Source organism: Pinus tabuliformis, chromosome 9 (genome assembly GCF_031772625.1).
Source record: "Pinus tabuliformis cultivar Carrire ecotype Pingquan chromosome 9, CPIR1, whole genome shotgun sequence".
Classification (NCBI taxonomy): Eukaryota; Viridiplantae; Streptophyta; class Pinopsida; order Pinales; family Pinaceae; genus Pinus; species Pinus tabuliformis.
The window spans coordinates 1,760,465,618-1,760,746,289 of NC_142307.1; the positions used below are offsets into that span (position 1 = coordinate 1,760,465,618).

The window sequence follows — 280,672 nt, forward strand, 5'->3', positions numbered from 1 at the left end:
TGGTCTCATTTTCACCTTTCATAACTCTCTTCAGATTGCCCTCATTCTCCACCTTCAGCTTTTACCTCCCTCATTAACCTGTTGATGAGTCTGTCGATCCTAAATTCATCGTTACCTTGTAAATCAAACAAACTTTCTTTTTTTGTTAAGTAAGAGACGAACCTTCTATTGATCTGAATAAATTACATAATTTACATAGAGCCCCAGACAGCAGGGGCGACACAGCCAACAAAAACGGCTAACAGTTGCTAGACAAGTCAAGACGATAAATTGAACCTCCTACAACAAAAGTAGATCCTAAACAAAATGGGGACAAAGCCCTTAGATAACCGACAAAAATATCATAGCGTCGATTAGTACAAGCCCTGACCTATTCGCTAATAAGCAATAACACCGATCAATCCGAGCCGTTGAAATCATAGCCCCGATCCAACGACCATCCTGGATATCGCGTGGACAAGAAGCAAGGCAGTTAACCACACGATGAGAACATTTTCCCCCACCTCTCCATGCGACGTGTTGCCTTTTGTATGGAATCGCATGTAGTTGCTCCAAAACCTGATACCGCCCATGTCCCGCGTGATAAACCACTTGTGGTTTTTGGGTTTTGTGGAACCCACCTTAGTGCCGCTCAGAAACCCATTAGGCATATACGATCTGTGAACATGTTCTTGAGGGGTGTCGGGCCCCCAGATGGTCCCACCAAGGGCCATGTGGCTCCTAGTGGACCTGCCCAATATCTTATAAAGATGGGGTCCACCTGAATAAGTCGGGTCCTGAACCTTTAATTGAATAGCACGATTGATCTCAACCGTTGAAAGAAACGCCCCTATCCAATGCCCCAAAGAGATATTGCGTGGCCGAGATGCACGGAGGTTAACCCTGCGATAAGAGTGGTTTTCTCTCTTATCTCTATGCCACACGTCATCTCTTGAATGAAAACGCGTAGTTCTTCCACTAAGCCGGAGATTAGCTAAAGCCCGCACGATATACCACTTGTGGTATTGCATCCATGGTATCACTGGGTGGAGACCATCCATCCAAGCAAGCCCTCGGGAGTTTCCAACAAAAACCCGTTGAGCGAAGAGAGTCTCAGCCATCCAATCAGTGTTATCGCTCACCTTGAAACCTTCCTCTGTCATTCTAATGCCCAGGGAAACTATCCTGCCCATCTCTGTTTCCAGTGTCAGCACTGCTCAACCATGAATCCTGTTAGTGCCTAAATCTAACTCAAGCTAAAGGAAGGCAAGTCTAGGGTAACATCAAACCACGCTTAGCCTGGTAGCTAGCCCTACTAGGTCAGGAGAGGGCTCTCTCCATGTCAATCTCAACAAGAATATGGCAACTAAGGCTTGCGATGACTGAAAGTAAATGTTGATTTTAGGCTAGATATATTTGCTCAGAGGATTTTGATTGATTTTAATGATTGATTGTTGGATCAGATGAGGAAGGCAGCTTTGGGTCCGGGAAATCAACTCAGATTTGCAGAGGTTTCTGTGGGGCGAGGTAGGCAATTGTTTTAGCAATTTGAAATAAAGGTGATGGTGAGTCTAAATACTGGTGAGGAGTTGGAGAGGGCATGCATGGCTCATGAGTCCTCTTCAAACAGTGGAAAACATTAAAAACTAAATGTATCCTTTAGGCAAAGCATTGAATATCAATGGATTCTACCTAATTCTCTTGATTCATTTATTTATGAAGAAAGAAATAGATGTTGGAACACATACACATAGGAGAAACTAAATTACAAAATAGAAAACAATGCCAAGACACATTACCACAAGAATCCCACAAAATGGTGCAAAACCCTGGTTCATTTCCTTACCAAACTGTACAAGTGAATTACAATAGTGCTCAATGCATCCACAAGAGTCCAACCTTGACAAATGACTAAGAAAGTACAAGATATAGGCATCAAACCACCTATGCTAGCCATCAAGGGTCAAATCCATGAGTCAATGAGCTGTTTCACAACATCTAAACTAGGAACTACAAAATAGGCAGTGGAACAGTTTGCCTCTAAACTTATGGAAATTGATTCATTCATCCTCCATCCAATTCTAATTGATGTATCTACACCCTCAAGTCATATTTCATCATATTTACATCATAGTACATCATATCACATCATATTACATCATTAATTTACCAAAGAGAAAACAAAAAGTCAACTGACAGCTAAACTGGGCGAAATTCTGAACAAACTGGCAAAACTGGCAAAATTTCTCCTATGCGCAGTGCCATTGATCCTATGCATAGTGCTTTTTTCCAGGCCACTTTTAGAAGGCTTCCCGAATTCAAAATCAGGTGAAAGATAGCCCGTTGGAAAGCTTGGTGAGTCTACTTTTTGGAACAGCTTGAATTTTTGGATTTGGAGTTCATTTACACCTCCAAAAATGGAATCTCCCAAGACTGCTTCCTGTGTGGCAAAAAAGTGGCAGAGAGGGCATTTTTTGAGTAAATTTCCCTTTCGGAGACCCACAACTTGTCCAAAAATCTCAGCCATTCCTGAGCATGCATATTTTTTTCATGATGGCAAAATGCAAACCTTTTTGCAAATGGATGCCCCCAAAAAAAGCATAGCGTCGATGGCGCTACGCACCTGCTAAGAAAACCTGTTTTTTGCATTAAAAATTTCAAAAATGTCAAAAATTTATCCAAATTTATTGAAATTTGGCATGAGTGATCCTTGTTAGGTGCTTTGTTGAGCCAATGATGCTTCAGCCAAGTTTGAGTTTATCTTGCTCTTTCTTTTCTCCTTAACGCCTTCCATGGAACTGTCACTAAGGGTTTCTTCCTCCATTTCATACTCACTGTCCATCTCCATTGTTTTCCCTTGGTTTTGAAAAATGTGGTTGTATATGGATGTTTTATGGATAATAGTGTGGAAATAAGGTGAAGGAATGAAATGGGCAGAGTGTGTGTGAAAATGTATGCTGAACAGAGTTTAGGGATGAGTAGGGTTTTAGGGAGAGTGGGTAGAGTTTGATGATGTGAGTAGGGCTTGTAGGGTTTGGGAAGTAGTGTAGGGTTTGGGAGAGTGGGTAGGGTTTTAGTGATGTGAATAGGGTTTGTAATGAAGTGGGGGTAGTGAAAATGTAGAATGTGGGAATTAGGGTTTGGGAATAGGGTATGTTGTCTAGGGAATTATGGATAGGAGGATAGGATTTAGGGAAACAATAAAACTGATATGGGACAGTAGCAATGAGTGTATTTTTACAATATATGAGATGCTTTAGTGACACTTAGGGTTTGATGTTTTGAGAGACAACACAACCCAAAAACTTATGCAACAATTCTTGTCTGCAAGAAAAGTGATGTTATTTACTTGCAATGGAGAAATTTGGGAGTTTTGAGGCGATTTGATGAAATTTGCAACAATTTGTAGCCCAACTGCCAGGTACGTAGCGCACTCACCTAGGTGTGTAGCAACGGTTTGGTGTGTAGCGCCCGTTCATTTTTACACTGCAGAAATTACCCAGGTGCGTAGCACCAATTCTATGTGTAGCGCCAGCTGGCAGGTGTGTAGTGATTTTTACAAGGCACTTTTGGAGACTTTCCCAGTGTCCAAATCGGGTGTGTAATAGGTCCTTTGAAATATTATTGAGTCTACTTTCCAAAACATTTTGAATTTTTCAATTTGGAATTCATTTGCCCTGTCAAAAGTCAAATCTCCTAAGATTGGTCAAAATGTGCAAAATGAAGCTGCCTAAATGCAGAGTGATGTTACAGTCAACTTTGGAAGGTCTTCCTCAACTCCAAATTGAGCTCATGATAGTTCATTGGAAATATATTTGTGTCTAGTTATCATTTCACTCATCCAGAATTTCCTTTGGCCAACCAAGCTAGGAGAAATCTTGATTTTCCCAAGGCCACTCCAGAGGTGCAGCAATCTTCTTGAGGCCAATGATGTTTTCAACATTTCTCCCAAACCATGAAAGCTGTATAAAAACTGAAAGAGGCTTTTCTTCTTGGGCCACTAAGGGACAAAAACCTCTCTCACTTTTTCTAATTTCATCTTTTATTTCTCAGAAACACAGTTTGAGTAAAACATGTCCCGATGTGTGGAACAGACGATTTGTCGAAATGAAGTGAAATAAAGGGGATAAGGGGTTTCTAAATTCTTGAGAAAATTTTGAGAAGTAGGAGGGATGTTAGGAAGCAGGGGAAAGTGCAATTTCAAAGATTGAGTGAGGGGGAGGGGTCAAAAAGGGAAAAACACAGGCTTAGCCTAGAAAATTGTCAAATTGTAGCAAGAAACTAGGGTTTGTGGGAAAATGAGGAATTTGAGGGATATCAGTTATGAGAAGTGTTTAATAAGGTATATTAAGGATAGGGGAAGGTGTATGAGCATCAAGATGCAATCTTTGTTGATGATTTGACCATCTAAGAGAAATTACCTTCAAAACCCTAGAAGAGGGAAATGAACCTTACCTAGGCACAACTGAAACACGAACAAGGTGTAAAATGACCCATTGGAACCTGAAATGACGATGAAAACTCTCTGAATGATGATACAATCATCTGAATGGTGACATGAACCGACATTTTGACAACTTTGAAAGGAGTGAAAACAAACCCTAGACCTAATACCTAGAGACCAAATTTTACTTGAAGACTCACTGAAATGACAAAATTTGACTTTGACACCCTAAGACCACTTTGTAAGAGCATATTTGATCATTGGTGGAAGGCTTCAAATACTGACACTAAAAAATCCCAGTCTACATTTGCTAGAGTGGAATATTCCTCCCGTAGCTACCCAGCAGGAAGAAACTCCCAAGAATGCCGAGAATCCCTGTCCTTGTTGACCACCCCTTCATTGGCCAGCCTGTCTGCAAGCATGTTTTCCTTTCTTCTAACGTGCACAAATCTTAATGTTTTAAGGATTTGTAAGTGTGATTGGATACGGTGGAACACCTATAGCAGCCTCCAGTGCTATGACACTTTGTCTGGTGAGGTCCCATTTTGAATCTTCTTGGCAGCTTTGACGACCAATTCCGAGTCAACTTCGATTATGACATTCTGTAAATTTGCCTCTACTAGTATCTCCATACATTGATCTAATGCCAGAAGTTCCGCCATGTTGTTGGTGCCCTTTTCCAGGTGTCCATGGAAGATGTATTTTATATGTCCCTCAAGATCCCTAATGGCTCCACCAAAGCCAGCTTCCCCGGGATTGCCCTTGGAGGCTCCATCAATATTGACTTTGAAAAATCCCTGAGGAGGGGGCTGCCAACCCCTCTCCCCTGTGTTTAAGGTTCTCAGATCCTTCTTTACACCCTAAGGGTTGATGGCTTGAAGATCCAGATTAATAAGAATTTGTATCTCCTGAGGCAGAGGAGGATTCGTTGGTTTCATTCTCAGAATGCTTCTGACTATTTCCTTGAGTTGTTTCAAAATCTAATTGATGATAAGCTGGGTTCTCTAGCTTTGTTTTTGAAAATTCTCTTGTTTCTTTCTTTCCAAATATTCCAGATGAAAAAGCCTGGAATTAGCATCCAGGCTTTGTTGATGATTTCATTTTCTGAGAAGTTTTCCTCCATTTTGATAATGTCTTGGATATGCTAAACCTGTCCCTGTCGGTCTGTCTGAAGCTTGAGTCCACCCAATCCAAAATTTTGGAAGAAAAGGAGCACAGATTAAGCAAGTGTTCAATCGTTTCCTTCTGCAAGCCGCAAAGCTGACATTTAGAGGGGCAAATGAAACCTTTCTTCATAAGGTTTTCCCAGGTTATGATTTTCTTTTGATGAAAAAGCCAGATAAATAATTTTATTTTCATCCATTGAGAGGTCTACCATAGCTGCTGCCAGACTTTCTCAACTTTTACCAAGTTAAATCCAGTGATTGCCTGTTTAGCCTCTTTGAGATTGTAGTTACCTTCATTTTTTTGTCCCTGCTTTTACCAAGTTAAATCCAGTGATTTCCTGTTTAGCCTCTTTGAGATTGTAGTCACCTTCATTTTTTTTGTCCCATCGTAATTGGTCAGGAGTAGAGGAGACAAGAATCCTTCTTTGCTCTATGTCCTTAGCAAGAGCCTCTAACATTCCCTTCAAAGGGCTTTCTTCGTTGTAACTTAGATTCTTCCATTTCCTCCATTTATCCTTGTTCCTCCCTTGATCCCAGAAGTCTTTTACTAATAAGAGACCTTTGATGTATGTGTCCCTTTTTAGGTCTACCAGTTCATTCCTGTTCAGTATGGGTTCCTATTGCCAACTGTCCTCCCAGAAGCGAGCCCGGTACCCAGCTCTAATTTCCCAAAAACAATGCTTCTGGACAATGCGTTTGTTCTCCCATGCAAGGTTCTAGATGTATGAGCCCCTGATTTGTCCTGTCATTCTAATGTGATCTTGTTCCTGCCAGTGCTTGGCATAATTTTGAGTCTAAATCTTGGCCCATGGTGCTCTCGACTCCTTGATCCATCGCCACCACAGCTTGGCTCCCGAAGCCTGACTAAGAGTCTCCGGATCTTCCAAACCCAAACCACCATAGCTTTTGGGTTTGAAGAGCTTGTCCCAAGCAACTAAAGCCCATTTATTTTTCTTTTCCCCTCTGCCCCATAGAAAATTCCTTTGAAAGTTTCTTATTTGTTTCTTTATACCCTGAGGAGCTAGTATAGTTACAAACATGAGAATGGGGATGGCCTGCAAAACCGCCTTGGTGAGCACCAGACGCCCTGCAAAGTTTAAAACTTTGTATGTCCAATTGCTGATTTGGTCCTGAATCTTGTTTAAAATTGGTTCCCATATATGCTTACACAGGGTTTGTCAGTAAGAGGAATGCCTAGATATTTGGAAGATAACTGATCCCTTTGAAAACCCAGAATCCTAGTGATATTTCTCTGTATTGCAATATTAGTGTTAAAGAAAAAAATCTTGGACTTGATTTCGCTTACCTTTGTGCCTGCTGCCATAGTAAATTCGTTTAAAATATCTTTGATTGCTTTTGCCTCCCTAACTGTGGGTACACCCTGCAGCATCGTGTCATCCACAAATTGTTGATGACTGTTGGCCTCTCCATCTGGGGTGAGCTTGATTCCCTGAATTCTACCTTCAGCATTTGCCATTTTGATTGCTCTACCAAGCCCTTCCATCATGAGTACAAAGAGGAAGGGAGAGAGTGGATCACCTTGTCTGAGTCCCCTGGAGGGTGTAAAAGTATTGGAGGCAGCTCCATTAAGCAGAATGGAGAAATTGGTCGAGGTAACTAAAGTCATGACCCATCTTATCCAGTCTTGGTTAAAGCCATAGGCTTTAAGAATGGCTCTGATGTAAGACCAGTTGAGTTTTTCATAGGCCTTCGCAAGGTCTAATTGGATGATCATACCTACATGCTTGCTGTGTTTGAGAGAGTGTACCACCTCATGGGCTTGGATAATGTTTTTAAGGATCTGCCTTCCCTCCACATAGCATGTTTGCTCCTCAGATATGAGCAAAGGTAGCAGTGGCTTGAGTCTGTTGTCTATCACTTTGGAGATGATTTTGTAAACAACATTACATAAGGCTATGGGTCTAAACCCATCCAGTGTGACAGTGTTTTCCTTTTTGGGGAATAGAGTTATAAAGGTTGTGTTTAGTGCTTTTAAAACCTTTTGGTGTTGCCTTGAGTCTTCAACTACCTCGAGTATGTCCTGTTTGACTGTCTCCCAGTAGGATTTGAAGAAATCGACATTGAAGCCATATGGTCCGGGTGATTTTCCATTTTGCATTTCCTTGATCACCTCACTATCCTCTTCTTCCGAGACTGGCCTGTTGAGATTGTGGTTGCCCTCATTGGTGACCAACCTAGGAATGTATTGAATGATCTTCGCAATGAACCTGGATCTGTCTTCCATTGGCTCCTTTGCAATGTCCGAGAAGTGTTGTACTAGGGTCAACTCCATGTCCTTGTGAGTTACAAGTTCAGAACCTTGAGAGTCCTTTAGCTTGTTGATTCTGTTATGTGCCCTGTGAGCCATAGTAGATTTGTGAAAGAACTTAGTGTTCCTTTCTCCCTCTTTGATCCATTGGATCCGGGATTTCTGTCTCCAAAAAGTTTCCTCTTGTAGACAGCATTTCTCCCATTCTTCCTGCAGAGAATCAGTCAGTTTCTGTCTTTCCTCATTGAAGCCCTTTGTGATATTGATCATATTGACCTCCTTGAGTTTCTGTTCAGTACTCATTCTGGTCTTGATGATATCACCAAATTATTTTTTGTTCCAATCCTTGAGTTTGGATTTAATGTATTTTAGTCTCTGTTGGAGCATGTACATCTTAGTACCCTGGATGCTCAAATCCTCCTTCCACCATTTGGCAATGTTTTTGGTGAATTTGGGGTTAGAGAGCCAAGCATTTTCGAATCTAAAAGGCTTGTTCCTCAGTGTGCCCATAAAGGAAGCTTCTAGCTGTACAGGCCAATGATCTGAGCCACCAAAGGGCAGAATGGACATTGATATGGCAATTCCTTTGAGGATGAGATCCTCAAAGAAAGTAAACCTATCCAATTTTGACGCCACTTGGGAAACTTTCCCTCTTTTTTTATTCCATGTGAATGTCCCATTTGTAATTTCGGTGTCCACTAGTCCCATGTTCATAAGGAAATATTGGAAGGCTTCAGAGTCTCTGCGCAGCTGTCTAGTGCCTCCTTTTTTTCCGAGAGATATCTTATCATGTTGAAATCCCCTGCTAGTATCCGGGGTATGTTGGGATGACGTTCTCTTAGACCTTCCAAGGAGTTAAGAAGTTTAAGTTTCTCTGCATGTTGTTGAGGGCCATACACATTAGTTATCATGTAGGTCTCCTTGTCCCCTATAGGCTGGCACACCAGAGAAAGATAGTTCCTGGACGCTTCAGCATCCAACGTTCCCAGCTTCCGTGGATCCCATAGCGTGAGAATCCCTCCTACAGAGTTAATGGCTTTCACCTCTTAATAATCATACTTAATTAACCATTTATTATGGATTTCTCTTATTTTTTCCATTAAGCATTTTCTTTCTTGAATAAAGACCATGTCTGGTTTTTCCTCTTTTAATCTATTGCTGAGATTTCTCTGTTTTCTTCGACTCCCTAACCCTCTAATATTCTAGGTTGTGAGCTTCATTAAGAATGGTTAGTAAAAGAGTAGCTGGTAAGATCTTTCATCTTACCGAGTTAATCATCAATTTCCCACATTCTATTAGTAGCTCATTCTGTCTTTTCCTTCCTAAGTCTTTTGTAGATGATGTCTGCGGGTTCTCCATCACTTTGACCCCACTCTGTTCTTGGCTTTCGTGGTTTCTTTTGACTCCAGTTCCCTTAGATTGTGCCCTCCATAGATAGAGTTGTTGGACTCGATCATAATCTTCTTTAGGCAGTGAGTCCACACCTTTATTCTTCCCTTGTTCCAGAAATTGCTCTAGATCTAGATTTTCTATGTCTAGTATCTCCTATAGTTCATGATTCTCTGTACCTACCTCACTTGGGGTCATTTCATGGTCCTTATTGATCTCCATGCAGCTTTGTAGTTCCTTTATTTTCCGATCGTTTATTGGGATATCCTCCATTTCAACTTCCATATCCTGCTCCTTAGGGATGTTATCCTTGACTGGGTTTGTTTCCACGTTCTTCTCCACTTCCTCGAGGATTTTGAAGCTGTTGTGTCTTGTCTGTTTGTCTTCGCTTGTCTTCTTATGTGATCTTTTTCCCCCTTTCCCTTTGCCTCCAACCTTGGTGAAACCCATCTTGTCCATAGGGGTCTTTCCACTATTTTCCATATAGTTTGTAGGGAAATCTCTGAATAGATAGCCATGTTCATGACATTTCCAACATCTGAAAGGTATGTGCTCATAGTCTACCATTTGCATCCATTCCTCATCATATACCTCTAAGATTATTGCATCCGGGAGGGCTCCAGATAGATCCATTTCCACACATCTTCTAGCGAAGGAGGTATATTTACCTTTGAGAGTTGATTCTGATATTTTTACAAAATGCCCCAGCTTGTTGCCTATGGTTTTCAGTGACTCTAGTTGCCAATAGTTCAAAGGTAGTGAGTACAGTCTGATCCAAACTAGTACAGATGTGAATGTTTCTCGTTCCGGGACAAAGTTCATCGTCCATGGCCGCATGTAAAGTCCTGTTGCCGCATAGAAGTATGGTCCCCCTTCAAACACTCTATCCTTGTCCTCTAGGCTCGCAAACACTATCGTGAAGAAGCCCTTTGAACCCAGACACACATGTATCTCTCCTTTGGGCTTCTAGTGGCTCCTGATCCAGATGTGTAAGGCTCTCTCTATTGGCCATATTCCCATAAACTTGCAGATGATCGCATGTTCTCTCATATGGTCCTTATGTGATTGAATCACTGGATCACTTAATATGACCGTGGGGATGATGCTCGATTTGGGCTTTCATGCTCCCGTATTTTTCATTTGAGGCCTTTTCTTGCTACTGTTTCCTTGCTCCCTTTCTAGACTTAAGTCTTGTTGCTCTTCTTCCTACGTCGGGATCTCATTGCGTCCCTCTGTTTCCTTTCCTCTTGTTTCTGTAGTCTTTCCCATCGGTATTTTGAACTGTTTCCCTCTTACCTCCCTACCTCCCTCCATGACGGCTTGACTGTAGGAGGGAGTAGCGCTCCCTCCTGTGCGACCCGCCATGAAACCCTAAAATCAAAACTGACGCCAACTTCAAGTTTTTCTCAAGTTGCAGAGCCTCCTCCGATTCACCTCCCCAGTTTTTCTGAGAATCGTAAATCAAACAAACTTTAAATAAGCCTATGAGAACTAAAAAACAGTGGTGGAATTTAAATCGAAGCCACTCATTAGCATCTGTTGGGAACTAGGAAGGATTTGTTGATAACTTGGATACCTGGAGCATGTAGGGGCATCTTTATAAAACGAAAAAATGTGTAACCACTGGCATGGCGGAACGCTGCATTTTTAAAATCCCACTCAAACCTAGCCTATACTTGCCTGTAAGGTTTGGAGATATTCTCCATTGGTCTCATCCACCACACTAAGTTTTCCAATACCTGTCATATACAATTAAACCTCCTTTCATGGGCTAAGCTCACTGTCAGATATCCTATGGCGAATCTAATCGTGCTCAAGTCCTTGTGCCTGAAACTGGAATGACTTCTTTAAAAGAAAATGAAATGTTGAGTCCTTGTGCTAATATGGAAGGACATGTTGTTTGGGAAGCCGGTTAGAGTAGGGATTGTTGTTAAGCTCAGAGTACCGGTTGACACAGAAAACCCAACCTTGCTCAAGCGGTTTAAAAATATGGCATGATCCATGACTGCACCCCATTCAATCACACGAAATTATAGCACTAAAATTCTTACATAAAGTGCAAATAAATATATCTACATCAAGATTGATGAGCAATAAAGAGCTGAGGTACACACCTAAACAGGTATTGGCAGACCGGTGATGGCCCCGAAAGGATTTTTGAAAGTAGAAAACAGGTAAAGGAAGGTCAATAAATCCCATAATACTACCATTGGAGAATGCCTGTCAAAACCCTATCAGTAAGTTGAAGCTATTTGTCTTTATCCCACCTGAAGCAATTAATGTTGAAGTGGAACACATGCCTGTCCATCTACACAGTTTGCATTTCAAGTTTATCTTAACACCCCGATGTTCTATTGATCCAAGGTTTATTTGGAAACAGAGATAACTGGTTCGCCCAGTGGTTCGCCATTTGTTGTGGCCACAACCACCACCCTATTAAAACCTACTCTGGCAGCAAATTTGAATGGGTCCCCTAGAAGTTTGCTCTTTCATTTCCCTGAATGATTACTCTCTGAATGATCTGTTTCTATCCCAAGGGTTTCAACTCCGTGTCGAGTCAAATCTTCAATTCTTAATGGTTAAGGCCCCCTAATAAATATTTGTCGCGTGATTCATCTATAACTCTTTCTAGCCCTTCATTCATATCATTCATTGGGACTTTTCAACCTTCAAATCCTCCCATCGCATCCTTATTTCTATATCAATGCCTTGATAATAGAAATACTATACAACATGCACGTAAATCTTACCTTTTCCACCTTGCCTCGGTCTTCACACGTTTTGCATGCTTTTATCACTTATCGCAAATCGCAATCGCACCTTGCCAAGACCCAAAGCCCAAGCTTCAACGTTCCGCGAATGGTGGACCCGCTGGCATTATTAACCATAACACATATTTATTTCAGGTCCGGATCCCATCGCATATCGCAATCGGCGGAGTCCAAGGTTTGTATATAAAGCACACCACGATCTACCGGACCCACCGGGATCATTAACCACAACATATATATTTTTCGATTCTACTCCCCAATCGCAAATCGCAATCGGCAGAACCCAAGGCCCATACACAAGGTGTTCCCTGATATGGCAGACCCGCCAATATTATCAAGCACAGCATATACATTTCCAAGTCCGGAGCCCATCACAAGTCACAATCGGTGGAGCTAGGGCTTGTATATAAAACACGATGTGATATGGCGGACCCGTCGGCATTATTAACCATGGCACATATATATTTTGGGTCCGGCCTATCGCAAAGCGCAATCGGCAGAGCCCAAGGCTTAAACACAAGGCGCGATGCGATTAGTGGACCTGATGATGATTATAGATCCGGGGGTATATTATTTGAAGTCCAGCCTTATGGTTCGGCCGCGGGTTTTCCCATGTTTTCCCATGTATTTCGATAAAATGGTGTGGTCCAGGTTTTCAAAGGAAAATCCCGTGGAGTGAATGGTCTGCTTGTGAAGCATTGTCAAAGCAATCCTTGAGTAAAAATGCATATTGTGGGCAACGAGAATACATGTCACAACAGGTTCGGTGGTCTGATAATTATAGTTTCTCTGCGTTGCAAGATTAAATAGAAACTGTGGTTGAATGCAAGGTTTGTTTGTGAGCATGTTTGTCATAGTTCACATAATTATATCTAATATGAATTATTTCTACAGGTGAGTTCGAGTGGACCCGGTAGCGGATAAAGGCGATTTATATCAAGATGACACCTCTGCACCACCAGTGTCAAGATTGCAAAGACATATTCTACAGAAAAGGATATGAACCACCATAGTGCATAATGGAGGCACGCGCCATGTCAAGAGGAGGCACAACGCTGATACATCAAGATGTTATTACCTCCAAACACACCTTCAATCATGCCATATGCGGGATGATGAGCGCAGTGTCTTCAGTTTCCTTCAGGAAATGATAGGGAGTAACGTCTGCTCAATACAGGTGCGAAGGGTGACACACAGTCATCCTCTGTTAATCAATGTCTATTTGTTTCCACAGGGAATGAAGCGCTCCAGCAGATATGCCCTCTACATGTCAGCGATTACACTGACTGTTCTACGATTGTATATTCTGATTTGTATATTGAAAAGAGAAGGGAGGTGAAAGGTTAAGGGAAGATGGAGCGTCAGTTCCTTCGGCATAGGTATTACCTCCGGAGATGAAGGGAGGGCTTGTTTTTTGGGGCAGAACAGCTTTTGATTTATTGTGAATAAAGAAGATTGTTTGGTTGAGAAAGAGATTTTTTTTTAAGATTCATTTGCCTCTCCTTTCATGTGTTTAGAATCAGGACGTTGTTTCTAGCATAAATATAAATGTGATTTGTTTTGTGCATATTGATAACAGACAATTCGTGACTAGTCTTGGTTATTCAAATATGATTTGTTACCATGGTTAACTCATGAGCGATTACTGATTCGAGACCTTGTTAAACATCAGTTGCAAGTTTTATTTGTATGGAAAGGAATGTGTATTCTTGTATAAGTAATTAGATTGCAATTGAGATTTAATACAACCTTGTTCGTTTATGAACCAGTAATTGATTCATTAGGACTTGGAATCTATATATGATATTTAACCTCCTTTTGTTATGCTCTTGTAGGATAGATTAGAATAGTTAGGACTAGCATAAGTAGTTAGAATTAGTGTAGATAGGATTTGATACATATAAGTTAGTTGTTTCGTTTGTTGATTTAATTGAAGTCTTCCTCCAAGAAGCAATCTTTCAACACATATAACAGTTTACGAGATCCTTTAAAACCTGTCGGAACTAGCCACTCTAAACGAAAGCAGATATAATTGGGGTCTGTAATCGAGTTAGTTCCCCTTATTGGCATAGTGAAAATTCGCAGCGTCAACAGATGGGTAAGCTTTCCTTTCTTTTCTCCAGCTTCAAAGTCAAAGGAAGATAACAAATCAAAGTGAATAAGTAGGCATCATCAATAAGAATGGTAAGATATGAGAGGCCCTTGATAAGGAGTTTGATGCAATCATAGGCATCAATTTGAAAGGAAAAACCAATGTACTTCACCATTTTTACCTCATGTGATAAGAAAGAAAAGGAGGATACTTGTGAATATGTCATCAGGAAGGGATCATTCTGCTGCTAGAGAGGTTTCACCTTATTGTGCATCCAAATGGGAAATTGATGGTTTAACAAAGTCAGTGGCTAAAAAAGTACCACAAGGAATGATTATTGTTACATTGAGTCCAAGAGAGATTAACATTGACTTACTTCCATCATGTTTTAGTGCATTTATTGTTTTGTATCAAGCGCCTGAAACTTGGGCTCCTCACGCTACCACAATGATTCTTGGTCTGACAACAACAGATAATGGTGTTTCATCGAATGTTTGACTATGATATGCTTGAATTGGTTGTACTAGTCCTCGATTAGATATCATGTTAATGGAATGTGGTGTTCAAAGAAATTGACACCAGTGTAAGAAATTATCAACTATGAAGACTTTAAGCATAATGTAAACAAAGTGGCAATGAGAGACGTTGATGATGATATCACCATGGTAGTTATGCTCTTAGATCCAAAGGGTCTAACTCCTCATAGATAAAATCTTTAAGAAAAAGAAGAACAACAACAGCCCTTCTGAGGTAGAAATCACATAGGTTTTTGGTGTGGACATATAAAATTTAAAGTGTCATGACTTTTCTTCGTAGGTTTAATGGCTATGAAGATGAAAAAAAAAATTCCTAAGCATGTTTCATCTTCCAAACTCTATATTGTGCGTAGAGAAAAAGTCTAAGTAACAATCACAAAATATTCAAAAAAAAAATTCACTTCCAAAATATTAAAGTTTCAATTTTTCATATTATAATAATAGAAGATAATGAGATTTACATAATAAGAAAAATGGATAAATCCATGTCCAGTAATTAGAAAATATATTTAAATTAAATAAATATGTATTTTATTCTGCAATAAGCACATGCAAATGTAAAAGTGAAAAATTAAAATGTGTGAAAGGCTCATTGTATTTACTTGATATAGTTACCAAGGCGATCAACTGGTGCAACCGACCAAGGTTAATCAAATTTTATAACTATGTAACATTTTTTATATGGTCTTCTTGCTCCTTGTTGATTAATTTAAACTTGATTATGTATCACGTACGGAGATGCACTGATATGTTGAAAAGATTAACAAAAGAATTCCCTTATTGGTTATACCCCACCTCAATCCTTTCCATCCTTTTTCAGGGTTTTGGTTTATCTTTTTAAAAAATAATATTTGAATTTCACTTTATATTTTTGTATAAATGTATTACCTTGTACAGCCTCATGTTTTTACATTTATATTGGTTTAAGCTCTAGTGTAAAATAAATTTTACTTTATTAAACAAAATTTACTTTGTTTTATTTTTTTTACGCTAACACTTGTTCTTGTAAATAAGTTGTATAATTGTTACTATTAACTTTTTGCACTTTGAATATGTTTTCTTTTATTTAATTTGTTAATTTTATTTTAGGTTTAGTATTCTATGGCTATTTTAGATTTCAACATAATATCATTGTCATTGTCATATGATGAGGTTACCTTTTAATATTTATCGTTTTTGAAAATTTGATGTGCATTGCATAATTTTAATTGTCAAATGATGAATTTATTAATTTAATTTAGATGTACCTTACATCATGCCAAATGATGATTCGTGAATTTAGATGGAACATTGCATAATGCCAAATATGAATCCAGTCATTTAATTTAATTTTATATTTTTGTATATAATTTGTTTATATGTTATTTCTTGAATTTTTCATATTACACTGTTTTTTAATGCTTAGTTGTTGTTTTAATGAATTTTATTCAATGCATACTTAACTATATATTTCATGTAATTGATTAAAATTTTAATTTCACAAACATAAATACATAAAGTAACAATTAAACTATATAAGAAATAATTAATATGTAAAGGATGCTTTCACCTATCTCATCAATCAATTCAAGTGCCTAGAATATTTCACTTTTTAATAGGAAGGGGTACAATTTATTTATTTTTTCTTGCACATGACACATTGGCAATTTATTTCTTTTAATTTGTAAGTTTAACGTAGTTTAGACTCTACGGTGTTCTAAGGCCAAAAAACCTTAGAACATTGATTAATTTGATGCTTTGTATATTTGGGTTTCAATTTATGTCTATTGATTTTAATGAACACATTTACATTTCAAAATTCTTATAAAATTTCTAGGCATTTTTCTTTGTATATATAAATTTTGTTTTTTTCTTTTCTTGTAAATAATATTGTGTTTAGGGTTAGGGTAGTTAGTTGTTTTACTTTTCTCCCTTTCGTTAGGGTCACAAGCTACAGGATTGTTCCTAGCCAACTATGACTCCTTTGACAAGTGAGAGGGTTGAGTTGCACTAGTCTTGGCATAGTTTCAACCCCTACTCGTATGGCTACAAACCCTAGCATAGCATTCCCATTACTTCTCGATAGCCACCGAGAAGTTCGAGATGTTGATGCAATGTCGGAGCGACACTTTAATTTCGAAAACCATCAACAAAAGGGAGTCATTTTGGTGGATGTTTGGTAGGTATAATTTTACTACCATTCAGTTAAATGTAACCATTGGAACCACTTATTCTTCTTATCTATCATGAAACAATGGAGGTAAGTTTCCAATCATTTATTTACAGTTTATGTTTGGCCATTTGTTTTTGGATGCTAAGTTGAACTTATATTAAGTGATATTCTAGATGACTTTCGAAATTCTCTCCAAAATTTCCCTTTATATTTTGGATCCATATCAATGACAATGACCTTCAAGAAACCATGTAATTTATAGACATTCTTACAAAAGACATTAGCAATTTTTTTTGTTGAAGTTGTCTTTTTTACTACCATAAAGTGTGTATTAGTTAATCGGTCAACCAAACAAAAAAAATCTTATCTTTTCCCTCAGATATGGGTAATCCTTTGATGAAATCCATTGATATTTCTTCCCATTTTTGGTGCGGAATGTGTAAGGGATAAATTAGCCTCGGTGTCATAATATTTTCATTTTTATTTCTTTGACATCTGTCACATTGGCAACGACAAACTTTTGAATATCATTACTCATTCCCTTCCAATAAAATGCATTATGGTAAGTTTTAAAAAATCCAATGTGTCTAGTTATTGAGGAACTTTGTGAGTCTTTTAAGATTGTCCTTTTAAACTTTGAAGATGGAATTAGGTATATTTTGTGGTTTTGTTATTCTTGTTGTTGCAACAAGTAATACCTTGGGCATGGTTCCTTGACTTCTTTATTCGGAATATTGTCTTCTTCCTTACATTCTTCTTTTGAGTCACTGCTAGATTAATAACGTTCCATCTCAGTGTCATATGTATATATATTCTTTATTATTACATTTGTGCTTGGGTGTCCATTTTTCTCCATAATATCTACATTTTTTTAGCAATTTCTTGGCTAGACCTTGGTGTTGATTCTCTTCTTATCTTAGGGGGGAGGTATATATTTGTCATATTTGTCTATGGAATATTTTGTTGACCTTTCGTTTGAGTATCTACTTGATTTTTCTGGACTGAAGAAAGATGGCTTGTTAAATTTGGGTTTTTGTTTAATTCATTCTTTTACATGCCTAACATCCTCAATTATTTTAGGGTTCCATAGCTTTATTTCACTATGGATATAATCCTTCAACCCACAAATGTACTTTTTAAAAATTATTCATCTGTGAATCTATTTTGTTTAGTTGTCAAAACTTCCCATTTGTGTGTATAATCATTTATGTTTCCTCTCTATTTAAAATGTACAATTTTTTTGTAAAAGTCATCATTTTCTTCATCATGAAACCTCTTTAATAAGGAAATTGTGAAGCTTTCCAATGAAAAGAATGAACATCACATTTTTTTGTCCACCATAGGAACCAATCATAAGCTTCTTCTTCTAAATTGTTGGAACTTATCATTATTTTTTCTCTTTCACCTAAGGGGGAGGGGGGGGGGGGGGGATCTAATCCAAAAATCCCTTCCATTTTGTTGACCATTACCACTTCTCCTCTATGGTCTCTTCTATCATACTTTGGTAATTTCTTCTTAATGTGTTGATGATTTCTATCTATAATTCTTATGTGACACTACTTGAAAAAATTACTTCTGCTGCTTCTTAATGGTCATGTTTGCTTCTATGTTATGATTGTGGATTTAGTTTCGACCTTCGATAGATTAAGGGTTATACCACTAATGCATCTACCTTCTAATTTACTTGATCAATTCCATGGTATTTAAGTATCCCACTAGTTTCATCCTTGTCACCATTTCTTATTCTTAATGTAGCTCGCCATCGATCTTCAGATTATCAATTATACCTCTATTTTCTATTAACTTATTCATTTTCTTTGTTATGACCTTTTGTCCTTCCCTCGACTCCATCTATGTTTCTTCCACGTTGTCAAGATGATACCTTACGCTATTGACCATGTCCTTATATCAACTGATATTGGCTTGTAACCCGTTGTTGCTAACCATCTTAGGGTTGACTTTTTTCCTCGTTGACCCCACTCATAGATATATATATATATATATATATATATATATATATATATATATATATATATATATATATATATATATACATACATAAAAGTTAATAAGGAATTTTTTTATTTAATGAAGTATTATTATTATTAAGTAATTAAAAAAATATTAAGTCTACTTGTGTATGGTCACATCTGTAGGAAATTTTTTTGTGGGCTCGTTTAATGTCCCAAATGACAAGGTGGAAATGGCCAACAAGTTTGATGGCTAGGAGCAGTGATAAGACAAAAAACATTGCAACTATGGAAATGACAGCAAGGGGTAAACAAATATATACAACTAACACTCATGGTAGGAGAGACATGGAGGGATAGGGTTCATGAAGCATATAGAAAATGGACAACTGATAGTCCGATCTTCTATTAACAGTGACAAGGATGTAACGACAATGTGGTAGGGAAAATGATAGCAGGGGCGTGGACGATGTCAAGCATATGGAATCTCCACAATGATGATCACGATACAGACCTATATGGTTGGTAGAATGGACTATGTATAGCAGATGTGGAGTTGTCACTTAAACACAACTTTGATACCAATGTTATAATGACATTATATATATATGAAGTAATAATTATTATAATTAAATAAGTGTGAATGAATGTGGTTATAATCTCACTCGGATGATGTGTTATATAGTGTTAACTAGTCATGAGTGAAAGTGTGTGATATGCACTCTTTCATAACTAATTATTTAATATTTATTATTTTATTTGTAACATATGTATTAAATAATTTTTATTTTTATTTTTACATACAAAGATAGTTTTTACAAGTGTGATGATTGAGATATGAAAATGATTTGTTAGTTTACCTTGTTTAGATGAGTTTCTTCAGTAGAGGATCAAGATGCTCTTGAAGAGGGAAAGGATGGAGGCCAAATGTAATATGTCAATAAGAAACAAAATAAGAAACAAAAAGAAATTTTTTACAATGCACTTCAATGCAAACTCAAATAAATTCAACCACTTAACCCAAACTTGTAACCTTTTCTTGGGTGGGCAACTAGCATTTCCTTGAATTATTGAGCCTGCGAATGTTATTGTGAAACCCCATCCAAGTATAATGGATATTTCATAGCCTTTTCCCGAACCAATTAATGATGGGTGGAAACAAAACCAATCCCAAGTCACTCCTAAAGTTGCAAAGTGGCCTAGCAACCATAAAAAAGTAAAACATGTTTGTTGTTTCTTCACATTCTTATGCACAAAAGCAGTCAATAGTAAACCAATCTATGATTAAAGATCAAATCATCTACTCTCAGGTAATCGTTTGATGCATTGAAAAGAAAATTAATTATTGGCATGTTACCTAGTTCAAAATCCTCTCGATCAGCATCATGAAGTCTAAAGAAATTGATCCAAAAATTGAAGAAGCTAAGAGAAAAGGTTCCATATTGGCATGTTTCTTGAAATCTCGTCGTATTAGTATTTATTTTATTATGTTTAAAGAGACATATTTACTAATAAATCAATTTTTGGTTATGGTAATGAGTATGCCCTTTCTATACAATAGCTTCTAGCATTCCAAGTAGAGTACTAGTATATCATATTCAATTATTATGAATACCATACCTTTAACATTGGTTAAAGAAGGTTCTCCTCAAAGAGCTAAATAAGAGAAGGTCTTGGCCCTTGCCTAATGCGGACAAACGACTTCATTCGGGGATTGGAATGGGTGGATAAATAGTAATTTTTATGTTCTCAATGACTAGAATTTTCTTGTGATCTATGCTACTTTCAACGAGAAACTAAACATTGATCTATGACATTGTACATTTTTGAAAGATTATTGGTTCTATCGTGTTTATTATGTAGAGAAACAAGGAGTTCCGTTGATATTTTTTAAAACTATCTCTTTTGTGTATGTTTATGGCTTCATTATATTGGATTTTGATGATTCATTATTATAATTCGTACTTACAAGATAAACTCATTTCTTATTTAGAGTTATAACTAAAATTTGTTGTTAAACTAGTGGGACCCATGCTTATTTTAATTAAAGATATTATTACCTCTTATTTATATAAAACAACTCTAATGATTTTGTTCCTTCTACCTATTTCATGTGCCCACCAAGTTGTTGAACAATAATAATTGCTAAAAACTAAAGGAGAGTAGTATAAAAGGGAAGAAAGAATCATTGAGAAGAGAAAAACGTTTACTCATAAAATAATTTGAAGCTTTGGGTGTTGTTATAATTGATTTCTTATTCATACTTAACATTTTTGTGAGCTAATAACTTCATTGACATTAGAGTATTCTCTATAGAATGACACTAAAAGAAAAAGGACAAGTTTTTTTGTTCTTTTCTCACGGTGTTAATTAATCTTCATCTTTGTTTGCACTTATTAGAAGCTCTGAGTGTGTTAAGTAATAATATGTATAGCTTTTGCTTAAAAAACAGTTGTGAATTGTATTATTATTAAGGTGATCCATGTAGACTTTAAAATATATATATATATATATATATATATATATATATATATTCGATAACTTTTATATGGATCTTTGACATATAGATTGTTTGAGAACTCCTTGACACAAGTTCTCACATAGATTTGTAAAGGTTATTAGATCAAGTTTTATGATTACTTCTCAAAAAAAATCATGTTTCATTCTCATTGTTGATTTTATTTCTTGCTTGAATAATTTTATGTTTTGCATGCATATACTAAATATTTACATAATATAAAATTTACTTCCCAGTTGATACTGTTTAATTTCTTATATAAATATGCATTTAATGTTTATATTTTGAATTTTTATTTAGTTTTATTTGTATAAATTGTAAAATAAACTAATAAATAAAGTTTCCCTTCAATCGTCATTTCTCATGAGATCTCACTTTATTTGAAATTAAAGATTAAAATCTAGGGTGATAATCATGTTTGCAATATTTAGACTTAAGAGGTTCGAGATGTTTTGCCTAAACACTCTATTTTGTACATCAACATAAGATTGAGATTTGGTGTAAATCAATATATTGCTCCATCTAAAACATCCAAATTATACAATCTTATCCATCAAACTTTCTCATATCAATTTTTGGAAAGTAGTTTTTGGTGCCAAGAGAAACCTTTGACACTACAAATCTTGAAGTGGTGAAAGATCATGATTTTGTGATTCAATATTTGTGCTCTTTAATTGTAATAAAATATTCACCATATGTGATTCAATCCCAACGCAATTGTTCTCCTTATTTTCATGATTTTCTTGGATCTCCACATCCCTTTTAGGAAGCCTCTCTACAAGAAAAGTTTGTATGTCTTCCATTTTTTTTATCCATTATTTTCTATTTCATCCATCTTAATTTCCATGTAATCATTATTTTCATTCATTCTGTTTTCCATTCCCTTTTTATGGACTTATTGAGAAATTGATAAATCCACTTGTTTCAACACACTATGAGTCATTCATCAACTTGAATTTTTTAGTTAGGAAAACTTGCATTATGAGTCTTCACTTACTTCAAATATTAGGTCTGAGTTTTTATTAGTATATCTTGTAAAACCCTTTTCCATATGAAACATTAATAATAGTACTCTTTATCACAATTTTCAATAACCCAAAATTGTATTTTCCAATAAACAATTATCTTAATTACAAGTTATGTATCTTTAACACCCTAATTTAGGGACTATCTGAATGGTTAACCTTTGATATGTCATACCTTGATATGATCTCTTAAACTTTTGAAATTTTGACAATCTAAAACTTCACTAAATAAATGTTATAGTGAAAATTTAAAAATGATTTGTTTTAAAAGACTAATTTCAAAATTAGTGAAAATCTCTAACTTCCACATGTTATAACTTATAAAATATAAAGAGTCAAAATCTTTTAAAAAGTTCACATGTAATTTTCTTTGTCTTCTCAGTATTCTAAAAATTTCAACATCTGAAAATTCACTGTTAAATTTTATAGTGAGATTTCAATATTAGTCACAAATATTATCTTACATAGACTATATCTCTAAAATTAAAATGAAAAAGATCTGAAATTTTGACCACATGACTATGATATTTTTCTATAGTCTCCAAAAACAAATGCTTTATGAACCTTTCTAGAAACCAAAAAAAAAATTATAATGAAAATAGAAATATGACTCAATTAAGGCTGATTTCAAGATTAGTCATGAATCCCAACTTCCAAATGTTATATATCCAACAGTATAACGAACTAGAATTTGAATTTTTGACCATGTGCACTTCATTATCTCTTCATTTTCTTTAAAAGTTCATTGTCTGAAGATTGTGTGTGTGTGTGTGTGTGTGTACATATACATATACATATACATATACAAACACACACACACACACCCACATATATATACATATAGGAAATGTCATCATGTATGGATTAAATCATAAGCTCTAATACCAAATGTAATGATCCAAATGTCTTAAAATGATCATAAAACAAAACAAAAAATGGAATACAATGGCCTTCGAAGGGAAAAATTCCTTTTACAATGAATCCAATTTAAAAGACAAGATGAAATTATCCTAAGACATAGTGTACTTTATATATATATAGATATATATATATATATATATATATATAGATATATATAATAGACAAAAGGTACAATTCTAATGAAAGGGTGCAATGAAAAGTTTTCATTGGCCTACTAATGTGACAACTCAATATCTAAGTATTAAGAAGGCGTTTTATGTGCTTAACAATAATCATCTTTACAAGGTGTTAAGAATCGCTCAAGATGTAGCATCTAAATATTTTAGCCCATGATGTTGATACAAAGGATGATGGAGTTTGGTAAGTTGATGATGGTCCATGATTATGTTCTCCGAAATTCACTGGTGGTTAGTGTTCTCTAGATGTTTGAGATGTGATAGTACCTTGTTTTGTTGGACAAGATGAGACCTTCAAAACACAAGTTTTACATCCCAACATTGTAAAAAACTATAGTGAGTCGGGATGTGAAATTTGACAAGGATGTGTGGTCCTCTAAACAATAGAGATCTCCTTTGATGATTAAAGAGTGTGAGTAGGTTGTTGTTCCAAAGATTGATTTAGAGGGTAGATTTGAACCTAATCCAAGTGTGAACATGGTGAGATTGGAGATGGATCTGCCCTTACCCTTTACTCTAGCATGCAAGAATCTAAAATGGTTTACTTGAAAATTACAATATGCACAAGGGTAGGAGTGCCTAGACCTTCAATTAGCATGAGTATACCTACTAGGAGATGCACTAACCATATTGCATTAGCTTCTTCCATTTGTGAACCTTCTAGTTATTTTGAGGTGAGTTGTGATGCCTTGATGGAGGATGATATCTGCATTGATTATGAGACTACCGCACACCAAAATTTCCAGATGGCATATTTGGTTGAATTGCAAAAGGAACAAGCTATTGTGGGTGAAAGCAATTTTCTCATAGAGAGGGAGTGTTCATTTGAGGTTACCCTAAAAGTGTTTACACAATGTTTGGGGTTGCTTCATGTGAGGTGGGGGTATCATTTGTTGATTACCCTTGGTTGCACTAAGATGGACCTACACATTGAGATCACTCACTCATGCACTAGTACACCTTTGACTTTATGCTTATGTGGCACATTCTCTTTGGAGCATAAGAGACCTGTTGTGATGCCTTCATGGAGGATGATATTTTCACTGATTATGAGACTACCATACGCTGAAATTTGCAAATGGCATATTTGGTTAAACTGCAAAAGGAACAAGCTATTGTGGGTGAAAACACTTTTCTCATAAAGAGTCCATTCATTTGAGAATACCCTGTAAGTGTTTACACAATGTTTGGGGTTGCTTCATGTGAGGTGGGGGTATCGTGTGTTAATTACCCTTGGTTGTACTAAGATGGACCTCCACATTGAGATCACTCACTCATGCACTATTACACCTTTGACTTGATGATTATGTGGCACATTCTCTTTGGAGCATTAGAGACATGTTGTGATGCCATCATGGAGGATGATATTTGCAATGATTATGAGACTACCACACATTGAAATTTGCAAATGGCATATTTGGTTGAACTGCAAAAGGAACAAGCTATTGTGGGTGAAAACACTATTCTCATAAATAGGGAGTGTTCATTTGGGGTCACCTTGAAATTGTTTACACAATGCTTTGGGTTACTTCATGTGAGGTAGGGGCATGATGTGTTATTACCCTTGGTTGTACTAAGATGGACCTACACATTGATATCAATTACTCATGCACTATTACACCTTTGAATTGATGCTTATGTGGCACATTTTCTTTGGAGTGTTAGAGACTTCTTGTGATGCCTTGATGGAGGATGATATTTGCACTGATTATGAGACTACCAAATGCCAAAATTTATAGGTGTCATATTTGGTTGAATTTCAAAAAGAACAAGATATTGTGGGCGAAAACACTTGTCTCATAAAGAGAGTGCTTATTTGAGGTTACCCTGAAAGTGTTTACACAATGCTTGGGGTTGCTTCATGTGAGGTGGGGGCATGGTGTGTTGATTACCCTTGGTTGTACTAAGATGGACCTACTCATTGAGATCACTTACTCATGCACTATTACACCTTTGACTTGATTCTTATGTGTCACATTTTCTTTGGAGCATTAGAGACATGTTGTGATGCCTTGATGGAGGATGATATCCACACTGATTATGAGACTACCACATGTCGAAATTCACAGATGGCATATTTGGTTGAATTTCCAAAGGAATAAGCTATTATGGGTGAAACACTTTTCTTATAAATAGGGAGTGTTAATTTGAGGTTACCCTGAAAGTGTTTACACAATGCTTGGGGTTGCTTCCTGTGAGGTGGGGGCATGGTGTGTTGAATACCCTTGGTTGTACTAATATGGACCTACACATTGAGATCACTTACTAATGCACTATTACACCTTTGACTTGATGCTTATGTGGCACATTTTCTGTGGAGTGTGTTGTGGCCACAACCACCACCCTATTAAAACCTGCTCTAGTGGCAAAATTGAATGGGTACCCTGGAAGTTTGATCTTTTATGTCTCCGAATGATCTATTTTTATCCCAGGTTTTTTAACTCTCTGTCAAGTCAAATCTTCTACTCTTAATGTTTAATACCCCCCCTTGAATAAATATTTGCGGCATGATTCATTTATAACCCAATCTAGCCCTTCATTTGTATCTTTCATTAGGATTTTTCAATCCTCATAAACCTTCATGGTGCTCTATGCCCACACATATAACCAACCCTCACTCTTTACTATGGTCGTATGTGGACTCAACCCACAAAGCCTTCTATTGCATATCGCAATCGGCAAGACCAGGGGTGATGTTGCATGTGACTGCCTGCTGCGATGTGCAATTGCGACTTGATCGCATCGCAACCTTGGTTGAACCAGGGGACACTCCCTCCCTGGCTTGCACAGGATGTCATAGTGGTACTTGGGCAATAACATGTCTTACCCAAGAAAGCAGAAAGAGTATTGCCTAAATTCGACCCTGAGCGGGGAGACACTGCTGATAACCATATTCACTCTTTCTTCCTAGCCATGCGCATGTTGGGGGTAGCCGATGAAGATGTAGTATGTCGCTTATTCACTTTTACTCTGATTGGTGCGGCCTCTGCATGGTACTTTAGCTTGAGAATAGGATCGATCACCTCATAGGGTGCCTTTTAGCAGGCCTTCTTAGACAATTTTAGCGATGATAAGACGCATGCGGCCTTAGTTTTATAACTATCCCGTTTAAAAATGCAAGCCAAAGAAACGGCTAATGCTAGACCTACTAATGAGGTGCTCATGGAATTCTACATCACTACTCTCCTTGTCCCTACTGTGATGTGGGTCAAGAGTAACGCACAAACCTTACAAGGTGCTATCGATGAAGCAGTAAAAGCCGAGAATGAAATGATTAGTCTCACAGCATGTCATCATACAACTGAAGAAAAGAAAGCCTCTCAGTCATCCATGAAGAATAATGGGAGTGATAACAAAGTGGTTGAGATCAAAGAAAAGGATACCACAGATGTGGAAGGTTTGCATCAGATCATTAAGAAATTGATGAACATAGTCATCGATATGAAAAGGAATTCTGGAGAGAGTACAAATGGGAATGGAGGAGATCATAACAACAGAAAATCCTTCAAACCTTTCTATCGTAAGAAGATAGAAGGTGGTCATGGCCAACTTGCGCTGCCTACTCCACCCAACGAAGGGAATTTAAATATGGAAGAGTTGGCTCTTATCGGATCACTCCTTACCAAAGAAGAACCTATAGTAGAGCTGGAGCCAGAACAAGAAAATGAGGAAGAATACCAAGTAGAAGAGCCCTTGGACGAGGAATCTCAAATCAATGTACTGTGGGATTTCTATACAAATGAGAATGATGATGACGAAGGAGATAGTACGGCAGAAATCCACACTAATGAAATCCACACACGAAGTAAAGGGCCACTTGCGGGCGTGATGAAGCCTGTAGACCAGGCAAAGAAAGATGTTTGCCCTTTGAAGGCATCTGCTCCCAAAGTTCCTGTTGAGAAGGGTAGACCTAGTGGTGATTCCAAGAGTACTCCAGTTGTGAACTATCCACAGAAAGATAATACATCTCCAAATGCAACGAAGGCGACTCAAAATGGTAAACTCCCACCTAAGAATGGCAAAACATGTATGTTTACTCTACCCTACCCTGTTTATAACATTGATTACAACATTGTGGATGATCTTAAGAAATCTCGAGCTAATATCACATACTTCGATTTGTTAAAGTTAACGCAGCAAAGAGATCTACTTTTGAAAGCTATGAATGAACGGAATTGCAAATCTCCCACCAATCCGAGTAGCCAAACCAAGAAGTCAGCATCCAGACCTGTTAGTACCCCTAGTACAACCCAAACGCCATCAGCCATGGAAGCCACTCTATCAAAAATGAATCGAACACCTCAAGATGTCAGTGCAGCCATGATAGGAAGGAAATCAAAATCCATGACTCCACCTTTCCTTATCACATTTGAAATCTTCAATATGAATGTATACAATTGCCGGGAAGATTTTGATGCCTCGTCCACTTTTATGCCTTACATTGTTGCTAAAATACTTCATGCAATGCCCAAGAAAACTGGAACTCGAATTATGCAACTGGATAGAATGAATGTGAAAGTAATTGGAGAATTGAAGGATGTGTTGATTTGGATGGCTGCCAAACCACAGTACACAAGTCATTGACATAGTGGTAGTCGATATACCCGAGGCATATGGAATGCTGCTTAGTAGGGACTGGTCAGCAAATCTGAATGGGTATTTCTCAACTGATTGGTCCCATCTCCTATTGCCTCAAAAGGGAAAAGGTGATATGTTGAAATTTAATCGAGAAAGATACATGAAGTATGTAGTGACAAAACTAAACAACCCCAATGAACATGTAATGTTTACCAACTCTATCCTTGGGAATTATAGTTTCGATGTTTGTGCCACGGAAACTTGTTTTGGAGAATTCCATGCAGAGACAATTGAAGAAACCGTAATAAACACACAGTTGGAAGCTCTCCCCCGTAGTCCGACTGATGAGCTACCCTATAATATGGTAGATGATAGGGCTAATTTCGTAGAAGGCAGTTCATTTGATATAACATCAGATTCTATGTTTTGGACACTCTACTTTGATGGCTCTAATTGCCTTGAAGGTGCAAGTGTTGGGAGCATTCTCATTGACCCGCAAGGGAACCGACATTTGATGGCTAGCCGGTTGGAGTTTGCGTGCACCAACAACGCGGCAGAATATGAAGGACTGAAAAAAACCATTGATATGAAGGTAAAAAATCTTAAATTTTTTGGTGACTCACAGATAATTGTGGACCAAGTAAGGAAAAGGATACTTTTCAATTCGCCACACCTAGTAAGATACCAACATGAGGTATGGAGCTTAATTGACAGTTTTGATTCTTTCAATATCACATACATACCTCGAGGGTAAAATCGAGACGTCGATCGGATGGCTGGTATGGCTGCAAAACTTTTTCCTGATCTTATATTAAACAAGAATAAATATTATGTTGAATTGATTTTCAGACTATTCGTGCCTGATAACATCTTGAATTGGCAGGTGTTCGAAGGTGATCAGCAAATCCTTAAGTTCCTGCATTGTGAAAAAACATTCAAAAATGTAGTCATTGACGAAAAAGAGCATGACAGACTTATGAACGGGAGTGAAGATGAGGAAAATGACAGGGTCACCCCAAAAGTAGAGTTAGGAAACTCCCCATACTTCCTCGTCTATGGACAGGAAGCCATCTCGCCTCCCAACGTTACCCTTCCCTCGTTACAACTCTCCCAAGCCTCGAGAGGGACCCCTTCAGCCTTACTTCAAAGAAGGATCAACCAACTGGTGAGGTTGGAGGAATTGAGAGATAATGCCAAAAACAAGTTCAGAAATCACCAAATGATCGTCAAGAGATGGGTTGATCGCCATCTGGCAGGAGATAAAGATTACCAAGTTGGAGAACTTGTCCTAAAATGGGACAAGTTGATTGAGCCAAAAGGTAAGCACACGAAATTCCAACACTTATCGTTGGGCCCGTTCCAAATTGAGGAAAAAATTGGTCAGGTGACCTACAGATTGAAAACTTTACAGGGAGAAACCGAAAATCTCCCTGTTAATGGCCAACATCTTAAGAGGTACTTCCAGTAGCCACCACATGGTGGTTACCTCCTGAGTAGGTTAGGATTCATTTTATTTTTGTTGTTAGCTTAGTTATATTTTCATCATGTCTGTTCTTGTTTTACACAAAGTTTATCTTCCTACTGTTTTGAATTTCAGTCCTTTTCAGTCAATTGATTTTGGTCTTTTAGTCTCGTTTTCACCTTTTATAACCCCCTTCTGATTGCCCTCATTCACTACCTTCAGCTTTTTGCTTCCCTCATTAACCTGATGATGAGTCTACAGATCCTAAATTCATTATTACCTTGCAAATCAAGCGAGCCTTCGATGAGCCTATGAGAACTTGCAAAATCAGCAGTGAAATTCAAGTCAAAGCCACTCATTGGCACATGTTGGGAACTAGGAAGGCTTTGTTGATAACCTGGATACCAGAAGCATGTAGGGACATCTTTATAAAATGAAAAATAAGTAACTATGGATTGGATTGGCATGGAGGAACACTACATTTTCAAAATCCCACCTAGACCTAGCCTATACTTGCCTATGAGGTTTGCAGTTATTCTCCATTGGTTCCATCCACCACACTAAAATTTCCAATATCTGTCATCTACAAGCCAACCTCCTTTCATGGGCTAAGCTCACTGTCATTTATCCTATGGCAAATCCAATTGTGCTCTAGTCCTTGTGCCTAAAACTGGAAGGACTTATTTAAAAGAAAATGAAATGTCGAGTCCTTGTGCCAATCTGGAAGGACAAGTTGTTTGGGAAGCCGGTTGGAGTAGGGACTATTGTTGGGCTTAGAGTATCGGTTGACACAGCAAGCCCAACCTTGCTTAAGCGGTTTAAAAATATGGCATGATCCATGACTGCACCCCATTCGATCATACGAAAGTATAGCACTAAAATTTCTTACATAAAGTGCAGATAAGCATATCTACATATATTCATCAAGCTTGATGCGCGATAAAGAGCTGAGGTACACGCCTAAATAGGTATTGACAAACCAGTGATGGCCCCGAAAGGATTTTGAAAGTAGAAAACAGGTAAAGGAGGGTCAATAAATTCCATAATACAACCATTGGAGAATGCTTGTCAAAACCCTATCAGTAAGTAGAAGCTATTTGTCTTTATCCTGCCCAAAGAAATTAATGTTGAAGTGGAACCCATGCTTGTCCATCTATACAGTTTACATTTCAAGTTTATCTTAACACCCTGATGTTCTACGGATCAAAGTTTATTTGGTAACAGAGATAATTGGTTCGCCCAGCGGTTCGCCATTTGTTGTGGCCACAACCACCACCCTATTAAAACCTGCTTTAGTGGAAAATTTGAATGGGTCCCCTAGAAGTTTGATCTTTCATGTCTCTGAATGATAACTCTCTGAATGATCTATTTTTATCATAGGGATTTTAACTCTCTGTCGAGTCAAATATTCAACTCTTAATGTTTGAGACCCCAACTTGAATAAATCTCTATGGCATGATTCATTTATAACCTAGTCTAGCCCTTCATTCATATCTTTCATCGGGACTTTTTCAATCCTCATAAACCTTCATGGTGCTCTATGCCCACACATATAACCAACCCCCACTATTTACTATGGTCATATGTAGACTCAACCCACAAAACCTTCTATCGCGCCTTTATTTCTATTATAACACTTTTATAATAGAAATACTTTGCAAGCGTATTTAACTTACCTTTTTCGTGCTTTTTCGATCTTTATACATTTCTCGATGCCTACCTTCATCGCTATCGCAATCTCTCAATTTTCGCGATTACACTGTGCATTCCTCTTTTGCATCCGATAAGAGAGGACCTTTCGACTTCAAATGCAATTAACCACGTCCATATCCTTTCGGGTCCGTTGTTACATCGCTTATCGCAATCGCTTGTCCACTCCATCGCAAATCGCAATCAGCGGAACCCAAGGCCCATACATAAGGCATTCCACAATATGGTGGACCTGTCGGGATTATTAAGCGCATCACATATGATTCTGGGTCTGAAGCCCATCGCAAATCGCAATCAGTGGAATTCAAAGCTTATACATAAGGTGTGATGGGATACAACGGACCCGACGGGAATATTAAGCATAACAGATATGATTTCGGGTCCGCTCCCCAATTGCAAATTGCAATCAACATTTATACAAAAGCACAATGTGATATGGCAGACCCACCGAGATTATTAAACACAACACATATATTTTCGGGTCCGTCCAATTGCAAATCGCAATCGACGGGACCAGGGGTGATGTTGCATGTGACTTCTTGCTGCGATATGCGATTGTGACTTGATCGCATCGCAACCTTGGCTGAACCAGGGGCCGATTCTTTCACACTTGTTCCTTTTGATTTTATAAAAGTTTTATTGAGGGCAAGATTTGTGTTTTTAGGCATTTCTATCATATTTTCATAAGCATAGTTGATGTTGATTATTTTTGTAGGCAAGGACCAAGAGAAGGCAAGCAAGGTCGAAGAGCAGACGCGTAAGCATAAAGAATGGCTACGGGTAAAAGATGCATGAGCGGATCCAAAGAATACATATATGCAGGTGTACTCTATTTAAGATCTGGCCTTAGGCGTTCACGGTCGGGTTTCCATGCGTTACTTGTGTATTCCGAAAGTGATGTTGTCCTGGGTTTCATCATGAGGAGATGACACGCAGTCATTCTCCTTTCCATCGGCATCCATTCATTCCCCCAGGAAATAGAATGCTCCAGCAAATGTGACCTCGATGTGTCAGCGGTTTCACCAACCATTCTACATTTGTATATTTTGATTTGTATATTGAAAAGGGGAGGAAGGTGGAAAGTCGAGGGGAAGACGGAGGGTCAGTCTTGTTTTGCATAAATATTACCTCCAGAGATGGGAGGAGGACTTTTTTTGGGCAGAACAGCTTTTGGATTTATTGTGCTAATAAACAAGACTGTTTGGGTCAAGAAGGAGCCTTTTTCCGATTTATCGTCCTTTTCTTTCATGTGTTTAGAATCAGGGTGTTGTTGCTGGCATAAATATAAATATGTTTTGTTTTTGTGTATATTGATAACAAACAGTTCGTGACTAGTCTTGGTTATTCAAATATAATTTGTTACCATGGTTAATTCATGAGCGGTTGCTGATTCGAAACCTTGTTAAACATCAGTTGCAAGTTTTATTTGTATGGAAAGGAATGTGTATTCATGTATGAGTAATCAGATTGCAATTAAGATTTAATACAGCCTTGTTCATCTGTGAACCAGTAATTGATTCATTTGGACTTGGAATCTATATATGATGTTTAATCTCTTTTTGTTATGCTCCTACAGGATAGATTAGAATAGTTAGGACTAGCATAAGTAGTTAGAATCAGTATAGATAGGATCTGATACATATAGGTTAGCTGTTTCTTTTGTTGATTTAATGGAAGTCTTCCTCCAGGGAGAAATCTTTCAACACCTATAACAGTTTACGGGGTCCTTTAAAAACCGTCGAAACTAGCCATTCCAAACGAAAGCTAATCTAATCGGGGTCTGCGATCGGGTTGGTTCCCTTTGTGGGCATAGCGAAATTTCACCGTGTCAACAGAGTGTTAGAGACCAGTTGTGATGCCTTCATGGAGAATGATATATGCATTGATTATGAGACTACCACATGTTGGAATTTGCAGATGGCATATTTGGTTGAATTGAAAAGGAACAAGCTATTGTGGGTGAAACCACTTTTCTCATAAAGAGGGAGTCTTCATTTGAGGTTACCCTAAAAGTGTTTACACAATGCTTGTGGTTGCTTCATGTGAGGTGGGGGCTTGGTGTGTTGATTACCCTTGGTTGTACTAAGATGGACCTACACATTGAGATCACTTACTCATGCAGTGTTACACCTTTGACTTGATGCTTATGTGGCACATTTTCTTTAGAGCATTAGAGACCTGTTATTATGCCTTGATGGAGGATGATATATGCACTAATTATGAGACTACCACTTGTTTCATGTAAGGTGGGGGCATGATGTGATGATTACCCTTAGTTGTACTAAGATAGACCTACACATTAATATCACTTACCCATGCACTATTACACCTTTGACTTGTTGCTTATGTGTCACATGTTCTTTGGAGCATTAGAGACCTATGTGCCACATTTCCTTCAAGAATTGGAGACTTGTGTGGTTTACTAACTTTCTTCATGTTTTGAACACCTAAGAGGTTTGTTCCTTTCATGGGAGGACAACATACTATGGAGAATCATTGGACTACCACTTGTTTCATTTGAGGTGGGGGCATGGTGTGTTGATTACCCTTAGTTGTACTAAGATGGACCTACACATTAAGATCACTTACTCATGCATTATTACACCTTTGACTTGATGCTTGTGTCACATTTTCTTTGGAGTGTTAGAGACCTATGTGCCACATTTCCTTCAAGAATTGGAGACTTGTGTGGTTTACTAACTTTCTTCATGCTTTGAACATCTAAAGAGGTTTGTTCCTTGCTTGGGAGGACAACGTACCATGGAGAATAATTAGGCATCTTGGAAGAAGGTGTTCATCCCTTGATGGCATAGGGACTTTGGATGGAGAATTGGACATGACTTGAAGGCACATAGGGGGAGTGATCATGTAGGTGTGGTGGACCAAGAGATAAACATGACTTAGGACATAGAGTTTAAGCATTGAAGGCATTTAAAGGAGCACTAGACCTTTCATGAGAAGCATTCAACCTTGGAACCTTGCATATTGGATGTACATACCTTGCAGCTTGACATATGTCACCTCAAGTTGGAGCACTACACATGTTAAGCCTATCTTGTGTATGGTTAGGTCGCTTATGGTGGACTAGGTCCACTTGACATTGTTGCCCTTCCTCATGTATCACATAATTGAAAGGAGAGCATCCTTTCAACATGTCCATCCTTGTCCACTCATGCAATCACATACTTTTGTTAGATATGTGAGAGCAAGAGAAAACTAAACTTTGTGTACTCTTATTCATTTATATTTACCATGTCTTGAGCACTAGGGTTCTTGTAGGAATTTCAAAAGAAAACTAGGGTTAACATTTTTTCTATGGAGAGAGAATACTAGTCTTTGCAATATATTATAGAGGAGTAAAGGAAGCATTGATCTTATAGCTCTTGTGAGAGAAGAAAACTTGAGTTTTGTGGCATTTGGAACTTATCATGATATTTGGTGTACTTGTGGAAAAGATAAAGGTAGACTATTGCGTACACCTATGAGATGAAAGTGTAGATGTCGAGGACTTACTAGTGTGTGTGTGTGTGTGTGTGTGTTTGTGTGTGTCTGTGAATTGAAGGAAACTCCTAGTTTAACCATGTCTCAATTCTTGAAATGCCTAGAAATGCTTAAAATGGCTATGAAATGCCTTCGAAATATTGTTGATTGTACCATATGACATTTCCAAATTTTGATTTCTTACATGGCATAATCGATAACATTTCCCACGTATTTCAGTGATTTGTGGTGACATTTCACACACTTTTTTGGAAGTTTTGGAACCCACTTAAGTACCTGTTGTCACATAGAATGTTTAAGCACCGCGACAACGGCTCAGATCGGGGGCTGCCACCCTAATCTCCAATCTCTCTATTTGAGTTGTCTCCCTACAACAGGCTAAGGGGGGTAGACCCTACAAAAATGGAATGAAAGAGAACTAGTTGGAAACCAACCAGTTTCGGGACACACTATAAAGCGACCAAGTACTTGATTTAGATTTAGCAAGATTTATAGGATTTGATTAGATTTTAAGCAATCGATGCCAATGCCTTATGGAGTCAACTATCTTGCTAGGAAATTTAGGACCAAGTAATTGATTTGCAACTGCTGCTTGGATGAATGACTATCTTATATGAAGCGCAGATCCTAAAGCTAATATGAGATGCAAGAATCTTGGTTAATTTTAGTTAAATGTCTATCTAAGTTTTAACCCTTCGATCATTTCTATATTGAGCCTAATTTCGTAATAATTGGCAGAAAGAAGATAAGGTGAACCACACTAAGGTGTGATTAACGATACCTCTCCTGAAAATCTAACATACCTGGTGCCTCCGGCACTGTAGAGAGTTGTGGCTCTAACAACTGCAAGATCACCATTTTAAGTAATATTAAAAGTAGGTTTCTCAAGCAAAGATGGATAGATAACTATCTCTCTATTGACCAAGCCTATGCTTGGAAGTAAATTTTATTTATGCAAAACTAACTTATATGCAAATGCACCAGATAATGAGAAAAAGTTAGACCCGAGGATTATAAACATTTATGTTTCAAAATCCCTTAATCACCAAAATAAAATGTTCGCTTTATTGGATGAAGACTTAAAAATAAACCCCTGAAAATATTACAATTAAACCGCAAGCTTATTTCAAATCTTTTTGGATACAATTATAGCTCAAAGAGAACAAAAATTTCTTTGCAATCAATGTCAACAGATGCTCAAAAAATACTCAGTTTATGAAACAAAAAATATGCATTTTATCACAATTCTATGACAGGGTACTTAATTTTCAGGAATTAGTTTTTAGGACGGTAGTAAGAAAAACTTTATGATAGCAGTAATATGACAATAAAAATAGTAAACTATCAATGATATATTTATGCCAAAAAAATTCGAAAAAGTTTCCAAACTTGCCCACATGAATTATCAAAATATTTTAGCCTGTTATGATGTGATTTCCAAAATTATATCAGATCTGATATACTTATTACAGTTAGCAATTAAAACATGAAATAAGCTTAATGATGAATGTCCAATTCAATAAATCAATTCTTTAATGTACTAAATAACTTATGAACTAATTTTAGATTAACCCACATGAAATTTTGCCACTGTTATATTTCAGACTTCAAAAACAGAATTATTTAGAGATAACAATCACCCAAAATGTAGATCTAGGCCAAATTCTTGATACACATCAAACATAAATGACTTATTAATGTATGTAAGAATTTTTTTAGTTAATTTCAAGCCACTTAGATATGTTTTTCACCATTATTAGAAAGGTATATGAAAATTGTAGCAAACAGTGAGGACAAAGATGGTTTAGAGATCAAACTCTTAGGCCCTATGCCTTGAAGATCACTTGCCTAAGTTGCCAAAAAAAATTCAATACCTGAAACACAAATTTTTACCAAATTTTTTGCAAAAACCCACCAATGATTAGCTTCAAAAAATCAAATATTCAAATAAAAAATGGAGCAAGGGGAATCTAGGGCCAATGAGAGCTAGCACTAGACCCAATAGAATTAGCGTTGGGCTAAGAGAAGTCAGATCTAGGCTAAGGAGTCCCAAAACTTGAAACCCTTGTTCTGAAAAAATTATTTTGCTTCGGCTCTTTAGATTTATTGCAAAATATTTAATGGCTAGCCCTGCAAACAAATTTCTGAGTCCAGATTTTGCCCTCCAGGGTCTAGATCTGGCCCAGATCTAAAGATCTCATTACATAAAATTTCAGATCTATGTCTGCAAACAATCTTTGAGCCCAGATCTTGTCCTCCAAGGTCTAGATCTAGCTCAGATTTGAAGATTTTTTTAGCTGATTTCTCAGATCTATTCCTACAAACAATCCTTGAGCCCAGATCTTGCCCTCCAGGGTGTAGATCTAGCTCAGATCTGAAGATTTTCTTGGCTGATTTCTCAGACATATTCCTGCAAAAATGAAAAGAGAAAAACCCAATACCCAATATGTACCAAAAAAAGAGAAAATCCCAAAAACCCAAGTGTTAAAATTCAAAATTATGTTACAAAATTTCATATATACACAAGTAAATAACATATATATACAAACAAATTACGTATCTATACACATAATTTACAGATCTGAAGAGTATGAGTTCAACTCCGCTCCCAGATCTGATAATCTAAGGATCTTAATAGCTAGATCTATCAAAATTTCCACAAAATATTTAAAAGATTTTGAAATTTTAGAGAGGTACTAGCCCAAAAACACCCTGCAGAAAAAAGATTATCGTTAGATATATATTTAGGCTTATATGAAGAAGGTTCTTCAGAAAATGTGTTGAGAGTTGGTTGGTCCAACCGAACATTATCCCCAACTGCTCAATGAGAACCTAAGAGATCTTCTGCAAACACTAGATCAACCATCAAATCAAGTAGAGAAATAGAACAATAATAAAATTCTGAAGAAATAGAAATACCTACTATTTCAATCAAAATTAAAAGTGTTACCCTAGATCCAACAAATTGAATAAGATACATGTATTCAGATTATTCTAAGAGAACTATTAATTGATAGTTTTCACATAATATTAAGCAGAAACTAAAACAATGTTACCATAAATTCATGAAGAGGAACACTACAGCATGTTGAAACCCCAAAGATTTTTGCATTAATTCAAAAAAGTATACAAGAGAGCTTGAGAGCTTAGTACACAATCAAGAGATCGGATTAATTGACTGAAAAATGACCTCATATTTAAGGATAAATCCTCGAACAACTAGTTCAAGTGATCCTCGTCAAAGCAATATCGACCATTGATGAAGATCAAAATTTCTTTTAATCTTATCCATCGAAATTTTAAATTCTCAAGGAAATTCAAATTTTTCAATTAATTTCATTTTAATTAATTCAAAAATTAAATTTTTGAATTAATTTCCTCAAAATTTTGACTTTGTCTTAACCCCAAGGACCAAAGGCTTAAAATTTAGCAAAATAATTAATTTACCTTAGTCCCTAGGGCCCCTTAAAATTTATTTTTTAAGGATCGACGAATTTTGCCTTCGGAGAATTTAAATTTAACTAGGACCTAAAATTAATTAAATTTTCGGCTTAGGATTTTAATTAATTTTTTGGCCAGAAAATTTAATTAATTAACTTATGAGGGGATAAATTATTTTTCAAACCCTCAAGACACTTTACATCATGATTTTCACATTTTTTACACCTCAAGGGGGAAAACCCATTTGCAAAAGACCCTCACAGACTACCCAATTCTGCGACACAAATATAATCCAGCAGACCAAGCAATTTGTAATAAAATAACCTAGCCAAATAGTTAGGATTATTCCCAAATCACTTTTACATAAACTCGATCTAGAACACTAGGACTCTCTTAAGATGTCAGTAACAAAATCCATTCCGACTTTGGGTAAGTCTGAAAGAAAACTCTGCCGACCATCCGAGAATGGATCAGTGAGACAAAAAACCTCCCGGAATGTAGATCGTTACCAGAAAAATAGGTTTACCTAGGTAATTATATACACGACACGGATCTAGTAAGATTATTTACATTATACACATGCAGAATGGGTTTACATTATAAGATGATGATCAAGTTGATGATGATAGTTGGATGGCATGAACACATCGATCAGGCACTATCCATTTTGTGAAAAAAGGGGGTGTACTGCTATGGGTCTTTGACACGTAGTAGTCAGCATCTGGCTCTACTTGGGGACATGTTGTTGCACTGGAGGAGTGTGAGAATCCAAAATTTGCATACATGCAACACAAAATATAACATAAGTAGCGTCCATCCAAAAAATCATCATATAAGGTTAAGCACAAGAAAGATATAAACTCTTAATTTATTAACTATCCTAATAACATGGAAAACATAAATCTAACTACAAAACGAAATACTGAAATAACAGGGCATAATGTTAGAAATACAATACAAAGATGTTGCATGGCATCATATGTGTTCAATATAGTGCATACTGAGCATTTGCATGTTTTCGGGCAAATCTGTCGGTTGTTTCTCATATGTGGCATGTCCAATCCTGCACCCAGTAGGACTTTTTCCTATCTGATAATCAAGCTACTCGTGATTATCTGATGCATCAAATCACTTTCTCATTCTCTTTCTCTTGCGTCTTTTCTTTGTGGCAGGGTGTATCACTGATGATGTGGAACATTCTACTTGAAAACTCTCAGATGAAGTACGTAAGATATGCGTGACATGTAATTCTTCATTCTACATCTTCTCTGCCAAGAATGATGGATCAGTCTCACAGGTGTCATGAGTTATAACTTGATCTTTTATGACTGGTGGATTAACCATGTTGCAGCAGATAGAGAGGCTTATGATCTATTGATGTTTCCTTGTTTTTTAATCCTCTAATTGATGTTGAAGTTTCTGTATCTATATTGTTATGGGATCCATCTGGGTGGAGTGTTCAACCTTCATAACACTCACTTCCTTGGCATGGTTTTCCTCCATGGTCAATAACTTATTTTGAAGACCAGCTTCCATATTTTTTATTACTTTGTCATTATCTACTTTTATGGTCATCAAGCGATGTTGCATAGAATTCATCTCTTTCTCATGATTTGCTTGTATGATAGCTAACTTATTATTATAATCAAATCTCATGATGGTCATTCCTTCATCCAAAGTTGACAATTTGTTCTGAATCAAACTTATTTCTTCTTGATAACTTGTTTCCATGGCAGTGACGTGATTTGAATGATTAAATTCCATGATCGTCATATTTTCCTCTAGGGCTAATAACTTGCTTTGCATAGAATTAATTTCTCTATCATGATTGGCTTTCATGGTTTCCATTTCCTTAGCATGTTGACTCTGCATGTCGGTCCTCATATCCTCCATATTCTGAGCACACTTTTCTACTACGGTGGCTACGTGATCGGAGTGTTTAATTTTCATGATTTCCATCTCCTCATCACGTTTTTCCAGTTGAGTGTACAAAGTTCTCATATCCTTGATGTAATCAGTTATAATTTTTTCTTGATTAAGCTCCATATTTTTTACCAGCTATGTTTGACTGAACTGCATGTCTTTAACCAACTTCTTTAGTTCTTCTATAAGATGCTTATCATTCTCCCTTTCACTGTCAACACTGATTTGATAACTTGAACCTACTTTTGCACTATCACGGATTCGCTCTACAATGGTACAAGTAGATGGCACATTCTGATATGGAAAATTGTCTTGAAATCTTTCATTGACAGTTGGATCCTTTACAAGATCACTCTCATTTTGTTGCATAGTATTAGGGGCACAAGGCAAGCCACCTTGATCACCATATCTATCTGTAAAAGCATTGATGATGTCTTGTAAAGAAGCGAAAGAATCTTCAGGACAATTATGAAACCAATTCAAAGCATCACCCTCTAAAGAAAAAAAATAGAAACATTTTGACATATTCATGTTTATATTGGGGAAAACTACAATATTTGATTATTGTATGAGTAAACATGCATAGATGCTTTCTAACAGGGACTGAATCACCACCCGAGAACAAAGGCAGTTTATGAATGGCCTCTTCCGGTATATCATGGAGAAAATCAGCAAAATGACATGGGGTAAACGAATCATCCATGATGACTTGCCTGAAGGGATAAGGAGGGACCAAATGGATGCTAGAGAGAGACCCCTGCTCAAGAAAATCAAGAGATCCACAAGAAGCGAGCTTCTAGTAGAAATTCTTGTAAGAAATGAAAGAGGTGGATTCGCCAATTGAAAATGAATCTAGCTCTAAGATCCAAAAGGAAAACAACTGGATATAAGGGAGGGTTTCTTTTCTGAGAAATAATCGAGGAATAAGTGGAGTCGACACCCAAACAAAAAACGAATCAAAATGTTCAAGTGATAAAAGTGCAGATGAAATGATTAATGAGATGACGAAAGATAAGGCGATGAAAAGACCAAATGACACCAAGAAATGATGTGTCGTTTGACGGGCTAATGAATGGAGGAAAAGATGAGATGATTAAAACGATGTCGAAAAAACCAAGGACAGAAAAACTCTATCCCCAAAAACGGAACCAAAAAATGTTGTCATTGCTAGCTCGAATGATAAATATGAGATGAGGAGAATGAAGATAAAATGTCGTTGAAGTGCCAAGAATAAAATATCCCCGGCAACGACACTAAAAAATGTTGGCGTTGCCGGCTAAAATGAATGATATAAAGATGAAAGATGAATGTCGTAGAGCCAAGGCCCAATAAATCGGTCCCCGACAACTGCGCCAAAAAATGTTGTCGCATAGAGTGTCTAGACATTGTGACAACGGCTCAGATCGTGGGTTGTCACCTTGATCCCCAATCTTTCCGTTTAAGTTGTCTCCCTACAACAGGGTATGAGAGGTAGACTCTACGAAAATGAAATGAAGGAGAACTAGTTGGAAACTAGCCAATTCGGAAGACACAGTGAAGCGACCAAGTACTTGATTTAGATTTAGCAAGATTTATAGGATTTGATTAGATTTTAAGCAATCGATGACAGTGCCTTATGGAGTCAACTATCTTGCTAGGAAATTTAGGACCAAGTAATTGATTTGCAACTGCTGCTTGGATGAGTGACTATCTTATATGAAGTGCAGGTCCTAAAGCTAATATGAGATGCAAGAATCTTGGTTAATTTTAGTTAAATTCCTATCTAAGTTTTAACCCTTCGATCATTTCTATATTGAGCCTGATTTCCTATTAATTGGAAAAAAGAAGATAAGGTGAAGCACATTAAAGTGTGACTAACGATACCTCTCCTGAAAATCTAACATACCCGGTGCCTCCGGCGCTGCAGAGAGTTGTGGCTCTTACGACTGCAAGGTCACTGTTTTAAGTACTATTAAAAACAGGTTTCTCAAACAAAGATGGATCGATACATATCTCTCTATCGACCAAGCTTATGCTTGGAAGTAAATTTTATTTATGCAAAACTAACTTATATGCAAATGCACCAGATGATGAGAAAAAATTAGACCTGGGGATTAGAAACACTTGTGTTGCAAAAGTCCTTAATTACCAAAATAAAATGTTCGTTTTATTGGATGAAGACTTAAAAATAAACTCCTGAAAATACTACAATTAAACCACAAGCTTATTTCAAATCTTTTTTAATATAATTATAGCTCAAAGAAAACAAAAACTTCTTTGCAATAAACGTCAATAGATGCTCAAAAAACACTCAGTTTATAAAACAAAATATATGCATTTTATCACAATTTCATGATAGAGTACTTAATTTTTAGGAATTAGTTTTTAGAACAGTAGTATGAAAAACTTTATGACATCAGCAATATGACAATGAAAACAGTGAGTTATCAATGATATCTTTATGCCAAAAAATTCCTAAAAGTTTCCAAACTTGCCCACATGAATTATAAAAAAAATCAGCTTGTTATGATGTGATTTCCATAATTATATCAAATCTGATATACTTATTACAGTGAGCAATTAAAACATGAAATAAATCTACTGATAAATGCCCAACTCAAGAAATTAATTCCTTAATGTATTAGACAACCTATGAACTAATTTTAGGCTAACCCACATGAAATTTTGTCACTATTATATTTCAAACTTCAAAAACAGAATTATTCAGAGATAACAATCACCCAAAATGTAGATCTAGACTAAATTTTTGATACACATCAAACATAAATAACTTATTAATATATTTAACAATTTTTTTAATTAATTTCAAACCACTTAGATGAGTTTTTCACCACTATTAGAAAGGTATATGACTGTTGTAGCAACAGTGATGAAAAAAATGGTTTAGAGATCAAACCCTTAGGTTTTAGTTCTTGAAAATCACTTGCCCAAGTTGCCAAAAAAAATTCAATACCTGAAACACAAATTTTTACCAAATTTTTTGCAAAAACTCACCAATGATTAACTTCAGAAAAATCAAATATTCAAATAAGAAATGGAGCAAGGAGAATCTAGGGTGAATGAGTCCAAATCTTGCCCTCCAGGGTCTAGATCTGGCCCAAATCTGAAGATCTCTTTGGATAAAATTTTAGATCTATGCCTGCAAACAATCTTTGAGCCCAGATCTTGCCCTCCAAGGTCTAGATCTAGCTCAGATCTGAAGATTTTCTTGGCTGATTTCTCAGATCTATTCCTGCAAACAATCTTTGAGCCCAGATCTTGCCCTCCAGGGTCTAGATCTAGCTCAGATCTGAAGATTTTCTTGGCTGATTTCTCAGATCTATTCTTGCACAAGTGAAAAGAAAAAAACTCAATACCCAATATGTACAAAAATAGAGAAAATCTCAAAATTCAAATGTTAAAATTCAAAATTATGTTACAAAATTTTAGATCTACATAAATAAATAACATATCTATACAAATAATTTACAGATCTATCAGATCTGAGGAGTATGAGTCCAACTCCGCTCCTAGATCTGATAATCTAAGGCTCTTAATAGCTAGATCTATCAAAATTTCTACAAAATATTTAAAAGATTTTGAAATTTTAGAGAGGTACTAGCCCAAAAACACCCTGCATAAAAAAATATTATCGTTAGATAAATCCTAAGGCTTATATGAAATAGGCTCTTCAGAAAATATGTGTTTAGAGTTGGCTGGTCCAATCGAAGACTATCCCCAACCGCTCAATGAGAACCTGAGAAATCTTTTGCAAACACTAGATCAACCATCAAATCAAGTAGAAAAATAGAACAACAATAAAATTCTGAAGAAATAGAGATACCTGCTACTTCAATCAAAATTAAAAGTGTTACCATAGATCCAACAAATTGAATAAGATACCTGTATTCAAATTATTCTGAGTTATTGATTGATAGTTTTCACAGAATATTAAGTAAAAATTAAAACAATGTTACCATAAATTCATGAAGAGAAACATTACAGCACGTTGAAACCCCAAAGACTTCTGCATTAATTCAAAAAAGCATACAAGAGAGCTTCTGAGCTTAGTACACGATCTGGAGATCGGATTAATTGACTGACAAATGACCCCGTATTTAAAGATAAATCCTCCAACGGTTGGTTCGAGTGATCCTCGTCAAAACAATCTCGACCGTTGATGATAATCAAAATTTCTTTTAATCTCATCCATCGAAATTTTAATTTCTTGAATAAATTCAAAATTTTCAATTAAATGCATTATAATTTTTGAATTAATTTCCTCAAAATTTTGACTTTTACTTAACTCCAGAGACCAAAGGAATAAAATTTAACAAAATAGTTAATTACCTTAGTCCCTGGACCTCGTAAAATTTAATTTTTAATGACCGACAAATTTTGCCTTCAGAGAATTTAAATTTACCTAAGACCTAGAATTAATTAAATTTTTTGTTTAAGTTTTTAATTAATTTTTTTGACGAGAAAATTTAATTAATAATTAATTAACCTATGAGGGAATAAATTATTTTTCTAACTTTCAAGACACTTTACATCATGATTTTCACATTTTTCACATCTTAAGGGGGAAAACCCATTTGCAAAAGACCCTCACATACTACGCAATTCTGCGACACAAATATAATTCAGCAAACCAAGCAATTTGTAATAAAATAACCTAACCAAATACTTAGGATTATTCCCAAATCGCTTTTTCATAGACTTGATTTAGAACACTAAGACTCTCCTAAGATCCCAGTGACAAAATCCATTCCAGCTTTAGGGTAAGGCTGAAAGAAAACACTATCGACCATCTGAGAATGTATCGGTGAGACAAAATACCTCACAAAATATAAATCGTCACCAGAAAAGTAGGTTTATCTAAGTAATTATATACACGACACAGATCTGTTGAGATTATTTACATTATATACATGCATAATGGATTTACATTATAAAATTATAATAGCTTAACGGCACAAACACATCGATCAAGCACTATCTCTTTTGCGAAAAAAGGGTGCACTGTTATGTGTCGTTGACACAATGGTCAACAGTACCCAAGAGGAGACATTGGACCCACAAGAAAATATCAACCTTGCCATGTCAATAACCCTTCAAAACAAAACAAAGATACATAATTGAGATTTGAGAACTGTCACCTTGTTAATGAATAGTAATATTAAATTCTTCAAGGTTGGAGAATGTCTCTCCAACTTTTACTAATTCTTTTAACATTACCATTGATTGTTTCAATATGTTTGAGTGGTTCCAACCTATTAGAATTCAGATGGAGAAAGTATAATTTTCATATCAAATGTAAAATTCAACAAAACATAGCTTTCAAGGTTGGTTGGATTATAATGCTTTCACTAAATCCTATCATGTATGAGGGCATGTGATTTTTATGAGTTAGGACCACCAAGCTACGGGATTTTGCATCATGTAACCATCGTGAAACGAAATATAAACACGGGTCTCCTAAAACAGTATTTATGTGATCATTCTTATTTTATCAAAAGATAGTGTTAATTATTAATTAGAAAAAAAATATATATATATATATCATGTCCTATTTTCCTTGCATACCCATTTTGGAGGGGTTCACATTTCCAACCATTCCCATTTTGGAAACTTGTACGTGTTTCCATATTTCATGCAACTTGTGTGTGTGTGTGTGCGCGTTCTCAATGAATTACAATGTTGTTTATCTTCATGAGTAGATTTCACTGATTTTATACAAGTAAATTTGAGATAACTTTCAACTAAATCGATTAGGTATAGAAGATAAAGGGGACGATTTACCATTGAAGTAACCAGCCATAATAAGTATTTTCAAATCTAACATATACTTGAAAAATGTGTTCTAGGTATTAAAAGTGAGTGGTATTGAATTAAACTTAATTGCTATTATGTTTTTAAAATGCCCTGAGAAATGAGAAGAATAGGGTTAGTTGTATTGAAAATTAATATTTCACATTCAAATCACCCAAAAAAAAAAAAAAAAAAAAATCCTCAAAACCTCAAAGTCAAGATGAAATTTCAAAATTTGCGTTAAAAAGCCTTTTTTCAAAATTTTCACAGCGTCCAACTTTATTATGAAATGTTTCCAAAACTGAACCTTACATCTTCATCTCTTTACATCTTCATCTCTCCCTGCATTATGATAATTTGTAAGTTTTAAATGGCATATGAAAAATATATAAACAATAAATAAATAGTTTACCTTTCATTGACATGAGTTCATTTAACAAAGTTAATCACAACTTTACCATGCCAATCAATAACTTACTGGGCTGACCCAAGATTAACCCTTCAAACGATGTGTAAACCAAAATTTCACTAGGTTGACAAGTAACCAACTTAGATCCATCTTAACTCTAGGTCTACCAAGCGTCGAAAAGAATCAAATCTCTTTTCACTCTAAAAAAGGTTTGCACCTCAAGAGATTTGATCCCTCTCAACACTTGGTAGATATAAAATTAAGATAGATCTGGGTTTTCATTTATTTTATTTTATTGTAAGGAATCAAATCTCTTTTCACTCTAAAAGAGATTTGCACTTCAAGAGATTTGATCCCTCTTGACGCTTGGTAGATCTGAAATTGAAATAGATATGGGTTTTCATTTAATTTATTTTATTGTAACCTAATCAAAATGTTTTAATTAATAATTATAATTTTTTTTTAAATATTTTTTTGATTGTTATTATGTAGTTTGATCAAGTTAAAATGTTGTCATAACATAATATGACCTAACCTAATATGACTAACCTAACCTTGTAACATCTATTTCACACGGAACAAGAGCGCGCCTCAACACAATCACAATTTCCCACCTATATCACATTATGCAACCAACATTAATATGGATAGAACTTTCAATATGATTTCCTATTTCCCTTTTCCTTATTTACGCTCTTAGGGGTTAAAGCTTTTGAAAATTATTAGTCTCTATCATTTTCCCCACGAGACATGGATATAAAATCATAAAATCGTGCATATCCAAGATTGATCTTTCTATATCATTTTAATCCAAGATCTTCCTTTTTATATTACTTTAAAGGTCTTTCTATATCATTTTAATCCAAGATCTTCCTTTTTATATTACTTTAAAGATAATATAAAGGTGACGTGTAGAGCATTCCTTTCAAATGAATGCTTTCGCTTTGGATGAATACTTCTGCAATTTCCGCGGTGTTTGTCAATCAATTTTAAGATGCAAACTACACCTGCAAGCATCAAATGACCATCTTTGGAATATACAAATACAAAACACTTTGTACAACATTTTTGTGGGATTTATCTCATTGAACAGTGTATGATCTGGAAAGGAGAAACATATTTTTCATGGCAGGTTTTGAAGCCGTATGGTATATGCAATGTAATTTTGTATAAATTACATAAATTCCTCTTCAACGAGCCGTATGGTATATGCTATGTAATTTTCTATAAATTACATAAATTCCTCTTCAACGACTTTCTTGAGAAACTCCATTCTTTGAATGACCATCGGATTCATCAATTGTTGGGCTTCTTTGATAAGAGTTCCTTCCTTGTTCATATAATAAGCATCCAGTACTACAGTAATCCATTTGTGTAGTTCTCCAGGTGTCCTGAATATAGAATGAAGAATCCCAATGTTAGCCATATGAAATAAGTCTGAACATCTTGTCTAAACAAGAAAGCAAATTCATAACAATAAAAAAATCCAGATTGCCAGTACTGTAAGCCCAAATTTCAATTCTCATCTAACAAAATATACCAGGACTATTCTTATGAACTGTGGTACAAACAAGAAGTATGGATGACGCCTAAGATTGGAGACATCTACACATTTTATTATTATAATATTTAGCTATGTAATCAAAAGAAAGGATTATGTTAACCACCAGTATAACGGAGATTACTATGATGTTTTTAGTTTGCAACATCCAATAATTTTAGAAGAGAGAGTGATCTGAATTGGATCCTTTCCAACCTGTTGTAAAATTGTAAAAAGCATGTAATTGTTTTTACTTTTAGTTGAGACAATGTCCTTCGAAGTTGGAACAAACCATTGTGATAGTTAGCCTTCCAAAGGTAGCCTATTAAAAATGAAGACTATAGTGAAAAAGGATATCATCAACGAGAGATAAAGAGAGAGAACTTGGGAAGCTTTAAGGGCAGAATAACGAGAACTCAAAGAGTGTAACTTGCCTGAATATCAAAGGGAAAAGTAGTCAAGAAGCCTGTTCATGAAGAGTAAAGGTGTCTCCAAGCCATGGGCATCTGCAATTGTTTTGCTAGTGAATAACAATGCATAAGATTTCTGAGCATGCATAGCTCACCCATTGCAATGAATTTCCAAAGCACAATAAATCTCCACTGGATCTGTTGATCCTGGTACATTTAATTACTGCTATATAGTGTGTTTAATTGCTCGAATATTTCGCTCTGGTAATCAGTGTCGCGAACATCTCGATAACATCCTGATATTATCTCGAAATCACAACTTTTTGGCCTCGCAGATGTTTGCCGATTTTTAAAGATATTTTTATGGTATCTTAATTTTGTCGATGTTTGCTGATTTTTTACCAATATTTTCCCAATTTTCCCGGTTTTTTGGTTTTTCGGACCCTTGCCGATTTTATCCCGATGCCAATGCTCGCAACATCGCTGGTAATAGACAATTCCCATCTATTCACCGCAGCATCAGAATCCTTTAATCAGTGCCATTGCTATTTGTGGCCACTACCAAAAAATAAAAATCCACTACAAAATTAAACTCTTCAAGAAAGCTTAAGCAACTTGGACTGGATTAGAATTAGTGATTTAGTTGTCCTTTTGTTCTGTGTAAGTCGGCTGGCCATTGTCTACATCCACAGGACATGTACACAATAGAGGTCATTGGACTTGGGCTCTTCCTATAGATAGGACAATGAATGATCCTTCTAGCTGTGTAATGTCCTAGCCTCTAGGGTAAATTTTTTTGTCGTAGGGTTTCTTATTTAGACGAAAGTTTCCAATAGAAGTACAACAGAAATTATTCCTTTATACTTAGCAGATATTTCTTCATATAAATCAACCACGTTATATATGCACCATTAATATAACAATCAACAGTAGGAGCTTCCTCAAATCCACAATAGTTGGACTGACTGTCCAATAACCAAATTATCCACAGACCAATGATACTATTGCCCAAACAAACAGATCCAACTATAAAATCAAATTGAGCTAAGTCCTGTAGCAGCTAATTTACTCTATTTGTCTAAACAGAACCTGGACTACTACTTAAGCTCACTGGTCTAAGAGTCTAATCACAGCAGACTCAGTTGCTTTCCTGGGGTACCGCAGTTTGGTCCTACAACAGTTTGGACCTGCAGCCTGGGGCCTGCAGCTTCAGACCTGTGCCTCAGAAAAAACCACGAGTTTTCACCTCAGACAAGCCACGAGTTTTTCCACAGGGATGCCACAAATTTCTGTCCTAGAAGTACCACGAATTCTTGCTGCTTTCTCAGGTCGGTGAATCCCACAATTTCCAGACCAGAATAGAAAGAAGGTAAAGAGAATTTTACTAACTAGGGAGGAATCTTTCACCACCAAAATTAGTAGAAGAAAGGGGTCTTAAAACCCTCAGAGCCTCAGCTCAAGAAAACACATATAATTGATCCAAATCCATGATGAAAATGTGATTCCAACTCTTCTTTATTTATAGATTACCTCATGGGGGTTTCTTAAAAGTGGGGAGTTGCAAGCGCAATCCCCAGTTTGGGAATTTTGCTGCAGCCAACCCAAAATTTACCCAATGTTGCCCTAAACAATGGATAATTGGGTTTCCCCCCTTTATCAAGACTATAGCCTATGGAGTTGGATGGGCTACTTCATCCTCCTGTAGGAAATTAATCCATAAGGGACATTACGGCCCCCCCTTCCCGACATTGCTTGTCCTCAAGCAATGGCAACTCTGGGTGCTGTGAAATCTACCATCCTATCCTCCAGAAGGAGGGCCTTTCTTTGATGGACATCCGTGTCTTGTGTGTTGTCTGGAGAAAGTATGGCCGGATGGTAGAAGCAATCCACCATCCTTTTCTGTCATTATATCAGCAGATTCCTTGACCAGGAAAAATCCCAAGAATTTGCAATTCCACTCTTCTTTCTCCTTGCTAATATCTTCCCCCTCTCAGATCCCGCCGCCCTTCATCCTTATCTGCTTTCTCCCAATGTCTGTGAATGCATTCATTTGGATAGAGAAAATCAAGTTCAACAACCTGATCTGAGAATCCTGCATTCCAAGACATGACCACACCCCATGGACTAGCAGTTGTCATCTATGTGACATAAAATCCCTCCTCCCACTTTTTACTGATCCATTTAAAATGAAAAGAATTGTTGACTTTATAAGACTGCTGAGTATAAGGTGTTCCCTTGAACATTACAACCACAGGACTGCCATTCGTAGCACCAGCAATGGCACTGATATAATAATTCTTCTCCCACTGTTTCATAATCCAATCCTTCTGCAGGAAAACAGCAGAAAGATCATATACTTGAGAAGTGAACCCTGCACCTGATACATCTACCATATAATCTGACTGATGAAATTTTTTACTTACAGAAGAGCTGGGCTTGCGATCATCAGTAGTTATTTTGTACCTTGGAAATTTGTTAACTGGAGTGGAAATCATCTCTAGTTCATTAACTGAAACAGAATCAGTTGGGCTAGAGAGTAAGGGAGGCTTGAAAGCTCCCACACACAAAGGACAAGGTGGATCATGCTTCTGAGACTTCGGAGTAATCTGTTCCACGCATTCTGTGTGGTAAACATGGCTAGAAGACAATGCCCCTGCAACAGGCATATTGCCAGTCCTTACCATCCTCTGAGAACTGCATGGTGATTTACTTTCACATAATGCACATTTAAGATCTTCATGTAAAGAGCTCGACAGTTTTGGATTCTTCATATCAGTTCTTCTAGCTTGATTAAGGCTTTCATGGTCCCATCCAAAGTCAACACTGCTCCCACTGCTCCACCTATATTGCAGTCTTTGAGAGAATTTGGCATGCTCTGCAAAACTCTGCATTGAGCTAATTTCAGAAACACTGCCAAAGGTTTTTAACTCGGAATGATGAATGTTGCTATCAGACCATCCAGCTGAAGTCCTTCCCTCTGATAATATTAGCCTGCGGCTTCCATACTTGACATTTGCATGGACTTTACCATCTAAGGCCTGTCCTCCAAATGTTATTGGATAAACAGGTTTTGACATTAAAGAATAGTGATCAGAAAAGTTGCGATATGAAGGTATGTGTATTATGCAACCATGTTCAGAATCTCCAGCATCTGAATGAGATGAACTAGGCTCTACATTGTGAGGAATTTTAGATGTTCCTTCCAGTCCCTCCTTGGATAATGGAAGTGGCAGACATCCCAATCTTGGTTCTGGACATAAGCAACACAATATTTTGGGAAAAGTCGCCATCTTCTTTTTACAAACAAGGAAGCCCATGTTGTCACCCTGGTAACCTTGCCAAGGCAGCCTGACCCTAAGAAGGAATATTAATGTGTATGCTAAAGACTCTAGAAAATCTTGTTTACTTCCTGTTTTCGCCAAATGTCCATGTACACTGGCATACCTAACAGTACCTCTGAAGACATCAGGCTGTTGAATATAGTCAACATGATGACCTGGTGATGAATCCTTCCACATTGAGGCCAAACCAAGATCTACCAGAAAGAGTTTTTTCTCATCAGAAGTCCAAGGCTGGCCTTCACGTCTCCATGAACAAGTCCTTTTAAATTCAGTTTCTCAAGTATTGGCATTGCCTCCACAGCAATGCATGTAACCATCTCTGTAGACATTGCTTGGCCAGAGGAATTCCATACATCCCAAAGGCTAGGTCCCAACATATCCATAACCAGAATATAGAAATCTCCCTGATGCCTACTGTCTCTCTCATTACTGTGTCTACTGTTCCACAAACACTCCTGATAGAGATAAGGCTCCTCCTCAGACTGGGGCTTGTTTCCCTCCTTTCTAAGTAACAACAAAATCTTATATGTGCTATTTGATTTCTCCAAGTCACAGGGAAGTTTTCTTTGCAAAATGCTATCTAGAAGTGACACATACTCAGTATTCTTAGGTGTAGAAAACGTTTTGGGTGTTCCAGTCAAATCCCTCTCAACTGTTGAATCTGTGCTTTGATAAGTAATAGTGTAAACTTCATCCCAAAATCTCCGACTGTCATACCCAGGAAAATCTGAACCAGCATACCTTTATTCATATGCATCTAGTACTGTATGATGCATCATTGCCTGGTATAATGTAGATGACCTGTCAAGCTGCTTCCCACCAATGAAGAAGTTCAATCAAGGACAGACATTTGCATTAGGAACAGTCTGGTGGTCTCTACTTCTGATAGCTCCTTTGGAACTGATAGATACATGGTCATTCATAGCAGCAGTTGTTGCAGTTGTTGAAGCAAATGCACTGGAATATGATGGATACCCCAACTCTGCCTCATGCACTCTTTCTGCCAAGTAAATTTCATCCTCGTCATCATCTTCTTCTCCATTCTCTTTGGAAGAGTAATATTCTTTCATAGGTATAGCCTCTCCAATCTCAACAGGAGTGAGATCATGATCCTCATCCTGTTTAACTATTTCACTGGTAGGAGAATCCAATTTTCTCAGTGAGGCATTCATGGAATGAACAATGGGACCAGTATACTTGCCATTTGCAGCTCCAATTTCAGTTTCCGTTGGAACATCATTCTTTACATTAGCAGCCAAGCTTTCATCTTCATCACTGCTATTTTCCCCTTTGTCTACCTTTACCTTAGTGCCCTGTTTTTTGCCTTTGATTAAGCATCCATACTATAAGGTCTGTCTTTCCTGCAGCTAGCCCAAAAAAACCATTCCAGTTCCTCATGACTGTTTTCCGCTGTGTGCCTTCATCCTCCAATTCAGGTGCTTGTTCAATCTTAGGCATCATGAGTGTGGTAGCCATTATATTCTGCTGAGTGGTAGCCCAAACGTGCCCTGCCCAAAAACTGGAATTGATATTGCCATTATATTCTGCTGAGTGGTTGCCCAAAGGTGCCCTGCCCAAAAACTGGAATTGATATGCCATCAAAACAACCAGAAGGGGCACTAGAGCCCTATAATGATGATCTAATAGAGGTTACATTACTAGTGCCAAAAGCTGAGGGGTAATTATGATGTCTTCTCTAATCATTTGTTTGAGCTGCAATGGAAGGTGCTGATCTGAAATCACCAGCAGCAAGACCAGTAAGGCCCTTATTATCAGCACTAAAGTTGATGTATGGTGATCATGACCAATAATCCCACACTTGTTTTGAACCTCATCGATATTGCAAGGTGAAGATTTTGAGTTTCCGATTCCACCATGTTCAAAAGATTGATGTCCACTATTCTTTGCCTCTTCAAGTCGCATTCCTTCCAAACCAATTTGGAGCTCCTTAATTCCCCGCATTAGATTCTCCTTATAAGGGATTTCAAGAGCTCTAACCCTTAAAACTTCATTCAGAGAACATGCAACAGCAAGTCTTACCTTTCCATCTTTATGCCTCAACAGCTTGTATTCACCCAAGTTAGTCACAGTTAGAACAATAGCTCTGCTAGAGTCAACAGAGAAGGTGGTTGTCCCACCATTTGTACTTGCCTTGTCACCTCTTCCAACAAACAAAGGACATCTTTAAACGGAGATGAGAGTTGATCTCCTGCTCTAAAAAGCTCTTCCATAACTTTTCCCATCATATTGTTGTTCTGATTGTAATAGTGTTGGTCCCTCACCCAAATGTCCTAGGGTAATTTTTGTGTCCTAGAGTTTCTGATTTAGACTAGAGTTTCCAATAGAAGTACATCAGAAATTAATCCTTTACACAGCAGATATTTCTTCATATTTCTCCTAACTGATTAGCAGTTTATTTGTTTACGGCAAATATCAAATAACTCACTGATGCATTCTTCACAAATAAAATGCATTGCGGAAGTAAAATAAGGAACTGAGAAATAGATGCACACATAATAAAAATGACACCAATATTTTTGGACTAACATCCCCGGGTCAAGTCCCACTAGCACAACCGGTTGAGGATGGGCCTCACTAGCAAGGCAATCCAAGATCAAACCTCACGGGGGTGGTTGTTCTTGTGCTAGGGGGAGGAGACATGCTAAAAAGTCTAGTCAGCTTAGGGCTGGTGTGGCCCAGGCCAAGTTCAATCCCTGGGTGACTTTGACAGATTAAATGCCCCTGGGTCACAGTTTCTCAAGCCACAGGTCAAGCCTGGAGGATCACAGACAACTTGACAAACAAACAAAAAAATGTCCCCGGAAAAACCCCGGCAAATATACTAGCCAAAATTATCTAGAGACCCCAGATCTCCTTTGCTAAACAACTCGGCCTCTTGTGGCTTGCTGAAGCGAACAAAGTTCCTTCTTAAGATTAATTACCCCAAAAGACTTGGAATATCAAATTATCCATTAAGTATATAAATATTATATTAAATATGTGAATAAGAATAAGAATGATGATGATAATGATTTACAATGAGAACAAGAGGCTTGCTTATATACCAAGCAAGTGTCTCTTCATGAAGAGTCATGTCTCATTTAGACATGCCTCTTCAACCTAATTACTACTTAACTAATTATTATCATTTACATTATATTTATATTATTTATATATTTTATTCGTTACATAGCCTCCTTCCTCAAAAAGCTTTGTCCTCAAAGCTTGTCGATGAAAAAAAGCTTGATCTCTTTTTCGGCTTTGAACATCTTTCTCTCTTGGAATAGTCATCCTCGTTGATACAAGTTGATATGATCTTCTTAGCAACAAACAAAATTGTCGCACTGAGAAGGGATCAGACCATCCCAAATTAATCTTCTGTATAGTATTCTGGTCATTGGAATCTTGTGACAACTTGTTAGCATAAGACTGGATTGAGATTACATCACTATTATCCGGAACATCAGTTTGTTGTTTCGGTTCTGACTTGTTCAAATATGTAGCATGGTTGATTCGTCTGTTCTCATGATTCGGATGCCGATATGGAACCTTTTTTGTTTGATTTTTCCTTACTGGGCATGCGACAATTTTTATATTTTCTTCTGGCGAAGATGTTGAGTTTGTTATGAAACATTCACTGGGGATGTTCATCGTTTGAATTGCAACATCCACGCAGTCTTTTCTTCAACTTGCTTGTCTTCTTCCTGAGTTGTGACATTCACTGAATCGGTATGTGTTGTTTTGTCATCAACTTGAATTCCTACATTTGATGCTTTCTTCTTGATAAGTTGTTGTACCTGGTTTTCTAATGACTTCTTATCCTTCTTTAGTATCTTAATTTGCGTCAGCAATTTTTCACTATGGTTTTTAAGTCTAGAAACTTCTTCATTTTTGTCAATAGTGATTTTGTCAATTTCATTTTGCATATTTTGTAATACTTTTTTACCTTCTTGAGAAATTACTTTTGAAATATCCGATATATCTTCTGGCGTTACTGAATTAGGTTTCAGTGTAACATCTTGGAGCGTTATTTTCTTCTTCTTGTAAGAAAATGTTAAAAACTTTTTCTTAGTATTTAGAATAAAGGAACCTAGAGTTTTCATCCATGGTGATCCCAAAACAATGTCACTATCGTTAAAAGATAGGGTTTGCACGGTGAATTGTGAGGTAAAAGTATAATCTCCAATATTTAGGTGTAAATTGCTTATATTGTATTGTTTGCCAAAAAATTTTGTTTCAACTATATTTGATTCAGGAATCACCAATTGATTGGCACATTTAGGACTAACATAATTACTTCTTTCAGTAAGACTGATAGAGATTATGATGTCTCTTCCTGCGAGTGATCCTTTGATGTTAAATAGTGTGCGAACACATGTACTACGGGTTTCAAGAAACCTTTCATTACTAGTCTCCATTTTTTTCCTTGATGTTTTTACGTAAACAATAAGTCAATTGGAGCTATTTTTATTATAAAATATCACTTATTTCTCCTCTATATATTTTTCAAATATACTCCTCTTCTTCTTCTTTTTTTGGTTCCCTCTTTTAATAAAAAATTTATATAATAATAATTTATATATATTATAAAATTATAATTATATAAAATTTATATATACTTTATAATTATATAAAATTTATATATACTTTTTTGAGACCCACTTTTCCTTTTATATGGCAGTGGTCTATAATGCGACTTTTTGAAAGCTTTTCTGGCGGGTTTTTCCGGTCGAAATCCGGCAGGAATTTATTGGAATCGCAAGTTTATAGCTAGTTTCTGCACAATGAAAGCGTCCCAGGGGTTTTCCAGGGTGCTGAGTCCAAATATGCAGTTAAAAAACCATTTTAACTGCAACAAATCAAGATTTAGCCTCAATTTCTTCCGCCGGATTCCGTCACCGGAATCTCCAAAAAGTCGCATTATAGACAACTCCTTTTATATGTAACTATATAAGGCTTATATAGTATCCTTTTTTATAATTATAATAATATTTTTTTCTCGGAAAATCTTGGCCACAATCTTTAGATTTGAACAATTAAAGTTATTTAGATCACACTTTTTTTCTCCAATGTTATCAAAATATCTTTTACTTTTAAAATACCATAGGCTATTACCATGGGTTGTTTTTAATATTTACCTTTCACGTAAGAGCTTTTGTATTCTTGTTCCTTTAACTTTTAAAATACCATGGGCTATTACCATGGGTTGTTTTTAAAACCTCCGTTAAAATGTTCTCCACTTAAAAAGTAAAACTTATTCCTTTTGTTTTTTGTTTTTCTTTTTTTTCCTTTAACTTTTTAAAATACCATGGGTTGTTTTTAAAACCACCACTTCTCCACGTAAAAAGCTTTAAATATACTTGGTATGAGAATTTGTATCCGTTTTGTTTTTTGTTTTTTTACTTTTTATTTTCTTCTTTTTTTAATTTATTTACTTGTATTTTTTTTGGTTAATTTTTTTTTAATGACCAAAGGCCTAAAAAATGAAGAATCTCCCAACAATGTTCAACTAGAGAAAACCCTTCTGGTTGTGCTTTGAGGATAAAGCATCTCTAAAGGGGGTGTCAATGTTATGAATAAAAATACTCATAAACATCAATTAAATAATAAATATTAAAATAACAAATATTAATAATAATAATTTAATTAAATTAGTTAATGTCCCATTAATTGTGAAGAGACATGGGTGAAAAGTTGTGACCTCATATCTTTGTGGCCAGTCAAAGGCTGCTACGAAGAATTGTAAGTATCATTCATATTTTTATAAATAATACAACTACTACTTACTACAATACAAGTCTATACATACGAATTCATGCTTGCATACAGGTTAATTGCTCCACCCTCGCATTGTTTGGGATCTATATTGACAAGTCAAAGTCCTTCTTGCATTAGGACATCCAAGATAGAGATGGGTTTTCTCTCCACTAAGTCTCGATTTCTATCCTATTGTTCGCGGACGATGTGATCCTTCTAGCCTCATCCCTCCAAGGCTTGCAGAGATAATTGGATGCCCTAGCCCTCTTTTGTGACCTTCACCATCTAACAATCTACCAAGTAAAACCAAGGTATGATCTTCAATAGGTCGAAGAAGATACTCTTTTGTTAAAATCTTAAAGTTCTATGCAAAAACTTAAATATTCTTTGCAGAAACTTGAAATTTCTATGCATAAAATATAATGTATTTTGTAGAAAGTTGAATGTACTTCGCAAAAAACTGAATGTACGTCGCAAAAAACTAAATGTTCTATGTTGGGACTTGAAAGTACTTTGCAAAAAATTAAATGTTGTATGTTGTTACAATTACTTGGAATGCAGATTTCTTCTTCAAAAAATTTCAAATCAGTAATTGTAAATAGAACATAAACTTAAGGATCATATGAAGATAGCCAAGCACAAATATAAAACACTGAGATTTAGATCCAATGACTAGAGCAAAACCCCTCAAGGGGGGAAACCCAAATGATTCTTCTTCTATTAGATTTCTTCAATAGTTTAACATAGTACAGAGAGAGAGAGAGAGAATGAAAATGAATAAAATCATCAATGTCTGATCAAACTTGCAGTTGAAGTGCTCTTGCTCTTTGCTTGAAGATCTTCTCCTTCTCTTGATCAGATTTTGTCCTTCACACTTGCTCTAGCTCTTCCCTTGTTCTTGCTCTTTACTTTCTCTCACACTTCTCTTGCACACACTCAACACTTGCTCTCCTTCTTCATAATGAACATGCTACACTCAACTCTCACTTGCTTTTGCTTAAATAGATGAGAAAGGAGAGGAGTTACAAAATGAATTCATGCCTTGAGCGAACAATAGGAGAATCGAATTCCATGAGGGAGGAATTACTTGAGGAGAAATGTAATTCATGCCTAGAATAGAGAGAGAGGTACACTTGTCTTGAGGAATTACAATTTAAATTGGAGAGAGAGAGAGTTACACTTAGACATGAGAGAATACTTAGTGAGAGTTACAAATCGAATTGAGTGAGGGAGTTACAAGAGCATTTAATGAGGAGTTACACTTTTGCCATACATCGAATTAGTGAAGGAGAGTTATATTCTCTTAAATATGGAGTTGCTATTTTATTCCAAGAGAGAGGTTCAATTTTCCAAGTAAGAGATTCTCAATTTAATTGACTTATTCTATGAGACTATTGAGAATTCATTTTCATTAATCCATTAAAGGTTAATGACTTTAGACTATTTTATAAATAATAGTATCAAAATAATAATAATACTAGTAAAGATAAAATATTAATTCTTGACTTGTATAATCATGATTGATTTGATTTTAAAGTGGATTCCATATGTCGAGATCATCCTGGATCATTTAGACATGACTTTCTACTTTTGGAAAGTCACTTCCAAATTGAGATGCGACTTACTATTTTTTGAAAGTCATTTTAGAGTCGTCAAAAATGAAATTTTATTATAGGTGGTTCAAACAGAACTGAAAGACACGATTTCTTCTGGGATAAATTCATCCCTGAGCTTCCAAATTTTAACATCTTTGATCACCATTTATTTTTCAAAGAAGAGGAGCTTGAGATCACCATCACGTATACTTATCTAGCAGTGTTGTTCACATGACCTCACTTTAATTTGCAACATGCACTTCAGCCTCAAGTCAGTGAAAGTTATGGATCCTTGACCCTTCTTAGTAAGCAATGTTGCTAGAAGAATTTTCAAGACATTTGCCCAATATGTCTGTCACTCATGGACACTCTTGACCAACCCACATTTCTATAAAGTTCTAAGGTTTGGGGACCAGGTTTACTAGAGTTTGATTGGACTTCAACCAATAGAGTACAAATAGTCCTCCATTGCATCATCAGATACAAAAAAACAATCTCTCACACGTCATCGTCGCAAAGTTCAATGTTTTCCACTTCCAATTTGAGATGATGATTGATCTCATCTCACTCCTACACTACCCTCAAAGCTTCATTGACACATTGACGAGACAGGACCAATATCCATACTCGGCCAAATACTCATCAAAGTCCATTGCATCAGCATGTTCTTCAGTTCCGTCTAAGTGTTGATATTGTTAATGTTTGTAGCTTGAGCAAGTACTTATTCACAGGCAAGTGTCTAGGCATGTGGACGTCACCTAATACATGTTTAACCTTACCAATTGCTTTAGTGATTAAACTAATTTCTTTTTATAAGATAAAGTGAGTTAATCAAATGAAATGTAAAGGTTATTTGCATTAGTGAATTAGATTAATGTTAACCCTCGAGCTCAAGTGATATTAATATCTAATCTCAATTGTCAATCACTTTGGAGATAAGGGTTCTAGATTTGATCAACAACTCAAAGCTTATAAAAAAAAGCTCGGCCAAGGGAGAAGACATATCTAGTGAGCACAAGAGATAGAGAGAAGAACATCATAGTGATTGGGTTGAGGAATTCCATTCAAGTGTGTCAGGTTTTAGGAAGGTGCAAGAGGCAACAAGGGAGATCTAGATCAGCCAAGTAGATCGAAGGACAGGTCTAAGGTTAGATCATCTAGATCAAATCTAGGTTCTTGTTGCATGTATCTTCCTCACTAGGCTATTATCCCAAGAAGGGGGGCCTTGTAAGTTATGAAGTAATTTTAATGAAGAAATGATGTGAAGGGTAGAAATTTAGTGTGCATGTGATTGTTAGATTGGTATTGAATTTACTACTACTAATTATAAATGTTAAAATTCTAGCCATGTTTTCTATTATGCAAATTTGATTTGTTAGGAAGCAATTAACCAAGTGGTAGGGTTAGGAAATTAACATGGTATCAAAGCCCAAAATCTAAAAATTGATCTCCAAAGTATTGCACACGAGCTAGTCTCGTATAGGCATCGCAAGGGCCAAGTTCGACCAACGACCGCACAAGGCAACAAGATAAACTTTGGTCATACACATCCATACGATTTGTTGTATAGGTGATGTGGGGGAGGCCCAGACAAATGGCTACAAAAAATTTCAATCATATAGAATGAACTGGGATTTAGGCAGCAAAGACAAAAAACAAGGGGTGACGGCACCACAAGTCGGCAAGACTGAGTCACATAAGCAAAAAAAGGGATGCGATTGAAGATAATTAAATAAATAAAAAATATAAAGGTGTTCGGCAGCCACCAAACCAATCGATAGTCACCACAAGAAAAAAGTAGCAAGAGTCAGGGGGAAGCCATCGACATAAAAATTTAAAAGGAGCCACAAAAAACCATGTACAGCTACCAACAGAGGTTAAGTTGTCAAACAAGCTAACAATCAGGGGACAAAACCAGTAGATCGACAACAGGGCTTGAGCACAGGCAGCATACAAATGAGTTGTGGGGTCGAGGAGAGGGGGTCATGCTGCCACTAGCTAGGAGATAGCTACGCACAAAGTTTGTAGACCAACCGCAGCCACTAGCCACACGAACTATAAAATTTCCAACTTCCAAGCAGGAGATGGGTCAAGTCGCTCATTTCCAAAGTAGCCAAGTCATTGCGTAAGTGTGCCTGCATGGGGGACATGGTATGCACAACAGTGGCGTAAGAGTAACCTAGAAGCAACAAATGCAACCATTTTTTGCAATGTCATGGATTTGACAACAAGATTGGCAAAGGACAGCCTTCCGAGGAACACAGAGGGAGATCATACCAATTAAGGGTCTAGCAGTAGATGTTTCAATGGACCAAGATATAGATCCAGAGGAGATCCTAGCAAATCTATAAACCAACAACAATTTATTATTCTTGTGGGTGCTAGAAGGACTTAGCACAAGGATAATTATTAAATCAAAGATATGGCAGCAAATAGTTTGATATTCGAGGACCAATTGGATGGAGAATCCAACTTCTTGCCCTAGAAGGCAACGGTTACCTTGTATCTGAAGGAGAATGTCCTTTGGGGTATTGTGGATAAGAAGATCTAATTGCCAATAGATCCATCACAATTTGCAACCCACGAAAAGGACATTAGAGTTCAACATGTCATCATTGATGATGTGAAGGATCACTTGATTCATCACTTAGTAGAAAAGAAGACAACCAAGGAGATGTTCAAGACTCTAATGGACCTATTCCAAAGTGACAACATGAACAAGAATATGATCTTGAGAAACAAGCTCAGATCCATTCAAATGTCAAAGTCTGATAATGTCACCAGTTACTTCATGATGATCGCTCAAACGTGGGATCGGCTTGTAGCCATCGGGAAGAAAGTGGAGGATGTAGAGCTCATAAAGGGACCACTTGTCAAATGAATCTATGCCCAGGAGAAATTTCCAATCAATAGAGACTTTGGGATGACTACATCCTGTTGCACTCAAATTGTCAAAGTTTCGGGGAAGCGGAAGTACCAACGTTTTCAACAAGGATCAGATCACATATCAGCAGTCCATGAGTCATGATCATCCCATTCTACAAGTTATATATTTTAAATGATCTTAGTAAAAACTTGAGTCTATGTAACAACCTAGGTAAGCTTATAATTTAAAGACGAATTCCATCCTAGGAGGTTCTTTAACCTCACTGATTACTTGTGTTTTTCGACACGACTAATCAGAAGAGTTTTTTTCCCTCCAGCTTAAACCCCCAAAGCTAAGGTGGAATTTATTGTCAGATTATTATGTGAGTCCTGGTGTTTTATTCGAGCCTAATGTAAACGTGGTTTGGGAATAATTTTAGTTAATTGGATAAATTATTTTATTACAAATCACTTGATTTACTAGATCATATTGAGTCGCAGATGGGTTATGTGTCTTGAGGGTTTAAGACGAATGTGTATTCCCTCTTTGAGTCTTGTAAATGACAAAAACATATGTATTAAAGCATTGGAAAAATAATTAATCCCCTCATGTGTAAATTAATTAATTTTTCTAGCAAAATAAAATTAAATCCTAAGCTAGAAAATTAATTAATTAGAGTCAAAATTAAATTGTCTAGGAAAATAAATTCTCCAAATGGAAAAATTCTTGGGTTTTGAAAGAATCAATTTTTAAAGGTCCACCACCCAAGGGAATATTGTATTTATCAAGAAAATTTGGACCCTTAGACCTTGGTGGTTAAGTCAAAATAAAGTTTTTGAAAAAATTAGCTCTAAATAATTAATTTTGAGCTAATTAAAATGGAATTAAATGATAAATTCGAAAATTTCTCAAAAATAAGAAATCAAGGGCCAAGATTAAAAGATCGTTAAGTAATTATCAACAGCCAAGACTATTTTGACAAGGATCAAAGAACCTAGCCGTTATTTTTCCATTTGGAGGATTTATCTATAAATTAAAGAGTCGTTTGAGTCTCTAGTCATCTTGATCTCTTGCTAGAATTGTTGCTAAAGCATTTTGTAAACTATTGTCCCGCTGGAAACTATTTTTTTACTATAATAAAAGACTTTGGGGTGCAACTCGAAGTGTTATTGTCGCTGATATGTGGTATGTATTGACTACAAGCTTTCTATGTGGTGCTTTATATTGTTATTTTGAGATAATACATAGTGTGTGCAGGTACTCTATTGTTGGTCTCCAAGTTCACAAACTGTGGGCAAGGGTTACTTTGCTTGGATCTCTAGTTTTTATATGGTGGATGGAATCTTCGCTTGGGCTATAGTGAGCATTAAATTTTTCTGAAGCATTTTAGCCATTCTTTCAAGGAAAAAAATATAGCAAAAATTATTTTCTCAAAATCTATTTTAAAAACCCATGTATATTTTGTAAATTATTTTTCTAACTTGGGTTGGGGTTTTTAGATTCATTTTGTATATATTTGGGGTTTGGGTGTTGTAAATTTTATTTTTGAAGGTTAAATCAAGGAGTCAAGTGGAAGAAGAGCTAGATCGAGGCCCTTGAAGGTAAGATTTAGTCTCTTGGAATTTTTTGCAAGGTTTCCACGGAAGAATTTTCAGAAAATCGAAGAGCTGAAGCGTAAAAAAATTTGCAGCAAAGCTTTTTAGGGCGTCTAGCCCTAGTTTTGTCTTCCTAGGCCTCAGTGTTAGCCTTTCTGCCCTCTACATCTTAGGGTTACGACTTCCCTTCCTTGCCTTAGTCGCAGGCTTAAAAGGACTTGCAGCCTCCTCTTTGGCCCTCCTAGCCCTGTCGCGCGCCTTCCCTTCCTCCTCTCTCCTTTGGCCTCCCTCCTCGGCTCTCTGTTGAAAAATCAAAGATATTATATTAGGGTTTGATTCTCCTTTCTTGATAATCACTTGTGAGAGTGTTGGCTTCTTTTACTTCCTTATTATCTTAGCTTTCATCAAGCAATTACCATATTATGTGTGTATGAAGATCACAAAACAAGAGACACAAGTTATAGGCATATGCCAGGGGAAAACCCAGTTAAGATAATTCTTCCTTTCAATAGTATTCTTTAAGACTCTTTACCATAGACCAAGACCAGACTTTCCCTCCACACCATGTCAGCCTCCCAGATCTTTGACCCCTTCCAGCAACTTCGACTAGGCAGCAGCTTCCGACAACAGCGAAATCTTAGGAGACTTCGATCTCCCAACCCAGACCACGAAACAGAGAGAGAGAGGCACCAAAATCTCGATTTTCTTCCTCTCTATAGACTTCCCAAACTCGCACTCCTTTCGACCTCCCGGCAACAGACTTTGTACTTCTCCAACTCTTCTTGAGATATCAAACTTGCTTGAGAGTGAATGCTTCAAACGACTTCGACCTCCTTGTATATATAGGCTTTTTGTGGGTCGAATGAGGGTCCTTAGGCCGACTTGATCTCTCTTAGGCCGACATGATGTGGAGGGTACATAATTCATATTTGACTTGATACAAAACCTTTTTACATGATTCAAAAGCCTAAGAAGGGTCTCTTTGAATGTACAATGACTCTATAAACTCAATATTAATCCTAGGAGTCCACAATGGGGACTTTGACTAATATAATGATGACCCAAGCATGAAACCCATGCTTTAATAAGTCATTCTTACAATAATAAAAATTATTTTCTTTATTCTTTTGACAAGTACATTACATAATGACTCAAGTAAATTATTGAAGACTGAACATAGTTACAATTTCTAACACCCTCCTTCCTCTCTTTCCCTAAGCCACGGCCCTCTAAGGGCTTGCGGCCTCTCCTTTGTGGCCTTTAAGCCCTAGGCCATACGCCTTAAGCCTTGCCATTAGCCCCACAACCCTCTCTTTCCCAAACGTTAGCCTCATTAGGCCCAACTTTGGCCATATTCTTCGTCCTTGTGCCCTGATCTATCGTCCTAGCCCATTTATCCCCACAAACTTGTTTCCCCTAGCCTTGTTCTCCAATCCTTGGCCTCTTTTGCCCCAAAATTGACCTAAAACCCTAAATTGAAATTTTATAGCTAAATACATTGCGGTTTTGCAAAATAAAGGTCTCAAAATTCTTATTTTTCAAGCGACAAAGTGATCCCAAAGTTTCATCGATTTTCAACGGGGGGATCTTCAAGGCCTTGGGCTAGGGTTTGACCTCTAAACCCTTGTTTTCTATAGTTTTATTTCAAAAAGCAAATTACTTCTAATTAAGCCCTAGAATCACAAACCAAATGGTCAAAGTCATTTAATATTACAAAATCTTCATTTTCAAAAAATTTGGCCCCTTGGGTGTTTGAGTTTTGGCTTAGATCTAACATTTAAGATTGTTGAATATTTCTGCATAATCATATTGTCAAAGACATGCAGTCTAGTCAAGAAAAAATAATGGCAGATCATGCCAAAGAAATGACTTCCATAGGAAACAGGTTACAGGCAATGGAAGTTGCTCAATATAATCAAAGGATCAACTTTTAGAACATGGTTGATACCATAGAAGAGGAACATACTGAGGAGCTGAAAATCATGGAAACTAATCATTCTAATCAGATGGCCACCAAGTCAGACCATTCGATCACCATGGAGGAAAATCATGCCAAGGAAATTAGTGTTATTAAGGATAAGCATTCCAATCAAATGAAAGCCATTGAGGATAGGCTACAGAGCATGATTAAGACCATGGAGGCTAATCGCATACAACAAATGAAAATTATGGAATCGGTACATGCTGACGAAATAAATGCCATAAGAATTGAACAGGTCACTCTTCAAAGTAAGCTACAAATGTTGGAAAAATCACAACTCCAGCCAAGACCGAAGGATCCAGTACATGAACCTCCCATCCCGCCCAAACAGCCTTCATCTTATTATGAAGAAGTCATTGATTCCATTGAGAAATGGTTAAACGAGGATGATCCAAGCAGGAAGGAAACTGAAGGAAATCATATCGATGATTGCAACACCGATCCAACGGCTTTGACAGAACAGGGTCACGAAAATAAGGAAGAGCAGGTCATAAAAATCAATGGCATTCCAAATTTTCTAGATGAACATTATCCAAATTAGATAGAAAGTTGCATGTTGATTGCGTCAACATCAACATCACATCCTACCGAGAGAAAGCGTAAAAGGCGAAAGAGAAAAAGAAGAAGTATGATGCATTTGATGCTCGGGCGCAGCTCGATATTCAAATAAGACAGAGTCCTAGCATTGTCAGAATTCAGCGTGGCAATCCGAGATTTGCCAAAAGGTCGGCAGATGCTCAGTATGCACTATGTTGAGGGCATCTAATGCCATGGGAATCCTTTTGTATAGTATCTCTAACCCTTTTCCCTTTTACTTCATGTCATTAGATATTTTATTTCACGCATTTATATTATGTCTTTTATATTTCAGTGTATTTAAATAGATATTTTGTTAATTTTAGGTATGTTATATGCTATAGAAATTTATTTCAATTTTCATAGTTAGCTCAAATATATTTTCCAGATTAGCAATCACATTAGCATTAAAGTAAACTGCAGATAGAACATAAACATAAATCGCAGAAGACAAGCCAAGACAAGAGGACACAAGATGTGGCGCTAGCCAAGGACAAACCCCAATGTGGGGAAACCCTTGATTAATTCTTCTTATATGTTCTTCAATAGTTCAGCAGAGAGAGAGAGAGAGAGTACATTTACAACGGAAGTCAACACTTTGACTTATCTAGATAAGAGCATAGATCATCTCTAAGAAGATGATACATGAGATCAGTTGAAGATATGTTGCTTCAACTGATTCTCCAAGGTGACTCCTTCACCTATCGTTGTGTTGCATTTCGTCATCATGCTACACCTCACTACGTTGCACCATGTTGCACCCATCATCACTATGTTGTATCTCATCATGCTTCATTAATCACGACTGTACCCATCACTGTACTACATTATGTGCCATTGCTGCACCATGTTGCCATACTGACCTATGTGTTAGCCGCACCTTGCTTACTTGTTGTCCCTTGCTTGCTTGTTGTCCCTAGCATGCTTGTTGTCCTTAGCATGCTTGTTGTTGCATGCTAGCTGTCCCTTGCATGCTAGCTGTAACATTGCATGCTTGGTGTATTTGCTGCAAAGTACCATTCAACTGTCCCAATGTTAGTTAGTTGTCCCTTGCATGCTGCTCTCCTTTGGAGACAGATGCTCTAGTTGTTCCAACAGTTCGCGGCAGTTTTGGCTGTTCCCGACAGTTCCGACAGTTTCGGTTGTTCCCGGTAGTTCCGCCAGTTCCGGTTGTTCCCGGAAGTTCCGACTTCTGCCCTCTGTGTCAGCTTTCCCAGCAATTCCTGGCAGTTCGGGCTTTTGCCCTCTGCATCAGTGTTCCCAGTTGTTCCGGTTTTTGCCCTCTGTGTCAGCGTTCCCAGCAGTTCTGGCTTCTGCTCTCTGCGTCAGCTTTCTCGGATGTTCCGGCAGTTCCAGCGTCTGCCCTCTAGATTAGGGCAGCGTTATCCCTTAGGATCTCTCCTCCTACTAAAACCCAAAGACAAGTAGAGAGGAAGAGATACCAAGTGTGTTGAAATGACTTGAAGGCCACCTCTATTTATACTAAAACGTTGAGCACCAGTGGGGTTTATTTGGTTGTTGGCCGACCTTGACGAATTGTCCCATAACATAAATAAAGTCATATCTCCATGAATACTTATCAGAACCAGATGATCTTTAGATCAATCCTACACCTCTCGATGAAAGGGATCCAAGAAAAATATCAGCCTCCATTAATAAGGTGACCCACATGGAGTTTGGCGCTAGTTGCCAATTTTAACATATTTCCTACTCCAGCAATATTTTCTATATATGCATGATGATTTCGATGTTGAATGGATATCTATTTGATGGATTTTTGTTTTCTTTGATGCAGGATTCTAGGGTTCTCACGTTACTTCATGGAAGCAACGTGTCCCCATATGGAGTCAGATGTTGCACTCAAATTGTCAAAAGTTTCAACAAAGAGGAAGTACCAACTTTTCCAACAAGGATCAGATCACATATCAGCAATCCATGTGTCATGGTCATCCCATTATGCAAGTTACATATTGTAAATGATCTTAGTAAAACCTTGAACTATGTAACAACCTAGGTAAGTCTATAATTTGATGACGAATTCCATCCAAGAAGGTTTTGTAACCTCACTGATTACCTGTATTTTTTGACACAGCTAATCAGAAGAAGTTTTACCCTCCAGCTTAAACCCCAAAAGATAGGGTGGAATTTATTGTCAGATTATTAGATGAGTCTTAGTGTTTTAGTAAAGTCTGATGTAAAAGTGGTTTGGGAATAATTTAAGCTCATTGGCTAAATTATTTTATTACAAATCATTTTGTTTGCTAGATCATATTGATTCGCAGATAGGTTATGTATCTTGAGGCTCTAAGACAAATGTGTATTCCCTCTATGAGTTTTGTAAATGAAAAATCATATGTATTAGAGAGTTGGAAAAATAATTAATCACCTCATGTGTAAAATAATTAAATTTTCTGGCAAAATAAAAATAAATCCTAAGCTAGAAAATTAATTAATTAGAGTCGAAATTAAATTGTCTAGGAAAATAAATTCTCCAAATGGAAATTTCGTGGGTCTTGAAAGAATCGATTTTTAAATGTCCTCCAACAAGAGAATATTGAATTTTTCAAGAAGATTTAGACCCTTGGACCTTGGTGGTTAAGCCGAAGTCAAATTTTTTAGGAAATTAGTTCTAAATACCTAATTAAAATGGAATTAAATGATAAATTCAAAAATTCCTCAAAAATAAGAAATCAAGGGCCAAAATTAAAAGATCTTGAAGTATTTATCAACGGTCAAGATTATTTTGACAAGGATCAAAGAAACTAACCGTTATTTTTCCATTTGGAGGATTTATCTATAAATTAGAGAGTCATTTGAGTCTCCAGTCATCTTGATCTCTGGCTAGAATTGCTGCTGAAGTATTTTGCAAACTATTGTCCTACTGGGAACTATTTTTTCTACTATAATAAAAGACTTTGGGGTGCAACTCAAGGTGTTCTTGTCGTTGATCTGTGGTATGTATTGAATGCGGGCTTCCTATGTGGTGTTTTATATTGTTATTTTGAGATATTACATAGTGTGTACAGGTACTCAATCCTTCATCTCCAAGTTCACAAACAATGGGCAAGGGTTACTTTGCTTGGATCTCTAGCTTTTATATGGTGGATTGAATCTTCGCTTGCGCTATAGTGAGCATTAAATTTTTGAGCAGCGTTTTAGCCATTCTTTCAAAGAAAAAAATATCATAAAAATTATTTTCTCAAAATTTATTTTTAAAACCCATGTATATTTTTAAAATTAAATTGTAAATTATTTTTCTAACTTGGGTTGAGATTGATTCATTTTGTATATATTTGGGGTTTGGGCATTGTAAATTTTATTTTTGCAAGTTAGATCAAGTAGTCAAGTGGAAGAAGAGATAGATCTAGGCCCTTGAAGGTAAGATTTAGTCTCTTGGAATTTTTTGCAGGATTTTCACGAAAGGATTTTTAGAAAATCAAAGCGCTGAAGCATAAAAAAAGGGTTTCAAGTTTTTTAGGGCTTCTAGCCCTAGTTTTGCCTTCTTAGGCCTCGGTGTTAACGTTTTTGCCTTATGCGTCTTAGTTTTTAGCCTTCCTAGGGCTAGCCTCGAACCATTAGGGTTGCGTCTTCCCTTCCTTGCCTTAGCCGTAGGCCTAAAAGGCCTTGTGGCCTCCCCTTTGGCCCTCCTAGGCCTGTGGCATGCCTTCCCTGGACACTGCTCACAACCAGATCGCAAATCAATACACCAGTATTTTTGACGTGGTTAAAACCCTCAAAGAGATAAACAGTCCACGGCCTGAGCCAACGCGGCCACTTCAGGCAATTTATTAATAAAAGAATGAAAATTTACATATGCTTCTCTCATGCACGGATTACCCTACAAATGACCCTCCATGCGCTTTAAATAGAAATCATGGACCAATCGGGTGTCAAGCCACGGATCAAGTGTTGGTAATACCGAGGAGAGAATGAACCGTCGGATCACTACATATCGTGACCGTCGAATTGTAAGTTAAAAAATGTACAACGGTAAAGAAACACACTTTACCTAACTCTATACTAGACCAAGTTGTACTTAACTATTTCCTATGTGTCGGAATATCCTAACATCCCCCCTTAAGAACAACTTGGGATAGGATTGAAGGATTTACAAATATGACACAATAGGAGAAGGAAGGAGGCACTAGAGCCTATCCCCCCTTAGTGACAACTTCCTGAACTCCAACCATAAATCGAAGTTTAGTGAACTTCGCCTCTGTGGGAGCCTTTGTAAAGATGTCTGCAACTTGATCATCTTGTAGCTTCATGACCCGGATTATCCACAGTTTCTTGTTCATTCTGCCAACGTTTCAAACCCCAAAGGGGGTCCATCATCAGGACAAAACCGAAAGAATATGAATGAGAAATTATTTGAGAGAAGAGAGCAAGCGACCAGGATATAAATAAACTAAGAACCCTAATTTTATATAATGGCCGACACATGATATAATTTTATTTTAATTTGTATAAATCTTAATTGATTAATTCCTTATTATTTAATTAAATTAGTTTATTTATTAATTTTATTATTATTTTATTAATAAATAAGACTTTATTAAATTTTTATTAAAAATTTAATTACTTTTTAAAAAATTTTAAATTTTTAAATTGATTTAAAATTTTTCATACCAATTGAATTTTTATTTTTATTTTTATTATTATTATTTTTATTTGAAAAATTATTTAAAATTGAATTTTTTATTTGATAAAAATTTTTATTATTTCATTTAAAATTTTATTAAATCTATATTTAATTTTTTTTTTAATTTCATTAAAATTCTTTAAAGTTTTTCAAAGATTAAATCAAATTGAATTAATTTATAAATTCTTTTGATGGAATATAATTAAAATTATTATACATAATTAAAATTATTATACATAACATTGACTTCAAATTCATTTCTTTTTTATTTAAGAATAAATCATTAATTTAATCAATTTAATTAATATAATTAATTAGATTAAATTAAATTAAATAAATTAATATAATTAATTAATTAATAAATTAATATAATTAATTAATTATGTTAAATTAATTAAATTAAATTAAATTAATTAGATTAATTAGTTAAACCATTAATTAAATTAATTTAATTAATGTAATTAAATTAATATAATTAAATTAAATTAATTAGATTAATTCAATTTAATTAATTAAACCAATAATCTAATTAATATAAATAAACCATTAATTTAATTAATTTAATTTAATCAGATTAAATTAAATTAAATTAAATTAGATTAGATTAATTTAATTTAATTAATTAAACCATTAATTTAATTTAATTAATTAAATTAAATTAAATTAAATTAATTAAATTAAATTAATTAGATTAATTTTATATAATTGTTTAAATTAATTAATTAAACTTACTGAAAGAAAGGCCCCTTAATTTGATCTTATGCTTCCAAGGGTCCAGGAGGGTTTATTTGCTTGATCAGAGGAAGCCAATTTCCACTGATTTCACTCCCATTGTCCCTGTTGAGGTTCTGAGGAAACTTCATAATATTGCACTTCAAGAACATGGTCATGAATGAGCTTTCTGATGAAGTGCATGTGCAGTTCAATGTGTTTGCTGCGCTGATGTTGGACTAGATCTTTGCATAGCTGAATGGCACTTTGATTATCACACCAAAGTGTAGTCGGATGTTGTTGCTGAAATCCAAACTCTGACAGGATCTGACGAAGCCACAAGGCTTCCTTACTAGCTTCTATGGGCACCACGATACTCTGCTTCTGCTGATGAAAGAGAAATGGCAGCTTGTTTCTTACAAGCCCATGTAATAGGTCCTGAACCAAGAGTGAACACATAACCGATAGTAGACTTCTGATCATCAGGGTCACCAACCCAATCTGAATAAGTGAAACCAACCAATAGAGGAGCTGCTTCGGCACTGTAATGAATCCCAAACTGAACTGTACCTCGAACATAACAAAGTATTCTTTTAGCTGCTTTCCAATGACTTTCACGTGGGTTTTGCATAAACCGAGCAACAAGGCCAACAGCAAAGGAAAGGTCAGGACGAGTATGGAATAGATACAAAAGTTTTCCTACAAGTTGACGGTATAAGGTAGCATCAACTTCAGGAGAGGTACAAGTGATTGAAAGTTTGACTCCAGACTGAAAGGGAGAAGGGGTTGGCCTACAGTCTTCCATGTGAAAGTGGCGTAGAATATCACAGGCATACTTGGACTAAGAAAGGGAGATACCTTCCTTGGATTGCAAGACTTGAAGACCGAGAAAATAATGTAAGTGTCCTAAGTCTGTCATTTCAAACTTCCTTTTAAGGCTAGACTTCACATGGTTTATAAGGTTAGGATCACTACCGGTAAGGATAAGATCATCAACATAAAGAACAAGAATGATAAGAGACTTGCCCACTTGCTTGGTGTAGACAGTATTGTCAGAATGACACCTAGAAAAGCCAGATTCTAAAAGAAAGCTATCCATTTTGGCATACCAAGCTCGAGGAGCTTGCTTGAGACCATAAAGGGATTTCTTAAGCCGACATACAAGGCTGGAGTCTGTTTTTATGAAGCCAATGGGTTGTTCCATGTAGATTTCTTCATGCAAGAAGGCAGATTTAACATCCATCTGATGGACTTCCCATTTGAACGAGGCAGCAAGGGAAAGAACAAGGCGGATAGAGTTCATTTTGGCAACAGGGGAGAAGGTTTCAGTGTAGTCAATGCCTTCAACCTGTGAAAAACCTTTAGCAACAAGACGAGCTTTATGTTTATCAACTTTCCCATCTGGTCCATACTTGGTTTTGTAAACCCATTTGCATCTAACAAGTTTTCATCCCTTTGGTAGAGGAACAAGATCCCATGTATCATTTGCCAATAATGAATGATATTCTTCATTCATAGCTGCTTCCCAATCTGGATGGCTTGATGCTTTTGCAAAGGTGTCAGGATCATAATTTACTGGAGCTTGAGCCAGTAAAGAAGAGGCTCTGTCAAACTGAGAACGTGTGCGTCGCTAATCTGTAGGATCACCGGCAAGATCACCTGCTGCATCTCGAGTAGCACGAACCCATTTTGGAAGCTGAGGAGCTGAAGCAGGATCCTGAGATGGTGGGGGAGGATTGTCATCCTCACTTTCATCATCTGAAGAAGAAATGTTTTCAAAAGTAGAAGAGATAGGGAGAGGTGGCACATCCGCTGGACTAGGCTCGCAGGCCGATATATTTTCATCAAATTTTACATCTCTTCTAATGATAACATTTTTGGACTTAAATGGAATAAGCCTATAGCCTTTGACATCTTCAGAATATCCAACGAAAGTACATTTTTCACTCTTAGGTTCTAAAGCTTTATGCTTCTCATCTGGAATATGGGCCCATGCTTCACTTCCAAAAACACGAAAGTGACTTACATCCGGTTTGATTGAGCTCCATGCTTCTTCTGGAGTGATATTCTTTAAAGCCTTAGTAGGAGTGCGATTTATTATGTAATTTGCACAGTTAATTGCTTCTGCCCAAAAACTAAGACCAAGTCCTTTAGATTGTAGCATACAATTAGCCATTTCCTTTAAGGTGCGATTCTTCCTTTCAGCTACACCATTTTGTTGTGGAGTATATGGAACAGTATGTTGCATTTGAATTCCATTCTCAGTGCAAAAGTTGATGAATGTGTTTTTAACCTATTCTCCGCCATTATCAGATCTTAGCTTAAGAATTTCATGTCCAGATTGTTTTTCAACAAAGGCCTTGAAGGCCAAAAATGTGTTAAATACTTCACTCTTGAGTTTTAAGAAGTATACCCAAGTGCGTCTGGAGAACTCATCAATGAAAGTTAAGAAATACCTGCAGCCAGAGAATGACACCACTGGAAGTGGACCACATAAATCACTATGCACAAGCTGTAGAGGGGCTGAGGCATGCCAAGAGGCACGTTTTTAAAAATTGTCCTGATGATGTTTTCCGAGTACACATCCGGAACAAACACCATCTCTGCAAGATACCATAGGAAGACCTGTCACCATATTTTCTTTACATAGGTGCTGAAGGGAGCGATAGTTTAAGTGACCAAATCGCTCATGCCAAAGTTTGTTCACTTCATCGTTATGAGCAACAAATACTGAGGGAAGATTTGATGACCCAAAGTTGTGAAACTTATACAACCTTGTAGAATCATCAGCAATGCCAGTAGCTAAAATCTTTTTAGGATCTCTTAGGTCCTTGATTACAACATCATGAGGTGAAAATTCAACGATTTTACCTTCACCTGAATGAGTTATCTGATATACAGATAGAAGGTTGCAGGATAAGGTTGGAACACATAATACATCATTAAATTGACCATTGTCTAGATGAACAATTCCAGTTCCTACAACACTAAGAGATCTATCATCACCAACATATATATTTTTGGTGTTACAATCATTTAAAGAAGAAAACATGGCTTTGTTTTTGGCCATGTGATAAGAAGCTCCAGAATCAATGAGCCACTCATGAGAATGAGAAGAAGAAGATACATTTAATGCATAACCAGACCGAGATGATTGACAACCACATGCAGAAAGTGCCATTCCTGAAGATGAAGTTGAAGTTGAGGAATGCTCCACATGGATGTTATGTTTCTTCATCACTGCTTCCAAGGCTTCCATCTTCTTAAAGCATTTGGATTCTAAGTGGCCATCTCGATTACAAAAGTTGCAATGTCTATCAGTCTTCTTCCATTTGTTTTTATTTGTCTTATCATTTTGTTGAAATGATTTTTCATTTTGAGGCTGAGATTGCTTAGGACCCTTGTTTGGTTTAGGACCATTCTTTTTAGGATATGACTTCTTAGGATTCTTTGAATTTGGTTGCTGCTGGGTGGCTAACGCTTTCTTGGAAGAGTTTCCAAGATTAAGAAGACCAAGGTGTAAGAGTTTTCCGTCTTCTCTTATTAAAGAATCACAAAAAGGGTCAAAGGAAGGGGACTTGTAGTCTGTTCCTTGAGAAATGAAGGCTTCTCTTGTAGAATGGAAGGTGGAAACAAACACAGAGTAGGCTGGTCCCAACTTAGTAAGAATGGAATAGATAAGGTTACTATCTTCTTTCTTAACTTTAACACCTTCCAAGAGATATCTAAGAGCCTTGAACTTGGACAAGAAATCTTCAATGCAAGAAAAACTATTAGGGTCCAATGTAAGCAACTCATTTTCAAGTTGATGGGCTCTAAGTTCATTTTTAATCCCAAAAACTTTATTGATTTGTTTCATTGCTTCATCAGGAGTCTCAAGTTCTGCAATATGGAATCTAACATCTGGAGAAATAGACATCCCTATCAATCCACGTGCTTGATCTTGCCTATTTTCCCATTTAGCAGCCTTATCTTCATCCTTCGGTTTCTTTTTACTTCTAAATAAATCCTCAATGTAGGACAACCATTGGAAGTAGTTGGTGCTGTCAAGGGTAACTTAGTATTGATTTTCCATTACAACGGAAACTGAACCTAAAGATGTTGAAACTAAGTGTTCCAATGGATAGATCTCGAAAAATTAGGCTAGTTTAAAAAAAACAGCGCTGAAAACGGCTTCCGAATGAAGAAGTTATGGCTTTTTGAAAAAAAGTTGATGAAGTTGCTGACGAAGTGCGGGAATGAAAAAGTCCGCCCCACAAAATGGAGACTTGAACCCAAGACCTCTACTCTCTTAAAATAGTTTTGAACCAATTGAGCTATACAAAAAACTTGAGAGAGAGAGAGAGGGGGCGGGGGGGGGGTGCTTTGGGTTGCGTGCTTGCTTTGAGAAAGCGCTTTTTCCCTACAAAACAAAAAACACAAAACCCAACACGGACATGCAAAGAAAACGAACCTTACGGCTCGAAGTTAGCTTTAGCCGAAAAACTAAATATTTTTCAAAAAATGAACCTTGCGGCTCAAAGTTAGCTTTAGCCGGAAACTAAATATTTTCCTCAATGTTCCTGATTTTCCGAGATCACCCTAAGGCGAAGGGAAAAGAGCATACGCATGAGAAAAATCCTTCCTTTCTGTTTCTGATTTGCCCAGATCGCACAGAGTCGCAGGGCAAAGAGCATACGCAGAAATGAAAGGTATAGATCCGGTAAAAAAAGGCTAAATAAACCAAAACCGAAATAAACAGAGAGAAAATAACTGTAAACTGCAAATAAACACTGTATACCTCCAGATCTTAAAAATGACGCAACTAGGGCTACCGGAAACCTTTTCGCGTGAAACGAAAGGGGTTCCTCACTGGAACAGATGCTCCCAACACAACAGAGCAGTCCTCTCGGCCCGAAAGCAGTCAGAAACAGTAGATCTAGGAAACAGAAGTCGGATGCAATTCTACCGGCTTCAGATTTGGATCACCAACGGACGCAGCCCTCAAATAGCTCTGATACCATGTAGGAATTTACAGGGTAAGTTCCTCAGACAAAACACCAAAGGACACTGCTCACAACCAGATCGCAGATCAATACACCAGTATTTTTGACGTGGTTAAAACCCTCAAAGAGGGAAACAGTCCACGGCCTGAGCCAACGCGGCCACTTCAAGCAATTTATTAATAAAACAATGAAAATTTACATATGCTTCTCTCATGCACGGATTACTCTACAAATGACCCTCCATGCGCTTTAAATAGAAATCATGGACCAATCGGGTGTCAAGCCACGGATCAAGTGTCGGTAATACCGAGGAGAGAATGAACCGTCGGATCACTACATATCGTGACCGTCGGATTGTAAGTTACAAAATGTACAACGGTAAAGAAACACACTTTACCTAACTCTATACTAGACCAAGTTGTACTTAACTATTTCCTATGTGTCGGAATATCCTAACACCTCTTGTCTCCCTCAGCCTCCCTCCTCAGCCCTCCTTCCTTTCTTTCCCTAAGCAGTAGCCCTCTAAGGGCTTGCGGCCTCTCCTTTGTGGCCTTTAGGCCATTGACCTTAGGCCTTGCCATTAGCACCTCAACCCTCTCTTTCCCAAACGTTGGCCTCATTAGGCCCAACTTTGGCCCTTTGAGGCCACATTCTTCATCCTTGTGCCCCAATCTATTGTCCTAGCCCATTTATCCCTGCAAACTTGTTTCCCTTAACCTTGTTCTCCAATCCTTGACCTCTTTTGCCATGAAATTGACCAAAAACACTAAACTGGAATTTTAAAGCCAAATACTTGGCGCTTTTGCAGGATTAAAGTCTCAAAATTCTTATTTTTCAAGCGGAAAAATGATCCCAAAGTTTCATCGATTTTCAATGGTGGGACCTTCAAGGCCTTGGGCCTACGGTTTGACCTCTAAACCCTTGTTTTCTGCAATTTTATTTCAGCAAAGCAAATTACTTCTAATTAGGCCCTATAACCACAAACTAAATGGTCAAAGTCATTTAAAATTGCAAAATCTTCATTTTCAAAAATTTTGGCCTATTGGATGTTTGAGTTTTGGCCTAGATCTAACATTTAAGTTTGCTGGATTTTTCTACATAATTGAAATTTTCTGTAGTTCTGTAATTTCTAAATCAAATGCTTAATAAGGGCTAAAAACTGAAATTTTCAATTTATGGAAAAAAATTCTATTTTTAGCTTGATTAGTTTGTTGATCTATGTTTAACTCACTGTTGTAATAAACATATCAGTTATGAAAATTGTTGAGTCAAACTCTCTAAAAGCCCTAAAATTGAAATTTTCAAGTTCTAGTGCATTTTTCTAATTTTGGAAATATTGGGCATCTATTTTTCGCAGTTTTATCATGCTGATGTGTCTTTATTTACTACTACAAATCAAGAAATCAGATCTGAAATTTTACTGAATACATCATCTTAAAGTGATCTAAACAAGTTGAATTACATTTGTTGATCATCAGAATTTCAGTGATTTATGTTTTGGGCAAGTTTCATCATTTGAAGTGGTTTATGCACTGCTGTTACAACATTGATAAGATCTTATTTTTCTGAAGAAATATTGTTGTTATAAACTGTCATAAATTTGTGATTAGCATCTTGACCAACTATTTTTAGCATTTGGCATCTTGGGTTACTTGGTATCTTGTAGAATATTGTTGAAATTTTACACTTGTATCTCTAGAGTCTAAACATTTTATCGTGTCTAAGATTGCAATTCATTATTGTTAAGTACTTTTAAAAAAAAATTAATTAATTACTTAAACAACTCAAGAAAATCTTAACTAAAGATAAATCTCACTCATAATCTCTTGCATAAGCATACGAGATCTAGATTTGAATTAATAATTTACCTCCTAGTATAAGCTAGGTTGATAGGCATAGGACAATCCTTCTTATCTAGCTTGAGGAGCCTCGGCAACTCTTCAGTGGATAACACGATGACCTTGCAATCGTCACAGCCAGAGTCTCTGCAGTGTCGGCGGCATCAGGTGATAGATGCCTAACAGATGGTATCGTTAATCAAGCCCTAGCATGCTTTTGTTAGCCTCCTTCCCACAACCTACCTTGGAGCCCAACTTCAAAATAGTTAAAGGAAGGTTACACTTAGACTAGGCATTTAACTAAAATTTACCAAGATCACTATATATCACATAGGTCCTAGGATTTGCATATCATATAGGTTACTCAATCATTCAAGCAACGAGTGTCTATCCGATCATTTGGTTTCAAGTCATAAGAAGCAAGAATTTGTGACTCCATTAAAGCACTGGTCTCATAATAGAAAATCTAATTTAATCAATAATCTTGCTTAATTTCAACCAAGTGGCTAGGCCACTCATCTGTGTCTCCCAAGTAAGTTGATTCTCAACTTGTTTTCCTTCACTTCATTCCATAGGGACTACCCCCCATAGCCTGTTGTTGGGAGACAACTAGAACGGAGTGGGTGGGGATCAAAGTGGCAGCGCCCGTCCTGAGTGTTGTTGCGAGAACTGTACTATTGTCCCTGGGAACTATTTTTTCAATCATAAGAAAGACTTTGGGGTGCAATTCAAGGTGTTCTTGTTTATTGATTTGTGGTATGTGTTGACTAAGGGCATCTCTATGTTGTGTTGAATATCGATAAACAAAAAAAAAAATCATTAGACGGAGATAGAACCATATTGTTGATAGTTTTGGGCTAATCTTAGTTGTTTGTTTCCCCATGTGATCTACCAAATTATTTCGAAATAAATTCACAGTGCTTGTAGGTACTTCAATCATTGGCCTCCAAGCTCACAAACTTGGGCAAGAACCAATGTTGTTTGGATTCCAAATATTTATATGGTGGATTAAATCTTCACTAAAGCTATAGTATACATTGGGGTTTCTAAAGTATTTTTAGTCATTCTTCAAAGAAAAAACTCATAAAAATATTTTTCTCAAAATTTTAAAATTTTTTAAAACCCTTGTATATTTTTGTAGATCTTGCGAATAATTTTGTAGATCTAACTTGTAAATTATTTTTTCTAACTTGGGTTTTGGGGATTTTTAGTATTTTTTGTATATATTTGGGGTTTTGGGGTTTTGAAACTTTGTACAATATTTGGGGTTTCTATTCTAAATTTGTTTAAGGATTGAAGAAGAAATTGACATTGGAGACCTCAGAAACCCTAGACATCTAGGGTTTTCAAACTATTTTTGCAGGTTGTTTATTTTCAAATTAGGGAAAAACCTCATTTTCTGAAGGCCCTAGCAACTTACCCAACTTAAAAGACTAGTGTTTGGGATCTATTTTGCAAGCATTAAGAAGGTCATAAGCCCTACAAGGGCTAGATCTCATTGTAAACAAAGGTTTGTTCAAAGGATTGGCATTTTATCTCTAACAATTTGTTTTGCAACAATTTTGGCTCAAATCTTGTGTTTTCAGGTGCCAAGCACATTAGAGAAATTTGGCAAATTTGGGCAAGTAATTGATTTGATAATCACCCTATGAGTGACATCAGTTAAAGATTTAATGAACAAAGGTTTACAAACTCATGTGCTAGTGTGTGTCTATGTTATTTAAGCAACGGATCGATCAGATTGCCAATACACAGACATTTGAAATGGAAAGACAGCAGAGAAATACAATAAGCAAATACAAGAACACAAGAAATTAATAAGGAGTTCACCCTATTCTCCAGGGCTACATCTCCGGTCCAGCTTTCAGTGGTGGCCTTATTTTATTGTGTCTTAAGCAGAGAATTACAATGCAGGAGCTCAATATGAGTCACCTAAAGCAGATTTGCTTGGCAGGGTGGTTCTTGGATTCCCCAAGCCACTAAAGTGCACAGACTCTGTTTACCTACCAGCTTTGTGACCTCTCTGGTATACAATGGAGAGAGCCCAATGTGGTGCTCAGTCTGGACAAATCCTCTCTGGGATGGCTTGAATCTCTCAAGCTCTCTGGTGCTCGATGCTGCCTTTGGTCAGCTCGACCCTCTGTCTTCTTCTGCTTTTGCTTTACTGTCTTCTTCTCTATGTTTCGTCCTCCTCTCGGGATTCTGGTCTCTCTATCTCTCGTCCTCCTCTCGGGATTCTCTCTTTGTGTCTTTTGTCTCTGTTCATGGCTTTAGAGCCATTTGTTCCCATGTCTGTTCAGTTCCTCTTCTGCCTCCGTCGAATCACCTTCTACAGCTGCGCTTGGAGTTCCCTATTCGGCGTCATCATCGGGCTCACAGGGAGTGGCCACATGTCCTCCTGTAACTCGCGCCAGCCTGCTTCGTCGGTTCGTTTCTTCGGTTACATCATGGAGTGAGTCTTCCTCCACCGTGGCGGTCAAACGAACCTCAAATCTTTACAAACTGCGACTTAACCCCTCGTCAATTCCGCTTCCCCCATCGAGCGCGATCTCAACCATCTGATCTGGATCCCCCAGATCCGACGCCATACACACGTTTCGCGCAGTTGACTTGCTCGATAGTTAGCGCGCGATCAACAGTGGTTTTCTCTCTCCTCCGCTTGCCACGCGTCGATCATTGAGTGGAATCGCTCCTCTTTCACCCAAAACTGCTTACCATTTGAAGGCGCCCCGATCAATACCGCCGGTTTTTCGTAGCGGGAGTCCCGCCTTGTCCTCTAGCACTTTTTTCGCTTTTCGCCCTATGGTTCTCCGGCTCTCCACACGATAGAGTGCTCGAGGCTTCCCCATTTCAGCCCTTTTCGCCCAGCAATGAGCGCTAATCGCGCATCAAAATCCACCTCTGTTTCCCGATCCAAGGCCCTCAGGGGCTAATTCAGCCTCCCGCACAGTCTCCATGGGCCTCGGTCAGCGCGCTTTGACCGAGGTCCTCGTCGTTCCACGCTGGCTGCCATTGCCACTGGTTTAGGGTGTTTTTGATCATTGTTTTGGAATTCTTTGATGTTTGTCCCGACCTAATATAGTCATGGTTCTTTGACAGTTCTTTATGGATCCAATTCGGATCACGGCCTTCCCACTGAAAAAAACTTTTGGACCACCAAAAGTTGGTTTTCAAGCATCAACTAAGTGAGGGTATTGTTTTCTCACTTGTCCAATCTCAATCCACTTTGCACTGCTCGGCTTTGAACCTCTGAGCCCAATCCTGAGGTACTCCATATCTTCCCTGCGAGTTGTCCTCACCTTCCTGTCCAGCACTGTGTCTTCCTGCAATTCATTGAGATATTCAGGTAGCAGGTCATCAATAGAAGGCAATTGACTCTATTCTTCAGGGTCCTCGATCATTGAAGATTCAAAAAATCTCCAACAATCTGCATTTACGACTGAGTAGATGTGCATGTAAGCTGGTAAATCAAGGCGAAACGCATTTTCACCAATCTTCTCAAGTATCCTAAAGGGTCCATACCTGATAGGCTTTAGCTTTTTACCTTCACCTTGCATCTTGTCCTTGCTGACATACAGCCAGACCTGGTCTCCAACTTGAAAACTATGCTCCATCCGATGCTTGTCATGCCTGGCCTTGTACTTGGCTTGGCTCTTTTCCAGTGGTTTCTGTACTGCCTGGTGGATCTCCTGGATCTGTTCAATGAACCTAGTTGCCCTATCCACATCACTGTGTCCATCAACCATGGTATCTTTACCAAAGACAAAATCCAAAGGAGACCTTGGAGTGAAACCAAAACAGGTCTCAAAAAGAGATCTATGTGTAGAAGAGTATTTTGCTCTGTTGTAAGCATGTTGCACATAACACAAATGTTCATCCCAAAGTTTAGGATGTTTGCTGCAATATCTTCTCAGTAACTGGAGCATTGTCCTGTTAACTACTTTTGTCTGGCCATCTATTAGTGGATGAAAAGTTGTGCTTTTCTTTAGCTTGGTGTCCATCAGTTCCCACAAACTCGACCAAAACTTCCCCACAAATCGGGTGTTTCAATCAAATACAATGGAAGTGGGTAATCCAAAATGAACCCATACATGTTCAAAGAACAATTTTGCAATCCAAAACACACATTTTGCTAAACCTATCCACAACAACATATAAATAATCATGACCTTTCCTAGATTTAGGCAATCCTCCAACAAAATCCATCGAAACACTTTCCCAAGGGTGAGAAGGAACTAGCAATGGAGTGTACAAGCCTAGTTTTCTGTTGTTGGGCTTGTTTTTAGCACACATAGCACACCCTCTTACATATCTAGAAACTGTCTCATTCATTTTCGGCCAATAACAAAATCTTTGTAGCTGTGCAACTGTTTTACTTACCCCAAAGTGACCTGATATCAGAGAAGTGTGTGCTTCCCTAATTATCTTTATCCTCTCAGTTTGTGGAATACAGAGTTTCCCACAATGGTATAAGAGTCGGTCATTCATATGATAGTCCAATTCTTCTACTCTTTTGCCTTGACTCAAAGTTGCATATACATCCTTAAGATCCACATCCTGAGCATATTGTTCAATGTAACTTTCATGTAGTATAGAATTATGCTTAAGTATGGTAGATGCATTTATAATGGGTCTAGATAACATGTCTGCAACCTTGTTATGTATGCCCTTTCTATATCTGATGACTAAATGAAACTGTTGTAGAAAACCCATCCATCTATAATGTCTTGATTGTTGCAACTTAGTTTGGCAGTGTAGATATTGAAGTGGTTGATGATCAGTATGTATTACTGTCTCTTTGCCCATTAAGTAATGTTTCCACTTTTTCACACTCTGAACTAATGCATACAATTCTTTATCATATGTAGGATAGTTAACTACTGCAGGATTAATAGTCTCAGAATGATAACATATGGGTTTACCGTGTTTTGTCAACACTGCTCCCATGGCATAGTCACTAGCATCAGTTTGGATCTCAAATGGTCTTTGCAGATCTAGCAGTGCTAGTATAGGTGTTGTACTAATATTTTCTTTCTAAGTGTCGAAGGCTTTCTGATGTTTGCCTCCCCACTGAAACACCTTATTCAATATTGTTAAAGCATGTAAGGGAGCTGCAATTGAGGAAAAGTTAGAAATGAACTTCCTCCAATATTGTGCTGCTCCTAAGAAGCTTCTCACTTCTTTAGCAGACCTGAGGTTAGGGCAGTTCACAATGACTGCCACTTTAGAGGGATTTATTTTCAATTCACCTCCCCTTACTATATGACCCAAGTAGTTTAGAGATGTTTTGCCAAATTCACATTTTGAGAGTTTAACATAAAGTTTTTCTCTTTTCAAAACATCTAATGTCTGCTTAATATGCTTTAAATGTTCTTCCCACGTTTTACTAAAAATCAGAATGTCATCCAGGTACACAATAACAAAATCATCAAGAAAAGGTCTAAGTACATCATTCATTAATCTCATGAAAGTAGCAGGAGCATTGGTCAAGCCAAAAGGCATAACCAGCCATTCATACAATCCCTGCTTTGTTTTGAAATCAGTCTTCCATGCATCTTGCTCTACAACCCTGACCTGATGGTATCCACTGTGCAAATCCAGCTTGGTGAAATAAACAGCTTCCTAAAACAATTCCACATATATCCAAAGGAATTATGTCTAACTCAACCTCATCTACAAATGTTGACCCAAAAAAAAACTTGAGTTTGCACTGTCTAGTCACTTGTAGTTGTGCTTTATCATTCAACCATCCTAATGGGTATGGTTTCTTATGAGGTGTAGTTGTTAATCCCAATTTATTTACAATTGCTTCAAAAATTATTTACTTGTGAGCCACTATCAAACAAAGTATCAATCTTTTGATTTTTGGAAATAACTCGAATATGAAAAGCTCATGTCTTTTTCTCTCATTTTCTTCATCAATAACAGATTGAGCAGAATTACTAGTAGATGCTTCAAAATTCTTACCTTTTATAGCTATGGCTGCAATAGTTGTTTCATCTCTTGAGTCTGACCCCAAATCTTTTTGAATAGCTGCAGCAATCTTCTTCTTCTTGCCCTCGAACTTCTTAGGTCTCAGTTGTGGATGCAGAATCCAACAATGCTCATCATCATGCCCATCCTTTTTACAGTGAGTGCATGAAACTTTGCTTTTCTGTGCAGTATTAGCCTTCCTTGCTTTCCACTTCTGCTTTCTTTTCTCCTTGCTCTTGCTTCCAGTGGGTTGGGACGGTCCCCCAACTTCTGCATTTCCATTCTTTTCTCTAGCTTCTAAATGAGTAGCTTGTACAAATACCTCATCTATACTAGTGGGATTAAACATGAGGATGGTATGCCTCATGTAGCTGTGTAAACCGCCAGTGTACTTCAAAAGAGTCTCTGGTGAGTCTAATGAGATACCCAACATCAATGCTCTCTTTCTAAATTCTTGAGTGTACCCTTGCACACTTTGCCCTTTCAACTGCCAAAGAGTTTGCCAACTCATCATGGCTTGTTGCATGTAGACCAATGGATAGAACTGCTTCTTGATTGCAGAAACAAATTCACTCCAGACAGAGATAGTCTTACCATGTCTTTTTTATATCAGCTTGGGTTCTACCTTCCCACCAAACCAAGGCAGTGCCTCCTAGGTGTAGGCTTGCCAGCTGAATTTTACTCTTGTCTGAGTCTATGTTCTATACCCTGCAATACACATCAATTTGTCTAATCCAATTGTCCAACTTTTCAGCATTTAGCTCTCCATCATATATAGGCAAATCAAACTTAACATCTAGCTTAATCAAAGATGCTTTCTTATTATGCACAGGGCTATTAGGAGGTGTGAGAAAGCTTTCCTCTTTCCCTTTTCCTTTGGAGTGGTCATGGAAGTGAGACTCATCTTCTTCTTTATCTTGTTTAGAACCTGAGGAGTCTTCAACCTTATGCTTTCTAAAGTCCCTATACATTTCTTCTACCATAGACTTTATAGCTAGGAAACTTTCTATGAATTGAGGGTCTGGCCCCACAGAACCTTCCTCTGACATTGTCTTCTGAGGATAGACTCTCCCAATTTCAGGATTAGTTTCCACCAACTCTCCTTCTCCTAATTTGAGCTTTGATCTAGTGAGCATTCAACAGCTAAACCAACACAAGCTTGTCTAACCTTACAGCCTAGAGCTCTGATACCACTTGATCTGATAATCACCCTATGAGTGACATCAGTTAAAGATTTAATGAACAAAGGTATTACAAACTCATGTGCTGGTGTGTGTCTATGTTATTTAAGCAACGGATCGATCAGATTGCCAATACACAGACATTTGAAATGGAAAGACAGCAGAGAAATACAATAAGCAAATACAAGAACATAAGAAATTAATAAGGAGTTCACCCTATTCTCCAGGGCTACATCTCCGGTCCAGCTTTCAGTGGTGGCCTTATTTTATTGTGTCTTAAGCAGAGAATTACAATGCAGGAGCTCAATATGAGTCACATGAAGCAGATTTGCTTGGCAGGGTGGTTCTTGGATTCCCCAAGCCACTGGAGTACACAGACTATGTTTACCTACCAACTTTTTGACCTCTCTAGTCTACAATGGAGAGAGCCCAATGTGGTGCTCAGTCCAGACAGATCCTCTCTGGGATGGCTTGAATCTCTCAAGCTCTCTGGTGCTCGATGCTGCCTTTGGTCAGCTCGGCCCTCTGTCTTCTTCTGCTTTTGCTTTACTGTCTTCTTCTCTGTGTTCCGTCCTCCTCTCAGGATTTTGGTCTCTCTGTCTCTCGTCCTGCTCTCGGGATTCTCTCTCTGTGTCTTCTGTATCTGTTCATGGCTTTAGAGCCATTCGTTCCCATGTTTGTTTGGTTCCCATTCCGCCTCCGTCGAATCACATTCTGCAGCTGCGCTTGGAGTTCCCTGTTCAGCGTCATCATCGGACTCACAGGGAGTGGCCACATGTCCTATAACTCGCGCTAGCCTGCTTCGTCGGTTCGTTTCTTCGGTTACGTCATGGAGTGATTCTTCCTCCACTGTGGCGGTCAAACGGACCTCAAATCTTTACAAACTACGGCTTAATCCCTCGTCGATTCCGCTTCCCCCATCGGGCGCGCTCTCAGCCATCCGATCTAGATCCCCCAGATCCAACGCCATACGCACGTTTTGCGCGGTTGACTTGCTCGACCGTTAGTGCACGATCAACAGCGGTTTTCTCTCTCCTCCGCTTGCCACGCGTCGATCGTTGAGTGGGATCCCTCCTCTTTCACCCAAAACTGTTTACTGTTTGAGGGCGCCCTGATCAATACTGTCAGTTTTTCGGAGCGTCGGTCCCACCTTGTCCTTTAGCGCTTTTTCGCTTTTCTCCCTACGTTTCTCCGACTCTCCACACGACCGAGTGCTCGGGGCTTCCCTATTTCAGCCCTTTTCGCCCAGCCACCTCTATTTCCCGATCCAGGGCTCCCAGGGGCTAATTCGACCTCCCGTGCAGTCTCCATGGGCCTCGGTCAGCACGCTTTGACCGAAGTCCTTGTCGTTCCACACTAGCTGCCATTGCCACTGGTTTAGGGTGTTTTTGATCGCTGTTTTGGAATTCTTTGATGTTTGTCCCGACCTGATACAGTCATGGTTCTTTGACAGTGCTTTATGTATCCAATTCGGATCAGTAATCATCAAGGCCTTGGGCCCAGGGTTTGACCTCTAAACCCTATTTTTATCTCTGATTTATTACATCAATCAAATCAATAACAATTAAGCCATAAAATCACATGCTACATAGTCAAAATTGTTAAAAATTGTAAAATCTTCATTTTCATAAATTTTGGCCACTTGGGCATCCCAAGTCTACCCTAGATCTAACTTTTATGCTCACTGCAATTTACTGCATAACTGATGTTTTTTATATCTGAAATTCCTGAAGCATATACATAATAACTTAATAAGGGTATATAACTTGAAATTTTCAGTGTCTTGTAATTTTTTCTATTTCTAAGCAATTTTGGCAATTGATTGTAACTGCATTAGCTTGTTGATCTTTTAATTATTCATTGTTATAGTAAATAGATCAGATCTGAAATTTTCCAAATCACACTCTCTAAAAAACCTAAAAATTGATTTTTTTCAAGCTGGCTGAATTTTTCTATTTTTTGGTATATTGGACATTGTCTTTGACATCTCTAGCTTGCCGATCTGAGGGTCAATTTACTGCTGTAATAACTTATTACAGGTCTGAAATATTACTGAATACCTAAGTCACCGGATTCGTCCTAAACCCCCTACGAATCCCGAATCCAGCGAATCCGACACGATTCGGTTCGGATTCGTGTCCAAATCATATGACACGTCGTGTCCATTTCCGACACGTCGTGTCACGATTTTCAAAAGCGTGTCACGATTTTGGGACACGTGTCCTGTTTCCAGGACTCGCTAAGCTCAGTGCAGGAAAGAAAAGGGCGTGTTTGATCATTAATATTTTCATTTGGCAAGTGATTTGCGCTGTTGCAGCAAGGAGTAGAGCATTTTGGCAGCTTCATGATCAAGTCTAGGCCCTAGTATTGATATGCTATTCATGGTAATGTTAAATTCTTAAAGTAAAAGTGACATTCTCCTTAATCTTCATTTTCATCGTTTTACTTAAATTTTTAACATTACCATGAAATGACTCAGGATGTTTGAGAGTGGTTTCGGCCGCATTGGATTTCATATGGAGAAAGTAGAATTTTAGATTTCATTCAAAATCCAGCAGACTTATCAGTTTTTCAGGATTTTAGGATTGGGGGATTGCAATGTTTCCATTGAATTTTGTCATGTATTAGGGTATGGAACTCGTATTTAATCAAGAGCACCAAACCAAGAGCTTATGAATATGTCGCTCCCGCTCCCAAGTAACACTGTTCCTGATGATATGGGTCTGGACACCACTGTTGAGTTGGCATTGGCCAACATGGATCTCAATGATCCAGTGCTAGAGCCTGTTAGATTTGATGACTTAGGGGGGGTCAACCTCCATACCAGTAGATGCAGAGGCGACTATGGATACAGGGGAGGAGGAGGATGCAGAGGAGAGCAGTGGGGACCATGATGATGGGGACAGTGATGCTGATTCAGATGCTGATTGATGCCTTGAGGCTTGTATACCTGTAGTTGTTTTATATTTTCTATTTCTATTTGCCATTGGCATTGCACCAACACTACCTATGTAACACATTTTGATTTGATGACTTAATGAGAAAACTACAATTGTCAGTGTGTTTATCTTACTATCTTGTAGTTGTAAGTTGTCTTTCAGCTATGAATTATGAATCATGATTTAAATTTTTAATAGATTTATCATTTATGTGACCAGTACCACTGACATTTATTTGAATTTTGTATGCACTATGCATGCTAATAGCTATAGATGAAGATCTATGTTTGAAATCAATAAATTTGTATCATTAATTAAAATTTGTGTAAAAAATATGATAATATCTAATTATATATATATATATATATATATATATATATATATATATATATTAATAAAATAATATATAACGTGTCCTGTTCCGGGGGGTCACGTGTCCGAATCCGACACCACGAATCTCGAATCCTACGTGTCCCGAATCCCCGTGTCAGGTGACTTAGCTGAATACATATTCATAAAGTAAGTTAGACAGATAAATTTACTTTTGTTGGTCATTGAAAAGTTTTGTACTTCATATGTTGGGCAAATTTTATAATTTAGAGTGATTTTTCTACTGCTGTCATAACATTAATAAGCGCTGAAATTTTCTGAAGTACTACTGCTGATTTAACTATTGAGATCTAACACTTGTGTGGTTTACTCTAAGTTTGTAAAATTTCTGGAATTTGACACCTAAAGCATTCCTACATTTAAGCTCTAAATCTAATCTTGTGATAATTGGAATCTAATTGACATTTTTGTCTTTGGTAATCACTATAAATCTTGGCATCTAAGTTTTCATTTGGCTATCTTGAATGGTGATTAGTTTATATTAAAGTGGTATTGAACATTGTTGAAAATTTGGCATTTTACATCTTGTGAGAATTTGTTGAAGTTTTGCACTGGTGTCTCTAAAGCAATTTATCTTGTTCAAGATTGTCATCTCATCATTGTTAAGTACTCTCGCTATAAGCTAATTCACACTAAGTACTTAAGTAACATAAACAATCTTAATTCAAGATAATCTCACTCATAATCTCTTACATAAGCATCCTAGATCTAGCTTGCATTAAAACTTACCTCCTAGCATAAGCTAGGTTGATAGAAATCTAGGGCAACCCTTCTCACCTAGCTTGAGGGGCTTGGCAACTCTTCGATGGTTAACACAGTGACCTTGCAGTCGTCAGAGCCACAGTCTCTGCAGCGCCGGAGGCATCGGGTGATAGGAGCACAACAGAAGGTATCGTTAATCAGGCCCTAGCCTGCTTCTTGTTGGCCTCCTTCCCACAACCTACCTTGGAACTGTTGATTTTTGTAGTGTGAGAGGTACTCCAAGCCTTGAGGATCGAGGGTTTGGAGGAAGGAGCTCCATAAATGGCCTTGTGGGCTTGAAACCCAAGCTTGGGGTTTTGCACCCATCGATGTTGGGGACAAAACTATGGAGAGATTTCGACATGTGATGGATGAAGATGATAGTACTCGTCAAGACAAATCTGACGCATTGAAAATCATCCAATTCTGAGTTGTGGTTGAAGAGAAATGAATTTTTGAAATTAAGATGGGTAAATTTGTCTAGTTGGGCAAGTCGACTTGGGGTTAAAGTAGTGCCCAAAGACAAATTCGTTGGAGCCACTTGATGCCTATAAATATAGGTCAAGTGTGAGGCATTTAGACACATCCAAGAAGCATCTTTCATAGTCTACACATCAAGAAAGGCAGCGCAAGTGTAGGAATGCAAGCACAGGAACACGCGAGTGCAGGAACACCAGTGCAGGCAACACGAGTGAGGGTTGAGCATGTAATAGACTGCACCAAGGTGACGTAGAAGTTGAGCAAGGCTAGGTATGTATTGTATTGATGTGTTAAGGTTGAATTGATGCTAGTGGATGGTGTCCTAGGAGAGGACAGTTTGGAAGTTTGTTAGCAGCCAAGACGAAGGGTTTCCTAGGTGGTTGGATGCCCTAACCAAGAGCAAATGCTATAGCAAGAGCTGGCCACTCAAGGTCTGTTGGAGAGCAGCGTGAGAGTGGACCAAGTGTAGACAGTGGATTCGGCATTTATGGTTTGTTGGAGGACAGCATGATAGTTGCTAGAGTGGTAGTCGTTGAGTTCCAGGGTCTAACCATCCAAGAGCACTTTTGAGTAGCCCTAGACTTGTGTGTGGATAAGGACATCTATAGCAGAAGATTGGAAATCCTCCTAGCCCGTGTTCATTGTGGAAGATAGACATCTTGCAGTGATAGGTGGCAGCCCTTCATACACTATTTTAGTCTTCATTGGAGCAGCAAAGGAAGATTATAGTGGGTTGAAGTCCCTAAGTAGCTAAGAAGCAACAATGGGCAGTTGAGAGTTGTGAACAACTCAACAGGAGTCTCGATGTGTTGTGCCCTTGATGGACTAAGGTACAACTAGTGAGTAGATTGGATAGCCAAGGTTCAGTGGTCAGATGGACTTGGATCGTTGATAGAGGCAGTCTGCAAATTGGGAGACGAAGGACCGAGCAGGTACAAGGTACAACCGAGAGGAGCTGAGAGAGTCGACTACATCAACCAGATTGTCAAAGTATCTTGTTGAGGGAAGTTGGTTGTCGATGGACTAACACCAAGCCTCAGTTTTGTATTTTGTACTAGTGGATGTATGAGAGCCATTATCCCTGGTACGGGAGCCCTAGACTGTTGTATTATATGATGATTAATATAACGAAGTTGAGTTGAAAATTGTAAAATGTTGTCTGTATTTTGTGCACTAGTAGATTTACTGTAGTTTGTATTCGTTGTGCAAAGTAGTATCGTTGTGATTCTTGGTTTGGTAGCGTACGAGATTCTAAGATTCTATCCTAGACCCAAGATCATGGAAAAACAACAGGAGCCTAGCTTCAATTTAGTTAAGGGGAGGCCATACTTAGATTAGGCATATAATTAAAATAAACCAAGATCACTACATCTCACATAGATCCTAGGACTTGCACATCATATAGGATAGTTAATCATTCAAGCAGCAGGTGTCCATCCAGTCACTTGGTTTCAAATTACCATAAGCAAGAATTGTGACTCCATTAAGGCACTGGTCTCATACATAAAATCTAATCTAATCATTAATCTTGCTAAATTTAACCAAGTAACCAGGCCACTCATCTGTGTCTCCCAAACAAGTTGGTTTCCAACTTGTTTTCCTTCACCTCATTCCATCGGGACTACCCCCCATAGCCTGTTGTTGGGAGATAGCTAGAATGGAGTGGGCGAGGATCAGAATGACACCCCCCGCCCAATGTGGCTGTCACAATGCCTGTACAATCTGAGGAAGAACTAGATCTAAGCCCTTGAGGGTAAGATTTAGTCTCTTGGAATTTTTTGCAAGGTTTCCACAGAAGAATTTTCAGAAAATCAAAGAGTTAAAGCATAAAAAAAATTGGAGCAAGGGTTTCAAGATTTTCTAGGCTTCTAGCCCTGGTTTTGTCATCCTAAGCCTCAGCATCAGCCTTTCTTCCCTCTGCGTCTTAGATTTAACCTTCCTAGGGCTAGTCGTGACCCCTTAGGGTTGCGGCTTCCCTTCCTTGCCTTAGCCGCAGGCCTAAAAGGCCTTGCGGCCTCCTCTTTGGCCCTCCTAGGCCTGCCGCAGGCCTTCCCTTTCTCCTCCTCTCTCTCTCGGCCCTCCTTCCTCTCTTTCCCTAAGCCACAAGCCTCTAAGGGCTTACATCCTCTGCTTTGTGGCCTTTAGGCCATAGGCCTTAGGCCTTCCCATTAGCCCCTCAACCCTCTCTTTCCCAAACGTTGGCCTCATTAGGCCCAACTTTGGCCCTTTGAGGGCATATTCTTCATCCTTGTGCCTCGATCTATCGTCCTAGCCCATTTATCCCTACAAACTTGCTTCCCTTAGCCTTGTTCTCAAATCCTTGGCCTCTTTTGCCCCGAGATTGACTTAAAACCCTAAACTGAAATTTTAAAGCTAAATGCTTGGCAGTTTTGAAAGATTAAGGTCTCAAAATACTTGTTTTTCAAGCGGCAAAATGATCCCAAAGTTTTATCGATTTTCAATGGTGGGGTCTTCAAGGCCTTGGGTCTAGTGTTTGACCTCTAAACCCTTGTTTTTTGCAGTTTTATTTCAGTAAGCAAATTACTTCTAATTAGGCCCTAAAATCACAAACTAAATGGTCAAAGTCATTTAAAATTGCAAAATCTTCATTTTCAAAAATTTTGGCCTCTTGGGTGTTTGAGTTTTGGCCTAGAGCTAGCATTTAAGCTTGCTGGATTTTTGCATAGCTGAAATTTTCTGTAGTTCTTAAATTTCTAAATCGAATACTTAATAAGGGCTAAAAACTGAAAAATTTCAATTTCCAGTCAAAAAAAAAAAAAAAAACTATTTTTGGAAATATTGGGTATTTGTTTTTAACTTGATTAGTTTGTTGATATGTGTTTAATTCACTGTTGTAATAAACATATCAGCGCTGAAAATTGTTGATTCAAACTCTAAAAAGCCCTAAAATTGAAATTTTCAAGTTCTAATACATTTTCTATATTTGGAAATATTGAGCATCTATTTTAAGCAATTTTATCTTGCTGATCTGTCTATATTTACTGCTACAAATCAAGAAATCAAACCTGAAATTTTATTGAATACATCATCTTACAGCGATATAAACAAGTTGAATTACATTTGTTGGTCATTAGAGTTTCAGTGTTTTGTGTTGGAAAAGTTTCATCATTTGAAGTGGTTTATGCACTGCTGTTACAACATTGATAAGATCTGATTTTTCTGAAGTAGTATTGCTGGTATAAACTATCATAAATTTGTGATCAACATCTTGATTGACTATTTTTAGCATTTGGCATCTTGGGTTACTTGGTATCTTGTGGAATATTGTTGAAATTTACACTTGTATCTCTAAACATTTTATCTTGTCTAAGATTGCAATTCATTATTGTTAAGTACTCTTAAAAATATTCTAATTAAGTACTTAAACAACTTAAGAAAATCTTAACTCAAGATAAATCTCACTCATAATCTCTTGCATAAGCATACTAGATCTAGATTTGCATTAATAATTTACCTCCTAGCATAACCTAGGTTGATAAAGACATAGGACAAAGGACCTCGACAACTCTTTGGTGGTTAACACGGTGACCTTGCAGTGATCAGAGCCACAGTTTTTGTAGTCACTGAGGCATCGGGTGATAGAAGCTTAATAGAAGGTATCGTTAAGCAAGCCCTAGTCTCCTTCCTATTAGCCTCCTTCCCACAACCTACCTTGGAGCCCAGCTTCAAAATAGTTAAAGGAAGGTTACACTTAGACTAGGCATTTAAGTAAAATTTACCAAGATCACCGCATATCACATAGGTCCTAGGATTTGTATATCATATAGGTTACTCAATCATTCAAGTACCAGGTGTCCATTTGGTCATTTGGTTCCAATTCATAAGAAGCAAGAATTTGTGACTCCATTAAAGCACTGGTCTCAAAATAAAAAAAATAATTTAATCAATAATCTTGCTTAATTTCAACCAAGTGGCTAGCCCACTCACCCATGTCTCCCAAGTAAGTTGATTCTCAACTTGCTTTCCTTCACTTCATTCCATAGGGACTACCACCATAGCCTGTTGTTGGGAGACAACTACAACGGAGTGGGCAGGGATCAGAGTGACAGCCCCCGTCCTGAGCATTGTCACTGTGCCTGTATAATCCAGGTAACAACACATCCAAGAAGAGACTCTCGATGAATCTAAAGCCAGGAACAAGGGAGATGGAGAGGAGAACCTAGCCCTGGTTAGTGTGGCCAAGGAGGTCAAAGGAAAGGGTTCCAAACGTAACAGTGGGAGGCCAATACCTCAGCCAAGGAAGAAGAAGGACTTGAGTAAGCTCAAGTGCTTCTTTTGACACAAGGGTGGGCATTATGCATCACAGTGTTCGAAGAAGTAGGAGAAGGGGAAGTCGCAGCAAATAGCAACATCAACAAAGGTTCAGCTTGATTAGTTTGCAACGAAGTTTGAGGAGGACTTCTCATTTGCCTCTTTGTCTATCTACTAACATCATGACAAGGAGTTCTTGGTACTTGGATAGTTGTGCATCATGTCATATGAAAGAGGCACAAGAATTATTTAGTAGTTTGACGAAGAGTGATTTAGATTTATCTGTGGAGCTTAGAAATGACGTCATCTATGCAATTAAGGGGGTTGGAACCATTAAGTTCCAACTAGAGTCAGGAAGGACATTGGAAGCCAAGGATGTGCTATTTGGACTAGGGCTAAAGAAGAACTTGCTCTCAATTTGAATGATCGAGGATAGAAGATATGAGGTTATGTTCAAGGATGGGCAAGTGCTCATTCATCCAGAGGATTCTAACCCAAACACACTAGTGGCCATTGTGGTTAGAGAGAAAAACTTATATGGGTTGACAGAAAAACATGTTCTAGCCTTAGTACGTAACAATGACATCTTATGTGAGCTAGGGCACATGAGGTTGGGACACCTACACTACAGGGCCTTCCTGATTCTGAGGGAGATTGTCACTAGTCTCCCAGAGTTCGGCATTGAACAACAAGGCATATGCAAAGGGTGTGCACTTGGAAAAAATGACAAAGACTACCTTTCTGAGCAACAAGAATAGGTGATCTTGGAACTCGTTTATTCAAATGTATGTGAGACAATGCCAATGACATGAGTATAGGGCACAGTACCATGTCATATTCATTGATGATTATTCTAGGAAAACCCAGATCTTCTTCATGAAGACCAAGGAAGAGGTCTTCAGTCAATTCTGGGAGTTCAAGACTGAGGTGGAGAACCAGACATGCAAGAAGATCCAAGTCTTGAGGTCAAATAATGGGGGAGAGTACACTTACAACGACTTCAAGGATTTATTTAAGTAGGTAGGCATCAAGAGGGAGATGACAGTCCCATACAACCCTCAACAAAATGGGGTCACTGAGAAAAAGAATCAGCCCATCATCAATCATGACAAGGCTATGCTACATGAACGGGAGTTGCTTATGTTTCTTTGGGATGAGGCATGTAACACTACAATTTATGTGTAGAAAAGGAGTCCTTAGAGGTTATAGGGGGACAAGGCACTTGAGGATGCATTCACAGGGTTGAAGCTAGAGATAAGGCACCTACACATCTTTGGTTGTTCAATTTACATCCATGTTCCTACAAAGAAGATTACAAAGTCGGAGACCTCAGGACAAAAGGGGATATTTGCTATGAACAACAAGACCTCAAAGCCTTACAAGACCTTCACACCAAGACAGAGGAAGACAATTGTGAGCAAGGATATTAGGTTCAAGGAGAATTTGGCATACAAGAAGTCTCATGATTTTCCACCAATAGTGACAGAGGACAAGGGGCAAGAGACTCCAAAAGTAAAGCAGCATGCAAAGGCATCCAATTTAGGAGTTAACGTTCAGGTGGGGAGAAGTCAATAGCACCTTCCCGTTCTATCAAGAGACCCGAGTGGTTTGAGCATACATTGAGCAATGAGGAATTCTCAAGAACGTGTGGAGGCTCCTAGGAGCACATTAAGGGAGAACAGGGCCTCAAAGAAGTTTTTGAACCACATGGCGCCAACAAGCAGAGTCCTTGAAGAGGCAATAGATCACAAGGCTTGGAGGAAAGCCATGATGAAGGATGATGTGTGGGACATTGTGCCAAGACTAGAGGGACAAGCAATTCTAGGTGACTCTTCAAAAAGTACCTCTCTCACTAAGAGGGAGTGTTGATGTTTGTAGCTCAGGCAAGTGCTTCCGCACAAGCCTAAGTGTCTAGGCATGCAGAAGAAGTTGCCTAATACATCCTTGACCTTAGCAATTGCATTAGTGATCAAAGTAATTTCCTTTTATAAGATAAAGGTAGTTCATCTATTGAAATGCAAAGGTTATTTGCATTAGTGAATTAGATGAATATCAACATTGTTCTCAAGTGATGCTAAGATCTAATCTCAATTGTTAATCACTTTGGAGATTAGGGTGTGGATTTAGTCAACTCAAGCTTATAAAAGAAAGGCCATGTTGTAAGGGAGAAGACACATCTAGTGAGCAAAAGACATTGACAAAAGGATATCTCAATGATTGAGTGGAGAAAGACTTCCATTCAAGTGTGAGAGATCTAGATCAGCCAAGCAGATCGAAGGACAAATCTAGGGTTTGATCAGCTAGATCAAACCCACGTTCTTATTATATGTATTTTCCTTGATGGGCCATTATTCTAGGAAAGGAGCCCTTGTAAGTTATGAAGTTATTTGAATGAAGAATTGATTTGAAGGGAAAAAAATTGTACAATTGAATGTGAGATTGGTATTTAATTTGCTTCCACTGATTATAATTGTTAAAATTCTAGCCATGTTTTTTATTCAATATATCTTATCTACTGGAAAGTAATTAACCAATTGCTCGGGTTAGGAAATTAATACGTACATAGGGGTCTTCGCTCTCATAGCATCATGGTATTATGATGGACAGACTCCCCCCATTCAAATACTCCCCAAGTGCATTCGACCATCTCTTACCAACAATATGAGATAAACATTATCATCCATGAGAATATCTATAAGCAATTTGCACGGGTCACCTAGATAAACCCTCGAGGTGGGTTATGTTTGAAGTTGGCCTTCTATGCTAAGCATTTCATGGTCATCATCAATGGACTCATTCTTTGATCCCATTACACACTTCACCATTGGATGCACGCTCATTAAATCCCATAAGGCTAGTTCATAGTTGGCCCTCATAGATTTCCAATTGTGCCATATCTTAGAGATTAAGACTAAGAAGCATTTAATCTTCTATTTCCCAATTTACTACAAAATCTAAGGATGGTTCAACTACCTTTTCAAAGATCTACAGATGCTTAGCAGTTTCTATAGGTGCCCCAAGTTCCAACTAGAGGTGTTCGGCTTTATACATGCAAGAGGCCCTCCATCTCTAAACTTCTATCCTCCAGCCACATTTACATCCTAGACCAACTCCCACTCAACAAATCACTTCTTTTTTATGGCGCTTCTGACTAGGGGTAGCAAGCAGCAAATGGATAGAGTTGATACCAAATCAATGAGGAGATGGGGCACTATTTCTACCCGCTTGAGACTTAGCAGGACCGCCAAACCAAACAGCATATTAATAGACAAACTAGTTGCTAAATAGGATCTTCAGAGCACAAAACACGATCCTCCTTCCAAACAATGACACGACACTCACTACAGCTCCTCTTCCAACCCTTCTTCCAAACAGATATCCATTTTGAGTTTTCTTTATTCAGCCTCAAATGCTAGGAGAAATAGTTTTAATGGACCAAAGTAGTCTCATACCATTGAAGCCATATATTTGAGACACACTTACTTTGTACATCTCTCTCCTAGACCACCTCTGCATTTTTGGAGTTCACTCAAAACGTTTTAGATTTGGGATTTTACTTCTGACCTCTTGCTTTTTCATAGGAGCCACTTTAACACCCTTGCTTTTCATGGACATCGTTGTACCTAATAGTCCCATTGACCAACTTCTGTGGTCATTTGTTGAACATTAATACATTTATCTTATCTTATCTAATCCTAAGTATTTGCCCAAAAAAGGGGTATTTGCCCAAAAAAGGGGGCCTTGACCATTTACTGTTCAGAAATTCAATTTAAATAAAATCAACCTGCTGCAAAATTCAAAAGGAACACTGGAAATCAAGGGTGAAAAAAGTCACAAGGCAACGACAACTCGAAAGAGAGCCACCAATGGTTATTTAACTATTGAATTGAAGTGCAATTATCTGCTTCCATTTTCATGATGTCGACTCAAAGCTCATAACACATTTCAGTCAAAAATCATAACACATTATCGAGGAAGAACAATTTCAAAAACCCTAATCATTGCGCAATACGCCATCCTTGTTGTAAGTCTTTCCCATTAAAACAAATCATGACTACTAGAAAAATATGCGGCATATTAAAGAAAGATTAAGTCAACCAATTGAGGACATTAATAAGTCATCAAACTAAGCCATTAGGATATGATATCAAGGTTGAGAGACAAAACAGTAAACACTCATTATAGACCCTGTCACGAGAACAAGGAACATCAGGTGCATTTTCAATGGTTATAGGTTCCTGCACCTTGAATTTATAGACAATGTTGCAAACATCGGCATTGAGATCAAATTGGCAAGGGTCCAAAAAACCAAAATATCGTAGAATATCAGCAAAATATCAATAAAAATCAGCAAACATCAGCAAAATTAAGATGCCACCAAAACAGTAATCACTCATTATAGACCTATCACAAGAACAAGGAACATCAGGTGCATTTTCAATGGTTATAGCTTCCTGCACCTTGAATTTATAGACAATGTTGCAAACATCGGCATTGGGATAAAATTGGCAAGGGTCCAAAAAACCAAAATATCGTCAAAAAATGAAAAAATATCAATGAAAATCGGCAAACATCGGCAAAATTAAGATGCCACCAAAATATCGGAAAACATCGGCTAGACCAAAAAATCGTGATTTTGGGATTTTATCGTGATAAAATTGATGTTTGCAATACTGATAGTCATTATGCCACATAGGTTGTGTTGTGGTTAAAGTCAGATAATAGTTGTAAATGGTGTTGTGACAAAATTCATACAACCAATCAGGAATACAAGCCATAATTTTGCAACAACTAGCCACAATTAAATATCTACTCCTTGTCATTACCATCATCATAAGCATCTAGGATGCATGGGAGTTGACCTCTTTATTAATCAAAACCTATAGTCAAAGTTTTCGATCCAAGTATTAAAACAAAACGATAAATTAAAAGGGGCTAAGAAAAATATAATATAAAATCAAGGTGTTATTTAATTCACGAGAAGAAAAAGGGATTAATTAATTATAGTATTTTTGCAAAAAATTGACCCAAGGTTAATGCAATAAGGATAACAGCATTAAAATATTGCGTTCCAAGTTCATATTGATTATAAATGTAACCCCCTTTATATATTAAGCTTAATATCATTAAGCCTAGAAACAAGGAAATTAAATAAATAAACGCATATAACAAAAAAATATTTGTACATTTCAAACGAAGTGTCGAGTCTTAAGTGTTTAGGCATATCAAGAAAGTCATTAAAGTGCGTCAGTTTCATGGACTCTTAATTTTGTGTACCCACTAATTATCAAAGAAGTGAGCAGCAAACAATGAATTCCATAAATAAGTGAGAATTGGGATTACATGTCCTAGCAAAATGGGGTTGGAGTATACGAAGTTTTTAAAAAAAATGTGATCATTTTTGTCCAATGTGTGGTATATCATTTATATGAAAGAGTATCAAGGTAATCCACAAAAACAAATAAAAACCTTAGAGGATGGATTAGCAAAACATCAACAAAAAATAAAATATTAGAGGACAAACTAGTTAAACAAGGAGAAAAATATAACGATCTCGAAAATATAATTGGAGATGAATTATTAGAAAAAGATGAAAAATTTTCTCACCTAAAAGATAAGTCAAAAAATATTTGGACAAATCAACAGTGTTGTTAAAATCGCGATAAAATCGCGATTTTATCACTATCCCGCTTAAATCGCGATTTTTATCCCAAAAAATCGCGGGCTTTTTTTTATAACAATTTTTTCGAAAAAATCGCGATTTTTATTGAAAAAAGCGCCGAGGCGCGGGGCAGCGGGATTTAAGTTATGAAAATCGATTTTTTATTAGTCATTTCTGACTTTCGCCGCGCGGAGGAGGAGGAGACGCCTTGTGGAGGAGAGCTGAAGGGTTTGGGAGCGAATCCAAGTGGTTTTAGGAGAAATCCAAGACAAGATCACCAATTTGTCCATAAAAACGGTATGTAGATTAATTTTTTTTTGTTTTCCTTGTTATAAACTTTGTTTTTCATTGTTTTTGGTTGAGAAATTTCATATGGGCACCATTTGTTTTCAATGTTCATTGTTTTTAAAGATTTTTTTGTAATTTTTCATTGATTTGGGATGGGTAACTTGGTATGACTATGGGAACCAATTTTTTTTTTTTTTTTTCATTTTTTTTAAACATTGTTTATGTTTTTTTATTTTCATTGTTTTTTGGCATTTGCCATTTGGTTGGGTAACTTGGGATTTTGTAAATTTGTAACTTGTAATTTTGTAAATGCTAAATTGTAATTTGTAATCCTAAATTCCTATTTCCTAATCCTTATTTTTCCATAGGTTTGCAAATTCAAAATTCAAAAACAAACATGCCAAGGAAATTGGATCCTTTCTGGGAATATGATGAACCTAAAGCTCCGAATGATAGACAAAACTTGAATTGCAAGTTGTGTGGAAAGGAGATATTCGGGGGGGTGTACAGGTTGAAGTTCCACCTTGCACAAATCCCTGGACGTGATGTGGGGCCCTGTATAAATACAAATCCTGAAATTATCCAAAGAGCCATGAGAGCATTGGGAGAATTAGAGCACACTAGAGAGGCCAAAGAAGAACTCAAAAGGCAACTAAAAAGGTCAGCTGAAGGAAGTGGGCCAAGTGGCACTGGTTCTACTGCAGCGTCAGTCAATCCGGTAGCTGCATCATCATTTTTTGTTCCTCGAACCACACCTGGTTCACAACCAACTATCGGTTCAATGCTAAAAAGAACTGAAAAAGAACAAGCTGATAGGTTGATGGCAAAATTTCTCCTCTGGAGTGATATTCCTTTCAGCATTGTAAGGAATAATCCATTTTTCCAACCTGCTGTTGATGCTATTGCCAGTGTTGGCCCAGGGTACAAAATCCCTTCTCTTCATGATTTCAGAGGCCGGATTCTTCAAGAGGAAAAGCGTGACTACACCCAAAGATTGGAGGATTTTAGGGCATCATGGGCACAAACAGGATGCACTGTTATGTCAGATGGTTGGACTGACCAAAAGGGGAGAACCCTTATAAACTTCTTGGTTAGTTGTCCCAAGGGGACTATGTTTATCAAATCTATTGATGCAACTCATCAAATCAAAGATGCAAGAACTTTATGTGATTTGCTGGATGTGTTTATTTTGGAGGTGGGTGCAGAAAATGTTGTCCAAGTCATAACGGACAATGCTGCAAATTATGTTGCTGCTGGTAGAATGCTTATGGACAGACATCCTACTTTATTTTGGACACCTTGTGCTAGCCATTATATTGATTTGATGTTAGAGGACATAGGGAAAATTCCCTTTGTCAAAGAGATTGTTGACTCATCAAAAAGCATCACAAAATTTATTTACAATCACACATCTGTGCTTAGCTTGATGAGAAAATGCACCAACAACAAAGAGTTGGTGCGCCCCGCCATTACACGATTTGCGACGAGTTTCATATCTCTTCAATCCCTCTTGAATTCTATGTGGGATTTGAAGAGAATGTTTCTTTCAGAGGAGTGGCGTGCTTCGTCAATGAGCCGCAAACCAGAAGGAGAGGCCGTGTGCAGACTAGTTTCATACCAGGAAGACTTCTGGGCGGGAGTGCAGGAGGTGTGCGCTGTTACTGAACCTTTGGTAAAGGTTCTTCGATTGGTTGATGGTGAGAAGCCCGCAATGGGCTATTTGTATGAAGCCATGGACAGGGCCAAAGAAGCCATTCGGTCCTACTATGATGATAAGGGAGATGATGGGTTTCAGAGACAACTCCTTCTATGGGAAGTCATTGATGAGCGATGGAACAACACACTCCATCGTCCCATTCATGCTGCTGGGCTTTTCCTGAACCCTGCATTTTCTTATGCATGTGGGTTTGATTTTGATGCTGAGGTCGTGGAAGGATTATTAACCTGTGTCCAGAAGATGGTGAGATCTCCAGAACAACGTATAGAGATCTCTAGACAAATTGAGACATATAAGATGTCAGGTGGCACATTTGGCTTTGAGATGGCTGTCACTGATAGGACGATTAAAATGCCAGCTATTTTTTAGTTTGTACTTTGTAACTTTGTTTCAAATTTCATTGTCTCTTCAAATTCCATTTTTTTCTGATGTTTATTTAAAATTTTATTTGTAATTTTGTTGTAGACGCATGGTGGAAGATGTATGGTGGCAGAGTACCCCTTTTGCAAAAGCTTGCCGTACGCATCCTCAGCCAAACATGCAGCTCCTCGGGATGTGAGCGCAATTGGAGTGTATTTGAAAAAATACACAACAAGAAGCGCAATAGGTTAACACTTAAACATTTAAAATATTGCAAATTTCCAAATAAATTTTTGAATTCATTAAAGTTTTAAACAATATTTTTTTTATAATATTAATTATTAATTATTATTTCATGAACTTTGTACAGGTTGGAGTCCCATAGACTTAATGACATGGTCTATGTCTACTACAATCTTCGATTGTGGGTGAGACAACTAGAGAGGACACCTGATACGGAAGCCATCTCATTGGATGGGGTTGACACCACTGCTGAATGGAGGGTTGAGACCGAGAGGCCTCTCATGGATCCCACTGATGATTGGTTAGTGCAGGATGAGGGGGAGGAGGAGGAGCAGGAGGAGCAGGAGCAGGAGCAGGAGGAGGAGCAGGTGGAGGAGGAGGAGCAGGAGGAGGAGGTGACACCGCCTACCCGGGCTACCACTACCACCAGTAGAGGACGTGGTCTCCGTCTACCTCAGCCTCCTGTAGCTGCTACTACTAGTTCTTCAGCTTCTAGAGCACGTCAGACTCCACTGCCATTTCCACCAGCACAGGCACCAGCTTCTACATCTAGAGGGAAAGAGAAAGTTGTGCCATTTTCTCGCAAGAGGGGCAGAGGAAATCATTAGGATTAGACTTTCATTTTATTGTATATGACATTATGACATGATGAGATACATTATCATATTTTTTGTTGATATTTTGAGGCTGAGTTGGGACTCAGGACTTACTATTCAGGACATGATTCAATGTTATGTGTGATTTTAGCGCTAGAAATGATATTAAACATCTTATATATTAGTTTTTTTATCATATTTATGTGTCAATGTATTTATTTTATGTTGTAGATGGTTTAGATATTAAAAAAATTGAAAACAAAAATGAAAAAAAATGAATATTTTTGTGCCAAACGCTTTTTTCCCGCTTTTTTCCGCTTTTTTCCCGCTTTTGCCGATTTTTTCGGCTTTATTCCCGGCACCGTTTTAATCCCGATCGCGCTTTTAACAACATTGCAAATCAAGAACTCAAAGAATATGAAGCAATGCAATCAAAAATTAGAACAACAGAATCAAGATCTCGAGATGAAATTATCACAAAAAGATGAAGAAAGTTTTCGCACAAGGAATCTCAATCAAAGGTTGCTTGAACAAATTAAAGGGTTCAAAAAGATAAGCCAATGAAAAATGAAGAATTTGTATGCTTAAGGATTAGGATCAAATCTTACACAAATTAAAAAACTAAAGAATGATAAGAAACTGGTACATAACAAGTTAGAACAACTTACCAAGAAAAAAGTATTGATTAACAAAGAAACACTATCCGAACCTATGTAACTAGAGAAGTCTTTGGGTGTAAAATTTCAAATTGTGGAGAAGGGAACCAATACAAATCCAATCAACTTCACAGCTCAAGAAGATGCAAACCCAGTTGAAGTAAGGATATGAAAATCAATTGATTGCTGATCACTAGATAGATCTTTATGATACAGATCATAATTATAAAATAGGTTATGAGATCTTTTATATTACAACAATATAGGGTGGATCTATTGTATTACAACAATACAGGATAGGGATTGCTTTTAATTGTTTTTTAAAAGAAAAAAAAGTAGTACAGAGGAAAAGAATATCTAACCTTTTCTTTTGTACTACTTCTTTTACACCCATATATGGATAATATATCTTAATGGTACTTATCCATATATGGTAAATGTAGGATGAAGGACCTCGTATTTAGATGTTGAAGTACAAACAATGGTTACTAATAGAAATTTAGTGATCAAAAAAGGACTCGGGTATATGAAGAAGACACAATACCAAAAGTTAATCAAAAAAACACTACAAGTGTTAGAAGAAAAGATCAAGTTACAAAGCAACCTAATCAACATCTTAATCACAAAAGTCAATACCTTAACCAATCAATGTATCAACGTCACTCTAATAAAAAAGAATTGGCCTATATTCCAAAGAATACTGATGTATGTACAGTTGAATCTCATAATAAAAGTTCATCTCGGGAATCCTATAACCACAATGTTCCACAAAAAAACAAATTAGGGCAGTAAGACCACCTTACAATTCGATAATTCTGCTCAATTCTTAGAAGATCATTTCGTCTCATATCCTCAACCATCACCAACTCAAGAATGAAGAACCATGGGCTAGCAGTTCTAGTCAAAAGAAAGGCATAACTTTCTTATGCTTTCATCATAAAGCATTTCTAAAAGGGAAGGAATTGTAATAAACACAAATAAATAACAACAAGAAGAACAATAATAATAAACAAGTAAATGAAGTTATACATCCCAAAGTTACTTGGGAGCGGGAGCAAAAGCGAGGAGCGGAAGCGGGAGCAACATTTTCAAAAACTCCCAGTTCAGAAGCGAATCGGGAGCGAATTTTTATACAATATATATTTTGATGCATATATGTCAACAAAAGCATGTAGAATGATTAATAAGATATAAAAAGCATAAAAACATATATTGAACCATATAACATCAATCATCTAGAAATTATAATCTTCATCAACCATGTCCACAAGTTAGTGACATACAACATATCGAGTCTCATGATTCATCAATCTTAAAGTTTAAAGCTTTCAAAATTCAATACATAACATTTATCATCATTGATCACCGAAATTATATAAAAATTCTAACATGAAATGCAATGTTATAAAATGAAATGAAATGAAACAACTTTCAACTTTCACGAAGCATCATATTCATAATTCATTACCAATGAGTTATAATTGCCAAATTCAAACTTCAAACTTAAATTGCCATATATTGTTTACAAAAAATATCATAATAAATATGAAAGAGTCAACCGTTATATAAACTACTAGAAACTAGAAAAGACAAGTAAATCTATTATCTATTGCTAATTCTTGCGCCTCTTGCTGCCACGAAAAATGTCTAATTTCTGAGTCTTGTTGGAAAATAAGGATCTTTGTCATTAATGTCAACCCTCTAAGTATTAATATCCGGAGGTATCTTTGTCATTACCTCTGGATCTGTATAGGGATCTTTGTCATTAATATCACCGTCTAAGCATTAACATAAGATTAAAAAACATAGCATGTCAAGTCAAGATTTTGTTTGAGTGGTGGGTACATTTTTAGTGGGGTCATGATAGAGGAGTTCAACAGCCAATGTCACTAACATCAAGGTACATAGAGGGATTGATGCTCTTGATTAAATACGAGTTTCATATCCTAGTACGTGACAAAATCCAATGGAAATATTGCAACCCCCCCAATCTTGAAAAACTAATAACTCTGTTGGATTTTGAATGAGATCAAAAAATCTACTTTCTCCATATGAAATTGAATGAGGTCGGAACCACTCTCAAACATCCCAAGTCATTTCATGGTAATGTTGAAAATTTAAGTAAAAGTGTCTCATCCTTTTACTTTAAGAATTTAACATTACCATGAATCGCATATCAATTTTAGGGCCATAGGCTTGATCATTAGGCTGCCCCACTCAAAAATTATTGTTTCTTTGAAAAAAAATTGTGTTTGGAATGTTTTTGCAACAACAACAAAAAAAAATTAGCGAGCTCGCTCCTGAAATTCGCTCCCTGCAGAAACACACTCCGGGAGCGGATTCAAGGGGGGGAGCATGTCCCCCGCAACCCTGATACATCCTAACTAAGAACATTACCTAATAAAAAGACATCACCTATGAACCTCGGAATCCATCAATATGGATATATATTGTCACATAGGACATTGTATATCATATCAATAATTCATATCTTACTCTCTATTTTACATATATTTGTCCTTTTATGGATTTCTATCTATTGTCGTCATGTTGGACTTTTCTTCAATAAATGAACTTTGTCCATTACAAGTAACATTCTTCGTTACCCAAAAACCCACAAATACTGCAGAGGACATAAAAGGCCAAATTATCATGTCAATTGCTATACATATTAGACACTAATGTGTGTGTATGTAGACACATATGCATGTATCATGATCAGCAAATAAGTTTAAACAAATACAAAAATGATGCAGTTTTTCCCTAACAAGTGCAGATATAAGAGTAGAATTTCCGGAACATTGGGTAAAAGACAAATGTTCCAAACTTCCAATTAGCTTGGGAACAACCCAAGACGAAAAAACTAGAAACAAAACCCTCTCGGCTTTGTACCTTTTAACCAAGCTAAAGGTGATACTTATTTAATATTGATTCTAGTGTTGTCTTAACATTGAAAAATACAGAGAGGACAAGGGGAGAAGCCAGCAACAGAATTAAAATACATATGCTATATACATGTATTTCTCACTTCTATCAAGGTAGATTAGTTCAAGCAGCAAGAAAGCATATCTTACGTGTATAACATATCCACATGCTTCCCTTGGGTTTCAGGTCCAGGAGAAAAAGCAGCTGCCAATGCTGCAGAGCGCTCTTGTGGATCTTCCAGTGATAGAAGATGTTTGATTATTCGGACTTCTTTTGGGACAAGTCGCTGAAGATTCTCTCTTGCAACCATATATAAGTGGTACATGATATCTTTTGCCTGCAAAAGCAAGATTATGAAACAGAAAATTTTAAACTGTCACATTTGATTGAAGCTCTTAGCAGTAAGTAATCTATTACAAGCTTCAAATTTTCAATGCATACAAAATGATCGCCCACTAGTTGATTGAATTTGATAAACACATCATAGAAAGGAAGAATATTAACATCCAAAAGTGACAAAGGTAATCACTAGGAATGAAAAGCAGTTGAAACTTGAAAGCTTGACATGTAATAAGTGTTTTGATTCAAAAGAAGCACCAATCCTCCATATACCTAAATAATAATTAGTTCCTGGAACTTAAGATGCTAATAAATGGAGCCAATGGAAAAACAAACCTAATCAAAGAAAACAAGATTGTTAAGGAAATTAGAGGCAGTGTCCAGAGCAAATGCAATCGTTCAAAATAATAATAATCCAGACAAGAGTTGATCAGTTGCCTTTAATATATTGTTTAAGAAGAGTTTCAAATGGCCTAGGAAAAAGCACTCATAAACACTAATACGCCTCTAAGTTGGTTGAAGGTAACTGAAAACAAGCAACACTCCCTCACTCACTTGTAAACTCTGTTTGATCAATGGCAATGTATTTCCATAAGTTTGGACAAATTTCTATCTATTGACACAGCAAATTTTATGTAATTTAATAATGACTAGAGCAATGATCCATGAAATTCAAACAAGCTGAGACTTACATGTCAAACAAATATCTATATGATTGCAAACCTATTATATGCAATGGTTATATAGCACAAACAAGTTACTACTATGATTTTGTTGTCATTATTTTTTGGTATAGTGGAGTTTATTTAATAAGTGACTCGTATGCCCAAAGAAACTACACCAAAAACATGCAACAGCAAAGGTGGAGCCTCCAGCTTCAAAAACAGGGTCCAAGATTTATAGTTAACTTCAGAGAGTTCGAAAGAGCACTTGCCCAAAAGACAAAATTATAATGCAAAAATAGATCAAATCATCACCTTTGTGAAACCAAGAAAGGAAACTTGCAGAATAACAGAAAGAAACCACATGCCATAATGTCGTGTGGAAAGAAGAAAGAGAGTTAAGTTAATAGAAAGATGTTCTCATATGGCTATAAACAATATACACACATATCACAACTTCAACAAGATAGTAAAGGAAAAGCTCAGACACAGAAAAAAACACATCCGCGTGCTCCAAAATGTCCAAAGGCCCAGACATATTAATGATTGGTCAGATATAATATGTCAATACACGAAGACGGGTCTGTAATCATCAAAAGTAAATTTAGAATGCAACGAAATGGAGATGACCTTTAAGGCTATATTGTATGATTGCAGCTACAATCTTCATTATCTTCAACTCTGGAAGCTAAAACACAAGACACTAATTCACTTGGTGGAGGTAGAGTCCGGAAGAAAATGGTGAGGTTGAAAAAAAGAATTCATGAACAGGACAGACTTACAACATATCAGAACAGCACCACAATAATCACGTAACACTAATGCAAAGAGAATATGATGTAGTGAACCAACAGTAAAAATGGCAAAAAAGTTACTGCTTCTGAGGATAGAACCCTCAAACTGGAACCCTTTCTTCATTGATTGCAACTATATGTATAATTTTTTTAATGATGGGCAGTTGCAAATTGTTGTTGACAATTTTAGAATCGCTTAAACTGCTCCAATCTTTGACAGGCAAATGCATGTCAACACTGGATGTTGTAGACACCCACCTACTGGCTACAGTAGTTTTGTCATTGAGATTCCAGGTAAAACTAATGTCGCTCTCAGATGGACCACGCTCCAGTGTATAGGTCACATACAATTTCCCAAGAAATCACAAACTGAAAATATTTTATAGAAATCCCAGCAGCAGCACAAGACTCGAGCTTTGGAAAGATTTATCTTTAAAAAAGTTTCATCTGATGTTAGGTCTCATAAATTCAAAATCCGAGGCAGTCAGAGTTTATTTCTAAAGATAACTCTATAAAATACGGTTGAAACCTGAACCAGAGGCTCCTACAACATTCTGTTTTATTTAAATTTGCAACACTTGTAAACCGAATCTGATACAACATTGTTGGTGGGAGATCCAAGATACAACATTGTTGGTGGGATATGGTGCAGGTAACGTTGGTGTGGAAGGTGGAATCCACAGTGGAGATAGTCGAGATAAAAGTGAGTGCATTGGAAAAATAATGGAATAGGAAGAGGTTATGAACTGCAGCGGGCATGTAGGAGAAGCGATGGGGGCTGATCAAATGGTCCACAATGCAGAGGGAAAAGAGAGCATGTCACAGTTATGATAATCGTCATGTTAATGATAAGCCTCACTGATTTGAGCACAAATGCAAGAGTTACCAGAAGTCTTCATATGTCAACATGTCAATGTTGAAATGTCTCTCAAATTCCCAAAACAAGATGATGTCACATGAGGAGGTACCCATCAAACTAGCAATGACATCCCACAATTCTAATAAGGTTTAGGTGATCCATGTGTATGGTGTAGCACGGCACAAAGACCAGCTAACTATAGGTGGGTTCCACCAAGCTCTAGTACCTCTAAGTCGTCCACAATAACGAGCATATTCCAAAAATTCCTGTAGCAAAAAAATCAGTGACCAAAATGTTACAACAAGCAAATGCTACCTGTTACCCACCCAAGTGTGTAACACCTAGGAGAAAATACCCCCCCACCAATTGTTTCAGCTAGTGAGTAGCCCTATGATGATTCACAGATAGCTAGCCACAAATGCCTCCCATCCATACTCCGATCAGTGCTTTATTCCATCTAGCCTACTTATCCAATGAAGACGGATTAACCATATTTATAATCAAGTGCTTTCGTTTAATGTTTAAGGTCATTCTAGTATGGATGGATCACAGGTTGAATTGCATGATTGATGCTTTTGGTTGTATCCTTGATCCCATGCTTCACCTTGGTAATTATCACTTTCCTCTAGTGCAATGTGACCCCCCTTGAAGCTTTTCTTTCCTCTCTAGGAGGGGAACAAATAGGAGGCTCTGATTGATGTTGTGTTTCCATGATAACCCATGCTTAACATTTTCCATTTCTCCCTTATCCTGTCTTCAGGTTGATTGTTATTTGTCACCAGTGTTGGTTCCATGCTTTCCTCGTTCTTGAGTAAGGGCCTGAAAATTTTGTTGGATGAAAGTTGTCATTGATGTCAAAGGGTGAATGGGTCATTGTTGAGTAACGTTGTCATTGATGTTAAAGTCCTAATCTTAGGGATGATGCCCTTGAATTGGGATGTACAAAGCATGTGATAATAATTCAAGAAGCCCAAAAAAGCAAAAGGGTTTAAGCCCTCAAATGCAAAACTGACAGTCAAAAGAAAATGAAGGAAAAAGTGGTTAAAGCCAAAGCAAATTCAAAGAAGAACTATATCATCACGTAGCTGTTAGTTTTTGTAGCATCGAATGTGTTCTAGCTACAAAATTTGGTGGAGGCTAGAATACATGAGATCTCCAAAACCCAAAAATCGTTTCTGGAAATTCCGCCTAGAAATGACTTAATTAGATTATTAGCTAGTTTTTAATTAAGTCAAGGCATGAATCATCTATAAACTCACACGAATCGATCCAGAGATGATCCTAGCCATTGATTATGTTTTAATCTTTGTCGTTGATGCTACAACAAAGGATTATAAGAGGAGGTCGACATGGTGATTGAGAAGACATTTGAGCTGTTCAATTTCATGAGCAAATAGATTTCCTGATTAGTAGCCGTCAGTTGTCACAGAGAGAGCTAGTGAGATCAAAGCAGTGAGAGAGGGGTAGAGACAGTGAAGCCGGAGGAAGGCTTTCAGATTCGGTGAGTGCATTTGCAGAGAGGCAAGAGGGCCACAGAGAGACTGACGTTGGGGCAGCGCAGTAGCCTCTAGAGGCAAAGTTGATTTGCTAAGAGATTGACGTTTTCAGTTCCAAAGGCCGGGAAGGAGTCCTAGAGTGCCGGAGAAGTGTCTTTCTGATCAGCAGAATACAGAACAACTTCGTCAGAGTCCAGTTCGAGGCTAGACGTCCAACTAGCTACACAAAGCAGCGTAGAGGCTCAAAGGGCTGAAATTTTGAAGACAAGTTCTGTCAGGGGCCTGTGGGGTGAGGAAAACTCCTCTTTAGATTTTTGCCAATATTTCTCTGTAGGATTGCCAGTTTCGGCATCCAATTGTACTCTGATTATTTTACTGCTCCATAATAATAAAACCCTCAGTTGTTGCACCAATTTTCCCAAGTTGGGTTTTTTCGGGTACATTTGTCCAAAAATAATTGTGTTATTTTTGTGTGTGCTAGCATTTCTTCCAGTGTTTATTCTTCTACGGTTTTATTTGTGTAGGTTGCAGTGTGATTTATTCAATATTTGCCATAGCAAACAGCAAATAAATTGTTAAATTAGATTAACAATTAGAAGAATAATTTCCAGTTGTTGCAATAGGATTCCACTTTTAGGAATTTTCACATGGTATCAGAGTGCAGTTGACCAGTCGGAGAGATCAGAGGCGAAGAGAGAAGGAATTTTGATGTTCAGTGTGAGCAACAGATCAAAATTCCCAGGGGCAATGTGGTCACTTTGCCAAGAGGCCAAGTTACTTGAGGAGATACAATTTTTTTGAGTGAGGAACAGAAAAATTCGATCTCTCCAGACCAAGTGATTCTAGAGGCAGAGGAAGCAACTCAGTATTTTCATGGAGCAGATCTCTAGTTGGACGCAATGGTTTTTGTAACAATTTACTAGAGCAAAGCCAGCGTCGGGTGGAAGGAAGAATAGCACACGCAGAGGGAAGATTTTCCTCAAGGAACTTCTAGTCTCAAGAAATTTGATTTTTCCTTGCAGATCAGTAGTCATTGTGAGCAGATCTTCTCACTCTAGAAAGGAATGCGAATAGCAGAGGAGCAACTAAGCAGAAGAAAAGAGGAGGTTTTCGACATTTGTTGAGAAGGCCACTACTGGGCTTTGTGATCAAGACAGGTTGGATAGGGCTTCCAACTATGTAATCTGGAAGGCAAGGATGTCCTTCCTTCTAGATGAATATGGCCCCAAGACCTATACTGATGCAATGCTAGCAATTCCCGTGGATGCAGCTCAACTTAAAGAGTACAGAAAGGAAATGGCACAGATGAAGAGGTTGATCCAAGACAGAGTCAGGGATCATATTGTTTCACATATAGCGGGCAAAGGAACAACCAAAGAGATGTGGGAGACCCTCTCTACGCTATATCAAGGTACTTCGGAGCAGCGGAAGATGTACTTAAAGGAGAAGTTGAGATGCATTAGGATGTAGAAGGGGGAAGGCATAGACCCCTTCCTCACCAAGATTCAGGAGGTCCAGGACCAGTTGTCAACTATTGGGGCAGCGACTCAACCCATGGAGCTAGTGCGATTGGCACTCAACAGTGTCTCAGAGGAGTGGCAGGTATTCATCAAAAGTATCTTGGGCAGAGACACCTTGCCAAGGTGGGACAGGATGTGGGCCGATTTGCAGCAGGAGGAGTTGAGACAAGCTCTATTAAAGAGTTTTATCAGTGGCAGCAACAGCATATCGAAGCAGGTGAAGGAGGAAGAGAATGTGGCCCTCCCACCTAAGGGTCCTAATCTGATAATTACCCTATGAGTGATCTCAGTTAAGATTTATTAAATGAAGGTATTAAAGACATGTGCTGGTGTGTGTCTATGTTATTTAGGCAACAAATCGATAAGATTGCAAATACACGGACACTTGAAATGGAAAGCAACAGCAAAATACAATAAGCAAATATAAGAACACAACAATTTAATAAGGAGTTCACCCTATCCTCCACAGCTACGTCTCCGGTCCAGCTCTCAATGGTGGCCTTCTTTTATTGTGTCTTAAAGCAGAGAATTACAATGAAGGAGCTCAATGTGAGTCTCCTGAACAGAATTTGCTTGGCAGGGTGGTTCTTGGATTCCCCAAGCCACTGGAGTGCACAGACTCTTTTCCTCACCAGCTCTTTGACCTCACTGGTCTTTGATGGAAAGAGCCCAGTGCGGTGCTCAGTCCTGACAGTTCCTCTCAGGGATGGCTTGAATCTCTCAAGCTCGCGGGTGCTCGACGCTGCCTTTGGTCAGCTCGACCCTCTGTCTTCTTTCTTCTGCTTTTGCTTCACTGTCTTCCTTCGCTTTCTCTGTCTTCTGTCTTCTTTCTTCGGTGTTTCATCCTCTCTTTTTTTTTGCTTTGCCTGTGCATGGCTTTAAGGCCATTCGAGCTCATGGTTGTTCACTTCCCCTTCCACTTCCGTCGGTTCGCCTGCTACAGCTTCGCTTGGAGTTCCCTGTTCCGGCGTCATCATCAGACTCACAGGGAGTGGCCACATGTCCTCCTGCAGCTGCGCCAACTCGCTTCGTCAGTTCGGTTTTTCCGTTACGTCGTGGAATGAGTCTTCTGCCACCTTGGCAGTCAAATCAGACGTCAAATTCTTATAAATCGCGGCTTAATCCCCTGTCGATTCCGCTTTTCCCATCGGGCGCGATCTTAGCCGTTAGATCTGGGGCCTCCAGATCCGATGCCATTCGCACGTTTCGCGCGGTTGACTTGCTCAACCGTTAGCGCGCAATCAGCGGCAGTTTTCTCTCTCCTCCGCTTGCCACGCGTCGGGCGCTGAGTGGAATCGCTCTGTTTTTGCCAATTCCGCTTACCGCTTGAGGGTGCCCCTGATCAATACTGCCAGTTTTCAGAGCGCAGGTCCCACCTTAACCTTTAGCCTTTTCCCCACGATTTTCCCGACTCTCCATGCGAACGAGTGCTCGAGGCCTCTCCTTCTCGAGGGGTTCTGCCCAGCTAATCACGCATCAAAATCTGCCTCTGTTTCCCAATCTAGGCTTCCCAGGGGCTAGTTTCGCCTCCTGCGCAATCTCCATGGGCCTCAGTCAGCACGCTTTGACCGAGGTCCTCGTCGCTCCACGCTGGCTGCTAACTACCACTGTTCAAAGGTGTTTTTGATCGTTGTTTCTTAATTCTTTGATGTTTGTCCCGACCTGATACAGTCATGGTCCTTCTGACAATTCTTCATGGATCCAATTCGGATCAGGTCCCAGTCAGGGACAGGGGGAGCAGAGGAAGAAGACGAAGGAGGACATGTCGAAGGTCAAGTGCTTCAGATGTGGTAAGCTTGGTCACTACAGTACCCAGTGTCCTCTCAGGAAGAAGGACAAGGAGGAGAAACAGGACTAGCAGGCAGATTTAGCAAAGATCGATAGGCTTTCCTCCAGGTTGGAGGAAGACTTCGCCATATTTGTTGGCATACCTCCAAGAGCGAGTTGGGGTGACTTGGTGTTGTAGCCCCAGAGCGCTACAGATGGACAGGATCCTTGAGGAGTCCACCTCATGATCAATACCTTGTTGATTTGGGGTAGTATCGAATGTGCTCTAGCCTTGAAAATTGGTGGAGAGGCTAAAGCACATGAGATCTCCAAGACCCAGAATGGTTTGGGCAGAATTTAAACAGTTTGGGAGATATTAAAATAATTAATATTTTTAATGGAGTCCCTAAGTCTAAACTTAGGGAAAATGATTTATTAATGTGAATTAATATAAAACTGAGTTAGAATAGTTCAAAAGTCATGGATCAAGCTCGATCTAATCTTAGCCATTGATTAGGGACTTAATCTCGATCGTTGAATTGTCAACGAGAAAAGTATAAGAGGAGGCTTGAGGGTCACTTGGAGAATACATTGAGTTGATCAAGAATTCGATTTTCTGGGGCAGGGCTTGCTGAGGAAATCAAAGGAGTGATTAAAGTTTCAACTGAGGGGCAGTGAATACAGTAGCAGGGAGGCAGAGATAGTACCGGGAGCATCAGCGCAGAAGCCGGAAGAGGGTTGACGCAGAGCCACCTAGAGGCCACGTAGAGGCAGCTAGAGGCCACGCAGAGGCAGCCAGGCACTGCGCAAAGTTTGAGGAGGACCAACATGTGAGACACAAAGGCTCCAAAGGTTGACGCAGAGCCCCGAGAGGCTGACGCTGGGCCAAATAGGCTGACATTGGACCAAATAGGTTGACGCTGGGCCAGAGAGGCTGACACAAACACTAGAGGCTAATGCTAGTAGATTTCGTGGGGCAGATTGGCGTTGATATCTATCTCCGACTAAAAGGTACTACTGCCGAGGGCATTCTCTGTTGGGTGAGCCATTTCTGGCACCCAGATTGTATTCTGAAACTGCTTAATAATAAAACCCTCTGATAGTTGCACCATTTTTGCTGCATTGGGTTTTTCCGGGGACATTAGTCCAAAAATAACTATCACTTGTGTTCTTGCTTCTTTCAGTTGATGATCTATATGTTTTGATATTGTACTTGTATTTATTTTCAATATTTACATGGTAAATAACTTGTTAAGTAAATGAACAAGTAGGCAGAAATAAATCAGATAGTATAGGAAAAATTTATGACAGGTTAAACTTAGAAATTCCAACATGGTATCAATGCATGGTTGCAGATCACACGATAACTGAGGGCATCAGCGGAGCAGAACAAGCAGCAACAGAAACAGTTGTCCCCGGGTGACAGATGATGTTCCTAGCGGAAAATAGCAAGAAAGTGGTGACGCAGTGCCTGCGTCATCAGTTCGAGCCAAGAGGAGGATCAGCACAGTGGCAGAAAGGAGTAGACCTGACCTACGCAGTGCCCGGTCATCTTTCTCAGTCAGGAGGGATTGACGCCCATGGCCAGGAGGTGCGGATTTTACTGGTGTCGATATTGTGTAGAGCTTAGAGGCTCTAACCTTTAGTTTGTTGGGGCATAGGAGGTTGTGGGTAAGTTGCGGAGTGAAGCTGGTGGGGTACTGTGGTCAGAACAATACCTAACAGGGCAAGACCAAGGAGGAGGGAGTTGCTGCCGAGGATTTCTAGCCAAGAAATCTAGATAAGTGGTGCAGCTACACTAACGATTGAATGGGGGCATCTCAACATTGGCAGAGGGGTTTCCAAGGAGGAAATCAAGGCTCAGAGGGAGTCACACCGAGAACTTCTAGGAGGGAAGTAGAGAGACTCGGAAGAGTCGAAAGAGGAGCAGCGAAATGGCAGTGAATGGGGTAAGAGATCAGGACGGACTAGACGGAGCCTCAAACTTCGTAGTCTGGAAAGCCAGGATCTTGTTCGTTCTAGACATAAATCGTCTCAAGAACTTCACCTTGAAAACGATAATGATCCCAGTTGACCCAGTTGAGAACGAAAAGTACGAGGAGGCAATGGCGAGGGCCAAGAGCATCATCCTTGACGGGGTCAAGGACCATGTAGTACCACATATTGCCGAAAAGGACATTGCAAATGCGATGTGGGAGGCCCAAATGGAATTGTATTAGCATACTTTTCTGCAGAGGAATATGCTACTAGAAATTCAGTTGTGGCCATACCAGATGCAGAAGGGAGAACAGATAGACACCTTCCTCGGTCGATTGAAGGAGATCTGGGATCAGCTGACTTCCATAGGGGCCACGCAGAATGAGGAAATGTTGGTGAGGACTGCATTGAACGCAGTCTCAAAGGATTGAGAGGTATTTGTCCAGAGCATACTGGGTAGGTCGACCCTTCCAAATTGGGAGGAACTGTGGATGGCTCTTCGTCAAAAAGAGATCAGAAGGCTAACCAAGGCGGGAAGCAGCGGCAAAGGGGTCAGAATCAAGGAGGAGGAAGAGGAGCATGCTTCCCTAGCATCTGAGGGAAAGTAGGAGAAACGGAAGAAGAAGGACCTCTCCAAGGTCAAATGCTTCCACTGTGGGGAACTATGTCACTATGCGAGCAAGTGTCCGAGGAAGAAGAGCAAGGGAAAGGCTTTTGAGAACAAGGTTGCACCAGCAAGGGCGGAGAAAGAAATGGAGACAAATGATGATTGTACCACGAGTGCTCATGCGCCACTTGAGAGGAAGTGGGGTGACATCAAGCTGTAGTCAAACGGACTACAAGTGATGCAGGGGTAGGATCCTCGAGGTACCCAACCTCTTGGATTATACCTTGCTACGGGAGCCCCGAAGAGGAGTAGTAGGACTGGCAGATGTCAGTAGAGATGGATGCGGATGGAGCGGCAGAGGGAGCTACAGTGCAGGAGTCACAGGACAGCGTGAGGCAGCAATGCGAGATGCACAGAGTTGTTGTTGCAGCAGCGCAAAGGTCAGAGAGGGAGCACTTGTCAATGACAGAGGGAGCTTCAGCATCGGGAGTGTTTCTAGCCTAACAAAGATATCAAAGTTGGGAGATCATTTAGTTACTTCTCAGTAACTGAGTTGCAGTGCAGCAGTTAGTAGTGGCAGTGCTATGAGCAGCACGATGCAGCATGATGAGAGGGGATGCAGTGCAGATGTAGCAGTGGCAGTGGCAGGGCCATGAGCAGCAGCACGGATGCAAGAGCTGTCGTACGAATGCAGCAATGGCAGGGCCATGGCTAGCAAGCATGATGCAACAGTGCAGAGGATGTTGGGTAACAGGCCTAGCATCAGCACAAGGACTAATGCCAGATGATCAGGGTGATACTCAGTGAGGAGTATTACTAGAGCACAGTCCTCGCTAAGAGGGAGTGTTGATTTGGGGTAGCATCGGATGTGCTCTAGCCTTGAAAATTGGTGGAGAGGCTAAAGCACATGAGATCTCCAAGACCCAAAAATGGTTTGGGCAAAATCTAACCAATTTGGGAGATATTAAAATAATTAATATTTTTAATGGAGTCCCTAAGTCTAAACTTAGGGAAAATAAAATATTAATGTGAATTAATATAAAACTGAGTTAGAATGGTCCAAAAGTCATGGATCAAGCCAGATCTAATTTTAGCCATTGATTAGGGACTTAATCTCGACCATTGAATTGTCAACGAGAAAAGTATAAGAGGAGGCTTGAGGGTCACTTGGAGAATACATTGAGTTGATCAAGAATTCAATTTTCTGGGGCAGGGCTTGCTGAGGAAATCGAAGGAGTGATCAAAGTTGCAGCTGAGGGGCAGTGAATACAGTAGCAGAGAGGCAGAGATAGTACTGGGAGCATCAGCACAGAAGTCGAGAGAGGGTTGACACAGAGCCAGCTAGAGGCCACGCAAAGGCAGCCAGGAGCTGCACGGAGCCTGAGAGGGCCAGCGTGGCTAACGCTGGGCCAGAGAGGCTGACGCAGACCCTAGAGGCTGACGCTGGGAGATTTCGTTGGGCAGATTGGGGCTAATATCTGTCTCTGACTAAGAGGTACTACTGCCAAGGGCATTCTCTGTTGGGTGAGCCATTTCTGGCACCCAGATTGTATTCTAAAACTACTTAATAATAAAACCCTCTGATAGTTGCACCGGTTTTCCCGCATTGAGTTTTTCCAAGGACATTAGTCCAAAAATAACTGTCATTTGTGTTCTTGCTTCTTTCAGTTGATGATCTGTATGTGTTGATACTGTGCTTGTATTTAATTTTTGTATTTACATGGTAAATAACTTGTTAAGTAAATGAACAAGTAGGTAGAAATAAATTAGATAGTACAGGAAGAATTTCTGACGAGTTAAACATAGAAATTCCAACATACCTCACTACGGCGGCCCACAGTTTTCAGTAGTAGGATGCATCAGTGACAAGTTATGCAGTCAGTATCAGAGTAACAGTTGCAAACTAGTAGCAGTCAGATGCTGAGGAGCGTAGTGCATAGTGGCACAGTGCAGAGTCAGCAGCAGCGCAGATTCTTCAGTGACAATGCAAAGGCTACGAGTCAGAGACTCGGGAGACAGATGCATCATACTGATCACAGTTGATTCAGTATTTTGGATGCTTTTCAGTTGCAGATGTTGCAGTTGCAACAGCAACAGATGAGAGGGAGTTGCAGTGCAGATGCAGTGTTGGCAACAGTTCAACAGGGTCAGCAGCAGCACAAATGCAACGTATATCAGAGTTGCGCAGTGGTTGGTGGGTAGTATGGCCAGACATCAACAGCGTGACAAGAGATGATGCAAAGACAGGGTGTTGCTATAGGGTGTGCAGTAGCACTAGAACACATTCCTCGCTAAGAGGGAGTGTTAGTTTTTGTAGCATCAGATGTGTTCTAGCCACGAAATTTGGTGGAGAGGCTAGAATACATGAGATCTCCAAAACACAGAAATCGTTTCTGCAAATTCTGCCTATAAATCACTTAGTAAGATTATTAGCCAGTTTTTAAATATTTCCTAAGTCTAAACTTAGGGAATATGGTTATTTAATCAAAATTAATTAAGTCAAGGGGTGAATCACCTAAAAACTCACATGGATCGATCCAGAGATGAACCAAACCATTGATTATGTTTTAATCTTGGTCGTTGATGCTACAACAAAGGATTACAAGAGGAGGTCGATGTGGTGATGAAGAAGACACTTGAGCAGTTCAATTTCATGAGCAGATCGATTTCCTGAGTAGCAGCATTTAGTTGCCGGAGAGAGAGCTAATGAAATCGAAGCAGTAAGAGAGGGGCAGATACAGTGAAGTTGGAGGAAAGTTTCCAGATCCGGTGAGTGCATTTGCAGAGAGGCAAGAGAGCCACAGAGAGGTTGACGCTAGGGAAGCAGAGTAGCCTCTAGAGGCAAAGTCAATTTGTTGGGAGAGATTGACATTTTCAGTTCCAAAGGCCGAGAAGGAGTCCCAGAGCGTCGGAGAAGCGTCTTTCTGGTCAGCAAAAGGCAGAACGGCTTCATCAAAGTCCAGTTCGATGGTAGACATCCAGCCATCTACGCAAAGCAGCGCAAAGGCTAACGCAGAGGCTCAAAGGGCCGAAATTCCGAAGGCGAGTTGTGCCAGGAGATTGTCTGTGGGGTGAGGAAAATTCGTCTCCAGATTTTTGCCAGTGTTTCTCTGTAGGATTTCCAGTTTCGGCATCCAGTTGTACTCTGATTATTTCACTACTGCATAATAATAAAGCCCTCAGTTGTTGCACCGGTTTTCCCAAGTTGGGTTTTTCTAGGGACATTTGTCCAGAAATAATTGACTTATTTTTAAGTGTGTGCACTAGCATTTGTTCTTCCGCAGTTTTATTTGTGTAGGTTGCAGTGTGATTTATTCAATATTTGTCGTAGCAAACAGTAAATAAATTGTTAAATTAAATTAACAATTAGGAGAATAATTTCCAGTTGCTGGAATAGGATTCCAGTTTTGGGAATTTTCACAGTAGCCCTCATCAAGACCTTTCCAATGGTATATGGCACTCCCTCTAACTCCTCGCGATTGAAGAGAAATGATTTTTATTTTTTTATGCTCCATTTGGATACCCTATCTTTGAATGCATTTTTACTCCATTTACCTAGCTCAAATGGAAGTATAACATACATGGTTCGAAAGCTTATTTCAAGACCTTTCCAATGGCATATGGAACTCCCTCTAACTCCTCACAGTTGAAGAGAAATTATTTTTTGAATATTCACTATACATTCTACCAGTTGCACAAGCCAATCCAGCCAGTGGACAAGTCGGCCAAGTCTCAAACCCAAATGCACTATACATAGGCATGAGAAGGAGGCCTTTTAGCAATTCGCTCAAGGAAAATTCAGATATGTTGAACAAGCAAAGAAAATAAGTGTTATGGGGTTCATATCTCATACACTGGAACTAAGGAGAGACCTGATTAGGGAGGCCATGTATGAAAGAACTTTTGGAACAATTTTTTAAGATCTTTTTGGCATCAATCTTGTAGAAGTTTGGAGCATATCTTGAAGTTATTCTTCTAGAATGTTGCAGTAGATCTTGAAGTTATTCTTGTATAAGTTTAGAGCAGATCTTGAAGTCATTCTTGTAGAGTTTGTACTCTAGAGCAGACCTTGATGTCATCCTTGTAGAAGTCTTGAACCAGATATGAGTTACCTTTTGAGGTAGATCAACAGCCTTTTCTGAAGCATAGTTTCTAAGGGAGATCTGAGCTACTAAAAGCATAATCCGAGATTTATTCTAAGGCATATATAAAGCAGTTGACTGAGGGCATGAATTAGAATATATTTTGTTGCATTGGAGGTCAGAGTTACAGTGACATACTTATTGAAGCGGATCTAAAGTTGAATATGTTTAGGCAGAGATAGCAGTAATTGTATATTACTGTATTTGGGTCACTATCCCTAGTATGGGAGCCCAAGATTTTTTTCTTTTATTGTTGAGGGTGGCAAGGTGGTGTTAGGGAAGGAAGTTGTACGTTCCTTGAGGAGGTCCTTGCCTCCTAGTGGAAGCTAGTAAGTATGGGGTTGTATCCCTTCCAATCGTAGGTGGTAAACCTAAAGATGTAGCTTCCCTCAAATAAAAATAAATTGTTTATAATACAGATATTGTGTTCCTTTGATATGATGTTATTGGTTAATTTTCTTGATACTATATTGTAAGAAAAAGTGAAATATTGATTCACACCCCAACCCTCTCAGTGTTTCCAACAAAATTTACCCTAAGAGATTGATGCAATAGAAAGAAAAGAAATGCATGTGTCGTAAGTGTTAAAATGTAAACAATTGACAAGGATAAATGAAAAGTGTATGGACAAAAGTATACCCTCAACTTTACCCCCCTCATTAGCCGTCACCTAGTTCCTACTTAATACGTGAGCTATCTTAATAAAATAAACTTTGATTATCCCAAACCTAATGAACAATGAAACGTTTCATCTTTAAGAAGTCAATGATGAATCAAATAAAAGCTTGTAATCCACGTTAAAGATGCAAAAGAAAATGAAAATCAATAAAAAAATAGGGCAGAAGAGGGGTAGTAAAAATAGTCATGTCCCATGATTGCTCCCTATTCACATCATAATGCACAAGGATGATGGAATTTCATAATTGGTACAAATACTATGGCATCCTCCATGAAGTGAGCCCCTACCATGTCATTGACCAGTTGCACCTACTAATTGATGGGTCAGTTTAGGAATTTTTCATCCCTCTAGTGTTGGAAGCACCTAATAGGGCTTTGTGATAACCCTGCCATATCTAATCACGGCAAAAAGTTTACAAATCATAAGCTAGAAATACATTTGGAGATAATGCTTGTGTGAAGTATTTTGATGTCTTTCACATTAAATATAGTCCACTTTAATACCTTTATGATTGTTACACCAATGATATTGGTCTCACTTGATTCCACGAGTATGTTTTAAATGCCTACTCCTAGGTACACTCGCCACCCCTTGAGGGTCTACATGATGCTTCTCCAACACTTCAGAGAGGACGTCCAACTCCATTTGATCACTGATCTAACCACCAAAGCCAGGACATTGACCACTTTTTAAAGAGCGTTAACTTTGGTATGCATCCTACACAGTTAAATACACTCTTCTCTTCCTATGGGACATGAAACATTGTTCATCTGAGATAGGGCATTGCATAGAAAGTTGATGTACCCCAAAGACGACAGGACCCCCCCAAGCTAGCATTGCACCTTCTTGATGGACATTTCCCTATTCTTGGGATGTTTTGATGATGATGATGATGAGGACTTGAGACCCCCTAGAGAAGATGATGTCTTGCCCTAGCTTCACGACGTCCACTTCATGTCGCTTGGATTAATGGTGTGGTCTTTGTTTGATGATGACATCTTGTTGAGAAGACGTTTGCTTGATGATGGGTCACCTTCGATGAAGAGATGTGGCTTTTGAGTGCGGAGAACTTTATTGAGTCATCCATGGTATATTTTGATGAGAGATGCATATTTTGGAGGACGACGACACTTTTGTAGGAATTTTTGCTCACATGTGTGGGTTAAAAGAGGCTAGGTTTATGTTTCATCATTGAGATAGTTATCTTTGAGGTCGATTTGTGACCTACTTAACTTATAATCACATATTTTATTATTTTTAGGGTTTTTAGTCACTTTTAAGGCTAAATCGACTTAAGTTTCCCACATATAAGTAGAAGGCACCAATCTATCCTTCCATGATTGTCACACACACTCATGAGAGTATGTGCTAGCTGTCTATTTTCTCTTGGTTGCTATGGAGTATTCAAAGAGCAAATTGTCTTGGGGAGGTGTAGTAGCGGCTACAACCACCCTCTTTTGGCCTGCACCTAATTTCGGAGCCTCCCTTGGGAATTTCACTTGATGACTGTGCACCCTCAGATTCACTCTGCGAGCCCATGGGAGTCTTTGCATCTGCCTTGCTTGTTCATTCCACCCAATTTTCTGCATGTTGATGTCTAAGTCATGCTTGTGACCATGTTCTGGTTATGCTCAAGGTCTTCGCTTCGTGTGTACTTGTTGTGTTCACTATGAAAGCCTCTGTTGCACTCATACACGGAGTCACATTCACTACCGCACAAGCGTCGTCACGGTTGATCAACGATCAATCACAAGTGTCGCGCTTGCCGCTTGCACCGTTGGTCAGTCATGTTGAAGATGTGTCTGGATGTTTTGAGTCGTTTCGTCGTCGAGTCATGTGAGTGTGTATTTGCATGATCACCTATGCATCTTTCGATCATTCACACACTTGGACATTTTGTTGAAGTTCTGACTACCGACTCCCCTCTGACAGCCGGACCATCACCCCGACATCGACACGATCGACTGTCACCAGAACAGCGCAGAAGCAAGTCTTTCCAAGTTGCAATGATTGCAAGCAATCCAATTCGTTTTCATGCTGACCGCCCGGACAGTCGAACCCAGCAGCCACCACGGGATTGACTCCCCTCAAAAATTGCGCAAAGGCTACTAACCTTGGCCGCTCTCCTGACTGAGGAAATTGCGCAAACAGGTCGGACAAACACCAAGTGCCCGTCCCTGTCTCTCTCGGAAAATTGCGCAGTTTTCCCAGTCAGTCCTCCAGACAGTGAACCGGTTGCAAGAAATTGCGCAGTTTTCATGAGCAAACTTTCTGCTGGACAATAGTCCGCTCAACTCAGAAACTACGTAGAGATGATCAGCAAGCTAGCCTGTCAACCTCAGTGCAGTTTTCCTCACCAGAAACTCCTAGCAGCAGATTGCTAGTTCCCTCCAAGAATTGTGCAGTTTCTGTTGCTAAGCTCCCGACGGCTGATTGCCTGTTCCCCTTGGGAATTGCACAGTTTCTGCTGCCAGTGACCCAGCAGCTAACTGCCAGGCTCCCGACCACTTCCTCCCAAAAACTGCGCAATTCCTACCTGCTAATCCTCCTTGCAGCCTGGCCTGTTCCTCAGGAAAATTGCGCAAATTTTCCCTTCCAACCCCTGTTGCCCGCTCGTTCGGGAAACTGCACAGATGCAGCCCGGATTATCCCTCCCAAAATTTGTGCAATTTTGCCTTCTAGAGGAGCCGAACCTCGTGGACAGTCACTATCGACTTGGATTGCCCATCTTCATCACTCAGTGACTCTTGCGCAGTTTTCATCAGCAGTGCTCGGAGCCATCATCCCGCTTCGCAACCTTGTTGCCTCTCCCGGTCACCTGCATCTAAAACGATCATGTGTCATGGTAGACTAGGAGACTTTTGGATTTGTCGTCGATTCATCATGAGTGACTGCAGGCCCAGGTACAATAACAAACATGGCGCAACAATGAAGGGGATGAACGAAGGGAGAACATGCAGAAGGACAAGTTCACCAACGGACGAACAAACGATGCATGCGAAGAGATGTGCTCGCGAACGAATAATCATGCAAAGATGTGTTCGCGGACGGACAGACGAGCAAACATGCGAGATGTGTTCACAGACGGACGAACGGACGAACATGCACCTTTCGCCAATAGAGGACCCTGTCAAGCCTTCCAGCATGCAAGCAAAAAACAACATGCCAAAGCATCATCGAGCGAACCAATAACCATCGAAGACTCCGCTCACTTTGCCATGCAGAGGTGAAGTTGTGCTACACCATGAAGACATCCATCACCTAGCAGCACTGTAGCTCGACATGCACTCCAGCAGTAGCACGAATGTACCAGCACTGTCATGTCGAGTCATGTCATGAGTCATGTCGCCCACATCTCTACTATGGGCTATGTTGTCAATCAATGTAATGTAACGTGGAAGTCCAAGAGACCCACTTGTTGTACAAAGATTCATGCAAAGTTGAAAATTCATGGAAGTCAAATAGTCATGAGGGTAGTCGAACAGCCACAAGGGTCAGTTTCACCCTTGGCTATAAATTCGCCCCCTCATTTGTACATGAGAGAACTTTTCACCTTAGCTCCTCCCACATAGCCAAGAGAGTTTGTAATCTTTTCTTTGAGGAGTAAGTAGTGGCTCCAACGCCCCGCTCACGAGGTTAGTGATGTATGGTGTAACGATGTGTCTTGGAACTTTCGCTTAATTCAGAAGCCTGCTAACAAGCCAGCACGTTTTCACACATGTATTGTAACTGTTGTAAGACTAATCTTGAACACTTGTAATGCATGTTGCTTTAACCTGTGTTGAACACTTGAACTATTTCACTTGTTGTAATACATAATCTGTTAATGGAAATGTGTTGTATATGTTGTTAACGTTGTCTCGCCTGTGGTGGCTATCTCCCCGAACATCAGACAAACCTTTCACATAAAGCTTGTTGTAACAACCGTTGCACTCATTCAGACTCATTCGTTGAGTGTTGTACGTGTTATCTTACCTTGTGTGTTGTGACTGTCGCATCCGTGTGGACTGCTCCTCTGGACGCTATGCACGCCCTGTTGTGTTGTGTGTTCTTAGCCGAGTTGGAATGAGTTATCTTACCTTGTGTGTTGTGACTGTCGCATCTGTGTGGACTGCTCCTCCGGAAGCTATGCACATCCTATTGTGTTGTGTGTTCCTAGCCGAGTTGGGACTTCATCCCAACCAACTTGGGACTCACTCTCACCCTCTCCCCTTACAGTGAAAGAACAGTTGACACAAGTACACTAGCATTCACCAGGCACGCGAACCTCACTTCTCGAAAGCAAAGTAAACCACTCTCTTGTGCTGACAAGCAAGAGTTGAGGCAAATCCTTAAGACAATGGCAACCGGGCCATCATATCGGATGGGACTCCCACACCAAACAGTGTGAGGTATAGTTGAGACTTCATACCAGGGTGATCCCCTGAATGTTGGCAAGTCTAGCACCGTAAACATTTCTGGCGCTAAAAGGAGGGCAACTTGTTGTATATGGCTAAACATCCCTTCACACTCATTCATCAACCATCTGGTCAAGGTAGTAACTCGCACTCCCTCTCACCTACATGGGACTCTGCAGTTGGTTACTCCTCACCTCCTAGGATTGACCACAAGATTTTGGATCATCAACTTCGCTCTGTCCGTCCCATCACTCGCGAGTTCGCAAAAGCAGTCGAACTAATCCCAAGCATATATTATCTTCCATACGCATCAAGGAAGCCAAAAGCCACTCCCACAGGAGTTGTTGTATCATCGGTGGAAGAAGCAGTCCTTGCCACACTTGAAGGTCTGGCAGAAGCTATTGAAGACAGAGAGGAGCCTTCGGTCTTCCGGCAAGGCGAACAAGACACTCTTGTGATCTTGGGATCGAACTCTGGTATAGGAGGCAGAGGGGAAGGCAACAGAGGAGGCGGAGGCGGAGGCGGAGACGAACCAACAGACTCAGAGCCGGAACCATTAGACTCTGAAAGAGAGGAAGAGGACGAAGAAGAAGAAGAGATGGCTGACCCAAATCTTGAATGGATGACTCAGGGACCATTGGCTCTCCCGGTTGTTCTGCACAAGATGCCGAAGCGAGCGAAGAGAATGAACATCAAGTTCAACCCTGACAATACGGTGAAGGTGGAAGACCACCTAGACAACTTCTACCTATAGCTGCAGACCCTTGAGGTACGGTTTGACGATGTAGCATGTAGATTGTTCCCATGTACCTTGGATGGTCGCGCAGCTGCATGGTATCACAGCCTTCCACCGAACTCTATACAAAACTGGGGTGCATTCAAATGCATGTTCCTTGAGAAGTTTGTTGACGACAAAACCCCAGCCATGCTACTCAAAGTTGGGAAGCCTCAAGATGGAGGGAAAAGAAAAAGACTTCAATCAGAGGTTTACACGTATTTTGAACAAGTTTACAGCGGACACTAAACCTCATGACTCCATCATTGTTGATTACTACACGTCCACACTGCCAACCAGCATTGCGCAGTTCGTCAAGCAAGCTGCAAAACCAACACTCTTGGAAAGTTGCGAAGAGGCTATTGTTGTTGAGAAAGACCTGCACGCGATCGGAGTCATCAAGGATGACGAATCAACAAAGGACTCCAAGGATGCGAGCAGGAAGCCCCAAGCAATGGTGAGCAAGGGCAGAGACAAGGAAGCAACCGATATTGAGACCCTCACTCGCCTTGTCAAGAACTTGACCACGGAAGTGTCCGAGCTCAAGCAACAGAAAACGGACACATTTGCAAGTAGCCATCCGCCCAGACAGAGACAGGCAAATAGCTCATCGAGCGGCTCATCAAGCAGCAACTGGTTCGCTTCAAAAAATGCGCAGAAGCCTGTGTTCCAACTTGAACAGTGTGCAGATCCTAAGTTTTGTTCCTTAGCAAAATAAATGAGCTAACAAATCAATTGGAGATAAGTAGAATTCTAGAGAGGCATTTGAAGAAAGAGAACAAAACGTACAAGAAAAATAATGCAAAATTTGTCAAGGAAAATGAAAAGCTAAATGAGGAAGTTGGAAAACTAAAAACAAAGAATGATCTTCTTTGCAGGCAAGCTTTCAGGTGGCTCAAAGACAAAAACTTATGGAAGAACAAGTATGAAAAACAAAAGGTCAAGGCTACAATCTACAAGGAAGAGCAGTACAAGGGAATTGATTGTCTACTACAAGCAGCACAGCAGGAAGCATCTGGATTAGGTACAAGGTTTACATCAGAGCTCAGAAGGTCCAAGAGAAGGAAGCAAGCATGAAGACATGCTTGTACATTAGCAAGGGGAAATTTTGGCCCTCATTTTTAATCTAATTTTGCTTAATTAAATACACTTAATTTCCATGTTATCCATCAATTTACCATCATATACACCCCATTTTGACCAATTTATGCATATTCAAATAAACAAATTAAATTTTGCAATGTTTAAATGTTTTTATAAAAATTGGATTTTAAGTGCATTTTTGGATAGGATCAGAAATTTTCGTAATGGCTTCATTGATGTCATACTTGCAGAACACATGGACATGAGCTGAGCACATTTCTAGAAAGCTTGGGAACTAAGATTGAATGAATTCCTATTGGTTCGGTCAAACCGAGTTTAAACAGGCCCGTCAAAGCTGGTCAAACAGGACTAGTTATTCAGGAAATCCCTAATAAATAGGTAAATTTTAGGATTTCATGGGATTTTCCAGATTTTGAGTGATTGGATGGATGAAATTGACTTGAATAGATAGGATACGGATAGACATAGTTGTTAGAGACATTTTAGATCAGCTTGTTTCATATTTCTCTATTTAAGCTAAAATATTGAAGGCTTGTGTATGTAGAAATTGTATAATTTCATATTGAGACTTCTTAATATTTTGAGTTAATTTGAGGAACCTGTTCCGTCTTCTTTTTGTTGTTCAATGTTGTAGATGATTTACTGAGTTTGCAGTAGCTGATAATCTCTTCAAGTGTGCAAAGCAAGGGTGGAGGGCCCCACACCAAGCTAAGTACACTTCATGGTTAATTTAGCTTAATTTTCATAAACTAGTTTTGCTTCAGATTTGTTTATTCAATTAGATGTATGCTTAGTCACCAGGTTCGAGTTCGAGTTCGAGTTCGAGGACCATGAAATTCGAATAAAGTTCGGCAACTCAAATTTTGTCGATAAAATTCGACATAAAATTCGACATACAGAAATTCGAAAAAAAAGAATGTATATTAAAGATAGATATATCATATGCATATGAGAAATGGTATGGAGTGAATTTTATCATGATTATCCTTATAATTAGACTATTAAATGCTTAATATCAAATTTTATATCAGAATAGATCAATTTTTTATCATATGCATATGAGAAAGGGTATGGAGTGAATTTTATCATGATTATCCTTATAATCAGACTATTAAATGCTTAATATCAAATTTTATATCAGAATAGATCAATTTTTCAATAGCTGCACTCACCAATTGTTAGCTCAAAACCAAATATCAAACCTTTATGACTGCTGCAACCACAGTTTGTTAGCCCACATACACATGCCAATAACAGATCAGCCTTATAGAGAAATAACTAGCAGAGCTAGGGAATGAAAATTTGGAGATTTGACCACAAAAAAGTGATGTTTAATGCTTGATACTTGGTGACCAACCCTTGCAAGGTCTGCAAAAACGCCGAATTTCCCTTGAAAAACGCCGAATATGTTCGTTTTCCCTTGAAAAAACGCCGAATTTCGAATTTAATGCTTCAAATTCGGCGTATCTGGTGACTATGGATGTATGATGATTTATTATGTTTGTTGATGAATCTTAGTTTACTTCTAATGTGTATATGAAGGAACAAACCAATGTTTAAGTTAAACTCTCCTTCTATCTGATCAATGAATAAAAAATAAAATTCGTCTTTCTTTCTTTCAAATGATTTTCTGAATTTCCAATTTTCTAACAACATTAATGATGAATGAATTTGTAATGAAGAACAGCAAGGGCCTCCTTAGTTAGGAGCCTCTTCAATTATTCTTTTATGCATTTTAAGCTATTGTTCATTAGTGGTTTTTTATTTCTATTCGTAAAGTAGTATTGTAGAAAAAGGTAAATCTGGTTCTCCTAAATTAGGAGCCACTTCCCCTACTTATTACATATTGAATTAGAAATTACTTAGTTGAATTTTATATTTGTAATATGCACTTTTAATTAGTTTATAATTGCATTTGCTTCAGTTTCCAAAACTTATTTTCTAAAGCTGATTATAGTTGATATCCATATATTTTGGACATGCTTCTAAGTTCTACAAACCTGGATTGATATTTAAAATACTTGTGTTAATTTACTCAATAAATTGACCCAACAGTGAGCCCATCTATTGTTGGAGTTCTCATAAACTTCTTGTTTAGCCTATGGATCATGCGTTGCACGGTGAACTCATGTCCTAGTTAGAGCTAGATGTTACCCACTAGAATGGGTAACCCTATAGGAGAAAATTTTCTCCCATTCATCTACTTCTAGTCGGCTAGCCAGCAGCCTTGAAAGCCACTACTAGTTTATGACACGTCATTTTATATCTCTGCCACCTAAATCAGCAATATGACTTCTCACCCATTTCTCATGAGCACATGGATGAAGGTAGGCCTCCAATCAAAAGGTATTTTATTCATTTTACAATCGGGTGCTTATGCTTGTTTGTACTTTGGCATTTGACATGGAATATGGGGTAACGTGGAAGAAGGAAGAGTTTTGATCGTCATTTTCTTCCCTCACCTCAAATGAGGGTTAATCTTCGACCCTAGTCCAGTGGGAACTCCCCTAATGACCCAATGGGTATAGGAGCGGCACTACTGAGGAAGCCCTGATTGAGATAGTGTAGTTCCATCTATCCCTATTCCATACTTACCACTTTCCATCATACATTAAAATCCCTATTTCCATCTCCAATCCTCGGGTTCAATTGACCATTGGTTCTCTGGGATCTAGCACACCCCCTTCCACATCCACATACCTGAGTAGGGCCCGGAAATTTGTCGTGGGAAGTTGTGCAAATAAAAGTAAAAAAAAAAAAAGAGCATAAGATGGCTTCAAAAGAAAAACAAAGAAAAGAATATTAAAATGAAAAAAAATGGTCGAGACATACAAATTAGCACGTGAGCAAAAGCCTAGTATGAGCTCTACCTCATATGGCCATCCCCTGGTTCATGGGCACATGTTTGCCCTGTCCCATTAAAGAAAAGGAATCCTTGCATGTCCCAACCATGATGGGCAATGAACTACCCCATCATTAAGGAGTAAATCAACTACTATATATCATTCAAAGCAAGCTCTAACCCTTTGAGCTAAGAGCAGTAATATAAAGGAAAATCAAACAAAAGTAAAAGGTGCACAAGAAGGATGGAAAAAAAATCGTCGATTTTGTAACTCATGCATCCATAATTGCTCCCTCCTCACATCTATACACTCGGGATGTGGAATTCCCCATTATTGTTGGTCCCTTTAACCATGGCACTTAGCCATGAAGTTTTCTCCCATATGTCTCATTATTATCTTTCACTAACACCTATCAATTGAAGGGTGGATTGAGGAACTATTACTTTCCCTTAAGGGTTGAAAGCACCTGATAAGGTTGTCTATTAGCCACTCCTACCTAGGGAGGAAACACTATGGCGAATTCAATACCCCAAATTTGGAAGGGAGAACTTATTTGAAATTTTAAAATTTCATTACTTTCAAGCTTGTTTCACTTAGATGCAAAAATGATTATTGCGCCTCATGATTTGTTGCTTTCACTAGACTCTATGATGTGATGGTTAGGTGGTTCCCCTCTATGACCTAGGAAACTTAACTTGGACCCATAGGTGAGGCGTTGAGAGCCATGGGACTCCAAGCGGCAACAAAGCAGCACATACACCATCGGGCACCTCCAACACCCAAGATATCCTGCCACTTTTCCCAAAATTTGATAACTTTTGGGATGATGCCCCTAGACTGAGCATGCCTCCAAGCTAGCCTTAGCACTTCGAGAGGGATTGTAGTTGATCTAGGGCCCAGATAAGGATTGTCTCACCCCTTGAGACATGAGAGGTCTAGCAAGCCCTTGGAATCCCTCAATGTTGGAGCAGAGACAGACATTTGGCCATTTGGAGACCCATGATACCACCTCTTGAGACCCAATTTGGATTTCGGGGTCCCTAAGTGGTTAGTGACAGAGACTTAAGGGCCAACCCTTAGGAGGCTTCTACATTGAGTTTGGCACCCAAGAGCCTCAACGCATGCCCTAGGGAGCTCCACGCATGGATGACATCAGCAAAAGGTGCCCTATGATTCACACGTGTAGGCAGTTTTTTATGTTTTGCTTGAGCTACTAGGTCATCTTGTGACCTAACTTGTCATTGTAGCATTATTTTGTTGTTTTAGGGGCTATTAGGCTAGAAATAACATTTGTACTCCTCATATAGATAGAGGAGATGACAATTGTATTTCTCGCCATCACTTGGGCTAGTTAACTCGACCTTCTTAGAATTGCAACCTTTTCCTATTGCGGAGGAAATCGAATCTATGAATGCATTTTGATATATGGAGCCAATTGTTGGTATTTGAAGCTATTGTTTTGGATGAATGGATGGAATTGCTGGAAATTCTGAGAGGGGGGTGAATCAGTATTTCACTTCAATTAGTCAATTTTTAGTCTTTAGATCATAAAATAACATAAGCATCATATCAAACTATAAATCAACAACACCATTCAACAATGCACAATATCAAAAGCAGTAAACATGAGATTTTTAGGTGGAAACCCTTCCAAGGGAAAAACCACCGAACGCTTCTTAATATAGGTCTTTAAAGATTTACATTAATAGGAAGCTCCAACTTCTAAGATTCTCCAACTACAACTGGAAGGAGGCTCAAACCCCCTGATTTATCAGCTCCAGCAAAAAAGATGCTTCAAAGCCCTAGTTTACCAACTCCAACTGGAAGGATGCTCCAATGCCCAGGTTTACCAACTCCAACTGGAAGGACACTACAATGCCCTGCATAGACTCCACCCTGCCATAGCACCACCCTGTTGCCTTCAAGTGTTCTCAGACTCCAACCTAAAGGAGAGTCCAATCTCCACCTTGCACCACCCTGCCACCCTACTCAGCAAGCTGCCACTTGCCCTGAAGGCTCCAACTTTCAATTCACCACAACGGATCACGTTTCACAATTTTTAGACTGGATCCACGTGTCTCTTCTTTGCTCAATCATAACAACATCAAAATACCTCTTTACATATCAATAGCATCAGACCAAATATAAGATTTTGCTCAACAAATCAAACCCTAGCTTTACCCAACACATCCATTGTCAAACACTGGATTCGCTTTGTCTCTCTGCTTACAAACAAAACAATAATTTCATTGCAACATAATCCTCTTATGTCAGTCCTCTAGCAGCATCAGCAACTATATTTCTTTAGTAGTAATCACTATATCAACACAATCCTATAAGACAACCAAACTCATTCAATCATGGCAGCAGGCCCTGATCTCCAGTTGCAAAGCAACCATACCTCAGTAATTTGTAGTATTGTGTTGTCATAAACAACTTATACTATCACTGCTGCCAAAATACTATTGCACTACCGTTGCCTCTGCTCCTGTCAGTCAATAACTGATCTGATCCAAGTTGTCACAGCCACAAGTCCCAATACTGAATTCAATAAACAACACGGTACAAATCCTCTCTGCAACATGCACCTCTTTCTGTTGATGTAAGCTTCATACTGTTGATATATACCTTGGATGTACAATCCCTGCTCAACAACAGAACTGCCCCTTGTGTACTGAGGATGATGAGTATATGCCTGAAGATGTATGCCACTAATTTGACTTTTAACATCCCACACAAGCTCAAACATTTCTAACAAACTCTAGCATCAGTAGCATAATTGTTAAAATTGGCAACTAGGGCCAAACTCCATGTGGGTCATCTTATTTATGACAGCTGATATTTTTCTTGGATTCCTCTCGTCAAGAGGTGTAGGATTGATCTAACAATCATCCGATTCCAACATGTATTCATGGAGATATGACCTTATTTGTATTTCTTGACAATTTGTCAAGGTCAGCCGGCAAGATAAAGTGTGTGGCACACCCCCAGCTAAACCTCAACGTTGCATATAAAGGAAAGAGACATTGTGCCTCATTTGACCATCACTCATCTCTTCATCTTCTCTCTCCTAATCTGATTGGGCAAGCGTAGGAGCAGCTGATCTCACACGTGCTAGGAGGACGGATTTATGTTTTTACGGCTACGTTGACTGAGGTGCAGGGCTGCTGACCGTTGACTGAGCTGCTAAGTAGTGCGGTGACCCTCAGTTGACCAGATCTGAACTGCGCATTTCTGTTTTGGGTGGTACATTGACCAGTGTTGACTGGTTAGGGCAGACCGCAGGCTGTGCTGATCATTGACTGCTGTTTGACTATTGACCGAGGGCTATTTTGAGCTGCCTATCCTTGTTGTTGAAGACCGAGTTCTTCAAGGTTGACTAGAGGTCAAATTGGAGCTGTTTGACCAGCTTTGACTTTGCTGGTTGGGGTTGTATTGCTGCTGATATAAAATCATAGATTTGTGATATTGTACTATCTCTCTCTCTGTGCTGAATTATTGAAGAATATAGAAGAATTGATCAAAGGGTTTCCCTGCATTGGGGTTTGTCCCTGGCTAGCCACTACATCTTGTGTCTCTTGTCTTGGCTTGTCTTATGTCGATTTTACTTATGTTCTATCAGCAGTTTAGTTATATGTTAATGTGATTGCTATACTGAGAATTGACATTGGGCCAATAAGAAGAAATTGAAGTAAATTGCTCTAAGCATAGAACATACCATAATTTAACAATAATATTGTACTAGCAACCTAGACACATTCCTCTACTTGCTTTGCATCAGATCCTAAAGATGCCTCAAGGTCTACTGTCCAAATCTCGTCTCACTGGAAAGTGACTAAGCCTAAAAGTAACGTGCGGTTGCCCGAGGGTCGATATGGAGTCTGGCGTTTGGACAAAGCACGCGCTAGCTTGGAGTCTAGGGTCTGGACAGAGGCTCACGCTGGCAGCTGCAAGATATGGAGTCGACTATGTAATGAACAATCGGTTGTGTAATGAACAATCGACTGTGTAATGAACAACTGGTTGCACGATATGTATTATGGAATCGATTGTGTAATGAACAACCGACTGTGTAATGGACAGAGGCTCATGCAGGCAGCTGCACGATATGGTATCGACATATTTGTTGTGGGCCTGAAGTTCGAAACATTTGAAATGAAAAATGGGTGTTTAAAAACCTAAACCCATGAAACCCGTGCTTGCCGAGTCAATCAAACCAATCTGGAAAAATCGCAGGAATTGGCAATTCGCAAGTCAGACTCACGTTGACCACGAGTCAAACTCAGTAAACGTGAGTTTGACTCACAGAGTCTTGACTCAGATCATTTGGCAGGCGAGCAGAGTGCGACTCGCAATTACTTGCGGTTGATAGGCGAGTCTTTTTTCACTGGTAATGACCATGCTTTCGACAAATGAAGCACTTGATTTTACTCAAGTCCTTCTTCCTTGACTATGAAGTTGATTCCTCACTCTTTCCCTTACCCTTGCTGATTTCTTTAACTCTACTCTTATTTGACCAAACAAATACAGCTATGTTCTCATCACTATCCTCCTTGTCAATCTTCGACTCCATTTGAGTCTCCTCCTGGAAACAATCATCCCAAAGCCTCTCAAAGTCAATCATGTTTTCCTTAGAGAAAATACTTTTGAAAATTTGGTTCCCATGAAGTTGGAAGACCATTCATTGCCATGCTCCCTAGCTCTACATCTTCAACCTTTGCAAGCTAATCATGAATTTGTGTGATCTACTTAAGGTAACCGGTGACTATGTCTAATATGGTCATCTCTATGAATCTAAGATTGTTCCATGATATCATCTTCCTGTTTATGCTCCAACTCTGGAAAATACTAACTAGAGCATCAAACATCTCCTTCTCTGTAGTCTCCTCAGATACATGTGAGATCAGATGGTAATTTATGGCATCCAAGATCGTCTGTTTGGCCCTTATTTCGTCTTGTTATGAGCTACCAACTGTTGTGGATCTGTAGGTGAAGTCAAATCTTTGACAATATCTCAATGATAATCCACATAGGATCTCAATCAGAGTTCAAGCTCTGATACAATGTTAGAATTTCAAGTCCTAGGTAACTAATGTCCTTATGATCTCAATCAAAAAAGTAGATCATTCAATTTAATTAATGCTGAAATTAAATTTCAGACCATAATATCAATCACACATAGCTAGAAATTAAACAATGGAAGCATAAAAACTAATTTCTCACACACAGAAAAACACTACTTCAAATCCGCTTTCATTCCTTCGAAAAAAACTTACAACAAAACCTCTACACACTACCCCAAAAAACAGTGTATGGATACCAAAAATGCCCTGCACTTAGCTTGTACAGCCTACTTAAAATTCCATAAACAACAGAAAACTATTGTATGACCTGCATGGCAACCTGTATGGTCTATCTGTACATGTACAGACTCAAACGAACAGCCGTCTCATTATCATACTATGTGCTGCCTGAGTATGTCTCTTCTCTGGCTGTCTGCTGTCTCTCTCATGCTCAACTGCTCAAATGTGTGTGTAAAATCCTCTACTGCGCCCTGTATTTATAGTTCTAGCAGAGAATATATTTTTAAGATTACCCATAGTCTAGGTATAATTTTAGACTCAACTACTAAAAAGGATACTCACTTTTTTACTAAAGTGAATTACAAAGTAAAATTATCTTTCTCAAAAATAAAATTCCTTTTCAAAAATATCTTGAAGTACTTCTCGCATATTAATGTCTTTGAGATGTCATTGGAATTTATATATAAGCTAACGGATAATTTTAAAACAAATTACTTTTTTGCACGTCATTTTAACCAAATTTTCAGTGTTTCCATCTGAAAGCCTCTTTCATTACACACACCTTCCTTCAATATGTGAACACACTTCCTTCTTTTATTGAAACTAGACAAGTTCCTTAGAACCAATTTTAACTTGAAAGTAATGAAACACAATACCTGCATAAACTTCTAATAAACTAACTATTAGCTCTCTATTTGACATCATAGCATTTATAGTTTCATAAAGGACAACTTAAGTTCATCCCATGCAAACAAGTACAAGCTGGGACTCCATGAAGGGAAGAGAGTGGCAGTACATAAAAAATCTGCTTGATGTTTTCAAAAACCCAACAAATCTAAGGGCAGTTTTTATTTCCCTGTGCATTCATCCAAGTAATTGTTTTTAGTTATAACTTGAGTAAATAAGTGAATTTTTGTTAGCTAGGCATATCTATAAGATAAGAATGAGAAAGCAAGAAAGAAACTTAAGATCAGAATGAGAAGGAAAGAAACTGTGTTCATGTCAACAAGTGACCAAATTTAGAACTTAGGTCATGGGACTTAAACATGCATCCAGTCTTAATAGCCAAACAGTCTGTGCTTAAGGATATCCACTCTAGGGAATGAGCAAAAATTGCAGGAATGTATGTAAAAGCAAGGATGAACCCTCAATCCCCCCACAACATGTGTCTAGATCCAACATCTGTCAGAAGGCGATCACGGCTGAGCAAATTTAACAGCCACTTGGCTAGCATTCTTAACTCATTAATTCCATGGCACGCCTGGTATAGTTGTGATATGATACTCACATTAATCCAATCTTGGGCATTGTACAACAGATCTAGCTCGACCTGTGGGAAAATTATGACGATAAATGATGATGTACAATAGTTCCTTCCTGAGCCAGACGAGGGCGGTTTCATTGCAAGCAAGCGTCCTCTCTGCCACATTTTTATTTTTCAGGTCCTGTCCTACTCATTGTTCATTACTGAAAAAGATGATATCGGCTCTGTCATCAAAGAGTAACCATGCCTATCGTGTTTATTCTCTCCTCACATTCTCTAATTGGTCCACTCATGAGCATTTAAGGCTCTCCCGGCGCTAGACTGTATGCCTTACTCTTGGATTTGCCTTCGGCCACCCTCAGACTCCTCTGCTTGCAAGATGGATAGGGACTCTCAATTGGCCACTCAGCTTCACCGTCATGGTGCGGCCCTCTCAGAGTATCATCTGCTTCATCACCATTCGCAGGCACCAATAATGCAGAGTTAGGGCGCCTCCAGGACTTGCCATCTCTGGCTAGGTGGTCTCTTCTTTTTGTTGCACTCGGTTCTGGAAGTTGGTATAAGCATGCAAGTTGTGACCCTCCTCAACCATCAGAGCAATTCTCACGTGCAGCATCAGGAGGGTGGGCTCAGAATTCAGATTCCTCGTGTATGCAACCTCAGGTCTTTGGCCTGCTCCAGCCTATGCTTTGTCATTTGCAGCTCAGGAATACAACAATCAGCTTCTCCATGGCAAATAGCAGGTGGCTTCACAGGACTCTGTGGGAGGTGTGGTTGGGAATGGATGACTTCGCTTCTGGAAAAATTCATGACTCGGAACTAGTGGCTAACAAGCAGGACTGTCAAGCGTATTGCCCCACGGGTTTTTCTTTCGCGTCTGGAGGTTCAGGGCCCCGGCTCTAGGTGGCTTCACAAACTGTAGTTTGTGGCTCAAATCAGGTCTACCACCCGTGGTTCATCGAAAATTCATGGTTCATGCTTCCCTGGTTGGTGGAGTGCAACGCCTTGTAGGATAAAGGCTCATGATTCATGGCTAAAGGATGGCTCAAGGTTCCTTGTTTGTGGCTCCTTGCGGAACAGCAGCTCTGTACCCTCCGGATGGTACCAGGTTATACTACGCCTTTTAATCCTGTTCTAGTCGGGAATGAATAGTGCCTTGCAATTTTGGCATTGTATAGGTGGCTCTGTAGAATAGAGCCAGATCTTTTGTATCTCGTGACATAGTAATAGGCATCTTAGCCACTCTTTCATTTTGTCTGAAAAACTCATCAGAGAGAACACTTGTAATCTGAAGAAACTCAATCTGTGGTATTGGGTCAGTTTCCCTTCAGGGCTGCCAATAACACACAGTCATATTTAATGTAATGTTCCCAAACAATAATACAAAGTCGAGCTTTAAACAAAAAAAGGATGAACCCTCAATCAGAGAGTAAAGAAAGCACCTACAAAGGAAGTGTAAAGTTTTGTAGATGTTCTATGCTAAGAGCAATTTCACTTTTCTCACAGCAATCATACAAGTAGATAAGCAAAATGCAGATAGAACATATAAGCAGATCTTACAGAAGACAAATCAGAAACAAGAAAAATGTATGTGTTTGTTTCGGCGGTCAACAGGATGCTTCAACCGGCAAAGTCTCCTTTGGTCAGCCAGCCCAGCATGTGTCACAACAACCCTCCAACCAGTAGATGAGTCAACCCAAGTCAGTTCTACAAAAGTCAACGCTGTCCTGAAAAGTCAACGCAGGGGCAGCAAGCTAAAAGTCAACGCAGCAGCAAAACGGTCAACCCTTTGACCTCGATTTTTGTGCCAGGTAGTATGGCCTTCAAAAATCGAACCTCCCACAAGTTTTCAGCTTGTTTGGACCAAGCGTTGACCAAAGTCAACGCTGCTCAAACTTCTGCGAAACCCTAGCAGCAGAAAAATCCTCTTCGTCCTTCCCACGTGTGGCTGAAATTCGTCCTCCAGGTAGCTCGTACTTTTTAGGATGAGAGAGGAAGATGTGAGTTGTGTTGTGATCAAATTCTCTCCAACTTTTCCTGTATATATATATCCATCAATGAGGGTGTGTGACACATCTGTTGGGCATGTGAGCCTACATTACAAAACTGGCTGACCTTTGCACATATAATTTATTAAGAATAATAAATTCAAAATATAAGTTCTACTCATCGGATTAAGACTATTTTTATATGGATTTTACACCTCTCAGAAAGAGGAATCCAACAAAAATATTAGCCTCTTAATCTGAGCATCAGAACATGGAGTTTGGACCTAGTTGTCCAAATTTAACACTCCCTCTCAACTAGGGAGAACTCCATCTATTAGTGCAATTAACACCGTGAGTCATCCCGCCGAAACTTGCTCTGCTGGCTTCTTTATTTCAGAACAGAAGTGGGTCAGTCACAAAGACATCATTCCCCGACTGACATAATCAGTCCAGAGGTCCCAGACCTCACAAATCTTGATCCCAGATCAAGTGGTTGGACCATGCCATCCTAGATAGAGAGTACGGCAATCTCTGATGCGTCCATCAGTCTTTGCTAATAGTCTCTAGCTTTTCCACACCTCATTGGCCAAATGAGAGGTACTTCCCATGAGCCCTGAACTCAATGGGTAGGATGCATACGGGGCACAGATTAAATGAGTGGCGAACCAACTCAATAATCACAAGGGTGGGGCAGAAGCATTATGAGTGCTTATAGCTCCGAGAAGCTATCCCCAAAGCCCCCCAGAGCTCCCAGAGCTCATCGTCCAACAGGACCCACATCATAGGGTCTTTCCACGACACCAAGACTCTCACGGAAGGTTAGGAACTTGACCTTCCCCAGGGGCTTAGTGAGAATATCCGCGACCTGCTCATCAGTTCCTATATGATCGAGCCTTACGGCGCCTCGCTGTACCATATCCCGGATAAAGTGGTACCTGATATCAATATGCTTGGATCGGTCGTGGAACACAGGATTCTCAGTCATACGAATCCCACTCTGATTATCACAAAGTATTACAGTGGTATCTAGCACATGTTGGAACAACTCACTAAAGAGCTTCCTCAACCAAACTGCTTCACAACAGGCCATACTAGCAGCAATGTATTCGGCCTCCGCGGTGCTCAAAGCCACCGACTTCTGCTTCCTGCTCATCCATGAGATCGAAGCAGAACCAAGATTGAAACAGCATCCAGATGTGCTCTTACGATCCACCACACTGCCAGCCCAATCGGCATCAGTATATCCCCGGAGTATCACTGTTATGAAACCAGCTCACAAAAAGATAGAAAAGAGAGATCCACGACTTAGAATTCAGCCTCTTCGAGGGGGCAACCTCCTTTACATTACATAAATGAACAATTCTTGGATGATACAAATGAAAATACCTCCTTTCTATATATAGGAGTCTAAGTGGTCCCAATACAATCAAAGCCTACATAAAAATAATATTGTAGGCACAAAAATAACAATAGAGGGATTCTATGGGGCACAATAGTAACAATATGGGCACTACATGGGTACAACAATATAAATAAGGGGTATAACTACAATAGTAATGGGGTAATCACTAGTATTATAGGGACCCAACATGCCCCTCTCCTTCAAAAAAGTGTTGTCCTCAACGCTTGAGTAGTTCTGGATACTTCTGCATAAAATTCTCATCCTCCCATGTGGAATCTTCAGCGGATAAGTTCTTCCACTTGATAAGATACTCTGAAATTGATCGATTTCGTAGCTGTCGAGTTCTTGTTTCTGTGACTGCTTCCGGTTCCAATATAATTTTTCCTTCCTCGTCAAGTTCTGGCAATATTGTTTGAACTGGGAGCTTGTCGCCTATAACCTTCTTTAAACATGAAACATGGAAAACTGGGTGCAATCGAGAAGCTGCAGGAAGCTCCAATTTGTATGCCATAGTACCAATCTTTTGCAACACCTTGTACGGACCATAATACTTTGGTGATAATTTATTATCCTTCTTAGCTTGCTTGAGGGACATTTGCTTATATGGTTGTAGCCGTAGGAATACCCAATCACCTACATCAAAACTTCTTTCACTGCGATGTTGATCTGCCTGTTGTTTCATTCTATTCTGTGCCAACACGAGGTTATCCTTTAAGAGTTGGAGGACTTGTTGTTGATGTTCGATGTGATGTTCCACTGCCTGAACCTTAGAATTTTCTCTTAAATATGATGTGATGGATGGTGGTTGATACCCATAAAGTGCCATAAATGGGGTCATTTTTGTTGCTGTATGGAAGGAAGTGTTATACCACCATTCAGCCAGAGGCAACCATTTGACCCATTGTGTCTGTTTATCAGATACAAAGCAACGAAGATATCCTTCCAAACATTTGTTTACTATCTCAGTTTGCCCATCAGATTGAGGATGATAAGATGAGCTATGAGCTAACTGAGTACCAAGACAAGAAAATAATTCTGTCCAAAAATTTCCAGTGAAAATGGGATCTCTGTCACTTACAATAATCTTTGGGTTTCCATGTAGCTTTTGAATTGTTTCCATAAATGCAGTAGAAACTGTACTGGCTTTAAATGGATGTGATAATGCACAAAAGTGTGCATACTTGGTAAGTCTGTCAACTACCACCATGATGACACTCTTTCCCTCAGACTTGGGTAAACCTGTGATAAAATCCATTGAAACCTCCTCCCAACGTTGGCTTGGAATGGATAAAGGTTGTAATAGACCCGGTGTCTTAATTGTTTCAACTTTATTTTGCTGGCAAACCAAACATTCTGCCACAAACTTTTGAATATCTGATTTAAGGCCATCCCAAAAAAATTCCTTCTTAACCCTGTGGTAAGTTTTTAAAAATCCTGAGTGCCCTCCTAAGGGAGAAGTGTGCAATTCCATAAGAATCTTTTGTTTTAGCTGGGAATTCTTACAGAGGTATAAGCGATCTTTGTACCATAACGAATCATTTTTCCAACTAAATGTATCAGACGTACTGGAATCTTGTTGTAGCTTTCGAATAAGTGCTCACTTCCATTCCTCCCTTGCTTCGTTTATCCAATCTGGTTGGATAATAGAAATGGCGCACAACAATGCTTCCACATCCTCATCCTTTCTTGAGAGTGCATCTGCCACCACATTTTGCTTCCCTTTTTTGTAGATGATTTCAAAGTCATAACCCAACATCTTTGTGACCCACTTTTGTTGCTCTTCAGAGGATAATCTTTGTTCTAAAAAGTATTTAAGGCTATCATGATCCGTTTTTACCTTGAAGTGTCTTCCCATTAGGTAGGGTCGCCATTTCTTAAGTGCATGGAGTATTGCCAACATTTCCTTCTCATAAATAGCTTTGCTTAAAAACTTTCCCTTGATTGGACGACTTTCAAAAGCAATGGGTCTTTCATCTTGCATTAGAACAGCACCAATTCCATTTCCTGAAGCATCACATTCCACAATAAAGGTTTTTGTGAAGTCCGGTGTAGCTAAGACCGGTGCTTGGCACATTGCCTCTTTAAGATGTTCAAAGGCCTTTGTTGCTTCCGGAGTCCATGAAAATGCATCTTTCTTCAATAATGTTGTTAGAGGTGCTGCTATTCTCCCATAATTCTTAACAAACTTGCGATAATACCCTGTCAACCCAAGAAATCCTCGCAGATGCTTTATGGATGTGGGGATTTTCCATTCCTTAATGGCTTTAATTTTGCTAGGGTCTACCTTAACTCCTTCATGAGATACAATATGACCCAAATATTCCACCTCCTGGACTCCAAAGAAACATTTGGATCTTTTTGCATATAATTGTTTCTCCTCCAATAGTTGTAGCACCCTGTCAACATGTTCAACATGATCCTTCCAAGACTTGCTGTAGATTAGTATATCATCAAAAAATACTAACACAAATTTTCTAAGGAATGGTTTGAAAATTGAATTCATCAAACCTTGAAATGTTGAAGGTGCATTGGTAAGGCCAAAAGGCATGACCAAAAATTCATAATGACCCTCATGAGTTCTAAATGCCGTTTTCGGAATGTCTTCAATCTTCATTCTGATTTGATGATATCCTGAACGAAGATCCAACTTGGTGAAGTAAATTGATCCATGCAATTCATCCAGTAATTCATCAATGACAGGAATGGGGAACTTATCTTTAATAGTGAGCTTGTTGAGCTCCCTATAATCTGGACACATGCGCCATGATCCATCCTTCTTGTGCACCAATACTACTGGAGCAGAGAAAGAACTTTGACTCGGTTGAATTATACCAGCCTCTAGCATTTCTGCAACCATACGTTCAATTTCACTTTTTTGGACATAGGGATATCTGTACGGCCTGATGTTTGGAGGAACACTTCCTGGAATCAGATGAATAGCATGATCATGATCACGCATAGGTGGGAGACCTTTGGGAGTCTCAAATACCTTGGAATGATTGTCCAGGACTTTTTGGAGATCTGGAGAAATAGATGATTCCAATGTGGAAACATCTAGCGAACATAATTGTGCAATTACACCTCTTTGCTCCTTTTTTAGAAGCTTTGTCATACCATTAGAGCTGATTATCTTTCCTGGTTTCCCTGCAATACCCCTTAATTCAACTTCCTTTCCTTCCACAGAAAATTTCATGAAAAGTTCTTGAAAATTAAAAGCTATTGTACCCAAGGATTGTAGCCATTGGACTCCTAGTACAACATCAGCACCTCCCATTGGAATGGAAAGCATTGGGCTAGTCAATACATATTCTCCCATGGATAGCTTGATATTATGGCACTTTCCAGAGCAATTTATTGTTCCTCCATTTGCAATCATCACTTGACACTCTGGTGCTGGATATAGGAAGCAATTCAATTCTTTTGCTACCCTACAATGAATAAAATTGTGGGTGCTTCCTGAATCAATCAACACTATTACCTTTTTCTTCTTGATTTGTCCTTCTATCTTGATGGTTTGAGGAGTGGTAATTCCCGCCAATGCATTACAAGATATGGTCGGATTTATTTGTTCTTCATCTAGGCTTTGTTCCTGGAATATATCCTCTTCTTTTGACCTTTCTTGCTCCTTTTCTTCTTCCTCTTCACAATCTATGTAGAATAATTTCTTCTCAGCACACTTATGACCTTTTGTGTATTTGCTATCACAATTGTAACAAAGCCCTTTTGCTCTTTTTTCTTCCAATTGTTGTGGTGTCAACCTTGTAGGTTGTGGAAGACTATGGGCAACAACACTTCCGTCTTTATAGTTGTGAATGGTATGCTTCCTAGTTGCCATAATTTTGCTTTCCATTTTTCTTGCTAACCTGAATGCCTTCTCTAATGAATCAGGTTCCCAAAGGCGAACATCATGTTGGATATTATCCTTTAAAGACCCTATGAACACATCAATCCTATGCTCCTCTGGAATATCTTTTACCCTTATGTTCAATTTTTGGAACTCCTCAATGTGCTCCATTATTGAACCCTTTTGTTTGAGACTTATCAATTGGCTAAAAAAAGTGTTGCTTTTTGTATCCTCATAATGTGCTATCAATTCTTCCGTAAAAATTGCCCAAGTGATAAATTGTTTACGAGAACAAAGCCATTGATACCATACAAACTGATTTGGTTCCAAATATAAAGTTGCCATACGTACCTTTTGTGTGTTTTGCACATTATTGAGATCGAAGAATTGCTCCATCTGTAATATCCATGTGGCGGGATCCTTGCCATCAAACTTCCTCATATCGATTTTTGGAACATGGTGAGTCTTCGATCCAGCATTAGAGTCTATGGAATCATGATTAACATTTCTTTTGTTCTCATCATGAGTTTCCTTTACTACCTTTTCACCATTAGTGACCCTTTCTTGTAGCAACTTCTTCAATTCATCCATCTTATCATCCATGCCATCAATTTTAGCGTCCATGCCATTCACCTTAGCTTCCATGCCATCCATCTTAGCTTCCATGCCGTCCATCTTAGCTTCCATGCCCTTTATCTTAGATTCCACGCCATTTATCTTAGATTCCACGCCACTTATCTTAGCTTCTGTTAGCTTTTGTGAGCGTGACATTTGTTGCACTTGTTCTTGTAATTTTGATATATCATGTAGCATTTCTTCCTCTTCTTCATGAGTCATGCTAGAGCTTTCAGGTTCCTTACTAGGTGTTTGCATTTTCTTTCCTCGGGGCATCAGTTACCGATAATAATGCTTTACTATGCCCTTTGAATTCTGTTAAACCAAGCTTACACAAAAATTTAAAAAAAAACTACACACCTTTTTTCACTTTATAGAAGCCTGATATTGAATCTGATGTATCTCTGTAATTTCGGATCATCCAGTTCTGAAATTGCTACCTGTAGTAGCCTTCTGTGTCCTCTTTCCAATGCCACAAGTCTGAGCCAAATTGGATTCTCCAAGGAAGAGTTATGTGAAATCTCCCACAGTGACTTGCTTTTAGACTGGTTCAGTAGAGCGAACTTGTACGACGTGCCACGAGTCACTGTTTCAACCTTTGAATCTGAAACTCACCCACAAGAAACTACAGTCCGTCCTCTTTCTGTACCTTTTTACGAAATTTCAATCCGATCCTCAGAGAGAGAGTTATGACGATTTTCCCCAGGTCACCTGTTTTGAATGTAATTCAGGAGTCTGCAAAAAGACCAACTTCCTCAGATCATATCTCCGAAAATATCGCGCGAAAAGCTCTGAAATTCGGACCCAAGGTTCAGCGCCAATTCTTCTCAAATGGGTTTTTTTTGCGACTTCTGAAACGTCACAGAAAAAAAGTTATAGCGAAAATGCCACGATGACCTGTTTGGAGCAGCGAAACCCTAGAATCCAAAGCTCTGATACCAAATGTTATGAAACCAGCTCACAAAAAGATAGAAAAGAGAGATCCACGCCTTAGAATTCAGCCTCTTCGAGGGGGCAACCTCCTTTACATTACATAAATGAACAATTCTTGGATGATACAAATGAAAAACCTCCTTTCTATATATAGGAGTCTAAGGGTCCCAATATAATCCAGCCTACATAAAATAATATTATAAAGCCACAAAAATAACAATAGTGGGATTCTATGGGGCACAATAATAACAATATGGGCACTACATGGGCACAACAATATAAATAAGGGGTATAACTACAATAGTAATGGGGTAATCACTAGTATTATAGGGACCCAACAATCACACTCCCGACAGTGTATCTCAGCCCATGGTTTATCGTGCCCCGAAGATATCTCAAAAGATTCTTGGCACCAACCCAGTGAAAATGATGAGGCTCAACCATCTGTTGACTCAAAGTATTCACTGCAAAACATATGTCCGGACGGGTGTTCACTAAGAACATCAACGCTCCTATGAGTTGACGATACTCAGTAGGATTGGCCAAGATAGGCCCTGCAGCGCTGCCACTCAACTTCTTAAAGTTAAGTTCCATTGGTGTCGACACGGACTTACAGTTCACCATCCCAAATCTTTCCAGAAGCTTCACAATATACTTTCCTTGAGAAAGGAAAATCTCTCCAGGTCTCTGCCAGACCTCCAGGCCTAGGAAATAGTGCATCAGTCCTAGGTCTTTCATCTCGAACTCAGCAGCAAGCTCCCTCTTACATTGATGAATGAGAGGGTCATCACCTGTCAGAAAGAGGTCGTCCACATACAGCACTAGAATGAGAGGCTTTCCTTCCTCAACCTTAAAGTAAAGGTTTGGATCAGCATTGCTTCGAGTGAAGCCCAGCTTCATCAAGTAACTATCCATCCTCTCATACCAAGCTCTGGGTGCTTGCTTTAACCCATAGAGGGCTTTCTTCAACCTGCAGACATAAGTGTCTCGATCTTGAACTTCAAATCCCAGAGGTTGTTCTACATACACCTCTTCCTTTATTGCACCATGCAGAAAAGCGGTCTTGACACCCATCTGATGAAGACTCCATCCTTGCGTAGCAGCAAGGGCTATGATGGATCGGATGGTGGTATATCGAGCCACAGGTGCAAATATATCGTCATAATCAATTCCTTCCTTTTGAGAGAAGCCACGGGCAACAAATCTTGCCTTAAACTTTTCAGCACTCCCATCAGATCCATGTTTAATCTTGTAGAGCCATTTGGCGGTGACAACAGATTTGTCCTTCGGTCTCGGGACCACATCCCAGACATCATTCTTCATAATAGCCTCATATTCTTCATGCATAGCATCCTTCCAGACTTGATGCTTGATGGCTTCTTCAAAAGATCCAGGTTCAGATTGTATAATAGTACTCATGGCAGCTAGATACCCTTGGTATCTACACGGCTTCTTGCTTTCTCGGAATGTTCCCCTTGGGGCAGCATGACCCTCAGCATCTTCGAGGGTGTCCCTGAGCCATGATGGCCTCTTTCCTAGAGAAGGGGAAGGATCAATAGGGTCCATTGGCCCTTCAACATCAGGCATAGTCTCATCCTGGGGTTCTTCCAGATTTCCAGGTCTTTCTTCATGGTTTTCTTCAGATCTAGGAAGATCTACTACTTTCTTCAGGGAAGCATCTTCGTCAAAAGTGACATCATGGCTTATCTCTACTTCCCTTTGACCAGGTACATAGACTCTATATGCCTTAGAAGTCTCACTGTAGCCCACAAACATTCCTTTCTTCCCAGTAGCATCCAGCTTACTTCTCTTTTCTTTCGGCACATGAAAATAGACAGGACATCCAAAAATTCTAAAATGTGAGACATCAGGTTTCTTACCAGAGAAAACCTCTTCGGGAGTTTTGGAGTCCAAAGCGGAATGAGGGCATCGGTTTTGAATGTACACAGCAGTATTTGCAGCTTCTCCCCACAGAAACTTTGGAAGACCCTGGTCACATAGCATGGCACGGGCAGCTTCCACAATAGTCCTATTCTTGCGTTCAGCAACACCATTCTGCTCAGGAGTATATGCAGTGGTAGTCTCCCTCTTAATGCCAGCTTCTCTGCAAAAGTCTTTGAACTCATTTGACTCATATTCAGTGCCATTGTCAGTCCTCAAAATCTTGATCTTCTTTCCGGTCATATTTTCCACCAAGGCTTTGAAGGTACGGAACCACATGAAAGCCTCATCCTTCTTCTTCAAGAAGTATATCCAGGTTTTGCGAGAGAAGTCATCAGTAAATGTCATATAGTAAGAACATCCCCCCAGGGATGTTACAGGCAACATACCGGAAAGATCAGAATGGACCAGTTGCAATATCTCAGATGTCTTTGTGACACTTGAGGGGAAAGGTCCCCTTGTATGTTTTCCTTCAGCACAGCCCTTACATACACCTTTATGATTATTTCCAAAATCAGGCATCCCTGTCACCACCTTCCTTGCTTCGGGAAGAGCCTTGTAATGAAGGTGTCCAAATCTTCGGTGCCATAGTTCGGTTTGACGGATAGTATCACAAGTCATAGCTCCCAACGGACTCCCTCCAACCTGGTAGAGTGTACCAACTCTAAAACCAATTGAGATAGCTTCCTTGAAGCTCTTCTTCCACATGAGTACCTTTCCATCAGAGAAAGTTACATTGAATCCTTTGTCTTCCATGGCAGATACAGACACAAGGTTCTTCTTCAATTTGGGTACATAGAGTGCATCTTGTAGATGGAGGACTTGTCCTTGAGACAAGTGGAGGGTCACAGTCCCGGTCCCTTTCACAGGATAAGTGGCATTATCCCCAAGGATAATTTCTAGATTAGTATCCCTTTCAACCATGTCAGAAAGTGCTTCCTTGAATCCGGTGATGTGTCTTGAGGCACCACTATCGATTAGCCAGACATCCATAGTGTCGGGCGGAGATGCAGCTGAGAGAGCAGATATTAGAATATACTCATTTCTTTTATCAACAACATTAGACTCCTCATACCTGGTATTTCTGGTCCTTTTAGAAGGTGGATGGTTTCCTTCAAAGTGAGCCTTCCTCTTTCCTTTGGATTTGTCATTTCTTTGATTCCCATTCCTTCGATTGTTGTTGTTGTCGTCACTATCGGGAGAATTCTTCTGGAAGGGGCATTCTCTAGCATAGTGTCCAGTCCTATGGCAGGTGAAACATTTACCCTTCTTCTTTTGAGTCTTAGTCCTTCCTTTGTCCTTGGAACCACCAGAGTTCTTCTTTCGGGAATGAGCAACATAGGCAGCATTTCTTTCATTATCAAATTCCTTCATCCTTGTTTCTTCTTGCATACATCTAGACAGAAGCTCATCAAAGTTAGGGATGGTATTATTGTTGAGAATGGTAGTTGTGAATACTTGCCATTCATATGGAAGTCCTCCAAGTGCGGTGAGAACCATCTCACGATCAGCTATTGTCTCCCCAATAGCTAGCAGATTGTTCCTGGTTTCGGTCAACTTCATAAAGAAAGTTTGAATAGACTCGTCTCGGCCCTTCTTCATATTCTTCAACTTGTTCTTGAGGAATAGCACTTGGTTCACATTGTTTACTCGGAACATAAGTATCAGTTTGTCATACATCTCCTTGGATGTGCCTAGTTCAGATATGTAGGCAACCAGACTCTTATTTATGGATTCCCTGATCAGCAGTTTTGCTCTGATTTCTCCCTTCTTATACTTGTGTTTAACAGCAGCAGAGGCATTTGATGGAGGTTCTTGAATCTTCCCTGTCACATGATCTAGGAGATCATGATCTTCTAATTTGAGATCTAATAACATCTTCCAGGCATGGAAGTCATCACTTCCAGTCAGCTTGTCATTCTCCCTGAATTCAAGCTTAGAGGAATCCATTTCTTTCGATGATGATTGCTATAGATAGAGTTTGTCTTCACCTCAGCTCTGATACCATGTAAAGTTTTGTAGATGTTCTATGCTAAGAGCAATTTCACTTTTCTCACAGCAATCATACAAGTAGATAAGCAAAATGCAGATAGAACATATAAGCAGATCTTACAGAAGACAAATCAGAAACAAGAAAAATGTATGTGTTTGTTTCGGCGGTCAACAGGATGCTTCAACCAGCAAAGTCTCATTTGGTCAGCCAGCCCAGCATGTGTCACAACAACCCTCCAACCAGTAGATGAGTCAACCCAAGTCAGTTCTACAAAAGTCAACGCTGTCCTGAAAAGTCAACGCAGGGGCAGCAAGCTAAAAGTCAACGCATCAGCAAAACGGTCAACCCTTTGACCTCGATTTTTGTGCCAGGTAGTATGGCCTTCAAAAATCGAACCTCCCACAAGTTTTCAGCTTGTTTGGACCAAGCGTTGACCAAAGTCAACGCTGGTCAAACTTCTGCGAAACCCTAGCAGCAGAAAAATCCTCTTCGTCCTTCCCACGTGTGGCTGAAATTCGTCCTCCAGGTAGCTCGTACTTTTTAGGATGAGAGAGGAAGATGTGAGTTGTGTTGTGATCAGATTCTCTCCAACTTTTCCTGTATATATATATCCATCAATGAGGGTGTGTGACACATCTATTGGGCATGTGAGCCTACATTACAAAACTGGTTGACCTTTGCACATATAATTTATTAAGAATAATAAATTCAAAATATAAGTTCTGCTCATCGGATTAAGACTATTTTTATATGGATTTTACACCTCTCAGAAAGAGGAATCCAACAAAAATATTAGCCTCTTAATCTGAGCATCAGAACATGGAGTTTGGACCTAGTTGTCCAAATTTAACAGGAAGCCTCTTCATTACACTCATACCTACCTTCAATATGTCAACACCCTTCGTTCTTTGATTCAAACTACATAAGCTCCTTAAAATCAATTCCAATTTCCAAGTATTGAATACCTGCATAGTAGCATACACTTTTGTTGACTAACTACGAGCTCTCTATTTGGCATCATAGTGGTTATAGTTTCAAAAACGATCTCTCAAGTTCAACCCATGCAAGCAAGTAAAAGCTATGATTCCACAAAGGGCAGGGAGTGGCTGCTTGATGTTTGTAATAAATTCCAACAAATCTTATGTCATTTATTATTTCCCATGTGCATTCATCCAAGTAATTGTGTTTAGTTAAGACTTAAATAAATAAGCATATTTTACTTAGCTAGGCATATCTACAAGATGAGAATGGGAAAGATAGAAAGAAATTATATTCATGCCCACAGGTGACTAAAGTTCTGTCAATGGGACTAAGTGTTTAGTTATGATATATCCTCACTAGGGAATGACCAAACAATGCAGGATTGTATGTATATTCATGCCCACATGTGACTAAAGTTCTGTCAATGGGACTAAGTGTTTAGTTATGATATATCCTCTCTAGGGAATGACCAAACAATGCAGGATTGTATGTAAACAGTAAAAGTATGTAAAAAGAAGGATGAACCCTTAATCACACAGTAAAGAACGCCCATATAAATCAGGAAAGAGAGACATAGGCAGTTGGGCGCTCTGCAGACAAGCTTTCCAAGGTCGCCAAGCATCCAGATGGGGAGGTGGAATCAGGCAATAAGATCCCGAGAGATTGTTTCCATAAGAAACCTTTCCAGCTCGAGAATAAACCATTGTAGCTCAGTAATCGATTTATTTCAATAATGAAAGAATGTCGGTCATAGAAGTAACACAAAACCATGGCATATACAAATATCAAGTATCAATAAAATGCATGTCTAGATAACTAAAACCACAAGGTAGATCATGCAAGAAATGAGACCTTTTAGAATGACAAGTACAGAACTAATTTATAACTCAACCTTGGCCACTAACAAACTAACTATGACTTATCGCAGTAGTTAACCAGCTTGTTATATTTCCATTACAATTTAGGTGACAAATTACTATATAATCCAGGAGGGAAATAGCTCATGTTACTTAAGTATTAGTGACGAATAATTTCTTATATAAATAGAGTTTCAAGGACTACTTCAAAATGTCACCATCAAAATATTAACAAGACTTAAAAAAAAACCTTTCATACCTCATCCTTCATCATTGTTGAATCTTTTGCAGATGCCCATGCTTTAGTGATATACAACATTAATGTCGAATCAAGTTGATTTGCCTTTGCCAGGTTATCTATCTTTTTGCATGCGGCATCTAATGATGGTGAACTGAGTATATCATCAAACTTGAGCTGTGCCAAGCTCAATGCCTCACTATCTGCAGCTGCATTATCATATGCTTGCACTGCTGCCAAGCATTTAGCTGCTAACCTAGCTAGTTCTATGCAAACCAAAAACAACCAATGCTATTAGAAATTGCCAGTAGAACTACAATATTAAAATACTTCATAATTTCAATTTCTCATCACAATCCTCCTCAAAGCATAACTGTGCAGTATCAACAATGGACCTTAGTACACAATAATGCCCAAGATAGCAGTGGTGATATTATGGGAAAATATGACATCCTCATCCGGAACAGAATAAGAAGCTTATAAGACTGGTCAGAATTACAGAAAACACTCCAAACTCACTCCAGAAAGTGATGCGTACCATCCCTCGACTCCAGACTGTCATAATATGTGTTGGCAACTAATTTAAGATGTTCAAAGAAGTCCCCAGTAAAATCTTTGCGGCGCCTAGCAACAATGGCATCAACCTCCAATGGATTTTCTTGAATTTCTTTTAAAAGTTCATCATGCCTCTGCATATTCTCATCAACCTGCGATCCAAACTTTCAATTTGATGAAACTAAATAACCCTAATTTTGATTAAGAAAAACATGTCATAGGAAAATGATACAAGGGGTCACTACTGAATATTTGAGTTCGCTCATTGTCCAAACAGTCAGACTATAATTATTTATAATATGAACTTGAGTGTCTGTAACTCTTATTGTACAGACACCAAGTAAACGAGACAATAAGTGCTTGTACAAATAGTGCTATATTTCTTCCAGACAAGTACATTCTGTGTTGTTATGATACAGGCAAGCTTGTGAGTCATGACAGCGAATTGTGGAAAATAATAATATAAAGCATGTGCATACAACAAGTGTACAACCACACAAAGTTGAAATCTACAGATGGAAGTTACCTCCTTTAGTTTTCTACCAAGCTTGAGTAACTTCTGTTTCTTTTCAGGGTCAGTTTCTGCATCTGCCCGCACTTTACACCGTTTGAAAAAGTGAGGCCTGATTTTGCTCCATTCCTTACTGAATGCCAACAACTTCCTCCATTCACTTGTCTTCGGTTTCTCAATCATGAAAACCTCAATTAGTCTGTCACACACATTGATCATTTTATAGCCTTTCTCTAGCTCAAGATCTTCGTCCTCATCATTGCTTGATGCAACCCCTTGAGCATTTTCAGTGCCTGGAGTATTCCTGGGAGCAGATGTCCTATCTCCTGAGTTGGCTATTGAAGAGGATTGGTGTGCTTCTATTGAACTACATGACCAATTCCGATGCAAATCTGTTACAATTGCAATTGAAAGTAGTTTTTATTAAAATATGATTAATTTATTTTTCTCTAAATTTCATGGACTTTCACCAAATTGTTACTTCAAGTGAGACTATACTATAGTAACTAGTTCATATAGACCACCAATATCGTTTAATAATTAAGCAATGAAAATAGATCAGAAAATAAAAGAAAAGATGAGTTACACAAGCTACTAAAAGACAATAAAACGAAAAATATATTAGTAAGCATTCTAAAGAAAAAAATTAGTTCAATCATAGAGCAACCACATCACCACCCATTAGTTGAATAACTTGATTCCTTAAAATGCAAGAAATTACTTGAGAAAATGGCACCTTGAATAAGCCCACCTAGCAGAAAAGAAGATAAGCATAGACAAAGCAGTGAAAATTTCAAATTAAAGTATGCATTGGAGGATAAAAAGAACCATTAAAAATAAATGGGACAAACTCAATATATAGAGCATGGAAAAAGTGATTTCTTTGCTAGGTTGATGATAAAGAGTGACCCCCACAGCAAGCATATTCTACTCCATGTGTGAAACTGAAAAGGATGAAGCTAATATAAGCACAATAAAGGTACAGGTTATCCGAGCTAACACCAGCATATATCCTTTTTATCACAAGATCTATCAAGCACCAAGAGGGATCAAATCCCTTAAATTGTAGATTTCTTTGATCATCCAAGATGGATCTAGGTTAGTTGTAGTCTCAAGTTTCAACCAAACCCTGTAGAACTCAGAACTCATAACTTATCCATATATAAATATGTAAAAATACAATTTTGATTATTGTTAAGATATTTATATTTGCATTGTAACAATATTTCTATGTAAATATCATATTTATAGTATTTTTATTTATGTGTACATCTAGTATCTCTCTTTTTTCAATTTGTATATATATTTAATTAATATATAGTATTTTACTATTATTATTTGTTATTAGCATTATATTTTGTTTTAAGCCGACATATGATGATGTAAGCATTATCTACCTAACAACAACTCTAGCTTGTAGAAGTGACTTTGAGGGCAACAAATATTAATACATATGCAACAGCAAAAATAATAATCAACCAAATGCACAACTAAAAAAATTATTAACTTGTAATTATGACATTTGAAGGAAAAAAACAATGCACCTAAGCATGAAACACTTTACAAGGATAAGGGCAAGAATATGATACGGATTCATGTACTGAAGATAATGTACTATGTTACACTATATGGATACATGTATGGATATTGAAACAAAATCTGGTATGGATGCGTGTATCGATATGGGCACAATATCTGATATCGATATGGCAAATCTTTAGAACAGCCAGGACACAATAAATATTTGAATATTACAATTAGAATGTTTGTGTGTCCAAACAGAAACCATGAAATATAAGAAATTCGATATACCATTCATGAATTTGGAAGTAAAGCCAAAAAGGGAGTTCACAATGGAATTAGTCTTTAACACATGAGATGTAAACAATACATACAAAAAGAATGTTTTGACACTCTCCAATCTAGTGTCTACATATCAGATTCATTAGAACTTACATATCATCAAAAAAAGTGTTCATCATAGTATTGAAGCTCAACATCATTAACATCCTCTAGAGGACTACGAATGTTGTACCCAGATGCAATGATATGAAGTCCAGTTGAAGAGGCTAATCTTGATGCATTGTCATCAACCAAATTTAGGTTTACACATGTTGTTCATGACATCTCCATGTCATATACCTCTAGCTCTACATCCTATTGGAGAATGTAACTAGCGTCAGTCTTCATAATGAAAGATATTTATTAATGAATTTATTTTTATTGTTTTATCAAGCATGTTCTTCATGCTTTAGAAGTCAAACAGAGTCAAAATAATATGTATTTAAGTCATGTCATTTTACATTTTGAAAAGATAAAAGATTTTTATTTTGGTCTATCAAATCAAGAGTCAAGAGGGGTCAAATCCCTTAAGGTGCAAACCTGTCATGTTTTTGCATCATCAAAAATATTTGCACCTCAATGGATTTGATCCCACTCGACGCTTGGTAGATCCCAGGTTAAGATGAATCTACATTGATAGTAATCACAAAGAAATTAAGTACCACAAATGTTTCATGAAAGAACAAAACACATAAACATCCAACATCTTTTGTGAGAGAAAAAGTTTCTAGAAAATAAGTTGAACTTACTATTGCACTTCAGAAAGAATGGTACCAAGATATTGTTTGAAAGGCACTTGCTTGAATTAAATTTCAATGGCATAGAGATACAGTGAATTTGTGAAGCTGGTGTTCTATATATACATATTGGCTAGGTAGGACTCAGGAGTGTTAAATGGATAGCCTACATCTAGACAGGCTTCTACCTAAGAGTCCCAATTTCCATACGGTTGCCAACAAGAATAAATAGCTAGAAGTGGTAGAGAAGTTTTGTGCTCTGAACTTAAACAGGAATGCAACAAATTACATATATAACCATAATTATAGAGATGCAGCAGAAATAACACTTCATTTCATTAATATCAAATACTGAAATATGCTTACAAACAGAATGGAAATAAACTAGCTCGGGCGATGGTAGCTTACCTCTGAGAAGAGATGTGGCGGCTACAAGCCTCTGAACTGTGTTACAATGAGGCTCAAGGGCCTATTGATTATTCAACAACAAGGGAAAGCCCTAAACAACCAAAACCCTAACCCCAGGAGATGGAACCCCAAGAGTTTGCGAGCCCCATTGGGGTTTGTTAGGCAGCCAACTTCCCGAGGTCGTAACTTGGTCATATTATCTTTGTTTGGCGCGTGCAATACCTTGTTGGAAAGATCTCTTTGAGTACGACAGGATTTGCGGCACACCCTGCCTATGGCTATGGACCTGCTGCAGACCCCAAAAAACGTCGTTTGGGGGGTCAAAACTGCTCTGGAAGTTCAAGACCAGAAAAACAACTAAAAATAGTAAATGTTGCAATAAACAAGGAAACATGTGAAATTGACTGGAGGTCTAGGTGGAATAGGTCGGTGGCCACTAATATCCACCTGGATTAGTCCTCCCTTGTTAGGAAACAATGGTCCCCATTGCATGCAGAGCCTCCATGAGGTGAGGAATTTTTTGTTGAACCTGGTCCCTGGTGAACCACTTGCCTTGGGGAAGGAGTTGGCCTGCTTCGACAACTCAATATAGCTAGATCCTCTATTGGCAAGTGTTCTTGATCTGCATGTCCATGATCTGATTAGTTGTAGTCTGTTCCATGCAATCTAGGTTCAGCGATGTTGGTGCGAGTTGTTCTGCAATGTCGAACGTGTCCAGCAACGGTGGAAAGTATGGCCAAAGGCGATCTACATTGAACAATGGGTGTAGACCAAGAAATGGTGGCATGTTGAGCTCCAAGGCGTTGTCCCCTACAGCATTGGTGATGGTGTATGTCCCATATCGAAGCGGGTGAAGGTTGTGGTGGGGTCCAGCGAGGCGCTCCTACAAATGTAGCCAAACTTTGTCACCCACCTGGAACTTGTGCAGCACTCGATGTTGATCATGGCGCTGCTTGTACTTAGCATTGGCTTTGTCCAATATATCATGGATCTCTTGGCGGACGTGTTGAATGCACTCAATATTGAGTTGTTAACCCTGTCGACTTCGGACTAGATGTGAGCTGAATCTGCATGAGTGGCTGCAAATTGTATGGCCACAATGGGACATAATGGTTGATATACCATCCCTACCTGAAAAGGGTTATGGCCCATCGAGCTATGGAGAGCTCTGTTGTAGTTGTGTTGGACATAGGGGAGGCTTTCATCCCATGTGCGTGGATGCTTCGAATTGTACATGCGTAGAATGTGTACGATCATCCTATTGACGATCTCTATTTGGCCATCAGTTTGGGGGTGGAAAGTCGTGGACTTAGTAATTTTGGTATCCAACATCACCCAGAGACTTGACCAAAATGCACTTAGGAATCTACTCTCTCAATTTGAGACAATGAACTGTGGGATCCCAAAGTGTACCCACACTCGCTTAAATAAGAGCTTAACAGACGCCATAATGGCCATCTTAGAGAATTTGTCGACGACCACGAAAACATAGTCATTGTCATGCTTAGTAGAAGGAAGGCTCGACATGTAATCCATGGAGATGGATTCCCAAGGTCAACTAGGAGTAGGTAGAGGAGTATATAGGCCTTGCTTCTTGATGGTTGGTTTGGCAATGGCGCAGGCAGTGTAAGATCTAATGTACTTCCCAACATCCTGATGAAGGTTCGGCCAATAAAAATACTTCTGCAGTACTGCCACTATTTTCTCTACTTTAAAATGTCTAGCGACACGACTGTAGTGCGCCTCCCAAATCATCTTGGCACGCTCGCTTGAAGGAACACAGATGTGTCCCAGGTGGCATAACAGTGCATCATGGAGGTGAAAATTTGGAACTTGCTTACCTTCCAGGAGTGTCTGGTATGTGCTGCCGAATTTTGGATTGCTCTTGTAAAGATGCAGCCACCCCGAAGTCTCGTGCCCACAGGATTCGAGCACAGTGATCAGCGCCATGACTGGTGGTCGGTTGAGGTAGTCTGCAAAATTATTGGTGTTGCCCTTCTTGTACTTAATGTTCAAATGGAATTGTTGCGATATGTGGACCATTTCTGATGGCAATCATTCTGCAACTTCCCTTGTGTCTGTATGAACTGTAGGGGTCGATGGTCTGTGTGGATGATTGTTTCCTTCCCCATAATGTAATGCTTCCATTGACGGCAAGCCTACACAATGGAATACATTTCTTTGTCATAGGTGGGATACTTTTAGACTGTGTCTGAAAGTGTCTCACTATGGTAAGCCACTAGATGCCCCTGCTGAGTAAGAACTGCACCAATAGCATAGTCGAAGGCATCTGTCTCAATCTCAAATGGTTGTTGCAGGTCTGGTAATGTGAGCACTAGTGCAGAGTAGAGGTGATGCTTCAACTCAGCAAACGCCTTTTGTTTGGTTTCAGACCAAAAGAAGTTGGCTTTCGCTCCACCCCTAGTGACTTGACTTAAAGGCCAACTGATATGAGAGAACCCCAACACAAACCTACGGTAGAAATTGGCAAGACCCAAAAAGTTGCGAAGCTCTATTAGAGTGGTTGGGGCTGGCCAATCCCAAATGACTTGTATCTTGGCTGGGTCCACATGCACACCCTGCTCATCAATGATGTACCCCATATATTGAACCTGGGTCATGCCAAAAGTGAATTTCTCCAGATTGGCACACAGCTTGTGTTGTCGTAGGGTTTGGAGGACCTGTCGAATATGGTGGAGGTGCTCTTCCCAACTCTAGCTAAAGATCAAGATGTCATCTAAATACACCACCACGAATGCATTGGTGAAGGGTCGCAAGATGTCGTCCATCAATCTCATGAAGGTTGTGGGGGCATTTGTCAACCCGAAAGGCATGACCAACCATTCGAAAAGGCCCTCCTTAGATTTGAAGGCAATCTTCCACACATCAGAGGGTTCGATAGGCACCTGGTGATAACCAGACTTCAAGTCAATCTTGCTGAAATATTTGGCCCCCTTGAGCTGGTCCAGAAGGTCATCAATCTGTGGGATTGGGTACCTATTCCAGACAGTGATCTTGTTCAGTGCCTGATAGTCAATACAGAGTCTCCAGGTCCCGTCCTTCTTCTGTACCAATACAATCGGTCTCCCATAGGGTGATGAGCTTGGCCTGATGTGCCCTTTCTGCAACAGCTCTTGAATTTGCCTCTTGATCTCATCGTTCTCTAGAACAGAGCGTCGATAGATCGATCCATTGGGTAGTGGTGTACCCGAGGTCAAATCGATGGAGTGCTTGACCTAATAGTGCAGAAGTACCCCCACAGGTGAGGCGAAAATGTCCCTGTACTCCTCCACAACCTTGTCCATCTGTTGTTGTGCGGAGGAGCCCTGTCTGGAAGCCATGGCCACAATCTTCTTCTTGCCCTGAGGGCGAATCATAAGGAAAACAAATTTCATGGTCTGTGAAATGATCTTACTGCATTGCTTTGCAGAGATCAAAGAGATGGCGGTAGGCAAGGCTACCTCCGATATCCTGTACAACTTATTGCCCAAAGTAATAATCACAAAGCGAGGTCTAGACTCATATACAACATGTCGTTTCCACAAGTATGGTTGTCCTAATAATACATCACAAACTTCAAGAGGAGCAACATCACACAGTACCTCATCCGTGAAGGGCTTGATGTTGTAGGGAAGGTGACACTACTAGCTGATGCAGAGATCTCGTCCCTAGTGAAGCCACCCAATTGTGTACGGTTGCAGATGTGCTGTAGTCCGTAGGCCCAACCGCTTCACGACCTCTGCTGAAATGAGATTCTTTTGGCTCCCGCTATCAACAATGAACTACAGCAGAGAACCCTTCACCCACATTTATGAGTGGAAGAGGTGTTCCCCCTCCTCTAGATCTTCAGGCTCATTCTTCTGGATCTTGGTGGGGGCCACAGTGGCACTAGGCTCCCTATCAATGATCTACTTCCCTTTCTCCTTCCCCTTCTCGGGTTCTAACTCGAGTCGGAACATGCGTCTGACTCAAAAGCCTTCAGCGCGACCACCAGTGACTGCTTGACCCAAAACTCATTTGTGCTGTGAGTGGAGCTCACACCACTTTCCCATATCATTCTTTGTCTTCGTGGTGTTGTTCTTTGCTTGTGGCTTAGGCGGGTTATCCTGGGTTGCCCCACCTTGGCTTTGTCCTTTGTTCTGCAGTTTGGGGGCACCTTTCCCATTCTTCGGATTCGCAGATCCAAAGTCTCGCTTCTTCTGTTTAAACTTCTGCTTAATCTTGACAGTGTATCGATATGGCGTGCCGAGCGAGGAGATGTCCAAGAACTCCATCTCGTCCTGGATGTACCTGTGTAGACAATCGCGGTACTTGAGTACGAAATGTTGCTCAGAATCCTTGATGCCCAACTTCGTGCGAAGGTTATGAAAAACATTGGTAAACTCTGGCACGTCTTGGTCCCTTTGTTGGCGCAGCATGGTCCACTTTATGTATTTATCCTCATAGCTCCCGACAGGGTAGTACTGCTCAATGATGGTGTCCCGGAACGAATTCCAAGTGGGCGCGGTTGAAAATAGTGAGGGCGTACTTTCGTCCTCCTTCTCACAGTAGGTTTCCCACCAACCCTTGACGTGGGGGGCGGGCTTTGAGAAGTACAAAAGTAATATTTTCCCAACTGGAAAAATCATGAACAAAAAAATATCCTTCTAGCAAATTTAACCATTTATCTACGGCATCTGTATCTATCTGACCTTCAAATATGGGGATGTCAAAGTTAACTTGTACCTTAAAGGGTGTGGCACTTCCAGAGTGGCTGCTGGAAGGAGATGTGTCGCCTCTGGGTAGCCACTGAAGGATCTAGGCAAAATTGTCCATCATCGCATTCCTCTGTCGCTCAAGAGCTTCTTCGAGCAAGATTTTGAAAGAATCTACTGCCCCCTCGTCTTTCTTCTCTTTCGCCATGAAAGGCCATGGGGATTTGCGAGCCTGGTCTTGCAAAGGTTCGACCAAATTAAGACCTAACTCCTTATATCCCGACCTCGTTGGGGTCATGCAAAGAAAAACAGAGAGAACAAACCACTCTGATACCACTGATTCGAACTTAAACAAAAAGGCAAAAAATTACAAATATAACCAAAAATACAAAGATGCAGCTGAGATAACACTTCATTTCATTAATAACAAACACTGAAATATGCTTACAAACGAAATGGAAATAAACCAGCTTGGGCGATGGTAGCGACCTTCAAATATGGGGATGTCAAAGTTAACTTGTACCTTAAAGGGTGTGGCGCTTTTAGAGTGGTTGCTGGAAGGAGATGCGTCGCCTTTGGGTAGCCACTTAAGGATCTGGGCAAAGTTGTACATCATCGCGTTCCTCCATCGTTCGAGAGCTTCTTTGAGCAAGATTTTGAAAGGATCTCCTGCCCCCTCGTCTTTCTTCTCTTCCGCTATGAAAGGCTTTGGGGATTTGCGAGGTTGGTCTTGCAAAGGTTCGACCAGTTCAAGCCCTAACTCCTTCTATCCTGACCTCGTTAGGGACATGCAAAGAAAAACAGAGATAGAGCAAACCACTCTGATACCACTGATTCGAACTTAAACAAGAACGCAAGAAATTACAAATATAACCATAAATACAGAGATGCAGCTGAAATAACACTTCATTTCATTAATATCAAATAATAAAATATGCTTGCAGATGGAATAGAAATAAACTAGCTTGGGCGATGGTAGCTTGTCTTCGAGAAGAGATGTGGCGGCTACATGCCCCTAAACTGCGTTACAATGAGGCTCAAGGACATATTTATTATTCAACAACAAGGGGAAACCCTAAACAACCAAAACCCTAACCCTAGGAGATGGAACGCCAAGAGTTTGCGGACCCCGTTGGGGTTAGTTGGGCAACCAACTTCCCAAGGTCGTAACTTGGTCATATGATCTTTGTTTGGCATGTGTGATACCTTGTTGGAAAGATCTCTCCGAATACTACAAGGTTTGCAACAAGTCCCTGCCTACGACTGCGAGCTTTCTGCGGACCTCAAAAAAACGTCGTTTAGGGGATCAAAACTGCTCCTGAAGTTCAAGACCTAAAAAATTGTTAAAAATAGTAAATGTTGCAATAAACATGAAAATGGATGAAACCGACTGGAGGTCTGTGTGGAATAGGCGATGGCCACCAATATCCACCTGGATCATTTCGTGTCTATAACCTTCTATATTTACATTAAGGTTATAGCTTACTAATGAATAAAATAAGTGTATTTGACTTCTCCCTTTTCATTTGTTCTTCATTCTCTATGTTGTAAAGCTTTTAACGCTAATGAATCTCAGTAAATCATACATGGTGCAAGCAAGTGCCATGCAAGAACTTTGATCAATGAACAAATGAATTAATATGTATAAAATCCATGAAAATTTGCAACTACTCTAATGAACAATCTGAAAGCTAGTTTCTTTTCATTAGGACACAGATTTTCTCTACTTATTTTATAGCGGAATAGGAACAAAATAACACAGCCACAATTTTCCTAAGGAACCCAACTGGGAAACCCTCTGCTTGATTGAGAATTTTATTGATAGAAGAATGAGCAATAGATCTCTTACAAAAACTATCTTGTTCCAATGGAAACCAATCTGGTTTTCTCTGCTTTTACCAAGTTGAAACACCTACAAGACTTTGATCCCTGCTTCCTTATTTCCTTGCGCAAATCCCAAGGAAATTCTCCTATAAATTTGCGCACAAGCCTCTCTTGGTACGTTGATCCTATCAAAAGCTCACACACAAACACAAATTTGTGTTCTCTATTGCCTTGTCTCACCAACTCGTGCTCACAAGACAATGAATAACAATGTGCCTTCATCCTCCTTTTATTCTTTTCAAATAGGCTAAATCTGGCAAGTCTTTATTTTAGGAAATTGCACTGTTGGTTGAAGAGTTAACAAAGGCTATCAAGTTGTTGTAACTTGTCCTGCCTCAATTTAGAGAATTTATATTGATTTTGGATCTATATATATTTCACTTTCTGATATTCAAATATATATGTGTGTGTGTGTGTGTGTTAAAATCTATCTTAACGAGAGTAGAAATTTCTCAGGTGTCTGACTGACCCCACATATAAGTCAGGAAAATTACTACCCCAAACAACTATAAATTTGTTAAAGGACTACACTTGGATAATATTTGACTTACCCTTGCTAATTGGATTGCATAAGCCATCTAACACAAAAACAATTTGTATAAATTAGATAATATTTTCTTGTAAATATGTTATGTCATATATCTTCCCTAGTTTAGAATAGCCCAAATTTACTCATGCTAGAAGATGTTGGAAAATCCATAGAGATGGCAATTAAACGATTTTCCTTATTATGACATTATCTTGTGATGTTTACGTTATTAATATTAGATCTTTCAATCAAGACTAATGCCAAACAACAAATAGAAGAGGACACAAGATGTAGGCACAATGCCAGGGGAAAACCCCACTCTTTGGGGAAAAACCGGTCAAAGTTCTTCCTTCAATAGATTCAAGATGAGACAACCAAGACCCTTACAATCTAGACTTGAGACTTCCTCCATCCAACAAGTCAACCTTGTCACTCTTCAATTCAATAGCTCCTGTAGCAATCAATCTTCTTCATACTTAGAGCCTTGCAATGGCACTGAACTAGGATCACTATAATAGCACCGAAACACTTGAGAACAAAGACTTCATCACTGTGATAACATCACGACATTCACTGTAGTAGCAATATGACAGCACAGAGATACATCACTGTAATTTAGAAGCTTCGAACTGCGGTAACCCTGAACTTGATGGAGAACCGAACTATGATCCTTGTACCCTATCCGAGCCCTTGCAAATGCATAGAAACTTTTTCCTGAAATAACTTCTATGATCATCGAAAAAGATCCTCTGAAATCCGCAAGTGTCTCTGAGATTCACGAGTACCTATTTTGTGTTTTTCATTGAAGGTCACACTCCCATATATAGTTGTCCATACATCTTTAATGAGCAGACATGAAAGTATGAAGGGTTGTGTCACTAATTTTGAGCCGACATGTTGATGTATATTTTTGAGGCTGACTTGAAGAGGTTTCTTTCAGCAGGAGACATCAATGAATGGAGGAGTCTTCTCAAAATAATTTTGACAATAACCTAAAGCCTTCAATGGAGGCTTGACCTATACATTTGACTCAAGCATGAAACCAATGTTTTAACAAGTCAAATAAAATAATAATAAAATTCTTTTTGTTCTTATTTTGACCAAATATATTACATTTCACTCATGTACAATAATGAAGACCGAACCTCCAACACTCCCTCTTAACTAGGGAGGTATTCATATATTCAAAGAGGTACATGGAAGATCTCAAAACACATCATCTATGAAGAAGTTTAGGCACGCAATGCCATGGACTAGATCCCTAACCAGGGCAATCTATCTGTTGGTCTCTCAACAATTTAGGCACCATAATGCCACAGACTAGATTCCTGACCAGGGCAATCTATCCAGGTGGGACTAAGATGGACTTAAGCTTCCAGCCCCTCTAGGTACCATCAAGCTTAATTGCTAACCATCAACCCATAAATCCAGGTGCGTGTGAGAGCTCAATGACCAACGCCACCCTTCCAACTTCGATACCTAGACATCAACACAAAGAGTTGGCCACATGTCCTCCCAAGCAATGCTTCACTCACAAAGCCTCAACAATCCTTGATCCAGCAAATCAAGGACAACAAATCTCTCCTGATTAAACTGATCAGTAACCAGCATGCTATCAAAACCTTCGAGAGATTTTACCTGTACAAACACAACCCTAATCAATAATATACATTCACATGTACATAATCAAATACAAACCTCCGAGGTCTTCCAGACAACTTGATGTTGCTTCTCAACTTTCCATAGTAGGACTATCAACCAAATCTTTGACAGAAGATTCCTCAATCATACACTTTTTCTTTCCTACTTCATATGCAACAACATATTCTTCATTCTCTAATCAAAACTATGTTCTTCCTCTCAACCAGGGAGATTTCCTTTATCCAGGCTCCCTCTAATTCAAGGAGATTTCTTCTATCCACGCTTGCTCTTAACTTGGAGAGATCAGCTTCTTCTTTTCGTCATCGGAGATATTTCATGGCCTCCATCCTTCCTATTAGAGTCATTCATATATCATGCTAATCACATCAATTTTACTTACGATCATCTTCACCAATTTGAAGATGATGTATCTACACAACTTACAAACATAATCAGCAAGAGACTATACTTCAACTTCTTGCCTATGTTCAGTTATAGACCCTAAATCACATTCATAGCTCATCACAATTTCAAAGTCATTATTCTAAGGTTCTGATATGCTTTCAACGATAAGTTCCTTCATATAGCAAACCCTAGAAACAAATCAAATCAATGGATCTCTTTTAGAATTCATATGTTAGGCTCCTCACTAAGATTTCATACATGAGTTTCAACAACCAAAATCAATCATAGCTTAATAGACACCATGACAAGCATCTACTAGATTTCCATTTACAAATTCTCAAGAAGCACTATATAAATTCATAGATTCCATATTGTCATATCATGCATACCAGAGAATTTAATTACTACTAGGGCTTAGATGCAAAACCCTAGATTTACCAAACATCGTCATCTTAGAACATCAAACTTTGACTAGGGCTTGTTTCCAAACCCTAGGACTCATGACAATTAACACTTAAGTCCACACATATATCTAGGAATTCATCAGCATATCATAAGCACATCATAGGCCAAGCAATGTTAGACATATATCGACCTAGACCATGCTAAGGTTTCAACCAAATGAACACATACCTAGGGTTTCATTCCTAAGACTCTAAATACATAACAAAGGATTTCCTTATAGACCCAACCAAACCCTAAATATCTAGGGTTTCATATCAAATAAAACCCTATTATTCCAAAAATTTCAAAGGTTCATGATCTTAGACAAACATCAACCAACCCTAACAAGTTAAGATTTCATGATCATACTGAAATCCAAAACATAACATCATCAAAAACTTCAAATAGCATTTCACAATCACCCTAAGCAGGTTAGGGTTTCACACATTGTCAACATACCCTTAGGTTAGGGTTTTTCCAGAGAACCTGTCTAGGCTTCTATAAAATCAATTAAGAATATGAGGAGGGGTAGATCTATCAAGTGATGAATCACCCAGAAGAAGAATCATTATGATTCAAGGCTAGACATAACGATGTTAGTCATGTAATGCAGAATTTCAAAAATAAGATGATCATACGTTTAAGAGAATCTTGTAAGGTGTATGGTTTGAGACATACCTTGAGATGTTCCTTAGCAAACCTAGTAAGGATTCCTTGAAGTGTTAAGCCATCATCTTTTATACCTGTAGTACATACTAACAAAGCACAGCATGTGATACTAAGGACATAATTTAGTTTCTTAAGTTAGATCTTCTACATAATCATGGAGGAGGGAATCTTATGACAAGTTGTTCATTCTTTCAAACATTAGTAGGACCTTTTATTTGACATCCTAGATTACATGTAAACCCTAGAAGATAAGGATGCAAGATATCTTAGGGATTACAATCTTTATCCTAGTCTAATTATAACCAAGGATCATATGGACCATTTAAGATAATAGAAATTTAAAAGCTCATAGATATACATACCTTGTGTTTATGTACCTTGATGGAAAGTGACAATACTTACTTGATTTCTTTTTCCATAGGCTAGACTTCAAATAGTCTTCAAATAAATACTTTTGCCTTAGCAAATCCTCCTTTCTGCATTCAAATGCATGACTAGATTATTTGGTTAGGGCTTCTATAATCTTAGAGTATGTTGAGTAGGCTTCTTAGACTTCCGACTTAGTCCATTGTTTCTTCAACAAGTGGAAGAATGTACTGTTTCGACCTTGCACATATCAATGACCATAGCACTGTTTTTCTGAGCCTGAACTTTCTTTTATGACATGACTGTGATTAATACCAAACTTCATATTGAACTTGCTACACAAATTTATTACTGAGGTTGATCCGAAACAGAGATTGCATCTAGACTGTAATAGGCACCGAAATCAAGGTAGCACCGAAACTGTGATACTGAGTCACTGTAATACATAAAAGAATTGTCTCCACTGCAACTCTCCACTGTAATACATAACAGAACTGAACCCAAACTTCAACGCAACCTTCTCTGAGATCCGAGATAGTAATCTCAGTCATATCACCGAAACAGCTCTCTGAAATCCTTACCCGAATCCTTGTGATTGCATCGAGAGTATATTTTGTGGCATCCGAACTTTGATTTTGGAGATAATCTGAGCTTTTGTAATTGCACCTTGTTCCTTGTCTGAACTCCTGTAGTGACCCCAAAATACATGTCTCTTCTTTTGAACTTATATCACTGAAATTGCACCGAAATGATGTCACCGAGAATTTAACATAAAGACCTCATCGTTGTAGTTGCATTGTGACCTTCTCCCTGTGATAGCATTGAGACTTTCTCACTGTGGTGACATCGAACTGAAGTAGCACTCAGCTGTGGGAGCCTAATACCAAACTGTGGAAGCACAATAGCAAACTGTGGGAGCATGGGAGCATGACACCGAACTGTGAGAGCATTGCACCGAAATACTAATACAGTCTCTTCACGAAATGCCAAGACTGTGCCTTTACCGAAATGATAAGACTGTATTTTCACCGAAATACTTAGAACCCAATCTCTGGAAGGATCCGAACTGACTCACTGTGTAGGTACCGAAACTTCTTCTTTGAGAGAGCTTCAAAATTGTAAAACTGCCTTTGACCTTGACCATAGCTCTGATACCATGTTGGAAAATCCATAGAGATGGCAGTTAAACGATTTTCCTTATTATGACATTATCTTGTGATGTTTACGTTATTATTAATAGATCTTTCAATCAAGACTAATGCCAAACAACAAATAGAAGAGGACACAAGATGTAGGCACAATGCCAGGGCAAAACCCCAATCTTTGGGGAAAACCCGGTCAAAATTCTTCCTTCAATAGATTCAAGATGAGACAACCAAGACCCTTACAATCTAGACTCGAGACTTCCCCCATCCAAGTCAACCTTGTCATTCTTCGGTTCACTAGCTCATGTAGCAGTCAATCTTCTTCATACTTAGATCCTTGCAATGGCACTGAACTAGTATCACTGTAATAGCACCGAAACACTGGAGAACAAAGACTTCATCATTGTGATAACATCATGACATTCACTGTAGTAGCAATATGACAGCACAGAGATACATCATTGCAACGTAGAAGCTCCGAACTGTGGTAACCCTAAACTTGATGGAGCACCGAACTGTGATCCTTGTACCCTATCCGAACCCTTGCAAATGCACCGAAACATTTTCCTGAAATACCTTTTGTGATCACCAAAAAAGATCCTCTGAAATCCGCAAGTGTCTCTGAGATTCACGAGTTCTTGTTCTGTGTTTTTGAGCAAAGTTCACACTCCTATATATAGTTGTTTGTCCATCTTTAATGAGCAGACATGAAAGTATGAAGAGTTGTGTCACTGATTTTGAGGCGACATGCTGATGTATATTTTTGAGGCCGACTTGAAGAGGTTTCTTTTAGCAAGGAGACTTCGATGGATGGAGGAGTCTTCTCAAATTAACTTTGACAATAACCTAAAGCCTTCAATGGAGGCTTGACCTATACATTTGACCCAAGCATGAAACCCATCCTTTAACAAGTCAAATAAAATAATAATAAAATTATTTTTGCTTTTCTTTTGACAAAATATATTACATTTGACTCAAGTACAATAATAAAAACCGAACCGAGTTACATTTTCCAACAGAAGACAACAACTAAGCCTTCCATATCTGCAATAGTCAAATTGCTTCATGCACACATCCTAACTTTTAGGAATTTGCCCTCAATTTTAGGAACTCATCCTAATTTTTAGGAACTAACTCCTAACTTATAAGAATTGGTTCCTAACTTATAGGAACTTGGGCATGCTAAGAAAGAAATTGCTTCTAGTCTCATTGACTAAGGCACAGGGCAAAGAAGGACCTTTCTCACTGCTATTTTGAACATAACATCCTCTTACACTACTTAGCTCTAACAAACCTTCAATACATGTTAAGCAAGCTTTTGTCCAGTAATTAAAATCAAAGCATTTTCAGTGCTCAAACTCGAGTTAAAAACACCTCAAAGACACGCAATGCATTGGAACTGACAAGGCAAATGTAAGTCTTGGATGAATTTAATGGGACCCCTATTGTGGCATCTAAGTCAAAGGTAAATCCCACTTCATTAACAATAGGCCATTTTCCAACCAAGAAAAAAGAAAACGCTATCAAACCTTAATTATGTAGATTTTGTCTTCTTTATTAGTTGGTTACTATAATGTGGACATCACGTGTCAAAGCATCTTGTTGTATACTCAATGGAGTATTTTTTCAATTGCATTGGTCACCACTTTTGTGTTCTTGAATAGGTTAGTTTTGGTTGCTTCAAATTTGTTCTCCATTCTCCTTCAACTATACAAGCACTTAACACATAAGGAGCACTTAGCTTGGGGGGAAAGCACTTCATAGGAGAGAGTCTCAATGATGAGTGTTTTGTCTTGTAGCCTACCTTTTATCTATTTTGATTTTTGTAATTTGGACTCTAAGGAAACAGTGGTTGCATACAAATATGTAGTGTTGCATAAATATTAAAAATATGTGGAGTGGGTGAGTTGGCATTTATGGGTGCATAAAAATGGGTGAAGTAGGTGAATTGACACTTGTGGGCATGTACCTAGCTACTTTATAACATACAAAGTGCTCCACTTGTGGACCCATTCTCCATTTATGAAACCATTCTAGGGCTAGGGTTTTACCTAACTTGTAAGTCACTTCTCTTACTTTTTAAATGGAAGGAGAAACGTTGTTTCATTAATATTAACCAAAGATAAGAGGAGAAAGAAAAGAGAAAATGTAAGCTATTGCTGTGTGATTCTTCATCTAGGTTGATGTAGCTTTTGGAGAATGAATTGAAGCTATGGTTTGCTAGTGATTAGCATGTGGTGTCCTAGCTAGGGTTTAATTTGTTTGTGTTAAGCTTTGCTTGGAATAAAATAATTTGGAAGTTTGAATAGGGTTTCGGAGAAATTCGATTCAACTGAGGCGTAAAACATCGTTTGATGTATATCTGTGGCATTTTGTGAGGTGAAATTTTTCATTATAACTCAATTTCAACAATTTTAAAATTGGCATGGAAATTGGAACACACCAGACGGAGGCAGAAGCAATTGATTCAACACTCCCAGATGCTTGAACAATGGGCATCAATGATAGTTCCAAAAATACCATCCCCGATGAGATGAACCAGTCTGGATGTTCATTTGTTTGTCTGCTAACCATCTTTATTGCACCTTCGTGATATGTCACAATTGTAATCTTATTTTTCCATTATGATACCACCTAAGTGTCGTCATTTCAACCTTATTGCAGGTAACCCGTTCATATTTTCCCCTAGATTAAGACCAACTAGTATCCTCTCTAGTCATATTGCCATATACTGTTTAAAAGACCTCAAGACTGTTTAAGTGACCTAAATATTGACAGGCAGCGGAAAACTTGCACGCCACTTTTCGCCTGCTTTTAACATACCATTGGACAATTGTTGGAATTAAATACAAAACCAAGCATTTTCACAAACCCTGAAAGCCATGCCACCTCAATTCGAAATCCTGAAAAAATGCGTAAATGAACCTATTATAAACAGCTGAAATCATTTCAAGTTTACACGGCGGCGATTGTTTAGACGCGACGAAAGCGATAAAAAAAATTAAAATTTCATGAAGCAGAGGGATGAAAGACAGTACCATTGAAAGGCGCATGCCTCCGGGAGGTGTTTAAACCCCGGAAAGCAGTACGTGGCAGAGTTCTCAGATCAATCAGCAACAAATTTGAACATGTTGAGTCTAGGAATTTCTGTGGAGATGAAAAATTCGTGTGCGCAAAAGCGCCAAGTGTTTGAAGATTTGACGAAGCCGAAACAACTCTCGCCATAGCTGTAGCGGTGAAGTTCTTCCTAAAATCTCCTCAGTTTGATTCGATAAACCCCGAGCCACCTACCGGAGTGCATGATAAGCAAGGAGTCGCCCTCAAAAAGGAGTGGTTACAGAGTAAAGGGAAGAGATTCTCCAAACGGTCTGTGAATCTTAATTTCTAACCTTTGTAAGAGGGTAATGAGGAGAAATGCATACACCACGTGCCATTGATTCTAATTCATTCATTCTAGTGACCTAATTTTTTTTCCAATAAAACATATCTTTTGTTATTCCGTGGAATAAAAAAATACAAGCAACAGGCTGAACAAAACTCTAGAAAAATACTAGTAATTTAGTTTATGTTAAAATACTAGTAATTTAGTTTATGTTTAGATACCATGATGAAGAGGCTGACTCTAGCAAATAGAAAAAGCTTAAATAGAGAGCAATATAGAAACATAATTTCAAGTAACTTATATATTTGAAGAATAATATTTAAATTATGATATTAATTTATTAATATATTAAAAATAAATATTATTATGAAATGATGTTATCAAAGTGCATTTTATTGAAAATTGAAATATTTGTTGTGGTAAATGGAATAATGTTATCAAAGTTTATTTTATTGAAATTTGTTATGAATATGTTGGTATTATAATGTGTTAATTTATATATGCAGCATATTGTGTAAGTTTATAATCTTGAGTTGGATGTATACATTTATTTATTTTTTGCAAATTTATCTTGTAGTATGTTTTTTATATATTTTCTCATTTGGACTCGAAAGGCACATTTATTGCATACAAATATGTAGTGTTGCATAAATATTAAAAATATGTGGAGTGGGTCAGTGAGCACATATGGGTGTTTAAAATGGGTTTAGTAAATAAGTTTACACTTGTGGGCATGTACCTACCTACTTAATACATATAGAGTGCTCTACTTGTGGACCCATTTTCCATTTGTGAACCTATTCTAAGGTTAGGGTTTTACCTAACTTTTAAGTCACTCCTCTTACTCTATAAATGGAACGAGGAGGACATCACTTCATTGATATTAAGAAAAGATAGAAGAGAGAACATAGGGAGGATGTAACTTCTTGTCGTGTTATTCTTCATTTAGGTTGATGTAGCTTTTAGAGAATGAAGTGAAGTTATGATTTGTTAATGACTTGTATGTGATGTCCTAGCTAGGGTTTGATATGTTTGTGATAAGCTTTGCTTAGAATAAAACAATTTGGAAGTTTGGATAGGGTTTCTAAAGAAATCAGGTTCAGATGAGGGTTGAAACAACTTTTGATGTATATTTATGGCATTTTGTGAGGTGAAATTTTTCATTGACACTAAAAAATTCAACAATTTTGAAATTGGCATGAAGATTAGAACACACCAGATAAATGGAGAAACAATTGATTCAATGCTCTTGTATGCTTGAACAATGGGCATCAATGATAGTTCCAAAGAATACCATCCTCGATGATGAGATAACAAAAGATAGAAGAGAAAACATAGAGAGAGTGCAACCTCTTATTGTGTTATTCTTCATCTAGGTTGATGTAGCTTTTAGAGAATGAAGTGAAGCTATGATTTGTTAATGACTACCATGTGGTTCCCTAACTAGGGTTTGATATGTTTGTGAAAAGCTTTGCTTAGAATAAAATAATCTAGAAGTTTGGATAGGGTTTTCAAAGAAATCAAATTTAGCTGAGGGTTGAAACAACTTTTGATGTATATTTATGGCATTTTGTGAGGTGAAATTTTTCATTGAAACTTAAAAATTCAACAATTTTGAAATTGGCATTAAGATTGGAACACACAAAACAGAGAGAGAAGAAAATGATTCAATGCTCTTGTATGCTGAAACAATGGGCATTTATGATAGTTCCAAAGAATACCATCCCTAATGATGATAAACCATCCCAGATGTTCATTTGTTTGTCTACCATTTATCCTTATTACACCTTAGTGATATCTCAAGATTGTGATCTTATTTTTCTATTATGATACCACCTAAGTGTTGTTGTTTCGACCTTAATGTAGATAACATGTTCACATTTCCCCCTAGATTTAGACCCCTTGTTGTCCTCTATATTCATACTAACATATACTATAGAGACTATTCCAAAAGCCTGCAATGTTAAGAACTTTATCCAATAATGAAATTATTAAAGGCATAATAATTTCACTTAAAGAAGAAAGGAGCCTTCTATGGGTTAGGTGAAGGTGAGGTTAAGCCATGGATTATGTGCACGTCTAGGTCTACATTGCATTAAGACTAGATTGCATAAGCACTAGTTACAACACTTCTCAACCTTATCACCTAAATATGTCTATCTGTTGGGTTTGAGCATGAGTATCTACCAAGATAGCTCAAGATTTTCACCAAGAGATTCCAAGAGAACATTCCAAAAGCCTGTGATGTTAAATTTGAACTCCATCGATCAATGAACTATGAAAGGTAGAATAATTGCATGGAAAGAAGCGAGGAGCATTCTCTAGGTTGGGTGCGGGTGGGGGTGATCCATGGAATGTGAGTGTAGGTGTTCAGCACATTGACTCTAGACTGCACTAGTTATGACACTTCTCAACCTCATCACATAAACATGTATATCCATGGTGTTTGAACTTGAGTATCTACCTAGATAACTTAAGACTTTGCCCAAGTGACCTGATTCATATTTACATAAGTAGTGAAAACCGTGTGCACCACTTTAGGCAAATTTTAACATACTATTAGAAAATTATCACAACTAAATACAAACCTGAGCATTCTTTCACAAACCCTCGAAACTAGGCCAATTCAAATCAAAATCTTGAGAAAATAAATAATTGAACCTATTTTAAGTAGTTGAAAGTGTGCCAAGTTTAGAGGGCATTGACTATTTGAATGCCATAAAAAAAAGGAAAGTAATAAGACAATTAAAATTCCAGCTAATAGAGTGATGAAAGAGAATTCCATTAAAAGGTATAATCCTTGAGGTGAGATTTATACCTTGGGAAAGAGGTTTGTGGCCAAGTTCTCAAATCAATCAATAACAAATTTGAATGGGGTGAGTCTAAAAATTTCAGTAGAGATGAAGAATTTGTGTGTGCAAAAGCATAAAGCATTTGAAGATTTGATGAAACTGAAGCCACTCTCATCGTAGTTCTATCATTGAAGTCCTTCCTTAAATCTCATAAGAATTATTAGGTAAACCCCATAAGCTATTATTTTCATTTTCTAGATTGTTAAGGCTTTTGGCTTTTCCATTATGCACTTGAGGAATTTGTGGTGTTATAATGTGCAACATAATTTTATTTTAATAAAAAAAGCAAATAATGCAAATCTTGATTTCCCTGGATGGGTTGCTCAAATCAAGAGATGGTGGGGGGAAGGTTGTCGTCATCCCATCAGGCCACATCCTAGTGGGACATGACTCTGTGCTCCCATTATGGTTCAAGTGAAGGCATGCAAGGGGATCAAGGGAGTCATTCAAACCACCATTTTACAATCAGCACGATATATCGATTCATCCTCTAGAAATGTCATTCAGTAGATTCTCTTGTAGGGAAAATATCGCCTTCCCTAAGGATACTTTTCCACCCACTGCACCTGTCACTTAGATGTGGCTCAATAAGGATACATTCAGTGATTATAAAGTGGAGAAGGAATGTAACGACTCAGGACTCAAAATATTTAATTTGCATTATTACCTCAGTGGATCTCCACCTAAAAGCAAGCTACAACGCATTCACATGGGGACAAGGTTTCAACAACTCGCCCACGGTAGGAGCACTTTATTTATTCTTCTCATGTAGAATGTGAAAATCCCTCTTAGGCAATTTGATAGGCCTATATTATGGAATGTAGTCTTCTTTGGCACTTGCTTAAGGGGGTCACGATGGAAAATAAAGCAAATCAGCGGTGTTTCACTCTCCCCCTTGGCCACCAATCACCTCCATTGACTTCTACAGGTATTTCATGTGCCTTAGACAAGCTTGGGTAAAAAATTTATTGGTTAGACACATTCCTTACAAGATTTATGTGTGTGGTCAAGCATATGACTATAAACGGTCCTAGAAGTAAACAATTTAGGTTTGAACCCACTCTTTCAGAACAAATTTTTAAATTTCTCATAATTATAGGTTTGGTTTCAATTGTTATTAAATGTAAAGGTGAGGGAATCAGTTTCTCTTTCAAAAGAGAGTCTTTGCTCCATCACAAGGTTGTTAGATTATTATTTTAAGTGAAAATTTATTATCTTCCCTCAGTGGGAAAGGCTCTCCCTTACAACCACACTTCACAAAGGCTCATCATTTTCTCAAGGATCAACCCCAAACATGGGGGAACCCTTGTCTTCCATTGGGCTCAAATCTCATCTAGGACAGTTTGAGTTCACCACAGGGCAACATGTCATCAAGAACGATGGTGCACTCAAGCACAATTGAGAGTTAAAAGCCCTGCAACATGATTTAAAGAGATCACTCCTCGACCTTTCCAAGAGGAAATTGCTTAAGTTGAACAAGAATTGGTAAACCAAATGCGTACCCTCATGGACACTTAAGTATTAACAGAAGTAGTAGACTAGGTTCCTAATGCATAACACACTCAAGGGTGTTATAATCAATAGATTTGAACTGTGGATACATATTAGCACCTCAAGCTCCTGCTTAGCAGAGCCTTGGTGGACAAAAATGAAAGTAGGGAGGACATTCTCCTATTTTTGGATCACATTCAGTGACAAATGATAGTTTCGAATCACATGTTAGGCCATATCGAGAAACACATGGGCATCCCTCTTAAACCAAGTTGTTCCCTAGGTAGCAACAAGGAGACCATACATGTTGAAGCCACAGATTAAGATAATTTCTCTTAATTGTCTCTCAGTTTCCTATCTTTACCTTTCTATGTTTCAATTATGCAATTCTCATTTTAAAAATGGCCTAGGAGGCCCTACTTCTAGCACATGTTTTGTGGTTTTTTCAACTATGTACAAATTCTTATCTTCTACATTTTTTTAAAGGCTGAAGTTTTTTGTCTCGTTAAGCCTTCCTAGTGGTCGAAAAGGTCAAGATTTGGAGACTTATAATGTAATCCTTTGTTTTTAGCCAATGCAAATCATTTACTTCACAAAAGAAAGTGAATATGTGTGTGCGTGCACTAGTTGGTTTATGTGAGGAGAAGTTCCCGTCAGGTTTCAAGTTCCAACTTCATGAGGAGGGGTGGAAGCTAAGTGGGTATTAAAAATTGTCTCACTACTAGGTAGATCTTAGCATTAAGTCATTAAAAAAGCCCACAAGTCGCCCCTTAAGGCCAATTTGATTTTACATATGCTTTAATGTCATGCTGTTTTAAGTCTTATTTATAGCCTTATTTTATTATGAAGCTCATGAAATTTGTTTTTATTTTTGTAATTTGTTTCTTTAATCTTCTAATTTAGAGTTATTGATTTCTTTCGTATCTAATTTAATGTTCTTTATTCTCAATTTCTCTATCTCTTCAAATTTTCTTTTTAAACTTAATCGAGATGGATTTTATAATGTTGATGTTGATTATCTGCCTTTCTTTGATATTTGAAGCAGTGATGGAAAACTTCTTATTCTTTATGTTGAGTAGCTTTTGCTTGTATGTTAAGTGCATTGTATCACTAAGTATCTTTATAAGTACAATAGTAGTTACTACATATTCATAATAATCTAGTGTTGATGTAATTTGGATGATCATTCTTACAATGATACATTGAAATTGATCATGGAATTTGCTAGTGTACCGTCTCAAAAGATAAAATGCAATCTAATGTAACATTGACAACATTTACTTGTGTAATGGTATGACATTGCAATTTGAATGATATGGCGATGTTGCATTAATGATGGATGCCAGACACTAGATTTACAATTTTAATACTAAATTAGGAAATTACTTAGTTAACTTCAATAATTTTGAACACTCTTAATACCCAATCATAGAGTCAACTAAGCATATAAGCTAGCATAGAAGCTTAATTAACATAAATCTTTATATGCACAAGAGAGAACTTAAATAACAGACAATAAACAATGGCATTGTTAGATTGTGAGTGCCTAGACAAAGTTTGAGACCATATTGTTATGAGTTGTAATCCTTATTCTCACGAGGTGTAATTATGATCCACTAATGAGTTTTCAGTGAGATCTAGATCTAAAAGGTCTAGAAGGTCAAATTAATGTATTATAAATTCATATCCTGGGATCAATACAATGTAAGCAACATAATATGGATCCTCCCCATGATCTGCTTAATGAACAACCCATGTATTTACCCAAAAAGCTGATCTTGTGTCTCCTCAATGGATCTATGACTAATCTAGTGAAATTATGCTCTCAGGTGATTGACATAATATCAAGATCCTATTGGTAAACATTTCACTTTGGTTTTATGCTCCATTTTTGTTGGTCACTTATGAAAAAATAAATTTTAATTTGTTGTAAGAACTTGTTTGCTTGTTTTCGTTGTGGTGGAGCAGTTGTGCGCTGAGATTTCACTTGATATATTATGGTGGTTACAAATAGTTCCAGTTTTAACCTGCATCATATGTTTAATAATTGTGGTAGTTTGTATTTTTTTTAATGATGTGAAAACACTTGTACTTGTTGGTAATTCTCGTATAATCTTCTAATTCGTTGATGAGAGAAAGATTTGCAAGACATGAGGATAACTTCTTATGCTCACCAAGTGAAAATTGGTTGCCCCCTTAGTAGTGTTTGTAGATCTACACATGCTACTATAAGTGATGTTCCAATATTTCTCAACTGGCTCGCCCTTATATAATAGTAGGGTAATCTTCTACCCACTCATTTTGGATTTCTTACTCGTCCCATCTAAACAAGTAAACTTCCTTGTGGTCATATCCCTTGATTCTCACTCTAGTGGTCTTAATATACTCCAAGTGTGATTTATTCTAGATCAAAGATTCACCATGCAATTAATTTAGTGATGGTGTAGCAATATTGTGGGAAAGTTAAAGGTTTGATGGTGCAACCCTAAGGCTGCCACACAAATATACCTTTTGGGACTTAATTTCCCCTTAACGGCCCTTATTAAGCTTTATACCCACATATATGCATGTCGGAAGCGTTTGTACGCATTCAGCCTTAAAATCCCAAATGGATCAAAAAATGGTCCATTCAATCACCCTGCCGAACACCCCTGTTCCTTTGATAACTAGGCCTTTTCATATTGGGAATGAAAAGCCTTCGAAAAAGCTTAAAACCATGCCTTTTCCCTTTCGGGACCGAATACTCTCCAAAATGCCAAAACAAAGCTTTTTCTGCCTTTTTATACAGTTATATGTGCTTTTGCTGCAGATCGAGATCTAGCCGATTGGACGGCCTAGATTCAATTGTTATATCGGCAGTACCAATAGTTTTCAATATCGGTGCTAGCCCCCAACAGAGTTTCGATGCGATATCGCTATTAGCTATCGGCGATTACAACAGCGCTTAACAATATATAACCCCCACCTCGAAAACCTCTGATGCAATAACCTCGCGGACCCGACAAGCCATCCAATCGCCCCTATGTTGTTTCGGGTCCGGTTATGTTGCGCTATCGGGATTCGAAAATTACAAGCCAGTCCCCTTCCCTGCAGCAATGCGATTATAGTTCGGACTCGATAGGGTCCAAAAGCGCGCTTGATAATATTTCAAGTCTGCTTCTTGAATCCGCTAAGTGTTTTTGCACTATTTCTCTATGTAAATGGTTTTTTTTCGCCCGCGGCCCAAGTTACATAAAAACTCTACCTAAATAATCTCCACCGTCGATCTTTCAGATCCAACGGTCCTTGAGTCTCACTTCTTCAACCTTGTGTTCCTCTATCTTGAAACCTTTTCCTCGCTTTCGTTGTGTTGTGAACAGTCTCGTTTATGAAAGCTTTTCGCTTCTTTGGTCACACTGAATTCCACCTGCAAGAATATATGCATACAGAGAAGCTATAATTCAGATTAATTGCAGTCTTTCAACCATTCAAAGTCATAGACACACAATTTCTGAATTGGACTTGCGCTTAAAGAAAAACAAAGGAACACGACAAGTGTTTTATTTTAGATTCAGACTCTTTCTGTGGTTCTCCCTTACAGTCTGCCCATAGGCTTACAACTTCTCTCCATTTGGCCAACCCTTGAATCTACATTATTGTGTCCTTTTTAACACATCGGTGGTAGTTCCTCTTGTAGTTCGAGGAACTATTTTTCCATTACTAATTCTCATCTAAGCCTATCTTGTCTAAATCAAAGCTAACAATGGTTGATTTAGCCTTTATTTACAATAACACAAAATGAAACTAAATAAACTAGAATTTTGAAATGTTTCCCTCTCTATTTGTCAAAATAGAACAGGAAAACAAACAACAAACAAAGACCAACTCCCAGTTGTTGCCTCTTCATTCGGGTGCTCCTGCATCAGGCTCCCAGGATGAATGAAATTCATGGCTCCTGTCCATGAGCTGCTCAATAGAGTACCCAGCATTCTGAATCTAGCCAGCATCTAACAAAGAACTATCTTCAATAGGATGACCCTTCCACTTGACTAGGTACTGCAGATATTCCTTCCGTTGAGTCCGTCTAGCCACCTGGGTATCTAGGATCTGTTCGATCTCTAGAGGCTTTGTTGGGGGAATTTGTTTAATCCACATGTCACTCTCTTCCTGGGTGTCCCATGTTCGTCTTTATGAATTGTCTTCATCCTCTGCTGAAATGTAGTGGTATAGGTCCGATACATTGAAAATGGCTGAAATTCCAATACCTGGAGGTAACTGCAATTCATAAGCATTTGCAGAAAATTTCTGAAGAATCCTGCAAGGCCTAATATTTTTGCATTTCAATTTGTTGTACTCACCTTTAGGAAACCTCTCCTTGCATAGGTGTGCTAATACCAGGTCTCCTATGTTGAAGTGCACCTCCCACCTCTTCAAATCTGCCTTCTGCTTGTATTTTTGGCTGTTGTTCTGTAATTTTAATTTCACCTGTTCATGAAGATCGCTGATTGCCTTTGCGAAGTCTTCACCATCAGCACTTCTACGCTCCAACTGTCCCAAATCTCGTAACTCATGTACTCCCCGTGGGTGCATTCCATATAGGATCTAGAAAGGACTACTGCCTGTACTCCGGTTGGGCGAATCATTATAAGCAAATTCCACTTGTGCAAGCACACGATCCCACTGTCGAGAATTTTCTCCAACCAAACTCCTCAACAAATTTCCTAGACTCCAGTTCACCACTTCGGTTTGGCCATCGGTCTGTGGATGATAAGCTGAGCTGAAGTTTAGTTTGGTGTCTAACTTCTTCCACAAGGTTCGCCAAAAATGCCCTGTAAATTTAACATCGCGATCCGAAACAATAGACTTTGGCAAGCCATGTAATCTGACTATCTCGGTAAAGAACAAATGCGCTACATGTGTGGCATCACTGGTTTTCCTGCAAGGAATGAAATGTGCCATTTTAGTGAAACGATCCACCACCACCATGATGGAATCGAATCCCCATTGTGTCTTTGGCAGGCCTAAGACAAAGTCTAAACTGACTGAGTCCCATGGTCTGCTTGGAATAGGTAAGGGTGCATACAACCTTGTGTTTTGGCTGTGTCCCTTAGCAAGTTGACACATTTTGCATCTAGTTACAAATATTTGTACATCTTTGTGCATCCTCGGCCAATAGTAAAAGTGGCTTAACTAATCCAAGGTCTTGTCTATGCCAAAATGCACAGCTAAACCTCCACTATACTTTTCCTGGATTAAATTCTCTCTCATAGAACATTCTGAAATACATAACTGCCCTCCTTTGAACAACAATCCTTCTTGCATGTTATAGTCCAACCACGAACTGCTATCTCTCAATAATGGATTTTGGCAAGCTTCATAAGCTTCTTTAAAATCTGCATCTATCCCGTACAAGTCCTTAAGGTGTTCAAATCCTAACACTTGTATGGTACTTTCCTGTAGGATCAGATTTCTCCTACTTAACACATCTGCCACTTTGTTGGCTTGACCACTGATATGTTTCAACACAAATGTAAAACTCTGTAAGTACTCCACCCACTTTGCATGCTTATGGTTCAGCTTATGCTGTTGCATAATGTACTGCAACGCTGAATTGTCGGAAAATAAGACAAATTCATTCGCCAACAGAAAATGCCTCCAATGTTTTCGTGCCTGAACCACCGCATAAAATTCCTTGTCATAGGACGTGTATTTTTGCCTACATTCATTTAATTTCTCACTGAAATAGGCTACCGGATTGTCCTCTTGGCTGAGTACTGCACCAATGGCTGTCCCACTAGCATCACAACGAACTTGGAAAAGTTTGTTAAAGTCCAGCAATCTTAAAATTGGTCTTTCAATAATTTTCTTTTTGAGCAGCTGAAAGCTCTTCTCTGCCACTTTTGTCCAATGGAAAGGTTGATTTGTTTTCTTAATAGTATCTAATATGGGTGCACAAATCCCACTGAAATTTTTAATAAATTTCCGATAAAACTCGCCAGTCCATGAAAACTCTGCACTTCAAACAAACTCTTGGGGATGGCCAGCTAACTATAGCTACAACCTTTTCCGGATCCATTTTTAATTCATTCTCATCAATCACAAATCCTAGATAAATTAACTCTTTCTTGAAAAAAGAACATTTTTTCAAATCTATCAACAATTTATTATGTTGCAGTCTTTCTAATACATACCTCACGTGTTGGGTCCCTATAATACTAGTGATTACCCCAATACTATTGTAGTTATACCCCTTATTTATATTGTTGTGCCCCTATTACCCCATATTATTATTTTTGTGCCCCATAGAATCCCTCTATTGTTATTTTTGTGGCTTTATATTATTATTGTTTGGTCGGCTGGATTATATTGTGACTCCTTAGACTCATATATATATAAAGGAGGTTTTGTCATTTGTATCATCCAAGAATTGTTCATTTATGTAATGTAAAGGAGGTTGCCTCCTCGAAGAGGCTGAATTCTAAGGCGTTGATCTATCTTTTCTATCTTTTCTTGAGCTAGTTTCATAACATTTGGTATCAGAGCTTTGGATTCTAGGGTTTCGCTGCTCCAAACAGGTCATCGTGGCATTTTTGCTATAACTTTTTTTTCTGTGACGTTTCAGAAGTCGCAAAAAAAACCCATTTGAGAAGAATTGGCGCTGAACCTTGGGTCTGAATTTCAGAGCTTTTCGCACGATATTTTCGGAGATATGATCTGAGGAAGTTGGTCTTTTTGCAGACTCCTGAATTACATTCAAAACAGGTGACCTGGGGAAAATCGTCATAATCTTCTCTCTGAGGATCGGATTGAAATTTCGTAAAAAGGTGCAGAAAGAGGACGGACTGTAGTTTCTTGTGGGTGTTTTTTAGATCCAAAGGTCGAAACAGTGACTCGCGGCACATCGCACAAGTTAGCTCTACTGAACTAGTCTATAATCAAGTCACTGTGGGAGATTTCACATAACTCTTCCTTGGAGAATCCAATTTGGGTCAGACTTGTGGCATTGGAAAGAGGACACAGAGAGCTACTACAGGTCACAAGTTCAGAACTAGATGACTGGAAAGTACAGAGATACATCAGAGGCAATATCGAGCTCCTACAAAGTGAAAAAAGGTGTGTAGATTTTTTTAAATTTTTGCTTAAGCTTGGTTTGAAAATTTATTTTGAAGGAATTCAAAGGGCATAGTAGAGCATTATTATCGGTAACTGATGCCCCGAGGAAAGAAAATGCAAACACCTAGTAAGGAACCTGAAAGCTCTAGCATGACTCATGAAGAAGAAGAAGAAATGCTACATGATATATCAAAATTACAAGAACAAGTGCAACAAATGTCACGCTCACAAAAGTTAACAGATGCTAAGATAAATGGCGTGGAAGCTAAGATGAATGGCATGGAAGCTAAGATGGACAATTTGAAGATAGATTTGAACACAAATTTGAAGACAGGCATGGCAGATTTGAAGACAGATTTGACTAATTTTCTACAAAAATTACTTACTAATGGTGAAAAGGTAGTAAAGGAAACTCATGATGAGAACAAAAGAAATGTTAATCATGATTCCATAGACGCTAATGTTGGATCGAAGAATCACCACATTCCAAAAATCGATATGAGGAAGTTTGATGGCAAGGATCCCGCCACATGGATATTACAGATGGAGCAATTCTTCGATCTCAATAATGTGCAAAACACACAAAAGGTACGTATGGCAACTTTATATTTGGAACCAAATCAGTTTGTATGGTATCAATGGCTTTGTTCTCGTAAACAATTTATCACTTGGGCAATTTTTACGGAAGAATTGATAGCACATTATGAGGATACAAAAAGCAACACTTTTTTTAGCCAATTGATAAGTCTCAAACAAAAGGGTTCAATAATGGAGCACATTGAGGAGTTCCAAAAATTGAACATAAGGGTAAAAGATATTCCAGAGGGCATAGGATTGATGTGTTCATAGGGTCTTTAAAGGATAATATCCAACATGATGTGTGCCTTTGGGAACCTGATTCATTAGAGAAGGCATTCAGGTTAGCAAGAAAAATGGAAAGCAAAATTATGGCAACTAGGAAGCATACCATTCACAACTATAAAGACGGAAGTGTTGTTGCCCATAGTCTTCCACAACCTACAAGGTTGACACCACAACAATTGGAAGAAAAAAGAGCAAAAGGGCTTTGTTACAATTGTGATAGCAAATACACAAAAGGTCATAAGTGTGCTGAGAAGAAATTATTCTACATAGATTGTGAAGAGGAAGAAGAAAAGGAGCAAGAAAGGTCAAAAGAAGAGGATATATTCCAGGAACAAAGCCTAGATGAAGAACAAATAAATCCGACCATATCTTGTAATGCATTGGCGGGAATTACCACTCCTCAAACCATCAAGATAGAAGGACAAATCAAGAAGAAAAAGGTAATAGTGTTGATTGATTCAGGAAGCACCCACAATTTTATTCATTGTAGGGTAGCAAAAGAATTGAATTGCTTCCTATATCCAGCACCAGAGTGTCAAGTGATGATTGCAAATGGAGGAACAATAAATTGTTCTGGAAAGTGCCATAATATCAAGCTATCCATGGGAGAATATGTATTGACTAGCCCAATGCTTTCCATTCCAATGGGAGGTGCTGATGTTGTACTAGGAGTCCAATGGCTACAATCCTTGGGTACAATAGCTTTTAATTTTCAAGAACTTTTCATGAAATTTTCTGTGGAAGGAAAGGAAGTTGAATTAAGGGGTATTGCAGGGAAACCAGGAAAGATAATCAGCTCTAATGGCATGACAAAGCTTCTAAAAAAGGAGCAAAGAGGTGTAATTGCACAATTATGTTCGCTAGATGTTTCCACATTGGAATCATCTATTTCTCCAGATCTCCAAAAAGTCCTGGACAATCATTCCAAGGTATTTGAGACTCCCAAAGGTCTCCCACCTATGCGTGATCATGATCATGCTATTCATCTGATTCCAGGAAGTGTTCCTCCAAACATCAGGCCGTACAGATATCCATATGTCCAAAAAAGTGAAATTGAACGTATGGTTGCAGAAATGCTAGAGGCTGGTATAATTCAACCGAGTCAAAGTTCTTTCTCAGCTCCAGTAGTATTGGTGCACAAGAAGGATGGATCATGGCGCATGTGTCCAGATTATAGGGAGCTCAACAAGCTCACTATTAAAGATAAGTTCCCCATTCCTGTCATTGATGAATTACTGGATGAATTGCATGGATCAATTTACTTCACCAAGTTGGATCTTCGTTCGGGATATCATCAAATCAGAATGAAGATTGAAGACATTCCGAAAACGACATTTAGAACTCATGAGGGTCATTATGAATTTTTGGTCATGCCTTTTGGCCTTACCAATGCACCTTCAACATTTCAAGGTTTGATGAATTCAATTTTCAAACCATTCCTTAGAAAATTTGTGTTAGTATTTTTTGATGATATACTAATCTACAGCAAGTCTTGGAAGGATCATGTTGAACATGTTGACAAGGTGCTACAACTATTGGAGGAGAAACAATTATATGCAAAAAGATCCAAATGTTTCTTTGGAGTCCAGGAGGTGGAATATTTGGGTCATATTGTATCTCATGAAGGAGTTAAGGTAGACCCTAGCAAAATTAAAGCCATTAAGGAATGGAAAATCCCCACATCCATAAAGCATCTGCGAGGATTTCTTGGGTTGACAGGGTATTATCGCAAGTTTGTTAAGAATTATGGGAGAATAGCAGCACCTCTAACAACATTATTGAAGAAAGATTCATTTTCATGGACTCCGGAAGCAACAAAGGCCTTTAACATCTTAAAGAGGCAATGTGCCAAGCACCGGTCTTAGCTACACCGGACTTCACAAAAACCTTTATTGTGGAATGTGATGCTTCAGGAAATGGAATTGGTGTTGTTCTAATGCAAGATGAAAGACCCATTGCTTTTGAAAGTCGTCCAATCAAGGGAAAGTTTTTAAGCAAAGCTATTTATGAGAAGGAAATGTTGGCAATACTCCATGCACTTAAGAAATGGCGACCCTACCTAATGGGAAGACACTTCAAGGTAAAAACGGATCATGATAGCCTTAAATACTTTTTAGAACAAAGATTATCCTCTGAAGAGCAACAAAAGTGGGTCACAAAGATGTTGGGTTATGACTTTGAAATCATCTACAAAAAAGGGAAGCAAAATGTGGTGGCAGATGCACTCTCAAGAAAGGATGAGGATATGGAAGCATTGTTGTGTGCCATTTCTATTATCCAACCAGATTGGATAAACGAAGCAAAGGAGGAATGGAAGAATGACGAAGAAGTGTGGGCACTTATTCGAAAGCTACAACAAGATTCCAGTACTTCTGATACATTTAGCTGGCAAAATGATTCGTTATGGTACAAAGATCGCTTATACCTCTGTAAGAATTCCCAGCTAAAACAAAAGATTCTTATGGAATTGCACACTTCTCCCTTAGGAGGGCACTCAGGATTTTTAAAAACTTACCACAGGGTTAAGAAGGAATTTTTTTGGGATGGCCTTAAATCAGATATTCAAAAGTTTGTGGCGGAATGTTTGGTTTGCCAACAAAATAAAGTTGAAACAATTAAGACACCGGGTCTATTACAACCTTTATCCATTCCAAGCCAACGTTGGGAGGAGGTTTCAATGGATTTTATCACAGGTTTACCCAAGTCTGAGGGAAAGAGTGTCATCATGGTGGTAGTTGACAGACTTACCAAGTATGCACACTTTTGTGCATTATCACATCCATTTAAAGCCAGTACAGTTTCTACTGCATTTATGGAAACAATTCAAAAGCTACATGGAAACCCAAAGATTATTGTAAGTGACAGAGATCCCATTTTCACTGGAAATTTTTGGACAAAATTATTTTCTTGTCTTGGTACTCAGTTAGCTCATAGCTCATCTTATCATCCTCAATCTGATGGGCAAACTGAGATAGTAAACAAATGTTTGGAAGGATATCTTCGTTGCTTTGTATCTGATAAACAGACACAATGGGTCAAATGGTTGCCTCTGGCTGAATGGTGGTATAACACTTCCTTCCATACAACAACAAAAATGACCCCATTTATGGCACTTTATGGGTATCAACCACCATCAATCACATCATATTTAAGAGAAAATTCTAAGGTTCAAGCAGTGGAACATCACATCGAACATCAACAACAAGTCCTCCAACTCTTAAAGGATAACCTCGTGTTGGCACAAAATAGAATGAAACAACAGGCAGATCAACATCGCAGTGAAAGAAGTTTTGATGTAGGTGATTGGGTATTCCTACGGCTACAACCATATAAGCAAATGTCCCTAAAGCAAGCTAAGAAGGATAATAAATTATCACCAAAGTATTATGGTCCGTACAAGGTGTTAGAAAAGATTGGTACTATGGCATACAAATTGGAGCTTCCTGCAGCTTCTCGATTGCACCCAGTTTTCCATGTTTCATGTTTAAAGAAGGTTATAGGCGACAAGCTCCCAGTTCAAACAATATTGCCAGAACTTGACGAGGAAGGAAAAATTATATTGGAACCGGAAGCAGTCACAGAAACAAGAACTCGACAGCTACGAAATCGATCAATTTCAGAGTATCTTATCAAGTGGAAGAACTTATCCGCTGAAGATTCCACATGGGAGGATGAGAATTTTATGCAGAAGTATCCAGAACTACTCAAGCGTTGAGGACAACACTTTTTTGAAGGAGAGGGGCATGTTGGGTCCCTATAATACTAGTGATTACCCCATTATTATTGTAGTTATACCCCTTATTTATATTGTTGTGCCCCTATTACCCCATATTATTATTTCTGTGCCCCATAAAATCCCTCTATTGTTATTTTTGTGGCTTTATATTATTATTGTTAGGTCGACTGAATTATATTGTGACTCCTTAGACTCCTATATATAGAAAGGAGGTTTTGTCATTTGTATCATCCAAGAATTGTTCATTTATGTAATGTAAAGGAGGTTGCCCCCTCGAAGAGGCTGAATTCTAAGGCGTTGATCTATCTTTTCTATCTTTTCTTGAGCTGGTTTCATAACATCACGTGTCGAAAATGTTCCTCCTTTGTCTGGCTAAATATTAGTATATCATCTAGATACACAATCACAAATTTTCCAATGAATTCCTTAAGCGTCTCGTTCATCAACCGCATGAACGTACTAGGAGCATTGCTCAATCCAAATGGCATAACCAACCATTCATATAAGCCTTCATTTGTCTTTAAAGTTTTCTTCCACTCGTGACCTTCTCGAATTCTGATTTGGTGGTAGCCACTTTTCAAGTCTATCTTTGAAAAGTATGCTGCTCCACTCAGACAATCCATCATATCATCCATTCGAGGTAATGGGAATCTGTACCTGATAGTAATCTTATTAATGGCCCGGGAATCCATATACATTTTCCACTCACCTCCTTTCTTGGGAGCTAAAACGGTCGGAACTACACAAGGGCTTAAACTCTCCCAAATCAGTCCTTTATCCAACAACTCCTACACCTGCTTCCGGATTTATTCATTATCCTTTGGACTCATCCAGTAGGCAGCCTTGTTTGGCAAACTGGCTCCTGGAATAAAATCAATATGGTGACTGATGCTCCTCTTTGGTGTTAATTTGTCTAGTAGATCATCTACCACAATATCACTAAATTCTTGCAGCATGTTCTGTATCTCTTCTGGTAAATCAGTAAGGTCGGTATGTACTAATATTGTTCTTGGTCTTCTTACAACCGCATAACCCATTTCGCTCTCTTCAATCTGTTGCAAAAACTCCTTTCCTCCTAGCAGTAATGCCTTCGTTCCGCTTGTTTCTGTTATCTCCTCTCCTTCCTTGGCTTCATTCATAGGTACCAAGGTATGCTTTATCCCATCCTTGAAAAATCTGTAACAATTTTCCACTCCATCATGGACTACCTTTCTGTCGTATTGCCATGGTCTGCCCAACAGAATATGGCACACATCCATTGGCATGATGTCGCAAATCACTTTATCCTTGTACTTGCCTATCTGAAAATCCACCTCGCATTGTTCATCAACTAATAATTGGTGTCCCTTCTGCAACCACGACACCTTGTATGGAGTTGGGTGTCTTATTCTCTTCAAACCCAATTTCTCCACCATCTCTGTAGCTACCAAATTATCGGTACTCCCGCTGTCAATAATCAACTTACAACATTTTCTGTGTGACTTGCATACAATCCGGAATAATGCTTTCCTCTGTGTCTGATCAGCTACTTCCTTGGCTGGTTTTAATAACACCTTGTTCAATACCAAGGCTTCCCCGGTCTCTGGCATATTCTCCACCTCCTGTGGTGGTGCCTCCGCTTCATTGGGCTGAGCAATATATGCTCCCCTCTACCCAGTTTTCTCGTTTTCAGGACATTCAAAGGACCTGTGTCCCCACTTGTGACACTTGTAACACTGATAGGCATTTCCTCTGCCTCTGCCACTACCTCTTCCTCGTTGGTATGGCCTTCCTCCTCTGGTGTTACCTTCCCTTCCACTCTGTCCCGAAGTCTTTGAACTACTACCCTCTTCATTGCTGCTGACAATCTTACCTCTACCAAAGGTATGTTCTCGATCTTTACCAGAACCACGTCCTCTCCTGGCATTCTGTTTCCTAGCAATCTTTTCTTCTGCCTTCAGAGCACTCTGATAAGCTTCATCTATGGTTTTTGGGGAAAGAATGCTAATTTCATCTAAGATTTCCATCTGCGGGGCATTTACAAACCTCGATGTCTTCTCAGGAGTCTCTCCAACATAACCAGCTCTCAAGCTAATTTTATAAAATTCTTCAGTATATTCTTTCACAGTCATCGTTCTTTGTTTCAGGTTTTGCACATGTCTATAAAGGACAATCTAATAGTCTTTGGGCAGAAACTTGCTCTTCATCTTCACAACCATCCTGTCCAACCTTCTAATCAAGGGTTTGTTTAATCTCCTCCTTTCTGCCTGTACACTATCCCATCATAATGTTGCATGTCCCTTCAATTTGGTGACCGCAAACCTAACCCTCTTATCTTCACCGATTTCTTCATACTCAAAATATTTATCCAATTCATTTATCCTGTCTAACAGTTCCTCCGTGGACAAACTGTCGTTGTAATTAGAGAGCTCTGGCTTTGGCTTGCTGCTAACCAACAAAACTGGCTTTAAGAGCTTAATTTCTGGCCCTTCATCATCTAAACATCTGTCATAACCGCATTTTCCTCTTCACTATCATCTCCACCTTTCGGCTCTCTGTACCTCCTTGCTTCCAACGCTGCCAAATGTGCAGTCAGGTTTTTGAGCTCTTCTCTTAATTCCCCATCTACTGCTCTTCTGACGGCTCTTCCTCGACCTCTTCTTCCTACCTCCATCTTTACTGATAGAAGGTAAAACCTGCTCTGATACCAAAAATGGTGCAACCCTAAGGCTGCCACACAAATATACCTTTCGGGACTTAATTTCTCCTTAACAACCCTTATTTAAGCTTTGTACCCACATATATGCATGCTGGAAGCGTTTGTATGCACTCAGCCTTAAAATCCCAAATGGATAAAAAAATGGTCCATTCACCCCTGTTCCTTTGATAACCAGGCCTTTTTATATCTGGAATGAAAGCCTTCAAAAAAGCTTAAAACCATGCCTTTTCCCTTTCAGGACCAAATACTCTCCAAAACACCGAAACAAAGCTTTTTTCTGCCTTTTTAAACAGTTATATGTGCTTTTTCCACGGATCAAGATCTGGCCAATCAAACAGCCCAGATTCAATCGTTGTATTAGCGTTCGACAGTCCCAATAGTTTGCAATATCGGCACTAGTCCCCGGCGGAGTTCCGATGCGATATCGCTATCGACTATCGGCGATTACAACGACGCTTAACAATATATAACCCCCGACTTGAAAACATCCGATGTGATAACCTCAATAGACCATCCAATCATCCCTATACTGTTTCGGGTCCGGTTATGTTGCACTATCAGGATTCGGCAATTACAAGCCGGTCCCCTTCCTTGCAGCGATGCGATTATAGTTCGGACCCGATAGGGTCCAAAAGTGCGCTTGATAATATTTCAAGTCCGCTTCTTGAATCCGCTAAGTGTTTTTGCACTGTTTCTCTATGTAAATGGGTTTTTTTTCACCCGCGGCCCAAGTTACATGAAAACTCCGCCTAAATAATCTCCACCGTCGATCTTTTAGATCCGACGGTCCCTGAGTCTCACTTCTTCAACCTTGCGTTCCTCTGTCTTGAAACCTTTTCCTTGCTTCTGCTGTGTTGCGAACAGTCTCGTTTATGAAATCTTTTCGCCTCTTTGGTCATGCCGAATTCCACCTGCAAGAATATATGCATACAGAGAAGCTATAATTCAGATTAATTTCAATTTTTCAACCATTCAAAGTCAAAGACACAACATTTCTGAATTGGACTTGCGCCCACATGACAAGTGTTTTATTTTAGACTTAGACTCTTTTTGTGGTTCTCCCTTACAGTCTGCCCATAGGCTTACAACTTCTCTCCATTCGGCCAACCCCTGACTCTACATTATTGTGTCCTTTTTAACACATTGGTGGCAGTTCCTCTTGCAGTTCGAGGAACTGTTTTTCCAGTTTTGAGACAGTTTTCTCAACTAATTCTCATCTAAGACTATCTTGTCTAAATCAAAGCTAACAATGGTTGATTTAGCCTTTATTTACAATAACACAAACTGAAACTAAATAAACTAGAATTTTGGGATGTTTCCCTCTCTACTTGTCAAAATAAAACGAGAAAACAAACAACAAACAAAAACCAACTCCCAGTTGTTGCCTCTTCGTTTGGGTGCTCCTGCATCATTTGAGATCGAGGTCCAAGATTCAACCATGTGAGAGCAGTTCTCAGAAAAACACTATAAGTCCATGATCCATGTTTTGATTCATATGAGACCATCATAGGACTGTCATTACTCTGAGAAACAACATTGAGTCAACTATTTCTTGTATATCATGATGGCTAACACAAATAACGCCTTTTTCACCCATTGTGAAGTGTCCATTTGCACAATAACAGATCAATCCATTGATGATCTACCCAAAATAAATGATTCACCAAATCTCTCTCCATAGCCCCCATCTTCTTTGTTATCCTTCATCTTGGTCTTGACTTGTACATTAATGCACAAATCTATACACTTAATAGATATGTAATCAAGTGATCCACTCTTTGTTTCCTTTTTCACGAAACCCGGGTGTGCTCCACAACTTGTTGAGGCTGCATGTCAAGAGGTAATTTATGCTCCCTCTCAACCACCAAATCTCTAACCTTTACCTTTCTCCTTAAGGCCTTGCATGCACGAGATAAATTTGATCTACTCATACTGTTGCTGCTATTGCTCTATTGTTGCTTCTGCATTGTTGCTACAATCACTGCAATAATGAGTTAGATCTCCCCATATCCTGAACTACTAGCTCCCATAGGGTTGCTCCCTCTAAAACTAGACTTCCTTTGAGTTTCGATCTCCCTGTGGGAAATCTCGTTGCTCCTGAATATACCAATATCAATGACCACAATTCCCTTTTGTGTCACTAAACATTGGCTCGTTGATATGCCCACTAGCAACGTTATATCTCCTTTAAGAAGTCTCCACATAGGGTCTTTTGGATCTGCCCTGAACTAGAGCTCCATCAATCTGCAAGGACAACTTTGAATTATTCTCTTTTATTATGATTTCAGCTTCGATACCATGTAGGTATTTCTACAAATCTAGCTTTGATACCATGTAGATATTTCTACAAATCTAGCTCTTATACCATGTAGAAATTTCTACAAATCTAGCTTTGATACCATGTAGAAATTTCTACAAATCTTGCTCTGGTACCATGTAGAGATTTCCACAAATCTAGCTCTGATACCATGTAGAAATTTCTACAAATCTAGCTCTGATACCATGCAGGAATTCCTTGTATATTCAAACTGGTAATTTTAATATGCTAAAACAATAGACTTGAATCTATTCTACTCATCAACAGAAACAATAAATGATCGATGAAAGCACGAAGCATAAAAGAGAAAGAATTCTATCACAAATAACGCGATGATTTTCTAGGAGAGCCACAGCTAAAAACTCTTCCTCTATGTATATTGCATTAATGAAAAAATATGAGAAGATTACGATGCTTTGCTCAAGCCCGAGCAACCTCTGCACTATCTCTATCTATCTCACTGCTTCCTAGGCAAGCCTTGGATTAATACAATATGCTCTGCTTAACCTTGAGCTCAACATGCACAAGTATTTTCTATCCTCTGCCTGATTGACTGCCTTTGGCCAATACTTAACCAAATTCCTAGCCTTCCAAGCTCCTACTTCCTTACCCTCACAAGATCCATGCACAAACTTGTGCTTCTTATTGCTTGGTCTCACCAACTCGTACTCACCAAAATAATGATTAAACTTGTGCATTCATTCCTCCTTTTAAAGACAATTTGAATGGTTAAAATTAGTGAGTTTTCCAATTAAGGAATGATTTATTTTAGGCCTTCTTTTGATTACATGCACCATCTGTTTAATTTAAAGGATTTTACAACTGATAGTACATTGTCCCTGAACTCCAATCTCAACTGGGTCTTTCTCTTATATGATATGCATGAGTTAATTATGAGTGAATCTTCAGTTTGTTGGTTGATCACTACAGGCAACACCCCACTGTTCAACACGCAACACCCCACTACTAGACCTTCCACTAATTCCTCCTTCAGTTGGAACTAGTTTAACTGACTTTAACTCAGTTAGACTGAATTAAATAATTACAACTCAAAATAAACTCAAGTAGTGCTCCTAATTGTAGGAGACACTCTACATGACTCTAGTTAGACCCTCAACTTGAATTAACTAAGCTAAGTAAGTCAAATTAACTTAGTTAACTATTACAAGTTGTCATGAGATGTGGAATTACAATTTAATTCAAGGATAAATTAAATTAGAATTTTTCTTGATGTTATTTTTAACATTTCTTATTGCTATTACAGTTGAATTATGTGAGTGTTATCCTAGATTGTAATGCACATTTGGTTTCTAGTAATAAATCGGTAGAAGGAAAACCATGCCTCAACTTATTGTGCCTCAGGACTAAGGACTATTAAATTCCATTGCATATTGCGCATGAGTGTGTAATTGGATGAGATTGTATTCAAATTTGTTGCAATCATTTGTGACCATCGTGGATGAGCTTCACACCCTATATGTCCCCAAAATGTTATAGGTCGAGTTTTCTTTTTTGCAATTTGAAAACTGTTGTAGATCTTGTGGCCACAATGAGTTGTGTTTTAATGGTATTGACATGTATTTTTCTCTAATATGCATGGATAAAGCTATATATTTATGATTCAATGACATGGAGGATATTATTTTGGAGATAATTTCCATATTTTATTTCATGAAAACATTTTTAATAAAAAATATGTCAAGACAGGTGGTAATATGATCGACCCCTAGCCTTTTATTAAACTATGCGACTTTCCCTCTCTTTGGTTTGATGTTGATTAAGTCCAAACCCGTTATGAGGTTGTCTATTTCTCTAAATTGATCTATGACTATACTTCCACCTTTCTTCTCCTCTTTGGTGTACACTAGATTAGAATTTGTTGCTATGATAGTGCTTTCTGAGCCAATTGAATCTTTCATTTCCTCAAACACGTTTATTTCTCTTGATAATGCATAGGAGCATAACTATTGGTGGTCTTAATATGCTTACCAGTATAACTACATTTCACATCTGTATATATCCATTGTGTGCTTTGGAATTATTTGGAATATCCAGTGTTGTGTGCTTTGGAATTGTTCAGAATATCCGTTGTTGTGTGCTTTGGAATTGTTCAAAATTTTTCTAATTGAAGGTTTTTCTTGTTCCATAAAGTGCAAATTCCATCCAAGGCTCCCTTAGAGCTTACTGATATTCCTTCGCCAGCTTTCCATTGTTTTCCTTTGTTATTTTTTCATTGCTTTATACCTGCTTCTAGCGTTTCCTTCTATTAGAATATTATCTCGTGGATTAGGAGAATGCTAGGGTGTTTATACTTCATAATGTCTATCTTGTTGCACAACAGATCCACCATCTGATATGACCCACTAGATCATGATTCAATATCATGTTTCTTTCACCATATATTTCCTTTTTTCCTTCTAAAGCTAGGCCATATTTCCTTCAATAAGTCTCAAGTTCCGTATTCAAAGCCTTCAATTGCAACTTGATGGTGTTGTTTGAGGAGATAGGAGCTAATTCCTAAAAAATATCTTTCCTTACGATATTTGTTAAAATCATTCGTGCACAAATCTCTGAATCCGGTCCTCCATCTTCTCATTTATGGAAGAAGCTAGGAACAATGCCAAAAAATGCAAAGTTGAGGCTTCAACTTGAATTCCCCTCAGGTAAGTGGATTTCCTCCATATAATTTGCAAGCTTTGGTAATCCTTAAAGAGAATGAATTGTTTGTATAACCATCTCACTCAAATAAATTGCTCCAAGTGTTAAGTGCCAAAGGTATCACGTATTGAATAAAAGGATCATTTATCTAGTGGTGATTTTCTCCTAGATCACCTAGAAATTGAATAAGGGGGCCTAAGGATAGTTTTTCTTGTGTACAATTGTGTAATATTTTGCATGCACGTCATTTTATTTTATGTCTAATGAGCCAATCATTGTAAAAATCACTTTCTACTACATGTTCAGTAGTACCCGACACCCTAAGGTGACATATATTAAGTGAGCTTGAGATAAAAGAACCAAGTACAAGCAAGTGTGAGAAAAATGGGCAAAGGAGGAAACCATTTACAAAATGCATCTCAAGAAATCAAAGATTTGCAAGAGTACAACCATGAATTGCAAGATCAAATTAAAGTACTTGAATGGAACTTACGCAAGAAACAAATCATAACTTATCAAATGGTTGATACACTACACTAAGCAAATAATCTTCAAAGTGATATAGATACGAAGGATCAATTGATTGATGCACTTTAGATAAAATAAAGAAAAATCAAGATCAACTTGATGATATGCTTGATGCATAATCTGTAGCAAACATAGATACAATTTGTGACACAAAAGATCTCATATAGAGAGTGATTGCAATTTGTGATACATATGAACTCATCCACACAGTTGATGAAAGTTGTGATACAAGTGGACCTAGAAAATCAACACAACATGTGATATAAAGGACATTATCCAAATGTTTGATGCATCATGTGATACAGATTAAATAATGACAAATGTTTATGCAACATATGATACCCAACACATAACATAGGTGATTAATGCTCGATGTGATACTAAAGACTTGATGGAATCAATGAATTAAGCACATAACAACAACAACAACAACAGTAGAAAAGAAAACATGAAGAAGAAAAATAATAACAAAATGGTCTCTCTAGGATGTTTATCTCACCGTAATAAGATATATCACTCAAAAAAATCAACATGGCATGGGATATGACAAAGGAAACAACTTTCATATTCTAGATTACTCCAAACTAATTTACTTTGTGAGAACAAGTTTTCTTGAAGATGTCCAAATTCTTGAAAACAAATGGCATAATTGTCATAGGTTTAGTCATATGGAGAGCTAGTGTTTTGATTTCCATCATTTTCTTCGTTGTAGGAAGAAAAATCACTTATACGAAAAATGTTGAAAGCAAAAGTAAGTTAAAAAAACAATCAATTATCAATGATAAATTCTTAGAGATGGAATCAAGAAGTGAAGCAACTACATTGGCCGTACCGCCTAACAAAATAGAGGGAAAAAAGAGAGAGAAAGTCAAAGATGGTACTCTCCACACCTTAAGGGGGAGCACAATGGTGAAAGAAATTGTCCTACACTTTTGAATGGGGAGGGGAGTAAATTGATGAAGTGAAGACGATTAGTGGTAATTCAAAAACCACCACATTATTCAAAGTAGATTGTTTAGTGGTCATCAAAAAACCACCACTTTATTCAAATCAAATTGATAATGCAACAACCCTGGTCAAAAATCCATGTAATAAAGTAATAAAGGCAAAATAAGACCAAGGTCATGGGACACGTATTCCAAGAAGAATGTTGGGAAAAACATCCTAGTGGGTTTTCATTTCGGTTATTATGGCTAAAGGCAATGGAAAAGGCTTTGAAAAGGCAAAGTGGCATTAATTAGCATTTTATTTGTGAAAATAAAGGAAATTAGGAGAAAAGGAAGGTGAAAGGTCACAAGTTGCATGTGAAGAGGAAAATGAAGGAAAAAAATAGAAATTGAAGAAAATAGAGGTCTCATTAATAAAAAAGCTTATGAGGATCAATTCACAAGCTTTTAACAGTTCTATGGTGGAGCTCTTTCTCTAGCTATTCTCTTTCACTCACACTCTTGGAAACTTAGAGTTTTCTTGGAGCACTTCGGCATTGGATCAAGAAAAGAAAAGGAAGGAAAAAGAAGGCAAAGGGAAGCAAAGACAAAGCAAGGAAGAGTAGGATCAAGCAGATACAACGAGATTACTTACAAGTGTCGATTTGCATGTGTGATTTCCTTGCTAGATTTGGCATGCATGGTACATGCATGTGTGTATTTGGTTCTCTTTTTTTCATTGACATGGGGTTTACCATGTGTGACAGTGATCTTCAGCCTTGCCTTGCCATTTCTAGATAGCCATGGTATGATGGTGGTTTCTCTTATTTGGTTGAGCTGGATTGTCGAATGGTATCGAAGCTGAGTGAGGTGGTCTATGAAAAAGAAAACAAGGCCTAGGAATCCCTGGATCAAAGAAGGTGGGATTGTGGTAAAGCTAGATTTTGTGTACCTTGGTGGGCCTATGAATCCTTTACCGATGAGTGCCAGGATATATGGTAAATCCTAAATGTGTGTGCCCTTGATCAGACCTAGGAATATGCGACTGGTGAATGGCGGGATATACAGTGAATCCTGGAGGGTGGAGTCTTGATCAGGCCTAGGAATCCTCAACAAGTGAATGGCAGGATATGAGGTAAATCCTGGAGACTGGAGTCTCGATTAGGCCTAGGAATCCTCGATCCGTGAATGGTGGGATATACAGTAAATCCTAGAGACTAGGAGGCATCCATATTCCTCATGTTGTAGGTGGAGAGATTTGGAGGCATCCATGCTTATTTAGGGCCTAGTGATTCGTTAGTGATTGCGGTAAAACCTAGTTGTATTGATGAGGGTTCAGGCCTAGTGATCATGTGGGGATTGCGATAAAGCCTGAGGAAGCTATGATTGGTTTTGTTGTGAGTCCCACATTCATGCTTGGAATATGGCATGGGGGTGATTGGCTGAAAGAAAAATTTGGTTCAACCCAATCTATGGATGGGTGGTACATGAAAGTCCCAGACTTGGTTGCATTTTGCATATGTTAATAAGAGCTCCTTCTCCTTGGTATTTCATGTGTAAATGTATTGATTCATATGTTGTTCTTGCGGTTGTTATATCCTTATTATTTATGTTAGTTATATGTTGGTTCTAGAATGTTTTATGATAGACTTGATGTATGGCTCTTATCATATTTTGATTAGCAAATGAATGAGCAAAGAATGTATGAACTAATAGATGATAATGCAACTATTGTGATAAGGCATCAATGCTTCTTTACGAATATCAGATAAGTATGAGACCCCTATGCTCAGGTCTGCTATTATGACATGTATATTTTTCATGTTCATGATATGTTTGACGAAATGTATGTCATGGTTAGGCCTTGTTAGGTCAAGCTCTTGTCTAAGATTTGAATGGAAGGCTTTGTCCTTATGTTATTCACAACTATGGAAAGTTTCATTAAGTTCTAGGCAGAGGTCTAGATCTTAGCCTAAAAAGTGGCTTAAATCTCGCGGTCCCAAGCATAGAACTAGGTGAAAAGACTGTAGTCGCTCCCTTGTAGGCATCATTCATGCAACTGGAGGGTTTCACTCAAAATCAGGCAGTGTTGTGCCAGCGTCTAGGAGATCAGGGCACTAAAAAAAGAGGTTTAATTCAAGGTCTGGGTACCTCAAAGGGTGGTTTAGCCCTTGGGGGTCCTATAACACCTAATCGGGGAGTCAGTAAGGCTTTTGTTTTGTCGATTCCACTTCCTTAAGGTGATATAGGACGTTGAATCATATCATAGTAACTCTTCGTTACATGTTTACCTCGAGAGGCCGGTAACTTGGGTAAATGTGGGAGGATGATGTTACAAAGTGGTATCAAAGCATGGTTCAACACTTGGACTGGATGGGCATAATTTGTTTGTCATGCATGCATGAAGGATGTATATGTGCTTGTTATGTATGCATGGTGATTGTCATTGTTACAATTGTCTTATCATGTAAGAGTTGATGATGATGTTGTTGGGATGCTTTAGTCATAAATGCATGCCAATTATATATGCATTTTGTTGTGCATGTCAATGTCTATATGTTGTTATGCATGCATTGTCATGGTCATGGTTATGCATGAATAGTAGGTAAGAGATGCATTGTGATGGTCAATGTTGTGGTCTTGTGTCATCATGATGCTATTGGTATGTTATGATGTTGATGTGTTGGCTGAGATAGAGCAGGAGATGTAGATCACCAGAGCAAGGTTGCCGCACTAGACCTCGGGGTAACAGCAGATCACCGTACAGGTTTGTATGTTGGGTATGCAAGTATGTTGGTTAATGATTGTTATACACATTAGGTTTATGTACATGCCTGCCATTCTATTGTTTTTATGGTTACATGTACGATAGATGTTAGTTAATCAGTGTGATTATATGCATATGCATTGGATAGTCATGAATGATAGTAACTTCTTGTTGTATGCATTGTGCTCATATGCATGATGAGTATGGTTATTGCGTTAAGTTCTTGATTTTATGTGTACCATGCTAATCTATATTGGCTTGTACAGATAGTTATGGTCACGATATTCAAGTATGAGCTGACATATTTGTGATATTATGTCATACTAATCTAGATTGATTATGCATATGTGATTGTTATGCATGAATGACAATTGGTTATGAGCTTATGATGTGAACATGTTAGCTAGTTATTGTTATGGATATCATGACCTTATTTAAGTTTGAGTTGATACGTTGTGAAGTTATATCGTACTAATCTAGATTGATTGTGCAGAGAAGATAGCCTCCCTTGAGATACATTAAGGTATGAGTTTGATTATGTCATCTAGTCGACTTATTTAACACGATATGTTTGCAAGTTGTTTGAATGTTTGATTAATTGCATGATATGAGTATGTGCATGTAATATTGCACGAATAAATGGTCTTGTTTTAAGATGGTTTTACTAACGCATTATGTGCTGACACAACTGATATGTACTTGAGTGTAAGTGTGTGCTAGTTGTAGTATTATGATTTTGACTATTAGTTGATTAGGACATGGTTGGTTAGTCTTGGTAAAGGTTCATTTCAAATTAATAGATATAGTGTCTTGATCTTTAGAGCATGTGACTGACATGTGTCAACAATTTCAGGGCAACATATGTGACATTATGTGGATGTGTGCTATATTCATGAACATGTATTTGACAGGTATAACATTTGGTTTCTAGTTATAGCTAGATTCGTCAAGGGAATTGGAGTCCCTTGAGAGATGGCATGGATGTGTACAGCTACAAGGCAATGTGATTGGCACAACAAGGTAAGGTAAATAGTATGTTGTTATGTTTATTTATGCATTGACAGTTATGTGTTTACGACAATATGATGCAGGGAATTGCATGGCAAAAGAGACTGCTATGAAATCTTGAAGAAGGCTTAGGTTGAGCTTTCCCTTGGAGGCATTGGGAACCATGGGGTTGAGTAATGACATCTATTGAGAGTTTCATGCTTTTGGTCTTATGTGACTTGGTTGTGTCTTGTGCATGACCATGCCACTTTGTTTGTGGTGTCGTATTGCTATTGGTTTTTCATGGTTTTTTTCTTATTGGATTTCTTGTTCTTGCCTTTTATGTTTTGAGGGACTTGGGAATTGGTTTGGGAAAGAGAAAGTTAATTGAGCTCAGTGCATGTATAAGGACAATTGAAGGCAAGAGTATGACAACTAGTTGGATTGGTTGGGTCCATTGAGATAAATGGACAGTGACAATACATTCATGAGAAAGGTAACCGAAAAGGTAAAGGAAATGGATTCGAGGCGTCAGATACCTTGACTAAGTTGGGAATTGTTGTTCTCAATGTTGTGCATGAATAAAGGGAACTCTCTTAACCTTGACCTTATGCTTTTTGGTAATTATGTTGTGATCATGATTATGCTAATGTTTATATGTATATATGTATGTATGTATGTATGTCATTGTCTGACATGATCGCAATCATTTTATGCTAATGTTTATATATGTGTATGTATCTATGTCACTATCTAACAAGGTTGTCAGGGATCATTCTTGTGGAGGAATGATTTCTTATGCAGGTGAATGGCATGAAAGAGGTTCCTGGTCTTATGGGGAACCAAGTGGGGGGAGTAGCCTTGACAGATCTACGAGGTTAGTATCTTGCGGATATGGTTGATGTTATGTGTTTGTACTATGTCTATGTTTATGTTATGGACATGCTATGCTGAGGGATACATCAACAGAGTGAAAGTAGTGTGACCTGCGGTAGGTTGGGACAAGCATGGGCAGTGGAAACACATTAGAAGTAAGGTTGCTTGGTAGAGACAATGTGGCTTTTGGGTGTGTGGTACTAGTGTTGTGTATATGTAGTACATGATGTACCTATGGTGTTGTGTGCATGGTGCATATGCGGTGATGTGTACATATAGTGTTGCATGCATGTTGCATATAATGTACTGTGTACGTATAGTGTTGTGTGTGTGTGTGTATGTGCGGTGCTAGGTACATATGATGTTGTGTGCCTATTGTATATATGGTGTTGTGTGTATATTGCATATGCAGTGTTGGGTATAGATGGTGTTATGTACACGTTGGATGTGTAGTGTTGTGTACATATCGTACAGTGTGCATGTTGGATATGCAATGATGTGTACATATGGTGTTATGTACATGTTGTATATGAAGTGCTATGTACATATGGTGTTGTGTGCATGATTGTACATGTGTTGTGTACATGTTGTACATATGGTAGTGGTGTACATGTGGTATTGTGTGCATGTTGTGTTGTGTACATGTGGTACTATGTATGTGCATTGTGTAGTCGTGGCATCATGACATGTGTATTCATTGTGTTGTACTATGTGTATTGTGTTATACACCAGATGTAGGAGTATGTATTGCGTTGTGTTTTACATCAAGTGTAGGTGTATGTGTCATGATGTATATCAGATATAGGTGTATGCATTGTGTGGTGTTGTACACTTTGAGTGGATGCATGTGTTGTGATGTACAATGTGTATGTGTACGTGATTGAAGAAAAGAAAAAGGCACTAGGTGTTTGTTGGGTGTGGCAACTGATCTGGTGTGTGTATGAAAAGGACAAAGGATAAAGGTAGAAGCGAACGATCAATTAAAGGATTAGCATATTTTATTTTAATTTTATTATGCATGTGATCTATGATTCTAATTTATGATGGTTACATGAGATCTATGATTCTGGTTTATGATGATTTCATGTTATTCATGATTTTGATCTATGATGGTTGTGTTTTTACCTAACCTAATGTCATATGTTTATACATGATGATTTTGTCAAGAGCTAGTTTGACTTGTTGTGACAGGAAGTGAACAAAATTGCAAGTGTACCTTGTTGACGAGCTACCAATGAGGTATGATTTGGATTTATTTCAATTCATTTTGAGTCTAATGGAAATTATGTGCTTGATACAGGAAAGCATGGAAATGCCGAGTTTGGGTGGTTGAGATTGATTACAAGAATTAGCAACAGTGGCAAAAGGAATTGGAACAGGTAGAAGTATGCTGATAAAGCACTTCAGGAGCAGGGCCATTGTGGGACACTGGTACCCAATAGTGTCCATCGATTATCATGAGCATGCTATGATCGGTATGATGGTTTTGAGGCAAGGATATGCCCCGGTTTTGGACCTTCCAATGCGAGGAAGCCTTGCCATTACCTGGAAAAGGGGGTGTCGGGGAACTTGAAAGGTGAGTGATTGCACGGAGGGGGTGGCCGGATTGCCAGAGGGACTGTGTAGGAGAGAAGGGAAGGTGAGGGATGGATTTGTTTTGGTCATAAGCATTATCAGATGGAATCAAATGCACATTGAGAGTGTGCCCTGGAACAATAAGCCGATAGTTGTTCACTAAGGAGACATGTAGCACGGGATTGTAATGTTGGACATTGGATGCGACTTTTACTTTGGCAGTGGATTCTGGACTTCCTGGGATGGAGGTGAATCCTGGTATTACTTCGAGGGTGGGGGTGTGAGCCTCTGGATTCCCTTGTTGCTGATGTAGGTATTGTATCCTTTTATTTTTTGGTTGTGTTAGCGCTTGAATTTGGCCTCAAGCTGAAAAAGACAAAATCCAAGGCAACATCAAACCACTTAGCCTCGTAGCTAGCCCTACGAGGCAGGAGAGGGCTCTCTCCGGGTCTATCTCGACAAAAGATCTTCAAAGGGAGGAGATGACCAATAAGAACATTGATTTTAGGCTAGTAAATTGATTGAGAAGGTTAATTTCAGATTTTTAGGGTTTTGGTGGAAAACAAGGGGAGAGCAATTTTGGGTGCGGGGATGGGACACAGCTTTTGCAGAGGTCTTTTTGGGGCAAGGTAGGAGATTGTCTTGATGCCTTTGATTTAAGTGAATGGATAGGAATGACCGGTGAGGAGCTAAAGAGAGCAAGAAACCATCGAGAGTTCTCTTTAGACAGAGGAAAACATAGATATTAAGCAAACTTAAAGGCAAAGCATATAAATTATGAATTCTGCCTTAACACGTCATTTACTTAATATGCAGAAAAGAGAAATAGGAAATCGATACACATAACACACTTACAAGTACATGAGAGAAGCACACCATCAACAAAAATAACCACAGGAATCCCAAAAAGTGCTGCAAAACCCTGGTCTTTCCTTTGCCAAAATTGCAGAGATACAAAGTGTAATACAATAGAAGCTTATCCCTCAAGAGTCCAACCATGAAAATGACTAAGAAAATACATAATATAGGCAAGATAACACCTTTCCTTGCCTCTAGGGGTCGAGCTCATCATCCTAGGAGCTATTTCAACCAATTCTAAACTGAGCACTGAAATCTAGGCAGTCAAAACCACTTGCCTCTATAAGCTAGGAAACCAATTCATTCATTAAATTTTTGACTTTTTATGAATGAATCTCCTAGAAGAGATAAATAAGTGCCATGACATCATAAACTTACATCAATTACATCAAAGAGGATGAAAAAACACTCCAAAAAGTCAAAATTAGTCAAATCTGCGTTTTGCTGAGCTGTAGGTGAAAATCTAGCAAATTTCCCTGATGCGTAGCGCCCCAATTCTCAACACGTAGCGCGCCTTTGAGCCAACTTTTGAGGCACTTCCCGACATCCAAATGAGGCAAAAGTAGGCTTGTTGGAGAGGTCTAGATGTCTACTTTCCAGCCCAAGTGGAATTTCTCAATTTGGTGGTCATTTGCCCCTCCAAAATTTCAATCTCCCAAGACTGCTCCCTGTGTGTCCAAAAAGTGGCAGAAAGTCATTTTTTGCATGTTTTTTGACCTTCTGAGGGCTCAAAACCTGATGAAATGTCTTGGTAATTGCTGAGCAAGTGTAATTTGTCATGAAAAATCCAAAAATGTTGAGTTTTTGAGGAATGGACTTGCCCATCTTCAGGGTAGCGCACGGCGCGCTACGCGTTGAGAGCAAAAACCTATGTGTGGCACAAAAAAAATCAAAATTGACCAAAATTGCTCAAAATTTCCTGAAATTTGAGCTGGAAGTGCATCATTGAGCACCATGCTCCTTCAAGGTAGCCTCAGCTAAAATATGAAGGGGATCGGGCCTTTTCCTCCGTTTTAGTGCTTTGGCCAACCGTCCTTTGAGCACCTTCATTCTTGCTTTACACACATGCATTCGAGCCCAATAGTGATTCTTCATGTGTCGGAGCATGTCTTTGTCCCTGTTTGCCTTTGCTATCAACCTCTCTAGATGTGTGTTCACCTGAATGAGCATAGAGCTTTGCTCCTTAGGTGTCAAATCACCGGGTCTCTTGCGAGCCAAGTTCCGGTCTTCTCGGATCCTCCGCAACTCATCAAGAGAGTGTTCATCCTCTAATTGCTTGTTGCGCTGCTCCAAATAAGTAATTGTCCAATTTTCCATCTCCAATTTTTGCTGCAACAAGTCATTTTCAGCTCTTAGCTGCTGGATGATCTCCTCTGACTCTAGGCTAGGAGAAACGATATCAAGGTCAACAACATCTATGCCTGGAACACTTGATGGCCCCTCATCAATCTTGGGATGCTTGCCTCTCTCTGGTACCTGTGCTGCTGTCGAAAGCGAGGCCCCTTCCACCTGATGTGGAGATAATACTCGCCGTGCAGATGCAAATAAGACCCTGTGGCCTCTCTGATATGTAACATAAGGAGGAGTGCTAACATGCTCGAGATCTGGAATATCAAACTGATGTGAAGGCCCTCCCTCATCACGGACAACCTCAGGAGGTGACTGTGGCATTGTGAACAAGTCACGAGAAATGAAATCCTCCCATGGAATACCCTGTTGTGCCAACTGATGCATGACCACAATCTTGATCAGTGCATAATGATAGATGATCTTGTGTTGCTGTGCTGGGCTCTTTCTTTGCACCAAGGGCACCATCCTCTCTATATTTCGGCACATGAAGAATGGAATGTTCATCATTCGTACCTGTGTGAAATGCATCAACAAATGGATATGGTACGAATACAAACGTGAAAATCTGCCCTCACAAGTGAAATAGTGAATGATGATCCTCATCAAAGGTGCATACTCGTCTCTTAAGAATCTGAAGGGAAAAACACCAGTTAGGTACCTCATATATGCAGGTTTGATATATGGATCATAATGAAATCTGTCCAAATGCTGGCGCTTGTTCCATTCTTCTCCAATATTGGGCATCCCTGTTGCTTGAGCAACAATCTCAGGTGACAATGTGAAGTCCACTCCTGCAAGATTCACATGCCCATTGTGCAAATGTAGGACAAACAAGCGGGCCAATTCCTTGTGGTGTTGAATTTGGGAGATTCTCTCACAATATTCATAGCATGATAGATATCGGAAACATGACACTGCAAGTGGACAAGCTTGTAGATAAGCCAAAGAGGTGGGTTCATCCCTGACATGCTGACCACCCTTACCACCCCTGTGATGCCTCCTTGGCACCTCTACCTCTGGTGTTGATTCACGGTCATCACTTTGCTCATAATCTGTTTCGGTTTCTGACATGGTTTTGGAGGCAAGTGACTGAAAAATAATGCTGACTGTGCACCCAATGAACTGCTGTTTTGACTTGTTTAAATGTTGTTACCAAGGGGACAAACACACATGGGAAATGTTAGGGAAAAGGGAAAATTGAGGGGATTAGGGAAAACAAACGTGAAAGGAAATTTTAGGAAAGGAACATGGAACATATACAATCATAATTTGTAGGATTGTAATGGGAAGTGAGGTTTAGGAAATTTACATAGGATTTTAGGAATTAGTAGGGTTTGGGGATTTTAATGATTTTTAGTAGGGAAATTATATGATTTGCATGGAAAATGGTGAGGAAAATATGGGGAAAGGGGAACGGGAAAATGGGTAACCTTGGGCAGCAAATTTCAATGAAACCCTAGCACATTTGCAATTTTAATATTTGATACAACAAGGTAGGGTTTTACTCCATATTAGCATGGAATTTTTTCATTTTCATTGCTCATTCATCTTAGCCAAACCAAAAATCACCATGATTAGAGGCCTACCTGAAAAGATTTGGAGAGAGAAGCAGTTTTGGTGGCTTGCTGGCGATTTCCTGAGCAAGAAACCCAACGCATAGCACGCCCAGCCTGATGCGTAGCGCGCCTTCAACACGTAGCGCCTGAGTAAATTTGAACTGGAAAATGCGCGTTGATGCGTAGCGTGCCTCCAACACGTAGCGCGTCTCCTCTGATGCATAGCGCGCTGTTGCAACTGCTCAATTCGCCTAATGAACTCTGAAATCAACTTGACAACTATTCTCTTGGAGTGTTGAGAGGCAAATGAATTACCAATGAGGGATGTCATGCTTTTATAGGCTTCCTTTTAATTTTTTACTTGCCCAAAACCCACTTTGTAATGTTTGAATGTTGACACTTTTTGCTTTAATTGGCTCCGACCTTTGATTTCATTTCTTTGAAAAATTGGTTGAAATGATGATTTCTTCTGAAAAATTTTGCAGGGATAGCTTCTGGGATGCTTTGGCAAAGGAGACCAAGGCTGCACTTCGACATTTGAAGAATTTGAAATTTTGATAGTTTTTACAAAAATGAGATAATGACCTTGTTTTCAAAAACAGATTTTTTGAGAACAAGGTAGAAATTTAGCTGTACAATGATGAGAAATGTTTATGAAGGACATCCCTCTGGCCTGCTGGTCCTTGATGACCTCTCAAGACAAAATTAGGCTCAACCCTAGACCTAAAACCTAAAAACTTAAAGCAAAATGAATGACCCTTTGAGGACTTTATTTATTTGAACAAACCTGAACCAGCAATGCCAAACAAGAGGGGAATAACGACATAAACTCCTTCCACCGAGATTATGGCATGCCTAACGGAATGCAACATGATCACACTGATGAGACACCTAACTATGAAATGCAAAGAGCTTTTGATCTCTGGTGGAGGGCTACTAGACCAACTCTAACATTGGCTCCAATGGGGATGGTAGCTCCTTGGAGGTGCCAAGAACCGTAGACCTCCGGGAGAGCAGACCAGTGCTTTCAACCATTGGGCGATGGAGTCATTATTTACATATTTGACCTAAGCTTGACAGCTTTATTGACTGGACATCTGATTACAAATTGGACACAACTTTGACCCAAACTAACTCAACTTTAGACAGAAAATGGACTGATAAAAACAACATGAAAAACCTCAAACCAACCAATCTCCATCTTCAGAATTATAGCCTTCACCGCGGGCCCCAGACTGAGGATGAAAGATCAGCACACACATGCGATAAAACAGAAGTAAAATGGTATATACAATGATGGTGAGAAGAACAAAAATGCTCAGACATGGTACCTCTTCAGCAGTCGACCATTGATCGACCCTCCGGGATAATCATTTCCGTTCATTTCCTTGAGAAGAAAATCATTTTGACCACGATATGCTACGATCTTATAGGGACCCTTCCATAAATTATCAAATTTGTCGTGCTTCCCTTTGTCTTCATTCGAGCATCCCACTTCAAAACCACATCATCTATTTGAAAGTCATCTGATTTTGCTTTCATGTCATAAATATTTTTTATGCGCTCTTGCAACTTGAGAGTATTGTGAAGAACCTCCTCCCGTGTCTGCTGTAAATGAATCATCTGATTAATTCGCCTCTACATGGGATCTTCCTCACTATCAATTTCTTGAAGCAATTTGACCATCGGAATAGCAAGCGAAGTAGGAAACACTGCATCTGCCCCGTACACCAGCTCAAAAGGAGACATGCCAATTGACTTTTTATGACTTACCCTATCAGCCCACAGTGCATTCACCAACTTTTTATGCCAGCTCTTCTTATTGATTTCCAGCAACTTTTTAATGATATTTACCAAGGACTTATTTGAAGATTCTGCCAGCCCATTTCCTTGCGGATGGTAGGCAGTAGAATGCCCCAAACTGATATTATACTTGTAGCAAAAATCAACCATTCTCTTTGATTTAAATGATGCTGCATTATCTGTAATTAACTTACTTGGACAGCCAAAACGCGACAGTATATTATTTTCAAGGAAAGAAATAATTACCGCACCTGTAGCCTGTCGGGTGGGAATGGCTTCAATCCATTTTGTGAAGTAATCTGTGGCTGTCAATATCCATCTATGCTGTCCTGACGATGCCGGATGAATCTCACCGATAAAATCGAAGCCCCACTGCTGAAATGGTGCGCTGACTTCAATTGGTTTGAGAGGCAATGGCTGCAATTTCTGTTTTCCCTGAAAAATCTGGCACTCATGACAACTTTTAACAACTTTATATACATCTGAAAACAATGAAGGCCAATAAAAACCTGCTCTTAGGATCTTGTTTGCTGTAGTCTTCCAAAACAAATGACCCCCACAGTCACCTTTATGAAAATCTTCCACCACTGATTTGGCTTCCTCCTCAACCAAACAATTCAGCAATATTCCACCGGGGTCTTTCCAATATAGTGCAGATTTAAGGATGCAAAACTTAGCTGCTTTCAACTTCAATCTCCTACTTTTATTTCGAGGCATCCCGGGAGGTGAAGACAAATTTTGAAGTACATATACAATATCAACATACCAAGGAGAAGAAATAAAGATATCAGATACCTGTTGTGTTGAATTCTCCTCATCTTCATCGGACATGGCAGCCATCAAATTGATGTCTAGGACATGTAGATTTGTTTCATCCATCAACTTGGCAAGACCTTGCCCTTTGATCAACTTAGTGGGTTTAATCTCCACATCATACTCTAATAATGCAGCAATCCACTTTCCCCGCCTTCCTTCCGGTTCTGTCTGTACCAACACATCCTTTACTGCCGCGTTAGGAACATAAGCTATAATGTGGGAATGCAATACATATACACGGAAATCCTTCAGGACCTTCACAAGTGCAAGTGCTTGTTTTTCAATGATGTTATACTTTAATGCTCCATCTCTAATAATACGGCTGAAAAAAGCAATAGGCTTCTCAACTCCATGTCTCTTTTGCATTAGTACAGCTTCCAATGTGTGCTCAGAAGCAAATGAAAACAAAATAAAATCTTGTGTGTAATTTGGACTGATTAGAGTTGGGCCTGAAGATAAAACCAACTTTACCAAATTGAAAGATTTTACCGCCTCTTCAGTCCACTTTAGCTGGTTGTCCTTTTTCAGCATGTTTGTGATTTCTCTAAGATGCTCGGCAAGATTCGGAATGAAGCAACGCAGAAAATTCAGCTTACCATTAAAGGATTGTATTTCTTTTTTGTTCCGGGGCTGCTCAAGTTGCTGAATAGCTTCAACACGTGCAGGATCTATACGGATGCCATCTTTGGAAATGATGTGACCCAAGAGCTTGCCTTCACTCATGGCGAAAAGACTCTTCTTTGGATTCAACGAAATACCATATTTTCTGCACTTTTGAAAAACAATTTGCAAGTGATATAAATGTTCTTCATCGGATTTTGAAAATACAGTCAAATCATCAAGGTAAACAACTAAAAAGACATCTTTCTCATTGGCAAAGGCCATGTCCATCGCACGCTGAAAAGTGGCACCTGCATTTTTCAAACCAAACAACATTTTTGCATAATGAAATGTACCCCATGGAGTAGTGAATGCAGTTTTATCACGATCATCCTCATGCACCAAAATCTGATTGTACCCGGAATAGCCATTGAGTAGCGACATCCTTGATGCTCCAACTACTCGCTGCAATATATGATCCATTTTGGGCAGCGGATAATTGTCCTTTAAAGATACCTTATTCAAATTTCTGAAGTCAATGCATAAGCGGATCTCACCGGTCTTCTTTCTTATGGGCACCAAATTTGATATCCAATCAGAAAATCTGATAGGTACTATGATTCCAGACTTGTACAACCTATTCAGTTCTTTTTCTATCAATGGCAGCAATTTAGGATTGATTCTCCTCAACTTTTGGCGGAAAGGCTTTTGATTTGGCTTTATAGGAATAGTATGCTAAATGATATTAGTATCATACGTTTTCAGATCTGAATAATCCCATGCAAAGACATTAGAAAACGAAGACAACAATCTGACATACTGCTTCTTTACCTTTGGTGACAATGACTTAGATAATTTTACCATCTTAGGATTCTCAGCTGCTCCAATATTTACCTCCTCAACACCTTCCTCGGTTGGTCTCAATGTCGGCTTGCGGGCCACATCATCTTGATCAAACAACTCTTCCAAAGGAATCAATCCTTTAGGAATAAAATTATCCTTAAGTTGCAGCACATCCATTTGATTCACTTCATTAGGTTCTGTATCTATGGAGATGTCTTTAAACTCACCTTCAACTTGCAGAAAATTTTTAATTTCTTCATCATCCTGGAAGACTTGCCAACATCTTTGATTGTCCGGAACTGTAGGACGGTGCTTCACATAAATCTCCAATTTGTTGCTGGAATTCATGGGAATCTTTAAGTTACTCGCTGCCTTAGCCAATGCATCAGCAACACCATTTTGTATGCGGGGCACGCATGTCAAAGTATGCTCAGAAAACAGTTTCAAAATATCTAGGAAAACATTTCGATATGCTCTCATACGAGGATGCTTGGCCTGAAATTCACCTTTAACTTGCTTTATCACCAACTCGGAGTCACCATAGACTGCAATCTTCTTTGCTTTCAACTTTCGAAGAATTTTAAGGCCAACAATGAGAGCCTCATATTCCGCCTCATTATTTGAACAATCAAATGCTAGTTTATAAGAACATACTCTCACCTTGCTTGGAACTTTGTCTTGGGCAGAAAAGGGACTTCGAATCCACACACCAATACCAGCACCATCGCTGCCCACAGCGCCATTGAAATCCATGGTCCAAAGACCATCTTCATCTTCCTCCAAGTGCTGAAAATGTGTTGCCTCTGTTTTTTCTGCTTGCTGCCCATTAGCTTCAGCTTTTCGCTCCATGGCAGCTGGCGTTTCTTTTCTTTCCTTTTGCAAAACTTCTCGAAAATTTTCGGTAATCTCTGATATATCTTCTGCTTGAACTAACTGACTATCTATCTCATTAAAATTATCAGCAAACAAAACAAACGATTCCAAATCTGTATGTACATAATTTACAGGATGATTTATTGGCTTTTCTTTGCTAGTTATGATGTATTTCATCTTTTGCTCCTGATATAACTTTCTCATTTGACCGAAGACTGGAATTGTAGCATAAGAAAAGTCTAGCTGAAGTGTACCTTTCAACTTAGCTCCCCAAGATCTTGAAAGCAACATACCAAACCGCGGAGGAATATCCGCCACAACCACATCCATCAAAACATTTTTAGTTGGAATTTGATCTAGGCTTACCACCAGGTCCTTGATCAAACCGATACATTTTACCCGGCTGGAATCAAATGAATACAGATCATGATATTTTCTTGTGATATCTAATCCCAACCTTTCCATGATTGCTTTCGGCATCAAATTGTGCGAAGCACCCGAGTCAAACATAGCATTATGTAAAATATACTCGTGCAACCTCAAACTGATATAGAAGGGAGGAACATCATTTTCAGGAGACTCACCATTCAAAGCAGGCCCAAAAATTAATTCCGGCTGATCATCTTCTACATCTACCGTGTCAAGCATTGGATCAAAATTCAGAATTTTGGAAATTTGACCTCGGTAGGTGGTGTTCTTCATGATTTCAGTCAATGGAATTGACACTTTGAGCTTTGAAATTTCATTCTCCAAACTAAATGCTGAAACGTTTTCACCTTCTTTGGCCGGAACTTCTCTTCTTTCGACTTTATCCTTCATTATACCTGGTGGCTGATTTACCTTACTCGCTGAAGATGACTGACTTGCTGAGGGATCAATTATGTCTTTTCCTTTTGTCTGTGGGGAAGCTGAATCATTTTTTGCTGAAGTATATTTCCTTTTTTGAATGGGATTTATGGGAACAGCTCGGTTTCTTAATTGTCTCTGCTGAGCGGACAAAGCATTGAGATATCCTCTTTGGTATTCCTTCGATTCTTCCTCAAGTACTGCCTCATTTGATAAGATATAATTCTCATCCTGATGTATGATGGAATTTCTCACAAATTCTTCTTCTTCTGTAATATAGGTAGGCAGATCATCAGGAGTAAAAAAGTGATTTTCCTCTCCTATAGTATCACCTTCATCCTCGGATTCTTGGCTAACAAAATTCTGCTGAAGCGGAGGTTTTACTTGCTGCTGAACTGCTGTTTCTTGTGCCCTTGTTTCACGCTGCTTGATTATGTATTGTGGCTGCAGTGGACCTCGGAAATTAGGATTACGGATCTGCGGTTCCGACTTGCTGAGATGAGTATTTTCAAGCAACGTAGCTACCTTGCGAAGGAGCTGATCTGATGTAGAAGCTTCTTCTTTGATTGTCACTCGCTTTTCGGCTTTCATCCTTACTCTCTTATCATTCAAATTCGCTTCAACACTAACAGCTATTTTCTGCATATCCTCCAAGGTAGGTGGATCTCTATCTCACAATGAATAAGCCATCTCCGGATCAAAGCCATCCGGGAATTTGAGAAGTGCTGATTTTCTAGATGGCCTTAAATCATCTGGAATAGCATTGTAAACTGTGTTAAATCTGATAATGTAATCTTGGACCGACTCACCATGATTACGTTTGAGATTGTTGTACTCAACATTGATCTGAAGTGGATCCTTTCTGATTTCCCATCGATCTAGAAACTGCTTCTGAAGTTCTTCCAATGTGGGTATGCTTCTAGCTGTCAAACCTTTGAACCATTTTCTTACTTCTCCATCAAATGTTTGTACAAACAAACGCATAGTTACATCCTCTTCATCTATCTCATATAGATCAAAGAAAGTTGTCATTTTGTCTATATGCTGCTGAGCAGAAACACCCTGAGGAGTGCCATCAAACATGGAAATTTTACTCTGATAATCAGCTGGAATATCATGCAGATTTTGAGGAAGAGAAAGTGGGGAAAACCGGGCAGCCATTGCTTTAGGTAGATTGGGTCTAGGAGTAGCAGGTGGAGTAGGTGTAGCTGTAGTATGAGGGGTATAGGGAGGTGTAGACAGAGGAGAAGCGGTATGTGATGTAGAAGGTGAACCAACTGTAGATTCTGGATAAGTGATTATAGGAGAAACAAAAATAAAAGGAGGATTGGTCTGCTCATGCGCCGTGATAGTGGATCCAATACGGAGATGACCAATAAGAACACTGATTTCAGGCTAGTAAACTGATTGAGAAGGTTTAATTTCAGATTTTTAGGGTTTTGGTGGAAAACAAGGGGAGAGCAATTTTGGGTGCGGGGATGGGACACAGCTTTTGCAGAGGTCTTTTTGGGGCAAGGTAGGAGATTGTCTTGATGCCTTTGATTTAAGTAAATGGATAGGAATGACCGGTGAGGAGCTAAAGAGAGCAAGAAACCATCGAGAGTTCTCTTTAGACAGAGGAAAACATAGATATTAAGCAAACTTAAAGGCAGAGCATATAAATTATGAATTCTACCTTAACACTTCATTTACTTAATATGCAGAAAAGAGAAATAGGAAATTGATACACATAACACACTTACAAGTACATGAGAGAAGCACACCATCAACACAAATAACCACAGGAATCCCAAAAAGTGCTGCAAAACCCTGGTCTTTCCTTTGCCAAAATTGCAGAGATACAAAGTGTAATACAATAGAAGCCTATCCCTCAAGAGTCCAACCATGAAAATGACTAAGAAAATACATAATATAGGCAAGATAACACCTTTCCTTGCCTCTAGGGGTCGAGCTCATCATCCTAGGAGTTGTTTCAACCAATTCTAAACTGAGCACTGAAATCTAGGCAGTCAAAATCACTTGCCTCTATAAGCTAGGAAACCAATTCATTCATTAAATTTTTGACTTTTTATGAATGAATCTCCTAGAAGAGATAAATAAGTGCCATGACATCATAAAATTACATCAATTACATCAAGGAAGATGAAAAAACACTCCAAAAAGTCAAAACTAGTCAAATCTGCGTTTTGCTGAGCTGTAGGTGAAAATCTAGCAAATTTCCCTGATGCGTAGCACCCCAATTCTCAACGCGTAGCGGGCCTTTGAGCCAACTTTTGAGGCACTTCCCGGCATCCAAATGAAGCAAAAGTAGGCTTGTTGGAAAGTTCTGGATGTCTACTTTCCAGCCCAAGTGGAATTTCGCAATTTGGTGGTCATTTGCCCCTCTAAAATTGCAATCTCCCAAGACTGCTCCCTGTGTGTCCAAAAAGTGGCAGAAAGTCATTTTTTGCTTGTTTTTTGACCTTCTGAGGGCTCAAAACCTGATGAAATGTCTTGGTAATTGCTGAGCAAGTGTAATTTGTCATGATAAATCCAAAAATGTTGTGTTTTTTAGGAATGGACTTGCCCATCTTTAAGGTAGCGCGTGGCGCGCTACGCGTTGAGAGCAAAAACCTGTGTGTGGCACAAAAAAAATCAAAATTGACCAAAATTGCTCAAAATTTCCTGAAATTTGAGCTGGAAGTGCATCATTGAGCGCCCTGCTCCTTCAAGGTAGCCTCAGCCAAAATATGAAGGCGATCAGGCCTTTTCCTTCGTTTTAGTGCTTTAGCCAACCGTCCTTTGAGCACCTTCATTCTTGCTTTACACACATGCATTCGAGCCCAATAGTGATTCTTCATGTGTCGGAGCATGTCTTTGTCCCTATTTGCCTTTGCTGTCAACCTCTCTAGATGTGTGTTCATCTGAATGAGCATAGAGCTTTGCTCCTTAGGTGTCAAATCACCGGGTCTCTTGCGAGACAAGTTCTGGTCTTCTCGGATCCTCCGCAACTCATCAAGAGAGTGGTCATCCTCTAATTGCTTGTTGCGCTGCTCCAAATAAGTAATTGTCCAATTTTCCATCTCCAATTTTTGCTGCAACAAGTCATTTTCAGCTCTTAGCTGCTGGATGATCTCCTCTGACTCTAGGCTAGGAGAAATGATATCAAGGTCAACAACGTCTATGCCTGGAACACCTGATGGCCCCTCATCAATCTTGGGTTGCTTGCCTCTCTCTGGTACCTGTGCTGCTGTCGAAAGCGAGGCCCCTTCCACCTGATGTGGAGATAATACTCGCCGTGCAGATGCAAATAAGACCCTGTGGCCTCTCTGATATGTAACATAAGGAGGAGTGCTAACATGCTCGAGCTCTGGAATATCAAACTGATGTGAAGGCCCTCCCTCATCACAGACAACCTTAGGAGGTGGATTTGGCACTATGAACAAGTCACGAGAAATGAAATCCTCCCATGGAATACCCTGTTGTGCCAACTGATGCATGACCACAATCTTGATCAGTGCATAATGATAGATGCTCTTGTGTTGCTGTGTTGGGCTCTTTCTTTGCACCAAGGGCACCATCCTCTCTATATTTCGGCACATGAAGAATGGAATGTTCATCATTCGTACCTGTGTGAAATGCATCAACAAATGGATATGGTACGAATACAAACGTGAAAATTTTCCCTCACAAGTGAAATAGCGAATGATGATCCTCATCAAAGGTGCATACTCGTCTCTTAAGAATCTGAAGGGAAAAACACCAGTTAGGTACCTCATATATGCAGGTTTGATATATGGATCATAATGAAATCTGTCCAACTGCTGGCGCTTGTTCCATTCTTCTCCAATATTGGGTATCCCTGTTGCTTGAGCAACAATCTCAGGTGACAATGTGAAGTCCACTCCTGCAAGATTCACATGCCCATTGTGCAAATGTAGGACAAACAAGCGGGCCAATTCCTTGTGGTGTTGAATTTGGGAGATTCTCTCACAATATTCATAGCATGATAGATATCGGAAACATGACACTGCAAGTGGACAAGCTTGTAGATAAGCCAAAGAGGTGGGTTTCTCCCTGACATGCTGACCACCCTTACCATCCCTGTGATGCCTCCTTGGCACCTCTACCTCTGGTGTTGATTCACGGTCATCACTTTGCTCATAATCTGTTTCGGTTTCTGACATGGTTTTGGAGGCAAGTGACTGAAAAATAATGTTGACTGTGCACCCAATGAACTGCTGTTTTGACTTGTTTAAATGTTGTTACCAAGGGGACAAACACACATGGGAAATGTTAGGGAAAAGGGAAAATTGAGGGGATTAGGGAAAAACAAATGTGAAAGGAAATTTTAGGAAAGGAACATGGAACATATACAATCATAATTTGTAGGATTGTAATGGGAAGTCAGGTTTAGGAAATTTACATAGGATTTTAGGAATTAGTAGGGTTTGGGGATTTTAATGATTTTTAGTAGGGAAATTATATTATTTGCATGGAAAATGTCAAGGAAAATGGTGAGGAAAATATGGGGAAAGAGGAATGGGAAAATGGGTAACCTTGGGCAGCAAATTTCAATGAAACCCTAGCACATTTGCAATTTTAATATTTGATACAACAAGGTAGGGTTTTACTCCATATTAGCATGGCATTTTTGCATTTTCATCTTAGCCAAACCAAAAAATCACCATGATTAGAGGCCTACTTGAAAAGATTTGGAGAGAGAAGTAGTTTTGGTGGCTTGCTGGCGATTTCCTGAGCAAGAAACCCAACGCGTAGCGCGCCCAGCCTGATGCGTAGCACGCCTTCAACGCGTAGCGCCTGAGTAAATTTGAACTGGAAAATGTGCGCTGATGTGTAGCGTGCCTCCAACGCATAGCGCGCCTCCTCTGATGCGTAGCGCGCTGCTGCAACTGCTCAATTCGCCCAATGAACTTTGAAATCGACTTGACAACTATTCTCTTGGAGTGTTGAGAGGCAAATGAATTACCAATGAGGGATGGCATGCTTTTATAGGCTTCCTTTTAATTTTTTACTTGCTCAAAACCCACTTTGTAATGTTTGAATGTTGACACTTTTTGCTTTAATTGGCTCTGACCTTTAATTTCATTTCTTTGAAAAATTGGTTGAAATGATGATTTCTTCTGAAAATTTTTGTAGGGATAGCTTCTGGGATGCTTTGGCAAAGGAGACTAAGGCTGCACTTCGACATTTGAAGAATTTGAAATTTTGATAATTTTTACAAAAATGAGATAATGATCTTGTTTTCAAAAACAGAGTTTTTGAGAACAAGGTAAAAATTTAGCTGTACAATGATGAGAAATGTTTATGAAGGACATCCCTCTGGCCTGCTGGTCCTTGATGACCTCTCAAGACAAAATTAGACTCAACCCTAGACCTAAAACCTAAAAACTGAAAGCAAAATGAATGACCCTTTGAGGACTTTATTTATTTGAACAAACCTGAACCAGCAGTGCCAAACAAGACGGGAATAACGACATAAACTCCTTCCACCGAGATTATGGCATGCCTAACGGAATGCAACATGATCACACTGATGAGACACCTAACTATGAAATGCAAAGAGCTTTTGATCTCTGGTGGAGGGCTACTAGACCGACTCTAACAGGTTGAGCAAATGTGTATATGTGTATATTATTGTAAATATTGTATCGTGTTGGATTTATAAAGCTTCATGAACAATATGATTATTTGTTGGTTGAAGCAAATGTGCATAAGTATATGTGGTTGTTATTGTAAATACCATAATGAGTTGTGTTATAAAGCTCTAGTAAATGATGTGGTTGTCATGTTTTCAACAGTGGTCATTGTAAATACTACAATGAGCTGGGTTATAAAGCTCCATAGGTAATATGTTTTGTTTTCAATGGTTTGTTGGTTTATAGGTGTCAATGAACACCAAGGACGGTGTTCCCCCAAGGGCGAGGATTCTATAATAAAGTAATAAAGGCAAAATAAGACCAAGGTCATGGGACATGTAATATAAGCTGAATGTTGGGAAAAACATCCTAGTGGTTGTTCATGATTTCGGTTATTATGGCTAAAGTAAATTGGCAAAGGCAATGGCAAAGTGGCATTAGTTGGAATTTTATTTATGAAAATAAAGGAAATTAGGAGAAAAGGAAGGTGAAAGGTCATAGGTTGCATGTGAGGAGGAAAATGAAAGGAAATAATGGAAATTGAAGAAAATAGAGGCCTCATTAATAAAAAGGCTTATGAGGATCAGTTCACATGCTTTTGACAGTGCAATGGTGGAGCTCTCTCTTTATTCTCTTTCTCTCACACTCTTTGACACTTCGAGTTTTCTTGGAGCACTTCAACATTGGACCAATAAAAGAAAAGAAGGAAAAGGGAAGCAAAGATCAAGCAAGGAGGAGTAGGATCAAGCAAATACAGTGGGATTACTTGCAGGTATGGATTATCATGTGTGATTTCCTTGCTATATTTGGCATGCATGGTACATGCATGTGTGTATTTGGTTCTCTTACTGTCACTGGCATGGGTTTTGTTAGGTGTGACAGTTATCTTCAGCCTTGCCTTGCCATTTATGGATAGCCATGGTGTGATGGTGGTTTCTCTTATTTGGTTGAGTTGGATTTTCGGATGGTATCGAAGCTGAGTGAGGCGGTCTCTGAAAAAGAACACAAGGCCTAGGAATCCCTGGACCAAAGAAGGTGGGATTGCGGTAAAGCTAGATTTTGTGTACCTTGATGGGCCTAGGAATCCTCGACCGGTGAATGGCGGGATATACGGTAAAGCCTGGAGGGTGGAGTCTCGATCAGGCCTAGGAATCCTCAACCGGTGAATGGCGGGATATACGGTAAATCTTGGATACTGGAGTCTCGATTAGGCCTAGGAATCCTCGATTTGTGAATGGTGGGATATACTGTAAATCCTAGAGACTAGGAGGCATCCGTATTCCTCACGATGTAGGTGGGGAGATCTGGAGGCATCCATGCTTGTTTAGAGCCTAGTGATCCGGTGGTGATTGTGGTAAAGCTTAGTTGTATTGATGAGGGTTCGGGCCTAGTGATCGTTTGGGATTGTGGTAAAGCCTGAGGAAGCTATGATTGGCTTTGTTGTGAGTCCCACATTCATGCTTGGAATATGGCACGGGGGTGATTGGCTAAAAGAAAATTTTGGTTCAACCCAATCTATGGCCGGGTGGTACGTGGAAGTTCTAGACTTGATTTCATTTTGCATATGTTAATAAGAGCTCCTTCTCCTTGGTATTTCATGTGTAAATGTACTGGTTCATATGTTGTTCTTACAGTTGTATATCCTTACTATTTATGTTAGTTATATGTTGGTTATTGGAATGTTTTATGATAAGCTTGATGTATGGCTCTTATCATATTTTGATTAGCAAATGAATGAGCAAAGAATGTATGAACTAATAGATGATAATGCAACTATTGTGATAAGGCATCAATGCTTCTTTATGAATATTAGATAAGTAGGAGACCCCTATGCTCAGGTTTGTTGTTATGACCAGTATATTTTTCATGTTCATGATATCTTTGACGAAATGTATGTCATGGCTAGGCCTTGTTAGGTCAAGCTCTTGTCTAAAATTTGTATGGAAGGCTTTGTCCTTGTGTTATTCACGGTTATGGAAAGTTTCACTAAGTTCTAGGCAAAGGTCTAGTTCTTAGCCTAAAAAGTGGTTTAAATCTCACGGTCGCAAGCATAGAACTAGGTGAAAAAAACTGCAGTCGCTCCCTTGTAGGCATCGTACGTGCGACTAGAGGGTTTCAGTCAAAATCAGGCAGTGTTGTGCCAGCGTCTGGGAGATAAGGGCACTAAAAAAAGATGCTTAATTCAGGGTCTTGGCACATGGAAGGGTGTTTTAGCCCTTGGGGGTCCTATAGCACATAATGGGGAGTCATTAAGGATTTTGGTTTGTCGATTCCACTTCCTTAATGTGATATAGAAGGTTGAATCATGTCATAGTAATTCTTCATCACGTGTTTGCCCTGAGAGGCTGGTAGCTTGGGTAAAGATGAGAGGAGGGGGTTACAAGTAAGTGGTAAGCCATGAACCACAAGTTTTCATGGAAGATGGTTAGTGATCAACCAACAAAACCACCACCTAAGGAATCCAAAGTCATTGTTTGGATCATTTCCATAACGAACTATTGAAAAAATTCTCACCTTGTAGCTCACTGGGGGGGATATCACATATTAGTATTAAAATTTCAAAGTCTTATCAATTAAATTGCAATCAACAACTAGGAATTCTAGCATAGCAACTAGTCTCCTCAACAAAAAATCTACAATCATTTCAATTATTCAATGGAAGTGTTTAGGAAATGTAGTTTTTCACTTTCAAATATTCAGATATTGGTGGTTTATCATGAAAATCTGCATTGAAGCTTAGTTCAACAGTTTCATATTGAATATGACAAAAGTTATTGGTATAGATGTTGTAAAATTATTCAGACTTGTGATTGAGGAGGGGAATGTTATACTATGAGTCCCTAGATAATCATAAAATTCAAGAACATATTGTCATGAGTTGTAATCCCTATGTTGATGAGGTGTAGCCTTGATCCACTAGTGAGTTGTCGGTGAGATCTAGATATAGATTTAGAATATCTAAAAGGTCAAATTGATGTATTATAAATTCAATATTGGAATCAATACACTGTGTAAGTAATAGAGAATCCGACCCATTGAGTCACGGACGAATGGAGGAGCTCTGGAGAACAGCGCGATGGTGGAACCCTAGCTAGGGTTTCGGATGAGGGTCCTGTTTCATGGCATTTGGCACCTGGAGCTTCACAGGAACGACAGATCTGACCGCCTGAACAACGACAGCGGTATCGATTTCCACGGGGTTCCTTTTGTCTTTCTCTGCCGCGGTCCCCTCCCCGTTTACCTTCCGACACCGACCTCCGTTCTTCCCGCTGGACGGTTCCAGTTTCGTTCACGGACACAGGCACTACACTCCGACAGTTACTATGGGCGAAGAGGATATTTTGGATTATGAAGCGGACCCCATGCACCATCAGGAAATCTGGGCACACACTAGCAGACCGTGCTTAATACCGAGGAGTGTCGCGCTCAGGGTCGAGACAGGTGCTTCTTCGCGGCACCCGCACTTGCCGCTCAAAGGAAAAGAAAAATCCCCTGAGTATAATCTCGCTGACGCTTCCCCGCTGGATTGCCCGCCGTTATCTCCTGCTACCCTACAGATTTTGGGTCCTTGTTTCCAATCCTCGCCATCTCTGGACGCTCCGCTTCAGCTCCACATTAGACCTGACTTCCCTCCGCCCCCGCCTCCTCCGCCCCCTTCTAGCTCCCACTCCCTCTCAGTCTCCTTTATGCCGCAGACCCAACGGCTCCCTCCCCACTCCTCCTTTCCCCCTCCCCCGCGCACTTCCACCTCGGCTCCCCGGTCCCCTATTCGGTCAGGCTGTTTCACTACGCCGTTGATACCTACTCGCTCTGTGGGTTCCGCTCAACACAGCTCCTCGGACCCGTGCCGCAGACTTCTGAAGGAGACCCCCTTTGGCAAGCGCTCTGAGAAGGTAAAGAAAGGCAGATGCCTACGTGCTATTGATCCTGATTTCAGTGTTATTTTTGGGCCTGAAGCTCCGCTGCCAGACGTGATGGACGCCTCTCGTAAAGTCCTGGTGGGTCGGGTTCGTGGGCGCACCTACACGGCTGAACGATTAAAGCTCTGGGTGGAGGAGATTTGGGGTTCACTGCTTAAGGATTTACCAGAAGTCATGGTCCTCACCCGGGGCTGGTTTGCTTTGCACTTCAATCGGCCTGACCTCACTCAGTGGATTCTTTCACAATACTGGCACATTGAGCTAGCTCCTGTCATGCTCAAGCGATGGGATCCCTTATTTGATCCGGAAAGAGAACAATTGGGGGCCGGCCCCATCTGGGTTCGTCTTCCTGGACTGCCATGGCAATTTTGGAGCCCATATGCATTCATGAGGATTGGGAACACAGTCGGCACATACTTGGAGCACAACCGTTCATATGAGAAGACGGGCAATAGGTCCATGGCCCGTATTCTTGTTCACATGGATATCAAACCGGGCCTAGTGGAGAAGATCACTCTGCACCACGGCCATGTCTCCCGGAAACAGCTACTGGATTATGAGGGCATCCCCTTCCGCTGTCGTAGATGCCATAAAATTGGTCACTTGTATAAGGATTGCCCATTGGTTACAGGGTTGACATCGGAGGATCCCAAAGGCCCTCGACAACACTCTACAGGGGACCAAAATGCAGGAGACAACATGCCTACTACTGGTGGTCTCGCACATCAGGAGAATTCAACAAAGAAGCAGGGTGTTGGTACAAATAAGAGCACTCAAAGAAAGGCATTGTCTTCCACAGAGCCGCCGCGTACCTGATCCAAGACTGCAGAGGCTGCACCAAAATCGACGGAGGCAGCATCTACTCATTCAGGTATTGCTCCAATCCCTATCTGTAATCCTTTATTTTCTGATGAATTGCAATCTTCTATGCACTCTTCCTTTCGGACTCCCTGCACTGATAATGTCTCCTTCCCCTCCATTCTGTGTACTATTGCCCCGCCTCCGCCCACCTTCTCTACTACCCCCCCCCCTCCTACAATCCTAAATTGGATTGGCCTGATTCCCCTCCCTCCCCGGTCGCCTCTGGAGCACATCATTACCACCTGCGGTCCCGGGATCGCACTAATGTTCTGGGACTGGGTTCATCCCCTGGTCGTCACCGCAAGCAAAAGCGTGGTAGACCATCCCAAATCTCTTCAGCTAAGTTTAATGCGGTCGCGGATGTCGCCATGGGCCGTCAGGTTACTATTGAACGGGCACTTAGAGCAAATGAGCCCCTGACCTGTGTTTTCCCATGATCTGGCTCTCCTTCAATTGTAGGGGACTAGCCAACCCCAAAAAGCGCCTAGCGCTGAAGCGGCTCATTCATGATTCTAGATGTGACATTATCCTCCTACAGGAGACCCTCTGCTCTGCTGAGATGGCGGTGAAAACTCTTCAAGCTATGCTCCATGGTTGGGTTCTACATGGGTTGGATGCCTGTGGTAGATCTGGTGGGCTTCTTATCGGCATAAACCTTAGAAAATGCAGACCTATCTCGGCATGGGGGGGATGTGGATTTCTTGGAATGGATATTATTCTGGGAGAACTCGACACCCCGATCAGATTTATTAATATCTATGGGCCAAACCAGAATAGGTTAACCTTCTGGCAACATTTCCTCTCTGGTCACCATATCACTCAGAATACTATCATTGGGGGCGATTTCAATTTCTCTTTGGGAGCTGGGGAAACCTGGGGTCATCAGGCGCAGTATGATCCTCTTGCGGAGCAGATGAGCATGTTACTTGATGCTCACCACCTTGTGGATATCCCTATGAACAAGAAGCTCCCCACTTGGCACAACCAAAGAACTGGTGAGGCTGCTCTTGGAAGGCGACTTGACAGATATATGATGCATGAAGTATTGATTCAGATGTTTCCCTTATACAGACAGTGGGTCGGATCTGGGGGCCTCTCGGATCACCACCCGATTCTCCTACAGATAAGTGACAACAACTCTAAGCCGCGCTCTCCCTTCAAATTTTTTGCTGGTTACCTCCAAGACCCGGACTATCACAAGCTGGTCATTGACTTCTAGGCATCTCAACCCCCATTGAGAGAGCAGAGGAAAGCGATGGATTTTTGCGCTCGGCTAAAGAAGCTCAAATCTTTGACTGAGATATGGGCAAGAGAAAAACGGGATAGAGATGATCAGTCCCTGAAGGATATAGAAGAACAGATTGCTAATCTGACTAATGAGAGAGGTGCTGGATTTCAATCCGATGCCACAAAAACTCTATTGTGCCAGTTGATGGAGCAAAGATCGAAGATATTGCAAGATAAAGAGGAACTATGGAGACTCAAAAGCAGGGCCATCTGGCTCAAAGCTGGGGACAATAATACAAATTATTTTCATAATCTTGCAAACGGCAGAAAGGCATCCAATACCATTTGGAAGCTTCCAACGGAACCAGATGGATGGGCTACAACACACCAACAACTTGCTAGATTGGGGGTTGAACACTTCAAGAGACTCTTCACGGCCCCAAACAATGTCAATCTGCCTGATATCATCAGACTTGCCGGAAAGTTCCCTTGCTTTGTTGGGCAGGAAGACAGAGAAGATCTTAGCCTACCAGTCTCTTCACAAGAGCTAGAAAGTACTCTCAAATGGTTTAAGAAGGATAAGAGTCCAGGGCCTGATGGATGGCCAGTGGAGTTTTACCTGGCCTTCTACGATCAGATGGGAGCGGACTTATTGGCTGTCGTCGAGGAAAGCTGGATCACAGGGCACATTCATCCTCCTATGAACCAAACCTTCATTGCCTTGATACCAAAATCTGATGACCCCACATCCTTTAATGATTTTCGCCCTATTTGCCTCTGTAACTGCCTTTATAAAATTATCGCCAAAATCATAGCTAATTGCATCAAACCTATCCTATCTTCGCATATCTCGGCTGAACAATTTGCCTTCCTCCGTAACCGGCACATCCAAGAGGCCATTGGCACTGCCCAGGAAGCCCTACACTCCATAAAACTGAAGAATCTTAAAGGTATCTCATTAAAGATTGATCTAGCAAAGGCTTTTGATAAAGTAAATTGGCTCTATCTCAAGATGATCCTTACACATCTGGGATTCCCTCACCTACTTATAAGCTGGATTATGGGATGCGTCTCCTCGGTCTCCTTTGCTATCCTTATCAATGGTGCAGCCTCGGGAAGATTTAATATTAACAGGGGAATCAGGCAAGGATGCCCCCTCTCCCCACTTCTTTTTCTCATTGTCATGGAGGGTTTGAGTAGGCTTATAGCGAAATCTAAAAGGAATGGTGATATCAGCGGCCTCAAAATCACTGAGCAGTTTTCACTTACCCACTTATTGTTCGTTGATGACATATTAATTTTCCTTAATGGAAGTGTCCGTGACATTATTGCTTTGAATGATATACTGCTGCTCTTTTGTAAAGCCACGGGCATGGAAATAAACAGGGACAAATCCACCAGATCCTTGATGCGTTGCACACAACAGGAATCTCTGTTGGCTGCTCAGCACTTTCCCTTCTCGGAAAGCCAGCTGATGGATGGTATCAAATACCTTGGTTTCAGATTAAGACCGGATGGATATAAAGTGGCTCACTGGACTTGGCTCATAACTAAAATTGAAAAGAGGATTATTGGCTGGCAACACCGTCTACTGTCAAAAGAGGGCAGACTTCTATTAATCAAATCTGTGCTCGAGGCAACACCTGTCTATTGGATGTCGCTTACTTGGATCCCAAAAGGAATTCTACAAAAAATACAACAAATTTGTAATAGATTTCTGTGGAATGGCAACAAAAAGGGTAAGATATTTGCTTGGACCAGATGGGCTCTTGTCTCCATGCCGAAGAGATGGGGAGGATGGGGGATTAAATCTCTGTCAGCTTTTGCACAGGCTCTAACTGCAAAGCAGGGTTGGTCACTTATCAAGATGGACAGCTTATGGGCGGAAGTTGTTCACCACAAATACATTTGGCCTTCCAGCATTACGGAATGGCTTCGCAGACCTACTTGGAACCACTCTGGCATATCTGCTATATGGAGGGCTACTCTAAAAGCTATGCCCCTAATCCGCGATAACCTGCTATGGAAAATAGGGAATGGTGCACAGGTTCGCATTGGCTTGGATCCATGGCCCGGCTCTGGGAATGCTCATCTACTGCCTGAAGGATTAATCTCACATCTCAACAACAGAGGCATAAAATATTTGGCTCAGATCGGAGACCCTCATCGATCAACTATATTTTCACAAGCATGGGTTACGGATCGACATTGGCTTCTGCCAGAGGATTGGTCTGCAATTTGGCAAGGTTACATACGGGCCCTCACCGAAACTCACATCAAGTTACAGGAGGAGGCAGATGAAATAATTTCGGCCCCAGCCAAATCTGGTACATATGCACCAAAGCTCGGTTACTTGAAGATAATCGAAGCAAAGAAACCGGACATTCTAAAAAGCTGGTGGCGGGATGTCTGGCAGCTACAGGCACAGCCCCGTACCAGACTTCATATGTGGAACATCATAGCTGATAAGCTCCCAACAGGTGCCACCCTTAAGAAGCGGGCTTTCTCTGGACCATCTTGGTGCATCCTCTACAAAAAAGAGGAGGAAACGACGGCCCATCTTTTCCTTCACTGCGAAGTCACGAAGAATATATGGGCACAAGTCACGCAGGTGCTCAATATTAATACTGTATGGCAGGGTGTTGATATACTCTCTGCCTGGGATCAATGGTGGATTGAGGTGTCCTCCGAAAAGGCCAGGAACCTTCCGCTGGTGGTTTCCTGGTACATTTGGAACAACCGAAATGCCATTATTTTTTAGGACTATAAAGTAAACTGGCATCTTCTTCCGCCTTCTATCTGCGCGGCCTACACTGAAATTCCTTTTAAGCATAAATCTAATATCCCACGGAACATACAGCCTGAAATCATCAACAAGGAAATGCCCTGGGCTTATTTTGACGGGGCTGCGCCCCTTCAAGGATGTGGGGGGGGTATTGTTTTCCATTTAACAGATACACATTTTTATCACTTGAGATTGGGATTAGGGACTGGCTCTAATAACTTTGCTGAGCTGATCACTTTGAGACATCTCCTCTATTTTGCTCTTACCAAACATTGCAGACAAATTCAAATATTTGGGGATTCAAAGATTGTTATTGATTGGGCAAACAATATCTCTACTTGTCATGCATATTCTTTGAAACATATCTTGGAAGAAATTGTTTTTCTAAAAACACATTTTGACCAGATCACTGTTTCTCACATCTACAGGGAAAGAAATGCGCTTGCTGACCGGCTCTCGAAAGAAGCGGCGGATCGCCACATAGGAGACTGGCAGATTGAAGAGTACACTCCAGAAGGCACGCACAGTTACTACCACCGCCCATACATCGACGGCCTGCAACAGGGGGATCCCCCCGATACTTAGAAGTTTTTTGATCTACATGTTTATTTATTGTATATGTCAGCTATACACTATATCGGCTCTAAGTCTATCTTTTACAGCATGAGGATGTTTATGCCTCAGATACCTGTTTTATTTACTGCTACATGAACTCTGTTTAATCCGGTACTTTGTGATTTGGATACTGAGCACAGTATCTACCATTTTTGGACATTACAGGATGGTATTTTGTAAATCCTTTGATCTGTGGATTATACCACATTACAGCATATGCTTCGGCATCAACAACATGTAATCTCTGTTATTATCTTTTTAATAGAAATTACGAATTCTATTTCTTCGGAAAAAAAAAAAGTAATAGAATGGCTTAAGACCTTTTTTCACCACTTTGTTTGTCTTGTCTCACTTACCTAATTCTTAATAGACATGACATAAAAATTCACATAGTACACAAAGGTTTCACCCTAGAAACCCTTAACTGAGAAAACTAGCCACCCTTTGAGCTTCATCGATGTTATATTCTTGACTAAGTATTTAGCAAATGTTCATTGAACATCAACCTCGATCCACACCTAAGGCCAATGTGCCCAACATCACTTGAACTCTACCAATTGTGAATTTCTCATTAACCTCCAACCTTACATCATATTCTTTTTATACGCAAAGAGACCCCTAATTTTTAGCTCCTTAATCAACTACACATGGTTGAGTCCTATTGGCCAAGATCTCAGGATTCTTGAGATCCCTAACTATTCCTAACATATTTCAACTATAGTTGATTACCCTTCAACCACAAACCTTGGTTGACTATGCTCATGCTTGTTGTGAATGGACTTGACTACTCTAGATATGACTATCGACTTATGTCAGTTGCTCAATCACACATTAACTTCGATTTCAATTCATGTCTTCAACTTGACCGATTACTTGTTCTTGACTTCACCCTCGACCTATTGACTTGACAAAACCATTTGATTGATTCTTCACCCAGTATATTCTCCCTAACTAGACTGTTGAGGCTCATCCATAGTTGATCCACCCAACTATCCAGTCGACCATCTAAGCTCTAGTTCACTGAATTTCCATTGCAAATAATATGACACATCAACAACTAATATGTCCACATTATATTGACAATAGAGACAAACTATAAATTATTTATGTATCATCTTTTGAATGCAACTTTATCCTATACACACAATATGTACTCACTTTGATTATGTTCTAAACCTAAAAACTTAAAACGAATATTCGTTTAATAGTATGTATTTTCCAAAATGTAGATTTGATCACTAAATGTGATGGGTGGCTCCTCTTCACTTCCATATGAGGCTAAGGTTATTCTTTTAGGATATAAACTTCTATGGTAATTTAGTTACTTATGCAGGGTATCAGATACAGGGTCTGGACATGGATAGGCCATGGCCTATTGCATGTTTGAAAACAAAAAAACAAGCAATCACCACATTGCTATAGAAGGTCAAAACTAGGGGAGGTTCCCCAATGGGGGTCTTAACTAGCACACTATCCAAGGTAGAGGGAAATGTGGCATGCACCAGACAACACTCTCTTCAGCTCATACACGTGTAAGGTAAGTATGATGGGAATAGAATCCCATCATTTGGCGGCGCTCCCTCCTCAACAAGCGAAGGTGGTGGATGACGACAACCATAATTTCATGCAATTCTTAGCGCACTTACCTTTGATCTCCCAGTGTTGATTAGGTGTGTTTTAATTGGCCTAGAAAGCTCCACAATGGGAGCGGATATAGCGAGTATGTAATGCATTAATGGTGTCTCGCAGTGAAAAGAGAATGTATGTCTTAAGACGTGTGCCATACAACCCACTTGTCCTCCCTTAGCCTTTCTTGGGTAGAGTAACAATCCTTTGAATGCATGTGGGTTTTCTACCTCATGCGATTATAAAGGGAAGGGATGCAAAGGGTGGTGATGATGATAGTACGTGGTATCCTATAACATCGTAATGCCTCTGGTTTCATTTTATTTTGACATGATAGGTACAACATTCTTTGTGCATCGATCTTTTTCCATCCAAACTTGATTAAGGGAAGAACTTGAGACTAGGGATTCTCTTTATTTACAACAGATTCCAAGTCAATGTTTTTTTATATTTTTCTTACGCAATGTAGCCTCTGGGTCAATGTTTGAACTTATGGTCGTGCTCCTCTCCTCAGCGTTGCAGGACCTCGATTCCCCAGGTATTTTCCTTTAACTATCTGGTTTTGGTGTGCAGGGTCTAGTACCCTAGCAATTTTTCGTTTTGGTTTTAGCAGTTTAGTCGTCACTGGTTCTTTAAAGTCACAAGGGGGCTTATTGTACTTTCTGGGTTGTAATTTTGGATGGGTTCATTTCCATTCTAAGTTTACCCATGACTTTCCCTTGTGTTGGTCTCATGAAGGCTACAAAACCCTTGGTTTATGCTTAATTTTTTATTATCATCTTACTCTCCTGCTACAAGTACGTGTCTATTATATCCATGTTACTTCTTGATTCTCTCTAATGTCTACTACATTCTATTATGGTGTGCTCCCTCTATCATGAGTTGGCTTGGTTCTTCCCAGAGTGTAAGTTCTAATTCCTTTTGTCATTCTATCCAGTATATTTTTAAGAAGGTGGGGCTTATCCCTAACTCTGTGCATTTTGTTTTTTAGTGACAACAACGTCCTCTTTTGAAGCCCATCATATCCATATTTTTCTAAATTTCTCCTTAGTTTGGTCAGTCATAAGGGTAGTTTTGAATCTTATATTTATTTTATTTCTCGTGCACTTTTCTACGTGACTATGCCACCTCGTTAGAGAATGGCAAGTCGTAGGGGAGGTTCCAGTTCGACGTTTAATTCTCACTCCAGACGCTTGTTTGAATGGACCTCTGTGGCATCGTTGTTTGATTCAATACCCCTAGAAGTTTGAAAGGAGATTCAAAATATGGAATCTCGGGAATTTGGGGTGAAAGCTTATTTTTCATATTCTAAAGCCACAAATCAGGAGCTCATGTGGATTCCCGACCTTGGTAAATTTTGAAAATGAAATTTTCACTTCCTACATTCTGTTGTGGGTTATCAACAACTTGACTCCCTACTCTGTTTGGTCATTCGTGATAAACAAGTGGATCATTATAAGATATTTGCAGGGCAATAGGATTTGAAATGCCTTCTCAGAAGCATTCAGTACTACTTGGATGATATTCATGTACACCTACAAAAGGTGGAAAGAGATGTTGTGTCAAAGTCAAACTCTAACTTGGGAAACATCTTTGATGCTCCTATGGTGATTAATACTCCACTGCTCAATATTTCTCCCCCTCTCAACTTGGTCCGTGCAGTGAATGGAGACCCATTGTCTCTGATGGTCATTTCTAACTAAGTAGTATATTATTTACTATTGCTTTTGGTTTTGGTATTTTGTCTTAGTATGGTTGGCTCTCTCACGCCCTGGTGGATTTCACAACTACTCACATCAAGCATCAGAGCAGTCATGCACTTCTGCACCTGCCAACTCTTCGGTCACCTTGGTCCTCCGCTATGGTTTTTCTTTTTGATATTTTTATATTCAAAGAATAGAGCTTTATAGTGTATATATTTGTTAGAGCTTGATATTGTGCATGTTTGATGCAGTTGTTACGGTACATTTAGTTTTCTAAAGCACAATTTCTCTCAGGGTAGTCAAAATTATTATGGTTAGGAGAGTTATGCACTTGTAGAGAAACTAGTTAATATCCACGTATATGTGGCAAACATCTTTTAATTAATGGACATTTTGTATCGATTTACCCAAAAAAATGGTTACTTATGAGGTGGAGGTTGATCAAAATTAAAATATTTGTTTTAGTAAATTAAATGTTGTCATCAAAGTTCATCCTATTGAAATTTTATCATGAATATGTTGGTATTATAATGTTCTAATTTATATAGGTAGCATATTATATAGTTTTATAATATTGAGTTGGATATGGTACATTTGTTTATCTTTTGGAGTTTTGTCTCATATCCTATTTTTTATATATTTTGTTATTTGGACTTAAAGGGCACATGTCTTGTATACAAATATGCAGTGTTGCATAACTATTAAAAATGTGTGCAATGGGTGAGTTGGCACTTATGCGCGCATAAAAATGGGTGGAGTAGATGAGTTGACATTGGTGGGCATGTACCTACCTACTTATCACATATAAGGTGCTCCACTTATGGACCCACTCTTCGTTTGTGAAACTATTCTAGGGTTAGGGTATTACCTAACTTATAAGTGACTCCTCTTACTTTATAAATGGGAGGAGGAGCACATTGTTTCATTAATATTAACATAAGATAGAGGAGAAAACATAGAGAGAATGTAACCTCTTATTGTGTGATTCTTCATTTGGTTTAATGTAGCTTTTGGAGAATGAAGCGAAGTTAGTGTTTGTAAGTGATTAACAAGTGGTGTTTGAACTAGGGTTTGATATGTTTGTGATAAGGTTTTTTTAGAATAAAATAATTTGGAAGTTTTAAAGAGGCTTTCAAAGAAAGCAAATTCAACCGAGGGTTCGAAACATGTTTTGATGCATATCAATGGCATCTTGTGAGATTAAAATTTTCATTGACATTTATAATTTCAACAATTTTGGAATTCACATGAAGATTGGAATACAATAGACAAAGGTAGAAGCAATTGGTTCAACACTCTCATGTTCTTGAACAATGGGTTGCAATGATAGTTCCTAGGAATAACATCCTTGGTGATGAGATCAACCAACTTGGATGTTCATTTGTTTGTCTACTAACTACCTTTACCGCACCTTAGTGATATATCACATTTGTAATTGTTGGGACGCAAAATTGACATCTTTTTGCACCTATTTTCCCTACTTTTGCTTACCTTTTTTGTTGAAAAAATGTAGCAATAAACTCTCAAATTGACTTTAGCCTTCATCAAATTGAGTAAATCGAATTTCCACATCAGTAGGACAACTTGGAGGTAGTTAACTAGTGTGACATGGTTTATGTCACTCAGTTTACTCAATAAATTTGAGTTAGAGGACTTGGAGTTCAATTAGACATGTGTGATTGGTAAATTTTAGTAATTCAGTTCAGTTATTTTCAACTGTAGTCAGTTAATTGACCTCTAACTATTGTTAGAGTTAGTTGAAGGTCAATTATGCAGTGGGACAATAGTCTAACTCAAAGATTTGTTAGTTAACTCATCAATCAACCTAAAAGAGCTAGTGCATGTAGACAATTCAAGTTCCTCACCTGAAGTGGAGATGATAAGGCAATGTAACAAGGAGGTGTAAACTAGTTTGAGTGTACAGGTGTTTCATGCAGTCAGATGATCAATTTTGGGAATTGCACATTTGACTGGAGGAAAATTCCTAAATAATAGGGGCTAATTTCTTCAGGAATTGTGCAAGGAAATAAGAGCCTTGGTGAGTTAATATTTGGCTAATTGTTGGCCAGAGTCTGTCATTGAGCAGGAGAACAATTATTCTTTTGCGAGTTGAGCTCAAAGTTGGAGCTAGCAATTGTAGTAGTTTCTCAATTCAACTATTTAATGCAAAGAGGCTTGAGGGGTTTTTCCTAATTAGGTTCCGCTATAAATCACTGTGTATTTGTGGTTTTGCTTATTGCATGTCTATGCATGTTGTTCTAAATTGTGAATTTCATTTTGCAGATTAATAGAATAGAATTGTGTCTCATGATTTTCAGTTAGAATTCTCGAGCAGTTGCAATTTCTATTAGATTTGTACATGGTATAAGATCCTAAATTTTACATTAGAACCAACATTTTGAACTTGTCTCTCAAGAATTTCGAATTTGTAGACTTCTTGCAACAATATTTTCTTAAGGATAAAGAGGATGTCTTTCAATGAACTAAGATTGGAGTATGCCCTGGAGGGTAGCTCGAATTTCATATCTTGGAAGGATCGAAAGGAAGAAGTGCTTGATGACACTGGTGTGTTAGAATATGTTAAAACTAAAATTGGAAAACCTCCATAGTCAGATGCACAACAATTAGCCCAATGGAAGAAGGATGTTGCAAAGACCAAGAGAATTCTTCTGGAAGGTGTGAGGGACCATGTGGTCTCAAATATCCATGGAAAAGAAACACCATTTTCTATGTGGAAGGCACTGACTAAGCTATTCAAAAATAACAATGACCATAAAAAATTGGCCCTGAAAGACAAACTTCAAAACATTGAGATGCAGAAGAATGATACCATTCTGCAGTATCTCACTAGATTTACACAAGTTTGGGATGAGCTTGGAGGGGTTGGTGTGATTGTTGTAGAAGATTACCTCGTGAGCCTAGCTCTTTTAAGCCTTCCAAAATTCTGACACAGCTACCAAAACGCTATGAATGGAAGAGAAAAAATACCGAATTGGGAAAGGTTGTGGTTCGATTTGGTTCAAGAAGAGTTCAAGAGAAATAACCGAGATAGAACTTCATCTAAAGCACAAGATGAAGAAAAATTTACCTTGGTTGGAAAGGGGAAGAAGGGGAAAGCGAAGAAGAACTAGAGAAATCCCGAATCTAGCCAAAATAATGGCAAGAAGAAAGACTTGAGCAAGAGCAAGTGCTTCCACTGCCATGAGTCTAGGCACTATGCAACAAAATGTCCACACAAAAAGTCTACCAAGAAGCCTTCAGGAGGAGAAACAGGTAAATAATTGGCTTCACAATTCAAATTAGACTTCACCTTAATAGCATGCATGACCAACATTGATATAGGGAGTGTTTGGTACCTTGATTCTGGTGCCTCATTCCATATGACAGGGTGCAAGGAGTTTTTTAGTAGCCTAGAGGAGAAGGGTCTTTAGATTCATATCGAAATGGGGTATGATGGGAGGTACAATTCTATAGGAATTTATACTGTCACCTTTGAGAGGGAGAAAGCCTCTTCTCTTCACCTCAAAGATGTTATGATTTTACCTGGGCTGAAAAAGAACTTGATCTCTGTAGTAGTTTTGGAGGATCATGGCTATGATGTAATTTTCAAAAAAGGGAAAGCCTTTCTGAGACACATAGCTACAGGGTAGGTGAAGCAGATCAAGGTTTAAGTGAAGAGCCTATACAAACTAGAGGTGGGAGATTGCACTGCATTGAGCAGCAAAGCTGATAAAGTGCCGTGTAGAGATGTTGGTAACTCTGGCACGGGAGATTGGGTCATCTACACTGTGGTGCCTTGTTGATAATGCAACAAATTACCACCATCCTTCCTAAAGGCTCCCTTGACCATCAGGATGTTTGTAAGGGTTGTACATTAGGGAAATATGTTAAATCCACTTTCCATCATTGTGAGAGCAGAGCAGATGCAATCGTGGAGTGAGTCTATTCTAGTGCTGTGGACCCTTTTCTACATCCTCCACAATAAGACATAAGTACTATGTTATTTTTATTGATTATTTCTTCAGAAAGTGTTGGATCTTCTTCATGCAGAAGAAGGATGTAGTTTTCTCTAAGTTTGTTGAATTTAGGGCACTAGTGGAGAAGGAGACTGGGAAGAAGGTGAAGTCTGTCAAGAGTGATAATGGAGGTGAATTTGTTTCACAAGCCTTCAAATATTTATGTGCGAAAGAAGGCATTCGAAGAGAGTTCACAACACCCCATAACCCACAACAAAATGGGGTAGTTGAGAGGAAGAATGGGAGAATAGTGGGAGCAACAAGGGTCATGTTGCATGTTTAAGGGTTGTCATTGCATCTTTGGGCATAATCGTGCAACATCGAAGTCTACTTGCAGAACCATAGTCCTCATAGGATTCTTGTCATGATCACACCAAAGGAAGCTTTCTTTTGGAGAAAGCCTCATGTGTCTCATTTCATAATTTTTGGACCTTCATTTTATTGCCATGTCTCCAAGGATTTGATGTAGAAATTTGAGCCTATAGCAGAGTTGGGAGTTTTTTAGGATACACCAAAACTTCACACAATTACCGGGTGTATCTTCCTTCACTAAGGATGACAGTTGTGAGGAAATATTTCAAGTTCGATGAGGACAAGGCTATGAGATGTCCTTTGGAACGAGAGTTGAGTATCCCACCAAAGCAAGAGCTTCTAGCTCCAAAGGAGGAGCCTTAGGAGGAGCTTCCAGGAGGTGTGGAGTAGCCACATGCAGAGGAGCGGATAAGAGGCACCTTGTGAAAGCCCCACCTAAGGTTCTCGTATGAGACACATTGTAAATATGATGTAAATTTTACATAATGTTGAAATCAAAAGAAAAGAGGACTGAGTCAAAGGGACAAAGATTCCAGAGCTGGGGAGGAGGATTGTTGCTTGGGATGTTATGGTTTCTTGTGCAATGAATAAACTTGAATTCGCATGAAAACCATTGAAGGTTGGCTGGTGCGTGAAGTTAATGAATTGGTTCTAGAAATTAAATGGGTTGAGGAAAAGTACTCAAGGCTATGCTTGCTTGAAAGAACTCAACAATCAAACAGGACAAAAATTTAGGAAGGGTTGCAAACAATAAGGACGCATCAGTAAATGATATTGACGGAAATGAATGCCAAGACTAAGCAAGAAAAAAGAGGAGTAGCAATTTGAAGAAGGGATTCAAATGGGAGTTGAGGGGGCATTCAAAGAGGAGCATTTGAAGGAAGTGTTAGTACTCTGTAGTTTTCTATAGGCTGAAAGGAGAAAGCTCAGAGGTAACTAAAAACCTCTCTAGGTTGAAAGACTAGTCGTCTTCAACTGGAGGGGGCTCCCTCAACTTATGAAAACTAAAGGTTTCGACTATATGGCATACATGGACTAGATCTGAAAAGGAATTTGAAAAGTTTGGTTGAAGTGTGAATGGTCGAAGAGAATGGAAATATGTGATCAATTCAACTTACTACCCACTTTACTTATGCAAGTAAAATCAATATCACCCACAGACGCTTTTCAAGCATAAAATTTGGAGAAAGATAAGCTGTAGTATAGAGGAGAGAACAAAAACACAAATTCTTTCCTTGTACACAACAATGCTGCTTGTACATCATAAATAAATTGAGAAGAAACAACAACATACACGGGTATGTAATATTTCATTTGCAACTGAAATATGGACAACAATTGTTTAGAGCAGTATAAACTGAATTCCAACACAATTGAGATCACTATACCTATGCACAAGAAACTATAAAGAAGAAACTGATTGACTAACTAAGAAATACATAAAAATAATTCCAAAATATCATACCATAAGTATCCTTGCAGACAATTAATTGATAACCCTCAAGTCATAAGCATCCCAAACTTGAAATTTAATCACAATCACATAAACTCGAATACTAGGCCACAATAATGCTGAACCGAAAACAACCTTTTCCATATCCATTAATCAACTTATATAGACCATACATAATATATCATAATGTATAAATTCAATGCATCTTTGATCCAACAGAGGATCGATCCTAAATTCAAAAGGAGGAAAAATGTTGTTTTTAAAAGTCCTTTTCCTCGAAAACAAAAGCAGAAAAGTGTTTTTTGTTTTTTTTTTTGGTAAATAAATTTTTTCAAGAAAGAAACAATATTATCTTCGACAATGATCAACACGAAGTGAAAATAGCAAAAAGCACAATGGTTGATTGTTGAGTGTGCAAAAGGTTGCATAGCTGCTGCATAACGACTGGTACTTTGTGCTTTCGAAACTGACACGTGGCAGACTACTGAGGAGGTGAGCTAGCTGCCACACGTGCTCCATTTCAACCCCTTGAAAACTTGACAGGTTTCTTCCCTCCAACATGCATGTAATAGTATGGGCATCTCCTGCACAGTGGATTTCCAAATTTATTTGTTCAATGCCTTCCAGTATTCCTCTTCCTCTTGCTTGAAGTATTGTTGTTGGAGGCTTGTGTCTTTGAGGCGTAGGAGTGGGGTCATTTTGTTCAATGAGTGATGAAAAAGCAGATTCTGTTTCAGGTGAATCCTTAGATTTCAGCCTTGACACTTTTCCAAAAAATTGCAAAATTCTGTCAACAGAAACTATGAAAATGGGCCACCAATTGATGTGTGTAACTCCCGAACTATAGCACCAGTGTAAAATATGAGATAGGTTTTTGTATATGAACTTGTTTTTGAATAAAAACCTCTCTCAGTTTATTTAAATCCTTCCCCATCTCCTCAGAAACTGCTCTACAAAACCATGACTAAAACAAAGTATTTGTGTAGTTCGAAAAATAGGATTTGAAGATGCAATCAAAGCTCCCGATCTGTTACACCTGTGAAAAATATGGAAGAGGTTGTTTTTCTTTGTCCTATCCTTGAGAAAAACCTCTTTCAGTTTCCCAAAATTCTCTTTCATGTGGTCAGAAGCTGTTTTGCAAAATAGTGACTAAAACATAGTCCTTCATTTGTTGTATCCATCCCTGTTTCAACTTTGTTGCTCTTGTAGTAGGCCTGCTATAATCCGTCTCAAGCTTCTTGGGTTGTTCTTCAACTGCAACTTGCTTACCTTTTTCTTGTTGTGTGATGTCATACAATCCCTTCTTTTGCAAAATATGATGTGTTGTGTGTGATAATCATTAGAAGGCTTGATTGGCATAGGGCTTGAAGTGATGGGAGGATTATATGGGTAGTCATATATGATAGGCAATCATAGATTTTGGGGGGAAATATGGAATGGGAGTTATGATAATTATATGTTTTAGGAGTGAAGAATGATTATATGCATAGGGGAATAAGATAGGTGATTTAAAACATAGGGAATGGGAAATGCAGAATGTAGAATGTAGGTTATAGTGTTTGGGAAAATGAATAGACTAGGAGGGAAAAGAAAGGTGGTATTTTCAATAGCTATATTGCTTTGGAGCAGTAGGATTTTCAACTATCATTGACTCAAGTAAACCTCCTGACAGACCCATTATTGACACATACCCCAAGACTCAATTACTCAAGATTTTTGGACAATGTTTCCCAATAACTCGTGACAACTTCATGTTTTTGACCAAACCTCTTGATGACCACACCCATGGCGACATTTTGGATAGTGACACTCGAACTTATGACAACATCTATGACATTAAGTTCAACTTTATTTAAACTAACCATTGAGTTATTTGGAGACATTTGACAAATGCAAACTTACTGACCCTAACAGGAAGCATTCAAACAACTAAGAGCATTCGAACAACAAAAGACATTTAGACAAAGAGGAGGCACACAACATTGGAATAAGAGAGACCCATTTGAACAGAGGAGACTTTTGTTTTAGGAGAGGCCCATTCAAACTCCTCGTAGAAATAGAACATAAACCTTGTTTTTGGAGGTAGATCGAGAAGGGGACTGGAATCGAACCTGTAGTAGAAGCTTTCGGTAGACAGTGCTGAATAGAAGAGAAGGGGATTGGTCCTTTGTCTTTGGAGGTTATGGGTTGAGTTGCTAGTCTTTGGAGCCTTGTAACAACTTGGGGTCCCTATAGGCTGTGGGTTGAGATAAGATCCCTGGAGCCCTGTAACAGCTTGGGTCGTTGGAGGTTGTGGGTTGAGACAGAGGTCTTTTGAGCCCTGTAATAGTTGGGTCCCTAGAGGCTGTGGGTTAGGATGGAATCTTTGGAGTCCTATGACATCTTGGAAAGAGGCCATCCTGAAGCAAAAGCAGAGGAAGACTTGATCACGTATTTTTTAATACTGCCATGTTGGTACAATGGATTTTGAACTCCCTGGAAGGGGGTGAATCACTATGTGTGCACTTGGGGTGAGGTGGGCACTTCTGGAGTCCCCGTGTTATCAAAGAAAGAAACAATCAACTAATAGGATTGAGGAAGGAGGCCCTCTAGGGTTCCTATATCAATTGGCAACTCGTGTATAGTCCCAAAAGCAAGCATCCCCCCTCAAACTCTGGAATATGGCTTGGGTGTGATAGTTGCAAGTAAACGTGGCTACAATTGTCTATGGTTGGGTGGACATTCCTTGTCCCATAGTCAATTTCCCTACAAACTTAAATATAAGAATTTACATATGTTTGCTTACCTTAAATGAGACGTGTTGCATTGTTGTTAATAATAGTTATGGATAATGGTTTGCAGATTTCTGTGGTGTGGTTTTTGAGATTCTGAATTCGGATATTCCACGGTCTTCATTTTCAAGTTGTCTATGTTTTGAGTCAAGAACAAGACTCGTCATCAGGACTGATTTACAAAGAAGAGAAACGGGAGCTATAAATATGATCAAGTGTGTTGTAAAGTTGGGAAGCCGACCAGTTCAAGATTGATTTTTATTTCAATTCTTTATTATTATCTTGTTATTAATAAATTATTTATTTATTTTATTTTATAAATTTCTCTATAATATTTACTTTGTTATAATAATGATTTTAATGGAATATTGCATTCTTTATTGTTAACATATTTTTATTAATATATTTATATTGGTTATAATATACTTAATAATATAATTCATGATGTTATTAATTACATTCCTACCTTTATGTTTATTATAATAAGTTTGGATTCTTTAATTATTAATTTTAATTAAATTTCAATAGTTTTTGTTTATAGGTAAAGTGATAATATATTATTTTAATGTTTTGATTTTAGATTTATTTAAGTTTATGTTGTTGGCTTATTTCTAAGGTATTTTTAATTTGAATCTTAATTATGTTTAATTTAAAGTCAAATTATTGTAATAAGTTTTGATTTTAAAAATTGTGTTTTTTTTTTATTTTATTTTATTCTAATTAAATTACAATTTTAATAGTTTATGTTTGTAGGAGAGAAGTGTTAATATATTATTATACTAATATTTTGATTCTTGATTTTTATGCCTATGTTATTAGCTTATTGTTAATGTATTCTAAATTGAATCTTAATTATACTTAATATAAAGTTATGTTGCTATACTATAAACATATTATTTTTTCAAGATGCTTAATATTATTTTTATGGTTAGGAGAGGGGTGGAGCTCGTTTAATCGGGTCAAAGAAGTGAGGGGTTTCAAAAAAGGGGTGAGGGGGTTGAATTCCAAGGGAGGGCGGGGAGGCATGAGAGGGTGATAGGGAAATTTAAGAGGAGAGGGGAATGCAATAAGGGGATAATTGTGAGGGTCAGGGGACAGAGGACGGGAATGATGAAGAATGGTAAGGGTGATGTGAAAGGGAGAGCCTTCTATTCAATGGGGGTGAGAAGGGAAATCCAATTTCTGCTAACTTCCAAGCCTCCATCCCTATTGAGGTTATGCGGGTGTTTGATGATTTCAAGTGCCTCCCGCACTTTACGCTTAAAGTGATGTTTTTCATTGTCAATGACCCTTGTGTCCTCAAGGCAGATGTGGTGGTTTGTCTTGCCTGCATGCTTAGCTAAAGCTGAAGAACGAGTGTTCTCATTACGAATATCTGCACCATGCTCTTTGAGCCTTATCTTGACCGACCTGCCTGTTTCCCCAATATAGTGTTCCCCACAAGAACAATTGATCATATAAACACCTTTCTGCTGGAGGTGCTTCGGGTTGTCCTTGACAGATTTCATTCTTTGTTTAATAGTCGTCATGGGTTTGAATGAAGTTTTGATATCTTTCTTCATGAGAACTTTAGCTAGCTTGTCAGTGACTCCACGAATATATGGAAGGTAAGCATTAGCAGTTGGGGGGTTATTTGATTTATCTTTTTTGTTTCTGGATCTGGCTTTCTGGATGGCTTTGAAGATGTCTTTATTATTGTATCCTAAGCTTATAAATATTTTTCTTAAGTAAGTAATCTCATCTTCGATCTCATCTGATATTCTACATGCTCTAGTAAAGAGGGTTTGAAGAACACCCATCTTTTGAGCTGGGTGGTGGTGGTGTGAATCAACATGCAGGTAATTATCAGTATGTGCCTTCTTTCTAAACACTTTGTGCCCTAGGGATCCATCCTTGTTTCTTAGGGCACAAAGTGTTTAGAAAGAAGGCACATACTCATAATTACCTACATGATGATTTACACCACCACCCAGCTCAAAATATGGGTGTTCTTCAAACCTCTTTACTAGAGCATGTAGAATATCAGATGAGATCCACATCGAAGAGGAGATTACTTACTTAAGAAAAATATTTACAAGCTTAGGATTCAATAATAAAGACGTCTTCAAGGCCATCCAGAAAGCCAGATCTGGAAGCAAAAAATTTAAATCAAATAACCCCCCAACTGCTAATGCTTACCTTCCATATATTCATGGAGTCACTGACAAGCTAGCTAAAGTTCTCTTGAAGAAAGATATCAAAACTTCATTCAAACCCATGACGACTATTAAAAAAAGATTGAAATATGTCAAGGACAACCCAGAGCACCTCTAGCAGAAAGGTGTTTATATGATCAATTGTTCTTGTGGGGAACACTATATTGGTGAAACAGGCAGGTCGGTCAAGATAAGGCTCAAAGAGCATGGTGCAGATATCTGTAATGAGAGAACTTGTTCTTTAGCTTTAGCTGAGCATGCAGGCAAGGCAAACCACCACATCTGCCTTGAAGACACATGGGTCATTGCCAATGAAAAACATCACTTTAAGCATAAAGTGCGGGAGGCACTTGAAATCATCAAACACCCGCATAACCTCAATAGGCATGGAGGCTTGGAAGTTAGCAGAAATCGAATTTCCCTTCTCACCCCCATTGAATAGAAGTCTCTCCCTTTCACATCACCCTTACCATTCTTCATCATTCTCATCCTCTGTCCCCTAACCCTCACAATTATCCCCTTATCGCATTCCCCTCTCCTCTTAAATTTCCCTATCACCCTCTCATGCCCCCCCTCGGAATTTAGCCCCCTCACCCCTTTTTTGAAACCCCTCCCTTCGTAGGTTAAACCAGTGCCACCCCTCTCCTAACCATAAAAATAATATTAAGCATCTTGAAGAAATAATACATTTATAATATAGCACATAACTTTATATTAAGTATAATTAAGATTCAATTTAGAATACATTAGCAAATTGTAATTTAATTTGAATAAAATAAAATAAAACAAAAAAACACTATTTTTAAAATCAAGACTTATTACAATAATTTGACTTTATATTAAACATAATTAAGATTCAAATTAAAAATACCTTAGAAATAAGCCAACAACATGAACTTAAATAAATCTAAAATCAAAATATTAAAGTAATATATTAACACTTTACCTATAAACAAAAACTATTGAAATTTAATTAAAATATAATTAAAGAATCTAAACTTATTACAATAAACATAAAGGTAGAAATGTAATTAATAACATGAGGAATTATATTTTTAAGTATATTATAACCATCATAAATATATTAATAAAATAGGTTAACAATAAAGAATGCAATATTCCATTAAATCATTATTATAACAAAATAAGTATTATAGAGAAATTTATAAAATAAAATAAACAAATAATTTATTAATAACAAGATAATAATAAAGAATTGAAATAAAAATCAATCTTGAACTGGTCGGCTTCCCAACTTTACAACACACCTGATCATATTTATAGCTCCCGTTTCTCTTCTTTGTAAATCAATGCTGATGATGAGTCTTGTTCTAGACTCGAAACGTAGACAACTTGAAAATGAAGACTGTGGAATATCCGAATTGAGAATCTCAATAGTTATGGATTTAAGGATTGAATTTGTGCTATTGATGCTTGCATATATGGTGCATCTTTGTGGGGATACTCCATTGATATATGTGTTGATTATATATGTGTGTTTGTGCTTGGATCTGGAAGCAAAATGTGTGTGATAAACTGTTGATGGAAAACACAGTGTATCTAATGCATAAGAGGTGCAATAAACCACATGATAATAATGTCTAAGCTATAAAGCTGAGTTGAACCTTAATCTGAATGAAATGCTTAACTGTGTTAAGAATAACACATTAATAAAAGTAAAAGAACTCCATGATATGATACAGGCCATAGCCAAAGCCATGAGAGCTTGAAATGAACCTTGAAAAGCAGTGGGCTCCGAGACCATTTTATTAATATATAGTTTACATGGAAGACCCTCTACTAGGCAGAGCGGTATTGGTTTGCAATTTATGTATTTGCTTACAAGTTATTGTGTCGCCAGATAAGCAATGTATGAGTCTTAAGGTGAGTTTTCCTGGGGCCAGTTGTGCCTGTCAGCTTTACCTAAATGGCCTCCAACCTTGCATTTTAGGCAGGCCGAATACCTGTAAGTGTCATCTTCCCATTGTTGGTGAGGCAACAAAAGGTGTGGTGTAGCGCTAAGGAGTTGCTCGCAAAGAGTGTGGATTCTGGAACTATTGACATGTGGCAGGCGAGGTGGGAACCTCTCGGAAGCTCGCGCCAAACCTGTGGTAGGTAATAAATGCAAGAGCGCTTATGACGCCATGCGAGGAATTCCCTACCTGAAGGCAGGGAAGGCCCATGGGCTGGGAATCCATTAATGAAGCTATCACCCAAGCTCAGGAGGGGTAACGTCGTGGAACGCCTTATATTGACATTGGCATAGTGGCAAAATCTTGATGTAGATCTGGGGGTCTACCAGACCTCTAAGACAGAACTGCGGTCGAGAAGACTAGCTCGAGGAAGCCTGTGTAGTTGTAGAGCATGTCTTCAGGGAGATTGCAGAAATCCTTACCTAAGACATTACATGATTCAGAGTCAAAGCCCCATGATAGAGTCATGGCAAAAATGAAAGGAAAGGATTCGTTGCCACTCAAAGGAGAGAAGCCTTAATTTTATAGAAATGATTTGGATAACCTTATCCTTTGTAGATCATAACACTAGGCGGGAAGACTTCCTATTGGCGGAGCCAGATTTTCCCTTCGTGCGATTAGATGGGAAAATGATGATGTGGCTACAAAAGTCCCAGAAGGGTAGGATCCCGTAAATTGATTTAATTAATCACCGGGAATGTTGTCACTTAATGGACCCAAGATTGTAAATCAACAGATCTGGTAACAACAAAATGATGTTGGAGAATCTCTGTTTAGGTCAGAACCCGAAATCCTATAACCAATTATGAATTTGGAAATAAATTAGAGCGTCGAGATCCGAGAAAGGAAAATATCGTAATGTCAAAAGTCCTGGGAGTCTCGAACTCTAGAATCCCATAACTAAATGCGAATTGAATTTAATTGGAGAGCCTTGATCCGAGATTGAGGTATTCCAGGGGGATAGGTGGCAATACATTATTGTTTGAAGGTGACGTCAGCTTGGTGTGTTGGTAAACACAAGGAAAGTAGTGTTGGGGTTTTCAGGTACTCAAATGCCCATATGTGGGTGACACGTGGACCTCCCACAGGTTGACACATGCAATTGATGATGTCAGCATGATATCACCTTATTAGTGGAGAATTATAGAGGTCGGATTCCCGTAACATGGTATTAATTGAATTGTTTTAGAGGAGGGAGCATTAAGGATTGTTAGTTGACAACGCGCGAGACGATGAAGAATTTCTCTGTCATCTGGGACAATTGACTTGGAAGCCCGGAGGGCCCAAAATATCGTAACCAATTTGAAATGAATTGTTGAGAAGTTTCTAGGAACCCAAGAACACGATATTATGAGATGGAACTGTTGGGACTGCATTCAAGCGGTAATCTCACTATGATTCTAAGATTTCATTTCGGATTTGATCTTGATGGGTTGTGGGAAGCACTGAGTTAAAGGTTGTCGGAAAAGGGGAGAAAAAAAATCATACCCCATTCAGGTATGTTACAAATCGGTGTGAGAATGGTACGTATCAGAGTGGTTTGGTACCCCATTCCTTCAATTAATAAAAAAGGTATTGGGTATGTTACAGAGTGGTAGTAGAGAAAATTTTGGAAAGTCCCATGCCTTGCTCGAACTCCATTAATGCAGACGTTCAGGTGGAAGATGTGAGATGGTCGGGTTGCTGGGACACTTGAAAATCTATGTTGGACCTTGACAGAGACTCTCAAACCCAATGAGAATAGTTACCTGGTGATGCCGGCGAGTAGTTGACCTAGCGGAGTTGATAGCGCATGGGTCTTGAGTGGTTTTTGAAAACCACACACGATGTTTTCTTGAAACCAAGGAGAGTACCCTCTAATAGATATGAGTCATCAATTAAAGTAATGAACAGTTTTATGAAACCGCCTCTCGGGACCACCTCGCCCGTTAAAGTTCGACAAGTAATGTTATGTCGGCTACTGTTAGATGCATCGGGAACTGCTTTGAACCATCGATCTTGTTCAACAATTATGAGCACATGGGAACACCTAATTTTTAATATATATTTCCCAATTTGTGTGCCATTGCATTGTTGGTTTATACCTGCTACATGTTCGTCATTAATCTATTGTGCTAAACTGTCGATTTCGGCCTATTGACAGACTGAATAAGATCAAACAGACAGACTGCTTCAGATTTAAAAATAATAATAATAATAATTAAAAATGGAGAAAATAATTCTCACTAATTAACTATCTAGTGTTAAAAGTCGTATTAATTTATTGATCATTGTTTTGCGGGTAAACGAGCATTAATGTAAGTTGTCTGAGAGTAGGACCATGGTCATGCAGTTTGGTATTGTTGATCATAAATCATGAATATGTTGTCTGTTTTCTATTGTCACAAATATGTTGTTAGTTTTTTATTATCATGATGAAGGGATTGAAGGATCAATGCATATGATTTGTAAATGTGTTGGCACAGTGACATGATTGTTTTGTCACAACATAAATCTCCATAGTGAATCATTACCTTGAGTTTGTGTTATTTATTATTTTGAAATTCCTAACAATGTGTCTAATTTACAACACAACAACAACAAGTCATGTCTAGTTTGATTGACCTAGGTTCTAATTACAGCTATATTAGCCCAAAACTTGTTGAGAAGTGTGAATTGGGCAAGGAATTGCATTAAGAATCTTGGTTGGTTCAATTGGCAACAGGGACAAGGAGAAGAAACAACGATTGGGTAAAGTCATCTGCAATTGAGCTCAGTGGCATGCCCACAACAACCCACTTAAATGTGTTGCCATTGGGTGGGTATGGCATATTATTGGGTATGGATTGCTTGTACTTACACCAGACCAAGGTTGATTGCTATGAGAAAGTGATAGAATGCTTGGATGAGCAAGGAACAAAACAAGTGTTGCAAGGAAAGAAGAAACACATATCAGTGACATTGATCATTTTTATGCAAGCCAAACGCAACAGCAGCAGGAAATGATGCATGTTGTTGCACTGCGAGTTTCCAAGAATGAGGAAGCTGAAGCAAAAGACAAGGAAGTTCAATTGCTTCAAAAGTACCATGCTTTGCAACAATATGAAGATGTCTTTCTAGTAGAGGTTCTTGGATTACCTCCTCACAGAGAGAGATATTTTTCTATCGAGCTAGTATCAGGAGTAGCACCAACATCTAAGGCTCCATATAGGATGAGCACCATAGAGTTGGTTAAGCTAAAATTACAGCTGAAGGAAATGCTTGAAAAGGGTTACATAAGGCCAAGTGTGTCTCCTTGGGGAGCACCAATATTATTTGTAAAGAAGAAAGATCGAACCCTTAGATTATGAATTGATTATAGACAATTGAATAAGGTAACCATCAAGAATAGGTACCCATTACCAAGGACCGATGATCTCTTTGACCAGTTAAGGGGAGCAACAATTTTCTCCAAAAATGACTTGGGGTCAGGTTACCATTAGGTAACAATCAAGGAGGAAGGTATTAATAAAACTACTTTCAGAACGAGATATGGACACGATGAATTGGTAGTGGTACCGATAGGGCTTACTAACACCCTTGCCACATTTATGTGCCTCATGAATAGAGTGTTACATCTTTACTTTGACAGGTTCATCATTATGTTTGTTGATGACATCTTGGTTTATTAAAAAATGTAAGAAGAACTTGAACAACATTTGGATGTAGTTCTACAATTGTTGAGAGAACAGAAGCTCTATGTAAAGCTTAGCAAGTGTGACTTCTTCCAATCACAGATACATTACCTAGGGCACATCGTCTCTAAGGAAGGCATATCAGTCAGCCCTAAAAAGATCAAATCCATAAGGGAGTGGCCAACTCCAAAGAACATGGATGAGGTTAGATCATTCATGGGATTAGAAGGATACTACAAGAGATTTATTTAGAATTTATCCAAAATTGGTCATCCCGTTAACAGCCTTGCAAAAAGAAAGGAGAAGATTTGAGAGGACTGTACAATGTGTAGAAAGCTTTGAACAGTTAAAACAATTGCTCACCAGTGCGCCAATGCTGAGAATCATAGATCCTGACAAGGATTTCGTGGTGTGTACAAATGCATGCAAAGAGGGACTCGATGGAGTCTTAATGCAGGAAGGGAAAGTAGTGTGCTATGAGTCTAGAAAGTTGAATAATCATGAGGAAAATTATGTGACACATGATTTATAATTGACTGCTATCATTCATGCCTTAAAAATGTGGAGGCACTACCTTCTTAGCAGGAAGTTCACACTCATGTTAGACCATAGTGGACTCAAATATTTGTTTGGACAACCGAAGTTGAATGTTAGGAAAGCAAGATGGCTGGCCACACTTAGCGAGTTTGACTTTGAAATTAAGTACATAAAAGGTAAGGAAAACAAGGTTGTTGATGCCTTGAGCAGAAGAATCCAAGTAAATCACTTGGCAGTTGTAAGTTTGTATGCAACAGATTTGGAAGAAAGAATAAAAGGTGTTGGACAACAAGATGGAAAACATCAGCAAATGAAAGAAAAGTTGTGACAAACCGGTGAGGATGAAGGATATCGCTTCACTGAGCACAACTTATTTAAGGCAAAATTTGTATGCTTAACAATGATTAAATAAAAAGACTAATAATGGAAGAACTCCATGTTAAGCCTTAATCAAGCCACCCAGGGCATCAAAAGACCATCATAGCCATTAAAGTGTACTATCACTAGCCAAATCTAAAGAAATAAGTGGCAGATTTCATAGCAATATGCATAGAATGCCAGCAGGTAAAGGTTGAATGCAAACACTCGACGAGATTTTTCCAACCTATCCCTATTCCACAATGGAAGTGGGAGGTAATTTCTATGGATTTCATTACAAGATTTCCCAAAACATTTAAGTAACAAGATGCAATCATGGTAGTGGTGGATAAACTTAGCAAGGTTGTTCATTTTGTGGTAGTCAAATCCACCAATTCCGCTAATGATATAGCACAAATCTTCATAAAGGATATTGTGAGGCTACATGGCATTCCCAAGAAGATTGTGTCAAACAGAGATGCTAGATTCACCTTCAGGTTAGTGGGCTCAGAACCGGGATAAGGTCATAGCGGGATCCAGTCGTTCATAGCGGGATTGGATCTACTTTACGAACCATGTCGTACTGTCACCCTGCCTGTTTGACAACCACAAAGCATGATGCCTTGGAAGGAATTTTAAATGATTGGGAATAATATTAACATTTAGTATAGCCTATCATCCACAAGAAGATGGGAAAACAGAGAGGATAAACCAGATCCTTGAGGACATGTTAAGGATGTACGTGATGCATCAACCCAAGAAATGGGGATAATATCTTCCACTTGTGTAATTTGCATATAATAATGGACATCAAGAGTCCATAAAGATGAGCCCCTTTGAGGCATTGGATGGTAGGAGTTGTAATACTCCTATTAGCTGGAGTGATCCAATTAACATAATTCATGTGGGACCTAATATGCTTAAGGACATGGAACAACAACTTCAAATCATTAAAAAAAAATTGAAAGTGGCACATGATAGACAAAAAAGCTATGCATATAAGCATAAGATACACAAAGAGTTCCAAGTGCGATAAAAAGTTTACCTAAGAATTAAACCCAAGAAAAGTTCCCTAAAAATGGGGACATGTGGCAAGTTGGTACCATGCTATTGTGGGCCATTTGATATTCTTGAAAGGATTGGAATTATAGCATATAGGCTAGATTTAACTCCATTAGAGTTCATGTTGTTTTCCATGTTTCTTTACTTAAAAGGTATATACATGGTTCTCGTCATGTGATTGGTTGGTCTATGCTATATGTGGAACTAGAGGGAGAGTTCCAACTAGATCCATTGTACATTCTAGACCGGAGGACTCTCATGCTCCGAAATCGAGCCATGGAGCAAGTCAAGGTGCAATGGAAGCACTTTGGGCCAAAGGAGGCCACATGAGAGATGGATGATGCCATGAAAGTTACTTATCCTTGTTTGATGGTTAAAGTAAATACTATATAGAGTTGTCTCTATAAAGCTCCATGAAACAATATGTGTCTTACTTTAATTTTGGCATTGTATATGTGTAAATGAACACCGAGGGTGGTGTTCCCTCAAGGGGGAGGGGAATGTGACAACCCCACCCAAGGTTCTCGTATGAGCCACATTGTAAATATGATGTAAAGTTTACGTAATGTTGAAATCAAAAGAAAAGGGGATTGAGTCAAAGGGACACGAATTCCAAAATTGGTGGAGGAGTATTGTTACTTGGGATGTTATGGTTTCTTGTGCAAAGAAGAAATTTGAATTCGCATGACAACTGTTACACAGTAATTTGTCACCATTGGTCACCGTCCCTATTACCCCTATTTCCGTACTTTGGAGGACTCATTCCGGGACCTGTGAGCAGTGACATAACCTTAAAACACTTACATTATGTTCCCCTGAGTATGTACTTCATGTTCCCTGAAGACACCTCCTGCAAAATATCCCTGAAAAGTGCCCTTTTTCCATTAGCGCGGGTCCACAATGGAATACTCGCGCCAATCAATGAGATCCTCAAAAGAGGGTGCGACCATTGGCGCTCTGTCTTAGAACAACACCCGCGCCAACCAAGTTTGGTAAAGATTTTTGACAAACGCGCACCTAGCTGTTTTTTCCCTTCAAGTCATGAAGTCTTTTGAGGATAAAGCTCATCTTCTAGATGCCGAGAGTCATCATCTATCCTTGACATCTATCCATATCTGCTTTTCGGAGATAATGCCAATCCACAATGGGTGTCCTGATGCATTGTATCTTCTTCCCCTACTCCATCTATAAAAGTCTGTCCTCATGCATTTGACAAGGGAGTTTTTGGGAGTAATGCTAGTTGTGATAACGCTTGTCTTGAGTGATAGTAAGAGTCTTGAAGCATAGGGAGGTTATGCTGCCGGAAGTCTGAGAGAGAGAAGGTCTATTGCAAGACATGTATAGCTGCTCGCCCAGCCAGAGGAGAGGTTCAACATCAGAACTTTGGTTGTATCTTTCTCTGTTGATTATTCATTAATAAACGACTACTATTATGGTTCTGATCTTACTGTTTATGATGATAATGTTTTATCTATTTCCTTTCTCACTGAAATATAGTTGTATTTTAGTGGATTTTATGCTTGTATTCGCTTCGTTCTTTGCATGTGCAGGTATCCGTTCGCGGGGATCGTGAGGATTGTGACCTGCCGAAGCAAGGGAACGGAAGCATCAACTCTTCTTCGACATTAGCATTGGACTCCAGGTTATTTCTCATAATCCACTTTCAGTTTACAACTAGGAACTTGCATGGTAGCGTGAATTGATTGTTGCTAGACCCATTTTGGGCTAGTGGGATCGCCTCTGTCCGCAGAGGGGATTTACCTCTCCAACAATTTGGCGACTCCACTGGGGAGGAGCTATTTGTTGTTTGATTTATAAACCTTGGACGGAGTCTGAAGCACGGCCAGGCAGCCTTTGAAACGCTATTGCTTTGCATTAGCGGAGTAGATCAACGCCACTTCAGTCAATCTCCGGTTTGGTTTATGAACCGAACAGCTTGGAGTTTGTCTTGCATGTTAGTTTTCTCTTGCTTGCTTGTGTAAATGAGCTTTCTGGGTCAGTTTTAAAGTTGTTATTTGCTGTTTGATCTGTCTGAGTACTGTCGGCCAGACCCTGGATTGCTTTATTTATTTTTTGGGCCAGCAAACTGTGTTGGCGCGTTTGTTTACTTGACAGTCGCGCCAGTTGGCGCATGTTGCACAACAACAACTCGCGCCAATTCCTTAATAACACAAGTTACAGGCTGACAGTCGCGCCAGTCCTGTGAACTTTTCCAGTGTGTGCGTTGAAATCTCTTTAAACTCAGATTTTTGTCTTTTTACATCCTCTGCAGCTTCTGGAAGTGTGTTGGAACTCTGTTTGACTGGTTTTTTACCTTTATCCTTCGGTTGTTTGCCTATTTCTATCGATTTTATATATCGAGCCTTCTGTGGGAGTTTTGGTTCTGTGATTGTCCAGTCAACTTTTTGGTTGTTTTCCGCACCTGTCTAGTGGTTGTTAAAGCTTATTATTCTGTGCTTCGGGCAATTCAACTCTAGCTCGTTTAGATTTTGCTTCACTTCATTTGAGCTTAGATCACATGGTTCATTGAAGCTCTTTGCGATTTTCCTTGTTTTGACAGTTCATCTTGGTGTTTCAGACTTGGTTCTATTTGCATTGAGTGAATTTTGTCTGTTTATGCTTGTTAATATCTCTCGAGATTTGTTTAAATGCATTATGTCATTTTAAAAGAAAAAACAAATGATCTTTTTGCATTATATTAGTTAGCATTTATTGTTATTGGCAATTAGTCGCTTTTAAAAAGAAAAAGAAAAAGAAAAAGTTTCATTTCTTGTTATTAGCTGCATTAGGATCTTTGTTGATTGTTTATTGTTCATTTTGTTTGTTTGAAAATCTCAACTCTCCTGTAGTTAGCATTCATTGAACGAAATGATATAATTTTGGCATATAGTTTGCATTTAGGAAGTTTTGAGAGATCACATACGGTAGGACCTAAAAACTGAAACTTAATTGAAGGTCAACTGTAAAATAAATCGAATGAATCTAACAATGCATTGGAACCTAACACATATATTCTAGAGGTCTAGGCTAGAGACGTGTTCCGGCGTCGTTAAACCTAGTCACTGTTGTTTCACATTACGGTTGGGTGATTCCTCCTCTTGTGACTCGATAGTGGTCTAGCACGGACTGAGCTCCCACGTACCGTCACGTATATAAGGGAGACCCCACTAGGTTATCATCCTTTATCCACAAGAAGTCGTGTCTGCCGCCTTACAAGCCGTAATGCACTGAACACAGCATTCGGGAAGATTGACTGCCGTACGGGAAGTCCTTGGTTTTCCTCTGATTGCCAAGGTGTATAAGCAGTTTTACGGATTGTTTGGTAAACCCTTTGCCTAGAGTCTCCAGAGTAGTCACTTTTGATCCTTTTCGGACTCCTTAAAAGAAAAGGTGCCAGTGAGCATCTTGTCACTTCGTGCTCATTAAATATTCGAAGGACACTAGAGTCATCGTTTTGTCCTTTTCTCGACTCTTAAAACATGAAAAGGTCAAGTTGTGTCTTTGCGTCTTAAAATTTATTCGACCACGATAACATCTACCCGGTTAGTTTTTGTTTGCGTTAGTTTGAGTAGGGTTTTGGTCTCGTTAGATTCCCTAGGATTGTGTGAAGTTTCATCCTGGCGGAATTACCAATTTCATCTTCCGAGATACCGGTTGTGAGTGCAACTCTTTCTATTGTTCCGAGTATACAACCGATTAGTTCTCGTGCTCCAGGCGACGAGACCTACGAGTTTCATTGGAACCCTGTTTGGGAACCTTTTGAGAATAGTGTCCCTTTTTGGGACTACACTTCTCCTCGTGTTTCAGCCCCACCTTTCTCCTCCAACATGGAGGACGTGTCACCTACTACGACTGATGAGTCCGTTGCGATGAGCGGTGAAATTCCCACCGCAACGGAACCCACACCTATCAGTAGTACTCCTACTACTGGGAACCTACCACCACGGTATAAAGCATTAAGGGATACTATGCCCTCTGGAACTCCTTTCACGGGTTCTATTTGGTCACCACTCGCTTTTCCTACCACGGAGCCTTTTACTCCACAAAGTCGCAGTACGTCTGTCACCTCAATCACAACCGTTCCAACGGTATGTGTAGCCTCTTCGACTCCTATTTTTAGTCGTCCTTCGGCTTCTTTATTCGGAGTCTTTGATCCTACGTCAAATGTCCCAACAGAGGGGCCATACGATCGATATTTGCCATCTCAACCGATTTTTGAGGTATCAGTTCCGTTGTCAATTGATTGGGCTTCCACCTCTTTTCATGGTGGCCAAGTATTATCTGCGCAATCTCCAAGACAACCTCCTCAAGACCAACAAGGGCAATCCTTCCATGGAAACCCTTTTGCCTCTGGTGGTCCGTTTTTCTCCTCTTATGTTCAACCTTTTGGTAACTCAGGTCAATCTTCTGTTCAACAAGCCCAACATGGTATCCAGCAAGGTTATCCTACTGGACAAATTGGTCAATCATATGTTAACCCAAACCAATCCAATGTCCAGTATGGTCCAATATCTGGACAAGCTGCTCAACCGTATGGTCAGCCTTCTGTCCAGTATAGTCAACCTTCTGGGCAAGTTGGTCAGCCTCAAATCCAATCAGGCCAACCAACTGCCCAGCCCACTCAGCCATCTGGTCCGTTAGGACAACCTTCAGTTGTGCAACAACAACAACTCCATTCCCAGTAGGCACAACCTTCTGGGCAGGGAGGCCAATCCCAATATCAACAAGGTTATCCTTCCGGCCAGATAGCCCAACCTACAGGACATCCTTCTGGCACTGCTCAACCTGGTTTTTTGCCCTAGGCTGGACCCTAGACCCCATCCGGTTTTCAAATGCAAGTTGGAGTTCAATCTCAACAAACCTATCAAACTCAGCCTGTTTCTCAAACTCAGTTTGGATTCCAGCCACCGTATGGTCACCAGCAACCTCAAGGGCAACCTTTGTTTGCCCCGTATCAAAATTACCAACAACTGCAGCCCAATCCTTATCAGAATTATCCGCAACCATATGGTGCTCCTGCAGGACCGTTTGGTAATCCTTGGAACCCTAGGGGGCAGAACCCAAATCCCTACGGACAAAACCCTATGGGGCCAAATCCGTCTGGACCAAGCCCTTGGGGGAAACCACCAATTAGTTGGAACCCTGGTGCTCCATCCCACCAGCAGCCCCAGATGTCCTTTAATCCTCAATTACCCTTCTTAGCAACTCTAGAATTACCGGATGTGTCCAAATTGACCATTGATCTGATTCTCCATAATCCGTATTGGCCTCCGGTTCCAACGAAAATTCCCGGTGACTGTCCAAAGTTTGATGGTAAAGCTAATGAAGATCCACAAGCTCATGTCATGACTTATCACCTCTGGTGCTCATCCAATTCATGGCTTGATGATTCAATTCGGCTTCGCCTTTTCCAAAGGACTCTCACTGGCTCTGCAGCTAAGTGGTATATTGAGCTTAATCGCGGATCCTTTCAGGATTTCAACTCGTTGGCTATGGCATTCCTGACGCATTTTTAGTTACCCATTCGATATGAAACGGGTACACACCTCCTCACATCCTTAATACAGACAACGGTTACGCATATCTTCGATCATATTCATGAATGGAGATGGCGTAGACGTATGATCAAATTTTGGATTCCCGACGAGCTTCTTACCGATTGGTGTCACTGAAGAGCAAGCTATTGCGCGCGCTCAGTACCTTGACTTGGTTTACTCTCAGTCAGGTACATTGTATGACTATCTACCTGATGCCCCGAGACCAGGAACATCCAAAGCCCCGCCAACACCAACTGTTGACGGTATTATTGGTTCTGTTAGTTCATCCTCGAAGAAAAATTCCACGAACCCTGGGAAGCAAAAACCAACTGCTTCGAGTGAACAAACTTCCCAGGTAGCACCCATTTCGAATGTTACTTCCGAGGTCAACGCCGTCCAATCCACCACGGCAGACAAAGCCTCGAAAGGAAAGAAGAAAGGGAAAGCGAAGAATAAACCAGATCAACCTAAGCAGGACGCCCCTAAACCTCCGCCCGAGGAGGGTGCCAAACGCAAACCCAAGTATCCTTGTCTTATCTGTGATGAGGATCACTATACCAAAGACTGCCCTAGGCGGTCCGAAGTTAGTCGTTTGTTGAAAGGCGCTCCCGGGACTCCTGCGGTGCTCAAAGAACCCTTTCCCTCACAACAAACTCAAAAAACTCAAATGGTGGCTGACCCTTCTCAGCCTCCCTCTTCCTTCGGTTCTCAAGTGTTTATGGCTGGAACGATACCTGTCAATATCAGTACTCGAACAAAAGATTATCCGCCATCTACCGGGAAAGAGCCTGAGATCCCCTCTAGTGCTCCACCATTCAGTTCAGGTCCGCTCCACATTGAGAGACCTACCACTGAGACGCCTCTTCGACCCCCTCCAAAAGGAGTACTCCAGAAATCTTCTTACAACCCAAATGCTCGTGCTGCACAGCACTACAACATCATTGAGGACTTAGCGCAGACTCCGTCGGCTATGTCTGCTTTAGAAGTTCTCCAGAGCTGCCCTTCTCAGAGGAAGTCCTTGCTATCCACTATTGGTGGCATAGACCCGACCGACTCGGATTTAGTTACTTTTGACTTAGAACGCCATACGCAGAGACTGCCTCCCCAAATCGCATTCCTTATACAGGTTATCATTGATTCCAAAACGATCCATCGAATAGTCATTGATGAAGGTGCTTCTACTTGCATCATGTCTGTTGCCTGTTGGAAAGCCATCGGATCTCCGACGCTGAGCCAGTCTCCCACGACCTTGGAAGCCTTTGATGGAAGAGCATCCCGTACTTATGGTATACTCCAACGTTTTCCCATCTCTTTGGAAGGGAAGACGGTCGAAATAGAAGTTGAAGTTGTTGATGCTACCCTTACCTACAACCTCCTTCTCGGACGTACCTGGATATACGCGATGAAAGATGTTGCTTCGTCTTTGTTTCGTATTATTCGTTTCCCTCATCAAGGGAAGATTATTACCGTGGACCAGCTATCATTCTTCGCTTCCTCTTCAGAAGGCAACATCCCTTTTGTGGAGCATACCTCAAATTTATCAGAGAGTCTGGGAGCCAGACTTTTCAAAGATCCCGCCCTTATGGGTGTTTTTCCGCTCCCCCCTCCTAACGTCGCTTCTGTCAATATGATTACTACTTTTTCTGATCCGTGGATCATCCCTCCCACAGACCAAGTAGATTCGTGGGGCGACCAGATGCCGTTGAGTCCTGCCGAGCTCAACTATGTCGAAATCATTGCTGCATCGGCTCCCTCTTCTGAACTTGCTCCATCCTCAGGGCTTCTAGAAGAGACTTCTTCGGACTCTTTAAAAGAAACATTCCCTTCCGACGAAGCCATTATTGAGACTATGTCTCTCGAGGAACCTCCTTGGCATGATTTTCACCATCGTTCCTCGTTTCTACCTGCCCCGCAGGATATGCTTACGTGTTTCGAGTGGTTTGCTCCTTGTCTCCCATCTCAAATCCTTCAAACACCTATCCAAGTTTATCAAGTGTCTTCTGAAGGAAATCTGGCGAACATTACGCAAACCCAACCCATCGACATCTCTGTCAAGCCAGGGATTGTCGAGCATCTTCACATAGGAGTCACTTGTACTACGGAGGAGATTCAACTTTATTCCAACCTTTTTTGCGAATTTCGTGACGTCTTTGCATGGTCCTATGAAGAAATGCCCGTCATTGATCCCAGCATAGTGGTGCATGAGATAATCACGTACCCAGGTGCTAAGCCTGTTCGTCAACATCTACGCCCCGTACACCCTCGAAAGGCTGCAGCTATCAAGGCCGAAGTCGAGAAGCTTCTTAAAGCTGGTTTTATTTATCCTATACCGCTCAAAGATTGGGTTTCCAATATCGTACCTGTGACTAAAAAACAAGGTACAATCCGTGTGTGTGTTGATTATCGTGATATAAATCGAGCCTGTCCTAAAGATAATTTTCCCACACCATTCATTGATCAAATTATTGACGAGTGTGCCGGAAGTGAAATGTACTCTTTTATGGACGGTTTTTCTGGATACAACCAGATCAATATTGCTCCCGCTGATCAACACAAGACTGCCTTTATCTGTCCATGGGGCACTTTTGCCTATAAGAAGCTCCCTTTCGGTCTCAAAAATGCCGGTGCTACCTTCCAACGTGCAATGTCCTATGCTTTCCATGACATTCGACACATTGTACAGACATACCTGGATGATCTTCCAGCTCATTCAGCCAAACGTCAGGACCACCCTACTCACCTTCGCGAGATATTCCTTCGCTGTCGATACTATCGAATCAGGCTTAATCCTCATAAATGTGTCTTCTGCGTTGAATCTGGTCGACTTCTCGGGTTTGTCGTCTCCCGAGAGGGCATCTGTTTGGATACCCTTAAAGTCGAAGCTATAGTGAATCTTCCTCCTCCTGCTTCTTTACAGCAATTGCAAAGTTTGCAGGGTAAAGCAAATTTTTTACGTCGTTTCGTTACAAACTATGCCGAGGTGGCCAAAGGTTTTACACGATTACTAAAACACGATGTCCCTTTTCATTGGGATATCATGGCTCAAGAATCTTTTGAGCGTCTCAAGGGTCTCCTTGTTTCTGCTCCATTACTTCGTCCTCCGAACTATCATCGTGACTACACTCTGTATTTGGCCGCCGCCGACACCACTATCGGCATGGTTCTCGTTCAAGCTGACGATGATGGCACTGAACATGTTATATATTATCTCAGCCGCAATCTTTTAAACACGGAAACTCGATATGCCTATGTCGAGAAGTTGGCTTTGGTCGTCGTTTGTGCCGTCCAATGTTTCCGTCATTATATTCTGATGCGTACCACTACCGTGATTTCTGATTGCAACCCCATGACGTATATTTTGTCACGCCAGTTGCTGGGGGGCAAGTACTCAAAGTGGATTGTCATCCTCCAAGAGTTCGACTTGGAATTCACTACTGCCAAGTCCAAGAAATCACTTGTCTTTGCTGAGTTACTGTGCTCTTTGCCATCTTCTTCCACACCCTCTAACGTAGAGGATCAAATTCCGGATGAGACTTTATTTCTCATTAGCACCCTCGATCCCTGGTACGGTGATATCATTATCTATCTAAAAACGTCCTCCTTTCGCCCTGGCGTGTCCAAAGATGCTAGGCGAAGGATTCGTCATCAATCATAACCATACTGTATCATTGGGGACACACTCTATCGCCTCGACGCCGACTCTATTCTCCGCCGCTGCTTAACTCTCGAAGAAGCTGAGTGTGTCTTGAATGACTGTCACTCAGGTGGTTGTGGTGGTCACATGTCTGGATATGTCACTGCCCAAAAAATCCTCCGTACTGGCTACTTTTGGCTCTCTATCTTTAAGGATTGCATTCTTGCCGTCCACTCTTGTCATGAGTGCCAGATATACCAGCGGAAGATGCGAGCGCCTCCTGCTCCATTGCACCCTGTTGTCAACGTCGGCCCTTTTGCCAAATGGGGCGTTGATTATATGACCTGTAACCCTCGCTTGGCTGGGGGGCATGGGTTTATTATCGTTGCCGTAGATTACTTTACTAAATGGGTCGAGGCGATGCCTACATTAACTGAAGACGGTCACACAGCGGCGCAATTTTTATTCAATCATGTTATTTCGCGATTCGGCGTCCCTCAAGCCATCGTCACTGATCACGGGAAACATTTCCGTAATCATATGATGTCGGAATTAACAACCCAGCTAGGCTTGCAGCACGATAGTTCAACTCCATACTACCCTCAGTCCAATGGCCAAGTTGAAGCTGTCAATAAGATTTTGGTTACCATGCTTCAGTGTACCATTGGCATGCATAAGTCTAACTGACATTTGATGTTGTTCCCTGCCTTGTGGGCCTACCGAACCTCTGTGAAGGATGCCACTGGTTTTACTCCATTTCAACTCGTTTATGGACTAGAGGCTACCCTTCCAATTGAATGTGAAATCCCTTCATTAAAATTGGTTGTCGAGCTACTTCCCAACACTACTCCGTTAGAAGAACGCCTTCTTTACCTAGAACGGCTAGATGAGACCCGTCGCCTGGCCTCTTTGGCCATCGAAACGCAAGAGAAGCGAGTCAAGACTCACTTCGATCAGACCGTACGTCCACATTCTTTTGTTGAGGGAGACTTAGTCTTGCTCTATGATCAGGCAAACGATAAGCTAGGAGCAGGAAAGCTCGAGTCTATGTGGCTAGGCCCTTACATTGTCAAGAAATTTTTGCAAAAAGGGGCCTATGAGTTAATTGATTATGAAGGGAACTCTCTTAGGAAGCCCCTAAATGGGCTGTATTTAAAAAAGTACTATGCATGATGCTGGTACATTTTATTTTGTACATACATGTACTCTAGCAAGTGTGTTGTGTGTGTGTGTCAGTTTTAAAGGCGTAACTGTCACTTATTGTGTCTTTCGCTTCTTGTGCAGATGTCTGATGCACCTTATGTTGGTTTCGCTGATGGTGCCTGCCGCAGTACTCGCAACTTGTCCTCTGCGGCGTGGGTGATCTATGATCGTCATGGCGAGTTGATAGATCTTCAAGGTGTGTGTTTGGGTCGTACCACTAACAATGTCTCTGAATATTGTGCTGTAATCGAGCTACTTGTTGAAGCAATTAATCTCGGCATTCGTACATTGGTAGTAAACCTGGACTCTCAACTTGTCGTCCACTAGCTCAACGGGCAATATTCCGTCAAAGACCATCACATTCTAAGGTTGTATTTACGTGTGAGATTGTTGGAAAGGAGCTTTGATTTTTATCACATATCAGCATATTCCACGATAATTAAACACATTATCTGATGCATTGGCTAATCATGTATTAGATAGACATTTGCGTAATTTGTAATCAAAACATTATACAAGCAAGCACATGAAAACACAATAATAAACCATAGACATATGTATATATATACGTGTGTGTCATAATGTTTGCGCCACGCGCATTACATAATCCAAAAAATAATACATGCCCGAATCTCATATGGCCGCAGACAACATGTCTCTCAAAATATGCAAAAATGAAACCTAGGCGTATAATCACAGTGATGGTCGTGATAGCATGTCATCGCTCGCACCAAACGTCTCAGCAGACGGTGGACGCGAGTCGGTACTCCCACTGTGTGCCTCTGGTACTCGAAAGGCATGTTCGTTAGCCTAGCATAGTCCGGAATCCCTTGGGTAAGACCCTCGAGATTATGCACCAGCAGCTCCTCTCCTCTGGCACTCCTTGCCTGTTGAGGGTCAGCTGCGGGTTGTACCCTCCGTGCTATATGAGACAGACCAGCTGGTCGCTCTGCACCAACATCTGCATACATATATATAGCTGTTGTCAGAGACATGCATGTATTACACAAAAAAATGAAATACATCAAAAACATCAAAAACACAAAGAGTTCCTACCAAGCTCCTCATCCCAGTCTTCTCCCGCAGGCAATGGGAGATCTGGGTGTCCAGTAAAATCAGTGCCCGCATAGGGCCAGTCCTCTATCACGATCATCTGGTGACGGAGCCATATGAAGAACTCGAGCCTCCAGGCCATCTGCTGGCCCCTTCCTCCTCTGGGCATGAGTGCTGCCCATCGAGCCAACCTCGGCTCCCGTGGCACTGGATCTGCCACTATACCTCCCTGAATCCGGAATATCGGCAGTCGCTCCAGGAAGAAAGATACCACGATGGACCCATACCAGAACTGTTTGTTGCCACGCTTACACTTCGTAAGCTGCCTCTTGATATTTGTCGTCACTGCCGTGGCCCAATCAAACAGTGTAGGTTGGAGACACTCAGTTGCCAGCAGTAAGTGATTCTTGCTGGCCTCGTGGGGCGCCTGTACCCCAGCCGTCCATGTAATGGTGAATAATATCACCCGTAATACCAGGTCTGGGATTGTGATAATATCTACCTTGGCACTGTTTGATCCAAAATGTTCCCCAGGACAAACTCGTTCCATCACCTCCCCCATCTTTTCCCCGGAAGGCCTACTACCAATCAAGATGGGTCGTGCACTTCTCCGCGATAATCCAGTGATAAAGTAGACATCAGAAACATCCAATTCCAATGTCTGATCTTTCAAGCGGAATACCTGATCCTCCGTATCCCAAGCATCCACGATAAACCGTAGTAACTCAGGTTGTGCACGCAAGTAGGAGGTGAGGAAGAATTTCTTCAAGTCGCAGTCCCTCAAAGCATCCATACAGGCTTCATCCTCCAATGCCATGGCATCTATGGCATCATGCTCTCTTTCTCTCCATTCTACAGCCATTCTGACGAATCCCTGCAACCACAAAGTCGAAAATATCATCATTAGATCACTGATGAAACCAAAATTCAAAGAAATTTGCAAAATCGACGGTCAAATTCATGGGAAAATTAGGTCGCGCGGTTGGCGCAACTGTTTTCAAAACAGTCGCGCTAATGTCGCGCCCCCTATGGGGAAAAAATCTCGTTGGCGCGATCCCGCACGGGAAACTCGCACCAATGGCGCAGCCCTAAAATTTTGCAATTCCTCTTGCAAGGAACCCATCTATGGATGAAAAACTGAAAAAATGGAATGAAAATGAAGCTAAGGATGAGGCCTCTTACCTGCTTCAGACGGCGGCTCGAATGCTCTCCTGGATTGATCGCAATCAACAGTTGAAATTTGCACCCAAAACCCTCCAACGGTAAACTCACAAGGTGAAAGGTAAAAAGTAATTTTGTTTTTTACCATTTCACTATTTATAGCATTTTTTAACCAAAAAATACATTAAAAATGATATTTTTGGGTATTTTTGGAATATATTTATGTCGAAGTGGGTTTTACACTGTTTTTTGTATGATGACAGGGGTTGGTGCAACTCAAGCAACGAAATGAGCTCCTTTTTCTACTTTTTCAGGCTCAGTAAAACATGTGAAAAGGTTATTTTAAGGTCTGCTTTCAGCTCTTTTCTGACCGTTTAAAGAGGAAAAGATTGCCGAGTTATTCCTCTTGACTTGTTAAACGTTAATAAGGGGTGGTCATTTTAAGTTCTTTTTGTCGACCGTTAAAACATAAAAAGATTACCGGGTTTTTGTCGTTTCAAACTCGTTAATGGTTACGAAACGACGTGGTTTTGATCGCTTTTTTACTTTTTCAGGTCAAAATCACTATTTATGAAAAGTACTCCTCGATCGTAATGGTTAGGCGGTTCTTTCGGGCATTGTTTTATACTTTTTCGGGCTCGCGAGACACAACTTTACGAAAAAGGACACCCCTGGAGTTTCCTTTTCCGTTATCTTTTCAAACTCTCTAAACATGAAAAGACGCCGAGTTCTTCCTTTGTCAGACTCGTTAAAACCTGATGACATCGGATTTTGTCGAAATGACGCACCACAAGCATATGTTATCCCCATCAAGCTTGTTAAAAATAATTGGGGTACTCGCCAGAAATGGCGGGGGAAAGAAGGAACCATAATTATCGTCGTGTCGGCAGTATGTCGCTCTTGAACATGGAACTTATCTGCTTTCGTGTCTGGGTGGGGATATCTCATCCCATTTTTCACTTGCCTCCGTGGATTTGGGTAATCCTATTTGACCTCTCATCTGTTCATTGCCTCATCACCATGACCTCTGATCCAGTGATGTCAAATACTGCCAATTCCACTATAGTGTCGCCGATATGTTCAAGAGAAGTTGACCTTTGCAAAGAAACAACCTCCCTCTAGCCCAGTGGAGTCGCCAAATTGTTGGAGAGGTAAATCCCCTCTGCGGATAGAGGCGATCCCACTAGCCCAAAATGGGTCTAGTAACAATCAATTCACGCTACCATGCAAGTTCCTAGTTGTAAACTTAAAGTGGATTATGAGAAAAACCTGGAGTCCAGCGCTAATGTCGAAGAAGAGTTGATGCTCCCATTCCCTTGCTTTGGCAGGTCACAATCCTCACGATCCCTGCAACGGATACCTGCACATGCAAAGAACGAAGCGAATACAACCATAAAATCCATTAAAATACAACTATATTTCAGTCAGAAAGGAAATAGATCAAACATTATCATCATAAACAGTAAGATCGGAACCATAATAGTAGTCGTTTATTAATGAATAATCAACAGAGAAAGATACAACCAAAGTTCTGACGTTGAACCTCTCCTCTGGCTGGGCGAGCAGCTATACATGTCTTGCAATATACCTTCTCTCTCTCAGACTTCCGGCAACATAACCTCCCTATGCTTCAAGACTCTTACTATCAATCAAGACAAGCGTTATCACAGCTAGCATTACTCCCAAAAACTCCCTTGTCAAATGCATGAGGACAGACTTTTATAGATGGAGTAGGGGAAGAAGATACAATGCATCAGGACACCCATTGTGGATTGGCATTATCTCCGAAAAGCAGATATGGATAGATGTCAAGGATAGATGATGACTCTCGGCATCTAGAAGATGAGCTTTATCCTCAAAAGACTACATGACTTGAAGGGAAAAAATAGCTAGGCGTGCGTTTGTCAAAAATCTTTACCAAACTTGGTTGGCGCGGGTGTTGTTCTAAGACAGAGCGCTAATGGTCGCACCCTCTTTTGAGGATCTCATTGATTGGCGCGGGTGTTGTTCTAAGACAGAGCGCTAATGGTCGCACCCTCTTTTGAGGATCTCATTGATTGGCGCGAGTATTCCATTGTGGACCCGCGCTAATGGAAAAAGGGCACTTTTCAGGGATATTTTGCAGGAGGTGTCTTCAAGGAACATGAAGTACATACTCAGGGGAACATAATGCAAGTGTTTTCAGGTTATGTCACTGCTCACAGGTCCCAGAATGAGTCCTCCAAAGTACGGAAACAGGGGTAATAGGGACGGTGACCAATGGTGACAAATTACTGTGTAACAACAACCATTGAAGGTTGGTTGGTGCATGAAGTTAATGAACTGGTTCTTGAAATTAAATGGGCTGAGGAAAAGTACTCATGCCCATGCTTGCTTGAAAGAACACAACAAGCAAAGAGGACAAAAAATTATGAAGGGCTGCAAACAACAAGGATGCAACAATAAATAATGTTGACAAAAATGCAGGTCATAACTAAGCAAACAAAAAAGAGGAGGAGCCATTCGAAGAAGAGATTCGAATGGGAGAAGAAGGGGCATTCATTGAGGAGAATTTGAAGGAAGCATTCAAACAACAAAGAGGATTCAAAAAGCATAAGGCATTCAAACTGAGAGGAGGCACACAACATGCGAATAGGAGAGACCCATTCGAGCATAGGAGACTTTGATTTGGGAGAGACCCATTCGAACTCCTCGCATAAAGGGAACAAAGACCTTTGTTTTGGAGGTAGGTCATGTTATCGCTCTGTGATTTTGAAGATTGGCAAGACAAAAGTCACAAAAGATACATCAAACCGCTTATGAGTCTAGGACCTAGCCTTCCTAGACTCAGAGAGGGCTCTCTCTGTATATTTATGATTTAACTTTGATTTCAGTGTTTTAATGTATTAGGCTAGATATTAAAAATAAAGAGATTGCTTGATTGATTGTTTGTTTGTTCATTTGGTTGGGGAAGATCATTCTTGAATATTTTCCATTGGGCTATGGAGTCACAGGCTAGGTGGTAACATCAATTTTCCAGAGCATTTACAAGGCAAGCTAACTGTCTTTACTAGATCTTAAAAGCAGAGTGAGAAATGGAATGACAGAAAAATGATATCAGTCAGGATTAAAAATCATTTAAGTATTTTTTAATCATACTTCAGAGGAAAACATTTAGATTGTAAACACAAATAGTAGTAAGGTGCTCCAACAACATATCTTAAACTATAATTTCTGCTTTACAATAAGAATCAAAGATGCATGAATGGATAAATAGAGATACATTCAACATAGAAAGAAAGACATCACCAGGTCAAAACAGGTCAAGTATCTTGCAAACGGTCCTTTTTATTGATGCTCCAGCTTGAAAATTACAATGCTCCAAACAAAAAAGATAGTTCCAATGACTTGGGTCCAACCCCTAATACTCCCAATACATGGAGTATTTAAACAAAAAAACTACAATGATTTGCCTTGTACACTTGGAAATCTATTATTTATTACAATGAAAGGAAAAATGACTAATGTAACCACGAAGTGGCCACGTTGAGAAAAATGGGACAGGTGGTCCTCTTTTTTAGGGATGATGTTGCCTGAAATATTAATTTGACTGTAGTGGTTCTGTTGATGTGGTTGGTGCTGACTCAAGTCTATGTTGTCACTCTAATCATCCTTGTCTCGTTCCTCCTGATAATCACATAGCTCACTCCATGCTTCCTCATCTGGAACTTTGATTTTAGTTAATCTTCTGTATATTTCATCAGCCTCAATGTACTTAGCAAATGTCAGTTTGACCAGAAATACATGCTTCAGTTCATGCTCAATGTAAATTAAATTGTTGATAGCTTCCAACAATGCCTTTCCTGTTATGTTGCCTTTGATGTTGGAAAGATTTGCAACATATGTGGCTATGCCCTAGATTTTCTTGATATAATCCCCTCTGTCCATGAGTTTGTCATTTATGACAAATAGAGAGGGGAGACCTTTCTGATGTAAAGGCTGCATTTTTTTAAAGAACATGTTGACTGTCAGCTCCAGAATTTGACATTTTTCTTCTAGCTGCACATTTAAGCTCTTCTTTGTCAGCACCTTCTTGACTTGTAGTATAGTTTGTTCTATCTGCCACTCCCAACTCTTCCAACTCATACTTGTTCCTTGAATTCAAAAATTTGATTATCTTGTTAGTTGTTGTTGGCATGTCTCCCAACTCTACATTAGTAGCTGAAATGGCTTCTCTAGCCTTCTCCACTAATTCTTTCTACTCAAAGATAATTTGGATGCTAGGCCAAATTTCATTCATACCATTGATTATATTGTGCCAAATAATCTCCTTAACTCTCCCTAGAGTGTTTCCAATAGATGATTCTTTCTCTTATTTTTGTAGTTCTTCAATTAATGCCTTTGCCCTTTGCATTTCCACTAGGTGATTGCTTTCAACTCTTTTGATTTGATCTCACAGCACACTCACTTGGGTTTCCAGTTTGTCTTTTTATCTGCTCAGTCTGAAGATTCATGCCTTCCAATGATTTGACTAGTTGTTCTGTATTGCTTCCTGCTCTTGTGGCTGTACTTGCTGGAGTGGTTATGGGAGGGGCTATTAGAGGAAGGGCCTCCATTGTTGTGTTGGCCATCTGTGCTACCTTTTCTTTCTCTTGCACCATTTTTTCCATCTCTACTTCCATTTGTTTGATCTGGAGAGACTGCTCCACTATTAATTTCATCATATCAGCCTTTTGGCTTTTTGTTTCCTCTATCTCCTTGGTCAGTGGGTCATGTGTAGCAGGCATCTTGAGCTGCTTCTTCAAAGCTACAATATCTATCTCTTTTTTCTTTATTACTTCTTCAGCTGCTTTTATATCTGAGGGATCATACCCAATCTTCACTACCAAGTCTTCCAAAGACTTAATTTTATTGTCCTTTGACTGTGATGAAATCCTTTCCATCTTCAACTGGGATTGAGTGTTTGATAGAGCCACCTGCATTTTGAACAAGTTCATAGAAGTGTTGGTTAGAGTGGATGAAATCATTTCACCTGTTTGCTTGTGCATTTCCAGTTGATCAATTGGATGGACATTTCTGGCATCAAACTCAAAAGAAGTTTGCTTGTAATCTGTTGGGGTTTTAGGCTCTATTGTCTGTGCTTCCAAAAATTCCATATGCATTTTTCCCTTTTCTGAATCAAAGGCAGAGAGAAGTCTGCCTTGTGCAGTTGCACTTTGCTTCCAAAACTGAGCATAGGTGCTCTTTTTCAGTATTTCATTTCTGATTTTGATCTCTCTGAATGTATCAAAGACTATCTCTTCTTTTTCTCCAGTCACATTTGTAGATGAGGACACTTGAAGAGACTGTTGCCTTTTTGAAATTGGAGTGGCAGGAAAAGATTGCCCTCTAGTTGGGGATGAATCTGGAATATCAATTATGTTGATCACTATTTGCTGTGGTGATCCTTTGTCTATGTCCATATGTTTTCTAGGCTTCTTCCTATATTTCAACCTGAATTCCTTCATAGAAGTATCAGTCCCTGGTGACTGATCTTCTCTAGATCTTTTCCCTGTTATTCCCTGTTCTTGTTCTTTTCCTTTTTTAGTCCTATCTTCAGTAGTTTGTTTTTCCTGTTGTCTTGGAGTCTGTGCACTGGAAGAAGAGATCACTTGTTCTTCAGCCTCCTGCAACGTATCAGGCATCCACTCAATCTGGTTCATGTATTTTTCAATCTCAAGCCTTTGAGTGTGGATATAGGTCATTGACTTGTTTTCTACCCTCTTCTTGGAAATGATACTCCATGGGTCATAAGACCATGTGAAACTGTGGGTAAAGTTCATTTCCTTCAATCTTCTATTTGCCTCCTCCCCTGTTGTTCTGTTGTTACAAATGAAGGGACCAATCTGAGATTTGATCCTGAACTGGGACTTTTTCTTAGCTGATACAAAATGCACTTCATTTGCATTGATCATTTGTCTAATGTATTCTAGTGCAAAGATCCTCATGGGGAGGAACTTCGGCAGCTTGTATGGGGCCAACTCACAGCCATACACTCTTAATTCAGTGTAATTCTGGTACAAGTACCAATCACCTGTTCTAGCTTGGCCTGATAGCTGCATAATTCTCCTTATTTCTTCACTGATCCTAGGTTCTGCAGTCTCACTGAGGAGGCTCATTGCTAGGTGGACAAACATCTCCACAAATATTTTGTAGCTGAAGTCTTTAGAGTCCTTCATCACTAATGTTGTCCAGAATATCATTGACTAGGGTTCACCTTCTTCATTCATTTTGATCACTGAAAACTGGAACCTGTCTGCCTGAAAATGCATAAACATATATACCAACGCTGAGGAATAATGAAACACTTCATCTGTGAAGAAATTGACAAGCTTTTCATGGATGACATCTGCTAAAAATTGGTTGAAATTAAAGAGGATAGAGGGCTTGGATTATGTTGACAAATAGACAAGAAAGCTATGATAGCTTCATCAAGCCATTGATCTGAATAATATCCAAGTAAATAGGAAAGAACAGTGACAACGTGTCTAGTTTTGTCAGGGAAAATAGAGGAGGAATAAGGAGGATTCTTGTTTGGTAGATGTGTGTTCTTAGTCATGAAAATTTCTAATGTTCTGGCTCTCTTAGAAAAATCAAGCTTTTGATACATTTCAGTGAGGGCCTCATGGGAAAAGGGAGTAGTTCCTTCAATAATCGGGGCCTGCATCATCTGCATAATGGACTTGGCATCAATTGTAAACAAAATATGTCCTGTTGGGGCCATCACTACCCTTTGTTGTGGATTATAACATGAATGACATTTCCTGATTAGTTTTGGACAATTGTGTGTTTTAGGAAAAATATAAAAGGGCAGATTAGTGTCCGAGAGGCCTATGTCATCCATCTCCTCTACAAATTTGTCCTCCCACCAACAATATATATCAAACAAATCAAACTCTAAGAGTGTTTCATGGATCTTGAAATCCCTGTCTGCAAGTGGTAGGTGATCCAAATCCAATGGTGGGTGCACCATTGAATTAAATACTTCTGGTTCCTTTTTCTTTGGTGACATGGCTTTCTTCTCTGAAAGCTGTCCTGTGTTGAATTTGTAATAAAAGGGGATAAGAGAAAATGGGAATTCAGTGGGGGAGAAAGAAAAGGGATTAATCAAAATCAGGATTTGAGAAAGGGAAATTGTTATCACTATAGAACATAAGTTCTCCTGCAACTGCACTATTGTTCTTTGTCTACATTGCACGCTCTCTATGTATGACTGAATGGAATTTGCACCCGACAATAGAGAACAACAGTTAAAATTCGAAAAATGGCGTGAACTGGCACTTTTATGGATTTGGAATGATGTTGTTGGATTGGCTTGACTTGGTGCGAGTCCGTTGGCTAACAATCCAACCCATTGATTACTCAACAGAGGGAACGGACGTGATAGGGCGGATGGGATGGGTTTGCCTCGTGAGGTGGTAGGAGCGACAACGGTCATACATCAAAGTGGTTTGAGTATCGGGATAAACCACGTTTCGGGGGGGGCGAACTCATGAGGGGCGTGGCACGTAAGCGGTTGGAAACCACTGACTTCGGACCCCCCCCCGGATTAACTTTCGGAGGGTGAGGGGGGGCCAGAAAAGAACGAGGGTCGTTGGATCAGATGGAGTGAGCAGGGATGTGGTGATAGATGGTGGGTAGATTAGATAGGATGTGACATGTGAGTGCGTGGTGGGGTAGGGAATAAATGAGGGGTGCAGACTATAGGAAAATATGGGTATAGAGTAAAGTTAGGGGGTAATGATGTCATAAGACCCATTGTTTTTTATTTCTTCCCCGGCTTTAGAAAAACAATAGGATATTTCTTCCAACCTTAGGAAAACATTGGGATATGTCTTCCAATCTTTAAAATAAATTTTCATGTCTTTCTCTTTCCTTGAATTTTCTTCAATCTACCTACCCTTATTCCCCTAATCTAGCATTTTTTTCTTTTTCATTTGCAGGGTGCACTTGGACTTGCAGACCCTTTCTCTTTTTATCTCTTTCTTCTTTTTAAATTCTAACCTACTCTATCACTTATTTATCCCCTTGGTCTAGATTAAACAGTTGAACCGATGTTATTTCTACCTAGCTACTGATTTGCCAAGATTAACCTGTTTGGCAGATCTTTATTTTCTAACAGAAATTGAAATTTGTTCAATCATGATGAAACTGTATGATTGGAACAACATTTGGGGTTTTCTTTTTTTCTCTTTTGTTCTTTTTCTTCTTTTTATATACCCTCTTTTCATTTTTTTTTTTTGTGAAATCAATTGAATATTGAAATCTATGAACAATTTAAAATCTGCAAACTGTGAAATACTCAATGACCTTGAGATCCTATAAATTATAGGATCCTAACAGTGGCTTTAGCTGGGGATGGCACTTCTCAGCTTGAAGTGTCAAGAACACATGACCAATAGCCTTGAGTCCTTCAAATCTACATTGTCTTCAATCTGATTTCTTTTTGTAAAATGAACTAACCAATTAAAAATCTAAAAACTGTGATATTTACAATGGAGTGAGGAAATCTATGTACTCAAGAAAAGTAATGCTTCAACATCCTCCCATTAAGAGGACCTCCTGACAATTTTGTTCCATCTAACTCCTTGAGAAAGAATGCATTATTTCCTTTGAAAGCTGAAATAATATATGGACGTTTCCAAAGATTTTCAAATTTACCATGCTTTCCTTTGTCTTCTCTTCTTGAGTCCCATTTTAACACTTTGTCTCCCATGTTGAAATCATCAGCTTTGGTTCTTTTGTCAAAAATCTTCTTTATATTTTCCTGGACAACTTGAGTTCTATTGTATACCTCTTCTCTGGACTGTTGCAATTGGATTGTTTGATATATCCTTCTTTGAATATCATTTGGTTCACTTTGTACCTCTTGAATAATCTTCATAACTGGCACTCCCATGGAAGAAGGGAAAACTGCATCTATTCCATAAACCAGTTGAAATGGGGACATGCCAATGGATTTCTTTGTAGTCAATCTATCAACCCATAATGCATAGATCAATTTGTTGTGCCATGACTTTTTATTGTCCTCCAGGATCTCCTTAATGATGTTTACCAAACTCTTATTGGAAGATTCAACCAACCCATTACCTTGAGGGTAATAAGTTGTTGAATGACCCAAATAAATATGGTACTTATGACAGAAATCCACCATATTTTTTTATTTGAAATCTGCAACATTATCAGTGATCAGTTTCCTAGGGCAGCCAAATCTAGAAAGGATATTGGTTTCAAGGAATTTTATAATAACAAAATCCATAGCAGCTCTTGAAGGAGTGGTTTCTATCCATTTGGTAAAGTAGTTTGTAGCAATTAGGATCCATTTGTACTGGGCAGAGGATGGAGGATGAATTTCACCAATGAAATCCATTCCTCACTGTTGGAAAGGACTTTCAACAGAGATGGGTTTCAGGGGCAAAGGTAGTAATTTTCTCTTCCCTTCAAAGATTTGGCACTTTTGGCAAGCAGTGACCATCTTATGGATGTCTTGGAATATTGTAGGCCAATAGTAACCTCCTCTAAGGATTTTATTAGCAGTTTTTTTCCAATAAATATGGCCTCCACAATCACCTTCATGGAATTCCTGCATAACTTTGTCAACATCATGCTTTAACAAACATCTAAGTAAAACACCTCCAACATCTTTCCAATATAATAGACCATCAACAATGCAAAATTTGACTACTTTCAATTTAAGAAATCTAGCTTTTTTTTATGATAATCCAGGAGGAGCATTTAAATTGAAAAGAACATATAAAAGGTCTGCATACCAGGGAGAATTTAGATATGCCTCATCTATTGGTGGAGTCGCCAGTTCCTCAAGATCATCCAAAGCAAACACCATGTTGATGTCTAATGCATTGAAATTTGATTCAGCCATCAATTTGTCTAATCCTTATCCTTTGATCAACTTGGTGGGCTTGATTTCTATATCATATTCCAATATCACAACTATCCATTTGCCTCTCTTCCCATTTGGTCCATTTTGAGTGAGAATATCTTTGACCACTACATTAGGCACATAAGCAATGATATGAGAATGTAAAATGCAAACCCTGAAATTTTTATTGCTTTGACTAGAGCAAATGCTTGTTTTTCTATGATATTGTACTTCAGAGAAGCATCTGTCAGAGCTTTGCTAAATAATGCTATTGGTTGTTCATGTCCTTCATTGTTTTTCTGTAATAACACATCAACAATAGTATGTTCAGATGCAAAAGAAAAGATAATGAAGTCTTTAGTGAAATTTGGGCTGATTAAAACTGGTGCTTTTGTTAATGCATGCTTGACTAGATCAAAAGATTGTTTGGCTTCAACATTCCATTTAATTTATGTGTCTTTCTTGAGCATATTTGTTATATTCCTAAGTAGTTCAGTGAGATTTGGTATAAATCTTCTTAAAAAATTGATCTTTCCAATAAAATACTAAAGTTCTTTCATGTTTCTTAGATGAATGATTTTCAGGATGCCTTCAATCCTACTGGGGTCAATTATGATTCCATCCTTGGAGATGATATGGGCTAAATTTTTTCCTTCTTTAAGACCAAACAATGATTTCTTAGGATTGTGTGAAATACCAAATTTTTTGCATTTTTCAAATACTTCCCTTAGATGTGCGAGGTGTTCTTCATCATTTTTTGAAAATACAATGATGTCATCAAGATAAATCACAATGAAATGTCCAATTTCATCTGAAAAAAGCAATGTCCATTGCTCTTTGGAAAGTATCACCTGCATTCATTAACCCCAAAGGCATTTTGACATACATGAAAGTTCCCTAAGGAGTAGTAAAAGAAGTTTTATCTTGATCATCAGGATGCACCAAAACTTCATTATACCCTGAAAAACCATCTAACAAGGAAATCCTACCAGAACCCACTACCCTTTGCAGTATGTGATCCATCTTTGGTAAGGGATAGTTGTCTTTCAGGGAAACCTTGTTTAAATTCCTAAAGTCAATGCATAGTCGTATCTCACCGCTTTTCTTTCTTGTGGGCACAATATTGGATACCCATTTAGAATATCTAATTGGGACTATGATCTTAGCCTCATACATTTTCTTGATTTTCTTCCCACCAAAGGCATTAGGACATGGTTTATCCTACGCAATTTCTGTTTGAATGGTTTTTGATCTTCTTTGATTGAAATTTTGTGTTGTATAATGCTAGTATCATAGGCTTTTAAATCCTCATAGCTCCAGGCAAATACATCTATGAATTCTTTGAACAGAGCTATATACTTTCTTTTAGCCATTAGAGGTAGTGATTTTGACAATTTTATAATTTTGGGGTTTTGCTCACTGCCTATGTTGCATTCCTCAATGTTTGTTCATGTTGGTTCCATTTTTGGCTTTCTAGCAACATCATTAAAGTCAAACAACTCTTCCAAAGGGGCAAGCCCTCTAGGTAAAACATTATCTTTGAGTTGTAATACTTTGAATTCTTCTTTTTTTGGATCTTTATGTATTTCAATTTTATGTATAGTCTTATTTACAGAATTTTTTCATCAGAAACAACAGGTTGATTTATACTAATATGTACATCCGTTTGACTATCTAGTTCATCATCAAGATCTATGCTGCTATCCTCGAATTCATCCTTTGATTGCAGAAAACTCTCAATCTATTTATCACTTCTAAAAACTTGCCAGTATCTCATGTTATCAAGCACTGTAGGACGGTGCTTCACTTCAACTGTGTATTGTTTATTTGGATGAGGTAATTTGCAAGTGTTGGCTGAAAAAGCTAATTCGTTTTCCAGGGCATTATGGAGGCTAGGGATCACAGCAAGGTCATACTCTTCAAAGTTTTTAAGAAAATCAATCACAACATTTTGATATTCTCTTAATCTAGGATGTTTTGCTAAGTATTGTCCTTTAATTTGTTTGATGATGAGTTCAGAGTCTCCCTGGACAGAAATTCTTTTAGCACCTACTTTTTTAAGCAACTTCAAGCCTAATAGTAATGCCTCATATTCTACTATGTTGTTTGTACACAAAAAATTCAGTTTATAAGAATGACCTTTAGCCTGATTAGTTTTTGAATTATATAGCCAAACTCCTGCTCCTGCTCCTGTTTTACCACATGAGCCATCAAAATTCATATTCCAGAGGGGTTTTGTTTCAGGATCCTGTTGGATAATGGGTGTTTGAGTGTCAAGTCCTTCACTGAGATCATTTTCTGCCTACTTGACCTATGTATCTATGTCTCCATCATTGTCATTGTACAGTATGAAGGAATCAAGATCAATATGGATAGAGTAGAGGGGATAGTTGTCTGGCCTTTCTTGGCTACTCACCATGTATTTCATTAAGGTTTCTCTATAAAGTCTCCTTGGTTGGCCAAATACTAGTATTGTGGCATATGTCATATCCATTTGAAGTGTTCCTTGTAACTTAGCTCCCCAAGATCTTGATAATAGCATACCATACTTAGGAGGAATGTCAGCTACTACTATATCCATCACTAAACTTTTTGCTGGTATCTGGGCTAGCATGACACAAAGGTCCTTAATGAGACCTAGACATCTAACCTTGCTAGAATCAAATGAATATAGATCTTTGTATGGTCTAGTGACTTCAAGTCCAAGTTTCTCCATAACAATATTTGGCATGAGATTATGTGATGCACCTGAATCCAACATTGCATTATGAAGGATCTTGTCATGAATGTTAAGGCTGACATAGAATGGAGGAACACCCCCTTCTTGAGGCTTGCCATCAACTTCTGGTCTAAACAAAAGTTCAGGCCGGTCATCATTCAAATCCACTGTATGAGTGTTTTCTCCTACATTGAGTGCTTTTAGAACCTGGGACCTATACACATTTTTGTTTACCAATTCAGTGAGAGGAATAGAGATTTTGTTATAATATGATTTAATGGAATATTGCATTCTTTATTGTTAACCTAATTTTATTAATATATTTATAATGGTTATAATATACTTAATAAAATAATTCATGATTTCATTTAGGCTTCTGTGATCCATATCAATATTTTGAGAAGATTTTTCGGTAGAAATCACATTATAATTCATTTGTCGACGCGTTTCGAACCAACAAGTGTGGTTCATCGTCGGGACAAGTTGAAGAACCAGATCATGGATGCATGCTAAATAGAGAGAGTAGATCATCCAACGGCTATATTTGACTAGGAAACGACTATATTTGATTGGACTGGACCAAGCCATAGGGATAGAGAGAAATCAGTTCGGTAATTTATAAGTTAGTTATGTTATATTTATTACAATAATTGAATAAAAGTAATTTATTGTATTTAATTATATAGATAAATAAAAACTTATAATATTAATAGTATATGAAATAATAAAAATTAATAAAGGATTATTAAAAGCATGGCTAATTTAGTTAGTTAATTAATGTAACGATTTCTTCTAATTAAAAGTAATTTATTGTATTTAATTATATAGATAAATAAAGGCTAATTCCTTGAGGAACAACATAAGGAAATAGGGACTTGGGCAAACAAGAATTATGCTAAGTATTGGCTTGCGCTTGTCTCAGAAGCAATGAGATAGATAAAGATAGTGCAAAGGTTGCTCGGGCTTGAGAAAAGCATTGTAATATTCTCATATTTTCTAATTAATGCAATATATAGATAGCAGGGGTTTTTAGTCGTGGCTTTCCCTAGGAAATCATTTTGTAATGTGTTGATTGAATTATCTCTCTTGTATGCTTAGTGATTTCGTGTTCGTTTAATTGTTTACGCTGGTGAGTAGAGTAGATTCAAGTCTATTGTTTTAGTAAATTGCAATATGCAGTTTGAATCTACAAGGAATTTCTACATGTCTTTCTAGTAGATGTTCTTGGATTACCTCCTCACACACAGAGAGATTTTTCTATCGAGCTGGTACTAGGAGCAGCACCAACATCTAAGGCTCAATTTAAGATAAGGACCTAGAGTTTGTTGAGCTAAAATTATGACTGAAGGAAATGCTTGACAGGCCAAGTGTGTCCCCTTGGAGAGCACCAATATTATTTGTAAAGAAGAAAGATGGAACCCTTAGATTATGCATTGATTACAAACAACTGAATAAGGTAACCATCAAGAATAGGTACCCATTACTAAGGATAGATTATCTCTTTGACCAGTTAAGGGGAGCAACAAATTTCTCCAAAATTGACTTGAGGTCAGGTTACCATCAAGTAACAATAAAGGAGGAAGATATTCATAAACTTGCTTTTAGAACAAGAAAGAAAATTGCACTGAGTTTCACCTAATACACAAGAAAATTGCACTTATTCACATTGTCACAAAAGGACAAGTGTGATTGGTCGGATACACATGAAAAGCGAGGAAAAACCATAACCAAGCTTGAAATATAGTTTTCTAAAGTCAAATTATAGTCTGAACAAGACGAAAAAGGTCGAATACAGAGGTCTTAAAAGGCCACACAAAGAAAACAATCGAAGAACAACTCACTCCCCAGTGGAGTTGCCATGTTGTTTTCTAGAGAAATCCCTTCTATGGATAGAAGCGATATTCCTAGGTTTAATGGCTTAACCTAGAAACGACCAAACAAACTTACTTGATGTTCACAAGCTTTCCTCTCCTCTTTACTCACTCACTCTTGTTCCAACTTTAACTCCCAAAAGAAAAACCTGCAAATTAGCCAAGATAAGCAAAGATGTCGAGATAACTTTAAATAAGAGAACAAGGAACCTTATTCTACACATGTATAATCAAAGACATGATGTATGGGAAAAACAATGCAATTTGTATGAATGATAACAAAGGAAGATTACAATCCTTGTTGAGGCCTCGATGTTGTGAATCTCTTCAAGCCTTCTCGTCCTTTCTCTGCCACAATGACAAAGCCTTCAATCTCACTAATGCATAGAGATGGATTATGGACCTCCAAAGTCAAATGGAAAACACAAGGGCATAATCTGAGTCTCTAAAAGCCAACCCAAACTCTATAACGAGTATTACTTTTATATGGAAAATGAGGTAGTTTTAGATCCACAATATTAGGGCTATATCCACTTTGAAAGGAGGTAAATTGCATGAGATAAGGGATAAAGCCTCATTAGTAGGAATTCAAGTTCATATTCAGCAGAAAATGGATGAATCAGCTCCCAAAGCTTCTAGAGAAGGAAGCTTCAAAATTCTATTTTATTTTTCCTCATTTCCAGGTGTCATCTCACTTTTAGTAAAGGCAACTTGGGCTGACCAACACAAGTTGCATGCGGGCAACATGCGCCATCGCAGGTTCAAATGAAGCTAAGTTTGATAGAGTCTAAAATTATGGCTTTGAGCCAATGCAATCCAAGATTCTTATAACTTTTGGGAATTGTTTTGCTTTTTGCCTTGTAGGGGATTGATGAAAAGTGTAACAGGTGACGAGAGGTTTGTAACAACCCCGGGTTAAAAGTTCATGTAATAAAGTTAATAAAGGCAAAATAAGACCAAGGTTATGGGGCACGTATTCCAAGTTGAATGTTGGGAAAAACTTCCTAGTGGGTGTTCATTTAGTTTATTATGGACAAGGAATTTGACAAAGGCTTTGGAAAGGCAAAGAGGCATTAACTAGTATTTTATTTATGAAAATAAAGGAAAATAATAGAAAAGGAAGGTGAAAGGTCGCAAAATTATACGAGGAGGAAATTAAAGGGAAAATATTGGAAATTGAAGAAAATAGAGGCCTCAATGATAAAAAGGATTATGAGGATCAGTCCATAGCTTTTGCTAATTAATATTTTATCAGTTTTATCTTGGAGCTCTCTATATTCCCTCATACACTTAGAGCATCCTTGGAGCACTCTAGCATTGGAGAAAGGAAGGCAAAGGAAGGACAATAAAGTTGATCCGGATTTAAACAGGAATGCAACAAATTACAGAGAGACAACATAAATAATACTTCATTTCATTAATGTAAAATACTAAAATATGCTTACAAACAAAAATGGAAATAAACTAGCTCGGGCGATGGTAGCTTATCTCTGAGGAGAGATGTGGCAACTACATGCCTCTGAACTGTCTTACAAGGAGGCTTGAAGGAATATTTTGTTGGGTGTGGAGCATGATTATTTAGAGGTCTTTGTTTCAGTCGGATGCATACCCCAGGAAGTTTGTACACCCCTCCACACGGGGGGTGCGAATGATCTGACGGTATAACTTATGTTTAGTTTAGGGTGTTTTGCCCTAGAAGGCAACCCCTCTCTTTTTATGAGGGCATTGTATTGAGGTTGTGATATAGATGTGTATTCTCCGAGTGAGAAACATAAAGGCGAGACTGTGAGAGAAAATAAAGGTTATTACAACGGATCTACTGTAGGTTGTGTCTCTTCATTTTGCTGGATAATAGAAAGGAAGGATTGGCTGTTCGGGATGGACGTAGCCCAAACTGGGTGAACCACGTATATCTGTGTCTCTCTGGTTTTATGCGTTTTTTGTGTTTATATTTCTGCCATATTCTATGTGTTCCATTTCTTTGTAATTTATAATTTTCTAACATATTTATTGTTGAGAAACAATGGAAAACCCTAAACATCCAAAACCCTAACCCTATGAGATGAAGCATCAAACTATGGGCCCCGTTTTGGGTAAATTGGTACATCAACTTCCCAGGGTCGTAACTTTGGCATACGATCTCTGTTTTATGCGCACAATACATCATGAGAAAGATCTATCTGAGGAATACAAGTTTGGTAGGGGCAATATATTGGTGTTTCTCCCATTTTTCCCCAAAAAACGTCGTTTAGGGCCTCAAAACGGCTCCAGAAGTTCAGGACCCGAAAAACTGCCAAAAATAGTAAATTGCGTTACAAATAAGGAAACTGAAAAACTGAAAGAAACAATGGTGGGGTCCAAGTGGAATTGGCAGGTGGCCACCAATATTAACTTGGATCATTCCTCCCCCCTTAGGAAGCAATGGTCCCCATTGTGTTGAGTTCCTCCATGAGATGAGGAAACTTCTGTTGAACTTGGTCCCTGGTGAGCCACTTGCCCTGGTGAAGGAGGTGACCTACTTTGATAACTCGATATAGTTGGATCTTTTGCTGGTGAGTGTGCTTGATCTGCGTGTCCATGATCCGATCAGTTGCAGCTTGTTCCATGCAATATGGATTTAACTTTGTTGGTGTGAGTTGTTCTGTAATGTTGGATGTGTCTAGTAATGGTGGAAAGTATGGCCGAAGGTGGTCCACATTGAAAACTGGGTACAAGCCAAGGAATGGGGGAATGCTGAGCTCAAATGCATTGTCTCCCACAACCTTGGTAATGGTGTAAGGACCATATCGGAGTGGTCTAAGTTTCTGATAAGCTCCGGTAAGGCATTCCTTTTGAAAATGCAACTAGACTTTGTCGCCCACCTGAAACTTTTGTGGCACCCGATGTTGATCATGTCGTTGCTTGTACTTGGCATTTGATTTCTCCAGAATGTCATGGACCTGCTGCCGGATATGTTGGATGTGCTCAATGAAGTTGTTTGCCTTATTTGTTTCGGACTGGACATGAGCCGAATCTGCTTGAGTAACTGCAAATGGCATGGCCACATCGATGGGACATAGTGGCTGGAATCCCAAGCCCACCTGAAAAGGGTTATGACTAGTCGAGCTGTGGAGAGCCTAGTTATAACTGTGCTGAACATAGAGGAGGCTCTCATCCCATGTGTGTGGATGCTTTGAGTTGTACATGCGTAGAATGTGTACGATCATCTTGTTGACAACCTTTGTTTGGCCATAAGTTTGGGGATGGAAGGCTGTGGACTTAGTGAGTTTGGTGTCCAGACCAGAGACTAGACCAGAATGTATTGAGGAACCTGCTGTCTCGATCTGAGATGATAGATTGTGGGATCCCAAAGTGTACCCACACTCGTTCAAAGAAGAGTTTAGCAGTGACTTCTACTGTGATATTCTTCTTGTAGGTTGCCATAATGGCCATCTTTGAGAACCTGTCGACGACCACAAAAGCACAGTCGTTTCCATGCTTAGTAGAAGTAATTCCCAACATGTAATCCATGGAGATGGATTCCCAAGGTCGACTAGGGGTAATCAACGGAGTATAGAGGCCTTGCTTCTTGATGGTCGGTTTGGCAATGGCGTAGGCAGTGCAGGATCTGATGTACTTCCTGACATCTTGTCAAAGATTTGGCCAATAGAAATACTTCTGCAGTACTGTCACCATTTTCTCGACCCTAAAATGCCAAGAAGCCCAACTGTGGTGTGCTTTCCAAATCATCCTGGCATGCTCGCTTGAAGGAACATAAAGGTGACCCAGGTGGCATAACAGGGCATCTTGGAGGTGAAAATCTGGAACATTCTGACCCTCCAAGAGTTTCTGGTATGTGTGGCCAAATTCTGGGTCGCTTTTGTAGAGAAGTGGCCAATTAGAAGTCTCGTGCCCATAAGAGTTGAGCACGGTGGTTAACGCCATGATCGGTGGTCGACTGAGGCAATCTGCAACATTATTGGTGCTGCCCTTCTTATACTTGTTATTCAAATGGAACCGTTGCAGGTATGTGGACCGCTTCTAATGGCGATCATTCTACAACTTCCCTTGCATCTATATGAATTGCAGGGGCTCGTGGTCTGTGTGGATGACCGTTTCCTTCCCCAAAATGTAATGCTTCCATTGTCGGCAGGCCTGCACACTGGAATACATCTCTTTGTCATAAGCGGGATACTTCCAGAGTATATCTGAAAGTGTCTCACTATGATATGCCACTGGATGCCCGTGTTGAGTAAGGACTGCCCCAATAGCATAGTTAGAGGCATCTGTCTCGATCTCAAATGGTTTTTCCAAGTCTCGTAATGCGAGCACTAAAGCCGAGCAGAGGTGATGTTTCAACTCTGTGAATGCCTTCTATTGAGATTCAGACCAAAAGAATTTTGCTTTCACTCCTTCCTTGGTGACTTGACTCAAGGGCCAAGTGATATGTGAAAATCCCAACACGAACCTGTGGTAGAAGTTGGCAAGACCTAGAAAGCTACGGAGCTCTGTCAGAGTGGTTGGAGATGGCCAATCCTGAATGACTTGGATCTTGGCTGGATCCACATGTACCCCCTGTTCATCAATAATGTATCTCAGTTACTGAACTTGGGTCATGCCAAAAGTGAATTTCTCCAAATTGACACATAACTTGTGTTTCCGCAGTGTTTGGAGAACTTGTTGAATGTGGTGGAGGTGCTCTTCTCAACTCTGGCTGAAGATCAGGATGTCATCCAAGTATACCACTACAAATGAGTTAGTGAATGGCCGCAAGATGTCATCCATTAGCCTCATGAAGGTTGGAGGAGAATTCGTCAACCCGAAAGGCATAACCAACCATTCGAAAAGGCCCTCCTTGGCTTTGAAGGCTGCCTTCCACACATCGGAGGGTTCGATTGGTACCTGGTGATATCCCGACTTCAAATCGATCTTGTTGAAATATTTCTCCCCCTTCAATTGGTCCATAAGGTCATCAATCTGTGGGAT

General features: G+C 39.0%; 2 protein-coding genes across 2 annotated transcripts; both read right to left on the minus strand.

Moving 5' to 3' along the window:
- Positions 1–47,074: 47,074 nt before the first annotated feature.
- On the minus strand, positions 47,075–171,019 carry LOC149155810 (uncharacterized protein At4g37920-like). Its single transcript, XM_089446023.1, has 6 exons — positions 170,671–171,019; positions 152,884–153,260; positions 152,341–152,509; positions 151,824–152,068; positions 106,632–106,819; positions 47,075–47,613 (listed from the first exon to the last, which is right to left on the minus strand). The coding sequence occupies exons 1-6, from the start codon at positions 170,855–170,857 to the stop codon at positions 47,454–47,456; spliced, it is 1,326 nt and encodes a 441-aa protein (XP_089302149.1). The 5' UTR covers positions 170,858–171,019; the 3' UTR covers positions 47,075–47,453.
- A 68,983-nt stretch (positions 171,020–240,002) lies between these two features.
- On the minus strand, positions 240,003–260,875 carry LOC149155811 (uncharacterized). Its single transcript, XM_089444532.1, has 2 exons — positions 260,534–260,875; positions 240,003–240,521 (listed from the first exon to the last, which is right to left on the minus strand). The coding sequence occupies exons 1-2, from the start codon at positions 260,873–260,875 to the stop codon at positions 240,003–240,005; spliced, it is 861 nt and encodes a 286-aa protein (XP_089300658.1).
- Positions 260,876–280,672: the final 19,797 nt, after the last annotated feature.

Excerpts from the sequence above, each read along its gene's own strand:
- LOC149155810 (XM_089446023.1), bottom strand. The coding sequence starts at position 170,857 with ATGGCGAGAGTTGTTTCGGCTTCGTCAAATCTTCAAACACTTGGCGCT. Across the intron at positions 152,510-152,883 it reads TTGGTAGAAAACTAAAGGAG|GTTGATGAGAATATGCAGAG; the intron begins GTAACTTCCATC and ends TTTGGATCGCAG. Across the intron at positions 106,820-151,823 it reads CAACAATGATGAAGGATGAG|GCAAAAGATATCATGTACCA; the intron begins GTATGAAAGGTT and ends TTGCTTTTGCAG.
- LOC149155811 (XM_089444532.1), bottom strand. The coding sequence starts at position 260,875 with ATGGCATTGGAGGATGAAGCCTGTATGGATGCTTTGAGGGACTGCGAC. Across the intron at positions 240,522-260,533 it reads TTATCACAATCCCAGACCTG|AAAGCCAGATCCAGAAACAA; the intron begins GTATTACGGGTG and ends AAAGCCATCCAG.